Source organism: Lampris incognitus, chromosome 4 (assembly GCF_029633865.1).
Source record: "Lampris incognitus isolate fLamInc1 chromosome 4, fLamInc1.hap2, whole genome shotgun sequence".
NCBI lineage: Eukaryota > Metazoa > Chordata > Actinopteri > Lampriformes > Lampridae > Lampris > Lampris incognitus.
This window is the reverse complement of record NC_079214.1, coordinates 12,482,338-12,705,622: the sequence shown is the minus strand read 5'-3', so window position 1 is coordinate 12,705,622 and position 223,285 is coordinate 12,482,338. Positions and strand designations below refer to the sequence as shown.

Sequence of the window (223,285 nt, the reverse complement as noted above, 5' to 3'; positions counted from 1 at the left end):
TAAAATCTCGCGCCGGCAGAGACACGTGCGGGTTTTAGCTGCGGCCTGAGCCGTCTTCAGGCGGCGGCGCAAATCTGAAATGAGTTTTCCTCCCCTGCTTTTCTTTCTCTTCTTGTTTTGTTTTTCTTTCCCCCCTATTTGGCTCGTGGCTAATTCGGAGATCGACTGGGGGTAATAGTTTTGATCGGGCCGTGTCCGCTTTGAGTTCTGTGGCGGGGGGGGGTCTGGCAGGAGACGGGCTGGCTCGTATCTCGGTATCGCGCCACCGCGGGCCTCTGGCGGCGTGTGCGGCACCAACCTGTCCGCTGCCTTTCGCTCTTTCCGCTCATTGGCGGAAACCGTAGCGTCCGTGCAGGATTCACCCGCGGAGCAATGAGCCGCCTCTTCGTGCACCCGCGGCGTGCCGAGGACTCGGGGCAGGGAGGCAGTTCGGGTTGGGGGTATTGACGGTCGGCGGTTAAGAGCTGCTGTTTTATTATTTAGCGGGGTACAAAACGCTACAGCCGTCCGATCCGCTTCTCTAAAGTACTGAGCGGGTTTCAGACCCTACACCTAACCAGAACTTACTTTCACCGGACTCCAGCGTCAGCCCCCCCCCCCATTTCTCCCTAATTTTACTTGGCCAATTACCCCCCTCTTTACCCCGCTCCACCCCCCTCTGCCGACCCGGGGAGGGCTGCAGACTACCACACGCCTCCTCCCATACATGGGGAGTCGCCAGCCGCTTCTTTTCACCTGATGGCGGGGAGTTTCGCCGGGCGGATGTAGCGCGTGGGACGATCACGCGATTCCACCCCCCACCCCCCGAACAGGTGCCCAGACCGACCAGAGGAGGCGCCGGTGCAGCGAGCGAGCAGCACATATACCCACATCCGGTTTCCCACCCGCAGACACGGCTAATTTTGTCTTTAGGGACGCCCGACCAACAAGGCTGGATTACGGACCGGGCATGCCGGGCGAGTGCCCCGGGGCCCCCAGAAGGTCAGGGGTATTGTGTTTGCGTATGGTAGGGATCCCCAATCGTACCCTACGGGACGTTTGTTCCAACCCTGCGTCGCGATGCAGAGTTGGAACAAACGTCCCTTGTTTGCATTAGTTTCACAGTTAGCAATGTTTAGCATTGTTTGCGTAGCCTGTCTGACGGGGCGGGGGGGGTGGGGGGGTGGGGGAGGGGCAATGGACGTGCGTGCCCCGGGGCCCCCTGGTGGGTTAATCCCACCATGTCGACCAAGCCGGAGGTAACACAGGGGATTCGAACCGGGGATCCCCGTGTTGGTAGGCAACGGAATGGACCCGCTATGCTACCTGGACCCCCCCCCCCCCCAGCATCGTCTTTCCACCCCCCATCCGGTGGGTTTGCACCCTCATAGGACTTTATCAGTGGGAACCTAGTGTTAAACTCCTGGCCTAAAGTGAGAGCCAGGTGATAATGCGGTCCCATTAATCTAACTTACCTCCGCTAAAGGTCGGGGACGGCAGCTTCCCCGAGAATGAATCTAGAAAGGCTCCTTCATTTCTGGGACTCAAACCCAAATACCTTAGACAACAATGAAGTACGCCACGGGATGCCCCGAGACCAGACCTCACTCTCTCATCGTTGCCCCTGTAATGTTGTCCTGCAGTTTCTATGGAAACAGAAGCGGCTTTATTAAAACAAAAGGGCGGGGGGTGGGTGGGGGGGTGGGGTGGGGGGGGGCAGACTTTCACCTTCTCGGAGTCTGCCCTTTACCTGACAGCCAAGATAAACGAGCGGGGTCTCGGGAAGAAAACAACACAAACATGCATCTCTGCTCAGTGGCCCGTGCACATCAGCTCTCCGCCGGAGCCCCCTTATTTACCTTAATGTTGAGAGGTGGGGGTGACGGGGGGAGGGAGGGGGGGGGAGTCAGGAGCGGTAGGAGGAGGAAAGCTTGTAAAGGAGGGAATTGTGATTACTCACAACACCTCCCATCCACAACCTTGAGCAATAAAAATAAGAAGGGGGGGGAAAGAAAAAAAGACACGAAGAAGAAAAACAACCGTTTCTCACACCCCATAATGCACCTTGGCTAGATGATGTCATATGTCACCTTCAGCTAATGAAGGCGATGATGACACGCATGAGCGGTGCATGCGCTCGCCATCTGCTCCGTTCCACCGCGTCGGAGCTGCTCCCCCTCCTGCGTCGAGGCACGCCCGTGCCGCCGCGCGACTAAACTGCCCCGCCGCCGCCGTCCAGATAGAAACCCCCCCCCCCCCCGGGGCTCGGAGGGCCGTTCGGTCTAGATCAGGCCGGCGAACCCGGACGAGTCGGCGGTCACCGGTTGCTTGCGTGGGGAAAAGTCCAACTTCCGGGCAACGTCTGTCCGCTGGCAGCCAATCAGCTGCTAATGTTGACAGACGGTGCGCTGATTTGTACGGTGGTATTTTCACATTAAATACCAATAGATCATGTGCTCCGGGGCTTAAGATGGAGGAGCCGTATGAGAAGGGCAGATCTCGGGACGTGTGGCGTCCGGGCTGCGGGTCGGTGAGGACGGCCAGATGTCGTCCGGAGTCGCGGAGAATAAGCGGTCGGTGCGATCTGCGAAGCCTGTCTCCAGATCCATACGGGCGGTTTCTGTGTTTCTGTGGTTTGTTTTCGTTGTTTACGTCCGGAGCGCAGCTCCAGACAAGGAGGCTCGGCACGCGGGGCCGGTCTATCGCAGCATCCTCCGCCTGTTGTGCGTCCTTTGCGAGTCGTACGAACAGATTTAGAGGGGCGTTTCAAAAACTCCTCGTTTCCGTTAATCACGGTGAAGGGACTGATTATGTGCTACGCTATAGCCAGGGGGTCCCCAACAGGCGGCCCGCGGGCCACGTCCGGCCCGTGACGGGGTGATTTATGGTCTGCGAGAATTTTTGGAGACATGCCAGAATTTTTTTTATTTCTCTACCCCAAAAAAAAAAAATTAATTTCTTAGTAAAAGTAAGACTAGTAATATATCGAAAAATAGATGAAAAATCTCTGTTTGAATTATAATACCTGCAACGTATCGACACCAAAACAAGCCAACGAACAACATGCTGCTGGAGGTTGAGTGGCCCGTGGTTTTAAAAGTGGCCCTAAAAGTGGCCCGCTATGAAAAGTAATTGGGGACCCCTGCTATAGGCTGTAGGGTCATACATACGTCAGGCAACTTGGTGCGGCGCAAACTAACGGGCGTTTTGTTGTGATTGTCCGTCCCTCGCAATACACTGCGGGTCCTTTACACCGGGTTCCAGATTTGTCCAAAGTAGCGCCCGGGAGCGATCTGGACAGGGCACTGCTACGTGTCTGCAGCCGGAGCGCCGGGATCACCTCCGACCTGTGGGAACCCAGTCCCGACGGGGCGACGCCCCATTTCTTTAACGCCGAGGATAAGTTGGAAGTCAACGTACCGCGTCGTTCTGGTCGTGAATCCAACGCCGAACAAAGCGATCCTGGAAAAGAACTCGGTTAAAAATAGACCATGATCTTGAACCCCCCCCTTTTTTTTTGGATTTTCTCCCCAGTTGTATCCAGCCAATTACCCCACCTTTCCGAGCCGTCCCAGTCGCTGCTCCACCCCCTCTGCCGATCCGGGGGAGGGCTGCAGACTACCACATGCCTCCTCCCATACATGTGGAGTCGCCAGCCGCTTCTTTTCACCTGACAGTGAGGAGTTTCGCCAGGGGGACCTGGTGCGTGGGAGGATCGCGCTATTCCCCCCTCCTCCCCCCCGAACAGGTGCCCCGACCGACCAGAGGAGGCGCTAGTGCAGCGACCAGGACACACACCCACACCCGGCTCCCCACCCGCACACACGGCCTATTGTGTCTGTAGCCCGGCCAAAGCCGGAGGCAACGCGGGGATTCGAACCGGTGATCCCCGTGTTGCTAGGCAACAGAATAGACCGCTACACAACTCGGACAACCCATGTACCCTTTCAAAGAAGCCCCGTGACGTGGCGCACGACTCATTTACCCATTTCTTTGTATGCGCCCGACGTATTAATCTGTCACAATCAGGCTGAACGTTTTCCTCACAAAACGTCCCGGGAAGGCCGTTGATCAGCCATTGTTCTGGGCCCTCGAGGGAGGCGAGCTACTCAGCCGATGCACCACTCCCCCTCCCAAATGAGCCGATCAGAAAACGCGTTTCCGGCTGAGCGACGGGCCTGAATAACGTGCTCCTCCTGCCGGGATGCTGCAGTCACGGGCCCGGCGTGATACTCAGACGAGGCTGCGGCGTTCGGAGAAAACCGCGCTAAACAGGTTTCGGGGCGGGCAGAGGCGTTTGATTTGTCGCCACGAAACCTCTCTTGGGTCCGCCGTGCAGAGACGCTCCTCATATTTCGAAATTCTTCCAAACGTCGTCACGTGGCGCTATTAAAACGGCGCTACTCATAATAACATGGGGGATGCGGATGAGGAGGCCGGAGGGGGCGCACACCGTGGCGGGAATCGATGTTTTAGTAGTGGTATGTTTCTCAGGTCAGCTTCCGTTTGTCGGGTGTAGTGAATGTTATCGCCGCGCCATAGCGGCGCGTGATGGACGCTTTGATTGACAGGTCCTCGTCTGCAGCCCTTGGGGGGGGGGGAGAGAGTTTAGAGGCGAGCAGTTCTGATGAAATACAACATTCCAGGTGACCTTTGAGAGCAGCTGAACCTCCTCGTCTCCGAGACCTGTCTCATCTTAACTCTCTCTCTCTCTTTCTTTTATCTTTTTTTTGGGGATTTTCTTGGCCAATTACTCCACCCTTCCGAGCCGTCCCGGTCTCTGCTCCGCCTCCTCCAATGATCCGGGGAGGGCTGCAGACTACCACGTGGTCTCGAGTCGCTCGGCCGTTTCTTTTCACCTGACAGTGAGGAGTTTCGCCGGGGGGACGTAGCACGTGGGAGGATCCCGCTATTCCCTCCAGTTCCCCCTCCCCCTTGAACAGGCGCCCCGACCGACCAGAGGAGGCGCTAGTGCAGCGACCAGGACACGTACCCACATCCGGCTTCCCACCCGCAGACACGGCCAATTGTGTCTGTAGGGACGCCCGACCAAACCCGGCGGTAACACGGGGATTCGAACCGGCGACCCCCGTGTTGGTAGGCAACGGAATAGACCGCTACTCCACCCAGATGCCCCTTCTTGTTCTTTCCTTCTCTCCTTCTTTCACCGTGCTCTCCCTCCCTGTGGCGAGGGGAGTTTTGGGGAGTTGGCAGCTGCTATCTGATCCTGTGGTAATTTACTGGCAGCGATAAGCACGCGGTGCTCTCAGTCTTGTGTTATGGCTGTTTCTTACCGGGCAAACCGGAGCCTACAGAGACCAAATTGGAGTTTAAATTTAGAGTCCAGATAGAAGGGGGGAGGAGGGGGAGGGGGGGAGAGAGAGAGAATACCGGCTTATTATCATCCAACCTCAACAAATTGAAAGCGAGGATGGAGGCAAACCATCGAGTCCTTTGGTTTAAAACCTGCCGGGATGCTCCTTCCATTAGTCGGAAGCGGCGGGGGGAGGGGAGGGGGGCGGCGAGGAGGTGCCGGGGGGGGGGGGGCGGGGGCGGCGGCGAGGAGGTGCCGTGTGTTTTCTTGTCATTTTCTTGAGCTGACCGAGAGAGCAGCCGCGACAAAACATACCTGCAAATTTCTGGCCGCTCATTTGCTCCTCGCTTCCGGTTTTCGTGATCCTTCGGAAGCATCGGACCTTTTCTCGTGGACGGTTATTGTGCGACGATCACTGATGATTAAAGTATCTCGTAAGCATATGCCCACATGTGACTCACACACACACACACACACACACACACACACACACACACACACACACACACACACACACACCCACACACACCCACCGGCCGGCTCTTCTCCTCCTCCTCCTCCGCCACATTGGGAGGCAGGGTGGGCAGACGGGGTCATTGCCTCGGGGACGTCTCAGAGAAATGCCTCTCGCCCCGCAGACGAGAAGGAATATGAAATAACCCCTAAATCAAGACGCAGAGCCCCATGAATCATGTCAGCGGCCGAGTCGGGGAAGAGGGATCGGGCCATCTGTAGCGGCATATGAATGGCGAACTGACTCACGGCGCTGTTGACACAAACCGGAGAAGTGTGAAGAGGTTGTGAAGATTAGAGCCTCGGCGTGCCGGCGGAGCCTGGAAACTTGCTTCACCGAGAATTAGCGAAACTGAAATACGACGCTGCCCAGTGTGTGTGTGTGTGTGTGTGTGTGTGGGGTATTCTGTTTTTGATGAAAAACAACTTGAAACCCAAGTAAGAGCACATTCAAAACACATTGGCTCTAGTCCAATCTTGGGGGGTCGTCCCGGGTCGTCCTCTGTGTGGGGTTTGCATGTTCTCCCCGTGTCTGCGTGGGTTTCCTCCGGGGGCTCCGGTTTCCCCCCACAGTCCAAAGACCTGTAGGTCAGCTGAAGTGGTCTTACTAAGTTGTCCCTAGGTGTAACTGTGTGTGTGCGCGTGTTGGCCCTGTGAGATGGCCTGGCGGCCTGTCCAGGGTGTCTCCCCACCTACCGCCCAATGACTGCCGGGATAGGCGCCACCATCCCCCTGACCCCGAGTAAGGATAAGCGGTTTGGATAATGGATGGATGAATGGATGGATGGATGAATGAATGAGTAAATGTGACTGAGTGGATTTCAGATTGGACGTCTCCCTGGCAGTTTACAGGAAACCTTGCTGTGGTTTGAGGCAGTTTCTCACACAGTGCTTGGTGTTAGACATTTGCAGCACTCCTGCCTAGCCTCTCAACTGGACTTTAGAGACCTGCTTTATTGTCCAGTGAGGACGGCTCTTAGTCTACAAATACAGCTAACTGGGTATGCAGCGGGTGATCTAGCCTATGCTTGCACTCCTTTCAGAAGGTCTAGAGAAACGGTGTTTAGATGAACCTCTAATCTATTCATTTCCCGTTCAGTTTATGGTTGTCTCTCGAAGGTATAATCAGTAAACCTTTTTTCTCTCTAGTGCCAACTACTGGCAAACTGTAGGAACTGCAACAGCAACAATCGACGGGCTCTGTCTCAAACCTGCTCCCAACGCCCCGCCCCCTTTAGCGACTAACTAACGCCCCGCCCCCTTTCCAGGCCGCCTACCGCAGAGATCCCACAGAGAATGTCAAGTGAAGATTAATCATACTGTAAAACACTGAGTATTTATAACTAATTTTAAACACCGTACAGTATTTTAACTATAGTAAACACTGCAATATTTATAGATGATCATGGTTTAAAACGCTCCAATATTTATAACTCACGTTGCGCTTTATTTATTGACAATGCTACTTACCTGTCCTATGATCCTGTAAACTACTAACAAGACACGTTAGCCCCTAGCTAACGGGTCTGACCCTTTAGCCGAGCGGTTAGTGACGTCGCCTTGTGGTGCAGTACACCTCGTATCGAATCCCGCACCGGGCAAGAAAATAACCGGTTACATTGGTGGCAGCGGTGGGATCCGGAAGTGTGCAGATCCTCAGAAGTCTCTTCGGAGCGCGGGAATAACAACTTCCGGGGGGAGGGTGACGACTGTAAACTAGTAATAAGACACGTTAGCCCTAGATAACGGGTCTGACCCTTTAGCCGAGCGGTTAGTGACGTCGCCTTGTGGTGCGGTACACCCCGTATCGAATCTCGCACCGGGCAAGAAAATAGCCGGTTACACTACCATGGCCAGCTCGGCGGTGGTTTTTATACCATCATGGTGTCAAATCCCTCCAAAGCGATGCCTATATTTATTCTACCTTCGGAACGACATTTGTTATGTTCTTTTTTTGCCAGATGATGAAGCTCTTTGTGTTCTCTAGAGTCGTGTTGTAAGGCTGGCTCCTCCAAGCTGAATTGCTGAAAGGACTTTAGTTTTGTGGAAGGACGTCGGATTTCAATAGGCCAGGGAGACGTCTAGTGGTTTGTTTACCAAAATAAAACTGCGGGACCGGAACGCAGGCTTTGAAAGCCATAAATCTCAGCACCTGCCAAAGCTATCACTCTGCAATTGATATGAATTGTCACCCCCCCACCCCCCCCCAGTACATGTTGGTAATTTTTTTGCTACGATAAAGTCCAAATTTTACTGATAGTACCTTTGAATTTAGCTCAGTATTTTTCTCTGTTGCAAAAAAACGTCCTCCCTTGTAGGCCAAATCAATCCTCCCCGCTTCTAAATAGTCGGGCTCCTCCTCTCCTCCAAAACGGACGGGTGCTTATTGTAAGTTATAACGGCGAAGCAGCCGGTCTAATAGTGCTGATAGCCCCACACGACCCAGCTTGAACGCGGGTTACACAATACGGGGAAAATCAGTGGAAGTTATAATAAGGTCATCTCCCCAGTCTAAAAAAGATAAAGTATGATGGACACTGCTCTCCATTTACACCCACAGCTGACCACAATGAATGTAGTCTACTTTTACACTACATCCCAGGAGCCTGACACTTTCACATTTGCTGCGGCGTGCTGATAAATAGCCCACAATAGTCGCTATCTCCTCTGCTCTACCTTCCCCTCACTCGAAGCAAGTCTAGGTCATAAACACCGTTTGTCATTGAATGCACATTGCACCTTTTTTTTCCTCTTCCCTAGGCGCTGGTGTAGTTGCATTATATCTCGCAAAACCATATTCTGTGTTTGCTCCGTGAGAGAGTATGCAGCACTCTCCGGGCTAGGGCCGTGGTGATTAAAGCTGCTGTAGGCAAGTTTTTTTAAAACACAATTTTGCCCTAATTTGGTGTGATTCCCGTTGCATCGCAACGTCATGGGATAGAACAGGCCTGCTCAGCAGTGGGAAATCGCAGAAATGAGGAGAAAGACCGACTTGAGTTTTCGTCTGGAAAAAGTGCACGAGCGATGGGCGTGTTTGTGGTGCACCACGGGGGACGTACAAGAGGGGTCTGAAAAGGAGCTTAGACCAGGGGCTGCGGCGCTCTTGTGCTACCCACCCCTGTGACTAGCCATCCAGCGATGAGTGCGGTGAGATACCACGTGGAAACACAAACACAGATAAGACCATCAGGGAACGAGGGGAGAGGAGCTGTGCGGTCGCTCAGCTGTAAAATTGACTTGACATCGATACGACAGTAAACACGCCGGACAGGTTTTACTGTCTGTCAAAACTGATTGGTGACACGAACATCGATGCGAAATAGAAGAAAAATGTTAAACAAACCTTCTTGTGTACTACTTTTTTTGATGACGACGACGAGCGCTTTGCCCGATGCAAAACTACTTCCGGCTCTCCCTTGTGTCAGTGCAAAGGATGGGAGAAGAGGCTGTGCAGTTCAGAAGTGGTTTTTTGTTGTTGTTGTGGTCAGCCACATGAACCACGCAACACAACATTTGGTGAACACTGAATTATAAAATAATCCACCTGGCATCTTATGCGTACTGTATTATATCAATCCACACTTGGTATTAAGAGTGCATCCACTTCTTCCATCCATCCATCCATTATCCGAACCGCTTATCCTGCTCTCAGGGTCACGGGGATGCCGGAGCCTATCCCAGCAGTCACTGGGCGGCAGGCACCCTGGAAAGGCCGGCAGTTCATCACAGGGCCGACACGCACACGCACACACCTAGGGACAATTTAGTACAGCTGATTCACCTGACCCACATGTCTTTGGACTGTGGGAGGAAACCGGAGCCCCCGGAGGAAAACCCACGCAGGCACGGGGAGAACATGCAAACTCCACACAGAGGACGACCCGGGACGACCCCCAAGGTTGGACTACCCCGGGGCTCGAACCCAGCACCTTCTTGCTGTGAGGCGACCGCGCTAACTACTGCGCCCATCTACTTCTTTAAGTTTAATTTATTTCTGTGCACCTGATTAAGCAACTCTACACAGCACGTTCCGTGGTGAGTCAGTGAGTTTTTGAATTTTCATTTGTGACTTGCGATGCTCAGACACCACACGGGAACATGGCCCGCCACCACTGCTGTGTCTCAGAGTGGGAAATTGGTCCGGACTGCCCAATAGATTACAGAGGGACACAAGCAAATAAAACAAATAGTTTCAAGAGCACAGTAATCAGGGTAATCAAAGTTTGATTCATTATTCTACTGATGGGGTTTTTTGAAGCACCTGAATAATTACTTGTGGTTGCAGTGAGGCACAAAGTTGCAGGAAATCTTCTTGCTGCAGAGTTGCTGGCAAGACGTTGATGGAAGGACTGCGTCCCAGATAAAGTCAGTCACGAACGGTATTCGCTTCGTATCAAGTCGAATTCATTTAGCTAGAGGAGTGCACTCAGTAGAGCGCAGATCTCCACCAGGTGGACGTATCTGCCCTTGTCCAGTGCTCGGACTTAGGTGAAAAACCAGCTGAGGAGTCCGCACTCAGTGCCGGTATAAAACAGGGTTTTCAGAGTTTTTGAATCACTGCAGGGCAGCACGGTGGCGCAGTGGTTAGCGCGGTCGCCTCCCAGCAAGAAGGTCCTGGGGTTCAAGTCCCCGGGTAGTCCAACCTTGGTGGGTCGTCCTCTGTGTGGAGTTTGCATGTTCTCCCCGTGTCTGTTTGGGTTTCCTTCGGGGGCTCCGGTTTCCTTCCACAGTCCAAAGACATGTAGGTCAGGTGACTCGGCCATACGAAATTGTCCCTAGGTGTGAATGTGTCGGCTCTCAGATGGACTGGCGGCCTGTCCAGGGTGTCTCCCCACCTGCTACCCAATGATTGCTGGGATAGGCTCCAGCATAAGCGGTTTGGATAATGGATGGATGGATGGATGGATGTGTAACCCTGTGGTTAAATTATAGGCCTTAGATATATTATATTGCACTATTAGATAAGAGTTTGGCCTATGTTTGTTATTTTGTATACCTTTTGAATATGAATATATTATATTGTTGATATTGTTCTGCAAAACAGTTGTTTACCAATGTGAAATGCATTTACTTTTAGTGTTGAAACTTACCATTGTTGTGATTGGTTGGCTGTGGAGAGAATACCTTACCTTGGATGTGATTGGTTGAGAGGGCAGCGGAAAACGTCAGCGCGAGCAGATTGGACTGGGAGAAAGAGGTCTCTCGTCCCTGGTGTGAGCCAAACGGAGCAGTTTGATGTCGAGTTGTTATTATATGCTATTTTGCGGTGAGAGAAATGTAACTGAAGTTTAGTGAACAGTGATGTGTGCGGGTGTCTGACCGAGACCCATCCCTGGAACTGTTTGTGTGGATTTGGGAGACAAACTGACTACTCGTCAGTCCCATATGTGGACCCAGCGACGTTACGGAGCGAGCTAGCCAGTCGGTGTTCGTTGCTAGCACAGCAAGACGGGCGAATGGACTGGATGCGGTAAGGGGCTCTCCCCACAGTGAGTCGGGCCGTCTTCTAGTTTAGCGAAGTAACGTTATCAGTTACAGTGTAGTGGTGGGTTCATGCGACCATCGAGGAACGACCGTGAGATGGTGCTAACGGCTAACTAGCCAGTTAGCTAGGATGGCTGCCGGCCTGACGTTCGCTGCTGCGCTGAGACGAAGAGGATCATTCTTTGTGAGTACAAGTTGGATGTGCGGGCTTCCAAGGGGAGCAAAGAGGGCTGTTTAGGGTCCCAACGTACCCGATAAAGAAACAGGCCTGCAACTGGGGGTTGACTTTCTTTTATTTTTATTGCCGGCTTAGTTATAGGGTTGTTGAGCTGTATGCTAATGTGATGGTCTGATTCATTTGTGTGTATATGATTGCAGAGGCTCATTAGCCATTGAGGCTTATTACTTTCATTCATTCTAATAATTATTACTCATAATACATTTGTATATATAATTCTATGTACCTGTGTGAGTGTGGATTATTCATGTGTGTTTATTCCTGTGGTGTCTAGGCTACGTAAGTGACATGTCGAGACAACCTTAAAGGGCTAGTCCGCCTTTTTACTGGAAGTAACCTAGTGACACCCAGAGATGTGTAGACCATAGTATATAACCTTAAAGGGCTAACACACCACATTTTAGAACCTTAAAGGGCTAGTCCACCGTTTTAATATAAGTTACTCGGTGACACATTGAAGTGTCTAGACCATGTTAGATTGCCTTAAAGGGGTCATATGCCATATTTAAGCGCCTTAAAGGGGTAGTCAACCTTTTTAGTTGGAGTTACCAGATGACACTGTAAGACATTTAGAGCCTTTAGAACACACTTTAAACACACAAAAAGCGAAGTTAGCATACTTCAATAGTTTATTGGATACCGAGTTGTATAGAGAACTCAGGAGCGCTGTCCTTGACAGTTAAAAGGGATAGATAGCGCTACAGATGGATGGATGAATCACTGCAACCACGAGAGGTCCTTGATCATGCAGTCATAACTGTGCACAAAAGTATTAGGCTGACAGGCCCAGTAGTACACGAGATTAGCAACAGACACATACAAGCACACACAGACAGAAACACCAGTGGTTTTTCTGCCCTTATAAGACTTTTGCACAGAGCCCACGTTCATTGAGCGGGAAATTGGGGAGGGGGGGGTGTTGCTAATATGCAGTGTTGCAAGCTAAACATGTTGCCTGTCAGCCTGTGGATGCACAGCCTCATCGGCGGACCCTCGCACGAAAGGAAATGTTTGATTGCAGCTGCCGAGATGGTTTCCGGTTGTGACTGGTTAATCCTACTCTTGAAATTGCATTTTCATGGCGGAGCTTTAACATTGGAGACTCAGGCACTCCCACGTGGCGGCGAGGCGAATAAGGCGAATTATTTTGGGGTCATCCAGCGTTCCCCCAGTTCTCCCGTGCTCAGATCAGCACTGAGGATTTGCCGGCTTACGGAACACGATCGACTTCCCGTTTACATTCAGGGCTCATATCCAGATACACAATGTTTTGGTTCTGACCGTGTCGCCGCAGGTGTGAGTCGCGCTTGCGCACGGTTGACTCAGACCGGGCAACGACAGAGAGCGGCATTGGTCGGGCGAGCTAGAGAGGGAGTGGAGAGAGGGAGCGAGCGAGAACAAACGAGAGGTTCACAGGGGCGCAACGGAGGCGGGGGAGGGGGGGGGGCAAAGGGTGCAATGCACACAGGCGCCACATCAGCGGGGGCGCCAGAAGACTGTATGCAAAAAAAACTATTATAATTAAAAAATATAACATGTATCTATATATTCTAATCCAAAATTGTCATCTAAGTAATAATATTTATGAATATTGAACTTTTAAAAAACAAATGGGCCTGCAACCAGAAGTTGTTTACTGTGCACCGGGCGCCCCCGCTGATGCGGCGCCTGTGTGCATTGCACCCTCTGCACCCCCCCCACCCCCCTCCCAGGTTCTTCATCATGCAGTCATAACGGTGCGCAAAAAGTATTAGGCTGATAGGTCCAGTGGTTTGCGAGATTAGCTGCGGACACACACACAGACACACACAGACACACACACACACACACCACACCAAATGCATAATCCCCTCCAGGTGACAGCCTGGTGGAGATAATAAGCTCTTCGTTTTTTAAGCAGTGTTTCTCAATAAGCGGTTCAGATAATGGATGGATGGATGGGTGGCTGGATGGGTGGATGGATGTCTCTCAATTCACCTCTCCTGCTGCGGAATGTGCACACACTTCTCGGTCTCGGCACCGCCTGCTGGGAACTCCTGACAGATTAGGAGTCCTCTCCAGCTCTGCTAAACACCGGTGGACGCAGCAGATCTTCCCTAGGAGAGCAGTGTTGATAATATGCTCTCCATCCCGCTTGTAAGAGCAGAACCAAAACTGGGTCACTGTGGGAAATCTTGACCCGTTAGGAGCAGATTCCTGCCCTGCCATGCTTGATAACTACAGGCCAAGCCCAAAATGTAATCTTGTGAGCGCCATCTAGCTGCCAGCTCAGCTGTGGGCTCCTCAGCTTCTGTAGAAGGTCGTGGCAGCGGAAGGTCGGGGGGCTATTCAGCCTTTCTTATACTGAATGAAAGGGGGAGGGAGAGACGGGGCATTCTGAAGAATAAAAACCCCCATATGATCCATTTTGCCAGCATGTCCTTTAGTTCTAGTGGTCCATAGTCTTCCTCTGAGAGCTGTTGTGATAAGAGGACACGGTGTCTTTGGGAAGTAGTTGCGAGTGCTTTTTTCTGGCCCGCTCGCGATATTATGAACCCTACATAGCCCTCGCCAAAATCCCGTACCCTGTCCCAAATCTCGCGAACGGACGCCGGATTTCCGCTGCGTTGCTAAGGAAACAATCAACTATCAACTCGGTGCGAAGCAAAGCTAACGTTAGCTACCTTCAATTTTGTAATTTTGTATTTTTCGCAATTTTGGACAGCTGGCTGCTTTTGTAATTTTGGACTGCTGGCTGTCAACAACAGAACGGAGGTAAGTAACGTTAGTTGTCTGAAAATGAACATATATCTAATAAATAGACTTTCTCACATTTAAGAAAGCTGATCAGTAAGTTGTTACCTGTGTATAAATGTAAAAGTCATATTACTACAATATAGGAGCTCGTTTTGTTTGTAGTCATGATAAGGGGTGAAGTATCCTATGCTCAAACGTGGAGCAAGCAAAGATTGAGTTAAAAACGTTAATGTTGATTGTGGATAACTTAGACAGGTTAAATTGTGGGTGTACAGCGTTTCCTTGATGAGCGCTAACCCCATAACAACATATTTTCGCGTTGCTACGGTGGCACACACGTGACAAAGCCAGAAACGGGATTTTGGCGAGGCCTATGTAGGGTTCATAATATCGCCTCTGGTAGACCATGAATACGTAAGTCTAGATGCAGCCCAATGTCCGCAGCTAACCCAGCCCCGCCCCCCTCCCATCCGCATCACCTGTGCTGAAGCGAAGCTCAGAGCGAGGTCGTTTTTCCGTGTTCCCGCCCAGGTAAGAAGTCCCGGATGCTCGGTGCCCAGCACTGTCCAACGGTCAACTTCATAAAGACGCGTTTGTTTTTGTTTGTTTTCTCTGGGATCGTTGTGTTTTTTTTCCAAAAAATTCGAGTTAAAAAAGAAAAGCGTTTATTTTTTTTAATAAATAGCATATGAGGGAATATAATTGCGGCGCTGACTGGCACTGCATATTCAGATTCAGATTCAGATTTACAGGCAAAGCAGGGCCATGCGCCTCCATGCCTTATCTGTTTTTCCTTATTTATTTTTTTGTGTATTTATTTATTGATTCATTTATTATTTGCTATTTATTTATTTTTAATTTATTTATTTTAATTTTATTTTTCTTATCTATTTGTGTTCCTCTGGCTCCACTCCTGAGGTAGACAGACAGACAGACAGACAGACAGACAGACAGACAGATAGACGGATAGATAGATAGATAGATAGATAGATAGATAGACAGACAGACGGATAGACAGACAGACGGATAGACAGACAGACAGACAGACAGACAGACAGACGGATAGATAGATAGATAGATAGATAGATAGATAGACAGACAGACAGACAGACAGACAGACAGACAGACAGACAGACAGATAGATATGACATGATGCAGTTGTGAGGGGAAGCCCAGTCAGCGGTGAAGCGTTTACGTCTCTGCTGCCTGGACTGCTTCACAGCCCGGCGCTGAGGCGGTCGCTCCTGGCTGGATGAGTTGTTTATGTGTGTTTACAGAAGTCCTCGTAAATTCATAATCATCCTCTCAAATGTTCCCCCCCCCCCGCATCTCCGGGAACCCGGTGTCGGGTCGGCTCGGTTCTGGATGAAGGTGGGAAAGAGGGCTACACATCAGAGGGCAGAGAGAGTTCTTCATCGGTTTGATAAGCCGCGCCGGAGTGAAACCAGCAACCGGGGACGCCGTGCCCTGCCGCGTGGTCGTTTGCCTGCGTATAGACGGTCTCCTCGGCGGACGGGGGATGCGGTTCTGAACGAGCGGCTGGGCGGGACGTCGTTTTGAACGCGAGCGCGTTTGACCGTCAGCGACATCGTAAAAGCCGCAATGAGTCTTTTATGGTGTGTGTTGCACTTTCCGCATCTGTTTAATCACGGGCATTATTACCTTTATGGGGTGTTAACGTCTTGAAAAGTCTACCACTTTGTTGACCATCTGGCTTTACGAGGCCGTTGGATCCCCCCCCTCATCGCCGGCTTTCCCATAAAGCCCCAATACGGAAGAGGAGCTGTAAAACAGGTGACATTGCCTTCTGAGGTCGTCACATCCACTCGGCACCGACGGCCTCCGAGACGCCGCCGTCAGCGCGGGGGCCCAAAGGCACGCGGCTTTGCAGGGCCGTTATTTTCCGGGATAATTTTGATTATGCGAATAACTAATTTCGGTGAAAGTGAAGCGTATGTCATATTCGGTGTTTGTGTTTAAGCTGTACAACACCGTTTATAGTAGCACATTTTTTTATATATTTTGAAATGTCTGGTATCTTATAATACCGTAATAAATACAATATCGTGGCAGGAATGAGGAAACACACAGGAGACCAAGGCGAGTTGGATGTTTATTCCTCAACTCCCAAAACCAACTGCAGCAGGAACAAGCCCGGGAACGTAAACCACGCCCCCAGCTCACAGTCCTGCTGGGTGAGAGGCATAGCCCCTGGTGTCCGCCACAATATAATAAATATAATAATTTATACTGTATTTATTAATAATGAATAATTTATTTATATACTAGATTCAATAATAATTTATTATATTTATAACATAATAAATATAGTAATTTATAGTATTTGTAGCATATGTATAGCAGTGGTTCTCAACCTTTTTGGGGTCCTGGACCCCCTGCGTATTTTTGATCTACCCTGAGGACCCCTCCACCTGATCTTGGGGGAGGGGGGTTGCAATTTGTAGAAACAGTAGAAACTGCATTTTAAATTGCATTATAGCATTTATTCACTCTTTGGGGCAAAAATAAGAGCTTTCAGTTGTAACTTAGATATAGTTAACACAACAGAATTCTTATGCAGTAACTTTCAGATATATGTAACAAAACAGAATATGTATTCAGTAACTTTCAGATATATGTAACAAAACAGAATATGTATTCAGTAACTTTCAGATATATGTAACAAAACAGAATATGTATTCAGTAACTTTCAGATATATGTAACAAAACAGAATTTTTATGCAGTAACTTTCAGATATATGTAACAAAACAGAATACTATGTATTCAGTAACTTTCAGATATATGTAACAACAGAATTTTTACGCAGTAACTTTTAACAATGCAAACGGGAGCGAGATCTCTTATTGAAATACAATAAATTACACTTGTGAAACAGATGTAATTAGAGAAAAAAGTCCTGTTGCCCTTTATAGTTTAGGTAGATAAAGGTCTCAGTCACATTTGAGTAAAATAATCCTATTTCTATAAATGTCATAGGATCTTTTTTTTAAAGATATTTTATTTTCACGGACCCCTTGTAATTACACCACGGACCACTAGGGGTCCGCGGACCCCCGGTTGAGAAACCCTGATGTATAGTATAGAGTGAGGTAGACTGAAATGCAGTTTGAATATAGCTGTGCCATAGCTGAGCCCCCCCCCCTAATAGAAAATTGACAGAGCCCAGTACAAAGTATGTAGGAGGTGTAACCGTTTGGCGTGTCTTATGTTTTAGTTATGTATACCAGAGCTGGGCTGAACGAATACAAGACATGGGAAGCGAAAAATACAGTTTTGATGTGGATTTATGCTGAAAAGGCGGCACGGTGGCGCAGTGGTTAGCGCGGTCGCCTCACAGCCTGCTGCCCAGTGACTGCTGGTATAGAGAGGCTCCAGCATCCCGCCACCCGAATTCGGATAATGAACGGATAATGGAATGGATGGATGAAATTTCTAGTTGACGTTTTTGGAAATGAACAATTAACCCATTTGCTTCATTAGGAATATTAATTCACCGATGAAGGTATATCATTCATCTAGATTTGCACGTGTGCACTACTCATAGGGCGAGATTTTAGTGATTGCATTGGCCAAATATGTATATAAAGTACATAGAGAGAGAGAGAGGAGCATTTTTCTGGAGATTACTATCTAGTCAGTGTAGAGTTTTTGTTTTTTGTGCCAGCTGCATAGTATTATCATAACTCTGTTTTCTTTATTTCCTTCATGTTATTTGTGTCCCACATACCAATCCCCATCCCTGACGGACACTATATTGATCTCCGTTGCCTCAAAATCGCTTGCACCACCACCTCTTCCTCAGCCAAGTCTTGATTAGGAGTTTTTTTCCTTCCCTCACAACTGTGTTTGAACAAGCATATATCTGACAACACTTTGTCATGGTGGCCCAGTGGTCAGCGCTGCTGCCTTGCAGCAAGAAGGTCCTGGGTTCGAACCCCAGGCCGTCCCAGGTCCTCTCTGCGTGGAGTTTGGATGTTCTCCCCGCGTCTGTGTGGGTTTCCCCCCACCATCAAAAAGACATGCATGTTAGGGTTAATGCTCCTGCCTGTGCCCCTGAGCAAGGCAGTGGAAAGAAGAGCCGGAGTTGGTCCCCGGGCGCTGCAGCTGCCCACTGCTCCTTTACAGCAGGATGGGGTAAATGCAGAGAACACATTCATTGTAAGAATGCAATGCCAAAATAAAATGGCCTTCTTCTTCTTCTTCTTTTTTATAGATCAACCCAGTACAGCTTCAAACACACGTACCCCGACTCAAACTGCCCATTACCCACCGCCCAACTATCCAGACCATATTAATTAAAACTGCCACCTTGCTCCAAAGCCCCGTCTGGCTAATTCCTCGTCTCGGCCTGGCACATGTCAATACGACTTCAAGGCTCAGGGCTTCTCAGTAATTGGAACAAACATGGCAGCCGCGATGTTTGGGGCTAAGTCTTAGCCAGAGGCATTATTGACTGCTGTTGTATTATACCCCGCGTCACGGCTTTCACTGGAGGTGTACAGACTGTTTACCTGATGTCTATATTGGCAGACTCGGTAATCCTGATTATGATAATCCCACATTAAAGGATAGAATATCCCAACCTGTTCTGGTTTGGAAATCGTTTGTAAATCAAAATGAAACTGCAACACAACACACACACACATATATATGTCAGTATGTTACCGCTTGTCTGTCCGCATTTGGCAGAACCTAGATTTGTACTTCCTAACGATAAAAGAGCGATATTAAGGTCTTGATTCTTGATTGGTCACTGGATTGTATTGTTCTGTGTAATCACTGGCTGATTAAAGCACATAATTACCTTTATTATTGCCTAGCTAGAAGTTAAAACTACAGCTTGTTTAGACTGACATTAAGCGGACAGATTTTTAGACATTGAATGTTAAGTATCGAAGGCATACAGTCTGACATCGCCGAGGGCCCCCTGTGAGTCGGGATCCACGGAAACGTCCTACCTCCATCCCCGTTACGGGGCCCTTGATTATGACTCCGAACACGATTTAATGATATTACACCTCTGCTAAATATCAAACGATGGCAAGACTGCTGACTAACTAGCACAGTATATGCAAGGCAACAGGCATACTTGTCTGTAGTTCTGCAACACCTCAGAAGGTAGCATACAGTCTACTATTAGACTGGGGATATTAGCAATTCTTGTAGTCCTGACATTCATTGAAGGCAGTGAAATCATTGTAGAAAGCTTTCAAACAATACCGCCGGTCTCAAAGACAGCCCAGTAATACCCAGCCCAAAGGCATCTTTAACTTCTATTGTTTTCATATATATATATATATGTGTGTGTATATATATATATATATATGTGTGTGTGTGTATATATGTGTGTGTGTGTGTGTGTGTGTGTGTGTATATATGTGTATATATATGTGTATGTATATATACACACACATATACATATATACATATATACGTATGTATATATATATGTGTGTGTGTGTATATATATATACACTACCGTTCAAAAGTTTGGGATCACCCAAACAATTTTGTGTTTTCCATGAAAAGTCACACTTATTCACCACCATATGTTGTGAAATGAATAGAAAATAGAGTCAAGACATTGACAAGGTTAGAAATAATGATTTGTATTTGAAATAAGATTTTTTTTTACATCAAACTTTGCTTTCGTCAAAGAATCCTCCATTTGCAGCAATTACAGCATTGCAGACCTTTGGCATTCTAGCTGTTAATTTGTTGAGGTAATCTGGAGAAATTGCACCCCGCGCTTCCAGAAGCAGCTCCCACAAGTTGGATTGGTTGGATGGGCACTTCTTTGAGCAGATTGAGTTTCTGGAGCATCACATTTGTGGGGTCAATTAAACGCTCAAAATGGCCAGAAAAAGAGAACTTTCATCTGAAACTCGACAGTCTATTCTTGTTCTTAGAAATGAAGGCTATTCCATGCGAGAAATTGCTAAGAAATTGAAGATTTCCTACACCGGTGTGTACTACTCCCTTCAGAGGACAGCACAAACAGGCTCTAACAGGTACTATTTAATGAAGATGCCAGTTGGGGACCTGTGAGGCGTCTGTTTCTCAAACTAGAGACTCTAATGTACTTATCTTCTTGCTCAGTTGTGCAACGCGGCCTCCCACTTCTTTTTCTACTCTGGTTAGAGCCTGTTTGTGCTGTCCTCTGAAGGGAGTAGTACACACCGGTGTAGGAAATCTTCAATTTCTTAGCAATTTCTCGCATGGAATAGCCTTCATTTCTAAGAACAAGAATAGACTGTCGAGTTTCAGATGAAAGTTCTCTTTTTCAGGCCATTTTGAGCGTTTAATTGACCCCACAAATGTGATGCTCCAGAAACTCAATCTGCTCAAAGAAGTGCCCATCCAACCAATCCAACTTGTGGGAGCTGCTTCTGGAAGCGTGGGGTGCAATTTCTCCAGATTACCTCAACAAATTAACAGCTAGAATGCCAAAGGTCTGCAATGCTGTAATTGCTGCAAATGGAGGATTCTTTGACGAAAGCAAAGTTTGATGTAAAAAAAATCTTATTTCAAATACAAATCATTATTTCTAACCTTGTCAATGTCTTGACTCTATTTTCTATTCATTTCACAACATATGGTGGTGAATAAGTGTGACTTTTCATGGAAAACACAAAATTGTTTGGGTGATCCCAAACTTTTGAACGGTAGTGTATGTATATATGTATATATATATATGTGTGTGTGTTTAATTACAGATGGCTACTGCGCGGCTAAAAATACAGAGCGATTCCGTCACTGGGCTCCAGGCAATGGAAAATGGTGAATTCGATCGACAATTTCCACAAAACCCCCCCCACTTTGCAGACACAATTTCCCATCAGCTGTAATCCTCCGCCGGCCCCCTGCGAAGTTATATTCCTGCAATTTCAAATGGGTCACAGTGGCGCGAGCCACCATTACACATGCGCCATTGTGTGAAATGTCCAAGTGGGGATGTGGGGGGGGGGGGAAGGGTATCACTCTTTTTGTACAATGCGGATGACGCGTTTCTTTTATCACGTCTTCTGTACTGCGACGAGAGTGAGTCGGGACGGTGCGACTATCCCAGTTTGTGCACGAATTAGAAAATGAGGCTATAGAAGCCCTCATTTTGTTTTGTGGTTTGTTTGTTTTTTGTTTGTTTGTTTCGTCACAGTAGCGAGGGTTTGACAAACACAGATAAAAAGAAAAGAAAAGAAGGGTTGAATGAAAAGGGGGATAAGATCCGAGAACAAAATGATTCAAATTTCCAATCTGGGGATGAATAGCGGTGCGAGCAGAGATGAGATGCAAACCAAGCGTTCCTTTGGTGAGGGGGATATGGATTATGGGATCCCGCCGCTGGTCCGCCGAGACACGGGCAATCACTCAGCCCTTTGATACCCCCCTCGCAGCCTGTGGTCGGTGCAGAACCATGAATGTTTCTTTATTTTTTTTTAATCTATGACACCTTTTAGGGGGTTTTAGGGGCCTGCGTTTTCTTGGTGGTGTCATGAACCCCCCCCACCCCCCCCCCCGAGTCGCTGAGATTTTATGCGTCTCTGGTTATGGATCCCAACGGCACAGAGATGTTGCTTACTGGATTTAAAAAGGGAAACGCGTGCGCGACATAGCACGTGCACACGCGAGCGTGCGCGTCCGACGGGAGGAAGGGTTTGTGCATGCATGTGCAATAACCGTGGCGATGTGCGGCGTCTGCATTTGTGGCTTCAAGGTACATGAGTTTTTTTTTTAAATGTTTTTTTTTTTTGCCCATTGCAGGACGACACGAGCGCACGCGCTGGTTTTTTATCCACTTAATATGCAATATGTTTCAATTCCAGTATAGAGGCAGGCCAGCCGCAAAACTGAATCATATTTATGGAGTGTGTGACACATTTTCATTGGGTGCAATTGGGCACAGATGGCTGCGATGTAATCTCCTCTGCCTGCTATTAATCATGCTGTGGAGGAGCAGGGCAGGAGATTTTACAGTAAAGGTCATCCGATGGTGTCTCGCGGTAATGGCACGTGGACATTGGGCGCAACAACGGAGAAATCAAAACAAAACCCAGCGTTGGTGGGACCGTTTTATCGTCGAGTCTGATTCTGCTGTCGAAGAAGGTGGGCGTGAAATAGTTCCACAAGGTCTTCGAGTCAAGTCAGTGTAAACAACTAATAAGACACGTTAGCCCCTAGCTAACGGGTCTGACCCTTTAGCCGAGCGGTTAGTGATGTCGCCTTGTGGTGCAATACACCCCGTATCGAATCCCGCACCGGGCAAGAAAATAACCGGTTACACTGGTGGCAGCGGTGGGATCCGGAAGTGCGCAGATCCTCAGAAGTCTCTTCGGAGCGCGGGAATAACAAAGCGCGAGGGCGCGCTTCCGGGGAGGGTGACGACTGTAAACTACTAATAAGACACGTTAGCCCCTAGCTAGCGGGTCTGACCCTTGTGGTGCAGTACACCTCGTATCGAATCCCGCACCGGGCAAGAAAATAACCGGTTACACTGTTGGCAGCGGTGGGATCCGGAAGTGCGCAGATCCTCAGAAGTCTCTTCGGAGCGCGGGAATAACAAAGCGCGAGGGCGCGCTTCCGGGGAGGGTGACGACTGTAAACTACTAATAAGACCCGTTAGCTAGGGCTAACGGGTCTGAACCTTTTAGCCGAGCGGTTAGTGATGTCGCCTTGTGGTGCAGTACACCCCTTATCGAATCCCGCACCGGGCAAGAAAATAACCGGTTACACCAGGTTAATTTTATTTGTGCGGCCCGATATCACAGATTACGAATTTGCCGCAGGGGGCTTTACAGCAACACAGCATCCTGCCCTTAGACCCTTGCATTGGATAAGGAACAACACCCTAAAAAAAACCTTTAACGGGGGGGGGGGGTAGGAAGAAAGCTCAGGGAGAGCAACAGAGGAGGGAGCTCTCCCCCAAGACGGACGACAGACGTGCAATGGATGTTGTGTTTACAGAATAAAACACAATTTACAGAACACGACATTGAAAGAGGACAACAGAATCATAACGGAATTATGAAATATATGAAGAATATGATGAGGAGGATGCCAAGCAGTGTCCATATGCCGCCAGAACCATGAAAAAACAAAACAAACCAAGCATTACATTGACTCCAATACCACGAAATATAAGCACTTACTGACTTGACTTGCTGGCTGTGCCTTACTAGCTTATCATGACACATGCCTGCTACTAGTTTGGTGCTGTGGTTTAAGGTACCCATGTCTCTTGCTTGTACCACAGTGGATATACTTCCAGAGTAATTACAATATTGCCGTCCCGTATTAATCACAATGACTTTTAGCAGTTCGTTCTGAGAGAGACGACAGGATTAATGGGGTTTGGACTATTCTGAAAGAATGTCAACTGCTTTTTTTTGTTGTTTGTTTTGTTTGTTTTTTTTCTAACAGAATACTGATATATTTCCAAGTTTCCTCGCATTTCAGAGTCAGAATCATGTTTGTTGGCCATGTAGGTTTGCACACACATGGGCCCTTGACGCCGGTTTCGTGGCTCTCTCAGTGTACTGAACATACAATAACAACACTGCAACACGACAATCTTCAGATATGTACACAAGGATTGATTTCATGTGTTTAAGTGAAAATACTGGAGTAACAAAACGGTGCCGTGTCCTCTGTTCTCTGGCAGCTATACTCTCCGAGTGGTGGGCAACGGGATCAAAGCTCAGACAGCCAACCCCGAGGTCAAAGTGAAGGGCGCCGACCCGGTGATAAATCAAATCATAGATAAACTGAAACACATCAATCAGGTGAGTCTATTTTCTTCCTCTCTGTCTCTCTCATTCCCTCCTCTCCCCTGTGATGTAACTCGGTTTAAGCCATCTCCTCATTCTCGTGCCGTCTTCCTCACTTCCTGTCCATCTGTGTGTCTGTCTCTCTGCCTGCCTTTTATCAGTCTGTCCTCACAAACTAGCTTCTATGCTAACCTGCTACATCCCTGCAGGCCTTTCCTATTTAGTGCACACTTAGCTCTTGTTTTTTTATTTGGGGGGGGGGGTTTCCCCCCTTTTTTCTCCCCAATTGTATCCGGTCAATTACCGCACTCTTCCGAGCTGTCCCGGTCGCTGCTTCACCGATCCGGGGAGGGCTGCAGACTACCACATGCCTCCTCCGGTACATGTGGAGTCGCCAGCCGCTTCTTTTCACCTGACAGTGAGGAGTTTCACCAGGGGGGACGTAGTGCGTGGGAGGACCAAGCTATTTCCCCCAGTCCAGCCCCCCCCCCGAACAGGTGCCCCGACCGACCAGAGGAGGCGCTAGTGCAGTGACCAGGACACATACCCACATTCGGCTTCCCACTCGCAGACACGGCCCATTGTGTCTGTGAGGATGCCCGACCAAGCCGGAGGTAATACGGGGATTTGAACCGGCGATCCCCGTGTTGGTAGACAACGGAATAGACCACTATGCTACCCGGCCGCTCCAGCTCTCGGTTTTAACCTTTAGATGTGTAAACTACTAATAAGACACATTAGCCCCTAGCTAACGGGTCTGACCCTTTAGCCGAGCGGTTAGTGATGTCGCCTTGTGGTGCAGTACACCCCGTATCGAATCCCGCACCGGGCAAGAAAATAACCGGTTACATTGGTGGCAGCGGTGGGATCCGGAAGTGTGCAGATCCTCAGAAGTCTCTTCGGAGCGCGGGAAAAACAAGCGCGAGGGCGCGCTTCCGGGGAGGGTGACGACTGTAAACTACTAATAAGACACGTTAGCCCCTAGCTAACGGGTCTGACCCTTTAGCCGAGCGGTTAGTGATGTCGCCTTGTGGTGCAGCACATCCCGTATCGAATCCCGCACCGGGCGAGAAAATAACCGGTTACAGATGTATGTGAAAAAAATAAAATAGCGAGGAAAAGTAAACGATTGCTCAAATACGACAGAAACGCTACACAGTCGTGTTTGAGGTTCGACGGTGAAAACGCTTCGGTCTTTTGTCGTCTTTGATCCCCGTGCTGAAGAGTCGGTGTGCTTGATCTTTCTCCATACCGTTGAGTCACAGTTGATAGGGCAATGGTCTGAAAAACAAATTCAAGTTAGGACTCAAGGGGACGAAAGAAGAAAATCGATCATTAAACTTGAGTTGCCTTTTTTTTTTGTGTGCGCTGATATCAACAAAATCCTCGTCGAGCCCTTTGGCAAAATCAATGTTGTTTTGCCGTCCGCCGCTGTGATTTATGCACCCTCCCCTTATTCCGCCGTGGTTTGAGTCGACGCTATGTTTCTATTAGGGTAATTAGATTTGGGCAGTTTCTGGGGGGAATCTTCCTCTGCTGGAGCGCCACCAACAGCTGCGTTTACAGTGGTTACCGGGGAGCAGCGGCGGCCCCCCCACGCCTGCCTCTCCGGTTCCCCGAGAGGCAGGCGTGGACGTGGGGTCGTCTCTCTTGACCTAGCGCTGGCACCCCTCCTTGCTCATTTCACACCATCTGGTGGGTGTCAGAGAAAACTCATAAATCCATATCATTGCGCTCCTGAACTGTCTCAATGACGGGCGGTGGGAATGTGTGTTGTGTTCGGGTGTGTGTCTGGGTGTGTTTTGTTTTTTTTTGCCATCTGCATCCTAAATGTGCACCTCCTCGTGCCCTGGTATCTTTCTTGTGACGTTGGAAACCACTGCGGCGAGGCTGTTTCTTCAGCAGGATTACGCCGCAGCTGATTCTCCGGTGGACACGGTTCGCTGTAACTGCCACCAAACGGGGCTTATCCTCAGCTAATTAATAATTCATAATCTGCAAAGAGGAAAAAGTCAATTTTCAAATCCAGCCACACCAGCTTTAAACTTACTCATGTTCGTCTCGTGTATTTAACCGGCTGTAAATCCTCTCTGTCAAAAGGTGTCTGTCCCCCACCGTCTCCTCTAGCTGTCCTAACATTCAGTAAGACAGATATAGTAGGTAGATATTGGTCTTTACTGTCCCGCAGGAAATTTGTTCTCACAGCCAGTACATGCAGAGAAACATACCAGCGATCACAGCACAATGTGCAGCTATACATACAGATGCATAAACACATAGCATTCATAAATACATAAACACATAATCATAAATACATAAACACATAACATTCCTTCCCGGCCTGTATCCCGGCACGTATACACGTATCCTGGTGTAACCCCTCCCATGTGGGCGGGGCCTGAGTTCTTCTAATGAATACTGGTCGCTATTACCTGAAGTGATAAACTATGTAAATTTGACGCTTAGTGCCTCCATCAGCTAGAGGAAGTGGTTAGAATAACTTCCTTATGTACCTTTAATAAACCATGTGTACCTTTAATGTAATTATATTTTAGGATCTTATCTATTTAATTAGGGACGCAACACTTTTGCTTTAAATACAAATACCAATGGCGAATATTTATTAATCACACAAAGGTTAATAAAGAAAGTGTATTTGTATTTATTAGTGAATGAACATAATAATAGAAAGATCACAATAATTTACAATACACAAAATCCAATTAAACAAATAGGCTACAAGCCTATTCCAATTCTAATCAATAATCAAAGTAATTCCCAAAATCAAGTCAACTCAATGTACAATCAATATGTACATGTATCACAAATAAAAGAAAATGGCCGGCCCATTCACACACACACACTGTAACAGTCCGTCACCATGGTTACCGTTGCGGGCCTGTTGTTGTTGAAAGTGAACGCTGGCCTAAAAACTGTCCGGGCCACTTCGCTTGTTTACTGACCGACCAAGCATAAATAAAAGCACGTGCAGACTTGGGATGGGTACCGGTACTCACGGAACCCGGGCCAGGGGAGAAGAGAAGAGAGCTGAAGAGAGGCAGAGATGAGAGGGGGGGGGGGGTGGCGACAGGCGCTCCACCGTGAGCGCAGGTCGGAGAAGTAGAGGCGACGAATGGCGCGAAGAATCCTCATACACACAGCAACACGAACAGTCACAGGCCCCAAGAAGAGAAACGGTCTCCGTTGTTGTCCACCCGAAGAGCTTTCCTTCCTTCACTGGTCCACACACCACGACTGTCGATCCTGAATCAACAGCATAGACTAAATGACCAAGTCCAAATACCAGCTCGTTTTAACCTAGCAGCAACTTGTCGCTTAGCTAGCGTTAGCAACACTCGTTAGCTAACATGAATATGAATGAATCGGTAGCTAGCCTAGCGGCTAGGCTAACCGCTAGCCGCGATTAGCTTATAACACTCTTCTAACGCCACAACGAGTAGTCACAGTTTTACACAATAGTTCCAGAAACATGTATTTACCTCTGAGATATCCTATAAGTACACACGAGTCCGCAGGAGTCACAATCCGTTGAGCCAACGTTGTGTACAAACAGCTAACGTTACAACACAGAGTAGCTTCGGTTCATTCGTCTTCGTCGTCCAGCTTTCTGACCGCTTTGCCTCAAATCACCGATGTCAAACTTCTATGTCCCGCCCCTTATCTCAGCATACATACGGGTTGGCTAGTTACAGTAAACAGTGACCAATGAAAACAAAGAAAAGGGATGAATGACATATTCATCCAGATAGAGGAAAAGATTAGCAATGGGCAGCAACCATACTGTAAACACTTGAAATAAACAAGGCCCATGAGCGAACTGGCATTAGGGCTTACTGTATAACTGATACACCCAACTTGTAACCATTGTAAATAGCAGTGTATATAACCATGAAGAGAATATAGCTTATTTATCAGATGAACTGTAACTTATTTATTTATCTTATTTATTGTAGCTTCATACAGTAGCTCAATTAAGCACTGGGCTACACCGGGTTCGAGTTATGTGGGAGCCGGTGGGAGCTGAGCGCCCATCAAAGCAGTAAAGTCATCTCTGGGGGTCGTTAATACATTACCAACAACCTTTTTTTTTAATCACAAATAATGCATTTTTTCAATGTAATGAGTGTTATTTACGTCAAGGCAATAAATAGGCTCAAAGAAACATGTTTTCAAAAAGAATTAAACACACCGTATTTTTTTTTAATAAATGTATTTCTAGTTTTCCCCCTTATCCCACCTGATTAACCCAATGGCGTATGGCCGGAACTCTTGTCGAATAACTCCCCTGGCTCACGTTTCCACAGGAAGGAGATAGTCGTAACACCAGCTTCCTTCAAACTCGTGTCGGCTGCTCTCGCTACTTTACACGCTGAAGCGTAGGGAGAATGCTTTCAGTTGCTTGGCTGCAGGCGCCCGGGTGGGCCAGAGGGGTCGCTGGAGAACAATGAGTCCCCGAACACTACACGGCTCTACACCCACTATCCCTCGGGTAAGGGTGGCCTAATGGATGCCTTACCCCGTGGACGCTCTGGCCGTGACCGGTTAACCGTATTTTCTTGTGAACGAGAACATGGCTGCACTTCACCGCCAAGCCACCATGGGGCGCAGTAGAATATTGCGCGAACTATTTGAGAGCGCGCGAGCTGGGAACGTTCGAACGCATTTGGAAGAAGCCACTAGCTGCATCAGCCAACTGCATCGTTATAATATTGAACAGAAAGCAGTAGTATACTGTTTGTTGGGTGTAGTCAGTCACTTAATCCTGGTGCCGGGCCTGGGTTGACATCTTTCAGGCTACTGAAACTTTGGCGTTGCACTGTCGCAGACTTCTCGGGCAATTTCAGGCTGTTGCAGACTCTTTGATTCAGTTGATGCTAGCGGGCTAATGTGTGTGAAAGTGTTGCACCACGTAGTGAGCGGTGAAGTCACTCTCACTCTCTTTCTCTCTCTCTCTCTCACGTTGGGCTATTTTATATTTATTCATTTATTTCCACCCCTAATGTTAGCTATTTTAGAGACCCCCACAAAGCTCAGATTATAACTCAAACCCTGCATGTATCACCCCCCCCCCCCAGATAAGGCTGGCTCTATGCTAGGTCAACGAGGCAGTTGGTGTAGTGCTGCTATGGCAGATGGAACAAAACTTCTGCCAAAAGGAGCTCTTCGCCGTTTCAGAGTCCCATATCTGCGGCCTGATGGCAGTAGTGTGAAATATGGACTGAGGGGGTGATGGGTGTCATTCACTATTTTGAGTGTAAGGCGTGTGATCGCTCTGTCGTTCATGTCTGAGAGGTTGGGTATAGGAGAGTGGATGGTTTTGGAGGCAGCATATGTGATCCTGGTAAATTTGTTTTTGTTGGAGATGGCCAGTCAGCACAGTATAGAAACAGGGGGAACAGTACAGCCGGACGGGTTGGATTATGCTTTAGTAAACAAATGCAAAATAATACTTTTGCAACAGAAAGTGCTCTGAGCTTGCGGATGATGTAGACTCTCTGCTGGGATCGTCTATCCCAAGAAGAAGTTCGGCATGGGGCCCAGGATTCTACGGGCTTTCTACAGAGGCACAACTGAGAGCATCCTGACTGGATGCATCACCGCCTGGCATGGGAACTGTACTGCCCACAACCGCAAAACGCTGCACAGGGTTGTGCGGACAGCCCAGGACATCAGTGGATACGAGCTTCCCTCCATCCAGGACATATACAATGGACGTTGTGTCAGCAAAGCCCATAGGATTATCAAAGACCCCAGCCACCCCAACTATGGACTGTTCCAGCTGCTACCGTCAGACAAGCGGTACCACAGCCTCAAAGCCCGGACCAGTAGGCTCCAGAACAGCTTTTTCCACCAAGCAATCAGGCACAAAGATCATTAAAGACACTGAGCCTGGTGCCGGACTGACCGGTACTGACCTATGGTCTACACACAAACACACACACAGAGGTAGCTTAGCATACACAAACACACACAAATGTACAAACAACTACATACGCATATGAACATTTATTAAGGGTGGGCCTACACACACACACACACACACAGCACCCTACATACACCACACTATTTATTATTATTACTGTTTTTTTGTTCTGTTTTGTTGTTATTTTATTGCTATTGTTGCTGCAGTGTTGAGGAGCCGAAACACAAGAATTTTACTCTCTTGTAATTGTATAATGAGACGTAACAAATAAAGGATCTTGAATCTTATGGCTATCAGTGACGTGTTGATCAGAGCTGAGTTTACTGTCTAAAGTGAGTCCGAGATATTTGAAGTTGTTGACATGTTCTACTGTCTTGCCGTCAATGGAGATGGGGTTCAGTCCAGGAGGGGTGTGTTTGGGGTGTTAATGACCGGTTCTTTTGTCTTGTCCATATTCAGTTGGAGGTAGTTGTCTGTACTATTGTGTGAAATGAGAAATGGAGTGTTGATTGGCTGTGATGGAGTTAGTGTCATTAGGCTGTCCTGGTATGGCAGTGTCATCAGTATATTTGGTGATGGGTGAACAGCGGATGCAGTTGTTTGTGTAAAGAGTGTAGAAAAAGGGACTGAAGACACCGAAGACGCGCTTGTTTTGTGTTCGTGTTTCTAAACTCCTACTTCAATTTGTTCTTATATTAGAGTTTGGCCTTCGTGTCATTCTTGAGCTGTCTGTTAATTGGTTAAAGGGAAGCCCAGTCCCTGCGATGAAATGCCTTCTGCTTTCCTTTCAGGCTGCGTGTAATATGGGAGGTGATCCAGGGCTTGAAGTTTGAGTATTTTCTAAAAGTTTTTTGTGGGTATGGTGGTGGGATGTAGAATTTGATATAGTCAAATTCTTATGTCACTTATACTCTGTTATCCAGATCGCCTTGAAAGGTGTCCCAGTCTGTGCATGCCGGTGAGCCTTGTCATTATGTGATGGCGTCCTCCGACCAATGGTTGGCCCAGTGAAATTGAGGCATGCGTTTCAGTTCCAATCCGTAGTGTGGAAGCAGGAAGACAGCATTATGGTCTGAAAAACTGGGCGGAGGATGTGCCCGAGCGTTGAATGCATCGGTAATGTTGCCATAACACAAGTCCAGAATGTTATCTTTCCTTGTGGGAATGTCCACATACTGGTGAAAAGAGGGCAGAACACCATCAGGTATGCAGTTGGTGAAAAGAGGGCAGGACACCATCAGGTATGCAGTTGGTGAAAAGAGGGCAGGACACCATCAGGTATGCAGTTGGTGAGGAGAGGGCAGGACACCATCAGGTATGCAGTTGGTGAAAAGAGGGCAGGAGACATCGCTAACCGCTCGACCGTTAGCGATGTCTCCTGCGGTGCGGGCGATACGGGTTCGCGTCCCGGCCGCGGCAGTTCCGTTGACCCCCCCGAATTCGCTACAATGTTTCATTTGTTTTATCTTTAACCCTCAGCTCAATACATTTCCAACTGTAGAACCGCTGGCCGGCCGGCTCAGATTTAGTATAAAGGTTTATTACGTCGGCCCGCTCCTCTTTATTTCCCTTCTGCAACGCTGCCAGCGGCGCGTACACTACCGTTCAAAAGTTTGGGATCACCCAAACAATTTTGTGTTTTCCATGAAAAGTCACACTTATTCACCACCATATGTTGTGAAATGAATAGAAAATAGAGTCAAGACATTGACAAGGTTAGAAATAATGATTTTTATTTGAAATAAGATTTTTTTTACATTAAACTTTGCTTTCGTCAAAGAATCCTCCATTTGCAGCAACTACAGCATTGCAGACCTTTGGCATTCTAGCTGTTAATTTGTTGAGGTAATCTGGAGAAATTGCACCCCACGCTTCCAGAAGCAGCTCCCACAAGTTGGATTGGTTGGATGGGCACTTCTTTGAGCAGATTGAGTTTCTGGAGCATCACATTTGTGGGGTCAATTAAACGCTCAAAATGGCCAGAAAAAGAGAACTTTCATCTGAAACTCGACAGTCTATTCTTGTTCTTAGAAATGAAGGCTATTCCATGCGAGAAATTGCTAAGAAATTGAAGATTTCCTACACCGGTGTGTACTACTCCCTTCAGAGGACAGCACAAACAGGCTCTAACCAGAGTAGAAAAAGAAGTGGGAGGCCGCGTTGCACAACTGAGCAAGAAGATAAGTACATTAGAGTCTCTAGTTTGAGAAACAGACGCCTCACAGGTCCCCAACTGGCATCTTCATTAAATAGTACCTGTTAGAGCCTGTTTGTGCTGTCCTCTGAAGGGAGTAGTACACACCGGTGTAGGAAATCTTCAATTTCTTAGCAATTTCTCGCATGGAATAGCCTTCATTTCTAAGAACAAGAATAGACTGTCGAGTTTCAGATGAAAGTTCTCTTTTTCTGGCCATTTTGAGCGTTTAATTGACCCCACAAATGTGATGCTCCAGAAACTCAATCTGCTCAAAGAAGTGCCCATCCAACCAATCCAACTTGTGGGAGCTGCTTCTGGAAGCGTGGGGTGCAATTTCTCCAGATTACCTCAACAAATTAACAGCTAGAATGCCAAAGGTCTGCAATGCTGTAATTGCTGCAAATGGAGGATTCTTTAACGAAAGCAAAGTTTGATGTAAAAAAAATCTTATTTCAAATAAAAATCATTATTTCTAACCTTGTCAATGTCTTGACTCTATTTTCTATTCATTTCACAACATATGGTGGTGAATAAGTGTGACTTTTCATGGAAAACACGAAATTGTTTGGGTGATCCCAAACTTTTGAACGGTAGTGTATATAAAACACCGCTCTGCCTGTGTGCCCCATTAACGTGACAAACTGGATGAGAAACTATCCAAGTAATACTTAGTTATATCAGTTTAGCCATGAACCCGTGCACATAAACACGTACACATAAATCCCCGGCTCTTCAGAAACCGGAAGAGCTGAGTAGATGTTATGGGAAAAAAATGCGAAACGGAGCAAAAGGGGGGGGGGGGAAAGGGACCTTGTGGTACTAATAAAACTCCCCCCCCCCCCTGTGAAAAGCACATTGTGAGGATAAGCGCGAGATACGCATGCAGATATCGGATTGGATTCATTTTTTTTTTTTGTTGCCCTTATCTAAACATCCCGATTCTACCTCGCTTTTATTTATTAGACTCTGACCTTGGCTGGCAGGGGTGCAGAACCGGGCTTCCGTCCCGGCTTTGTTGAAATGGAAACACGCAAATTGCTATTCGAAGCAGGGGCCGCGGCGAAACACAAAACAGCAACGCAGCTATTGACAAATTCATCATGCAATCCGAGAGTACAAACTCCGGGTTTCATCATCTCGCTCATCAGCGGCTCCTCGCTATGAATTATTTGTGGGCTCCTCTCCTCTCCTCCTCGCCTGTCCTCTCCTCTCTCCTCCTGATGCGGTAAAACCCATCAAGAATCTATAAGCAGGCCCCGGCCCCTGTGTCTCTCAATCAAAATCAGGGGCAAGCAGCTCCTCACCCAGTCTGCGGGTTGAATTATTTACCAGTCATTGATGTGGTGGTTGACCAGCAGTTTTGTTTGTGAATTATTCATACGACCCCACCCCCATTCTCCCCCTCCCCCTCTCTCTCTCTCTTGAAAAAAAAGAAAGAAGAAGAAATAAATCATTGACCTTTTCTGTTTGCTGTGTTTCTGAACTTTCATATCTGTGTCATTCAGCCGGCCGGACGGTGGATGTAAACGGCAGAAACGTGCTACTGCAGAATGCTATGATGTGATGGCTGACTTTATCCCCTTTTCTTTCTTCTTCTTCTTCTTTTAGGCGGTTTGCCTTCCAATGAAATAGTCTCATTTCTTTAAACATTTTCATTTCGCCCCATGCGGAGCACTAACTACGCCCGTGACTAAACGTGGCTCGCATGCGCTCAGTCGCGTGGCCTTGCAGCTCTCGGGACGCGGCGTTACCACCTCCAGCGCCCGGGCCTAATTTTCAAGCCGGCGTCGACTCTTGCATAATCTCGAGCAACAAAATCATTCGGAATAATGTGAAATACAAATAGCTGGCTTAAAGCTTAGACTCCTGAAGTGTAGATACCGACCTCAACTTTACCATACGCAACCAGCTTTCTCTAATGCCGGAATAAAACGACGTATTGTTGGAGGCGAACTCAGCGCTTCCACGCCGGGATGAGTCTCGGGCATCATTCAAAAGAAAAACCCCATTAATTTCCGCTGGGCCTCACACCTAAAGATAAAACGTTCATTTCTAAACTGTAAACGGCCGTTCGTTCCTCGAGATGGTGAGTTTTTTTGGGGTCACTGCCAAGCTTGACACAAACGGTAAAGGTTAGAAGCCGCTCCTGAGAAATGCACACCGCCTTTCAAAATACGATGCCATGCAAAAAATAAATAAATAAATAAATCTCTATGCAGTACAGTCTAACATTTGTGTGTTTGTAGTCTGGTGTGCCACTCCTGCGGCTGCTATCAGGCTGCTGCAGTTGGTCCCGGATAAACACCCTGTCAGCACTGTTTCCACGATAGCAGGATGGAAGTGACATCCGGTGACTTGGGAGAAGACTAAAATCTCGACACTTTGTCCCTCTACTTTCTGACAGGCAAACGTCGTCGTTGTGAAACGCTAAATCTTCTCATGTGTCCAGATATGGAGGCGGCGGGCCTTCCCGAGGGAATTCTAATCAGTGTGAGGAGGAGGAGGAGCACAAAACTGTGATTCGGCTGTTGAAACTCTCACGGTGTGCAATGCAAACAGTATCTGATTGAGCTGGTCCCCCACCCCACCCACCCCCACCCTTCTCTCGGATGATGGTCATACAGCTAACCTCTGATGTTTTTGTTGTTGCACCAAACCGTAAAAATATGGATTCAAGCAATTCCACATCTACACTAATATTTTTCTCATCCATCAAACGCCTTTATCCAAAGCAACTTCCAGAAAGACTCGGCAATTAGCAGATAGAGTTGTGTGTCAGTCTGCAGGCATCGCAGGGCACCCGGGGCGCATATTAGGGTAGTAATCACATCGCAGCCAGGAGAGCGTGACGTATCAAGTGCAATTAGCAGGAGCACGGAATGAGGAGATCACCAGCAGTGATGCGGGTAACAGGGGTTTTCCAGAGGAGCCGGACAGCGTCACAGCCCCGTAAACCGGCCATGCTTCAAGGATAACGGTCGGTATTTTTAAACCCGGGCCCCTATTTTCCCATCATCCGGGGTCTAGATGACCAGTAGGGACAAGGATCTTCGGGATTGGTCCGGTATTTAGCGAGAACGCCACCGACAGGCTCAGATTGTTATTGTAAGCAGGCGCGGATCTACGGGGTGGCAGCTGCCACCTCTGGGACACAGTCTTGCCACCCCTGTTGCCACCCCATTTATAAATCAGATAAAATATACTTTAAAAACGTATTATGTACATGCATGGTGAGGGTCAGTGAGACCCGCACCAAACTCATCTCAAACAGTGGAGAACAAAATACATTCGATGAAATCCGAGTTTTGAATAATAATACTTTTAGAATAATGTCCGTTGCCCCCCTCCTTGAACCTCATGCCACCCCTTTGCCACCCCAGGAAAAAAAACTCTAGATCCGCCACTGATTGTAAGGATCTGACATGATGGAAGGGACCCCTACAAAGATAGACGTGTTTCCTTTACGGGGCATCCGGGTGGCGTGGGGGGGTCTATTCCGGTGCCTACCAACACGGGGATCGCCGGTTCAAATCCCCGTGTTACCTCCGGCTTGGTCGGGCGTCCCCACAGACACAACTGGCCGTGTCTGCGGGTGGGAAGCCGGATGTGGGCAAGTGTCCTGGTTGCTGCACTAGCGCCTCCTCTGGTCGGTCGGGGTCCCTACAGACACAACTGGCCGTGTCTGCGGGTGGGAAGCCGGATGTGGGCAAGTGTCCTGGTTGCTGCACTAGCGCCTCCTCTGGTCGGTCGGAGTGCCTGTTCGGGGGGGGGGGTAGCGTGATCCTCCCACGTGCTACGTCCCCCTGGTGAAACGCCTCACTGTCAGGTGAAAAGAAGCAGCTGGCGACTCCACATGTATCGGGGGAGGCATGTGGTAGTCTGCAGCCCTCCCCGGATTGGCAGAAGGGGGTGGAGCAGCAACCGGGACGGCTCGGAAGAGTGGGGTAATTGGCCGGACACAATTGGGGCGAACCCCCCCCCCCAAATTTTTTTTCTTTATGTTTCACTCCTTCCGGTCCCTGTTTGTAACATCCCTTTTACTGCTGCTGCTATTTGCACGCGGGGGGCGTGGTTTGTTTACCAAAGAAGAAGTCGCACCGCATCTTATCAGAGTTGACCATTTGTTCCGTTGAGCTAGCATAGCCGGAGACATAAAGGAACTGCTCACAATTTATTGCCAAAGGCATGGCTGAACATTTAGCTGATTTCGACAGTGTGGAGGAGGCATTTGAATTCGATGGCCGCCCGTATTTATCTGAGCCAGATTATACGGATGAAGAGCCCCTAGAAATTGAAGAGAGGATATGATGCGGGGGGGGGGGGCGCAACAGGCAGAGGAGGGTGAACCAGCTGATCCGGACACAGTTCAGTGGACACAGTTCAGTGGGAGAAACGTGTCATCGCTGATATCAGGGACTTCGTCAGACTCCGCCGACTGCAGGTATCCTCCACCTTATAAACAGCACGGTGGCATAACGACCCCCCGCACCGTATATGCATACTGTAACGTGCACGAGTGAGTAGACACGCCGGATGGCTGGTCTGACCCTTTAGTCGAGCGGTCAGCGAGGTCTCCTGCGGTGCGGGCGACACGGGTTCGCGCCCCGGCCACGGCAGTTCCTGTGGTTGCCCCCCCGCCCCCCCCCCCCGAATTCAATTTGAATGGAATGAAAAGCCCTAATTGTTTTGACAAGAGAATAGAAAAGTGTCTCACTTTGCATTGTTTGTTTGGTGTCGTTTTCGCCACCTCGAAATTGACCAGCCGTTATTCCTTCTCCAATCAAACCCCCCCCAGCCGGAGCTGCCGTTGCTTTGTGCTACTGGGGACACATTGCTATTGGCAAACGCCAAGCTAGTCGTTTCCAATCCAGGCTGCGGTTACGAACCAGCCAAGTGACAAAACGTTTGGATTTAATTTTGCCTGCATGTGGGACAGCTGTCCGTTGTATTTTTGTGTCCCCTGACGGCGACCTGTGTTTAGCCGAATCACGTTGGTATCCTGACAGGGTCCAGCCATGTGTGAAGAGAGGCTTTTCAGCAGATTTGGCATCGGAGTGCCTCAGATCCCGCCCCCCCCCCCGCCATTTTCCTATTCTCACATCGACCCATCCTGGAGAACACGTGTATATATATATTTTTCTTCTTTTCTTCATGTATAACTTTGTTGACCCAGTGCAGTTATCATTATTTGTGTTTTCTATTTTCCACCATCAGAATTGCGGCTGGGGTAGATTATCTAAAGCGGTGGTTCTCCATCCAGTCACGAGGGACCCCCGAGTATTGCTTGTTTTCTACTCTACCAGCTAGTTAATTACGCTCACCTGTTGCGTCAGGTGTTCCAGCTTGCTAATAGCAACAGGTGAATGTAATTAATTACCCAGAAAACCAGCGGCACAGGAGCCCCCGAGGAGTGGGTTGAGAACGGCTGATCTAAGCACGTGTTGTTCAGCAAGCTGATGAGAAACCTCGTGGAGCGCTCATATGCACCTGCTGAGGGCACGTGTCTGGTTGAATTGTTCAATATGGGGTACCGTTTGTAAAAAGTTGCACCTTCTGTTTACCTGCTCGGGTTTTTTTTTTGCACATTTAAGCATTGCCAAATGTAAAAAAAGGAAAAAAGCAATACAATTTGGACTGTCACTTTTTTAATCATTTAGAGAAATTCATGCAAAATATTGTAATGTCTTTTTCAAGAGTAATGAGCTGCATTAAAGCAACATTATAAAGTAATATATAAATGTTAAATGGAAACATGTAAATGTTAAATATGAATGTAAAAAGGTTATATGTAAATGTAAAACCTAAATATGAATTTCTCTGTGTTTAAAAAAGTTACAAGTTGAAGGTTGTATTGCATGTTTTATACGTGGTGACGCTAAATGTGCAAAAACTGAGCAGGGGAAACAGAAGGCGCCAGGTTTTACAAACGGCGCCCCCTTGTGTAAGGGTGCCCTCACACCTGGCTCATTTGGAGCAGTTGTTTCGAAACTGGGATAGTCCCCCCCCCCCCCCCAAAGGTCGGTTCGTTTGGGCCTATGTGGACTCGGCAACCGTTCTCGGATGCGGGACAAGAGATCACCAAGAAAGGGTGGTCTCGGCCCGCTTCCAATCAAATTCTGGAGCGGTTCGTTTGCAGTGAGAACGCAGTCCGACCCAGCGGACCAAAACGAGCTTACCTGATGTGTCTTCGGAATAGAAAGTAAAAGTAGCAATACCACAGCATAAAATTACTTTGTTACAAGTAAAAGTCCTGCATTCAGAACCATATTTAAGTAAAAGTACAAAGTAGCAAAAATAAAAGCACTCATCATGCAGAATGGCCCATTTGGACTATTGCATTAATGTGTTCATCACTTTAATATTGCAGCTGGTAAAGGTGGAGCTAATTTTAATTGCGTTACATACTGCTGGGAAGCTTAGTCTATAAAAAATATAGTTTATTAGTTGATTTATAATTTGTGTTAATACTCAAATCGGCAAAGTAACTAGTAACTAAATCCGTCAAATAAACGTAGTGGAGTAAAAAGTACAAGATTTCCCTCTGAATCGTAGTGGAGTGGAAGTATAAAGTATAAAGCAGCATAGAAGGAAAATACTCAAGTAAAGTACAAGCACCTCAGAATTGTACTTAAGTACAGTACTTGAATAAATGCACTTAGTTACACTCCACCACTGCATGTTGGCATATCAGAAAAGCATTATTACATTCTGAATTTCTGCGATATATCGGAGATATTTATGAGAATTTCTGAGATATTGCTGATGTTCACAACATAAATTTATCTAACCAATCTAACCAAGGGAGTGGTGCTAACACTAGCTAGCTGCTCCAAGCCTGCATTTAGCAATGTAGGATTTGACTTTCGAAGCCCTGTTTTGTCATCTGACTCTGTTCGTGTTTTTTTTTGTGTGTGCCCCTTTTGGAGCCAGGCCAATTATTGTAAGGTTAATGTAATGTTACTGAGGCTGGCCGTTGACAGAGAAAAGGAGGCAGGTGAGAATGGGAACATATGGAGAGGGCAGAAAAGAGTACCGGAAGCTTGGTTCACAGAAGTGGGCCGGTACTGGTGAGTACCGGCCCACTTCAACCACTGTCAACACGTTATTCCCAAATGAAGTCTATATTCACAACCAAAGTTCATGTTGATACTCGTACCGATAACACTGGTATGGCAGCCAGAAAATCGTGACATCTGTAGTGATGAGCCTGGGAGTTTGCTCCATTTTCAAATCGTTGATTCAGAAGGTAGCGATGAAATTCCCACGTGAAAATTCGGACCAATGAGGGAACAGTTTGCTCACGCATGGTGTTCGCTTAACAACTTTGGCCCTTTTTTTAAACATTGCCAAACTGAACCAGGGTGCGAGTGAGACACTGGAACAAATTAGTCCCTGATTCGGAACAAAGCCAGTGGACTATAGGTGTGCAAAGGCCCTAAAGCGGCAGTCCTGAAGATCATCCGTGTTGCAGCGGTGCTGAGCCCTCCAAATCCCACAGATCAATTCAAAATGAATTGAAATGTCACCAGTGTTGCTGTCAGCACTTTGCCCATCACTGAACAAGATGAACCTGAGTTTAATCTGTTGGTGATGCCTCAGTTGTAAAGGTCTTCTATGACCTTGCTGTCATATCTGCTTGTAAGTCACAAGAACTTAATTTCTCCTTCAAACTCTTACCATCTAGCTACTACAGAATGGTAAGCTGTAAAACAATATGCGCCATATGATTTTTCGCTGGTACACCCTGCCCGACCATAACCATTAAAACGAGCAAGTACAAAAGTGTTCATGATTTGGATATTTGATCAGCTATTGTATTAAATATGAAATAGAAAGTATCAAAAAGACCTCTGTTTATACGTTCAAGACTGTGGTTTTAATGGAGAAGGGCTCAAAAAAAGTGGGAAAATAATTTGACATATCAAAAAGTAATAACAGTGATAAGAATAATAATCTTTATTGTAATAATCTCACAATAATAATCTTTGTTTAGCACTTTTCAAAGCTAATGTTAATAAGTGCTTTAGAAAATGTTGTGCTATGATAATATCATGTACCCAACATCCCCAGTCACCAATTTTTTTTCTACTGCAATGCTGAACGTGATCAAATCAACATTAATTGCCATGACAACCCAATTTCACAATAAGAATCGCTAGAATGTTTGTCTCATCTAATCTAGTTAAACCATTAGACTAGCTCTAAGCTATGATGTGAAGATATGCAGCCTAAATATGCAGAGTGCATTTGTACAATAGTTAGACAAATAGCACATTTTTCTCAGCTGAGACCAACCAAGACACAATTTTTGTTTGTACTCACAAACAAGGTAAAGCCATGCGAGCGGACTGTAATCGTGGGCTTGAGAACGTTTCTCTACTCGTCCGATTGGCTTCCCCAGGTCACATGTCAGGCTGTGGAACTGACACCCCTCTTGATGAAGGAGGACACAGTTGAGGATATATGCTCAGATTTCGCCTTAGTGGTGACGTCCTCTGAGGGTGTCGTCACTCCTCCGGGTGACACCTCTCCCCCAGGTCATACACCTGCCATTTGGATGAATGGAGAAATATTTTCAAACACACAATTGCAGTCTGTTTGCATGTTTTCATCTTGTATGTGATATCAGGAGTCAGGAACATGAATTTGTCATGTCATTCCATGCACTCGCGCACATGAAATGAAACGAAATATGGTTTCCCCCAGCCCACAGCATTGCAACACAAAGACACAAACGTGTATCCAAACTACAAGAATACATATATGCAACATATCCAAAAAAAAATTTCACTGTCCAAAAGAACGAACGCCAGGATGACTGTCGGAACTGCCAGTCTGCATGGGCTAGCAGTTAGCTTAGCCTGCCCCGCTTCCGCGTCCTGTCAGAACGCCCTCGGTGTTTCCTCTTTGGGCGCAGCTCCAGGCAGGGCCGTGGTCCCTGGGCCCACCGGATGCAGCAGACCAAGCTCTCCCAGCCGATCCAATGCCAGCTCTCCCAGCCAGACACCTTTGAGCCCCCGCACTCCACATGATGACACCAAAAACACAGTCAACGCTAGGTGAGCCTGCCGCCAGACCGCCCTCAGTGTTACTGGAACTACTGGTCTGCATGGGCTAGCAGTTAGCTTAGCTTGCCTGCTTCCTACTACTATATAGTACTACTACTACTATTACTACTACGACCCGTACTACTACACTACCACTACCTGGATGACTCAGATGGATATTTGGACAGATGATATTCACTGACTGTTCTGAAGTCATGTTAGGAATGGAACAAACTTTTTTATGGAAATGACAAAAACAAAACCCCAAAATATTAGTGAACTCCTAAATAAAAATGGAGAAAAAAAAATGGAGGCTAAAGCTCAGTGATATTCCCTGTGAAATTATTTTGTATTCATTGTGGGGGTTTCATGATTTTAGCCTGTGCACAGGGTGGAGTATTCACAGTCGCCTCAGGCAGCCAGATTCATTTTCTGGAGGGAGAGGAAGAGGTCAGAAGGATTTCAAAACAACGTCTAGTTGATATCTTCTTCCACATCACTCCGTCCTTTGCTGTTGCGCAAAAGTGATGAATTGGTTCGTTCCTGACTTGCAAAACACATTACGTCTAGCACTGCGTATGCAGAAAATTAAGATATTCTTGTCAGCATTAAAAGCCATTTAATCATTGACTTCATATTCAATGACGTTCAACTAGAAATCATTCCCTCAAATTTCCTCAAAGTGAAAGCGGTGAGCGTTGCAAAATGCCCCAGAGGGCTGCGCTTATTCATTAGATTTGAAAGACCTTTATTTTAAACTTCTTAAAAGGGTTGCACATTTGCCCTGTAAACCCCAAAGCATTTGCGAGACCGTGAGAAGTGTTCCCCTACCTGCCCAGACATGCTACCTGCTTTAAATGGGGAGGTTATGATTATGTTTATGACATGTGAAATTCTTAAGATTTTATAAAATTGAGTTGCCATCACTGTCCTGTACAGCTACACCCCTTTATATGCTTTATACATGGACACCAACATCACTCCTGTCTACACCTTCCTCTGCTGCTACTACTACTACTACTACTATTACTTTTGGCTGCTCCCGTTAGGGGGCGCCACAGCGGATCATCTGTTTCCATCTCTGTCTGTCCTCTGCATCTTCTGTCACACCAGCCACCTGCATGTGCTCCCTTACCACATCCGTTAAACTCCTCTTTGGCCTTCCTCTTCTCCTCTTTCCTGGCAGCTCCATATTCAGCATCCTTCTCCCAATATACCCAGCATCTCTCCTCCACACATGTCCAAACCATCTCAGTCTTGCCTCTCTTGCTTTGTCTCCAAACCGTCCAACCTGAGCTGTCCCTCTAATATACTCGTTCCTAATCCTGTCCTTCTTCGTCACTCCCAATGAAAATCTTATCATCTTCAACTCTGCCCCCCCCCCCAGCTCGGCCTCCTGTCTTTTCATCAGTGCCACTGTCTCCAAACCATACAACATAGCTGGTCTCACAACCATCTTGGAAACCTTCCCTTTCACTTTTGCTGGTCCCCTTCTGTCGCAAATCACTCCTGACACTCTTCTCCACCCACTCCACCCTGCCCGCACTCTCTTCTTCACCTCTCTTCCACACTCCCTGATACTTTGATCAGTTGACCGCAAGTATTTAAACTCATTCACCTCCGTCACCTCTACTCCTTGCATCCTCACCATTCCGCTGTCCTCCCTCTCATTCACGCATTTGTATTCTGCAGCTGTGTCTACATCTTACACCTCTTTATACCCTTTATACACGGACACCACCATCGCTGTCCTCTACATCTACACCCCTTTGTCCTTTTTTCAAAACATGCGTGGGTTGAGACGCCTGAAAAAAGGGCATTTAGTTGCTCTTTAACAGGTGGTAGCTCTTTTCATAACCATTCAAACCTTTCAAAAGATACCCAGCTGATGCCCTTCGGGCCTGTTTGTACTGTTGGAATAACAGTTTTGGGGGTTATAAGCGCGGCAGTCAGATGCTTTGCCCGTTTGATGAAATAGCCTTTAGCACCAGGTTGATAACTGGATGCATTTCAAGTGCAAATGCCAAATGCCCAGTAGATCCCTTCGTAGAAAAACAAAGAAAATCTCTGCCACAGTATGTTTGAATTAGGTTCATACAGTCTATATGGCCTGGTAGCATGCCAGAAAGACTGGAGACAGGAACCAAAACATTTACCCTCAACTCAACCGTGCGTGAGAAGCCAGTGAAAGTGAACGGGATAAAAGTTAGTGTGGCAGCATCTGATGGCAATACCGGTGGAAGTAGGAAGGTTACTGGGTAGAAAATAAAAATATTGAAAGACTCCCTCACAATTTTCTCTGATCTAGTTATTCAAAAATGTCACGCTCATGTAATTCCACAGAACAATTGCATGTTATTCGCATTTTACAGCTTACAAATGTTGTTACCTTTAGTAAAATGTGTTGTTAAATTACATTGAGGCAGCTAGTGCTTCACTGGAGCAGCCATCTATTCATCCAAAACACCCTAGTAGAGACCAAAAAGTGGCCTCAATGGCCTCTGTCAGGAAAACCTCAGCAAGACTCAATGCACAGTTGAGTCTCACAGGTGGATTTAGGGTTTTCATAGAGGGGTACGAGGAGATGATGGGGAAGGGGTAGGGATGGAGGAGGTAAATAAGCAAAAGAGCTTATACTATTCATGAGGGCTGTGCTGTATGACCAACATCTCATATCCTGATATAGGTCATTTCATATCACGATATAGCACCTTTTCTATAGATTTAATGAATAAATAGTTTCTGGTTCATGCCCCCCAGTGTGTGTGCACACGCTGTGTGTGTGTGTGTGTGTGTGTGTGTGTGTGTGTGTGCGGAGGGGCAGCCCCGCCCTAGCTGGACCACCAGAGGAGAGTGGACCATAAATGACAGCAAAACGCAGTAGAAACTCTCTCACTGAGCTGAAATGAAACGAGTGCACATAAATTAGGTTATGAATATGAATAAACATGGTCTCTACTGAGTTTTGCTGTCATTTATAGTCACGGTAGTTTCTCGTCTCCTCTCCTCTGCTCTCCATTTCACCCCGGGCGGGGCTCAGCCCGTCACACATGGAGCTCAGTGGGGCGGAAGAGACACAGACAGCGGTGGAGGGATGGAGAGTTGACGACAGCTACACTAGCTGCCTTACTGTAAGTGCAATAAAAGCTCTGCAAATAAAAAGCCTATAAGAGTAGTTTATTAATGTAATCCACACAAAACATAGAGTCCAAATGATGAAAAATGTTGCCATAAGGAGTGTGATTTGCAACACAACGAAATAAACGATATAGCATAATATGAAATGATATTCTACCGTCACATGATATATATTGTCCTATCACACAGCCCTATTTTTCATATATGTACAGAAAACAAGGTTTCCCATAATATAAAAATCAAATATAACAGGTTTTAAAAGTGTTTAACCTGTTAAAGCAACAGGTTTCCATATGTGGGCATCGTCACACAATAAAAGTAATGATAATATTAATAATAACTTTATTTATGCAGCAATTTTCTAAAACAATGTTGCATAGTGCTTTACAAAGAAATAAAAACCAGACAAGGTAAAAATAAGAGTAAGACCAGATAAATAAGACTAAAAATAAGAAAAGTATATCAAAAGCTTTCATAAAAAGGAAAGTTTTAAGACGAGCTTTAAAAGAAGCTAGAGACTTGGTTTGTCTTAGTTCAACAGGAAGAAAGTGCCATAGTGTGGGGGCTCTATTAGCAAAAGCCCGATCACCCTTTGTAACAAACCGAGACCTAGGAATAACCAGCAGGGCTCAATATGTGGATCTTAATGGTTGAGAGGGCATATACCGGGTCAATAAATCAGAAATGTATGTAGAAGCAAAACCATTTAAAGCCTTAAAAGTGAGCAATACAATTTTTAAATCAATTCGAAATATAACGGGACCAGTGTAGGAAGGTCAGCACAGGATTGGTATGGTCATGCCTCTTGGTCCCAGTAATGAGCTAAGCAGCGGCATTTTGCGCCAAATGCAGGTGGTGGAGGGAGCCCTTGCTGATACCAGAATAAAGTACATTACACTAGTCAAGCCGAGAATAGATAAATGCATGTACAAATTTTTGCAGATTGGCAATTGATAAAAATGACCTAATTTTGGAGATTAGCTTGAGCTGGAGAAAGCATGACTGAACAACATGTTTGATTTGATTATCAAAACTGAGGTTATCATGGAATATTACCCCAAGATTCCTAGCAGCCTGCTTAAGACTACCTGACAGACCACCAAGATTAGTAACAAAAGGGCTGATGGAATTTTCGGGACCAAACAGAATGACCTCAGACTTATCATAATTAAATCTGAAAAACATGTCAGACATCCATGATTTAATGTCAGAGAGGCAAGTTGTGAGATTTGCTAGGGTGCTAGGATCTGTGGGTTTTAGTTGCATGTATAACTGAGTGTCGTCAGCATAGAAATGGTAAAGCAAGTCATGATTTTGAATGACCTGGCCTGGAGGCAGCATGTATATAGAAAAGAGAGGTGGGCCAAGAGCTGAGCCTTGAGGGACACCACTACTCAACTGAGCTATCAAGAAAGTAGAGACACAAGTCCATGAGGTAACACACAGCCAAAGGGCCTAACTACTGTTACAGTAACAGTGGTTAAAGTAAAGCATCAGCAGCATAAGATGTAACAATAAGACAACAAATTGACAGCACCAAAGTCCAAGACATCACTTAAGCCAAGTCTGGCCAAGAGAGCTACATCTACTCTGTTAATATGACCAAATAAGACCGACAACCATTGGAAAAAAATGATAATGGTCTTAAGGTATTCAATCCAACAAGTTGGACACCGATAGATTTCAATTCATTTGAGTTTTATTTTACTCGGAGAAACAACCATTTGATTGTTTTATTCGGCTTTTTAACCAATGCAAAATTCCTACATTATGCTGTCCAATCTCAGATTAGCATGACATCTGTCATTTATGTGGTGAATGAGTTAAAAGAGGACAGGTGCGTGGTCATTGCCAAAATTACATCATTACATCACACAATCAAAGTTAAAATCAGTGAAAGAATACAAAGGTATGAGAATATATACATTTTCAACAGGACATATTTTAAAAACGTAGGTATTTAATTTTGTTTAGTGCTTTTAATACCACTAATGGGAGGTTGAGTTGTACCTTATGCACCCCTTTTCAAATTGCAGATACTGGCCATCATGTGCCAGTAAAGGTAATGGGGCTCGGGGATGTTCCTTTTGGGATGAAATATACCCCAGGAGTTGTTCCTATGAATTCTCCAGCACCTCGACCCCAGGACCTGTCACTTCCAAGGGCAAGTGAGCAGAAATGTCCATCAACCGCCCCGAATAGAACCTGTCAACTAGAGTAATTGATCATTCTGACATTATATTTGGATAACTAATGGTTGATCCCTCTAGTGTTACTTATATATATAAAATTACCCCCCCCCTACCCTGGCCAATTACCTTACTCTTCACATTCGGTTTCCCACCCGCGGGCACGGCCAATTGTGTCTGTAGAGACGCCCGACCAAGCCGGAGGTAACACGTGGATTCGAACCGCCGACCCCTGTGTTGGTAGGCGTTACTTATATTTCAACCCCACACCATGCTCAAGATGTGCTGAGCCACAACAAAAACGCAACAAAACAGTGATACTAGTGAATTATTCACCACTACATTGCACACCAGATATTATTCTATGAAAAAAATCCAACCCCTGCACATTGATTCAGTTATTTATTATATCAATAACTTTGTTTCTGAATCTAGTATTTGGTGTTGTGTGGTTGCCAGTCCCTCTGCAGAATGTCTGGGGTGCGAGCCAAAGGCATCCCTGAAGGTGCCTACATGAACTATTAGAGCAGCGATACAAATTGTTTTCAATCGCGAGTGAGTAAACCTCAACGGCACAATGTGCTGCAACTGATGTTTGAAAAATAAAAAAAATCGGAGCACCTGTCTTATAGTGAGCCTCAGACAAAGCCCCACTTTATTAACTTCGAAGAGGCCAATAGTCCTGTCAGGAAACACAATAATTCAGCCTTCCTGTATTCCAAATTCGTGTCAGAGAGAGGAGCTCGGCTGCTCAGTTCGATCAAACAGAAAGCAATTAGTCCACTGGCGCTGAAGACGGAAGGAAAATAGTTGCCTGCTGAGTGACAGGGTGGCTGAGTGGCTGTTCATGAAGACCGTTTCCTCATCTTAGAAACAAATGACTGCTCACCATGAAAGATCCAGAGCTGACAAGGCCCGATTAATCATCTGTCACTCCTCTATCCAACTCAGAATCATGTCTGTTAATAAGCAAAAATCTATATGTCAATTAAGCACATTCGGTAACAAGAGCACATGCCTAGCTTGTCTTGTAGTCACACGTCGGTCGTTCATATGCTGAAACTAGTCTACGTCGCTGCTGTAAACTACTAATAGGACCCGTGGTCTGACCCTTTAGCCGAGCGGTTAGTGATGTCGCCTTGTGGTGCAGTACACCCCGCATCGAATCCCGCACCGGGCAAGAAAATAAGCGGTTACATTGGTGGCAGCGGCGGGATCCGGAAGTGTGCAGATCCTCAGCAGTCTCGTCGGAGCGCGGGAAGAACAAGCGCGAGGGCGCGCTTCCGGGGAGGGCGACGACTGTAAACTACTAATAACACACGTTAGTCCCTAGCTAACGGGTCTGACCCTTTAGCCGAGCGGTTAGTGATGTCGCCTTGTGGTGCAGTACACACCGTATCGAATCCCGCACCGGGCAAGAAAATAACCGGTTACACTGCTAAATGCGTTGTGAAGATGAAGCTGCAGACCAATGTGCACCTTCAGCCAGGGGTCATAGCCGCCGAGTTGTTTTCTGCATTAGCTGAAGCTAAACTTTGGAGATGTAGTACTTGGATTTAACTGAACTATGGTTTGTGTGGGCAGGACGGTGGCGCAGTGGTTAGCGCGGTCGCCTCACAGCAAGAAGGTCCCCGAGGTAGTCCAGCCTTGGGGGGTCGTCCCGAGTCGTCCTGTGTGTGGAGTTTACATGTTCTCCCCGTGTCTGCGTGGGTTTCCTCCGGGTGCTCCGGTTTCTGCCCACGGTCCGAAGACATGTAGGTCAGGTGAATCGGCCGCACTAAATTACCCCTAGGTGTGAATGTGTGTGTGTGTGTGTGTGTGTGTGTGTGTGTGTGTGTGTGTGTGTGTGGGCCCTGTGTCATGGCCTGGCGGCCTGTCCAGGGTGCCTCCCCGCTTGCTGCCCAATGACTGCTGGGATAAACTCCAGCATCCCTGAGAGCAGGATAAGCGGTTCGGGTAATGGATGGATGGTTTGTGTGAAATATTCCGCCCCCCCCCCCCCCCCCCACAAAGGTGACCGACCGAAAGCGCCAGCCTCGCTTCTCGAATTATGTCCGCCTTTTCTGCTCTTATCATTTAAAAACACCGCAATCAACAGCTTTCACTTGACTCTTCTGAAAATCGTCTGGCATCATCATTGTCAGCTACTGTGTAGTCCTCACAGTTCAGCCTTTTCACACATGTTCTCGCACGTGTGGTTTCTGGCAGCTGCTCCCTGATGACGGGGGGCTTTGAATAGAACTTGCGTCTGACTAAACAGTCTGCGAGGGGGAGACGCGCTGCAGAAAGCCTCCCCTCAGGCACCCCAAGCAACCCTATTTTTCTAATCAGGAATATTTAACACCAGATAAATTGGGCCCCCTCGACGGTATTCTGGCGGTCTATTTACTCGTGCATGACTCGTGAGACAGTAACGGCGTAGCAGAAATACATCTTTATTGTGTCAGCTCAGCCCGAACCTTAACCTGCTCCTGCTCCTCACCTTAACCATGGAACAGGCCCTTAAAGATGTGAGGACCGGCCACAATGTCCTCACTTTGCAAAAAAAATACCCTCACTCTGGTGGTTAAAAACAGAGATGGTCCTCACACTGATAGAAGTACAAGTACACACACACACACACACACACACACACACACACACACACACACACACACAGACGCACACACACACACACATCAGTCCGAAAATCGGCAAACGCCTTTTGTCACTTTTGCCTCCTTGGAAACCGTATTAAAGTGACACTGAAAGCTCGAGTGCCATTTTGTCTCCCATGTGCTTCCTTTGTGAACTGAAACCAGAAGCTGGCGTCCACCCTCACCCTGCAGCCCCTCACAAAGCCCACCCGCACCCTCCTCCTCCTCCCCTTCCTCTGAAGTCTGCTGCTCACAGTCACACAAACTCCCAGTCTGGCCCATTCTTTTAGCACCGTTTCCAAATCAGGTGGTCGTGAAATTCAAATTGTGACGTGAAGACTTCATCCAAATCTCTGAGAGAATGAAGAAGAAGAAAAAGAAAAAAAACCCTCCCACAACGGCTGGCAAATACACATCAGGAAGAAAACACTCAGATCCCCCCCCCCCCCCAAACCCTCAAGACTCTCCCTTTAGTAGCTGTTTACTTGTCACCGCTGAGAAATCGAGACCCCCGCGCGGGCCTTAACACCGGCGTCGATTTGTCCCGGCTCCCCTACGGCTCAGCCATGGCAACAGCCCCGACACGTCTCCCCCCGCCATTGAACCATAACATTAACTGATTAGCACGGAGACCACCTCTCTGATCAACACAAAGTACTCTCTCTTGTTTCAGACGACGCGCCGTGAATTTCAATGAGCCAATTAGAATATGCATTTCCCCCGGTGCGGCGTCCGCCGTGTCGTTGATCGAGATTCGACCGCAAGGCAAGAAAGTACAGACTTCGGGTACCCTGCACCCCCCCTGAAGCTGGTGAACGCTCCCTTCAGATGACCATGGAACAACCACCGTGGTGATGGTGGGTCGGGACCTTCATCTCAGCTGCAGGGTATACTGCAACGTGCATGGATAAGAAGACCCGCTGGCTCGCGGGTCTGACCCTTTAGTCGAGCGGTTAGCGATGTCTCCCACGGTGCGGGCGATACGGGTTCGCGTCCCGGCCGCGGCAGTTCCTGTGGTTGCGTTGTCCCCCGAATTCGCTACAATACTGTATTCACTCATGGTCGGTTTAGTTGCACATACTGAATACAATGTACACATAGTGAATAATGTACTGCGGGAGTACGAATTTCCTCTTTTATTGTCATACGCATACACTTCGGCATACTTTAGCCTCTAGCCGCTCCCATCCTGAAGAATCCCGCTGCTCCGGAAAAAAAACCCCAAAAACCTTTTATCTCGGCTGTACGATCGATACGCATGAGAAATTTGGCCCGTTTCACACTAGCGCGTGTATTCATTCAGCAGAGGCACGAATTCGCTTGGAAATCACATCGATTCCTGCAGTGCAAAATGAATCCAGCAAACAAACACATTTCCAGCAAATACTGTGTTTGGAAATTTAGTGCAAATAGTTTGCACTAAATCCCCGGGGCGGCGCACTATGGCTGCCTACTGCTCCTAGCGTGTCCATGGAGGATGGGTTAAATGCAGAGAATGGATTCCACTGTATGTATGTACAGTGACGAAGTATTTTCTATCTTCAGGTTCGGTATCCAGTAGGAGGCCCATTTCACACTGGACTTAAGTGCTAACAAAGTATTTCTCGTGAGGTACACCACTTCTGAGAAAAAAAGGGGGAAACAGCAGAGACATGTTCTTTGATTTCATAATTTTAAAGGGGATTTTCAAAAGATTAAATACGTTCGTGGCGGCGCAGTGGTTAGCGTGGTCGCCTCACAGCGAGAAGGTCCTGGGTTCGAGCCCCGGGGTAGTCCAGCCTTGGGGGTCGTCCCGGGTCGTCCTCTGTGTGGAGTTTGCATGGTCTCCCCGTGTCTGCGTGGGTTCCCTCTGGGCACGCCGGTTTCCTCCCACAGTCCAAAGACACGTAGGTCAGGTGAATCGGCTGTACTAACTTGTGTGTGTGTGTGTGTGTGTGTGTGTGTGTGTGTGTGTGTGTGTGTGTGTGTGTGTGTGTGTGTGTGTGTGTGTGTGTGTGATGGCCTGTCCAGGGTGTCTCCCCGCCTGCCGCCCAATGACTGCTGGGATAGGCTCCAGCATCCCCACGACCCTGAGAGCAGGATAAGTGGTTTGGATAATGGATGGATGGATGGAGAAATACCTTTGCAGACCACTAGTAGGCACTAAATATGACCTACGCCATTGTAGGGCTGGTCCAGCCAAAAATCTAATGGTTAATGCGGCCTGTTGTCTTGTCTTATTGGATGACACTGCTCGGCCACGTGCACTCCATGCACCGACTGAATGTTGTGTTGACGTGTATGTGCATGCGACCAGTCACGTGTGATGATGGAGAAGTCATACCAAGCAGGCAGGGGGGACTGGCGGTCTACAGGTCTGAGGGACTGTAGCTGCCCTGTGTTGTTTTCTCTTTAGCATTTCTATCACTGGCCTGACACTCCAGGCCAATCAGCTCGCTAGACCATCAGAAATTCTTCCGGTGGTCCCGATGGCCGGTCCGGGTCGGACATTAAGAGCCGAGCATGGTGAGGCTTTTGTATGTCGCGCTGGTAACCCCCGAGCGGCCAAACATAATGTAAAATTATGATATCCTGGAAATGATAAGGTTTAGTATAATTACACTGATTAATCTAGGTGATATCTGTGCCCACATACCAGTCGTAGGTCAAAACATTGCTAAATTTGGCGAACTACAAAAGTCAGAAGCGGTACTGAGCGAAAGGCCATCTGGTAGCCGAAAGAGCCGGCTCTTATTGCTGAGCTGAGCCAAACGATCTGGCTCGCTAAAGAGCTGGAATTCCCCTCACTACTGGGAAGAGCAGCACAACATTCCCTTCCTAGCGCTGTGGAATGAGCTGGAACCGCTGCGCCGATTCGTTTGGAAGGAGCAACGGCCAACAGGGAAACTCCCACTTCCGTGTTTACCAGCGATGTCCTTGGTTGACCGACCAACTGTGTAGCCTCCGTGACGTCGCCGGTCTGCTGATCGTGTAACTTGTTCTCTCAGTCACTCTAAACACGATTTCAATCAGGAGAGACGTAGTGAATGAAGTAAAGATAATGTTTATTATAACAGATGATTTAGTGGAAATGAAGTCGTGTCGAGACAGTCTCTGGCGCTTAGACTCAACCGGGAGGTTTTTTTAATCGAGCAGCATCAGGCCCCGAGCAGCAGCATGATAAATCTCCCCCTGCGGTCCAGACACTGGTGGTGGCGGTGGCTGATGAGGCTGATGAAGAGATGAGACTGATGATCTGCGGCGACGGGGAGGTGGAGGAGCATGTATAAGAGTAGCACAAATGCACCGAAGGTGGAGGGAGAGACATATATTTCAAAAAGACAGCAGCGAGATGGTAGGCTAACCGTGCAGGTGTGTCGCCGAGCTTATGGATAGATGAGACGAGGTGATGTGAAGAGCTGATCGCTCAGCTGACGTCCCCAGACGATGACCGCAAGGGAAATTATGAGCGAGCATGAGTTAGAGCGGAGAATTCTAGGATAAAATAAGGAATATAAGTACAGGCAAAAGATACTCTTCCTGACTGAACTTGTGCTGAAGCGCCATTAGTCATGGACATTTGCTGAGGTAGGGTTGGCCCCGCTGGCCAGTCGAGCCAAAGATCTTATCAGGAAGTGGACTGTTATGTACATACTGTGGGCACGGTAAAGAATGCCATTGAAGAGGCATCCGGGTAGTGTAGCGGGCTATTCCGTTGCATACCAACACAAGCATCGCCGGTTCGAATCCCCGTGTTACCTCCGGCTTGGTCGGGCATCCCTATAGACACAATTGGCTGTGTCTGCGGGTGGGAAGCCGGATGTGGTTATGTGTCCTGGTCGCTGCACTGGTGCCTCCTCTGGCCGGTCAGGGCACCTGTTCTGGGAGGGGGGGGCTGAGGGGACTAGCGTGATACTTCCACGCACTACGTCCCCCTGGTGAAACTCCTCACTGTCAGGTGAAAAGAAGCGGCTGGCGACTCCACATGTATCGGAGGAGTCATGTGGTAGTCTGCAGCCCTCCCCGGCTCGGCAGACAGGGTGGGGCAGTGACCGGGATGGCTCGGAAGAGTGGGGTAATTGGCTGGATACAGTTGGGGAGAAAAAGGGGGAACCCCCCTCCCCAAAAAAAGCCACTGAATCAATCATCAAATCTTTCTGTAGATAGACTTCAGTTGGGGCACACAACTCCCCATTTGCCTGTAAACTGCTAGACTGAACAGTGTGGCTCCGTTTCACACGTGGCTTGTCCAAAAGCCCAGTTATATCACCAGTCTAAGCGAATCTTTTTCCTGACCAGCTGTTGCAGGGAAAGTCCATCCCGAAGCTGGGCACGTTGGACCAGATCGAAACAGGAAGTGGAGATGCGGAGGGACGCTATAGCGGTGACTGCGATGATGAGGACGGTTGCGGTGGTTCGGGCGGCGGTGAGGCAAAGAAGAAGGTGCCGAGAGTCTCCAAATGTAAGTCAACCTTGACCTTTGGCGGTCTTAATCTTTCTTATGTTTCTGTTGGGTCTGTAATAAAGAGTTGTTTGCCTTTTTAGTTTGAAAAGTGCCAATATTCGGGCGGCATGGCTCAGGAGGCGGGGGGGGGGGGTCATCTAGTAATCGGAAGGTTGCTGGTTCGATCCCCGGCTCCTCCAGAGAGCGTGTCAGAAGTGTCCTTGAGCAAGACAGTGAACCCCTATGAGTAGGTTGGCGCCTCGCATGGCGGCCTCCACCGTCAATGTATGAATGTGTGTGTGGAACATGTAAACATGTAATGTTAATATTTACCAATAGGGTGACCATATTCTGGTTTTCATAAAAGAGGACACTAGTTAGTAGACATTAAAATGTGACATCTGGCAGGCTCTCGTTGCTCTCATCCCTCCGACTCTCAGATGTGACGGAAACACGGTCCCGTGTCACTGAGGAATAAGCTGTAATTGGCTGAAATAAGTCTTATTTGGCGGATCCATACGAGCGCAGGGCCTACAGAGGATTCGCTGGGATTTGTTGGCCTGTTCTGCCGAGGCTATTGTAACCGGTTATTTCCTTGCCCGGTGCGGGATTCGATACGGGGTGTACTGCACCACAAGGCGACGTCACTACCCGCTCGGCTAAAGGGTCAGACCCGTTACCTAGGGACTAATGTGTCTTATTAGTAGTTTACAGTCGTCACCCTCCCCGGAAGCGCGCCCTCGCGCTTTGTCATTCCCGCGCTCTGAAGAGACTTCTGAGGATCTGCACACTTCCGGATCCCACCGCTGCCACCAATGTAACCGGTTATTTTCTTGCCCGGTGCGGGATTCGATATGGGGTGTACTGCACCACAAGGCGACGTCACTACCCGCTCGGCTAAAGGGTCAGACACGTTAGCTAGGGGCTAACGTGTCTTATTAGTAGTTTACACTATGCTAACATTAGCCTAATAGACGCGTCGGCGGGGATTTGTCACGATGTCAAAACACTTTCTTTCACAAAATAAGATCACGTTCACTCACACGGACACATATAATGCAAAACGTCGCCCTGAGAGGGGGGAAAATTAGGGAGGTCCAGACCTCGGCGACCTCATAGCTGGCTTCAGTGACGCACCCCCGGGGAAAGCGTGTTTGTTCTGAGCAGTATGGACTCTAATCGGCGCTGTTGGATATTGTCATACTGCGATATCATTCACTCCAATTTCAATTTTACGGCGGACGTAATAAGGGCCATTAAAAATAACGGTTACTATGGGGACACTATTCTAATCAGAGCCGGTCATTTAAAAACAATGATCGCTCCCCCTGAGGATTCGCAACCCCTGATCTGTCACAGAGCTCGAGCTCTCCTATTCATTTTTTCTTCTTTCATCCGCTCCGCTCCCCACCTCCTCTTTTCTGCTCTCCATCAAACATGCTAACAACCTAATTAATCACCACGTTCGCATTGCCTAAGGCAGGAGCTGTGTGTGTGTGTGTGTGTGTGTGTGTGTGTGTGTGTGTGTGTGTGTGTGTGTGTGTGTGTGTGTGTGTGTGTGTGTGTGTGTGTGTGTGTGGTGGGTGGGGTCTTGTAAACAGGCCATTCTGCCCTTGTAAATGTTTGCTCTATAGCTTGTCAGTCTTCCTCGACCCGTTAGCAGTCAAGGAAGCCGCTGAACAGTCTTATTATTATTAATTTTCCTTTTTATCTGAGGTCGTGCGGAGAATGTGACACCCACCAGTCCATCTCCCAAAGCTGACAGAGCTAGCTAGACTGGACAAACCAGTGTGAAATATAAATTACTATATAGTTCACAAACACACATTATCATATATTATTATAAATATATTCATAATTATACATATATATGAATTTACTTGACTCACTGGATTATATATGTACATGTTAATATATAAACAGCTCTTCTCCAAGTAAACAGCCTAGCCCCCCCCCCCACATACACACACCACAGATACAAACGTAACATTAGAAACAGCGTGATAACTAAGGTGACCTGGTGAAACTGCTGTTTAATTTGTGTAGCCTGAAATATAAACGACCACAGTCTCAACAGGCTTTAACATTCACATAGTAAAAGATAAATAAATAAAGGCGGCAAATTGCAATGGGGACTCCCTCGATCCGGGTGAGGAAGAACTCACGGAAACAAATGGGAGAAACAAGGGAAGGCGTCAGCGGAGCGACGATCCCTCTTCCGGGGCTGATGGGCATGCCGTGTTTGCTGATAGCCGAGGGGAGACGGCGTGGTGACAGAATCCGAAACAAAACGCTCAGTGACCACACTCGGCGATGATGACAAGATGATGCAGATGAGAAAAGTGCACGCTGGGATAGTACCGCACACAGAACCAGAACCAGAATCAGGATACTTCATTCATCCGCGAGGGGAAATTGGGCTCCATTACAGACGCTCGAGCTCTAGGGAGTAAAAACTAACAAGACAACGAGAACATAGAGACAAATAGAAACAAGAATAACAGAAAACAAATAGAAATAAAAGATAAAATGAGAAATAGAAATAAGAACGACATATCTCAACGAGTGCAGTGCACGTAACACCCTAGCGATGCTGCACTGCCGCAGCGCAAAACGGACGGCACAAACAGGCGCGTGCGTGTGCAGCATCCTTCCCAAACTTCACACAAACTAATATCCAAACTAACACATACTATATCCAAACTAAACAAAAATCACCATCCAATAGAATGAACACCAGCCAGAATGACTGTCGGAAGTGCCGGTCTGCATGGGCTAGCAGTTAGCTTAGCCTGCCCCGCTTCCGTGTCCTGTCAGTCCGCGGCGTTTCCTCTTCGGTTGCAGCTCCGGGCAGGGCCGTGCTCTTTTTGGCCCACCGGATGCAGCAGACCGGGCTCCCTCAGCCGATCCAGCGCCAGCTCTCCCGGCCAGACACCTTCGACACCCCCCCCCCCGCACTCCACACGACAACACCAAAATCCGTCAACGCTAGGCGAGGCCGCTTCCAGACCGCCTTCGGTGTTCTCGGAACTGCCGGTCTGCGTGGGCTAGCGGTTAGCTTAGCTTGCCCCGCTTCCGCGTCCTGTCAGACCGGCCTCGGTGTTACCTCCTCGGGCGCAGCTCCGGGCAGGGCCGTGGTCCCTGGGCCCACAGGGCGCGGCAGACCAAGCTCTCCCAGCCATCAAACGAAGACACGTGGATTAGGACACCGCATGGACGGGACTGGGTGAGGCCGCTGCAAACGGGAATTCGCGCCACCGGTTGAACGGAGGATTAATTGGCGCGCTAGAAAAGCACAGGATATCAAACAAAGCGAAATAGTCCTGATGTAAAAAAGCTCAAAGGTCAGGGTGGTGGGAGTGTGCAGGGCTGAATGGGCAGCTGATGTTCGAGCGTTGGCAAATGAATGTTTCCACGTTCATGCAGAAAAGGGGAGACGTTGTGGGGGGGGGGTTGCGTGAGTCTGCGTTGGGCATTTTTGGAACTCATAAAAAAAAATTACCAAGGCTGTGGTTTTAGTAAATAAATAGCAAGAAAGTGTGTTTTGCGTTACCGGACAGAATCAGAAATCCGTTCGCGTATCAGATTCAAGCATCAACGACGGGATCCTACACTGATGTCGTCATCGCCGTGCTTAATATAGATCATGTGTATGATTTGATTGGCCATGCTTTGCAACATCTCTGTTCTTTATGTCTTTAATACTCGTCTTTGGAAAATCTCCTGGAGAGATTCGCAGGGCTCGCACAACAGAGTCTACGTTGGAGATGGATTTCCACTGCACGGTGGGGGAATGAAATGTCAGGAACTGAGGAGGGTAAATATGGCCATTATTCAAGAGATGGTCCCCATGAAATGGAGCCAATTTCACATCAGTATGTGAAGAGGAGGCACGATTGGAGTGGCGGCTTCTTCTTTCTTGTGTATTTCTTCGATGGATTTTTGTACAATTTCGGTTCGTAAAAAGACACGAGGTAAGGTATTGAAACATGAATCAGCAGACCCCGTCCATCCATCCATCATCTGAATCGCCTACCTTGCTCTCAGGGTCGCGGGGGATGCTGGAGCCTATTCCAGCAGTCGCTGGGCGGCAGGCGGGGAGACACCCTGGACAGGCCGCCAGGCCATCACAGCCCCCCCCCCACACACACACACACATATTCATACCTAGGGACAATTTAGTACGGCCGATTCACCTGACCTGCATGTCTTTGGACTGAGGGAGGAAACCCACAGAGACACGGGGAGAACATGCAAACTCCACACAGAGGACGACCTGGGACGACCCACCAAGGTTTTTTGTAACTGGGCGGTATGGTGGTGCAGTGGTTAGCGCGGTTGCCTCACAGCAAGAAGGTCCCGGGTTCGAGCCCCGGGGTAGTCCAACTGTGGGGGTCGTCCCGGGTCGTCCTCTGCGTGGAGTTTGCGTGTTCTCCCCGTGTCTGCGTGGGTTTCCTCCGGGTGCTCCGGTTTCCTCCCACAGTCCAAAGACATGCAGGTCAGGTGAATCGGCCGTACTAAATTGTCCCTAGGTATGAATGTGTGTGTGTGTGTGTGTGTGTGTGTGTCGGCCCTGTGATGGTCTGGCGGCCTTTATAGGGTGCTTCCCTGCCTGCCACCCAGTGAATGCTAGGATAGGCTCCAGCATCCCGGGACCCCGGTTGGGATAAGCGGCTTGGATAGTGGGTGGATTTTTGTAGCTGTAACGGGGGCAGTCCTATGCTGTTCTATGCTGGTCAGCCTGCTGCACGCCCGTCACTCTCATCATTAGCTCTGCGTTGTGTTCTATTTTCGGTGGGGCCCCAGGTGTTGTGGGGGGCCCTCAGTCTCTCATCATCATCATCATCATCATCATCAAGGAAGGAGGGGGGACACACAGGACTCTATTTGGCCCACCTTGCCATTTATTTTGGTTTCAAACCCTTCGACAAACGTCCAGTCCTCCAGCGGGAGCGGTGTTTCTTACGGACGTGGGGGTCGAAGTTCAACCACTGCCCGAACTTCACTCGTGTGCGTTGGAAGGAGAAACCGTCCACGGGACGCCGATGTAAGAAAGGATAAACAAGTATTTTATCCCACAGCTTGCAGTATCTTCTTACAGGGATACTCAAGGTTACGTTCTCCTCAACCAGCAAAACTGTCCTACCGTAAGAAACACGCGTGGCTCGGCTCGTTCGCTGCTCGAGACTCCTCCCACAAAACAAAAATGGCCTCTCCCGCGTTCCCTCTTCCGTGTACCCACAAGACCTCTCTCTTAAAGCGACAGTACACGTATATGACGGTCGTTGGAAAACATACATAAAAGTAAATAATGACATAAAATAAAATGTAGTAAACATAAATAACAGCACACAGACAGGATTTGGTGATATTTCATACTCAAAAAAAATAAAATAAAAACATTAATTTTAACCTGGTTACATAGCCAAAGACTGAGTAAACTACATCAGTTTGTTTTTGGACCTGTAAAGGACAAGTGCTTTGATGTAATGAAGTAAAAAAAAAAGCAAGAGGGTGTCTAGTGGTCTATTCCGTTGCCTACCCACACGGGGATCACCGGTTCGAATCCCAGCGTTACAGCCGGCTCAGTTGGGCGTCCCTACAGACACAATTAGCCATGTCTGTGGGCGAGAAGCCGGGTAAGTGTCCTGGTCGCTGCACTAGCGCCTCCTCTGGTCGGTTGGGGCTGCTGTTGGGGGGGGGGGCTGGGGGGAATAGCGTGATCCTCCCACGCGCTACGTCCCCCCGGCGAAACTCCTCACTGTCAGGTGAAAAGAAGCGGCTGGCGACTCGGGGGAGGCATGTGGTAGTCTGCAGCCCTCCCCGGATTGGCAGAGGGGGTGGAGCAGTGCAGTTGGGGAGAAAAAAATCCCCCCCCAAAAAAGATTGTTCTGTGTCTAGAAATTGATTTTTTTCTCCTGACAAAGTGTGTTGAAGTAGTTGACCTGTTGCGTGTCCACGCTGGAGGGTTAGTGGAAACACATTACACACACCCAGACTAATGGCTGAATACCTGCAGAATCTTTTTGGAGTATTTTGAGTGGTGCTCATTCTCTCTGGTCCCTGTGCGGCAGTTCCCAAAGTGACTCGGAGGAAATCACCTCACAAGTGAGTCACTTCTCACGTCTGACGCTGTGATAAAAAAAGAAGAAGAAGAAGAAGAAGAAGAAATTCTCCCCTGATTCAAATTTGAACACAAATCAGCATGTAGAGAAGTTAAAAAAAAACCACTCATAGAATCAGGCAACCCAATGCACGACAGTCCGTGGCGGTCAGACTCGTGATAATGATAATTATTATAATGACGGTGGTTAAACTTGGTACTGCAGCCGCTTTAAAAAGCAGCCATTCCATACCTGTTCTGCAGGGAAGTGTTATGAACAACTGAAGGAAAACTATTTGGGCATGTGTATGTTCCATCCATCCATCCATTATCCAGACCGCTTATCCTGCTCTCAGGGTCGCGGCGATGCTGGAGCCTATCCCAGCAGTCATTGGGCGGCAGGCGGGGAGACACCCTGGACAGGCCGCCAGTGCATCACCAGTGCATTAGTTCTCCATGCTAATGTAAACTACTAATAAGACACATTAGCCCCTAGCTAACGGGTCTGACCCTTTAGCCGAGCGGTCAGTGATGCCGCCTTGTGGTGCAGTATACCCCGTATCGAATCCCGCACCGGGCAAGAAAATAACCGGTTACATTGGTGGCAGCGGTGGGATCCGGAAGTGTGCAGATCCTCAGCAGTCTCTTCGGAGCGCGGGAATAACAAAGCGCGAGGGCGCGCTTCCGGGGAGGGTGACGACTGTAAACTACTAATAAGACACGTTAGCTCCTAGCTAACGGGTCTAACCCTTTAGCTGAGCGGTTAGCGATGTCGCCTTGTGGTGCAGTACACCCCGTATCGAATCCCGCACCGGGCAAGAAAGTAACCGGTTACACTAATAATAGGTCCTCGTCATTTTATTTCTAAAGGGAATATTCCGGACCTGAGCGGAATGGTGGCTTAGCGGTTGCCAATGGTTGCCTCACAGCATGAGAGTCGTGGGTTTGATCCCAGTCCGTCTGTGGGGTTTGCTCCGGTTTCCTGCCTGTTAAGTGACTTGGAGTCCTTATATTGTCCAGAGGTGTGACTGACTGTGTGCGATGGTTGAAGGTGTGCTAGTCGGTGAAAGCTGCTGGTGTCGAGTCAGGTTGGAAGGAAAACCTGTAGTATATTCCTTCCCCTCCATTGCAGATTCTTTTTTTAAAATTATTTTGATATACTTTATTGATCCCGGTTGGAAAATTCTGCTCTTCATTTAACCCATCCTAGCTGTGTAGCTAGGAGCAGTGGGCAGCTGCAGCATCCGGGGACCAGCTCCAGTCCGTCTTTCCGTTGCCTCCGTCAGGCACACAGACAGGAGTATTAACCCTAACATGCATGTCTTTTTGACGGTGGGGGAAACCGGAGCACCCGGAGAAAACCCAGACACGGGGAGAACATGCAAACTCCACACAGAGGACGACCTGGGATGACCCCCCCCCCCCCAAGACTGGACAACCCTGGGGTTCGAACCCAGGACCTTCCTACTGTTCGGCGACAGCGCTAACCACTGCTCCACCGAGATGGTGGGACATCTCGAGACGGAGGAAAACCTCTTTTGTAGACCACCCTACCACCTGTAGCCTTCAAGTTCGTCAGACAGGCGATGGATAGCTGATTAGACTGGATTAATAATGAAAAGGAAAAAGGAAAAAAACAAAACAAAACGTGATTTATCTGTATCCAAATTTGCTTTGAAACATATTCGAACACTTGTTTTTTGACATTCTGTCCAGTGCAGCTTCAAAACAAATTACGCAACTGTAATACAGCAACAAAAACCCCATTTTACACAGTGTGCCCAAGACGGCATTCATGATGGAGTTGAAAGGGGGGCTTGTTTTCCAATCCAGCCTCTCTCCGCTGCACCGCTCGGATTTCCTGTGACCTGTCAACAATGCCTGTGGTAGGGACCCATGCAAAGCTTTTTCATGCTCCGACCCAGCTGGAAGCTCTCGGCCTCTGATGGTGTTATCTGGCCCTGCACGGCTTTGCAGCAGACACACAATCGCTGCGAGTGTGAGCGCTGCACTGTAACACACGTCAGCCAGACAGAGCATCCACATGAGAGACACAAATCGCTATCTAGCAGGCGAGCGCGGCGCGGGGATGTGGCCGGAGCCCACTCTCGAGATTATATGGCGCGATTCCAACGTCATCGCCGGCCAATAGCTAATGAGGGCTGGATTAGAGCCGCTCCTCACAAAACATACCAACTCAGTCTCACGGACAACATTTTCAAACACAACTTGTTTGCAGTTCCCAGAATACTGTAACGTGCATGGATAAGTAGACACGTTGGTCCTTGACTAACGGGTCGGACCCTTTAGTCGACTGGTTAACGTTGTCGCTTGCGGAGCGGGAGACACAGGTTCGCGTCCCGGCCGCGGCAGTTCCTGTGGCTGCGTTGCCCCCCCGAATTCGCTACATTGGTGTCAGAAGTGGGATGGAGCGACCGTAAGGCCATCGGAAGCGTAGGCGCCCTGAGGCGTGAAGGAGCTGATATGCTTAAGCGGACCCTTTAGTCGACTGGTTAACGTTGTCGCTTGCGGTGCAGGAGATACGGGTTCGCGTCCCGGCTGTGGCGACGGTATCTCGGACTGCCCCCCGAATTCGCTACAATACGTATGCGACTGCGCCACTTGTGACGCAAACGCACATATTCGTCTGATGATTAAGGTGGACGTGCTATTTGGCTAACCTCACCAAAGAGTGTTGGTCTTACTTTAGCACACAAATTGTAAAACATCTCTCACGTCTGCCATAATGAACAGGATCCTATCAGAATCACAACACGGCGGCCCAGTGGTTGTTGCTGTTGCTTCACAGCAAGAAGGTCCTGGGTTCGAACCCCAGGCCGTCCCAGGTCCTTTCTCTGTGTGGAGTTTGCATGCTCTCCCCGTGTCTGCGTGGGGTTGCTCCGGGTGCTCCGCTTTCCCCCCACCATCGAAAAGACACGCGTGTTGGGGTTAATACTCCTGTCTGTGCCACTGAGCAAGGCAATGGAAAGAAGAACTGGAGTTGGTAACCGGGCACTGCAGCTGCCCACTGCTCCCATACAATAGGATGGTTTAAATTTAGAAGAAAAATTTCCTTGTAGTCTGTACAATGACAAAATAAAATGGCTTTCCTTCTCCTTTCTCTTAATGACACCCGTAATACCTGACAAAGGAGCGGATCTTCTAACATTTTGCACCAGCGCAAAATATTTTTCGGCATTTAAAAATGTTATGCCGAGAATTGCTATAAGGACGAAATGGGCATTTTGTGTGAGCAAGAAGAGGGAATGGGTAGGTTGAACTATTTTGAACCTCGGTTTCAAGATCATTCTAAGTTACCTCTGCTGAGTAAATATAAGATATAAAACATATAAAATAAATTAAAATAACTTTTTTTTCAAGTAAGTTCTTGTCTTGGATTGCTCCCTGCAGATTGGGGATGAGTTGTTGCCTCAAGTGAAGGAGTTCAGGTATCTCGGGGTCTTGTTCACGAGTGAGGGTAGGACGGAGCGGGAGATTGACAGGCGGATTGGTGCAGCATCAGCAGTAATGCGGATGTTGTACCGGACCGTTGTGGTGAAGAGGGAGCTGAGCCGGAAGGCAAAGCTCTCAATTTGCCAGTCAGTCTTCGTTCCAACCCTCACCTATGGTCATGAGCTTTAGGTAGTGACCGAAAGGGTGAGATCGCAGATACAAGTGGCTGAAATGAGTTTCCCCCGTAGGGTGTCTGGGCTCAGCCTTAGCGATAGGGTGAGGAGCTCGGCCCTCCGGAGGGAGCTCGGAGTAGAGCCGCTGCTCCTTCGCGTCGAAAGGAGCAAGTTGAGGTGGTTCGGGCATCTGATTAGGATGCCTCCTGGGCGCCTTCCTTTGGAGGTTTTCCGGGCACGTCCAACTGGGGGGAGACCCCGGGGTAGACCCAGAACTCGTTGGAGGGACTACATGTCCAGTCTGGCCTGGGAACGTCTTGGGATCCCCCAGGAGGAGCCGGAGGGTGTTGCTGGGGAGAGGGCCGTCTGGAGTGCCCTACTTAGCTTGCTGCCACCGTGACCCGACCCCGGAGAAGCAGCTGATGATGAGATGAGATGTGATGAGATGAGATGAGATGAGATGAGATGAGATAAGTTCTTGTCATGGGTTATACTTTACCATCCATATGCTATAGTAGAGCCGCCACCAGTTTGATCCTACCTGTTTTTAAGGACTGATTCTGGATCTGCACTATGGAGCAAACTTGTGGCCTAGTAGATTTCTGAAATAGGTATGAAATGTCACTGTGTGTGTGTGTGTATGTGTGTGTGTGTGGGGGGGGCTGCTGTGCTGTGCAGTGCTCGGCGCTCTGTATATTTCTGACTCCCCTGCAGAATCTGTCTCCCCTTTGCGTGAGGCTAGGTTAGGTTAAGCTAACCATAACCCCTAACCTCCCCAACCCTAACCCCCTAACCCTAGACCCCTCCCCACCACCACCACCACCACCACCACCACCACCACCACCCGTAACCCATTCAAACCAAGGGGGAGTCAGATTCTCTGGGGCAGTCAGAAAATTCTATAACACCGGTCACACTAGATTGACAAGGCTGCGCCTGTGTTAATTATCCTGCCCAGTTTTAGTAGATACGGCGCTAACCAGGCCACCGCAATCGGCGCTAATTGTCAGCGAGCTCGTGCCAATTTGCACTTCTCTTAATAGATCTGACTCGGGATCTTATGTTTTAAACATAAGGACCCCCCCCCACTCCCCACCCCCACACCACCATCACCACGGGCAGTATCACAGAAATCAGGAAGGTGATTAAGTAGTGTTAATTATACATTTGAAGATAATTCACGGCTTTTTGATGGAATATCTGTCACTTCTAGGTGGCGTGGGGTGTAACATGATAGAGGGCCACAATTCAAGGGCTAATAAGCGGGTGTTAAGATAGTGCAAAACATAGCATCTTTTGCCTCCTGTAATTGATTCAGCAGCTCCGGGGTGGAGCCGCATGCAGCGGGCGGTGTCGCTCAGATGCTGCGTGCTCATGCGTCTGAGGAATGTGGCAGCTGGGTGTAGACGTATGCAGGCGTTTTGTGTGTTTGTTGCGAGGTTAACCGAAGCCTCTGGCCAAAGTTGGTCAAAGTCTTAAAAAAAAGAAAAGAAAAGAAAAGAAGGGGGTCTTTATGTCCGGGGAAATAAAGATGTGTACGATAACAACCGCTCCCTCAAGCGCCGAGATATTTCTGCACACTTATTTGAATTTAGGTCACCTTGCTATACCACGCTTGTTAAAACGACGCAAGACAACACATTAACCCTCCCTCCTACCCGCCGATTGCTCTAGTTCTGCATTACACCGTGGGGTTCGTTTATATAATCACCCTCTTGTGACATCATAAATGCTTCGCAGTGAACGGCCTCAAATTTGCATAGGAAGAGGAAACTTTTATTGCCACTGTGCACACACATACAATACAATTCACTCTCGTGGCGTCCGGGTGGCGTAGCGGTCTATCCCGTTGCCTACCAACACGGGGATCGCTGGTTCGAATCCCCGTGTGCTACTTCTGGCTTGGTCGGGCGTCCCTGCAGGCACGATTGGCCGTGTCTGCGGGTGGGAAGCCGGATGTGGGTATGTGTCCTGGTCGCTGCACTAGCGCCTCCTCTGGTTGGCCGGGGCGCCTGTCGGGGGGGAGGGGGAATAGTGTGATCCTCCCATGTGCTACGTCCCCTTGGCGAAAACTCCTCCTCACTGTCAGGTGAAAAGAAGCGGCTGGCGACTCCACGTGTATCGGAGGAAGCATGTGGTAGTCTGCAGCCCTCCCTGGATTAGCAGAGGAGGTGAAAAAAAGGGGAAAAATTTTCCAAAAAAAATCATCTCTGCATTCAACCCATCCACTGTACACACACTAGGAGTAGTGGGCAGCCGTAGTGCAGCGCCCGGCGACCAACTCCACTTCTTCTTTCCACTGCCTTGCTCGGGGGCACAGGCAGGAGTATTAACCCTAACATGCAGGTCTTTTTGATGGTGGGAGGAAACTGGAGCACCCGGAGGAAACCCACGCAGACACGGGGGGGGGGGGGGGGCACGCAAACTCCACACAGAAAGGACCTGGGATGGCCTGGGGCTCGAACCCAGGACCTTCTTGCTGTGAGGCAACAGTGCTAACCACCGTGCCACCGTGCTGCCAGTTTTTTCCTTTCTCCTCTTGGGTTGCTGGGCATAATGGTATGTTTTGTGGAGGACCCAGGGAGTTTTGTTAATGGTGATAGAGCTCCTCACTGATTGGTGTTTAGTCGTACAGTCTGATGAGGGGTTAATAAAAGACTTTACATACGGATAAATTAATCCTTCCACACATATATTAGATTAAAAAGGAATCTGTATGAAATAAAATGGTCTAAAAAGAAATGGATCAGTTGAAAATAGATGACAGAATACCTGAGTAAATAGTGGGATTTGTAAATCAGTTTGTCGATACAGTTTTTACAAAGGAAATAAATTGTCTGGTTCATAAACCCATTTGACAATTTATTTATTTTTTTCAGGAAGGGAATTAAATGAGGGCTTCCCTTTTCCGTTCGCCTTTTGATATACCCGTTGCTTCTCCGTTTGCCAACCATCTCGGTGACTCTCTGAGGTAAACCTGTACTAATCCCCCCCGTGGGAGGAGACACGAGCTCTCATTGGCTGTCACCTGTGCATGTGGGCCCTAACAACAGCCAATGAGAGCGCTTTACTATTATGAATCCCACGGCACTGCTAGGCAAGACACTCCACGCGTAGCATTCAAGCGCTAGGATTGGCCAATACTTGTTGCCACCATTGGTTGGGTTGGTTAGGGTTAGGGCGAGGGCGGGGTTAGTGTTAAGGTTAGCTAATCAGAGGCAGAGTAGGGGCGGGTCTTCCTAGAATCCTAGCGCCTGGATGCTGAGCAGGGCGTGCCTTGCCTAGAAGTGCCGTGGATTCATAATAACGTGTCGCTGCTCCACCCCCTCTGCCGATCCGGGGAGGGCTGCAGACTACCACGTGCCTCCTCCGATACACGTTGAGTCGCCAGCCGCTTCTTTTCACCTGACAGTGAGGAGTTTCACCAGGGGGACGTAGCATGTGGGAGGGTCACGCTATCCCCCCCAGTCCCCCCCTCCGCCACGAACGGGTGCCCCCACTGACCAGAGGAGGTGCTAGTGCAGCGACCAGGACACATACCCACATCCGGCTTCCCACCCGCAATTGTGTCTGTAGGGATCCTCTGTGTGGCGTTTGCATGTTCTCCCCGTGTTTTTATTTTTTATTTTGATAAAACTTTATTGATCCCCGTGGGGATCAATAAACACTCCGCATTTACCCCATCCTAGCCATGTAGCTAGGAGCAGTAGGCAGCCGCCGTGCTGCGCCCGGGGACCAAGTCCAGTTCATCTCGCCACGCCTCAGTCAAGGGCACAGACAGGTGTAGAAACCCTAACATGCGTGTCTTTTTGATGGTGGTGGGGGGGAACCGGAGCACCCGGAGAAACCCCACCGCAGACACGGGGAGAACGCCCAAACTCCACACAGAGGACGACCTGGGATGACCCCCCCCCCCAAGGTCGGACAACCCCCGGGGTTCGAACCCAGGACCCTCTTGCTGTGAGGTAACAGCGCTAGCCACCGTGCAGATCTAGGGGGCGCTACGCCGGCGTCAGGGGTTCGCTGCGTATTTGGACCCTGGGCTGGCTGAATCCACGCATGGACGAGCACGAAACGCAATCGCTTTCTGATTTACCACGGTCAACATAACAAGATTGTAATGAGAAGATATTCGTAAAACAGCTTCTTTTTTTTCTTCCTCCATCAATCTCCACCCAGGTGTTTTGTTTGTTTCCTCTTCTTCTTCTTCTTCTTTTTTTTTAATACAGCTTTTCAAACCGCGCTAAGTTGTCATTATCTTCAATGGCACATTTCCATTTTTCAATCATGTCCTCTTACCTTGCATGATTGAATGGCTGACTTAATGAGCTGCACCTCGCACGCGGGAGGACATCTCATCATCTTAATGAAGCATGAAAAGGGCAGGCGCGCGTCATCCCGCGAGCTGCTTTTATAGCCCGCGCCGCCCGGGCCCCCCGTCGCCATGGCTCCGCCGTGTCAATAAAGCGCAGATACTCAACGGCTTCATTGAGGAAGCTCGTTTTCCCACGGCCCGGCGACCTTTAAAAGTTTGGCTCGGCGCTTCCTTTCGCCTTATCGCCGAGTTGCTTTCGTGTCGGTTCGGTTTTTCCCGCTTTATTTTCAGAGGGCGCCGTTTCACACATGAAAGGTGGATGAAAGTCAGACGGGATTTCTCTTGGTTTCCTTTTTTTTGTTTACATCACACAAAAAAGCCTGCCGTTTTAACCGGGGTGGGGGTGGGGGGTGGGGTGGGGGGGGAACCTGTTATATCCGCTGTGCCGCCCTCATCTACTCACGACGCTTCTCTTAGAGCTTCTCCATGCATGTTTATGGGGTGGAATCCATTTTCCTGAAACGTCAGCAGGGCAGGAGTAGAGGTCAGAGGTCACAGTGCCGGAAACGAATAAATACAGTATTACAGTACATGCAATGCCCAGCAAGTATTCAAATCTAGTCCTCGAGGCAGAGATTTAAACTCCCAAGTGATTTTTTTTGTAGCCGCAGTTTTGGCACTCTCGCTTTCACGGTACAAAGGAATATTTATTAGGCGTGGCGACGACTTTTGAAATATCGCCGTCGACTGAAGTAAGAATTTACAAATGAAGTTCTCGCACATGTTAGTGTAAACTACTAATAAGACACGTTAGCCCCTAGCTAGCGGGTCTGACCCTTTAGCCGAGCGGTTAGTGACGGCGCCTTGTGGTACAGTACACCCCGTATCGAATCCCGCACCGGGCAAGAAAATAACCGGTTACATTGGTGGCAGCGGTGGGACCCGGAAGTGTGCAGATCCTCAGCAGTCTCTTCGGAGCGCGGGAAGAACAAGCGCGAGGGCGCGCTTCCGGGGAGGGTGACGACTGTAAACTACTAATAAGACACGTTAGCTCCTAGCTAACGGGTCTGACCCTTTAGCCGAGCGGTTAGTGATGTCGCCTTGTGGTGCAGTACACTCCGTATCGAATCCCGCACCGGGCAAGAAAATAACCGGTTACATTGGGTTTTTTTTTCTCCTTTTCAAAACTACTCGGTACATCAAATAAGAATAAGGTTGAATCAGTTCGCCCTTATAAACAGGACAGTGGCATAACGTCCGAAACCAACGATGGGTGTGACCATTAACTAGAGTTACAATGGCCATGTGTACTGTTCACACAGGATTGGGGAATAGTTGCAGTCACAGCATTGTAAGATGGTGACAGATGTGCTCTAACCCCCCCCCCCCCCCGGTTCAGGAATGGTCGTTCCCTCTTCACATAGGTGGCCTCTTTGACTCCCCGTTCAAACCAGCGTTCCTCCCTATCAAGGATGTGCACATCATCCTCATCCCTGAAAGAGTGGCCACTGGTCTGTAGATGGTGTAGACTGTGGAGTCCTGGTCTGGTGTGTTAGCTCTCCTGTGTTGTGCCATCCTCTTGGCCAGCGTCTGTTTAGTTTCCCCAATGTACAAGTCACGGCAATCCTCCTGGCACTTAACAGCGTACACTGTATTGCTGTGTTTGTGCAGGGGGACCCGATCCTTGGGGTGGACCAACTTCTGGCACAGTGTGTTTTGGGGTTTGAAAGCAACTGAGACCTGGTATTTGGGAAATATGTGTCTCAGCTTTTCTTAAACTCCCACCACATACGGACTCACCACTGGTTTACTCTTAGACAGCTGTTGTCCTTCTCCTGTCTTCGATCAGCTGGTGCACTGTTTGGGTGCCTTCCTGGCTTTGACAAACGCCCAGTTAGGATAACCACACTTAACCAGGACCTCTTTAATGTGGGATTTCTCCCCTTCGCCAGCCGCTGTGTCGGTGGGGACATTGTCAGCTCGGTGGTCCAGCGTCCTGATGACTCCTAGTTTGTGCTCCAGTGGATGATGAGAGTCAAACCTTAAGTACTGATCAGTATGTGTTGGTGTACGGTAAACATCAACAATCAAATGTCCATCCATCCATCCATTATCCGAACCGCTTATCCTGCTCTCAGGGTTGCGGGGATGCTGGAGCCTATCCCAGCAGTCACTGGGTGGCAGGCGGGGAGACACCCTGGACAGGCTGGGGCCCACACACACACATTCATACCTAGGGACAATTTAGTACGGCCGATTCACCTGACCTACATGTCTTTGGACTGTGGGAGGAAACCGGAGCACCCGGAGGAAACCCACGCAGACACGGGGAGAACATGCACACTCCACACAGAGGACGACCCTCAAGGTTGGACTACTACCCCGGGACTCGAACCCAGGACCTTCTTGCTGCGAGGCGACCGTGCTAACCACTGTGCCACCGCGCCACCAATCAAATGTCCCCCATCACCAATTGCAATTTCACAGTCTAAGAAGGCTAACCTGTCATTTTTCACAAGAGGCCATCTATATGACGAGGGAACGACCATCCCTGAGCCAAGGGGGGGGGGGGGGCTAAGAGTAAACATTCCCAATCCTCTGTGAACACATGGCGTTTTAAACTCTAGTTTATGGCCACACCCGTAGGTTGGCATATGAAACGGGTCGTTGGTTTCGGTTGTTAGGCCCTATACTATACTGTATTGTTTATAAGGGTGGGGGCACCTGCAGTCAGTTTAGACTGATGATGTCACTTAGTTGGGTGATGAAATGTATCTGGCAGTAAACATTGTATCCAGCTGAACTGATTCCACCTTCTTTGATGTTCTTACCTGGATTACTGAGCATGCGTGAAGACACTGCACGGTACAGTTTTGGGAGACCTCAGAATAAACCTTACGTGACCCGCACCGCCTGTCAGCGTGGCGACACAAGACAGTCAGCTTTTGCCTCCTCCCTCCTCGCGTCTTCGGAAAACTTCACTCAGCCTTCATCCGGAGATCGCCAAGGTCATCCTTAGATGTGCATCAGCGGGCCCGGCAGACCGGAGTGCTGCCCTCCCATCATCCCTTCTCTCTGTCTGTTTGTGCTGCCAGGCGGAGAAATCTAACTACAATATGTCTGCAGCAAAAACCCCCTCAGCTCAGATACACATGCACGACCCGCACATACACATCCATTCACCAGGGTGCAGGAACACTAAAAGCACAAAAACAGGAACGCACACACGCGCACACACTCCCAGAAAACAAGTGGACCAGTGAAAAGCTGAACTACCCAACAGGAACAAGGTGCCTGATTCCTGCGGCTGGTTTTCCGTGGTGACCTTGAACGATAATGAGTGAGGTGTTATGGGAGGAACTGATGATGAAGAGGGGGGGGGGCATCGTCATTGTGAGCTTCTTTCAAACCTTTTGAGCTTTTCCACATCGTATCGTCACTCTGCTTCTTGTTCAGATCCAGCAGAACTATCGCATCAGCGTTGTAGAATTAGACGCCGTCTTGGGCGTCCGGGTGGCGTGGCGGTCTATTCCGTTGCCTACCGACGCAGGCATCGCCGGTTCGAATCCCCGTGTTACCGCCGGCGTGGTCGGGCGTCCCTGCAGACACAACTGGCCGTGTCTGCGAGTGGGAAGCCAGATGCGGGTGTGTGTCCTGGTCGCCGCCCTAGCGCCTCCTCTGGCCGGGCGGGGGACCTGTTCGGGGGGCGAGGGGAGCTGTGTGGAATAGCGTGATCCTCTCCTGGCGAAACTCCTCACTGTCAGGTGGAAAGAAGCGGCTGGCGACTCCACGTGTATCGGAGGAGGCACGCGGTAGTCTGCAGCCCTCCCCGGATCGGCAGAGGGGGGTGGAGCAACGACCGGGACGGCTTGGGTGAGTGGGGTAATTGGCTGGGTAGAAAAGCACTTTATGATCATGAAGAGTCCCATACTGTACACCACGTGGCCAAATGAAGGGCTGCTTTTAGATGGATGAACTTTAAAGTCTCGTCTGTTGCAAAATCATCACGAAAAGCAGGAACCGCCTTTACTGAGATTTGCTCTGTTAGGGGCTGTGTTATATTCTGGATGTGCAACACTTTGCATCCAGCGTATAAGAGCAGTATAACGTCTCGTAACGACGTAAAGTGCCGCCTCTGTACTGCGCATCGTATTTATCTACCAGAACGCACGCGCACCCCACACCCTTAAGTAGTGAAGTGTGCAATGATTTCCCGAGTGCTCTCTCATACACTAGTTACGTGCATACAAGCTCAATTTATTTCCACAAAATTTGCATGCCCCCCCCCCCACACACACACACACAAACACAAACAAATTACTGCTGCACCTGCCATTTTGTTTTCCTTTTGTGATACTACGCACATTTTTCACGGCTAATTTGATGTTTACCAAAACCGAAGCGCCCCAGCGAGCGCCGGCTGGGCAGTTGGCTGAGAGTTTGCAGCGACGGGTGCTTCTGTCCCCAGGCCGCGCGCAGCACTGATGCCCAGATCCCTAACTGGTCAACAAAGGGCCGTAAGCGCGAGGGCAGGCTTCGCCATTTTGAGTGCTGAATCAATAACGCCCATTACGTATTAAGTGCAGCCCCTCTTGGCTTAGTGCCCAATTACGGAGCCACACGTGACGTGGTTTTACGAGGCTACAGGTGTAGTCACCTGCCACAGACTGATACAGGTGCGGGTCACGGGAGCTAATCGAGGCGCTTCTTTTTCGCACTGCTTTCCGGCCACTGGCCCGTTTGACGCCGCGCTGGCAAAATGGCCGAGCTTCTCGCAAAGGCTGAAATGTCTCCAGAGGAGCCCCGTGCCCCCCGATAATGGATAATGAATCAAGGATTTTTTTGGGGGGGGATTTTTTACCCCCCTTTTTCTCCCCAATTGTCTCCGGCCAATTACCCCACTCTTCCGAGCCGTCCCCATCTCTGCCGAACCGGGGAGGGCTGCAGACTACCGCGTGCCTCCTCCGATACGTGTGGAGTCGCCAGCCACTTCTTTTCACCTGGCAGTGAGGAGGGTGTTTTTCCACTCTTCCCCCCTTTTTCTCCCCCAATTGTATCTGGCCAATTACTCCACTCTGTTTGTTTTTTTTGAGCCATCCCGGTCGCTGCTCCACCCCCTCTCTGCCGATCTGGGGGGTACCTCAGCCGACCAGAGGAGGCGCTAGTGCAGCGACCAGGACAAATACCCACAGCCGACTTCCCACCCGCAGACACGGGCAACTGTGTTCGTAGGGACGCCCGACCCAGCCGGAGGTACCGCGCGGGTTCGGCCCGGTGATCCCATGTTGGAATAGACCGCTACGCTACAGGACGCCCTCCTGACACCGAGGTTGTCTCGATGCACGCTCAGTAATCCAGGTAAGACAGTCAAAGAAGGTTTCACCAGGGGACTTAGTGAGGAGTTTCACCAGGGGACTTAGTGAAGAGTTTCACCAGGGGACTTAGTGAGGAGTTTCACCAGGGGACTTACTGAGGAGTTTCAGCAGGGGACTTAGTGAGGAGTTTCACCAGGGGACTTAGTGAGGAGTTTCACCAGGGGACTTAGTGAGGAGTTTCACCAGGGGACTTGGTGAGGAGTTTCAGCAGGGGACTTAGCACGCTATTCCCCCCCAGTTCTCTCCCCCCACCCTGAACAGGTGCGCCCCCTACTGAAACACAATGATAACTCAACCTTGTTGAGGCATCAGCTGTGCTCCTACGACCTGCATAGGTTATGAAACTGACGATGATGATGATGAAGATGATGAAGATGAATATCCTGCAGAGCAGCGTATCGCTCATTGTAAAAGTGCACATGCACATGTGTGTCGTCCCTACCTGGCACATTTTCCATCTCTATTTGCGAACCCAAAACTCTCCTCCAGAACTAGGGCTCGGACTCTTAATTTCAGAATTTGTTGCACGGAACCGCTTGTTTTCCCAAAGACGGGCCACGGCCACGTGACACCGCCTCGGCGGACCCCTCTGAACGTGCGTTTGAGCGCCGACATCCAAATTAGGCGATAACAATCTGAACCAGAAAATGCACCCGCGTAGCCGGAAGTGACACCGCTATTCCCACACGATCAAATCAGTCAGATATCAGAGAGCTGATGTGTGTGTGTGTGTGTGTGTGTGTGTGTGTGTGTGTGTGTGTGTGTGTGTGTGTGTGTGTGTGTCAGCGGTCTGTGATCTCCCGGCGGGAGTTGTCTGTTTTCCAAGCTGCCTCCCATCGTGATCTCCCACCGCGGACTCGAGTGCCGGGTCAGAATGATGTGATGTCACAACATCTCTCAAATCACCTTCCGTCTCAACCGCCGTCCCTTTTAAACTGACAAGGAAGGGCAGAAACACACACACACACACACACACACAGCACAGACACACACAACACAACACAGAGACAAATGAACTCTGCACAGTGTGAGCAGTGGGGGTTTGTTTTTTTTTTGGTTTGGGGCGTTTTTGCATAATGACTGTAGTTTGAAAGTGTAGCACAGAGATGTGACGTAGTTGCTTTTGTGAACTGACTATGTGAGCGTGACTTCTTCTGTGGTTTATACAGGACAGGCGTATGTACACATTCTGTACATACACCTGTCCTTCTTCTGTGGTTTATACAGGACAGGCGTATGTACACATTCTGTACATACACCTGTCCTTCTTCTGTGGTTTATACAGGACAGGCGTATGTACACATTCTGTACATACGCCTGTCCTTCTTCTGTGGTTTATGCAGGACAGGCGTATGTACACATTATGTGCATGCGCCTGTCCTTCTTCTGTGGTTTATGCAGGACAGGCGTATGTACACATTATGCACATACGCCTGTCCTTCTTCTGTGGTTTATACAGGACAGGCGTATGTACACATTATGCACATTCGCCTGTCCTTCTTCTGTGGTTTATACAGGACAGGCGTATGTACACATTATGCACATTCACCTGTCCTTCTTCTGTGGTTTATACAGGACAGGCGTATGTACACATTATGCACATACACCTGTTCTTCTTCTGTGGTTTATACAGGACAGGCGTATGTACACATTATGCACATTCACCTGTTCTTCTTCTGTGGTTTATACAGGACAGGCGTATGTACACATTATGCACATTCACCTGTCCTTCTTCTGTGGTTTATACAGGACAGGCGTATGTACACATTATGCACATACACCTGTCCTTCTTCTGTGGTTTATACAGGACAGGCGTATGTACACATTCTGTACATACACCTGTCCTTCTTCTGTGGTTTATACAGGACAGGCGTATGTACACATTATGCACATACACCTGTCCTTCTTCTGTGGTTTATACAGGACAGGCGTATGTACACATTATGCACATACACCTGTCCTTCTTCTGTGGTTTATACAGGACAGGCGTATGTACACATTATGCACATTCACCTGTCCTTCTTCTGTGGTTTATACAGGACAGGCGTATGTACACATTATGCACATACACCTGTCCTTCTTCTGTGATTTATACAGGACAGGCGTATGTACACATTATGCACATACACCTGTTCTTCTTCTGTGGTTTATACAGGACAGGCGTATGTACACATTATGCACATACACCTGTTCTTCTTCTGTGGTTTATACAGGACAGGCGTATGTACACATTATGCACATTCACCTGTCCTTCTTCTGTGATTTATACAGGACAGGCGTATGTACACATTATGCACATACACCTGTTCTTCTTCTGTGGTTTATACAGGACAGGCGTAAGTACACATTATGCACATTCACCTGTTCTTCTTCTGTGGTTTATACAGGACAGGCGTATGTACATATTATGCACATACACCTGTTCTTCTTCTGTGGTTTATACAGGACAGGCGTAAGTACACATTATGCACATACACCTGTTCTTCTTCTGTGGTTTATACAGGACAGGCGTGAGTACACATTATGGGCCCTTGTGTACTTGATTTGTATATTGATAAGTAAACAAGACCCAAAAAAAAGCATTAAAAAAGATGCTGTGGACAATGTTGGCTAAAAAGCTAACAGCTGTCCGGCTGCGGCTGGCTTGGCGGTCTGTTCCGTTGCCTCCCAACACGGGGCTCGCCGGTTGTGTCCTGGTCACTGCACTAGCGCCTCCTCTGGTCAGATCGGGGCACCTGTTAAGGGGGGAGGGGGGAACTGGGGGGAATAGCGTGATCCTTCCACGCGCTACGTCCCCCTGGTGAAACTCCTCACTGTCAGGTTAAAAGAAGCGGCTGGCGACTCCACGTGTATCGGAGGAGGCATGAGGTAGTCTGCAGCCCTCCCTGGATCGGCGGAGGGGGGGGGGCTTGGAAAAGAGTGGGGTGGTTGGCCGGATACAACTGGGGAGGTAAAGTGGGAAGAAATTGGGGGGGGGGGGAAGCTAACAGCTGGCCTTTATGGTTGTAATAAAACTGTCGACAGTTGTGTATCCTACACAGTATAATCATTTGAGCCAAAAAGATGTCTGAGCAAAATATAACCCATCCTTAGCAGCTTGCTTACTTGGTGCCCAGTCTATGGTCATCTGCTATCTCGGACCAGGTGGCTTAGATTGATTTTCCCACTCCACTTTGGGAATCTTGGGGAAAAAAAAGTGTCCAGAACTCCGCCATGGAAATGCGGACCAAAGCTGTCATGGTTTGTTACGCACCCTGACGCCCCATCTGGCTTTTCTTGTTCAATGAACAGAAACTGATGGAAATCAATGACATTTGGGGTAACGCAGGGGAGGGGGGGGGCTGTTTCAGTAGGCACTGGTACACAACTTTTTTTCAGGTCACCACCAGTCACTGTGAGCCACCTCTGAAACACCGGCGGCCGCTCGTCCTGTCGAGTAAACCCGAGGAGGAGTCATCTCACGTGACTCCTCCTCGGTTTACTCCGGATCATACGAATACGGCTGTACAGCAGAATCTCCCGAAATACCACGAAACGTGTCCCCGGCCATCACATCCGGTGTTGGGAGGGTTACTTTTAAAATGTATTCCGCTACAGATTACATGCCATGAAATGTAATTTGTAACGTATCCCGTTAGATTACTCAATGTGAGTAACGTATTCTAAATACTTTGGATTACTTTAATATTTTCTTACATTTTGTGTAACAGTATATGTAGCATTCACTCAATATTACTTGAGTAGACTATTGTGTTTCTTCTATTGTATCAACTGGCTGAATGCATTTGAGTCACCTTAACAAAGGCTAGAAGAGTATGTACACACAAAAGATCTATGACTTTTTATCTGGTAAACAAAAAGAAGAGAACTTTTCCGCGTCATTTTCTTTATTTCCATAGCTGTTAGAATGAAAAACCTTAGACAAAGATGAAATCATAGCATACTGTTTTACTGAATGTACTGCTGAACTAACATTTAGGTCTCACTTTCACCGCATTTTGTGACGCAATCCTCTCAAAATAAGAATGGCACCAAAGAAAAAAAAAATTAAGTAATCCATTAATTTCAAGAACGTAACTGTATTCTGAATACCATACATTTAAATTGTAACTGTATTTGAGGACAGTTACTCAAATATTTTGTATATACTATACAAAATATACTAATACTATATTTTGTATTCTAAATACGTAACGCCGTTCCGTTACTCCCCAGCACTAAACGCCTTGTGTTTTTCATTGGGTTGAAATCCTACATGTTCATGTCATCCACAGCGCCGCCCAGTGATCGATGTGTGGAGAGCAAGTTGAAAAATGGGCGAAGTGTCCCTTTAAGTGTGGGTCACCAGCCTGGAACCTTCCCAGTAGCACATGAATATGAACCATCTCGGCAGATTGTTCATAAAAAAAAAACAGCTCTGGGCCGCAATTATTAATTTCTGGGTGTTTCGGGAGACTGAACAAGTTTGTGACCTTCGCACATGTAAAAGCAAAGACAACCCGTGAGACTTATTATTTAATTAGGCGGCTCATAACCTGGCAAACGAGCTGTAATTGTCGTGGACAACTTGGTGCACGGCCTTGGCGTGGTCGTGATGTATGCGTTCAGGCTCTGCTCAACGATAACCATAACCGTTTGTGGTAACACTTTCTATGAAGCTTGCATCTATAATGCCCTATAACAGGGGTCCCCAATAGGCGGCCCGCGGGCCACGTCCGGCCCGTGACGGGTTGATTTATGGTCCGCGAGAATTTTTGGAGAAATGCCAGAAGGAAGAATTTTTTTTGATTTCCCTACCAAAAAAAAAAATGTTAATTTCTTAGTAAAAGTAAGACTAGTAATATATCGAAAAAATAGATGAAAAATCTCTGTTTAAATTATAATACCTGCAACGTATCGACACCAAAACAAACTAACGAACAACATGCTGCTGGAGGTTGAGTGGCCCGTGGTTTTAAAAGTGGCCCGCTATGAAAAGTAATTGGGGACCCCTGCCCTATAAGCATCTATAACGCCCTATAAGTGTAGATATGTCATTGTAAGATTCATTATAACCATGTATACGCCCTCACAACACCTCATAACCACCTTTATGATACATTATGTCGATTTAAAACGGATTTGTGCGTTATAAATATGTCATCGTTAGCCTGTTTATCTGTCAAATGTCATAATGCATCATAGCCAACTTGTTTTGCTGAAGTTTCGTAGAGATGCATAATGAGACTTCAGCGCTATTCCACAGTCTTCAGCCATAGCCGTTAGTCATTGTAATACACATTATAGGAAAGTATGGGCGTTATAGATGCAATAGATGCTTATAGGGCGTTATAGAGCGTTATAGATGCTTATAGGGCATTATAGATACAAGATTCATAGAAAGTGTTACCCAGTTTGTTTCTAGGCACTTCTGTTTGGCATTTAGGTCAAATTTAGATCAGTTGTGCGTCAGCGTGTAGCACACTGGTACAATACTGAATACACAAGGTCAAACGTGTTATGATGGATATTGTGGAAGGTAGTTTTTTTTTCATTATTTCTCTCAGCCCGTTTTGCTTGATTGATAATCTTAACTTTCAATGTTATGAGTTAACCTATATATGTATATGCATATGTGTATATACATATATGTACATATATATATAGTATATGTGTGTGTATACTATATATATATATACACACACCTACTACTACCATATAGTAGTATATTAGTGTGTGTATACACACGTATATATATATATATATATATATAATCCAGTGAGTCAAGTAAATTCTTTATGAGACAGTAGGTGTCTGTTTCATGCCATAAGCAATCGTCAGCTGTCAGTAAACCTACTCGGGAGAGAACATGCCATTTACTTCCTTATCATGCACATCGCAGGCGCCACCTCCAGGCGGTGCCCACTGCAGGATCACTGGTGCCAGACACCACACCCATACTTACCCCAGACCAGCCGCCGGACACCCCGGTAAGGCCAAAGAATGGTGGTCCCGGGCTCCCCCTGGGGCACCGTATCGATACCGAACTTGGTGCGGACGCCCCATTCATCCACTGTCAGACTGAGCATGGATATAAACACCTATTTTGTAATTACAAATAAATCATGCCAATAGACAACCCCCCCCCCCCAGCACTGGACCATTAGTGTATCTCTTCTCCTTTCAGGCCATATTAGCACATAATGATGAAACCTGGGAGGGAAGAAACAGATTTTTGGCAGGGCAGCTATATCAAATGTGGCGAAGGCCTTTGACAGTAATAAACGTACAAAACATCTACCAGTCCTCCGAAAATGGATTAAGAATGAAAGCAATTAACCGTCAGCGCAGGAGCGATGCAGTAATGCCGGTATTAACATTTAAAACCAAATAAATAAAAAAGCGCCGCTGCACAGACGGAGCCGAGTGTTACAGCTGTCAAATTAAACAGTCCTCCGGTAGCACGCCAGCTTTTGTAGCTCAGGAGTAAAATATGAATCAGAATGTTAAACGGGCGCGTGTGTGTGTGCGCGTGCGCGCGTGTGTGGGAATGGTTGCGTTGGGGAGGTAAAGGCTTGCAAGTAATCGTAAAAGGAAAAGCAATGCGGTCGATGCTTAGTTACGTGAACACAGCTAAGTGATTGGTGTGTGGGCAGAGCATCAAACCAACGCTCGTCAGAGAAAAAAACAACGCTGACTCACGGGGCGTCCGGGTAGCGTGGCGTTGCCTACCAGCACGCGGGTCGGTGGTTCGAATCCCCGCGTTACCTCCGGCTTGGTCGGGCGTCCCTACGGACACAATTGGCCGTGTCTGCGGGTGGGAAGCCGGATGTGGGTATGTGTCCTGGTCACTGCACTAGCGCCTCCTCTGGTCGGCTGAGGTACCCCCCCAGATCGGCAGAGAGGGGGTGGATCACGCTATTCTACACAGCTCCCCTCGCCCCCGAACAGGTCCCCCCGCCCGACCAGAGGAGGCGCTAGTGCAGCGACACTAGCGCCTCCTCTGGTCGGGCGGGGGGAGCGTGATCCTCCCACGTGCTACGTCCCCCAGGTGAACCTCCTCACTGTCAGGTGAAAAGAAGCAGCTGGCGACTCCACACGTATCGGAGGAGACACGTGGTAGTCTGCAGCCCTCCCCGGATCAGCAGAGGAGGTGGAGCAGCGACCGGGACGGCTCAGTAGAGTGGGGTAATTGGCTGTACAATGGGGAGGAAAAAAAAGGGGGGGGAATCCCTATTCCCCCCCACCCCCCCGACTCACTGAAAATCACCTGGTAGTGAGTGGTGGCTATTGCACAACTCCAGCGCCTCTCCAGCGCCTCCCACTTCTTGGAGCAGGAGAGAGCGTTTCCCCCCCTCGTAGGCCGGCGTTCCCATTTTGAACTCGCGTGGCTGCGGCGCGTGAGTTATTGTGCTGTAAAAAGGCCTCGTGCTGCGGCCAAGGCCGGAACGGTTAGCGCTCGTGGGAGAATTTGGGCGGAGGAATTCCTGCAGTAGTTTTTTTCTTCTTCTTCTTCTTCTTCTTTATCCCTTTTCAATTAACTCGGAGGTCTTGAAGCTGTGCCTAACAATGTAAGAGACGTAAAATGTTTTAGGGGGGAGCAGATGTTTATTTTCTCAGACTCGGAGTTCAGAGAGGGGCATCTGACCATCTCTGCCAAGTAAAGAAAGCGGGGCGATAAAACAACTGCCCTGCGTGCTTTGATATGCCGTGAAGGCCCCCCCCCTCTCATGGTGTCAGCTTTTTGCAGGCTGTCTCGATGCTCTCAGCTTGGTGCGCGGCCAGAGGATGATAAACAGTTATTCGCCAGTAATTGCTTCATCAAACACAGGAGGCTAATGTTCTGTGACTGAAACAGATCTTTTTTTTCACTTGAATTAAAAAAAAGAAACCCATTACAGGCTCTAGAAACAGAGCTGTGTTTTTAATTGTTTGGAAAATGCTGACGTTGGCAAACCCCATGGTGGCGCTGTGATCAACTGTGTGTCGTTCTGCATTACTTCGTCACTCCCAAACGGCTTCCGAGACGCTGTGAAATGTGAGATACCTTGCTACTCTGGAGTTTTTTTTGCGGTTTAATTTTAAGTTTTTCTTCTTCTCCCGATTGTATTCGGCCACTTACCCCGCTCTTTTCCGAGCCGTCCCGGTCGCTGCTCCACCTCCTCCGCTGATCCGGGGAGGGCTGCAGACTACCACGTGTCTCCTCCGACACATGTGGAGTCGCCAGCCGCTTCTTTTCACCCGACAGTGAGGAGTTTCACCGGGGGGAACGTAGCGCGTGGGTGGATCATGCTATTCCCCTCCAGTCCGGTTGTACCGGAAGTTCTTATGCAAACAGACACACCCGGAAGTTCCGCAGCGCCACATTAATGCAGCGAGCCTATTGTGTCTGTAGGGACGCCTGACCAACCCGGAGGTAACACGGGGATTCGAACCGGCGATTCCCATGTTGGTAGGCAACAGAATAGACCAATGTGCTACCCAGACACCCCTGGTGTTTACCCCCCCCCCCGCTTCAAGCGCTGGATTAGAGATGGTTAGGTTTAGTTGAGGGTCTGCTGTGGTTAAGGTCAGGGAGGCCAGTTTTTAAGCATCACAATCCGCGTTGAGTGTGAGTCGTGGTTAAAAGTAGAGCTGAGCAGAAGTCTTCAATCACGTCCTCATTCATCCACAGTGTTAGCCTGCATCGTGTGACAGGACGTTGGCAATCAACATATTTTGGGCTTGAATAAGTTGTAGGCAAACATGTCGTCTGTGAGACGGGGCTCTCAGACCCATACTGTAGGATGTTTGCAAATAAAACCAAACACTGTCGAAGACGGTGTCGGAAATGGGTTTTAAAAAATTTACTTCGCCACCAAGATTAAAGTTTAAACTTTCCTGTCTTTGTAAGTGGGACGGCAAAACACAGCTCTGGCATTTTCTTGGTCGTGTATTTCCCTTCATGTAGGTCTCCGTCCTTCCGAGCATCCCCGAATAGTACATTTCACTCTGTCTTCCAGGTTTGGCAGTGAATGACCGAGCAGTATAAGTGTACGACAATTTGTGTGGCTCTCAGGAGCATCCATCCACCCATCCATCCATCCATCCATCCATCCATCCATCCATCCATCCATCCATCCATCCATCCATCCATTATCCAAACCGCTTATCCTACGTAGGGTCACGCGATGCTGGAGCCTATCCCAGCAGTCACTGGGCGGCAGGCAGAGAGACACCCTGGACAGGCCGCCAGTCCGTCACAGCCCCCCCCCCCAACACACACACACCTAGGGACAATTTAGTACGGCTGATTCACCTGACTACTCTGCCCTTACTAGCACGTAGACATTATTGCTAGCTTGGCAGATAGCTAACAGGTTCCTTGATAAGCATCCAGGAGGCAGCAGGTAAGTTTAGGACGGTCACTGTCAGAAGCACTGGGGAACTTGCTGAAGGGGAAGCTGGCCACCTCACAGTCACAGGGCAGCCTCACCTGGTTGTCCTGGAAACGCTCTTTCAAGATCTTCAGCTTTGTTAGGACTGCAATGAAGTCATCGTACTTGATCCCGCCTTGGGAGGCAGACCTGCGCCACAGAACCGAGAAGGTGTCATCATCCAAGCTGAGTTTGCGGACACGAAGAGCATTTTTCATCTGGTCCTCAGTGACATGGCCGGGATTCTTCCACTCATAGCTCGCCGCCACATATTCCCTCTTGGTAACTTCCACATAGTGACTGGGTAAGAAGGACTCCACCACGTCTAGTTTACCTGACTGGTCTGCATCCTTGAAAGTCAACAATATTTGGCTGTCTGAAGACTCAGTGCTGATTGGCTGAAAATACATGGACCCTTTTTCAAAATAATTGTTACGTTTTAGCAAAATGGCCGCAGCAGTAGCGGCGCCGTGCAGTTCCCGTGCTTTTGAACAGCCAGCAGACCTACACACAGTCTTTAGACTGTGGGAGGAAACTCACACAGACACGGGGAGAACATGCAAACTCCCCCTAGAGGACGACCCCCAAGGTTGGATTACCCCGGGGCTCGAACCCAGGACCTTCTTGCTGGGAGGCAACCGCGCTAACCACTGCGCCACCCATGCCGCCCTCTCAAGAGCAGTGTTTCAGAAAATTGTCAACTTTCTTAAATCTGGAAGACAGAACTTTGTTTTGCATGGAAAAAAACACCCACATGCAACAACAAAAACAAAAAACTCAGCTTGACATCACCACTGGGAGTCATGCTGTGATAAAAGCCTCGAAAAAGAAATACACATCCCTCCTGCTCACCATTTTGTCTTGGTTAAATTCCAAGAGGGAAAAACAATCAACATGAGCAGGATGGCGGACGACCCTTTACCGCTGTGTTTGAACGAGGACGATGGCGGCTTGTTCAGAGGCTGCTGACGGAGCATAGGAACCAGTGCAGGAACCAGCGCAGGAACCAGCGCAGGAGCCAGTGCAGGAACCAGCGCAGGAGCCAGAGCAGGAACCAGCGCAGGAACCAGCGCAGGAGCCAGAGCAGGAACCAGTGCAGGAACCAGTGCAGGAGCGATACGACGCAGCAGTCAATGTCCTATTCAGTTAGTGGTCATTACCGATTAAAGTGGCCTGGACATTATAAACCAGATAATCTCTCAATGGGATTTATTTTCTTATCTGAGGAGAAAATGTGAGCATGTTTTCTCACCACATGCTTTGCAGCGTTAAGTCTCTATGTGGTGTTTGCCGGCTCTGATAGACTCTCGCGCCCTCGTGAACTGGATTGGAAAATGGTAAGACGTGAAAAAATTGAACTTTCCTCACACTGAGACGCGTGCGGCCTCACAGACACGGCAAACACAGTTTACACTGGATTTCCCCCCCCCCCCCTATCCGAGTCAGTTATTATGAGGGAGTGTGCGGATGCCATTTATATTTTATGATTTGGAAACTCGTGTAAATCCGGTGTGTCTGAGGCTTCGGGCACGAGGCAGCAAGATACACGGAGAGGTGAGGAAACACCACAAGGCATTGTGGGTGAGTTGAGTGGACAAGATAACGTTTTTCGTTAAATATTAAAGTCTGGAAGATTAAACGAGGAGCGTCCGGGTGGCATGGCTGTCTTTCTATTCCGTTGCCTAGCAACACGGGGATCGGCTGGTTCGAATCCCCGTGTTGCCTCCGGCTTGGTCGGGCGCGTCCCTACGGACACAGTCGGCCATGTCTGCGGGTGGGAAGCTGGATGTGGGTATGTGTCCTGGTCGCTGCACTAGCGCCTCCTCTGGTCGTTCGGGGCACCTGTTCGGGGGGGGGGTAGCGTGATCTCACGCGCTACGTCCCCCTGGCGAAACTCCTCACTGTCAGGTGAAAAGAAGCAGCTGGCGACTCCACATGTATCGGAGGAGGCATGTGGTAGTCTGCGGCCCTCCCCGGATCGGCAGAGGGGGTGGAGCAGCGACCGGGGCGGCTCGGAAGAGTGGGGTAGTTGGACGGATACAATTAGGGGGAAATACAATAAATAAATAAATATAAATGATCCGGTTTCATAGCGACCATCTCTTCAACAGCTCGAGAGAGGAAGGTTACATGATGCCATTGGTCATTCAAACGTTGATTTCCCTGGTTTGTTTCTATTGGGTGTTTGTGGGTCTTCCTCTGACGTTGTAATTTATTTTCTGGTGGTTTTTAACATTTCACCTCGTACAAGAGGGAAGGCACACACAAAGAGGCAGAGAGAGAGAGAGAGAGAGGTTATTTAGTCTTATATTGATCATAAAGTCCGTGTAAAAGTCGAAACTCATCACTTTAACCAACACAAAATAATTAAACCCAGCATTGCCCCACAGATCAGGGTACAACTTAGTTCCAAGTTTTAGATTTGGGAAGTTTCTGAGAAAGTCTCAAGGTAGGAGTTGTCTTCTCCCGCCGCAGCTTTGGTTTGTGTCAACGGTGGAAACATTTGAAAAATAACAAACATGTCTGGGTCAGAGAAGATTTTATTCATCGTTTGTCCAGGGCGGAAGTAAGTGTCATGTTCAGGAGAGTTTAGGCCCTCGAATACCTGGAATAAACATACTACAACCATCCACCGACGCGTTGCCCGGATCATGTTAACAGAACCGAATGACCCGTAGAAACTGAATGAGCTGGTGGACATTTTCATTCAAATCAACAGTAGGATGGTCAGCGTGGCGGCCATTTTCATTCGAAATGGCGCCATTGCGAAGACCTGTGTGACCGCTGCAGCGGGCTAAGTTCCGTATACACTTCCGAACACACCCACTTCCGGAAAGTCGCGGATTCTTTCTTCCTTTTTAGTCGCGGACTCCCCGAAGTGGGGTTTTGCAGTAACGACCAAATGAGCAGTAGGGCCGTCCGGGTGGCGTGGTGGTGTATTCCGTTGCCTACCAACACGGGGCTCACCAGTTCGAATCCCCGTGTTACCTCAGGCTTGGTCAGGCGTCCCTACAGACACAACTGGCCGTGTCTGCGGGTGGAAAGCCGGATGTGGGTATGTGTCCTGGTCGCTGCACTAGCGCCTCCTCTGGTCGGTCAGGACACCTGGAGGGGGGAACTAGGGGGAATAGCGTGATCCTCCCACGTACTACGTCCGCCTGGTGAAACTCCTCACTGTCAGGTGAAAAGAAACGGCTGGCGACTCCACGTGTATCGGAGGAGGCATGTGGTGGTCGTGCCAGGGGGATTTTCGTGACTTGAACACTGGGGAAACAAGACAGACGCTGGCCAGGAGGACGGCACAGCACAGGAGAACCAACACACCAGGCCAGGACTCCACAGTCTACACCCACCTACAGGCCAGTGGCCACTCTTTTCAGGGATGAGGATGTGCACGTCCTTGATAGGGAGGTTTGAACGGGGAGTCAAAGGGGACATCTATGTGAGGAGTGAACGACCATCCCTGGACCGGGGCGGGGGGGGGGGGCTAAGAGTACATCTGTCACCATTTTACAATGCTGTGATTGCAGCTGTTCCCCAACCCTCTGTGAATAGTACACATTGACATTGAAACTCTAATTAGTGCTCACGGCAATTTGCATATGAAACCGATGGTTGTTTTCGGCCGTATTGTTTATTAGGGTGGGGGTGGGGAGGGTACCTGCAGTCAGCTGAGGCCGAAGAGGTCACCTATAGATGAGTGATGAGACCTTTGTCCCAATACATGTTGTGTCCAGATGAACTGATGCAGCTTCCTGCGACAACAACAGCAGCCATTTTCCTTTTGAGCCACTCAAATGGCCGCATCAAACGGTTCATCGTCTGTTCTGCTCTTATTTAATTTCTGTGGAATTACCGTGATTGTATTTCATAGGAGTGGTCGCGTGTCGGCTAACAGACCCCGTTCGGCTTGATTGTGCGGCTACGCCGCCTATTCAGAAGAGCAGAATTGTAATTATAATGCTGCGTATAGCTGACAATTACAATCAGACCCGCGTCCCCGGGGGCCCCGGCCTGGACCAGCAGCCCGGTCTGCCGTCACCTGGTGGGTGATGACGTGTTGGACGTGTTCTGTGCGGAGGCTGCACGTGCTTTATATACAGTAGGGCACTTATTTGCAGCGAGAGCCAACAGTATCATAGGGGCTGGAGAAATCAGTTCGAGGGCTAAATAAGATAATAGGTGTGCATTATATTTAGATTTTATTCATGAGGTCTGGTGCAGGGTTGGGTGGTTGAATAAGGGTTTTTGAGGGCTGCACGTGGCGATGCTTTCAATCCGCGACGGCGTTATTTCCTTCACGTTTCTTTCCTTTTTTTCTCCCGCTGATAATTGGAGGGTTTTTGATGGAGGGCAGCTGGCAGCAGGCGTTGACCTTCTTCGCGGTGTGAACGACACATGGCAGACTGCGCCGTTGTGAGGAAGCTTGTGATGATGATTTAAAAAAAAGAAAAGAAAGTGTTTAAACTCGCCGTCCCCCGGGTGCTTGAACGGGTCATCGACTCCCACCACGTCCTCTTTGATTTGTTTCCCCGTGCGGAGATTAGACACATCCCCTCCGGAAACGGACTTCGCTTTGACCGTTTCAGACGAGCGGAGTCTCGTGTCGTCGCGAGCGCGGCCGGGCTGCAGAATTAAAGGACGTGCAAACGAACGGACGCGCGGCTCCGGGTCCACCCGTCCATCCGTCATCTGAACCGCTTCTCCTGCTCTCAGGGTCACGGGGATGCTGGAGCCTAGGGATAGGCTCCAGGCAGGGAGACACCCTGGACAGGCCGCCAGGCACCCCCAACCCCATCCCCATCCCTATCCCTATCCCTATCCCTATCCCTAGGGACAATTTAGTATGGCCGATCCACCTGACCTACAAGTCTTTGGACTGTGAGAGGAAACCGGAGCCCCCGGAGGAAACCCACGCGGACACAGGGAGAACATGCAACCTCCACACAGAAGACGACCCGGGACGACCCACCAAGGTTGGACTACCCCGGGGCTCGAACCCCGGACCTTCTCGCTGTGAGGCGACCGCGCTAACCACTGCGCCGCCGTGCCGCCGCCGCAGGTACAGTCACTAATACACAGGGAAGTAAAAGAAGAAGAAAACCCAGAAGGAGCAAGAGCCCTCTGGTGCATCTGGGTTCACAGATGTGGAGCGTGACAAGTGGAAAGCCTCGCGGCGCGCTCACTTCCTCGTGTGCCGTAATGTCACCCGGCCACGCCAGGTCCAGCTGCATAGGGAGGGGGAAGACGGATTCGTCGTTATATTACACGAGAATCTTGGCAGACCCTCCGCCACTATCCTGCCACAGTGTGTTAAGAGTCCTTACAGAACCTGCACAGCCATTCAGATGACTTAATGGGACCCCTTTAACGGGTCTCCAGCGCTTTGAAATAATAAAACGTTCAACTTGTCGAGCACGAAGGAGGCGCCGTAGACATATATAACAATAATTCACGAATAGAATAAAAAAAAAAAACAAAAAAAAAAAAAACAAGACGAAGATGTAAAAGTTTGTGAACCCCCTTTCCCCTCCGGAGCATCGTGTTTCTGCCGGAGCAAAACCTGAGAGGGCAGACATCCATTACCCCCGCTGCTCTGGGAGGGGAGAGGGGATTATCCGGCCGCTGCAGGTTCGGCTGGCGTCCCGCCGTTTGCAGACATCAAGATCCATCTCACCAAATGTCGATCGCCGTCTGGTGCGTGTCTCCATTAGCACCTCGCGGCGGCTGACGCCGCCCCCTCCCCCCCCCCGTCTACGCCGCCCATAGCCGAGTGTCACCCCCAACTTTAATTGGGCGCGGTAATTATCCGGTCACACAATATTAAATGTCCCATCCGTGGAAATGTGGTTGCTGGAAATGAATAGCCATTGATCAGAAACACTGACATTCAACTTACTCCTTTTTCGCACATTAGTGCTGCATTGATTGCTGGCAAGCAGCAGCGGCTCCTGTGTGCAATACAGACAATCGACCGGATCCCTGATGTGTGGTCCGGGCCTGGCCATTAGAACCATCCATTATCACGCGCGCTGTCCGGAGGCCCGTCACCGAGGCCTGCTGGGAAATTGGCAGGCGGACTTGATGGTGGCTGCGAGGCTGAAGGATATTCACGCCCGCCCCCCCCCCTCGCCCCTGTCAGCGAGCTGTCACATCACGAAGCCGCCGTAGCCCGCGCGCTTGTGAGGCCACGCGTGAGAGCGCGCCGGTTTTCTTTTGTGTTCGAAGTACTCGGGTCACGCGGCTTGTGTGAGAGCTTCCGTTTTGAAATGAAGGGAAAAAAGCAAAGCAGGCAGGTTTTGATTGTACTGAAGCAAATCATATAGTAGTATAGTAGTTTAGTAGTTTAGGGTGGGTACATGATTTTGCAAAGGTATACTCTAGACTAAAAAAAACACGAGTCAACTTGAAGCTATACTGATGAATACTAATTAAAATAAGCCTATGTAAACTACTAATAAGACCCGTTAGCCCCTAGCTAACGGGTCTGACCCTTTAGTCGAGCGGTTAGTGACGTCGCCTTGTGGTGCAGTACACCCCGTAGCGAATCCCGCACCGGGCAAGAAAACAACCGGTGGCAGCGGTGGGATCCGGAAGTGTGCAGATCCTCAGAAGTCTCTTCGGAGCGCGGGAATAACAAAGCGCGAGGGCGCGCTTCCGGGGAGGGTGACGACTGATAACACACGTTAGCCCCTAGCTAACGTGTCTGACCCTTTAGCCGAGCGGTTAGTGATGTCGCCTTGAGGTGCAGAACACCCCGTATCGAATCTCGCACCGGGCAAGAAAATAACCGGTTATACCTATATTTTATACCCCCTCTAGACTAAAAAAAAAACGAGTCAACTTGAAGCTATGCAAATTAAAATATCAATTAATTCGTATATGGATTAAAATAAGACCATATTTTATGCCTTATTTCTGAATGCCCAGAGATCCTGTCCCTTCCTGTAAAGAAAGCGCAGCCGATCAGCCCTACAGGTGCCAATATTAAATGTAAAGTTTTCCTCATCAGCACCGTTTCAGCTGCATCCCCACGAGTAACTGATTAGTCGTTATTTTCCGCTAAGTAGTTTCCCCCCCTCAGTTTTTAGGGGCCTAGTTCATCCATCATTATCAAAACTTAATCAGCCTGTTAACTAAGGTGTGACATCCAGAGTTTTTGTGTTTTCCTTGCCTTTTCTCCACCAGTTTAGTACGAAAGTTAAGCATGGCCCGCACGCATTGCTGCCTCCCCCTTTGGTTTCAGCATCCAAACAGAGACCCAGTCCGCCGCGCTGAGCCCCATCTCATTGCTCAACCCTTGTGTCCCGCACAAGCAATCTCTTTATGTTCTGCATGTATGGGTAACCCGGGCTGGCTGGGGGTCCAACGTTCGGGAGGGATCTATCATCATAACACAGGCAGGCAGTTTAATAACGCCGCTGTGGCCTCCTGAGAAAAGCCAGCCATTTATTTAACGTAACGTGGCCGACGATGGAGGGTTGACAGCAGGCCCAGGCTCGAAAGATGATACCCTCTTACCTCAACCTGCCCAACTTTTAGAGAAGAGGCGCTTGGGTAGGAGTATGTGGCCTCAGGTTATACCGTATAAGGCCGCACATTCCTTTATGGGTGCCAATGACGTGGACAGGTTAGAGAAGTAAAGGGGCATCATCGAGGCTGTCCTCTTGCTCCGCCTCTGCTGTTCTAGCTCTCGTTTGGCCTCGGACACGTTATTCTATGAAGTAAAGGTTGAATGTCGTGATTGTTTAAGATGCTTAGAGCTTGCCGTGCTGCACACAAGGCGTGTGTAAACCCCCCTGTTTAGTCCAGACTACACCAGAACCGTCTTTCCAGTACGTGCTCACGCATATATATATAAAAAGAAGAGGTTTTGAATAAACACCTCCCTCATTTGCCATTTGCAAAGAGCATGTTGTCCCTGTGTGACTCGGCGGGTCCCAGAACAACAAAGGCGTTCGCAGTTTGCGTCCTCATAAATGTTTTAAAGTCGCTCGAAATGTCGCTTTCACGCGGGTCCTCCTGCTATAAACAAGAAATCAAATGAGGAAATAGAGAGGGGGAGGGGGGGAGCAGCCTGAATAAATGAAACTTTAAAGATGATTTCAGCTGACGGTACTCGTGGAAGTTTCCTGCCCCCCCTGCCCCCCCCCCAGTCCCGCGTGACCCATTCTGCTGCGTCGCCCCGGATGCTGCCCGGTCCCTCCGTGTGCAGGCTGTTTCAGCCACTTCACACCGCCGCTCCTCATCGCGTGGCGACTTTGCTGCGGCTTGTAAGTCATGCATATTGGAGGAGACGTGTGGCGGATGAGCCCGGGCCTTGCAGCCGAGGCCCGGCATTAATTAAATATCACTGACCCGGCTTCCATACTTCATGCCGCATTCACGCCTCGCCTCTGCTTGTTTTGGGGGGAAAGTTGGGGGGGGGGAGGGGTTGCGGTTTTGCGGACTCCAGTAATTCACGACACTTCTGCGTTCGGGGCGTCGTCCTCATCATGCTCAGATTTCGGGTCTCATCCCTGCAGGGGCCACACGAGAAGAAATCCTCGTTTGGAAAAAGGGGTCAGGAATGGACTGCAGGGAAACGACCTGAATTTTGAAATTTACTGGTATTTACTGATACGGCTTTTCTAAAACATTAATAATTTAATACAAGTAATGTAACCGGTTATTTTCTTGCCCGGTGCGGGATTCGATACGGGTGTATTGCACCACAAGGTGACATCACTAACCGCTCGACTAAAGGGTCAGACCCGTTAGCTAGGGGCTAACGTGTCTTATTAGTAGTTTACACATATATCCAACATATTAGAAAAAAAAGTCACTGTCCAAGAGAGCGAACGCCAGGATGACTATTGGAACTGCTGGACTGCATGGGCTAGCAGTTAGCTTAGCCTACCCCGCGTCCTGTCAGACAGCCCTCGGTGTTTCCTGTTTCGGCGCAGCTCCAGGCAGGGCCGTGGTCCCTGGGCCCACAGGAAGCAGCAGACCAGGCTCCCCCAGTGCCAGCTCTCCCAGCCATCAAGCAAAGACACACATTTAGACGCAGAGGTGGGCAAAGACACTGCATGGACGGTACTGGGTGAGGCCGCCGCAAACGCAAGTTTGCGCCGCCATCTTCCCACACCGGTACTGGGTGAGGCCGCTGCAAACGTGAATTCGCGCCGCCATAAGTACGCTGAATTAGCTATTAGTGTAAACTACTAATAAGACACGTTAGCCCCTAGCTAACGGGTTTGACCCTTTAGCCGAGCGGTTAGTGATGTCGCCTTGTGGTGCAGTACACCCCGTATCGAATCCCGCACCGGGCAAGAAAATAACCGGTTACATTAGGAATTCCTGTTTGCTGCGCACCATTGGATGTACTGACAACTATCACTGGATTACTTTGACACTGAAGAAAAGTTTGAGACATGATGATTCCCAGGCATATTCTGGAGTTATAAGGGGCTTCTTTTCCCTCTGATTTCTAAGCAGATTTATGGATGCTTATTTACAGCGGGCATTGGACATAACTGTAATTTTGGAAAGTGGGAGTCATGCTGAATCTAAAAATATGTGTGTCATGTCTGTGTGGACAAGGAAGGAGGAAAAGACAACAGAGTGACCAGGAGCAGATCAAATAAAGTACCGTAAAATAATAATATATGCCCATGTTGTTTATCCTGATACGCTATTCCCTAAAGAAACCTAAAATTTGAGTAAATGTTCTTCTGTTGGCCTAATATTCAAATAAGAGTATTGAAGACCACCTTTACTTGGTATTGTTGGGGGGGCCTCGAGTCGCAGTTAGAGCAGCCCAGATTATTTTGGCATGGATTCATACGTAGCAGATTTGTCAGCTAAATGTTCCTCCTGTGAACTCTACTCCATCATAGTACGACAAAAATCAGTTTCAAGCTCAGTAAAGCTTTTTATGCCAAATTCCTACCCTACCTATGCCCTGTAACTTAAAAATAGTAACATGAGATGATTTTTGCCTCTTTTTTAGGTGGCAGGAGTGAACATTAATCATCCTCCACAGTTGTTGTGTTATGGTTTCAGAATGATGAAGACAACTGGAAAAGAATCAGATACAAAATAGGATGTAGGCTGCACAGGATGATTCTTCTCCTGGTCAACTATCATGTTTTCCCCAAATGATGTACATATTTTTAGGTATTCTATCTCAAATGGCTTGAAAAATAGTTAATATAGCTGCCGTAAATGGGGAAAAAAAATCTCCTCAGGGGATAACGTCCCCAGGCCCCCCTAGGTTTGGGCGAAGCCCCGAATGTTTACAATCTCTGGTTACACCCCTGGTACTATGTAGAGATAGTACCTGTAAAAGTCAACAAATTAAGGACTGTTTAGCTTTGTTTGGCTTGCTGAAAATATACTGTCTCAGAATATCCTATTTGCATGTCCACGTACCCCTCCTACAATGCAAGTATTATCAAGTAGGTTAGGGTTTGGGTTTACTCTGTTTGGATGCAAACTCTGGTTGGGGTAAGAGAGGAGTGAAGTCAGAGTGGGTGTGTTTACACGTATCTGGTCAAAGGTACTATTGGGGAAATGAGTCGCGAGCAACAAAGAATCAGGCAATACCAAAACAGACACCAATAAACCTCGTCATTAAGGGACAGTAATACTGAACTGGTCATTTTAGTAGGCGGGACAGGAGCTTTGAGTGGCAGCCAATGAGAGCAGAGTCCATGTCACGTGCAGTGGGCTGCTTCTGGAATAATCATCTAGAGGTAGCTGCAAACATCGCTGGATCCAACAGTAAATAAAAATGGAGAAGCAACTTATTACTGCAGTTTCAAATGATCCATTACTTTCTGATTTAGGTCTGCACGATCACAGAAACATCTTTTGAAAACTACAAGTGTGGAAAATAAATACGTATTCTCCAAAATCCACAGACAGAATAAAAACAAAATATAACTTCTTAATTTTACAACACTCATCAGTTTTTGTGGTGACACAACAGTCCAGAGAACACCCCCCATTCGCTGCACTTGACCGAGAAGTAGCGAACAGCAGCTGTAAATCCACTGTTGTGTTAACTGGGAATTTGAGTGTTTAATCCCGATTTGATTGTGTACCGAATACATGCAGAGTAAAGTATAGTTTTGGCATCTAATCTAATTTCTCTGCACCCCGCATGCAGATTTAACAAAAATACATTAGGAAAAACACCCCTTATAAGCATAAATGCATCATAGAAATATAAATGTGCAGGTTTCATGCTGTTGCATCTAGCAACCTATGCTCGTCTTGTCTTGTTTATGTACATATATGGGCACCAAGGTAAATTAACAATAATCAAAGAGATGATTAATGTCCAAGTACCTATAAAATTTCACTTTCCAGAGGAAAATGGCTTTGTTGCCAAACCGTCTAAATTAAAATAATATTCTGCACCCACTCATCTGATTACACAATAACCTGCCACTCTTTGTTTCATGTGCTGTGTAAACCTGCTGTCTAGCTAGAGGACAGATTACTAAAATGCACACACAAAAATCAGTTTTCTCTCTGCAGTAATGGCAACTACAGTTAGGATTAGCGTTAGGGTTAGGTTGTGACTCAATTTAGGGTTAAGGTTGGGTAGTGGTCAAGTTTAGGGTTGGGGTCAGCTGCATACTGCTGCAAGCTACTGCCACAGTGGCGCTGGACGAGTTGTATGGAGCCGTTAGCAGGCATGAGAATTTGCATCCTGAGGCCATTTCAGTTGCGGCGGGGGACTTTAACCGCTGTAACCCGAAAGCTGTGCTACCAACATTTTATCAACATGTCGCCTGCCCAACCAGAGGCAGTAAGACTGTCGACCGCTGTTACTCCATGGTCAAGACAGCTTACAGGTCTATCCCACGACCCCGCTGTGGGAAATCCCACCACCTGTCAGTGCTCCTGCTTCCTGCCTACGAGCAGAAAGTGAAGTGCGTGCAGCCCACTGCGAGGACAGTACAGTGCTGGACTACAGAGCACGAATCCAAACTTCAGGGATGTCTTGATCACAGACTGGTGAATCGTCAAGGATTCAGCCATGAGTTTGGATGAGTGTGCTAAACTGGTCACTGGCTATGTTACATTCTGTGTGGATAACAGTGGCGCTTTCTCCCGGGGGCCCAGGGAAGCCAGGCCTCCCCTGTTTTGGTTTTTTTGTTTGTTTTATAAAACTGATTGTTTTTATCTCTTTAATAGAAACACTTTTAGCGGTTTCGGTTGTTGCTGCCATCCCCCCCCCCCCCAGTTCTCATCAAGTATTTTACAATGAGTGAAACAGCGCCCCTCTAAATGTTAACATGCGTTGAATGTCAGTCAGTGTGTGTGCTGAAACATTGTATTGCACTCTTACTGTAGATGTAGTCATGCCAAGTCCGCAACAGTATCCGTCAGCGGACTGCAAGACAGGGGCAAGACACGCCCCCAAAGTACAACACGTGCCCACATCAGTACAAGAAACGCCTACTTGCCAGTTCAAGAAATGCCACCCAGTACCAGAACCCCCCCCCCAATATGCGCTGAGGTTACGTTTAGGAGGTTAAGGTTAGGGAAAGTGATGGGAGTCCTGCTACAAGTTATGCCCGTACCTGTTCCGCCCCTGTCCTCAAGTCTGCAGACAGACCCTTCTCCAAGACTGTGGGGAGGCCAGGCCGGAGTTGGCTTCCCTTGAAGGATTAACCAATCGGATGAGGCTACTGTCATGCCACTGCCAAACTACCGTCAGTCAAGACTACGCCAAGGGAAGCCAAGGGAAGCCAGCAGCCCTTTGGCCTCACACCAGTGGAAATCATAGCGGTTATCAACATCGCTGAAATGACAAAACAGGAGATTTATCACCGTTAGCACGTAGTAGCGTGTAGTTATGGAGGGTGGAGATTTGGAGTTCTTAGTAAAAAAAAAAAACTTTACCAAAATTCCCACTGCAGCAGCAAATTTAAATCAAGACTGACGGCAGGCCAGTGCCAAAACTGACTTATTGACAACGTTGCCACCATGACAGATGGGAGAACGGCCTTCCTTTTCAAATAGGTGAAATGCACCCCCCCCCCCACCACCACCTTCTCTCTCTGTGGCTTTACTGTTGATGGAACTGCCCACGTAGCTATGTGTGCAGTTTTTGATGTGGTTATATTGCTTAGGTGTATTGTGCCTTGCTTGACTGGATTTAACTGCATGTGTTACTCCGTCTACTGAAGTAGCTGTTTCATTGCGGTTGTTTACACACAGAAAATAAGCACCACAGACGGCGGCCATAGGGCCAAGCTACCCGCTTAGATGAGATGGTGATTGTTTACACTGGCCTCTGCAGGGCTGGTATTGGGTTGTTAGTCTTTTAGGCAGGGTCGGCCCCACAGTATAAGGAACGGGCGGGCAATCGCCTTTGACAGGGGGAATTTTGTTCACCTCCCATATGTATCTTTTATTAAGTGTAGGATTATATGGTTAACAGTATCATGTTTCATGAAATAAACCGTGACAGAGAGAAGTGCATACACGCTTTCACTTATGTGCACGGGCGCGCATGCACTACAGCCACAAAACCAGAGCTTATAAACCAAGATGCATTGTGGGAAATCCGTTAAATGTTTTGGATTTAGTGCAGTACTGTGAGAGGCAGGCCTACATAGTGAATAAATCTATACATTGGGCCACCACCTTCACAGGTTACACAACCAATTAAAGGATAAACAACTTGCTTTAGCCCACATCAAGAACCGGCACGCATAATTATACAACCATGTGTGCTCATCCACACACGAAGCCAAAATTACAAAAGCACAAACAGCGCCACTCTTAAATAGCACGGGGTACAAAGCAAGAGGGACATTTTTGCGAGGTGCACGGGTGGATTTATGGACTCGCCACTGGAACAGCTGGAGTCGCCGACTGTGAGTGCAGAACTGAGCGAATATCAGCCGAATCATTAGCTCGAGCTCGGCTGTCGCTGCCATGACTTACTGCCCCATGTGGGTGCTGCTCCAAACCGCTTTCTTGTGTCCATGTTCATTAAACGACGGCCAAGTTTTCCACACCCCTAAGTTATAGCTTTGTTTACTGCTAAGAAAACGTCCACATTAGTGCTGTCCCCCTAATGTCTCTACGTAACTACAAGTCCAGTCTTGGAATATAACAGATTGACTGGTCATACAATGTCGATATGGTAATTGTTTTCAATTAGCTAGGCATGGGGCTGTTATTTTTAGTAAGACGTTGTTTCCTAAATGCAAACTATCACTGTTTTGTGCTTTATTTTGCACTAGAGTGTTAAGTCTTCCACTACCAAAATGTATGACTTAGTAATCTTACTTATAGCTGTAAAAGTATTTCAATTTTATTTTTTTGTCAGGGAGAGAATTCAGCTTGGGGGGGGGGGTATTGGATGGGCCTGGACTACCAAGGCCCACCCATAACAACGATGCTACGTTTAGGTCAAGCTGTATAATGAACATGTGGCCTAGTTTTAAACGATAAGTATGGTTAGTCTTTGTGTATGTCAACCACATGCAACGGGGTTCATAGGTCACGTGTTTGATACGTGTAGCCTACTGATACTTCATGACGTGAACGTAAAACTTTGAACATGACTGAGGTTGTGGATGAATGCTTCTTGTAGTCGTCATCGAATCTGTGCTGCGCATCTGAGTAACTGGGCAATATTGTATAGCCTGTGTTTTGTACAGCAAGACGGTACATAAGTGGCGTGTGCGAGTCCTGAATCTGGATGATACAACTTTGTGTAAAATGATACCAGGCTCTCTAGTAGCTCCCCGGGTTACATTACTTTGGCTGTTAAAGTGCCAACGTACTCCTGTCAATTAATAACCCCCCACCTAAAAAAAGGGACATAGAGTAGAAGTCTTGTCTCACTTGACTTCCTCAAAAAATTTCCCAACGCCACGCCACAGGTGGATAACCAGTACTGACTATCCGCTCCTACCCCAAAAGAGAAGCCCTGGATTAACAGTGACTTTCAGCTGAGGTTGAGGGAGCGTACCACTGCTTTTAAATCGGGGAACAAGGAATGGTACAAAAAAAAGCCAGGTATGACTAAAGGAGAGCCATCGAAGCCGCTAAAAGACAATATGGGGACAAACTGGAAAATTACTATGGCGGCTGTGACTCGCGGCACATGTGGAGGGGGCTGCAGGCAATTACGGACTATAAATCTAAACCCAGTGTGGCTATCGACACCTCTGCTTCTCCCCCCGGTTGGGTTTAACAACTTTTATGCCCACTTTGAAGCTCACAACTTGAACTCAGCGACAGCAGCACAGTGCCCACCCGATAACGTCGATCTACAGGTGACAGAGGGTGACGTGAGTAAAACTTTTAAAACGGTTAAGGCTCATGAAGTTGCCGGCCCAGGCGGCGTCCCTTCCCGTGTCCTCAAGACATGTTACACCCAGCTACCTCAGGTTTTTACTGGCATTTTTAACCTGTCCCTGTCACTGTGTGTGGTCCCACTGTGTTTTAAAAATACAAAATTTTGCTTGTACCTAAGAAAACACCTCCATCTTGCCTCAATAATTACTGTCCTGATGCTTTGACCTCTCTTATTATGAAGTGCCTGGAAATGATTGGTAATATATATATATATATATATATATATATATATATATATATATATATATATATATATATATATATAAAATTTAACATCCCTGTTACGCTTGACCCATTACAGTTTGCCTACTGCTCCAACAGATCTGTAGATGACACCATATCACTTGTTCTGCATACCGCTCTAGTACATCTTGAAAAGAAAAATACAGATCTGCTTTTAATACAATTTTACGATCCAAGCTGGGGTTGAAACTCAGAGGTCTTGGTCTGGGCAACTCTATGTGTAATTGGCTATTTGATTTCCTGACAGGCAGGCCCCACAATGTGAGAATAGATAAAACATACTCATCTAAATTAGTTATTAGGACCGGCGTGCCTCAGGGCTGCTGTCTCAGTCCCCTATTGTACAGTCTGTTTACACATGACTGTGTTGCCAAATATGACAACAACAGCATCATTAAATTAACAGATGACACCAAAGTGATTGGACTAATAATAAGTGACAGTGACGAGACATCCTATAGGAGGGAAGTGGAAGATTTAACCATATGGTGCCATGATAACAACCTCTCTCTAAATGTCAATAAGACAAAAGAAATCATTGTTGACTTTAGAGAGATCAGAGGAAATCACATTCCTATTTCCATCAATGGGCCATCTGTTGAATTTGTGGACGGTTTTAGATTTCTCAGTTTACACATCACAGACACCCTCACATGGTCTCTCAACACCACATGCATCCTCATGAAGGTACAGCAGAGACTGTATTTTCTGAGGCGTCTCAAGAGTTTTGTCATGACTACCAAAACTCTTGTGAACTTTGATCACAGTACCATGGAGAGTGTCTTGACAGGCTGTATCACAGTGTGGTTTGGCAACTTGACTGCTCAGGACTGCAGACTGCTGCAAAGGACTGGAAAGACAGCAGCAAAAACCATTGGCATGGAACTACCACAACTTCAGGGCAGCACGGTGGCCCAGTGGTTAGCAGGCATTATTATGAATCCCACGGCACTTCTAGGCAAGACACGCCCCACGTAGCATCCAGGTGCTAGGATTCTAGGAAGATCCGCCCCTACTCTGGCTCTGATTAGCTAACCTTAACCCTAACCCCGCCTTAACCCTAACCTTAACCAACCCAACCAACGGAGGCCAATCCTAGCGCTTGAATGCTACGCAGGGCGTGTCTTGCCTAGAAGTGCCGTGGGATTTATAATAACGCGGTTAGCAGTGGTTAGAATCCCCTTGTTACCTCCGGCTTGGTCGGCCATCCCTACAGACACAATTGGCCGTGTCTGTGGGTGGGAAGCCAGATGTGGGTATGTGCCCTGGTTGCTGCACTAGCGCCTCCTCTGGTCGGTCGGGGCACCTGTTCGGGGGGGGGACTGGGGGGAATAGCGTGACCCTCCCACATGCTACATCCTCCTGGCGAAACTCCTCACCGTCAGGTGAAACGAAGCGGCTGGCGACTCCACCTGTATCGCAAGAGACGTGGTAGTCTGCAGCCCTCCCCGGATCGGCAGAGGGGATGGAGCAGAGACCGGGACGGCTCGGAAAATAGGGTAATTGGCCGGATATAACTGGGGAGAAAAAGGGAGAAAAAATGTGTGTATGTGGTTTCTTGTCTGAGTCTTGTCTGAGCGACCAGGAAGGCTCAGAAGAGCGGGGTCATTGGTGAGATACAATTGGTGAGAAAAAAGGGACGAAAACACACACAGAGTGTTAAGGCAGAGAGAGCCAGAGCACACGAATTTCCTTGTATTCTAATCCACATGACAATAAAATTGAGCCTGAACTTGTTAAGTTTGGGGTTAGGGTTAGCGGGTGGTTGATGAGAATGTCAGCGGGGACTCGGCCTCAGAATTTGAACAAGTACGAACGTTCACGTCTCAGTTGTCTGGCGACAACAACCGATACGTCACGTTTTGTTTGACTTGGAATCAGTGAAATTAATAATTCACTCAAAATAACACATTCTGTGTGAGATGAGGATTTGTAGTGCACGCATGTTTGTGGTTTGTCAGACCTAAAGTGGTAACACTGCTGGTAGAGCGTTAACGATTTTCACCGGCCAGGGTCTTTAAGAAAACAGACTAATCGAAATTGAACAAATGTGTTTTTATATGTATGAAAACCATCCCTCCATCCATTATCCAAATGCTGGAGCCTATCCCAGCAGCCATCGGGCGGCAGGCGGGGAGACACCCTGGACAGGCCATCACAGGGCTATTCTGTTCTATTTATGATGGAAATAATGATATTTAGCATTACATGTTGCGCTGGGATGTGAGCTGCGTTCAGATTTGAGCATCAGTGTAAGGGCTGGCACGGCATTTGCGGGCCCATGTGAGTCCATGGTGTGAGGCTTCTTGGTTGGGTCTTCCATTTTTCTGTAATGTGCGTGCTGAATCTGTGTTTTAGCTATGAGCTCATGTTAATCTATACTCTTTATACCTGTTACATGTCCCGGGGGGTTGGGATCCCATGAACATGCCCTTATAAAAAAAGTAGTTTATTCAAGTGTACTATTAATATATTATTTTAAACTAAAAATCAGTGAGTATACTTTGTTTACTTTTTAAGCATATATTATATTATATTATACTATATAAGCACACTGAGAAGAATAGCGGTAGTGTTGTTCTGCGTCGTATTTCCTCCGAGAAGACAGAATTGCGACTCGTGACACCTTTCATCCTCTTTTGACCCGTGCTTCTGAGAAAGTCAACGTTACCGCTCAGCCCCGGGCCCCGTTTGATGATGTGGCAGCAGGGATTCCTCTAATCCTCGGCGGACGGGGCTGAGGGGACTCGCCCTGCCGGGGCAGAGAGCCAGCTAATGGATCACACAGTTAATCAAGTGCAGGGGGAGCCTGACTCAACCAGAGAAATAGGTTGAACTATTAGGCCGCTGTCCTTAGGGAGGCGCGCACACACACACACACACACACACACACACACACACACACACACACACAGACTCCTGGATTTAGACCTTTCCTTTCATTAGTTCATTACAAACGAGAGATGGAAATGACTTCATTGCGCGTTGCGTGAAGGCGGGTTTGGATCCCATTGTTTGACATGAAACATAATATCCAGCACCCACTTATGACGGCGTGATCAGTGAAATCTGGTTTTATTCTGGCCGAGTTCAAACAAAGAGGGAAAAAAAAACCAGCCGTCAGAGCGACCTTCGAGGTACACGATGTTTGCGTGTTCAGTCTATTACAAAAAAAAAGTTATGACCAGTTTTATTATTGGAGGCCAGCTATTCGGTATTTGATTACTTCGGAGGCCTGCTTAATTCAAACCACGTTTCGATCTCTGGATGTTGTTCGCTGTTTTCTAGTTACCACTCTCGAAAGGGGGAAACGGACATTTTGGAGTAATTGATGGTAGACGTTAAAAGCGGTGGTCGCTGTGAAGTGGTTGGTCTGCATGTCGTGTGCATCCAAAGCAAATACTTGACGCAGTCGTTTTCTGTCTTTTACACAAATTAGATCTGAACGCTCCGGCACGGTGGAACAGTGGTTAGCGCGGTCGCCTCGCAGCAAGAAGGTCCTGGGTTCGAGCCCCCCCGGGGTAGGCCAAACCTTGGGGGTCGTCCCGGGTCATCTTTCCTCCGGGTGCTCCGGTTTCCTCCCACAGTCCAAAGGCGTGTAGGTCAGATGAATCGCCCGTATTAAATCGACTGTGTGGGCCCTGTGACGGCCTGTCCAGGGTGTCTCCCCGCCTGCCGCCCAGTGACTGCCGGGATAGGCTCCAGCATCCCCCGCCACCCCGATCAGGATAAGCGGCTTTGATAATAGATGGATGGGTAGATTTGGATGTGGATGTAAAACAATAAATCAGACGTCGAGCTTTTTGAACGGGTCACGGTTTCACCTTAAGGGATTTTTCAGCACGGGCCAAGGTCAGTGTTAGGACAGTATAGGTTTTCCCCAAGTCGACATGAAAAATTCAGTCAGGCTCAATCAGCCCAACCGGCTGAGCAAATTATCCAAGACGGGAGATAAAAATCGCTTAAAAAGCAATATCAGCACTCTGCCGAAAACAGATATTTTGCAATGTTCCAAAGTGAAGCTCGGCTTTGTGTCGGGGACGTGATGAAAAGCCCATTAGAAGTGCGAGTCCCGAGCCAGCTGCAGCCGGCCACGCCCGCATCAGTGTGTTTCTGATAAAAAGGGCTGAAGTCATTCATTTTTAATCAAGTTGAGCCTACATTTCTGCAATGCATCCCAATTATAAGGACTGTAATGGAGGGATTGATTGTATGTCCCCAATTATCTCTAATTCAGTATAACGCAATATCTTTTTGAAGTACAGCGAGACAAAGTCTTGTTCAGAATTGACATTTCACAGCACCGGGCGGCTATGGAGTCCTCCTCTAACATGAGACCCCATGCAAACAGACCTAGACTTAGATAAGGGTATTAATTAACGCCCTTATTTTTGTATATTTCATATGGTACGCTGCTCTCCACAAGGACATGGTTAATTAAAAACTTGTTTTCTGGTGAACTACTTACATCCCCACTAGCGTCGCATATTTTCCGGGGTTAACTTTAATTTTTTTGTGCATTTTATGTAATACGGCATGAATAATGGATCCGGGGATTGAGGAAGTATAATTGTGTTTCGCCTTAGCGAGTCACAGGTTGGGTTAAAATGAGGTGTAGCGAGCAACTTATAACTTATTCACATTTCTCTAAGGTGTTTCTTTGCAATCCTACCAAGTGAGATTTCCAAAAGAAAAAAGAAAACAAGATGCAGTTTTCTATCTTTCACTACGTCATGCGAAGGACAATGGGAATGAAAGATGATTTGCCATAGTTCCCCATGTGCAGTAATTTAAAACCAATAATCTAAAACAACTGTACGACACAGAGCTTGTTTACAGCCGGTGCACACGTAGCCTGTATCCAGAGACATTATCTGGATCAGGAAAAAAAAAAACAAAAAAAAACAAATCAGAGGTGCAAATGAACGCCGCGTGCATTGTGATCGGAAGTAATCGGGTGGGCTCTCGGCCAGAACTGACCAGGTGCAAATGCAATCTGTGCAGTTTGCACGCATCGGTGAGAAAGTAGAGACACCGTCGCCGCAGCCAGCAGGCGAAGCGTATTGCAGCTCATTCTGAAAGTTAACATTTACCTTCAGACTCACTGAACGGTGTCTCGAACCTCCCCCACAACAGACAAGGGGTCACTGTACTTACATTCACAGCAGCTGCAAACACCGTTGAAGCGGCACGACGTGCCGTTTCTGATGCTTCTGGGTCATTTAAAGGCCCATTTCAACGAACAAGGCTGATATATATTTTACCATGCTTTTGATGACCGCAGACAAGTTACCCATATTGCCCTCCATTTTATTTTCTTTGCATAGGGTGCAAGGAAAATGAAGTCCAGTCACAAAGTAAACCCACTGCAAACAACAGCAATGCATGAAAATGTCAATGCAATGTCCATTCAACACATCCACATAACGACTGCAGGATAATACCAGGTGTAAATGGAGTGGCCAACCTAAACTATTAAGGCGTCAGACAACAAGCTGTCAAGCATCAAAATGCTTATACAAGCTTTCAAAATTATGTTAAATACTTTAATATGTATATATTAGGTTCTTCTAAAGCTACAATCCAGAAGATTTACTCACATTCAAATGACATTTTGATGTATTGCATTGTGGCATTTTCAAGACAATAATTAATCCCCATATAACAAATCATCACTACCTTGGTGCTCACTCATTTTACTGTCTCGTAGGACTCTTCTGGGAACATGATACAGCATAACGAAGAAGGTTGAATCAGTTTATCGGGATACATTGTTTACGTGACGTATCTGTCAATAAACAATGTATCCAGATGAACCGATTCAACCTTCTCTGATTTTCTTGCCTGGATTTTTGAACATGCGTCAAGACGATACAGCACATGGCATTTTACGTCTTTACCATGGCGGTGCAAACACGGAGGAATAAGGCAGGAAGTGGTGAGGTTGAGGTGGAAGACAAGTTGTGGCTAACGAGCAGATGTGGCAGACTGTTCCTGTACGACACCCCCCCCCTCAACGTACACCACTCCATCAGTATTTAAGAGTCCGCCATGTTTTTCATGTTTTTCCGCTTCCTGTGTGGGAAGATGGCGAAGTGAATTCACGTTTGCGGCGGCCTCACCCAGTACCGTTCATGCAGTGTCTTTGTCCACGTTTGCATTTAAGTTTTGTCTTCGTTTGATGGCTTGGCGAGCTGGCGCTGGATCGGCAGGGAGAACTTGGTCCGCTGCGTCCTGTGGGCCCAGGGACCACGGCCCTGCCTGGAGCTGCACCTGAAGGGGAAACACTGAGGGCGGTTTGACAGGATGCGGGGCATGCTAAGCTAACTGCTAGCCCGTGCAGACCGGCAGTTCCGATAACACCGAGGGCGGTCTGGCGGCGGCCTTGCCTAGCATTGACTGTGTTGTTAGTCTCGTCGTGTGGAGTGCGGGGAGGTGTGTCGGGGGTGTCTGGCTGGGAGAGCTGGCATTGGATAAGCTGGGGGAGCCTGGTCTGCTTCGTCCAGTGGGTCCAAGGACCACGGCCCCTGCGAGGAGCTGCGCTGAAGGGGAAACACCGAGGGCGGTTTGACAAGATGCGGAAGCAGGGCAGGCTAAGCTAGCTGCTAGCCCATGCAGACTGGCGGTTCCGACAGTCATCCTGACGTTTGCTGTCTTGGACAGTGGTTCTTTTTGTTTAGTTTGGATATATGTGTTAGTTTGGATGTGTGTGTTAGTTTGGATGTGTGTGTTAGTTTGGATATATGTGTTAGTTTGGATGTGTGTGTTAGTTTGGATGTGTGTGTTAGTTTGGATGTTTGTGTTAGTTTGGATATATGTGTTAGTGTGGATGTGTGTGTTAGTTTGGATGTGTGTGTTAGTTTGGATATATGTGTTAGTGTGGATATACATATGTGTTAGTGTGGATATATGTGTTAGTTTGGATGTGTGTGTTAGTTTGGATGTATGTGTTAGTTTGGATGAATGTGTTAGTTTGGATGTGTGTGTTAGTTTGGATGTATGTGTTAGTTTGGATGTGTGTGTTAGTTTGGATGTGTGTGTTAGTTTGGATGTATGTGCTAGTTTGGATATGTATATTAGTTTGGATGTATGTGTTAGTTTGGATGTATGTGCTAGTTTGGATATGTGTATTAGTTTGGATGTATGTGTTAGTTTGGATGTATGTGTTAGTGTGGATATATGTGTTAGTTTGGATGTATGTGTTAGTTTGGATGTGTGTGTTAGTTTAGATATATGTGTTAGTTTGGATGTGTGTGTTAGTTTAGATATATGTGTTAGTTTGGATGTGTGTGTTAGTTTAGATATATGTGTTAGTTTGGATATATGTGTTAGTTTGGATGTGTGTGTTAGTTTAGATATATGTGTTAGTTTGGATGTGTGTGTTAGTTTAGATATATGTGTTAGTTTGGATGTGTGTGTTAGTTTAGATATATGTGTTAGTTTGGATGTGTGTGTTCTTGTAGTTCTTGTAGTTCCTGGATGTGGTGTGTCTTTGTGTTGCACAGCTGTGGGCTGGGGGGGAAACGCTGTTCCGTTTCCCTTGGTGCAGAAACGATGCTGAATGTCACGCTGTCATTCTGAACGGGCGGCTCAGGCGGGGCCCCTGCAGTTACCACCAAAGGTGTCAGTTAGCGAACCAACGAGACGCTCTCTCGGGTTTTAGCTTTAAAGCCATGTCGCACAATGGCACTTTGTTGAAAACCGTGTCAGCAGCCACTCTGGACGTTCCCCTCGGTATCCGGTTGGATTTAAATCCGTTGACACAGTCGAGGCATTTGGTCAACATTGTTCTCCCGCTCAACCCACTCCATGTTCCCACGCGGACCTTGAACTGGGGCAGCTTTCCTGGTAGAGACCATTACCGTCGGTACAAAACGTTTTTAACCACAGGATGGGAGCAGATCAGCTACGATGGCTTTGCATTTAGTGGCGTTTACTCTGCTCTCGAAGGGGCTGTGCAGACCTAAAGCATGAAAGGAAAACGCAGCCGATCTGTTTTTTTGCTTTTTGGCTGTAGTCAAGAAGTCCTCTTGTTGTGGCAGGTCACTGAAATTGCTGCTCTACTCCGATACGCCAAGCAAAGTAAATATATAAAGTAATCACATAGTGTGGTTATATGGCAGTGTATATGGGCATGATGGGTTGTGGACTTGTGGTATACACACACACACACATAGTATATATCCATCCATTATCTGAGCCGCTTATCCTGCTCTCAGGGTTGCGGGGATGCTGGAGTCGATCCCTACAGTCATTGGGCGGCAATGGGGGGCGACACCCTGGACAGGCCGCCAGGCCATCACACAGGGCTACACCATATATGATTAGCAGCTGATGAGTGCGAGACGCACGAAACAGGCCTGTACTGCAATGCATCAAAACTTTTTTCCTGTATCCATGTTGAGATATATATATATATATAATAAGGATATTCAGTTAGCAGCTAAAGATATAACCTATGCTTGGCAGAGAAATATTTCATTATGTGCTAGCCTGATATGTCTACCTTGAACAGTAGAAATGAATTGGCCACCGTCTCTACACACGGAAAAACATACCTGCTTTGCAGTTACAAATAAGCCCTTGTCTTTATGACCCCCCACCCCACCCCACCCCCCACATTAGATGATAGATACATGTGATGACCTTTATTAGATGTCACATTGTTATATTTTAAATGTAGGCCTTTTCAGCAGGGCCCCAGCCCTTCAAGGCCTTGCTCTTTCAAGACGAGCCCCAGTCTCTCCCCCCATTGGCTGTAATGTTTCTGAAATTATTTTTCAAAATTTCCTGTCCTCCCATTGGTTGCTGTGCGCTGTAACTAGGGGCGGGGCAGCGTGGTATTTATTGGCTGCGTTTATTTGTTGTTTAACCACTTTGGCAGCTGATGAGTGTGTAGCGCACGAAACAGGCTTGTTCTGCTATGACTTAGAGTTTTTTCGACAAGCATCCATATATATATATATATATATATATATATATATATATATATAGTATAATGTGGTATAGTGTATGGGCAATATATAAGCAATATGGTGTAATTTATGGACATAGGTTGTTGTTTAGGCAACCATAAGTCTCTGTATTGTGGTGATATAGTGTCACCACAACACAGTGTTTTTGTTCCCTTTATTTCTTCTTGTTTTTTTGTTTTCTTTTCTTGTTCTGTGTGAGTGACGTGTGCAAGCGCTGGAAGCTGCCGCGTACCGGCGTCACATTCCTCACGTGCACAGACACGCCCGGCCATTAAAGTTGATGCTGAAGTATAAAATGAAGTGAAAAGTCTCTGCGGTCGTCGGACGGGGGGGATGTTTCTGCTGAACCTCAAGTCGCCGCTCTTCCCAAGTCCTGTTGTGATAACTTCATTTAAATCCCAGCGTCGGTCCTTGCAGAGCCTACGTGAAGGCCTTGGGGGCAGGGGCGAGATCACCGCTGGGCATTTTCCAATTACCTTATTGTTATCGATCTCCGGAAAGTCTTTGTTGGGTCTTATTGTTGCTTAATTGTGACGGTTGTGCGCCCGTCTCAGCGGAGGGCCGGGGGTTGGAGGAGAAATAACATTTATCCCGAGCGGCGCGATCAGATGTTATATTGTGATGTCTGCGGAGGCGGTGGTGGGGGAGAGCTTCTGAGAGCTGTTGTCTTCCTGCAGCAGAAACATTTTCTCTCTCTCTCTGTGTCTCTGTCTCTATCTCTCTGTCTCTCTGTCGCTCTCTATCTCTCTCTATCTCTCTGTCTCTCTGTCGCTCTCTATCTCTCTGTCTCTGTCTCTCTCTGTCTCTCTCTGTCTCTTTATCTCTCTGTCTCTCTGTCGCTCTCTATCTCTCTGTCTCTCTCTATCTCTCTGTCGCTCTCTATCTCTCTGTCTCTGTCTCTCTGTCGCTCTCTATCTCTCTGTCTCTCTCTATCTCTCTCTATCTCTCTGTCTCTCTGTCGCTCTCTATCTCTCTGTCTCTCTCTGTCTCTCTCTGTCTCTTTATCTCTCTGTCTCTGTCTCTGTCTCTCTGTCTCTCTGTCGCTCTCTCTGTCTCTCTCTCTCTGTCGCTCTCTCTCTCTCTGTCTCTCTGTCTCTGTGTCTCTGTCTCTATCTCTCTGTCTCTCTCTATCTCTCTGTCTCTCTGTCGCTCTCTATCTCTCTGTCTCTCTGTCGCTCTCTATCTCTCTGTCTCTCTGTCTCTCTCTCTCTGTCTCCCTCTCTCCGTCTCTCTCTGTCTCTCTGTCTCTCTGTCTCCCTCTCTGTCTCTATCTCTGTCTCTCTGTCTCTCTCTCTGTCTCTCTCTCTATCTCTCTCTCTGTCTCTCTCTCTGTCTCTCTCTCTGTCTCTCTCTATCTCTCTGTCTCTCTCTGTCTCTCTCTCTGTCTCTCTCTATCTCTCTATCTCTGTCTCTATCTCTCTGTCTCTCTCTCTATCTCTCTCTCTATCTCTCTGTCTCTCTCTCTATCTCTCTGTCTTTCTCTGTGTCTCTCTGTCTCTCTCTCTCTCTTTTTTAATACTCCTGGAGTTGATGGATGATGCTGTCAGCCACGTCTAGAAAATGTCGCAGAGCCCTTGATGCTAAAATGAAATTACATTATGTTCCAGTGAGCGGTGCGTTACTAACAACTGAGAAATAAAAACATTTTGTCACTTCTTCAAGAGGGCAGGAAGAGTGCGGGGTGAAAGGACGGCGTCGGTTTGAATTTCTCTTTTTTTTTGGGAAAAGGAATTTACAAAGTGCTTAACAGTCCGTAACGGGGGAAAAAGGAGAAAATTTTATTGAATAAAGGAGGAAACCGATGGAAAAAGCCCCATAGGAGGAAGTAATGGGGGGGGGGACCCCCCCACAATTATCTGCTGTTAGTTGAATGGAGGGCAGCTTTGACTTTCTCCTCCTTCATACTGAGACCAAATGTGTTATCACAAACAATAGCAAGCGACATGAAGGACCCGTGTTGAAAGTGAGTCGGGGAGACATCGGCTCGTGTCTTGTGAGCCGAGACTCGGCTCTTCAGTCCCCCCCCCGGCCCCCCCCCCGTCGGTTCGAGACACAAGTCAAACGTTTGGCAAACGGCTTCAACACTTTGAAGAGACATCATAATCGTGCAGACGGATCCATTTGCATATCACACTTCCGCTCTCGTGCCTCGGCCGTGCGCGTTGTCTCGACACACACAGCTCGACATGCAACACGAGTTTGGCGGAGAAATGGAAATCAGACTCTCAAGTTTTTTTTGTTTTGTTTTGGGAGCTTTTCTTCTCTGGCGTTAATAGCTTCAGGCTGCTTCCCTTCAACGGATCGGGGGGGGGGGGCGGAGGGCGGGGGGGCGCGCGGAGACGCACGAACTATGACACAATTATTTTCAGTAAATAAGTTTTAGTCGAGACGTCAAAATGGGCCTGAATCGAAGAAGAAGAAAAACAAAACACACCGTGCCAAAAAATGTCAGCAGCAGCGTTTGCTCTCAGCGTTTCTTTCTTTCTTATTTTGAGATCCTTTATTGATCCCTGTGGGGGAATTCTGCTCTGCATGTAACCCACCCGAGCTGTGTAGCTAGCTAGGGGCAGTGGGCAGCCGCCGTGCAGCGCCCGGGGACCAACCCCGGGTTCGTCTCGCCACGCCTCGGTCCGGGGCGTTAACCCTAACACGCATGTCTTTCTGAACCGGGGCGCCCGCAGAACACCCACCGCAGACACGGGGGGAACATGCTAACTCCACACAGAGGACGACCTGGGATGACCCCCCCCCCCCAAGGTTGGACAACCCCGGGGTTCGAACCCAGGGCCTTCTTGCTGCGAGGCGACGGCGCTATCCACTGCGCCAGCGTGCCAGTATGATTCGACATTTCCCCCGTGGCCTTGTCAGATAACCTCGCCGTTTGGCTAGAAAGGAGCCCGCGCAGGCTGCAGGAAAGGGCCCGCTTTTCCACGACCGCCACCCCGCTGAATAACTTTTAGTAAATGCCCCGGTTTAAGAGCGGCGCTAGCTATCAGTGGCCTAATCACTCATAAACGATTCCGCCGCCGTTTTCCTGAATTTGGGCCAAGCCGAGTGCCGCACGAGCCCAGGAAAACGCACTCGGAGCTGCCGATGTTAATCAAAAGGTTAATGGGGGGTTAATTAGAGAGGGAACTGTGCAACGCTAGAAGACGGGAAACCCCCCCCGCCCCCTCTTTGATTCATTATGCAAATTGTGTTTTGGGAAAAGAAAATTAATATGTGGTTGTGGGTTACTAACGCTGATTTGTAGATCATCTTTGCTCTAGATTAAAAAGGGGAAGAAAGAGCGACGCCTTTGATGTCTGGCCTGATGAAAAGATCTCGAGATGTTTTGTTTTTATTAGGGTGACATGAGGCGATTTACATAAAGAGTGGCTTTCACGCGGAATTTGTTACATTAAAAGGATAAACATGTAACGCCGTGAGATGAGAGGGATAAACATACAACACTCCCTCCCTGCCTGCCTCCCTGCCTGCCGTCTTCCTCACCGCGGCACTTCTTTCTTGCCGTTCAAGAACCGAACTCTGGCAACCAACTCCCAGGTTGCGGTAATATCCGCAAACGGTGCAGCGACACCCGTGCATTTTGGCGTGTGCAATGAAATACGCCGGCCCGGGTTGGTGCAGTACACACACTGACTATTTATCCAGTGTAGTAGATGTTACACTTGTTTTTACACTTATGCATGCATTACCTATATGACGATTGTGCTGCAAACATGAGTCTGTTTAAATTGTGTCTATTTGTGTCTATTTTATTTTTTCATTATTTTTTATCTTGCTTGTACCACTGGGGAGTTGCACTTAATTGTGTTGTACAGTGGTGCAGTGACAAAGCACTCATTCATTCATTCATTCATTCATTCATTCATTCATTCATTCATTCATTCATTCATGTTTTGCAGTAGGTTTAGCACCGCAGCAATTGTATGACGGGGCGATTTTTGCACATCTTCTGAGCACGATTCAAAGTGTGCCACCGTGCTGCAGCTTGTCGCCGAAGCCGCTATTACCATGCAAAGCTAAACATCGAATCCATAAATATTGCTGCACGAAGGGGGGGGGGGGATCTGTGCAACCCTGTGCCCACCCCGCTCTCACCCTCACGCGCTCGCGCCACTGTCAGCGGTGGAGACATATGCGAGCCAACCCACTTTGCAAAACGCCTTCGCCACATTATTGTAAAACTGCTTTGCAGCAATTGACGATGCACTCCAAATGCGGGAGACATTTTCAATCACGCTGAAGAGTTTTTCAGCAGAATTAATCATACTTGTGCCAAAGCTGCCAAAGACAGATCATCCCTTAATGCTGTCACCCATAAGCAACATGTACTTCTGAACACGGGGATAAAAAGGATGGATGACCTTGCTCTGTTTACATGGCACCGAGGGGGGTTCCAGCTGGCGACAGCATCAAGTTGGCCCTCGCGATGATTAAACCGGAGGTTGAGCTACTGCTGGTAAAAGGGAGGCGAGAACTGAGGAGGCAGAGGGTTTGTACAGACCTTTACTGGAGCATGACATTTTGATCCGGCCTGTGTGTTTTTGTTTACAGCGCGCACACACACAAACACACACACACACACACACACACACACACACGCACACACACACACACGCACACACAAACAGAGTTTTCCGAAGACGTTCAGCTGCCTCTTGCAATATTAAGGAGAGGGCGCTTGGAGAGTTTCGCAGGAAACGTACCCAAGAAGTGAAGTTTTGCCTTCGGAAGAATAAAACCCATCACAGAATATGATGAGCAGTAACTTGTCAGCACGAGATCAAGTCGTCACACCACCTTCGTAACCTTGACGCCTTGGCAGCTAATCCACACAGTTAATTAAAACGGTCAGTTAACGTCAGCAAAAAATAAAATGAAATCCTATCAGACGCCTCTATGTATGCAGCTCTTTTGTTCATTTTCTTAGCCAGTATGAGCTATTAAAGCTCTCTAGCATTCAAGCGCGCGGGGGAAGATGTTTTAAGGAGGGGGGCTGGCTGCCCAGGGGTTAAAGTGGGATTTGGTAAGTGGGGGATCTCTGTATTAGAGAGGTGGGCAAAAGTGCGGGAGTTATAGGTAGCTAGCTAACGTTAGGCTAGCTAACCACTGGTCCAGTAGTCCCGACGTTAGCATTGTTAGCTAATAATAGCTACCGGTAGCTACCGTTTGCTAGCTAGTTAGTTATTTGAATGAAAATATTGCATGGCCAGAGCTAAGGTTGGACAAACATAACTAGCTAGCTACCGGTAACGTTCCCGGACGCTACCGATAGTTAGCTTGCCTAGCAGCATTCAAACAACTAGCCAGCAACGTCAGCAACTAGCCAGCAACGTTACCGGGTGGAAGATAGCTAGTTAGCGAGCTAGCTAACGTTACGTTCGCTAACGTTAGTTGCTTGAATGAAAACCACAGCAGAGCTAGACAAAACTATTGGAAATACACTGAAGATACTCACTCTTTATGCCCCCCAATCCAGGATAATAGTGCAGGTAGCAGGTCGACGCTCTCTCGAGTCTGGTCTGCCTGGTGCGGTGAACTGACCCTGACCCGTGAGTGTGAAGCCAGTATCTTTTGATGTCAAGTCTGGTGAAGCCAGACAGCAGGCAGGTGCGGGTCACGTGAGGACGCGACGTCATTCAAACTTTTAGAAAAAGTAAAGTAGTATAAAAATAGAAGAACGACTTTATTTGCGATTTATTTTGTAATGCTTGTGAATTGGCTGCATCACGTTTTTTGTTTTAAATTTTACTGTGACAAAAAGGTTGAAATTACTCCTGTCTACAGAGTGCCGGACCTCAGCTCCGGTTGACTTGGGGGAGGAGGAGGAGGGGAAGTGCCGGTGTCGGGATCCGGGTAGCTCCGGCCCACTTTAATCACTGGAGCTGCCAACGAAAACCAAGTGTTGTGGCAAATCCCGTGCCCCCCATACACCAGCGCCACCCCGGGAGAGCTCTTTTATTCACACCGGCCAGAACGGACCAGAACTGACCACTACACAACGACCCCCCCCCCCCATGTCAGAAGTGGCCACATCAGTCCCAGTCACTTGGTCAGTAAAATGGTCTCCTACTGAGTCGAACCCCCAAAACCGCAACACAAGAATAGCCACAACACCAACACCACATCATTAAAACACAAGTGTAACGCTAACATTAACACTCCCGTCGGCCATTGCGCTCCCCACCCCCCCAGCGCAGACGGGCGGTTAGCTAGGCTAGCTGTCGCCATAGCAACAGAATACGCCCGGCGAGATTTTGCGTCACTTCCGTCCGCGGCTGTATCCCATCTAGCCACAACCCGCTGGCGACCGCCCCCCCTCCCCCCCGGGTCGCTACAGTATGACGTCATTGTGGTGTTTGTAAGGTGCGTGTGTGTAGCAGATTTGGGGTGGAGCGTTTCCTCACTTTATTATGAAACATGTACATTCCACGCCGCCCGAGCCCCCTGTTTAAAACAAGGGTCGGTCTTATTTTCTTTGCATTTGCACGTTAGGAAAATCCCCTTACACACAAGTATCTTATTCCAGTGCGCTAGTAGTATACTTATATATTAAACTGAAGATCAGTGAGTGTGCGTTCAGTGTACTTTTTAAGTACTTATCACAGTTATACTAAACAAAAATATACTTTGCGTATACTGACAAGTACACAGAAGAGTTTATGTATTGAAATAGCACACTTACAAGTATACTACTAGTACATTGATATGACTAAGTGTACTTGGGAAATATACTTGAAGTTAAAGTTTACTTAATAAAATTAACTTCAAATATACTTTTTTTGTTAGAGAAGTTAGGCATACTGTTGGGTCTAAGATGTAACACAGCCACCTGCCACTACTGGGGGGGGGGGCTGCACCCACCACTAGGGGGGCTCCCCCTCCTTCCTGCGCTAATTTCTATATTTGTGTGTGTGTGTGTGTGTGTGTGTGTGTGTGTGTGTATACAGCACAGATATGAGTCCACTATTAAAGGTACAGTCCGTAATGCTATGGGGGCCTTATGTGTATGTGGAGCAGGGCCACAGTACAGACGCTCTACTGACAACAGGAGACGTGACATATCTCACTACTGAGTCAATATTGTGGATGTGTGGCGAGACACGGAGACGACCGAGGGCCTCGAGAGGCAGTGGAAGCGACGTGACACTGGCTTGTTTTCTCATCAGCGAGAGATATGAGGTGGCCAACATTTACCCAGTCTGACCAAAACAATGGCAGGAGTGGGGGGGGGGGGGCGGATGGCTGCCGTGTGCACCAGTCCTGGACTCTGTCTTTTGACCGTGTATTTGTGTCTCCTTTATGATGTTAACGCGTGTGAACTGGGTGTCACTGCGTGCCTTGTTGTTATCGGGTTCTGACATAAGCCGCGCTGCGTAGCGTCTTCGCCACCGGTTGCTGTGTTTGCGTCTCCCCGCAGCAGCAGCAGCAGCAGCAGCTTCTTAGGAGAGAGGCGGAGAGCACGTACGGGTCTGAGCTTTCCAGCTGTGTTTTCAGTTGCAACATCTCTGCTGGTTTGTATGCTGGCTGTGTGTTCAGCCCGACAGTGAGTGAGTGAGTATTGACTGCTCCGAGGATGTAACAGAAGATAGGGTGATGGAATCCAGGGCATTAACCCTTCCCCTGTAGCACAGCACAGCACAGCCCAGCCCTACAGGATGAATCCAGGGCACTCCGTCACTCCGCCTGTCTCCATGCACACATGCCTTTTTGTTTCAGAATAATGCCCGGACCTTAAATCACGCTTTCTCTGACAGGGCAGATCACGTGTTGGTATGTGGGTTCAAGCCTAAGTACTCTGGATTAAAATACAGCTTAGGAAATGAAGTCAGACGTTTATACGAAATCAACTGGGCGCTGTAAGAGAGCATCAGTACGTGTGAGTAACATGACGTCTTTCACAGTGCTGGATTGATTTTCAGAAACACCACATCCATTTTTAGCGTTGCACGCAAAGGGACGTGGCCAGGGCCGGATCATCACATTAATGGGCCCCAGGCCTCGCCTCCGTTTTGGAAGTCCCACCTCGCCCCCACACCCCACCAACATGGAAAGTAAAATGCAATATATTTATTTGGCGTGTACGTGTCATAGGAATTGTTGATGTGTTAAAAAAATGCTACTAATAAAATAATAATAATAATAATTTTAAAATAAATTATATTTCCCCCTTTCCCCCAAAATTTTTGGGGCCCCCCCCCGGAAATTTGGGCCCTAGGGCTGGGCTTTGTCGGCCCATGCGGAGATCCGGCCCTGGATGTGGCAGCGGCACCACTTCATTATGTTGTTTACATCTCTGACCACTAGGTGGCAGGTGAAGTATTATAGTGGCTGCACAAAACCACAACAGCAGGCGTTGCCAGTACCACGCTAGCTATGGCGCTGATTACTCTGATTTTATGCATATTGAGGGATTTTCTTTGTCATGTTTCTTAAATGTTGAACAAAAAAAAGGCAACATACTGCGGTGTTTGTAGTATCATATCACTCTGTATTGAACTGCGACACAAGCGACATGATACGAATCGTATTTGCCAAATTCTTGCCAATACACAGCCCTAAAGTCAAAGTGATCGAGCTCTGACCATCAGGGATCGCATCATCCTGAAATGTCATTAAAAAACTATTTAATTCTCTCATATGTATTAATTTATTAGTAATACAAGTGCCATGCCAATGTTCCATTGCCTAGTACAGCAATTACTTAACCACTAAGCCGATGAAATCGAGCCGACAGCCTGATTGAATTTGTAGAGATTGTTCTGCGATTCAAGCTTTTTCAATTCATTTGTTTAAGGCATGGCAACCCTGTAATACCGAAAGTAATGGAAATTTGAATAGAGCTGTTAAAGTAGATGTTCAGAAACTATATTTTATGATCATACTCTAAAAACTGCCGGTTCCATCTGGGTTCTGCCAAGAACCAAAGTTTGCTCGAGGAACCTTTTGCCCTCTGTTTTGGTTCCTTCGGGAGCCTAATATCCATTGGGGTGGGTAGAGGCACCCTCACTGTTGAAAGGGTTCTAAGAGTCACTGTACTTAATACCACATAGTTCCTCCGGGAGCCCCCCTTCATTGTGAGGTTCCTCAAGGAACCTTCTGTATTTAAGGGGCTTCTTGGAGGAACTTTAAATTCCCTTATTAGGTTCCTCTTTGAACCATGAGCAAAAATAGATTCTCTGAAGAACCCAACAGCTTGGAGGGGGTCTTGGAGTACTAAATATTTTCAAAGGTTTGTGGAAGAAAGGTTTGTGGGGTTTATCTCAACTCTAACATAGTATGAGTGATTCACAAAATCTTACAAAACTGACTGACAGTCAAACCAGTGGGAGCGCTAATAATAATGATGATGATGATAATAATAGCAGTGTAATTAATACATTTCTATTATCTATATGCCACTTTAGAAAATAAGGTTACAAAGTGCTTAACAATCAAGACCAGTAAAAGACTGAACAAACTGTTGATCCATAAAACAGGCTAATTGAAGCACCAATGATATAGGCCTACTATACATAACCGCTCCCAGCGTGGGAAGATGGCTGCGCGAATTTCCATTCGCGGCGGCCTCGCCCAGTACCGTCCATGCAGTGTCTTTGTCCACGTCCACGCCTGCGTCTTAAGTTTCGTCTTCGTTTGAGGGCTGGGAGAGCTGGCGCTGGATCGGCTGGGAAAGCGGGGCAGGCTAAGCTAACTGCTAGCCCATGCAGACCGGCAGTTCCGGCAACACCGAGGGCGGTCTGGCGGCGGCCTCACCTGGCGTTGACTGTGGTGTTTTTGGTGTCGTGAGGAGTGCAGGGGGAGGTGTGTCGGGGGTGTCTGGCTGGGGGAAAGCTGGCGCTGGATCGGCTGGGAGAGCTTGGTCTGCTTCGTCCGGTGGGCCCGGGGACCACGGCCCCTGCCTGGAGCTGCGCCCGAGGAGGAAACACTTGAGGGCGGTCTGACAGGACGCGGGAGCGGGGCGGGCTAAGCTAACTGCTAGCCCACGCAGACCGGCGGTTCCCACAGTCATCCTGGCTGGCGTTCGTTCCCTTGGACAGCGATTGTTTTTGTATGTGTTAGTTTGGGTATGTGTGTTCTTGTAGTTTTTGGATGTGTTTTTGTCTTTGTGTTGCACTGCGGTGGGCTGGGGGCGGGGGGGAACTGGCGTTTCGTTTCATTTCATGTGCGCAAGTGCATGAAGTGAAATGACCAAGGGTTCCTGATTCCTGATAAACAAAACTTAATGTTTCCAGCCACAAGGCTGCAACAAATGTAACAGGCGAGGCAACAAGAGTTCCAGTAAGTTCCAGAAGATTACATAACGGCGTTACAATAAAAGTTCTACGAAGTGACCTAAAAGACACACAGACACACACAAGCGGTGATATTTCCATTGATATTTATAAACAGAAGTAGGCACGTAGCTCTTCCATTTACTTCCACCCTCTGAGCGGTGGCAGTCAGTGTTCTGTTTCCATGGTGACGGCAGCAGCAGCTCTCCTTGACCGTCTCCGGCTCACAGCAATTTACTTGTTTTAACAGTAAGTAGGTATATTTTTACCAATATTACCCAAATTGATGTATTATTGTACATTTTGCTGATTGGTTTTTTTCTTAATTCAAACGACTAATTTACAACATTAAGGCAAACGTCACAATGGAAAACATTCCAGCCTCTAGAATTAAAACAATGAGCAGACGCCACAACAGATGGAAAACATGTACACAAACCACACCAAAAGGCCTAAAATAAACAAATTGAGCCGAATAAAACGTAGAATGACTAAACGATTGTTCGTTTTTAAGAGTTTATGTTGGTCAGATCATTTCCTAGTAATCCGTAGAGCTCTTTGGTACATTTTGATTTCATGAATTTCAGGGACTGAATATGGAGTTGAGTTTCATTATAGCAGCACATGAAGACGGTGGAGTCTTAATAAATTCAGCCTTATGAATGAAACAATTTGGCTAAAATAAGTAAAACGTTGATCAGCAGGTCCAGTCTTTTATCTTCAAATAAGCCACCAAAAACAATACTATTGTGATCTATAATATGCTTTGTTGTGGTTTTTCTACTTAACCATTCCATAAATTGTTTCCAGAACAATTGGGTATGAGGGCATTATTATTGTTATTATATTGTTGTGTACTTGTGTAAGCACACATGTATCCTAGTATGGTCAATGTTTTTATGTAACTTCTGGTTTTATTGCATTTGCGTGTGTGCATGTTGCGGTGGTTCGAAACTTTTGAAAAAAAGTTTGTTTTTGCTACCGCCGCTCCCTCTCTTCAGTCACTCTCTAGCTCGCTCGACCAACGCCGCTGTCTGTCACTACCCGATCTATGTCAACGGTGCGCATGCGCGAATCACATTACAGTTGGCTTAGATCGGGCAGCGACAGTGTGAAAACAGTATTTGGGTATGAGTCTTGAGAGTAAATGAGAAGTTGATCGTATTCCGCAAGCCAGCAAACCATCACTGCTGATCTCAGCACAGGAGAACTGGAGCAACACTGGATGAACCAAAAATAATCTGCCTTATTCACCTCGCCGCCACCCGGAAGTGCCTTAGTCGCCAACGTTAAAACTCAACGATAAAAATTCAATTTCTACTTGGCAACCGCTTTCATTTCCTGTGCATGCGTGGGTGTGTGACACTGTGTCTGACAATGTTCAGTTTGATGGGTGTATGAACAACTACAGTCAAGTTAATGGGTTGATGATCACATTGTGTAAAAATAAAACAGTGTAGCGAATTCGGGGGATAACGCAACCACAGGTACTGCCGCGGCCGGGACGCGAACCCGCACCGCCCGCACCGCAGGAGGCACCGCTAACCGTTAGACTAAAGGGTCAGACCAGCAAGCCAGTGACCAGCGTGTCTCCTTATCCATGCACGTTACACTACCCCCCTCCTTCGGGAAGCATACGCTTCCGATGGCCTTACGGTCGCTCCATCTCACTTCTGACACCAATGTAGCGAATTCGGAGGACAACGCAACCACAGGAACTGCCGCGTCCGAGACACGAACCCGTATCGCCCGCACGGCAGGGGGCATCGCTAACCGCTAGACTAAAGGGTCAGACTCGCCAGCCAGCGGCCAGCGTGTCTTCTTATCCATGCACGTTACAATAGTAAAATGATAAATATAAATACGGCTGGTGTCATGGGGGGCGATACTGCCTCAGCTGGAGTGTCTTGCCCCCTCAGTCAAGATAAATGTGAAAAAAAGGATTTTAATTAAATTAAAATTTCCCAACACCCAAGTGTGTCAGCGTTCTAGTGATAATATCACAATAACAATGTTTTAGTTAAGGGCAGTCTGTTACGCAAAGCCGCTTTTTGATTGGTTGGTTAAGCTCGCTCCCATATGTTACGCTGCAGTATTGTAACGTGCATGCATAAGAAGACACGCTGGCCGCTGGCTCGCGGGCCTGACCCTTTAGTCGAGCGGTTAGCGATGTCTCCCGCGGTGCGGGCGATACGGGTTCGCGTCCTGGCCGCGGCAGTTCCTGTGGTTGCCCCCGGAATTCGCTACAGTATGTTGAGCAACTCACGATTTTCCTGCATAAGGAGAAGAACTATAGACGATTATGACTGTTGGCTAACTAGCGATTTGTTCCCCCAATTTCAACATGGACACCTGGAAATATATGAAAAAGACAGAACCTATTACTGCACACTGGACAACACAGGCCCACCTCGGCCACTCACCGCTCAGCCTGCTAGCAGCGAGGACTTGCCACCGATGCAGTGGCAGCCTAGTGTGCTAGAGGACCTCAGCGATGACAAGCCAGTCCAGGTTCATCTCGAGCAGTTTCCAAAGAAGCAACGGCATAATGGTTGTAAGCGACCGTTTTCGGCGAATTGGTACAACGAGAAGGACCAACGAGAAAGACCATATTCTGAGCAAGCATATTAAGCGTTTTGTTTTCCATGTAGGACATTTGGAGGGAGTGACTCAGTTTTCACAAGCACTGGTTTTAGCAACTGGAAGCATGGTCCTGATAAGGCAAAGGGATTTTTGTTTGTTTGTTACTACTTTATCAATCCCCCTTGGGGAAATTCTTCCTCTGCATTTAACCCATCCTAGCTGTGGAGCCAGGAGCAGTGGGCAGCCGCTGTGCAACTCCAGTTCGTCTTGCCATGCCTTGCTCAGGGGCACAGACAGGAGTATTAACCCTAACATGCATGTCTTTTTGATGGTGGGAGGAAACCGGAGCACCCGGCGATAACCCACCGCACATGGGGAGAACATGCAAACTCCTCACAGAGGATGACCTGGGATGACCCCCAAGGTTGACAACCCCAGGGTTCGAACCCAGGACCTTCTTGCTGTGAGGTGACAGCGCTAACCACTGCGCCACCCAGATTTAGCAGCTTTGCTAAAAGTAAAGAGCATTAAGCAAGCGTGGCTATTTGGAAAGAGCAGCAATTGCGATGTACCACAGACAAGGAGGTTTCAATTCCCATCACCTTTCTCGAAACTGCCTGTACGTATCTGCAACTGTAGACATTACTGAATTCCTCGTCTCAAACGAACCGCCACTGATGGGTGCCATTGAATCAGTTGAGGTCTAGTGGGCAGTGGACTGTTTCTGTCACTACGTGATTACAAGCTGAGACAAAACCAAGAGCTAGCGCAGGCTTTTCCCAAACACGCTATACACACATCACATGATATCAAAATGATGTCACTGAACTGATGAGTACGATCGTGATGGAGAAAACCGTTTTAAGATTCTGGATTGTCATGGTTTACTATTAAGGTGGGTGGAACTGAGGACCTGACAGGCAGTGAGAATGTCTCTCTAGTTGTTTGTTATGTATAGACCAGAACTGCACAGTGCAAAACAGGTTGTTGTCGACGTTGACCACAAACAAATGTGAGACCCTGTCACTCACTAACATGGTGCTTGAAGAGCTGTCAGACGTTGGTCTCGACACAAACAAAATACTAAGTCAGTGTTATGACGGGGTCAGCGTTGTGTCTGGAAGAGAAGGAGACATGCAGAATTAATTCAGAGTAAGTTAAACAGAGAAGTTCCCTACATTTATTGTTTTAACCACCAATTACACTTGGTGGTCGTGCGCGCTACTTCATCACAGAGCGCAGCAGGGGATTTTTTTTTTTGGCATGTGCAATTCACTTCATATACATTTCTGAAAAGGCCACTATAGCTGCATAGTAGAATGGAGAGAATCTTAAAAGGCTACTTGATCGATGGTGGACTGGACACCTTGACATGGTGTCCTTGGGTGCTGAAATCACACACTACGCTTGTGGGGTTCTTGAAAGAAATCGGCACCGCGAGAACAAGTGCTGACGTGAAAGTTGAAGCTGTTGGATTCCACAAGGCCATCACAGGACGGACTTTCAGATGTCTCGCCTGTTCGATATACAAAGGCTAACGGACCAACCTAATGGGATGCTGCAAGCCGATCAAACGGATCTAATCACCGCAGTTCGGTTCATCCAAAGTCCCTCTTCCTGCATTCAAAACCTACGATAGGATGCTGAATTTGTGAAACTGTGGGCTTACAGGTGCAGATGATGCGGTTCCTGCTCCTCCAAAACGGCAGCAACAGGCCAGCAAGTCTCTAGAAGACGACATGGTGGATGAGAGTCTTGGTCAGCGCAAAGTGAACATTGAAAAGGGGTGCGAGTGGTTGTTTGTTGGCGTTATCGACTCTATTCTCGGTGAAATCCCCATGCGTTGCAGCGAACGAATAGCAAGTACATGGTAGCTCTGGAGGCATTGGACCCTGGCAGTGAGACTTTTTTGGATGCCGGCACAATGAAACCACTACTAGATATAAGGAAGACCGGAATGGTTGAGTCACAGGTCACCGTTGCACGTCAGTTTATGCAAACAGGCCAGGACGGCGAGGAAGTGACTTTGGGTCAGCTTGTTATGTCCGGTTCGATCGGACGTCCCTACAGACACAATGGGCCGTGTCTGCGGGTGGGAAGCCAGATGTGGGTATGTGTCCTGGTCGCTGCACTAGCGCCTTCTCTGGTCGGTCAGGGCAACTGTGCGCGATTTTCCCCTGGCGAAACTCCTCACTGTCAGGTGAAAACAAGGCTGGTGACTCCACATGTATCAGAGGAGGCATGTGGTAGTCTGCAGCCCTCCCCGGGTCGGCAGAGGGGTGGAGCAGCGACCAGAATGGCTCGGAAGAGTGGGGTAATTGGACGGGTACAATCTGGGAGAAGAAGGGGGGGAACCCCCCCCCCCCTAAAAAAAGGCAGGCTACATAGCCTATCGATTAGCGGAATGATTGAACATGTATTTCGTTATTTTTCAGCTTTTTTTAACATTTTTTCCTCCCCCTTTTTCTCCCCAATTGTATGCGACCAATTACCCTGCTCTTCTGAGCTGTTCCGGCCACTGCTCCACCCCCTCTGCCACCTGGGGAGGGCTGCAAACTACCACGCGCTTCCTCTGATACATGGAGCCACCAGCCGCTTCTTTTCTCCGCTTCTGACAGTGGGGAGTTTTGCCTAGGGGACGTAGCGCGTGGGAGGATCACGCTATTCCCACAGTTCCCCCTCCCCCCCAAACAGGTGTCCCAGCCGACCAGAGGAGGCGCTAGTGCAGCGACCAGAAAACATACCCACGTCCGGCTTCCCGCCCGCAGACACGGCCAATTGTGCCCGTAGAGGCACCCCACCAAGCTGGAGGTAACATGGGGATTCGAACCGGCGATCCTCGTGTTGGTAGGCAACAGAATAGACCGCTACGCTAACCGGAAACCCTTCGCTTTGTATTTTCTGTAGAAATACATGTTCATATTAAGATTATTGAACCTCTGCCCTCTGTAAGTGGCTCACAAACAGCTTTAGCTGGGTGTAGTAGCAACACTTGTGCCTTCGGCCCGACACGACGTTCTGAAGCTCAGGTGGACTCTACCTGTGGACTCTACCTGTGAACTCCACCTGTGGACAATGTGAGCAAAGTCCAACACAGTAGCTCCTGCAAGTTGTGCAAGTGCAGGTGTGTGAAGGGTTTTGCCACTAATCTTCGTGTCTCCCTATCGCCTCCAAAGTACCCCCCTCTGACAGGCCGAACCAAGGCAGTCCCTCTGAAGATGGCGCAGCCATGGAGGTCATGCCTGACAACGAGCAGGCCTTCACAGGGGAGCTGGAAGATGGTGCAGCCATGGTGGTCATGAACGAGCAGGCCTTCACAGAGGAGCTGGAAGATGGCGCAGCCTCACAACGAGCAGGCCTTCACAGAGGAGCTGGAAGATGGCGCAGCCATGGAAGTCATGCTTGACAATGAGCAGGCCTTCACAGGGGAGCTGGAAGATGGTGCAGCCATGGTGGTCATGAACGAGCAGGCCTTCACAGAGGAGCTGGAAGATGGCGCAGCCTCACAACGAGCAGGCCTTCACAGAGGAGCTGGAAGATGGCGCAGCCATGGAAGTCATGCTTGACAATGAGCAGGCCTTCACAGGGGAGCTGGAAGATGGTGCAGCCATGGTGGTCATGAACGAGCAGGCCTTCACAGAGGAGCTGGAAGATGGTGCAGCCACGGAGGTCATGCCTGACAATGAGCAGGCCTTCACAGGGGAGCTGGAAGATGGCGCAGCCATGGAGGTCATGCCTGACAACGAGCAGGCCTTCACAGAGGAGCTGGAAGATGGTGCAGCCATGGTGGTCATGAACGAGCAGGCCTTCACAGAGGAGCTGGAAGATGGTGCAGCCACGGAGGTCATGCCTGACAACGAGCAGGCCTTCACAGAGGAGCTGGAAGATGGGGCAGCCACGGAGGTCATGCCTGACAACAAGCAGGCCTTCACAGAGGAGCTGGAAGATGGCGCAGCCATGGCGATCATGCTTGACAATGAGCAGGCCTTCACAGGGGAGCTGGAAGATGGCGCAGCCATGGAGGTCATGAACGAGCAGGCCTTCACAGAGGAGCTGGAAGACGGTGCAGCCATGGTGGTCATGAACGAGCAGGCCTTCACAGAGGAGCTGGAAGATGGTGCAGCCACGGAGGTCATGCCTGACAACGAGCAGGCCTTCACAGAGGAGCTGGAAGATGGCGCAGCCATGGAGGTCATGCTTGACAACGAGCAGGCCTTCACAGAGGAGCTGGAAGATGGCGCGGCCATGGAGGTCATGCCTGACAACGAGCAGGCCTTCACAGAGGAGCTGGAAGATGGCGCAGCCTCACAACGAGCAGGCCTTCACAGAGGAGCTGGAAGATGGCGCAGCCATGGAGGTCATGCCTGACAACGAGCAGGCCTTCACAGAGGAGCTGGAAGATGGCGCAGCCGTGGAGGTCATGCCTGACAACGAGCAGGCCTTCACAGAGGAGCTGGAAGATGGCGCAGCCCTGGAGGTCATGCTTGACAATGAGCAGGCCTTCACAGGGGAGCTGGAAGATGGCGCAGCCATGGAGGTCATGAACGAGCAGGCTTCACAGAGGAGCTGGAAGATGGCGCAGCCATGGAGGTCATGCCTGACAACGAGCAGGCCTTCACAGAGTAGCTGGAAGATGGTGCAGCCATGGAGGTCATGCCTGACAACGAGCAGGCCTTCACAGGGGAGCTGGAAGATGGCGCAGCCTCACAACGAGCAGGCCTTCACAGGGGAGCTGGAAGATGGCGCAGCCTGACAACGAGCAGGCCTTCACAGGGGAGCTGGAAGATGGTGCAGCGATGGAGGTCATGCCTGACAACAAGCAGGCCTTCACAGGGGAGCTGGAAGATGGTGCAGCCATGGAGGTCATGCCTGACAACGAGCAGGCCTTCACAGGGGAGCTGGAAGATGGTGCAGCGATGGAGGTCATGCCTGACAACAAGCAGGCCTTCACAGAGGAGCTGGAAGATGGCGCAGCCGTGGAGGTCATGCCTGACAATGAGCAGGCCTTCACAGAGGAGCTGGAAGATGGCGCAGCCATGGAGGTCATGCTTGACAACGAGCAGGCCTTCACAGAGTAGCTGGAAGATGGCGCAGCCATGGAGGTCATGCTTGACAACGAGCAGGCCTTCACAGAGGAGCTGGAAGATGGCGCAGCCATGGAGGTCATGCCTGACAACGAGCAGGCCTTCACAGAGTAGCTGGAAGATGGCGCAGCCATGGAGGTCATGCTTGACAACGAGCAGGCCTTCACAGAGGAGCTGGAAGATGGCGCAGCCATGGAGGTCATGCCTGACAACGAGCAGGCCTTCACAGAGGAGCTGGAAGATGGCGCAGCCATGGAGGTCGTGCCTGACAATGAGCAGGCCTTCACAGAGGAGCTGGAAGATGGCGCAGCCATGGAGGTCATGCTTGACAACGAGCAGGCCTTCACAGAGTAGCTGGAAGATGGCGCAGCCATGGAGGTCATGCTTGACAACGAGCAGGCCTTCACAGAGGAGCTGGAAGATGGCGCAGCCATGGAGGTCATGCCTGACAACGAGCAGGCCTTCACAGAGGAGCTGGAAGATGGTGCAGCCATGGAGGTCATGCCTGACAACGAGCAGGCCTTCACAGAGGAGCTGGAAGATGGCGCGGCCATGGAGGTCATGCCTGACAACGAGCAGGCCTTCACAGAGGAGCTGGAAGATGGCGCAGCCTCACAACGAGCAGGCCTTCACAGAGGAGCTGGAAGATGGCGCAGCCTGACAACGAGCAGGCCTTCACAGAGGAGCTGGAAGATGGTGCAGCCATGGAGGTCATGCCTGACAATGAGCAGGCCTTCACAGAGGAGCTGGAAGATGTGTGTTTGGCATCAGGGCCGGCCACGGGGACCTACTCGGTGTTTGATGTGAGACACGAGAGGTGTGTAACCAGAAGGCCTCGCTCCATTCAGAAGTGTGTCCTGGGGCACGACGGGGGCGGAGAGCTGCCAACACGTGTTGTGCGTTTAGCAAACCACCTAGGCCGCGACCCAGTCAACCGACACATGTCAGTTTCAGTTCCTGCCCTTTCTCATTTAAATGTGTAGTTTTTATTTGTTTATGTCTGTATTAATTCACCGGCATTCACATATTTATTTATTGTTAACCGACGCACACACAAGTGTTATTAAACGCTACAGCGAACTGATGTTGTTGCACACTCACAAAAAAATAAAAATGTGCTGACAAGAGTGAAAACGTGTTTGTTGTAATATTTATTACCCCATGAGGACGTGAGGCAGTTGTTTAATGTGTTGACGAAACTGAAAATCACTTGTTTTATTGTCGTCCGTGTTTATTTACTGGCATCCAAATGGTTATTTATTTATTTATAACCAGCGCACCTCCTGGTATTTGTCTACTACTGCAGCCAACTGATGCTCTTGCGTACAAAATGAAAATGTACTGATGGGAGGGACAGCGGTTTGTGATCGTATGTATTTGTTACTACACAGGGAAGCGAGGCGGTTGTGTATAGACAGACGTCTCGAAACTGAAGAGTTTTTGATCGTGTACTGTTCCTGCTGTTCACTGAACAAATGTCCTGATGCAAAACATGGACTGGTGCTACTATCTCGGATCGGATTATAAAAATAATAATATTATTATTATTATTATTGTTGTTGCTTTTAGTCTGCGGCACAGTGGTTAGCACGGTCGCCTCACAGCAAGAAGGTCCTGGGTTTGAGCCCCGTGTTAGTCCAACCTTGGGGGTGGTCCCGGGTCGTCCTCTGTGTGGAGTTTGCATGTTCTCCCCGTTACTGCGTGGGTTTCCTCTGGGGGCCCCGGTTTCCTCCCACAGTCCAAACACATGTAGGTCAGGTGAATCGGCCGTACTGGAATGTCCCTAGGTGTGTGTGTGTGTGTGTGTGTGTGTGTGTGTGTGTGTGTGTGTGTGTGTGTGTGTGTGGGCCCTGTGATGGCCTGGCTGCCTGCCCAGGGTGTCTCCCCACCTGCCGCCCGGTGACTGCTGGGATAGGCTCCAGCATCCCCGCGACCCTGAGAGCAGGATGAGCGGTTGGGATAATGGATGGATGGATGCTTTTATTCTGACAGGTCCTCCTAAGAACCCGGTCTTTTCCAAGGGGGTTTCCGGAGGCCACACAGAAGGTTCTGCCGGTGTTTCATTTTTGATGAGCCCGTGACATTCACTATAGGGTTTGGGAGAAGTGAGTGTTGGCTCTAAGCTCGGTGCCGGGGCATCAACTGGTTCAGATATTGGGTACCAACGGTAGCGTAGCCTGAACAGGGACGCATGGATGTATCAAAGATAAAGAAACCTTTCTTCAAGAGAATGAAAAGTGCTTTACAAAAATGACTGGTATTTGCTGAAATACTGGCCGGCCTTGACACGCCACAGCAGAGGCATGAAAGGAGACCGGGATACCTGGAGGATCCGGTTCTGCTCACACGGGCCATTCATCGCCTTCTCTGCACAGACAATACGACGAAGCAGAGCGAAACGGTGCAGTTTTTGCCCCCAAAAACCGAGTTAATTGATACGTATTCTCTGTGTTGTTCACTTCGACTGAATGGGGGATGTTGTTGCTGCCGTTCACTCGGCCTGTGTGGTTCTCCTGTTTGCTCCTCGTCCTTCAGCTTCCCTCCACACTCAGTCTTGCTCCTCTTCTGCAAACAAACGCTGTTGGCTAAGATTCACGCACGTGGATCTTTGCTTGCATCTGCCCCACCAGCTCTGTTTCACCGCCTGGGGGAGGTTTATGTGCTTACTATTACATCAGGCTTTGTTGAAAAGGAGAAGTTTAACTTCAGGTGGGTTTTTGTTGTTTGTTTGTTTGAGGAGCAGCAGGAGTGGATGGTCCTTCATTTACCTCAGCAGGATCTTAACAAAAGCAGTTTTGCGGTATTCCCCATCTATTTTGATGCTGTTAGTAAAAGGATGTTAGCTTTAAACAAACAAACAGAAACAACTTATGGGTGTCCGGGTGGCATGGCGGGTCCTTTCCTTTGCCTACCAACACAGGGATCGCTGGTTCGAGTCCTCCAGCTTGGTCAGGCGTCCCTAAAGACAGGCCGTGTGTGTGGATGGGAAGCCGGATTGTGGGTATGTGTCCTGGTCGCTGCACGAGCGCCTCCTCTGGTCGGTCGGGGGCGCCTATTCGAGGGGGAGGGGGAACTGGGGACAGTAGCGGGATCCTCCCACGCGCTGGCGAAACTCCACACCGTCAGGTGAAAAGAAGCGGTTGTATCAGAGGAGCCATGCGGTAGTCTGCAGCCCTCCCCGGGTTGGCGGAGGGGGTGGAGCAGCGACCGGGACGGCTGGAAAGAGTGGGGTAATTGGCCGGCTGCAACTGGGGAGAAAAGGGGGGGGGGCTTATTTCATGAGAGATTGGGCTAAAATGTGTTCAAAAACATCTTCAGAATGAAGCACCAAGGTCCTTCACTCCTTCTCATGGATTTTATTTGTGAATAAGGAACAAGAATATTTTGCTGCAGGGGAATCTAAGCAGCTGTCTCTACATATTGGCCACAGTCACGGACCGGTAACTGCTAACATCTCATAAAGGGAAAAGGGCACCTACCTTGCTGTTGGTTTCTTTCCCCCCCTGGTGCAGTTATTGTGGTATTGATCATTGTTGTTCCAAGTCCTCAGGAATCAACTGTCGCATCAACTGTAATTGATTTCTCTTCAGTTGTGAGCCTCGGGGTTCTGACCTGTGTCTCTCTTTAGACCAAACACCTCTTCTGACACTTGGACCTCCCTTAATTTTGCAGTGGGCTTGCAAAAACACACATAAGCCTGCAGCGTTTTGCAAATAAACCAGGAAATTATTTGTGCATGGAACAAAAACAGGAAAGGACTACGTATTTAATGTACTAATATGCAATATCTACAGCCATTAGACTTGCCTGCAAAAAAAATAAATAACCCCACTTGCAAAAGACCCAAAATTCCCAATTCCATCTATTTAGAAGTCCCATTTCCTCAAGTACTCATTTATTATTCATACACAGAAGCTGTTATGGCTTCTTGATGATTACTATTGCTAATAGTACACTGCTAGGACGGGGCCGTGTCTCCCATTTGTTTTCGAGAGAACAATGCCATGCAGCGAGCCAACAAATATCCAGCAAGTACAGCTTCGACAGCCGGTGGCGTCATCTGCCTTGAAAGTCCAGAGGGATGGAGAGGGAGCAAGAAAAGAGAGAGGCCTTTTCCTCACGTAGGACCGGATGGTCTTTCTGAAAAAGAAATTCCTCCATGATTTTTGATAATTACCTTTGATAAGGTCTGCTATGCAGCACTGGTTATCTTTAATATGAGGGCGTCCGGGTGGCGTGGCGGTCTATTCCGTTGCCTACCAACACGGGGATCGTTGGTTCGAATCCCCGTGTTACCTCCGGCTTGGTTGGGCGTCCCTACGGACACAATTGGCCGTGTCTTTGGGTGGGAAACTGGATCGTGTGGGTATGTGTTCTTGTCGCTGCAGTAGCGCCTCCTCTGGTCGGTCAGGGCGCCTCTTCGGGGGAGAGGGGGAATAGCGTGATCCTCCCATGCGCTACGTTCCCCTGGCGAAACTCCTCACTGTCAGGTGAAAAGAAGCGGCTGGCGACTCCACGTGTATCGGAGGAGGCGTGTGGTAGTCTGCAGCCCTCCCCGGATCGGCAGAGGGGGTGGAGCAGAGACCGGGATGGCTCGGAAAATAGAGTAATTGGCCGGATACAACTGGGGAGAAAGAAAAAAAATGTGTGTATGTGGTTTCTTATCCGAGTTGTGCCAAATGAAGAGATAATCCCAGTTTCAATATACCTATTATTATTATTATTATTATCATTATTATTATTATTATTGGCCCTGTGATGGCCCGGCAGCCTGTCCAGGCTTTCTCCCCGCCTGCCGCCCAGTGACTGCTGGGATGCTGGGATAGGCTCCAGCATCCCCGCCACCCTGGCAGCATGATAAGCGGTTTGGATAATGGATGGATTTATTGTTATCATTATTATTATTGGAACTGATATTGAGCTTGTATAGCTGACCTTTAACGTGCCGTTAGTTCAAGCTTCACCCTTCATTTAATCTCATATGAACCGGAGGTAGGTCGGAACGAGCTGCGGTGTGGAGTCCACACTGCGATGAGTTTTCTTCCCCGGCACTTCTGAAAGTCACTCCCGGCTTTTAAATCGTGCTGTGAAACACGTTTGTGTGGATTTACTTGTACTTTGTGTACCACGTCACTGCAACTGCGTGTTGTGTGTGTGTATTCTTTGTCTTCCGTCTCTTCTTGCAAGCCATGCGGCAGTATTTTACGCAGCGTTTCCAGGTTTGGTAGGAACGGCGGGTCCCGCTTTACCAGCCGGGCGGCACACGGTCACACGGACGACCCCGGAGCGCCGCGTGGGCTCCGCTAACCCAGTAGGCTCCCGTCCCGTGGCCATTCATTCTGCAGCACGTGGCCTGGCGCCGCGCCGGAGCCGAGTGTTAATGCCTTTATTAATCACGAGCCGGCGTTTTCGTTTAGACATCGCCGCTCAATTAAAACATCCCTGAAACTTGGGGAGGAGAAATCTCAGCAGGGAGGCCGGGCGCGGGCGCTCCGACTCCGTGTCGTGCCTTCAAACGGATGTCTGGGGAGCCACTGCGTGCCCGTCGGTACCGAGCCGGGTTCAGGCCTTGCTGGGTTCCTTTGACCGTAGCGTGCAGGAGCAACATGCAAAAACTGACACGTCAGTAATTAGCTGGTGTTATTCATAAGAGGGCTATCTGGTTTTGTTTCTTTTCGCATGCTGCTTAGTGAAGTCCAGTATCAGAGGGTCTATCAAGAAACTCCTAGCTTAAGGCCAGAACTCAACCCGGCATACTGACTAACTATGTGATGGATAAAATGCTGCTGACTTCAAAGATGCGTACAGCAAACGTGTATTTCCGGTCCAATGACGGCATTACTTTCCGGAAAACTGCCCAACGAAAATGGGAAAACCCCAAACCTCAGCCCGGGATGAATGAGTCAACAGGTTTTAGGGGGATGTGTGTGTTCGTGTGTGTCTGTGCCAACTGTGGGGCGGCCTCGTGCCGTTTGAAACCATGAAACCGCAGTGAGGACTTACGGGACAAGGCGATGTAATCACACAGAGGAGGGGTAATAATCCCCCGAGATGCCCGCCTGCCGAAATACACGCTCACATACATATCTCACATGCGGTGTGTTCAAGTCAAGTCAGTTGTCATGTCAGTAGTACATGTGAGGGGTTTTCAGTGTAACTGAGATGGTAAGTTTATGTCCTTTACAGCACCTCGTACAAACAGAAGGTTGTGGCGTCCGGGTGGCGTGGCGGTCTATTCCGTTGCCTACCAACACGGGGATCGCTGGTTCGAATCCCCGTGTTACTTCCGGCTTGGGTCGGGCGTCCCTACAGACACTATCGGCCGTGTCTGTGGATGGGAAGCCGGAGGTGGGTGTGTGTCCTGGTCGCTGCACTAGCGCCTCCTCTGGTTGGTCGGGGCGCCTGTTCGGGGGGGGGATTGGGGGGAATAGCGTGATCCTCCCACGCGCTACGTCCCCCTGGTGAAACTCCTCACTGTCAGGTGAAAAGAAGCGGCTGGCGACTCCACATGTATCGGAGGAGACATGTGGTAGTCTGCCGCCCTCCCCGGATCAGCAGAGGGGGGTGGAGCAGCGACCGGGACGGCTCAGAAAAGTGGGGTAATTAGCCGGATACAATTGGGGAGAAAAGGGGGGGGGGTGACCAACATGTAGTTCTGAAGATGAGCAAGCTGTGTGTGAAGTGTTGTCCATATTGAGCATCAGTTTGATGAAGCTGTTGCTGTGTTGCTGTCTCCTCAGTGAGCCCGGACGTGACCACCAATCACAGATACCACCATCATCAACACGAAGAGGACTCGGAAAAGCGAGGCAGATCGAGCTCACATGGGAGACTGACAGGAACCATCTGGCTCTTGTTACTGACTTTTTTACAAACGCTGCTGCCCTTGTAATGGCCGCTGTCCTGCAGCGGGCCGCTTCAGGGACCTGATATGAGAGAAATGTGGAGAACAACATAAAAAAAAGAAAAGAAAAGAAAGAAAAGACAACAGCAAGGTTCAAGTAAGGGATGGGAGCGACCACCCGGGGGGACACCGACAGGTCCGGACGGCCGCGGGGCTCCGGCGCCAGGCGGGGGGCAGAAGCCAGAAGCGGAAGGAAAACCCCGATGCGGAGGTGTAAAGGTACTTAAACGAACTGCAAACACGGCGCTGGTGTGAGGGGGCGCGCGTGCCTGTTGACTCTGTGGGGCCAAGCTAATTAAGGATTTTCTCGTTTGTTCTGTTCGCTCACGCGCTAACACTAACACTGACGTATTCACAGCAGCCGATGCCACTGCCGCAAGTTACCCGAGGCAATGGAAAAAATAACTAATACATCAAACAAATATTCTATTTTGTAAAAGTTTGAACTTAATGGAGCTGTACTGAAATGCATAATATATTTAACTCATAGATGTATAAATAAATAAAGGGTCTATGTCTGTATTCCTCTCTCAGCCTAGCTTGTACGGCTTCAGTGAAACGACTCAGGTAATCTTGGAAGTTCACAAAAACAGGGCGTCCGGGTGGCGTGGCGGTCTAGTCTGTTGCCCACCAACACGGGGATCGCCTGTTCGAATCCCCGCGTCACCTCCGGCTTGGTCGGGCGTCCCTACAGACACAATCGGCCGTGTCTGCGGGTGGGAAGCCGGATGTGGGTATGTGTCCTGGTCGCTGCACTAGCGCCTCCTCTGGTCGGGTGGGGGCGCGCCTGTTCAGGGGGGAGGGGGGATAGCGTGATCCTCCCACGCGCCTCACGGTGAAACTCCTCACTGTCAGGTGAAAAGAAGCGGCTGGCGACTCCACATGTATGGGAGGAGGCACGTGGTAGTCTGCAGCCCTCCCCGGATCGGCAGAGGGGGTGGAGCAGCGACCGGGACGGCTCGGAAGGCCGGGTGCAACTGGGGGGGAAAAGGGAGGGGGGGGGGGGGGAAATCAAAAAAAAAAAAAAGTTCACAAAAAAACATCAGAAATATACTGAAATGCTTGCACGCTCCTTACAGGCGCAATATTTGTGCAACCCCCCCCGAGCTGCAAACCTTTTCAGCGTTTTGCATCATCAACCAAGGTCTGGTTCTTGCACATCTCTGGTGTTTACAAAACTCGTTGAGTATCACAGACTGAAAGTTTTATTTCGTTTTTCTTTTTACACCTTTATTGCTCGAAAGTGCTTCAGATTCTCATCGAAGAATAAACCTACAGTGGGTCCAGACAGGAAGCTGAACGTACCGATGAGCTTCTTCATAATTGAGGAGAAGCAAGGCGATGACCCCTAATGAGTCTTGTCTCTGCCGTAAAGGCCGCCATGCTGCTCAGAACTCGTTTAATTGGTACAGCTGAATGGTGAAATTGACCTGCATCGCTAGGGGCTGAGTGAAATGGTGGCGGACAGCGGGGGAGAAAGGGGTGGGAGAGGGAGAGGGGGGGAGGAAAGAAGGCAAGGGAGAAAATTCATACTCTCTACTTTAGAAATAGATTAGTTTCCCCGGGAGTCCATTATCATCTTTCAAACTCAATCCTCCTCCACCCTCCTCCACCATCACAGGTCTGGATGGGAGGTGATAGCTCCTGCCGCCTCTGGTGGGAAAGAACCCAATTCCCTCCAACTGCTGCCCGGCTCCACCTCGCATATCTGCCAGTGGATTACCGGCAGGCTTTGCTCAAAAGGAAACAGCAAACATATTTTATTATTGTTATCTTTTATTGTGCATATCAAATTACACTATTAGAAGAAAAAACGTTTTGAAAAGTACCGAATAATGACTGTTTGCTGCATCATCGTAGGGATAGAAGCATCCATGGTGTTAAACAGCACTTCCTGTGCCATGTTTAACCATCCTGACACGGCGGTGGGGTTGAAAACCCATTTAGCCCCGAGAAATACATCTCAGGTTCGACTTGGATCATGAAATCTTCTGCTTATTTGTCTCGATAATAGAACATTTAAACCAAATGAATTGACACTTCCGGTAAAAATTCAACTGCTGGCCACAGTACTTGAACTGGGCACAACTTGGGAGTAGTTTTTCCTCTTTTATTATGATGTGAAGTCTTGGCTGTATGAGAAGCTGAGCCACCTGAAGAGTTGTGGTCGCTCTCAAACCGCAGTCTCACAGTTTGTTTTAGAGGTCTGCTTTGAGATGGGTCGGATGCTTGCACAGCTTTATTATCTCTGTGTTCAGTGCATTCACAAATCAGATGCACAACAGCATGTGGGCAGGATTGGAAATCAGCTCAGGTTTTGTCACTTGGCCTCGGGCGTGCACATAAATGAAGTCCCAAATGGCCCCGGGGCCCCTCTGTCCCGCGGCACACGAGGCGTGACCTTATCATGTCTTCTTTTGTGTGTTTGTAGAGAGGGATTCTTCTCTTCCATCGTCACTATTTTCACGAGCCGGTATGCCATTTTTGCTGCCTGAGCCCCCCCCCCCAAAAAAAAGTGTTGCGCTTGGTCGGCTAATGTGAGAGCACCTGAAGAACTACACAAAGCCTCAAAGCCTCAGCAGACACACGCACAGGATGACGCCCTGCTGGCTGCATCCGCGTGTGCAAGCCTGCTCACAGAAAGAGCCTTTTGGCTTTACAGTACATATAATTAGTCACCACTGAGGTAAAGAATTAGTGAAATATATTTTCAAAAGGTGTTTTGTGAAACCACAAGAGATCCTTCAGTTTGGAGAACTACTATATTTAAAGGTTATTCATTTAGACTGCAGTACTTATGAGTCATTATTTTCATGTGGTGTACCTTTTCATGTGGTGGGGTACCTGAATGAGGGCTACATCGATGGACGTTAAAAGCACATAAGTGTGGGGCGTCCAGGTGGCGTAACGGTCTAGTCCGTTGCCTACCAGCATGGGGATCGCCAGTTCGAATCTCTGTGTTACCTCCGGCTTGGTCGGGCGTCCCTACAGACACAATTGGCCGTGTCTGTGGGTGGGAAGCCGGATGTGGGTATGTGTCCTGGTCGCTGCACTAGCGCCTCCTCTGGTCGGTCGGGGCGCCTGTTCGGGAGGAAGGGGGAACTGGGGGGGAATAGCATGAGCCTCCCTTGCGCTACGCCCCACTGGCGAAACTGCTCACTGTCAGGTGAAAAGAAGCAGCTGGCGACAACTCCACATGTATCGGAGGAGGTATGTGGTAGTCTGCAGCCCTCCCCGGATCGACAGAGGGGGTGGGCAGCGACTGGGAGTGGGGTAATTGGCCGGAGACACAATTGGGGAGAAAAGGGGGGATATTTAAAAAAAAAAACAAAAAAAAAAAGCACACGTGTCATTAAGAGTTGTAAATAATATATTAATGACCCACCCATCTATTATCCAAACCACTTATCCTGCTCTCAGGGTCACGGGGATGCTGGAGCCTATCCCAGCAGTCATTGGGTGGCAGGCGGGGAGACACCCTGGACAAGCCGCCAGACCATCACAGTGATATAATTTCATTTTTAACAATATTTTTTTTGTACATTTCATCACTTTTCGTTACCATGAATGAGATGGAAAAACAACAAAAATACAAAATTTTTCACTGAGGAGAAACAGCCCAAGCAAAGTTGGTACCAGTGAACAGGAGACCACGACGCATTCCTCGAAATATTCTGAAACGAGTGGTGTCCATCTTGCTGAGTAGCTCTCATCATCATCATTATGGTTTAAATGTGCAAATATCAAAGTGAAATTACGATGGGTATTGACGTCCCAAGTCATCTTATTTGAAAAATATATCCCTCCGTGTCATGCGGCGAAGCCCTGGCTAGCTCAGATTGTGGTCTTGGTGACGGGATCTTTCGTCTCTGCATACCTAAGCAGGAACCACTGGGCCTCCTTTGGGAAATACTGCTGAGCACCGCTCAAACTCACAGAGATTAATTTCATACTCCCGCTGCGGGTTTTGTTTCACACCAAATTATCACCCTGACCTTGACAATGACTAACGTATGGCATCACCTTAGATGGCAGCTCATTAACTTTCATAAAATATAATCATATTTGCGCAAATGCAGAGTGGGCTGACTTACGTCGTGGGGCTAAGTTTCGATGCTTCAGATGTGCAAAAAAAAAAGAAGTTATTCACAGTAATGTGCATATTTTCTAAGATGAATAACTTTAAGCTTTTGCGCCACACATGAAATGTTTGACTCATCTGTGTGTCCGTTATCTGTCCCCAGGGAGTGTGGTCTTTTAATGAATATTGTCCACTCCCTTTTTTTTTTATTCAAGAGGTTACCTAAAGATAGCATGCACCTGTACAAAATTATCTTTGGCCGGCCCCTCATTGAAATTATAATAATTTAATGTTACTCCGGCAGGAAGGACTCGAGCCTTCTTTTGCCTGTGAATACGTGGGGAAGATGAATTGCTCTGATACGGAGTACGTCTCATTCTTACCTGAAATTGGAAATATTATCAAAAGTGTATTTGCTTAAATGAGGTCAAATATCCTTTCTGCGTTTAAAAGGCTGCCCCCTGTGTTAGTAGATGATAAAGCACATGCTGGCCTGCATGGCTTGTCTCATTGTTTCATTCAGCTACAGATAAGTTGAAGATTAATGACACCCTTTTTCTGTATTGTTTAAGTAGTGGTAGTGATCATTTATTGAAAAAGTACTTTTGTGACTTTCTTTTATCAAATTATAACAAGTGAGGTATTAAGGTTCTGCTCTTTTCCACCACTCAGATTTTGCTGCAAGTTTGAAACTCCAAGAGTTTCTCTACTTTGATGAAATCCTTCCCAGTGTTCCCAAATACACACACACACACACACACACACACACACACACAGAGTTACCACAGGGGACTGGGGCATGGAATAAATAGCATTTGTTCTAAAAGCAGGGATAAGGTCAAAGTGTGAAAGTGCAGCAATCTTATAAAAGGCAATCACAGATTTACTTTGTCGAACTTTCAAAACCAGCACAACACAAATGTTTAGACGCTTTTATTTATGCTAAGGACGTTTTAATTCACATCAGTGCTGACACTCATCAAATCGGTCATCCGCAGAGCTGTGGACTCTAGTCACATGACTTGGATTCGTCAGACTCAAGTCACATGACATGGACTCGAGTCATGACTTGGACTCGAGTCACATGAAATGGACTCGAGTCAGACTCAATTCACATGACTTGGACTCGAGAATCGAGTCACATAACTTGGACTCGAGTCACAAATTTGATGACTTTAGAATTGACTTGACAATATCGCAAATGACTTGCAACTCAGAAATGACTTCAACACCAACGACTTGAGCCTTTAAAAGTATTTAAAAATTATTAAAGTATGTGCAGTGATCCCGCCCATTTTCCTGGTAACAAATCTATTTTGAACCAATCTGACGGCAGCCAATCAAGTTTCGCGAGCGGAGAAATGAAGTTCACAGTGCAGAGCAAATTCAGAAAGACGTGGAAACATGCTACCAACGATTATGACATTCGCCTATGGAGACTACACCGTGGTCGACAAAAAACGGATTGCAATATGCAAAACACGGGTGTCGAAAATTACAGACGGAGACCTCGTTCGACGTTTTAGGCTGCACACAGAACGGTAAGTTGATAACACCAGGCAGGTAGCTGGGCTCAGGCCACTGCAGAGACCTCTACACACTTCAGCACCATGATGACACACCCGAGCACCGGCAGCCTCGTGTCGTTTTATGAACTCAGTCAATAACTCCAGCTATCTGCCACTGCTGGACGACCAGCCGTGGCTGGTCCTGCAACCACTGACACACGTTACTCTCCTGCACCTTCTCCTTCCCTCTGGCTCTGTGTGTGTGTGTGTGTGTGTGTGTGTGTGTGAGGAGGTACAGGGCTAAATTATCGGTCCATGTGGATGGGCAGTGTTAGTTGTTGTTTTATACTACTTGTTTTTTATGTTCAGTTGCCCTTGTTTCATAATAAAAAGTTGTTTTTGTTTTCATGTACTTCTGTGGGAATGTAACATTTATTTGTCAAGTAAATTCAAATGTCAAAGAGCATCCTTGATTTTCATTTTTATTATACTTATTAATATGTTGCTACATTTTTAAACAGCTTAATCTTGGTAAAGGGCACACGATGACTTGATTAAGACTTGAAGCTCAAATTTTGACTCGGGACTTGAATGCCAAGACTTGAAACATGCTCGTGACATTCAAAACAATGACTTGGTCTCACCTCTGAGCATCTGTTTATTTCCTGTAGGCTTAAAATACTGTTATTTACCCACTATTAAAATACTGTGATTTACCCACTATTAAAATATTGTAGTTTACCCACTATTAAAATACTGTTATTTACCCACTATTAAAATACTGTGATTTACCCACTATTAAAATATTGTAGTTTACCCACTATTAAAATACTGTAATTTACCCACTATTAAAATACTGTAGTTTACCCACTATTAAAATACTGTAGTTTACCCACTATCAAAAAAGTTATTAAAATACTGTTATTTACCCACTATTTAAATAGTGGTTTACCCATACTGTAGTTTACCCACTATTAAAATACTGTTATTTACCCACTATTAAAATACTGTGATTTACCCACTATTAAAATATTGTAGTTTACCCACTATTAAAATACTGTAATTTACCCACTATTAAAATAATGTAGTTTACCCACTATTAAAATAGTTATTAAAATACTGTTATTAACCCACTATTAAAATAGTGGTTTACCCATACTGTAGTTTACCCACTATTAAAATACTGTGATTTACCCACTATTAAAATACTGTTGTTAAAATAGTTATTTACCCACTATTAAAATACTGTTATTTACCCACTATTAAAATACTGTGATTTACCCACTATTAAAATACTGTGATTTACCCACTATTAAAATACTGTTATTTACCCACGATTAAAATACTGTTATTTACCCACTATTAAAATACTGTTATTTACCCACTATTAAAATAGTGTACTTTACCCATACTGTAGTTTACCCACTATTAAAATACTGTCGTTTACCCACTATTAAAATACTGTTATTTACCTACTATTGAAATACTGTAGTTTACCCACTATTAAGATACTTTAATTTACCCACTATTAAAATACTGTGATTTACCCACTATTAAAATACTGTAGTTTACCCACTATTAAAATACTGTAATTTACCTACTATTAAAATACTGTTATTTACCTACTATTGAAATACTGTAGTTTACCCACTAAATACTACAGTTAAAGTGATTCCCAAGAAGAATGACAGAAGTGGCAATAATAAGTCACCAAGTGTAAAATGACTTATTGATCTAATTTAAATTATGCTTTAGCAGGATGTTTGCTTTAGTAGATGTTTTAAATTCTATCTATCCATCCATCCACCCGCCCGCCTGCGGTGTGTGTGTGTGTGTGTGTGTGTGTGTGTGTGTCTGTCTATGTATCTGTCTGTCTGTCTGTCTATGTTATGTGGATTCAAGACCCAGTTGATGTTACACTGCTCACTTAGTCTTCGAGGTGACATTTTACAGGAGAGACCGGCTACATGGAGCTCTACAACATGATTTTTCTTTTCTTATTTCATTTGGAGATATATTTTCTGTTGCAGTGTCCCTGTATTGGATTGTGTCGCTCCTTATATCTACTGACATGAAAACCTTTCTTTCCTCCCACCTCCTCTCAGAGACAACAGAGATGGCACTTGGCGCTGCAGCCTTGTTTTTGTTTTGTAGACCTAGAAAAGTTATAACGGCCCCATCAATATTGTGTTTTCCTACTGTCTGGCCACCCACCACTCTCAGATCATTAGACGAGGCTCACCCAATAAAACATCTCACTCTTTCCAGTTCACTTTTATCGCTCTTTCCCAAGCCTTGAAAAGTGGTGGGTGCCATTTCTTTTAAGGTTTTGATCCTGACGATTGCACGGTTGTGGCCCAGATCAGCCGTGGCTGCAGGAGTGATGGGAGCTCTGCTTGGACCATACCCTCTACCTCTTTACCTGGTACAAGACCTCGCCGGGGTACAGGACCACCAAGCGCTGCGTGAGACACCATGTTGTCCAGGCTGAAGAAAAGGCTCTTCTTTTTAGGAGTCTGCCGAGAACACCAGCTACTTTCCCACCAGCGTTTCTACATCGTGTCAGTATGCACCCTCCTGAGATCACCCTGCTGAGAGCGGCCTCAGGAGATGACTCGGAAACCTTCCTAAAGTCTCTCTAGGGATTGATGGCACCATGTGGAAAACCAGAGGGTAATGGGTAATTGGGGGGGTGGAGTGTCCCGTTTCTCTTTTTAGCGATTGGGGCTCAACTGGTGGTCCCACAGCTTGCCGCCATCCCCCCTGAGTCAACAACCGCCATATAAGAAATGTAATGCTGGAGCGACCCAGGCTGACACCTTAGGACGTTGGCACCATTTTTTTTTTCAGGGATTACCATTTGAGAAAACCAGCTGCCTCTTCATGTGGAGGCAGCTTCTCAACGCCGGCAGCAGCAGGTGGGGGTCTGGTCCTGTTTTCTGTGCCTACCAGAAGGTCTAGATTGGGTCCATTTCTATTCACCGTCCACCCAGGCTTCAGCCATAACCCCTTAGGGAGGAATACCTTCACCTCCACCAGCACCAGCATGGGGATATTAGTATTTTTTGAGTCCATCCAACCTTCAACATAAAAACCTTAAAATTCCAAATCAAAATACCATCAATCTCAGTCAGTATTAACAGCTAGTATATGAATGTTAAAACCAAACTTTTTCTGTGATACCCCTCTCTCCTTCTCTCCATCAGCCATAATATACCTGCAACCCCCTGCAGTCTCTCCACTTCTATTTGCACTTTGTAAAAAATTGGAAAATAGCAGTGTGCGCAATGGATTATGGTCTTTGTTACGGCAATGTTGAACTGTGTTGAATATCTCGTTTTCCGGGATGTGGCCTGCAGTAATTCCCGTCGCTGTGCGCCACAGTCAATACTACACACTGCATGTCATTTACTTTCTTTTTTTACCATTTAAATTTTGGTTCATAGCTCAGCAGTACCTGAAACTGTAGGTACCCATAGCCTTGGTAGAGACTGGTTCAACATCCTACACTGGCAAGCCACAGGCAATAATCAGCCCCTTTCCCTCTAACACCCCCCCCCCACACACACACACACACTGATGTCCAGATGCTCTCAACTCCCCCTTCTCTCTTTCTCTTCTCCACCTTCTCTCCAGGTTCTTGTCTACCCCCTGATGTCCATCCACACCTGTGGGTGGGGCTGGTTTTTGATGGATCCATAAAACATTGGGGCTTTTTTCCAGGGTCAACAGCCTTCCCCATTTTGTAGCAACTGTACTAATCTGTAAGGCCTCCGTTTGGGTTGTTCTGTGTCCTGGTAACTTTCCAGCACTTTCCAGCACCGCATGGAGGAAGTACTATGTCCGTTTAATGAAACCATGAAGTTAAGAGAACCTATAAACAGTAAGCTGTGAAACAGCAAGGGGACATCCTGGAGTCCTTTTGGCGAACACTGCTCACATCCTACCCAGTGTGTAGTTCAACGTAGGTAGGTATGGTTTCTGGGTTAGCACCTGGGCTGCGGGTATGTTTGCATAACCATAACCTTGAGATGTTTCTCTGGAATGACTTCTTTCCACAGGTATCATCTCATACCTCTGGGAGCTGAGGGCCCCCCTTGCTGACCTCATTCTATTCAAAGTAGCTTTTTTAGCAGGTATAAATGGCCAATGTGGGGCACCCATCTTGCATTTCTGTGAGGTTTTTCCTGCTTCCTATGATGAGATGGGGCTGAGATCTGTGCTGTCTCAAGAAGAGGTTTGTGAAGAACTTCCCCGGACCTGTTTATTAGTCTTAAGCTATCTCAGCAGTGGACTAAGTACTACGCCACAGAAAGGGAATGTCTAGCCCATCAGCAGGAGACCATCAGTCTCCACCAGAAGCCAGAACACCCTCTGTTTCTGTCATGCCCATCTGCTATGGCATCTGGCATGGGAGATGTGTTGGCATGGAAGATGGTAAAGAGGTGCAAAAAAACATGTGGGCTGACAACCTCAGTCGCCAAGGTGCACTCGTGCTGAATTGCGCTGGAGGACAAAAGCCTGGAGCCTGAACGAGACTCTGGACTGGGCATGGAAGACCAAAGGCTGTATGATGGACTGTTGCTTGCAGCCTCTGAAAAGAAAAGGGAGCATCATGGTGTGTAGACTTGCCCCGAAGGGGATAATTTGAACTGAATGATAAATGAATTATGCATGGTCAACTAGCACACTCCTTTTGCCAGCGGCCTTCCTGAATAAGCCCTAGACTTGATACAGTTGTGTTTTGTTAATAAAAATCATTAATTAAAAATAAGTAACCCGTAGCCTAACTCTTCATCCAGTTACCCCTCGAGTGCAAATGAGCCTCCCCAAAAAGTGAAGATGTAGAAGTAAACGAGGCCAAAAACTGTTAAGATTTTCTTCACTGTTGTAATGTTAAATGAAGCCGTTGTCGACCAAAAAAGGGAAAATGGTCAATACGGGGTTTTATATTGATGAGGTAGATTAACGTATTTGTTTTTGGAGATGGGCAAAACCAAAACTTTGATTGCTTGTATTCATCCAGAAAATAATATAGGAATCCTCTACTGTACCTTGAAAATATTCATATTCAGACAACTGGTATTTCATGAGAAGCTGGTCTTTTTCAAAAGTATCAAAAATTAAATAATTATATATATATATATATATATGTATATATATATATATATATATATATATGTATATATATATATATATATATATATATATATATATATATATATATATATATATATGGGTGGCATGGTGGCCCAGTGGTGCTCGTGTATGTTAGCTCATGTGGTGCTCGCTGATGCAACCACGGCCAAAATAAACTGCAAATACTAAACTGCAAATACTTGCTCTTAAAAGGGCAGAACTGTTCATCATTGCAATGCTTTGTTCAATGCAAAAATCAGCATCAATAGTTATGTTCTCTGTGCGCCATGCAATACCTCATCTGGGGCTTTCCTTGGTTTTGTTTTGTTCCTTTATCTTAATCTCATTTAAAACCATAATTGAATTCTTTTGCAAATCAGGTGGAGCTTTATTATATCATACAGTTCATATTGTTGTCCAAATGTCGCCTCTGTACCTTTTCTGTGCCAAACCCTCGTCCAACATAAGGTCAGCAGATGTGGATAAAAAGCAAAAATCACAAAGATCAGTAAGATCCATACTTCCTCTTTTAACTTATTCCCTGTTTCTCAGGGGTCACCAGAGCCGATTTGATAGTTTCCATCGATACCCTGTGAGGGCACAGCACCAATGGCGACTGTTGTTAACCTGGGCCTCGGCAGATCCGGTGATTTGGCAAACTGATTTGGCAAAATTTTATGTCGGACGCCCTTCCTGACACAACCACTAACCCTGTGGTCGGGGGCACAGGTAAAGCGCTGGAAGCCATCCCAGTATTCATGGACTTGCACCCATGCCTGTCACTAGCAGTAAGATCCTTGCTGACATTTTATATTAAATCTTCAAGGATTTTGATTTTGAGATACTTTATTGATCCCTGTGGGGAAATTCTTCTCTGCACTTAACCCACCCTAGCTGTGTAGCTAGGAGCAGTGGGCAGCCACCGTGCAGCCCCCGGGGACCGACTCCAGTTCGTCTTGCCATGCCTTGGTCAGGGGCACAGACACAAGTATTGACCCCCAAGGTTGGACAACCCCGGGGTTCGAATCCAGGACCTTCTTGCTGTGAGGTGACAGCGCTAACCACTGCACCACCGTGCCGCCAACTGATAACACAGAAGGCAAAGTTTCTGTGGACATGTTGCCCCATCCTCAATGAGGGGTTTTGCTCCCGTCACAGAGACGTTTACACATGTGTACACATTTTCTCTTCCTGTCAAAACAAAGAGGACATAAGGGAAAATCTGAAACCGGAAAGGCTACTTCTTCACCGGCCTTGAGAAAACTACACCCTCCTCATCTTTGTCCTTTAATGCTGCTTGCCCATACGTCTGTTATGAAAAGACTGAGAGGCAATCCGAAGCACGCAGCACCTGACAGAAGACTGACTTAAAACCTGACCAAACATTTAAGCCATGTGGCGTCTTATCCCTAAACTCCTAGTGTATTAGCACATGGTCGTCTCTGGCTTAGGACAGACAGTACATGGAGAGAAATTTGATTAATTTCCTTCTCCCATGTTTACGCCCCTTACCAGTAAAACTGCTCAAAAATAGGTGTAATGTGTACGACGTCCCAATTAAGACATCCACAGGTCCGTGCCCCAGTTTCCTCCAGACTTTGCATGACCAAACGCTTGTGTGTCTGGTAAGTGAATCGGAGCCTTACTTTTTCCATTTGCACAACAGCATTCGCCTCGCTGCATTTAAGTTTCGCTCTGGGTTCATGGGAGGGGAGTTCATTTTATTTACTGACCCACTTCCCACAGCCCACACAAACACTATTAAAGCATCCCCTGCCTGCTGGCCCATTTGCAGAAAAAAGCCACGCGGATGCGTCTCAGTTTCAGCTTGACTCATGTTTTGTATTATTGATATAGAACTTGAGAAATTCACAATACTACTACTACTACTACTACTGCTACTAATAACACTATTACTACTACTACTGCTACTACTGCCACTATTACAACTACAACTACTACTACTACTAACACTATTACTACTACTACTACCACTACAACAACAACTACTACTACTAACACTATTACTACAGCAACAATTACTACTACTAACATCATTACAACAACTACTACTAATACTACTACTAACACTTACTGCTACTACTGACACTATTACAACTACTACCACTAACACTATTACTACAGCAACAATTAGTATTACTAACACCACTACAACAACTACTACTACTACTAACACTATTACTACAGCAACAATTACTACTACTAACATCATTACAACTACTACTACTACTGCTACTACTAACACTGTTACTATTACTACTACTACTACTATTAACACTATTACTACTTCTACTAACACCATTACTACAGCAACAACTACTACTAACACTATTACAACAACTACTACTACTAGTACTAACACTATTACTACTACTACTACTAACACTATTACTACAGCAAAACCTACTACTACTAACACTATTGAATTATTATTATTAGTACTACTACTACTAATAATTTCATTCATATACCACTTTAATAAAAGAGTCACAAAGTGCTTCACCTAAATAAAACCAGACAAATCAAAAATAAGAGTAAGACCAAATAAGTGAGAATAAAAACAGTATATATAAAAACAATTATCAGACATTTGTAAAAGCTTTCATAGAAAAAAAAGATGAGATTTAAAAGAAGCTCTAGACTTGGTTGGTCCGAGTTCAACAGGAAGAGAATTCCATAGTGTGGTACTACTACTACTACTACTACTGCTGCTACAAATACTAATATTTATACTAATACTACTACCAAGACCAATACCAAGACTAAGAGTAATAATTCATTTTATTTATATAAATGACAATAAATAATGAATAATGGTGGTAATGCATTTTATCTACGTGTTTTATATGAGAGCTCTGGGAACCAGAGCGACCGCGTGTGTGTGTGTCGGGAAAGACCGGCAGGACCAGCAGCATCTAAATTTATCAGCTTACACTCAGCCCGAGACACTGGACAGCATTAGCCCTCACTTAGCGTTAAAGCAACAAATCTGAAAATGTACAAGCAAATAATTGTAGTTTTTGACATTTTTTTTTTTACTGCTAGCTGATTTAAGACAAGTAGTTAACCCACAATTAATCAATCCAGTCCAGTGTTATCAAATACTGAAATCATAACTGCTTATGTAGTGTCTCATTTCAGTGGTAACACTTGAGATATAATAAGTGTTTACAAGTTTAATAATTTTAACTCTGAAACACTGAACACAATCACCAGAGTCCCTGCAGGTGTCAGTGCACACAACACACAACACAATCTGCAGGGATTTAAACTGCAACTCACCTTGTTATTTATCTCTCGTCTTACCTTGTTTTCTATGTAGCCGATCATCACCAGTAGCTCTTCATATGACACATTTATGGTGATTCTTCAATTATGGAAGTTTTTCTGTCTCCTGGATAGATTTTCAAGGAAAAAAACAAACAAAACAATTAAAAAAAAACAATTATTGTATTTGTTAGAGTTAGGTTGTGTTAGCTATGGAAGAAAAAAAAGATGTGTCTCAATGATGACATTTTAATACTTTTTAAGTATGTTGAAAATTCAAATGTGCCAGAATTTCACTGTTTTGGGCTTGTCCCCAACCCAGACTTTTTAACTTCCCCTCTAACAAAGTAATAAAAATGGTTAAATTCATTAGAGCTTTACTTTGCATTATCTCGTAATAATTTAAAAAGACATATTTCAAATTCAGATGGTTTATATACGTGCAATTTGCACATTTTTATAGTTAAATATCGCTGTCCCTCATACAGCTGTCATAGACATCACACACATCTGAAAGTGATAACGTTTTTTCAAACAACAATGTGGTTGCCATGGAAACGAGAAGTGCCAGAGGCGCATGGCCAGTTATGGCAGAAGCATGACTTTTCCATGTCCACAAATGTCAGTAATGGTAGGATTAATATGTCCTGATCTGAGAGTATGTTTATTAGGCCTCATTACCAAACAAGTTACTGATGAGTATTTTAGTTCAGAAATAAGAAACTTCACTTTATTCACGTATATTCATTGTACATTGTATGCTAGCTAACAAGTTAGCTTAGCACGTCTAAGACTTATTCATTACCATCACGCGTCATCACCATCACATTTTGCTGTTACAACTTTGAAAAAAGCCTCATAATATCAAACTTATTGTGTAAGACGATCAAAGCTACGCTAAGATAGGGCTTTTGAACAAAAAAAAAAAAACACAAAATTTTTTTTTTAAGAAATGTATTTTTTCAAAATTTCAAAAGCCAAAAGTGCCCCAAATTGAAGAATCACCCTTAAACAAAATGTTAAGAAGTGAGTTAGTCATTTTCCAATCACAGCGTCAGCTCTTATACTCGTGAACAATTGTATTTTAATGTGAATATGATAAACCAAAGTGGAAATGAACAAAACACACGTTTGTTTGTTTGGCAGATTGGTGAGCAAAAAAACGTTTCTTTTTTGTGAGTTTTTTTGTGTGTGTCTACATGGTGGTGGTGGTCGCATGGTTCAGGTCCTGGGCTGTTTCGCTGGACACTGATTGGCATCCTCCTCATCATATTCTTCATATATCTTATAATTCCATTATGATTCTGTTATCCTCTTTCAGTGCTGTATTCTGTAAATTGTGTTTTATTCTGTACACAAAACTTCCATTGCACGTCTGTCTGTCTTGGGGGAGAGATCCCGCCTGAGCTTTCTTCCTATTTTTCCTCCCTGTTAAAAGGCTTTTTTTTAGGGAGTTGTTCCTTATCCAATGAGGGGGTCTAAGGAAAGGATGTTGTGTTGCTGTAAAGCCCCCCCTGAGGCAAATGTATAATTTGTGATATTGGGGTATACAAATAAAACTGACTTCACGTCGCCTGTTTTACATGTTTAGGTTGGTGTTTGTTGAGTTTTCTCAAATGAGCTGCACAGATATTGTATTAGTTTCTTTCACTGGCCAAAGGATGAACTGAAACACTTGTGCCTGATTAAAAAAAAATAATTATGTCAGTTCCTCAATACCAGACAGGATGTTGGAAGGCGACTCTGAAGAACAAGCCAAGCTCTGCAAAACTTCAGTTTTTATTTTTTTTGCAATAATATCAATACGCTTGCACAGCCACAGGATTCTTACATTGATATCATAAAATCCTAAAATATGGATCTTAACTTTAAAAAATAAAAAAAGGGATTCAAAACTATTTTAATGCTCCTTTTTCCCCCTCAAGGCCGACCCAGCGACGGGTGTTTTAGTGAGGGGAAGTTTTGCAGGCAGGCAGGCAGGCGGTACAGCGCTGTTGGGGCTGTCGGTGTGTTCATACGCCTCTATTAAAAAGACATGGGTCCGGAGGCCGGGCTGCCGCGTGCCCTTTCTGCAGGGTTTGTTTAGACAGGGTGACGACACGACAGCCTCGTATATACACGAAAGATTCAGCTGGAATAATAATGACTTTTAATGCTGCAGAGCCGAGTAAAGCTCGGCCTGCTCGGCTCTTCACATAAAGAGCCAAGACAGAATGTGCGGAACAAAAAACAGCATCCAGTCCAAACTGTTACGGCTTTATTTTTTAAATTTGTATCCCCTCCCATGGCGAACGTGACGCTTTAGATTCTCGTACAAATTTATTTATGTCTTTAATTAGCCAATTTGGGTTGAATTGATTTAACTGGTAGTCTCTTATGGGACTGAAAATTGAAAACTCAAAGATTTAATTTCACAAGTCTCTATTTCCAAGGGATCTTTCTGTCTCTTCTGTGCCCCCCCCCCCACGCGCTACTTTTTGCGACGTATAAAGCAATTACAATCACTGCCTGGATGAAAACGTGCCATCAGAAAACCCATTAACGCCGTCCTCCGACCTTCATATTTACAGCACCCTACTTTCACAGATGACACCGAGTTTTACGAGTTGTGAAGGACACGCTGGAGGTACGGCGGGATCATATCAGCCGCGTGCGTTTGTTAGATCTGCGTTGTTTTGCAGCACCTGCGAAGACCGGAGACCGATGTTCTGCTGCTGTAGGCCGAGTACAACGTTAGACACACGCTGGAGGTATTACGAGATTTATAGAGTATAGACCGTACACACTCATGTGGCTGCAGGATGTGTGTGTGTGTTTAGGTGCAAGCCATGGGATTAGAGCATTTCTTTGTTGATCAATGGGACCAAATACTAACACTGAGACTTGAACTACAAACAAACAAACAAACCACTGAATAGACAGAAGGGTTTGCCTCAAACAGCAAAACACAACTTAACCCGTGGGTCACTACTTGCACTACTTACACCGCAGCCCGTCGTGGTTGATGCTAGTTTGTATGATGCAATACAATTACATGTCATACATTAAAGAGAACATATATGTGACAACAGAAATAAACGTTGCTCTCGTTATTTATTTAGGCTACAGACCTGCACTCCCTTCCTATATACATATGTGGAAAGGACAGAACTTCTTTTCTGAAATGCAGTCATTTCAATATGGAGCTTCGTGTGTAAGGACTAGAAAAGTGCTGAAGAAATACAATCCTTCCTCCCTCCCTTCGTTCTAGCCATCCTCCTTTCCATCCACCTTTCTTCCCTACTTCCTCCCATCCTTCCTTCCTTTTCCTTTCCTCCCTTCCCTCCTCCTACCTTTCCTCCTTCCTCCCATCCATCCTTCCTCCCCTTTCTTCCTTCCTCCCTCCCTCCCTCCCATCCTTCCCTCCCTCCCTCCTCCCCTCATTCATTCAGTCACTCACTCATCATTCATTCTAATGTTATGGTTCGTATATCAAACACTTAAAAACACAGCAGTCCTCTGTTAACTGCTGTCCCATAAGGTTTACAGTGCAGTCTGAATAAACTGGTCAGATGATGTCTGCATTATGATTATGTCTTGTCTTTATGTGTCTAGATTATGTCTTGTCTTTATGTCTCTAGATTATGTCTTGCATTTATGTATCTAGATTATATCTTGTCTTTATGTCTCTAGATTATGTCTTGTCTTTATGTATCTAGATTATGTCTTGTCTTTATGTGTCTAGATTATGTCTTGTCTTTATGTCTCTAGATTACGTCTTGTATTTATGTATCTATATTATATCTTGTCTTTATGTCTCTAGATTGTCTTGTCTTTGTCTCTAGATTATGTCTTGTATTTATGTCTCTAGATTGTCTTGTATTTATGTCTCTAGATTATGTCTTGTATTTATGTCTCTAGATTGTCTTGTATTTATGTCTAGATTATGTCTTGTATTTATGTCTCTAGATTATATGTTGTCTTTATGTCTCGAGATTGTTTTGTATTTATGTCTCTAGATTATGTCTTGTCTTTGTCTCTAGATTGTCTTGTCCTTGTGTCTCTAGATTATGTCTCTAGATTGTCTTGTATTTATGTATCTAGATTATGTCTTGTCTTTTATGTCTCTAGATTATGTCTTGTCTTTATGTCTCTAGATTATGTCGTCTTTATGTCTCTAGATTGTCTTGTATTTATGTCTCTAGACTATGACTTGTATTTATGTCTCTAGATTATGTCTTGTCTTTATGTCTCTAGATTATGTCTTGTCTTTATGTCTCTAGATTGTCTTGTATTTATGTCTCTAGATTATGACTTGTATTTATGTCTCTAGATTGTCTTGTATTTATGTCTCTAGATTATGACTTGTATTTATGTCTCTAGATTATGTCTTGTTTTTATGCCTCTAGATTGTCTTGTATTTATGTCTCTAGATTATGTCTTGTCTTTATGTCTCTAGATTGTCTTGTATTTATGTCTCTAGATTATGACTTGTATTTATGTCTCTAGATTATGTCTTGTTTTTATGCCTCTAGATTGTCTTGTATTTATGTCTCTAGATTATGTCTTGTCTTTATGTCTCTAGATTATATCTTGTATTTACAGTCATGATAACGTTCAGTTATTAACAAAGCAGATCAGCGTCTATGTGACAGATGCACAGCAGCAGTGCATGACTGTAGCAGTATTTGCTGGCAATGAAATGTTTTATCCACCAGTTCAATACCTTAACTATAAAAAACGATAACATCGAACAAAACGGCAATCTCAAACATACATAAAGGTAGGAATATGCAGGGTGAAATGCAGTAGATAATACTGTTGTTAATATTAAACTGCTAAATAAAAAGATATATATATTTATGTAAACTGAGCGACAAAAGAACTTGAAATTTTAACAACAATATCTGAGGCAGTGTCTTTAACACTCTTTTGACTTGTGTGAAAATCTTCTAAATCCTCTTGACTGCGAAGATATAATGAGAAACGGATCACTTCTATTAGCGTTTTTTTTTAGCTGGGTCTGTAGAATGAGTGATGTCGTCTGTCCCTCCCACATGAAACAATATTAGTTATTTTCTGTTGCAGTCACAGGTTTTGACAAAAGCCACTGAAAATTATTAAGACAATCCTGCAAGAAAAGAAAAGAAAAGAAAGAAAAAACATAGCTGTCATCGAAATCCCTCACCTTTTTATATTTCATGCGGTGTTTGGACCCTTCACGTTGCTTTATCCATAATGGAGGCACATAAATAATAGCACAGACAGACACAGGTTTATAATGAATAATGATGGCTCAGCTGTGAAGCTGTTTTGCGTCGTCCCCATTGAAGCTGTCATCCGAAATGAATAAATGGATGTTTGGGGGGCGGTTATGGCGGTGCGACTGGACACATAATGCCTCAGATTTGGCCAAATGTACTGTGACAATTCAACAGGGTCGTCTATATGTAGGAAAGGGGGGAATGGACTACATGTAAAATTGATAATCTGGATATAAGTGAAGTTATGGATACTACTGACTAAGTGGAGGACAAGAACTTTTGTCAGTGGAAACTTGTATTATAGATTTACAGCTGGTATTGTTTATAACAGCTAGTCATCATTTATTTCATCATCTCGTAAAGAAAGAAAGAGAGCCACTTTATTTTTGTCATTGTACAGGCTACAACGAATTCACCCTCTGCATTTAACCCATCCTATTGTATAGGAGCAGTGGGCAGCTGCAGCACCCGGGGACCAACTCCAACTCCTCTTTCCATTGCCTTGCTCAGGGGCCCAGGCAGGAGTATTAACCCTAACATGCATGTCTTTTTGATGGTGGGAGGAAACCGGAGCACCCGGAGTAAACCCACGCAGACACGGGGAGAACATGCAAACTCCACACAGAAAGGACCTGGGACGGCCTGGGGTTCGAACCTAGGACCTTCTTGCTGTGAGGCAACAGTGCTAACCACTGGGCCACTGAAATAAATAAAAAATGACTGATGTAAAATAAGGCAGAAATTATATATTAGCATGTAACACTGAATACACTTTTACATTGTTAACTTCGTGGATTTTGAATGCAAAATGAAAAAAGTAAAGAAAATAAATTGTCTGATCACACATTATAACTCCAGTAGTCCAGTCATTACCATTGGATTACATTTTGAAAGGAAAATTGCCAGTTGTGGCCTGTGCCTCGGATTATATCATCGTTGAAATGACGTTGTCGATTTTATCTCAAAAAGGTAGAAGAAAAGGGAAAACCCAGCCACTGAGGATGCACAAGCCAGTGCATTCTTAGTGCCGGTCCCAAGCCCGGATAAATGGGGAGGTTTGCATCAGGGAGGGCATCCGGCATAAAACCTTCGCCAAATCAAATATGTGGATCATAAATCAGATTTCCATACCGGATCGGTCGAGGCCCGGGTTACCAACGACCGCCACCGGTACTGTTGGCCAGCAGGGTGCCGGTGAAAACTATGCTACTGTTGGGCAAAGGAGAAGGAGAGGGGAAAGGCATGTCCAGAGGCAGCGGGAAAGGAGGAAGGGTAGGAGTGTGGAGGTGAGAGTCGAAACATTGAACGTTGGCACTGTGACTGGTAAAGGGAGAGAGCTGGCTGACATGATGGAGAGAAGGAAGGTAGATATACTGTGTGTGCAAGAGACCAGGAGGAAGGGGAGTAAGGCCAGGAGCATCGGACGAAAAGCAAAAAAAAGAGAGAAAGGGCGGTTTAGTTCAATCTACGTACAACAGGTCAGGGAAACATGTCCTCGGCTGTGTGGATGATGCAAATCCGCTCAAAGGTTACACAAAACGTGTCTTTATCATCTCCTGGAGCTCATTAGTGTTACATCGTATTCATCCTGGTGTGCGAGGCCGCATTTCAGAACCCCTGGTTTGTTTGAAGAGATCGCCCTGAATTTGGTTAACTCATCCTCCAAAGACATATTCTTGAAATGGGACCGACATGCTAGTCTGTTGTTCTGATCAGAAGGCAGACTGGGGTCAGATGAATCACATTTTACTCTTAACCTCATTCATTCATCCATTATCCAAACCACGTATCCTTACTCAGGGTCGTGGGGATGCTGCAGCCTACCCCAGCAGTCATTGGGCGGCAGGTGGGGAGACACCCTGGACAGGCCGCCAGACCATCACAGGGCCCACACACACATACACACCTAGGGACAATTTAGTATGGCTAATTCACCTGTTCTACATGTCTTTGGACTGTGGGAGGAAACCCACGCAGACACAGGGAGAACATGCAAACTCCACACAGAGGACGACCCGGGATGACTCCCAAGTTTGCACTACCCCGGGGCTCGAACCCAGGACCTTCTTGCTGTGAGGCGAGCGCGCTAACCACTGCACCACCGTGCCGCCCACTCAGTTACTACCAAAGTGAAGAAGATGGGCATGATTGTTTTCGCAATCATACTTAAAGCTATCAAAAAGTGCTTTTAAGTAGCTTTAATTTGCAAGGTAGCGTAAAACTCTAAACTCGGCCATATTCTGGGTGAGCGTCCTCTGACTCAACAAGATTCGCCGATTCCGTCTCCATTTTTCAGTAAAAACTGTTGCACCCGATCACTAACAAGTCTGATATATTTGCAGATCATGATCCTCCTCTGAAGGTCTGGGGCGACAAGTAAAATCTGAAAGTACGCGGCAACGCTGCAGTCTCTCTCTCTCTCTCTCTCTCTCTCTCTCTCTCTCTCTCTCTCTCTCGCTCTCTCTCTCTCTCTCTCTCTCCAGGTAAGAAAAGTACAACTGTGTAACTACCTTAACTTCTCTGAGAATAGAAATGTCAACCTTGAAGGATTTATATCTAGAAGTTTTCCTCCCTATAGTTCTAGTTAATAGATTTACTCTCTTCTCTGTGAAACATCCAATTGGTTAAATTAAAAAAGGCCATCGGTGTTCACAAGACTGAAAGAAAAATCAATGCCGGTAACTCTGTAAGAACATCCATTGTTCACAGAGGGGTTATGAAACCACGTCCATGCTCAGGAATTCACATCACTGCATATTCACATCAATCATACACCAAAGGAAGGACACAACTGGAGACACGACGCTCAAGATAAGCAAAAAAAACTTGTTTTTTTTGTTGTTTTTTTTTTAATAAAATGTTTATTTTCATCCTTTCAGTATTTCTGTATACAAGAATGAGTAATAAAAGCCAAATAAGCAATCCATTTATAGTCTTTTAAAAAACAGTAAGGCATGTCTGCTTGTATCACCATCAACTTCACGTCCCCCTGTACGTAACATACGTCACGTAGCGTGATCTGGCAAACCCCCCCCCCCAAACTGCTAACGTGCCCCTTAGTTTTCTCTATTTAGCGAATCACAACTGTACCACACACGGCATTTTTTGAGCAAAGGTGCAGCAAACAATCAACAATAAAACAAACATAAAAAAAACAACAACCTTGCATAACACATTTCTTTCTGAACATGTCCGCCACCCCCCCAAAAAACAAAAACAGCGAACCACAACTCTACACTGTGTTGGATGAAATGTGTATATTTCTAATCGAACCAAATGCCAAGAGACACGAGCGAATAACACGTCAGCAGAATAATAATATCATCCCAAATATGATAAAACCCGTCTCGTGCAATATGTCTGACCACGACGACGCAGCCCGTCGGGGGGGGGGGGGGACAAAGCACGCGGCAAACCCAAGGGACATCCCACTCGCCATACTGCGAGGCGACCGAGCCCGCAATGATACGAGCCTCTCTGCTCACAATACCGGGTTTGTCTTTGTCATTTTGTTTGGTTTTAGTTTTTGGGGACACCACCCCCCCCCCCCGGCCCCGGGAAAATAAGAGAAGAGCTGCCTCGTTACATTCAGTCAATCAAGACCCCCTCACCGCAGCCACTGACCTTGTCGGTGTGTGGGAAGAGGCCCACGGTGGTCTTTAAACCTCGCCCAGCAGGCCGGACTACTGCCCGGACACATGGACGGCGGTATCAGAACCCACACGGCCGTCTTCTCCTTCTCCTTCTCCTTCTCCTTCTCCCCTCTCTGTACTAGGAACACGCAGGGCCGGGGATTTTCCTCTCACCGCTAACCCCGAAATGCCTGCAAACACCTTTCTTTCTTTCCGGGGATCAAATTCCCCTCTGTGGTTTTAACACGAGGGAGACGAAGAAGAAAGAGGAGGCAGAAGAAGAAAAAAGAAAAAGGAGGGCGAAGAAGAAGCGGAAGAAAAAAAAAGAAGACGAAGAAGAAGGAAAGGGGTTGCTAAAAGTCGAGATCGTCAGAATATTTGGGGGTTTAGATCGACTCACAACACGGTCGCGGGAATGCTTAATTTTCTGTCTTATTTATCTGTGAATGCGAACCCAGCCACTGAGGATGCACAAGCCAGTGTATCCTTAGTGCCGGTCCCAAGCCCGGACAAATGGGGAGGGTTGCGTCAGGAAGGGCATCCGGCGTAAAATCTTTGCCAAATCAAATATGCGGATCATAAATAAGACTTACATACCGGATCGGTCGAGGCCCGGGTTACCAACGACCGCCACCGGTACTGTTAACCAGCAGGGTGTCGGTGGAAACTATGCTACTGTTGGGCGAAGGAGACGGAGAGGAGGAAAGCATGTCCAGAGGCAGCTAGAGAGGAGGAAGGGTAGGCATGTGGAGGTGAGAGTTGGAACTTTGAATGTTGGCACTATGACTGGTAAAGGGAGAGAGCTGGCTGACATGATGGAAAGAAGAAAGGTAGGCATACTGTGTGTGCAAGAGACCAGGTGGAAGGGGAGTAAGGCCAGGAGTATCGGAGGTGGGTTCAAACTCTTCTACCATGGTGAGAATGGGAGGAGAAATGGGGTAGGGGTAATTCTGAAGGAAGAGTATGTCAAGAGCGTGCTGGAGGTGAAGAGAGTGTCAGACAGAGTGATGAGTATGAAGCTGGAAATTGAAGGTTTATTGCCGAATGTTATCAGCGCATATGCCCCGCAAGTTGGGTGTGAGATGGATGAAAAAGAAGAATTCTGGAATGAGTTGGACGACATGGTGGAGAGGGTACCCAAGGAGGAGAGAGTGGTGATTGGAGCGGACTTCAATGGACATGTTGGTGAAGGGAACAGAGGTGATGAGGAGGTGATGGGAAAGTATGGAGTCAAGAAGAGAAATGTGGAAGGACAGATGGTGGTCGATTTTGCGAAAAGGATGGAAATGGCTGTGGTGAATACATATTTCAAGAAGAGGGAGGAACACAGGGTGACGTACAAGAGTGGAGGGAAGTGCACACAGGTGGACTATATCTTATGTAGAAGGCGCCATCTAAAAGGGATTGGAGACTGCAAGGTGGTGACAGGGGAGAGCGTAGCCAGGCAGCATCGGATGGTGGTCTGTAGGATGACTTTGGAGACCAAGAAGAGGAAGCGAGTGAAGACACAGCCGAAGATCAAATGGTGGAAGTTGAAGAAGGAAGACTGTTGTGTGGAGTTCAGGCAGGAGTTAAGACAGGCACTGGGTGGTAGTGAAGAGTTGCCAGATGGCTGGAAAACCACTGCAGAAATAGTGAGGGAGACAGCTAGGAAGGTACTTGGTGTGTCATCAGGACAGAGGAAGGAAGACAAGGAGACTTGGTGGTGGGATGAGGAAGTACAGCAAATTATACAGAGGAAAAGGTTGGCAAAGAAGAAGTGGGATAGTCAGAGAGATGAGGAAAGTAGACAGGAGTACAAGGAGATGCAGCGTAAAGCAAAGAGAGAGGTGGCAAAGGCAAAGGAAAAGGCGTAGGGTGAGTTGTATGACAGATTAGACACTAAGGAAGGAGAAAAGGACTCGTACCGATTGGCTAGACAGAGGGACCAAGCTGCAAAGGATGTGCAGCAAGTTAGGGCGATCAAGGATAGAGATGGAAATGTGCTGACAAGTGAGGAGAGTGTGCTAAGAAGGTGGAAGGAATACTTTGAGGGGCTGATGAATGAAGAAAATGAGAGAGAGAGAAGGTTGGATGATGTAGGGATAGTGAATCAGGAAGTCCAGCGGATTAGCAAGGAGGAAGTGAGGGCAGCTATGAAGAGGATGAAGAATGGAAAGGCAGTTGGTCCTGATGACATACCTGTGGAGGCATGGAGATGTTTAGGAGAGATGGCAGTGGAGTTTTTAACTAGATTGTTTAACACAATCCTGGAAAGTGAGAGGATGCCTGAGGAGTGGAGAAGAAGCATACTGGTACCGATTTTCAAGAACAAGGGCGATGTGCAGAACTGTAACAACTACAGAGGTATAAAGTTGATCAGCCACAGCATGAAGATTTGGGAAAGAGTAATAGAAGCTAGGTTAAGAGGAGAGGTGACGATCAGCGAGCAGCAGTATGGTTTCATGCCACGAAAGAGCACCACAGATGCGATGTTTGCTTTGAGAATGTTGATTGAGAAGTATAGAGAAGGCCAGAAAGAGTTGCATTGTGTCTTTGTAGATTTAGAGAAAGCTTATGACAGAGTGCCGAGAGAGGAGGTGTGGTATTGTATGAGGAAGTCAGGAGTTGCAGAGAAGTATGTAGGAGTGGTGCAGGATACGTATGAGGGAAGTGTGACAATGGTGAGGTGTGCGGTTGGAATGACGGATGGGTTCAAGGTGGAGGTGGGATTACATCAAGGATCGGCTCTTAGCCCTTTCTTTGAGCAATGGTGATGGACAGGTTGACGGACAAGATCAGGCAGGAGTCTCCATGGACGATGATGTTCGCGGATGACATTGTGATCTGTAGTGAGAGTAGGGTGCAGGTTGAGGAGAGCCTGGAGAGGTGGAGGTATGCACTAGAGAGAAGAGGAATGAAAGTCAGTAGGAGCAAGACGGAATACCTATGCGTGAATGAGAGAGAGGACAGTGGAATGGTCAGGATGCAAGGAGTGGAGGTGACAAAGACATCTGAGTTTAAATACTTGGGGTCAACTGTCCAAAGTAACGGGAAGTGCAGTAGAGAGGTGAAAAAGAGAGTGCAGGCAGGTTGGAGTGGGTGGAGAAGTGTGTCAGGAGTGATTTGCGACAGAAGGGTACCAGCAAGAGTTAAAGGGAAAGTTTACAAGATGGTTGTGAGACCAGCTATGTTATATGGTTTGGAGACAGTGGCACTGACGAAAAGACAGGAGGCGGAGCTGGCAGAGTTGAAGATGCTAAGATTTTCACTGGGAGTAACGAAGAAGGACAGGATTAGGAATGAGTATATTAGAGGGACCGCTCAGGTTGGACGGTTTGGAGACAAAGCAAGAGAGGCAAGATTGAGATGGCTTGGACATGTGCGGAGGAGAGATGCTGAGTATATTGGGAGAAGGATGCTGAATATGGAGCTGCCAGGGAAGAGGAGAAGAGGAAGGCCAAAGAGGAGGTTTATGGATGTGGTGAGGGAAGACATGCAGGTGGCTGGTGTGACAGAGGAAGACGCAGAAGACAGGAAGAAATGGAAACGGATGATCCGCTGTGGCGCCCCCTAACGGGAGCAGCCGAAAGTAGTAGTAGTAGATTTATCTGTGAATGCGGAGCTCTAACCCGGACACCTTTCACCGCTGAGGAAACGTATTGTAACGTGCATGGATAAAGAGACACGCTGGCCGCTGGCTGGCGAGTCTGACCCTTTAGTCTAGCGGTTAGCGATGCCTCCTGCGGTGCGGGCGATACGGATTCGCGTCCCGGCCGCGGCACTTCCGGTGGTTGCGCTGTCCCCCGAATTCGCTGCAGTATTGTCCTTTATAGAGTTTTAGAAGTTTTTTGGAATCATCAAATCACAGAGATGGCGTGGCCACACCGCTGGTACGTCCGGACCAGTTGAATTTTAGGGGAGCACTTTGGTTCAATGTCATACTTCAAAGTTAGGTTCGCTGGTAAAGCACACGCGTCACTCCAGATGATGACGTATGGCGTCCGCAGCAACCATGCTAACGGGGTAATCAACGTAAATGCCCGACAGTCACAATGGATCCGGTGGCTGTGACGCGGCCCCACCGAGCATAGCTTGACTTCTACATCAAAAGCTACGGAGGAAGCCTGTCAGCGCCCACCACTGCTACTGAGACACACACAAACGAAACACTACTCGGATGAAAGAAAGATACAAACCTTCTGGCGTCCCTGCAGGAAATGCAAACCATAACTTCAGCGATGTGCAGCAAACATGGCTGCACCTGAAGTCTTGTGAGAACCCACAAGTGAAATGTAAACTGCCCGGGTGTGTGTTTTAATAAGGTTCCCAGACGCCAGATCCAGAATCAGGTTATTCTCGTAGGGTGGGCTACTGTTTTTGCTTTTTTTTAACCCCCCCCCCATGTCTTAGTCAATGGCAAATAATATCTCTTGCAAATACAAAAAAAAACGCGTGTACATACATAAAAATGCTGCTATTAAATCAAAATAACAAAATTAGGTTACCTTTCGGTTAAATAATTCCATAAAGGTACATTACGGTTAACTAAATGATCTCAAAATAGACTCTTTTCTCTCTGTATGGGGTAAATGTTCCCTGTAGTACTCAAACAAAACAAAAAATAGTCTGTGCAAAATTAGTTCCTTTTGTACAATACATTAGTACTTTAAGATAATAAGGTGTGCAATCTTATATACTCCAGGACTGCTGCTTCCTAAAGACAAACGTATATGACTGGAAAAGGAAATCGGGTAAAGCACTTGCATTGCACAATCCAGTTACTGTGGAGCCGACAAAAACCCCCAAAACAAAACAAAAAAAAACAACAAAAAGTTTTTTTGTCACTTACAACACTGCCATGCACGCACAGTTAGATGGGTTCTTTTTTCTGCTCGGGAACCTATGGGACAAAATGTGTGTCACCCCCCCCCCCCCAATTTGTCATATAAAGGAAAGGAAAAATATATTGTCATTTATTTGAAAAATTGACATAGGCATCTTTAGATGTGTTTCACCTTCCAAAGGAGAAGTGAGTTGTTTCAAAACCAGGAATTACGTGAAAACGCCGTATTTTTACGTTTGTTTTTTCTTTTCTTTTCGAGATGGGGCAGCTGCTTCAGCGATGGCACCAAGCATTCTTCGGGGGTCAGGCAGGATGCAGCACTGCATTCGTTCCCAGTCTCGCCGACCAGCCATTCTTGTCAGGTTTCCAGGAGGTTCCGTTGAGGGAATGTTAACAGCATTAGAACTTGCCGTTTTAATATACTGTGTGTAAGAGTACAAAAGTCAGGCCACGTGCAGGTATTATCTCCATTGTGTGTGCAGTGCCAGCAGCGTGAGGGCGAGGGCGGGCATCAGGAGCAGCGGGGAGGGTCTGGGGGAAAGTGACTTGCCTGCTGCTGCGGCACGTTCATCACTCCTGTCAGCTCCGATCACAGGAGCCTCTGTTCCAACAAAGACGAACTCTGTGGTGCAGCCGTCAGAGCAGCCGCTGCCACTGCCGGAGCCACTTCCCTCATCACCTGCACAAACACAACCCGGCAAATTACAGTGAATTTACTGACATGTAAAGAGCGGCAAGCAGCAGGCATGACAATAACGACAAAAAGAACAATACTGGCTTGGAGCGATATTAAAATAAATAAAAGGAAAGAAATTCGGTGGGCAGCCCAAACAGTCGTGCAGTTTGCATTTTGGAGCTGAAAGAACGCTTCCATGGAATCAAACAGCGTAGCTTTTGCTGTGGCAGTATTTCAGATGTGTATGTTTCTAAAGATGGGCCCAGCTGCCTGTCATTGTCTGTGCAGCCACAACCACGGCTATTTATTCTCCTAATAATGTCGGTCGTGCTTTAGTGCCTCATTGTAGTACCCTGCAGAGATGTATGATGGGAGGGAACTGGACACCTGAGACCTTGTTCTGTTTTTTTTGTTCCTCTCAGTATATGTTCTTGTGTGTGTGTGTGTGTGTGTGTGTGTGTGCTTCTGAGTGGTATGGTCAAAACAGTCATAGAGATTGAGAAAATGGAAAAACTGAGTTTTATTATTATCATCATCATTGTTATTATTATTACATGAAATGAAGATTAACATGCAGTTGATGGAGTCGTTTCTGTCTGGCACATCTCAAGTCAAGTTTATTTATATAGCACATTTAAAGCAACCACAGTTGAATCAAAGTGCTGCACAAGTTTTCATCTGGGGAACTTACTCGAGTCCTGGAAGTAGATGTCATTTCCATTGTAAGCGTTCTTCAGCTTGTTGGTCATGACACGAAGGGCCATGATCTGCTGCCGTATCAGTGTGTCTGGCCGGGTGATGTCCACATCCACCTCTGGGTTGTTCAACTGGTTTGTCAGACCCTCTTTCACCACTTCGGGGAAATATCTGGATGACAGTGACGACAAACCGAAGGCTTGTGTTATGTCTCTATGCGGTGCAGCCCCCTCTTCTACACTGGTTGTACCGCATACACAACACCTCATTGATTTCAGCTGTTTCCTTTTTCTACCCCTTCCTCTTAAAATATTGATCAGTGCTATAAACACTGTCAAGTCATTGGATACTTAATTTACATTTGCTGAATAAGTATTGGCAAATGTAAAATTATCGATTCATCAGTTTTGAAAGCTAATTTAACAGGAATCATCAGCATGTTTGAGCAAATTTGTACCAATTGTTGATTTGAAGCGTTTTAAGTAAAGCTAAGCCTCTTTTCTGCATCGGCCGAGTGAAGACTGCAGAGCTGATTAAAGACAGCATCCTTATTGTGAGAGATGCAAAACTACAAAGTCACTCGTGGTGCAGATGACAGGTGAGAAACGTGGGCAATAAAATTTGACATTGCAATATATCCTTGTTAAATAACCCACAATATGTCTGATTAACCTGCACATCATTGAGCTTGAAAGTTTCCGCAGAACGCCAACGTTTAACAAGAAAGGACAGCCTGAAATCGCAGCAGAAATAAATGTTTCTGAAAAATCCCAACATCTGGTTGCAATGACTACAATTAACGCTTACCAGATTGTGTGGGAGGAGTAATCACGGTTTTCGAAGACCAGAAAGTTTCACTTTGAAGTCTCTATTCCATCGATTTCATTCAAAATATAACAAATAAAAGGTATTGTGGTGCAGCTTTATGCATGGCACTGCCCATGAGATTGTGTAAACTGTAAAACCTGGCAGCATTTTGCATTCTGTCATTAACTGGAATCAATGGCGGTACATAGTAATCACAGTGGCTGAGAGACCATCCCTTATTTTTAAGGTCACACCTTTCATCCCCCCAGCACCAAAATGACCACACTTTCTGAAGTGCCTTGAAGTGTGATTAAACACCTAATTAAATTTTTCCAAGCTATAAAGTTGTTGATACGTGAAATTGGTGGTGAAAACTATTAGCCCTGGTCATGTATTTAACGTCCACCAGACTGTATCATGAAGCTATGTTGAAAGACAAAAGTTATGCTGTTTTGTTGCTCCTACATTGGATTGATGTGACATGCTAGCTGAGTAGGTTTATAGACTATATCATCCATAGACCTCCGTCCCACTCTTCTCGAACTGGAACTTGTCTGAAACTGCTGTATGACTGAGCCTGGATTGACTTCTTCATTATTATGTAAAACTATAATGCTTATGTTTATCAAAGGAGGTTGAATCAGTTCATCTGGATACAATGTTTATTGACAGATACATCTCATCACTCAGCACACATTGTATCCAGATGAACTGATTCAATGTATATGATATAACATTGTATCCAGATGAACTGATTCAATGTATATGTAGCTAAGTAACATCTTAGCTGAGTGATGGAATGTATCTGTTAATAAACATTGTATCCAGATGAACAGATTCAACCTCCTTTGATGTTCTTACCTGGATTATTGAGCATGCATCAAGACAATGCTTATGTTTGTTTTCAAACTGATAAGTTAATTCACTGACCTATGGTAACATGTGGTAATTGCAGTGGTGATCTTAGTGATCCAAATCCAAGAAATCAATTCCAAATGAGACACAGCTGTCGGCGCTTTTACAGCACCTTCCTCACCACCAAGCAAATAAAAACAGGGTTCAGCCTGGGTTTAAGTGATCGATGTTGGCTAAAGTAGCTTGTTCTGCCATATCTGGTCGAGAGCCACAACAACTTTGCTTCCTCTCTTCAAACTCGCCCCTACATGTAACTTTTAAGTCTTATATTGTTTAAGTCTGTTTAGGACTTTTCCAAATGTCAGGTTGAAAACAGTACATTTTATAGACCTCTGAAGTGGTGCATCATTTTGATGCACAGGAGGTTCTTGGTCCATCCACGATTCAACTCAATAGACCTGTAAAGCAGAAAATCCTTTGGATGCTTGAATGTGGGATTCCAAACCCATCCACATTTCAGTTCAAAGAAAAATGCATAGGGGTGCAAAAAGATGACCTCTAAGACCAATGCACCAAAATGACCAAAAAAAAAAAAGAAGAAAGAAAAAAAATACAATAAGATCAAAAACATTTGTGAGTATTTTTTTTACAATTACACCATAATTATGCATTTATCTATCTGTTGAGGTGGATTCTGATGACAGTTTCTGCATCTAGCTCTTCCCTCCTGCTGTGCTCCTACCGAACTATCATCACAGTGAAATTTGCTAATATTGAATCTTTTTTTGCGATGACAGCAGAAGCATTAAGGTGAAAAACTGTAAATGCATCTAGGCCAATAGAAAAGTGTATCTTTATGAGGACCAGATTACAGACTTGGTCAAGGACATCTTCAGAGTTTTGAATAGCGTGATGCTGCAACATCTGACAGTAAATCGTTTTGACATATAACTGTTGTACCAAGTGTCATCTGTACTAACAATATTCAACATACATTTTGGACTCAACATACTTTCAAAGGACTCAAACTGACCTTGTCACAGTTGACAAACCCATACTGGCTCCCAGGTAACTCAATGTATCATCCTCTCTTCTGAATCATAGTTTAGTCTTCACAACATATAATTCTTGAAAAAAATACCAAACTACTTATGACGTCAATACACCTGTCTAAAAACATTAGAAATTCAGAAAATCATCTGTAGGAGCCTCATTATAAATAATACAACGTGTAAATAATGTGTATAGATAATTATAAATGTGTGAAATTGAGACTGAAAATGTAGAAATTGAACGAGTTTTAAGCAGGACACGTCATGAGAGCTGATGCTCATGACAGTGACAGTTGCATTTCATTTATTTGTTAGGTATTTCAAAGTATGTTATTACATGTAATACGGCATCATACCTTAAAGAAATCTTGAGAGAAACCTAAAACATGGTTAAAAATTTTTTTAACTCTCTCTCTTTTTTTTTTTTTTACCAGAAAACATGGAGAAAAGGGAAAAAAAAGATTTAAACTACTGTATTTCCTGGACTATACATTGCTGTTTTTTTACTTGTCTGGCTGGTCTTGCGACTTATATTCCAAAGCGATTTATAAAACGTAATTCTATTGGACGAATACACCGTATTTCAGATGGCACTGTTTGACAGTGTGACTCAACTGAAAATGCTGTACAGCCATATAAATCCGATTTATAAGCCAAAGTGACTTATACATGTATTTTTCCTTGCAAAATTTCTTTTGCTGAGTGCGACTTATACTCAGTCATTTGTGACTTGTAGTCCAGGAAATACAGTACTCTTACACATCCAGTCTGTTCGTGATTTGTATGAGACGGTATTAGCAGAGTTAAAATGTTAAGAGGCCCTCAGAGATGCATTTAAAAGGGCATAAACAGAAGTGTACAATCAGAACGAATAGTCCATTTACCTGCTTAACCAACAACATGATGTCTGCACGAGACCATTTAAGTTGAACCAGTTCATATCTGAGAAGGGAACATGACTGAGGCTCACAGAAGAAGTCTGTGTTCTATAGATGTAGTATCTACTGAGTAGAGCTTAGACTTATTTCCTCCCTTCGCTTCCTCTTACTGTAATAATCAAAACCACCAAACTGTAACTGTATGTAAATGGAAAGCAAATACATGCTGACACTAAGATTGCATGAACAAAAAAAACAAAACAAAACAAAACCCCGGTGGTTAAACATCCCAGTGACGCCGTTCGCTGCTGACCTGTCTTGCACTGAACATATTTATTTGGAAACACGTGCATGTATTAATGATGTGAAAGGTGGACATTTTGCATTTTGGTTAACAGGCAAATCCAATTGTTTTATGATTCACTTATCCTTCGTGCTGGTTGTCATCAAAGTTTTATCATCGCTGGGCAATCAACTTACCAGCCGAGATTTAGAGCTGTGTTTGGAGACAAGGTGTGCTGGCACCAGTGAGGATATTAACAACTCTTTTATTGCACCATCTGGGTGATTTTGTTAGTTGGGCCAGAGCAGGATTTATTTTATTTATTTTTTTATTATTTTTATTTTTTTATATCTGCCAACCTTTCTGGTTTACAGCCGGCTGGTGACGACTGCAAGGCTCGGCTGCTCTAAACAGTGTGGTGGCGGTAAGGAGGCGTGCAACTTTCACAGTCCTCTGGGTATAAGACACCGCTTAGAGCCCACAGGGAAGGTCTCAATATAATCACTGACCACTCTACTTATGAGGAGGGCATTAATCTGGTGCCTCAGCGGGCGCTGGTTCTAATCCCCAGCAGGCCAACCGCGATAACTGGAGAGTGGGGTTAAACTTCCACTGGTTATACGGAACGGCACAAAGGCTTCTTACCGGCCCTTAGTATGGCTGTTCCAGCACTGGTCCTCATCAGACTCTGTCAGCTTGCCCTTGGTGCAGATGTCATTTGGCAGATTGGACCAGAACCTCTTGGACTCCTTCAGCTTCTCTTTGATGTCCACCACCTGTACCATGATCGGAGACGTAGGAAAAAAAAAATGAGATTCTGCGCTGACAGTCTTATTTCTTTTAAGGGCTGAGAATTGGTAGTGAGTCATACAAGAGCAGATGGTGCACGGTGGATATTAACCACACAGCATTCATTCATATGATATCAGTATTTCTCCACATCTTCAACAAAGAATTACTGAATTATATATATATATATATATATATATATATATATATATATATATATATATATACGTATATTCTGCTCCTCATTTGTTGAGCACTCTTACCAACACCGCTGATGGTTTCCAGAAAAAAACAAAAACCCGTTATATATATTCAAACTGAATGAGAACACCTTTCCTTTTTTCCCTTGTTTATTGATTCAACCATTTCACAACATGGAATATCATGTAACTCAGGATGACTAACACCATTCAACACAACCCAAAGTGTGTTTGCCTTCCTGTTGTTGTGTTTTCCTGGAAGTGCAATGCTTCACATGTAGTACAAAGACCCACATCCTGCAGATTTTTACCATTGATTAAATTGTGTGCTAAATTCTTTTTTTTTAAAAACATTTCTTCTTTTAACAGTCTGTGCAGAAGATGCCCATTGACTCCTTTCCTCCCTTTTCAATGCAACTACTCGAGATTTTCTTCAACATGTAGATGAATTTAGATTTGTATATGAACTTCCTATGTGTTCCGAGATACTCTTTAGATTGTTGTTTTTAACATTACCATGTTGCATCAGGTCCTTTGTGCTCTTTAGGCGAGCGTCCCATCAGTACAATCTCTACGTACGCGCTGCCTTGTGAATGCTCCTTGGTAAAAAGAGTGTTTTCCGAGTTCTGACTTGACGCAAGACACACTTGGGGTTTCAAATTTGCTGTCTTGACGTGAACTTTCAGCCCGCATCGATCCCATCTGTTTAACCGCCAAGAAGTTTAAGCCACTGACATGACTTCAGTTCCACCCATTAAGCCCAAGTAAGGATTTAATGTAGTTGAAAAACAGGCAAGGGGGAAGAAGCTGAAGTTCATTACAACAAACATTTGTTCCAGTGTTAACAGACAGCAGCTGCATTACTGCGCAGACACACACACACACACACACACACACACACACACACACACACACACACACACACACACACACACACACGCGGCTGCCTCTGTCTGTGTGTGAACACGGAGAGACAGAGACTTGGTAAAGTTACATGTAATGGTTACAGGTTAGGAATAAGGCCTGTGTGAGTATTTGTGAAAAAGTTCCTTTGGAGCGACGGGATGCTGGGGATCAGACTCGCTCTCTGTGTGAAAGATGTCCTTTACCCTCCATAAATTAAAGGTCTCCGCTTGCTTCAGAGGTAGTGTCTGATGTTATCTGATGCTATCTGACGTTCCACACAGCGTCTTGTTTAAAGCACGCAGAAGAAGCCCTAAGCCTTCCACACTGTATGGACGCTGCTCTGAGCCTCATAAATCATCCTGGAGGCTTTGTAAGAACCTCGACTTAAAACTGAAAAATCAAAACCATTAGCTTCCAAGTCAACATTCTTGAATTAAAAGCCATATCAACAATTTCCTACTCTCTCTGTCTGTCTGCCTGTCTCTCTCTGTCTGTCTGCCTCTCTCCCTGTATGTCTGCCTGTCTCTCTCTGTCTGTCTGTCTGTCTACCTTTGTCTGTCTGCCTCTCCCTCTCTCTGTCTGTCTCTCTGTCTGCCTGTCTCTCTCTGTCTGTCTGCCTCTCTCCCTGTATGTCTGCCTGTCTCTCTCTCTGTTTGTGTCTCTCGCTGTCTCTCTGTCTGTTTGTCTGCCTCTGTCAGTCTGCCTCTCTCGCTGTCTCTGTCTGTCTGTCTGTCTGCCTTTCTCTCTCTGTCTGTCTCTCAATTCAATTCAATTCAATTCAACAGGGCTTTATTGGCATGACCACATTCTGTGACATAGCACTGCCAAAGCACAAGGTGGTACAAAACAGTACAGTTTATAACACACACAAACATGCACACATGAACACACACACGTGCTGTCACAGTTAATACACCGAAGTCCATGAAGCATGCTTTTTAACAGTATATCTGTGTGAAACACAGCCACCTACATAGCTGGAAAGCTGTGCCTGGTGTTTACTAGACACACAATCTGTAACACTGCAAAACACTGTTCCAGTCAAAACACACTTCCTTTAAAAAAATAAACTGTTTTTTGCTGGAATTATTTCATCTTTCACCGATCACTGGGACACACACTCTATACTGTTCTACATTTGTTGGATCAGGTCCACAATCAACCAATCAGTCAGTCAGTCAGTCAGTCAGTCAGTCAGTCAGTCAGTCAGTCAGTCAGTCAGTCAATCAACCAATCAGTCAATCAATCAATCAATCAATCTAGTTGAACAATGAAAAAAAAACCATAAGCAATAAAAAAAAAAAACTCATCAGCAACATCCGTCATCTGAACCGCGTATCCTGCTCTCAGGGATGCTGGAGCCTATCCCAGCAGCCATTGGGCAGCAGGTGGGGAGACACCCTGGACAGGCCGCCAGTCCATCACAGGCGCCCCCCCACCCCACCCCACACACACACACCTACCTAGGGACAATTTATTACGGCCAATTCACCTGACCTACGTGTCTTTGGACTGTGGGAGGAAACCGGAGCCCCCGGAGGAAACCCACGCAGACACGGGGAGAACATGCAAACTCCACACAGAGGATGACCCGGGACGACCCCCAAGGTTGGACTACCCCGGGGCTCGAACCCAGGACCTTCTTGCTGTGAGGCGACCGCGCTAACCACTGTGCCACCGTGTCACCTCATCAGCAACCTATAAGCAACTCAAATAATACCTACCATGTTCAAAGGGGTAAGAAATTGAGAACTTTTCTCGTCCTGCCCCTTATACTGTTCATGCATTGCATGATGCGTTGCTATTAGATAATTGATGATAGAAAATGAAAGTTCATTTACAGCCACTGGTGTCTGTGATATCTATCCGTCGAATCAAACAAATCAACACATCTGAACAATGTTGTTGGTTCTCTGTCAGTGGTTTTATTTACAATTCGTGTTGGTCTTTTTTTGGAGGGTGAAGACTGGATGTGTGTTTGTTTTGTATGTGTTCCCACACGCTTCTGCACAAGAATACATACTGAAACAAAAGTCAAACAAACAAAAATGCTACACTCAAAAGTATATATACACAGGTACAGAAATGGGACACATACACAGCTTGAAACGATTACACACACACACACACACACACACACACACACACAACATATCTTCCTATACTTGTGGGTACCCCTCATTGACTACATTCATTCCCTTACTCTAACCTTAACCATCATAACTACATGCCTAATCTTAACCCTGACCCTAACCTTAATCTAGTCCTGATTCTAACCTTAACCCAAGTCCTAACCCTAAAGTAGACCCTTTTCTTCATGGGGACCCATAAAATGTCCCCACAACGTAGGTGGTTTCAGGTTTTTCTATCCTAATGGGGACATTTGGTCCCCATTAGAATAGAAAAACCTGGTATACACACACACACCACACACACACACACACACCTTGTCCCAGGTAGACTGGATGGGGGGGGGGGTGAGTGGATCGAGTGTGTAGCGTGAAGCCTGGGGTCTACCAGGACATGAAAGAAGCTGCCCGACAGCAGCGGCAGCAGGAGGCTGCCCTCACGTCTGATGTGGTAATCCTGTCATAGCGACACCAAAGCCTGTTAAGTTTAACAGACAATGGGGAGCTTCTGATTCATGGAGGCCCTTAGAACTCTGGTCCAAACAAAAAAGAAATATTGATCTGAACATGGAGTTTCTCCACTTCATATTTTTAAAATACAGCCACCCTGGCTTTGTTCTGGACACAGCAATGGTACAGTGACATGCAGACCCCGACTCACTCGGTCTTTAGGAAGCAAAAAACTGAATCACTGCAGCTTTGCAACATTAGACAGAGAGAGTGAGAGAGCAAGAGAGGAGAGGAGAGAGCGAGGGAGAGAGAGGAGAGAGAGAGAGAGAGAGAGAGAGAGAGAGAGAGGACAGAGATAGAGAAAGAGGAGAGAGAGTGAGAGGAGAGAAAGAGAGAGAGAGAGAAGGGAGAGGAGAGAGAGAGAGAGAGAGAGAATGTGCCATCGTTTATAAAACAGGACAGAAAAAATGATGTATGATTCATGGGGATTTATACCAATGAAAACATAATGCAACACCCTTCGCCGATACAACTTCCAAATTCCACAAGAGCAGTGTCGGGAGTTCAATACTAACACAGCCAACTCTATTACAGCAATACAGGGGCAACCCTGCCCGCCCCCCCCAAAACAAAACCCTACACACATGTTCATAAATAAATTCAAACTCACACATAAGCATACGGATGCACATGCATCATGTGTACATGTTCTCACAAAAATACACAAAAACTTGCAAAAAAACGGTAGATGAATGTGAATTGTACAGTGTAAATCTTTAACTATGAATTATTACACGAGCGCCCAGGGTAGCGAGTCTGACACCTGCAGAAATATGCATTACGGTACTATCACCGCCGCAGTGTTGCTGCAACTACGGTTTATGTTGAGCTGGATGTTCAGCGCTACAGCCCATCTCTCTACCCGGTACCTCGACTTCCCTGATAGACCTCGTGTGTGTCTATTGGTGTGGGTGCACACTAGCGCGGCTGCTAATTGTGGAATGGGCGCCGTTGCGGGAGCGATGTCCTCAGAGACTCCTGTGCCCGTGCAGAAAAGCTCCAGGGCACGTTTAATGATGAACCAATGATGAAATCAGAGGGGAACATTTAAACTGTGACATATGGCGCCGTTTACAGGTGGCTACGGGTTATGCACATGACATTTTCAATGGTTAATTTTCAACTGGTATTGGATTCAGTGAAACCATCCATCATAATGTTCCCTGCATCGGTTTATGGTCAGTCAATAGTTCTGTACATATGAGATGGATCCCGTCCCCCATTAAAACAAAGAATAACAGAACTAAAGGCAGAAATACACTGGAAGCATCTGACGCACACGTTTTGAAGTACACCCATTTTCTAAAATGGCCGAACGCACAGCAAAAATATTGATTGACACATCAAACTGCTATGATGTGCCCAGTCCAAAGTAGTCTTTATACTGGGGGGTCGATGGAGGGACATCAAAACACAACAACCCCCCCCCTCCGTTTTCTCCCCAGTTGTATTTGGCCAATTACCCCACTCTTCCGAGCCGTCCCGCTCGCTCCTCCACCCCCTCTGCCGATCCAGGGAGGGCTGCAGACTACCGCATGCCTCCTCTGATAATTGTAGAGTCGCCAGCCGTTTCTTTTCACCAGACAGTGAGGGGTTTCACCAGGGGGACATAGCGCGTGGGAGGATCACGCTATTCCCCCTCCCCCCCCCCCTGCGAAAAGGCGCCCCGACTGACCAGAGGAGGCGTTAGTGCAGTGACCAGGACACATACCCACATCCGGCATCCCACCCGCAGACACGGCCAATTGTGTCTGTAGGGATGCCCGACCAAGTCGGAGGTAACACGGGGATTTGAAACGAGAGCCCCATGTTGGTAGGCAACAGAATAGACTGCTATGCTACCCCCCCCCCCCCCAGCGTTTTTTTTTTGTGGATTTCTGGTGCCGCAAATAACCTTTTGGGAGGCTGGCAGTTCACCATAGAGGCATAAAATTAAGTCAATTATCGCCTTCAGTGCATCTGGACTGCAAGAACACCTAAGAGATTAAGGTCATTCAGAACAGTAAGTTGCATTGAACTGGAGAAATCTGAACTGTGATTCATCTGCCTTTGTTTTTGTTAAGCATATAATCCACGATGAGGTGGTCCTCTATTGAAAAATAATGACTGATGCAGAGGCTAAGAACTTCCCGACGTGCAGCGGAGGTTTATTATTTTTTAATAGAAACATCCGGGTGGCGTAGCGGTCTATTACGTTGCCTACCAACACGGGGATCGCCAGTTCGAATCACCGTGTTACCTCCGGCTTGGTCGGGCGTCCCTACAGACACAATTGGCCGTGTCTGCGGGTGGGAAGCCGGATGTGGGTATGTGTTCTGGTCACTGCAGTAGCGCCTCCTCTGGTTGGTTGGGGCGGCTGTTCGGGGGGGAGGGGGAACTGGGGGGAATCGCGTGATCCTCCCACATGCTACGTCCCCCTGGCAAAACTCCTCACTGTCAGGTGAAAAGAAGCGGCTGGTGACTCCACATGTATCAGAGGAGGCATGCGGTAGTCTGCAGCCCTCCTTGGATCGTCAGAGGGGGTGGAGCAGTGACCGGGACAACTCAGAAGAGTGGGGAAATTGGCCTGGTACAATTTGGGAGAAAAAAAGGGGGGAGGGAAGACGACCACCAGGGCCGACAGTTTTGGGGCCCTAAGCGACATTTAAGACCCCCCCCCCGTATGTGCCCAACCATAAACAGCAGAACAGCACTTCATTTTCTAACTGAACACTTTGAGGCAAGAAATTAAAACACCGTAAAACAATATCAATAAGCAGGGCCGCCGACACCGGGGGAACACCGGGTCAGTTGTCCCAGGTTCTGGGTCAAGAGAGGGCCCAACACTGACAGCTTCTGATGTCGCTCCATCAGCTCTTGGAGCGCACGATGATGGATGTCGTTAGCAGCGGCCCTGGAGCATGGCGACCCGGTCGGGACTGAGGTCCAGTCTAGAAAAGAGGTTTACATTCACATTGCCTATGTTTGGGTTTTTAAGGTCTCAATATGTATTTTTTTCCCATGTAAATCTGATGCAGAGTATGTTCAGATCATTAAATAAGAACTTATCAATTTTCCATGGACAACTTCAAAGCATTAAAGTTGGGATTTGGGAATGACAGCCGGTCTCAAATATGACTGAATCTTGATGGTGGGGGTTACAACAGCCTATATTTGGATTGAATAATGTGAGGGAGAGGAGAGCTCTTTTGCAGTGTGCAAATGAAACATGCGTTGTGTCGTTGTGTGTGCATTATGGCCAGACAGCGACCTGTGTGTAGTCTGGACTTGAGGGGGGGGGGGGGGGGGTTGGAGTGTCATCTTGTCCTGGGTACGAGCAAGACACACGGTGGGCTTGTCAATAAGTACAGTAAAATATATAATAAATAAGATTAATCATAAATAATCCATATTTCAAGAAACTTTTGAGGACGGTTAACAAGAATATAACCAAATGCAAATAGGCAAAAAAGTGCAACGTAGACTTCCTTTTCAAATCTCAACACACGCCTTGGGTGTTATAGTATGGTAATATTGGTACCCTTCATGACTGCCTGGCTGCTATTAAGGAATATGGCTGTCACTCAATTTCCTTCAGCTCAACTTGGACAAAACTGAGCTTCTCCTTATTGGTCCTAATATGTTCGTCTCAGAAGTCAAACCCTGTATCGGCCCTCTGGCCCCCGATGTTAAACCCTCCTTAAGAAATCTGGGTGCAATCTGAACTTTGACCTACACATAAACAAGCTTGTGCAAACCTGCTTTCTCTAACTCCAGAACATCGCAAAAATCAAATCAATGCTATCATCCAGAGATCTAGAATTACTAATCCATACCCTGATTTCCTCATGCCTTGACTGCCGCAGTGCTCTTTCTCCTGTCTCGGCTGAGCAGCCCTGCAACTCCTGCAAAATGCTGCAGCCAGGCTGCTAACCAACACCAATCTTAGATCCCACATCATACCAATCCTCACATCCCTTAACTGGCTCTCAGCAAAGTATAGAATAGACTTCAAGATACTGCTTATCACATACAAGGCCTTACGCGTTCTTGCTCCTTTATATCGTCACCTTCTTAAAATAATGGCCGAAGTCATATTTTCAAGTTTTTCAAAAAACAGAATAAACTGAAACTGAACCAAAATTTGTCAGTTTATTCTGTTTTTTGAAAAACTTGAAAAATATGACTTCGGCCATTATTTTAAGAAGGTGACGATATGTTTCCGAACTTTTGCATCCTTACTCCACCTCGAGGCCACTCAGATCTTCCAACCAGGGTCTCTTATCTATACCCCGCTCTCTCTTCAAATCCAAGAGTGACTGTGCTTTTGCCGTAAGGGCCTTGTCCCTCTGGACCAGTCTCCCCTCTTCTGTTAGACTAGCTGAGTCTGTAAACAGCTTTAAAAAAAAACTTCTCAAAACCCATCCCTACCAACTTGCCTTCCCTGTAATAGGGCTGTAATTTATACTTTTCTGTGTAACTGTATATGTATGTTGTTTTTATGCATACTCAATAATCCAGGGAAGAAAATCACGGAAAGGGGAATCAGTTCATCTGGACACATTTATTGAGGGAAATGTTTCATCACTCACCCAGGTGACCTCTTCAGTCTAAACTGACTGCAGGTAGGAGAAGGAAAACAGCTGCCTAAGTGTAAATCAGCGGTGACCCATATGTGGCGGGAGTGTCGGAACAGTTGAGATGCGTATTTTCCAAACACTCCTTCTCAGTGGCTTTCAAATCCCAAAACACGTTGCGCCAGAAAATGGTGCACCCCAAGGATCGGGTCCCCAGCACAAACAGAGCAATATATAGTGTAACGCTGTTAAGTGCCAAGAGGATTGCTGTGACTTGTACTTTGGGGGAAACCAAACAGCTGGCCAATAGGATGGCACAACACTGAAGATCTAACGCGTCGGGCCAGGACTCTGCAGTCTACACCCATCTACAGGCCAGTGGCCACTCTTTCAAGGATGAGGATGTGCACATCCTTGATAGGGAGGAACGCTGGTTTGAACGAGGAGTCAAAGAGGCCATCTACACTACCGTTCAAAAGTTTGGGATCACCCAAACAATTTCGTGTTTTCCATGAAAAGTCACACTTATTCACCACCATATGTTGTGAAATGAATAGAAAATAGAGTCAAGACATTGACAAGGTTAGAAATAATGATTTGTATTTGAAATAAGATTTTTTTTACATCAAACTTTGCTTTCGTCAAAGAATCCTCCATTTGCAGCAATTACAGCATTGCAGACCTTTGGCATTCTAGCTGTTAATTTGTTGAGGTAATCTGGAGAAATTGCACCCCACGCTTCCAGAAGCAGCTCCCACAAGTTGGATTGGTTGGATGGGCACTTCTTTGAGCAGATTGAGTTTCTGGAGCATCACATTTGTGGGGTCAATTAAACGCTCAAAATGGCCAGAAAAAGAGAACTTTCATCTGAAACTCGACAGTCTATTCTTGTTCTTAGAAATGAAGGCTATTCCATGCGAGAAATTGCTAAGAAATTGAAGATTTCCTACACCGGTGTGTACTACTCCCTTCAGAGGACAGCACAAACAGGCTCTAACAGGTACTATTTAATGAAGATGCCAGTTGGGGACCTGTGAGGCGTCTGTTTCTCAAACTAGAGACTCTAATGTACTTATCTTCTTGCTCAGTTGTGCAACGCGGCCTCCCACTTCTTTTTCTACTCTGGTTAGAGCCTGTTTGTGCTGTCCTCTGAAGGGAGTAGTACACACCGGTGTAGGAAATCTTCAATTTCTTAGCAATTTCTCGCATGGAATAGCCTTCATTTCTAAGAACAAGAATAGACTGTCGAGTTTCAGATGAAAGTTCTCTTTTTCTGGCCATTTTGAGCGTTTAATTGACCCCACAAATGTGATGCTCCAGAAACTCAATCTGCTCAAAGAAGTGCCCATCCAACCAATCCAACTTGTGGGAGCTGCTTCTGGAAGCGTGGGGTGCAATTTCTCCAGATTACCTCAACAAATTAACAGCTAGAATGCCAAAGGTCTGCAATGCTGTAATTGCTGCAAATGGAGGATTCTTTGACGAAAGCAAAGTTTGATGTAAAAAAAATCTTATTTCAAATACAAATCATTATTTCTAACCTTGTCAATGTCTTGACTCTATTTTCTATTCATTTCACAACATATGGTGGTGAATAAGTGTGACTTTTCATGGAAAACACAAAATTGTTTGGGTGATCCCAAACTTTTGAACGGTAGTGTATGTTAGGAGGGAACAACCATCCCTGAACTGAGGGTGAGGGCAGGGGGGCTAAGAGTACATCTGACGCCATTTTAAAATGCTGTGATTGCAGCTATTCCCCAATCCTCTGAATAGTACACATGGTCATTCTAACTAGTCAATGGCCACGCCTATTTGCATATGAAATTAGTTGTTGGTTTCGGTTGTTAAGCCACTGTGTTGTTTATAAGGGTGGAGATACCTGCAGTCAGTTTAGACTGAAGATGTCACTTAGATGAGTGTTGAAATGTTTCTCTCAAACGTTGTATCCAGATGAACTGATTCGCTTTCCTGTGATGTACATGTATGTTGTTTATTTTTTCTGTATCTGTATCTTATGCAGCACTCTGCCACTTTGTTTTAAAGAGGTGCTACATAAATAAACTCTTACTTGACTTCTTTGGGGCAAAGTCATCAATGAGAGCATCAAATGGGAATTTCTGTGATGATTGATGTTGATCACTGAGAAGCCACTGAGATGCTCTTGGACTATGGCAGATTTCAAGTATGTCTTAATCAGCTTGAGCTTTGAAAAACTCCTCTGCAGCTACCATGGTCACAGGCATAGTCATGGACATCCTGAGTGCCACCCAGATGCATCACGTCATGATAGCAGGACGTGTTTATTCCATCATGTTGTCAACTTGTGACTGACAGTTCGGGGTGGGTGCATTATGTTAAGTGTTGTAATTAAAAGGCTGTTTTTTGTAACCACGATTAACAAAATTATGTTAATGGCGTATTCCGCTGCACCAGAAAAGGAAAAGCGACACTACTCTGTTGCCATGAGAGAGCGCACTTCCAGAAAACACTTTCTCTTGCGGTGCCCCGACATTTTGTGCCCTAAGCGACAGTCTATGTTGCCTATGGCAAGGGCCGCCCCTGAAGACGACCTTATTACATGGCTTTATCTCACGCAGGAAGTCAAATTGACAGAAAAGAATCCACTTAAATTTATTTTGACCAGACTTCTTTCTGTATGTCTGCTTTGCTAACTGTAAAGGCTTCACGAAGCACATAATGTGGAACGGAACTGGAACGGTGATGAGGCTGTAGCTTGGCAACGGTCCAGACGACCGTCTGCAATTCAGAAATAACCAACCACAGTGTGTGTATATATATTATATATATACATACACACACACACACACACACACACACACACACACACACACACACACACACACACACACACACACAGATATATATACATATGTGTATAAAGCAGAGGGTGGTTTGTGGATAAATGGTTTGCTCACTCAAGTAGCAAAGACAAGAAAAATGCAGTGAGCAAACCAAACAAACAATCTCCAAGGGAGGTAGTTGGGGATGGAGGCTTATTGTCTTTGCTTCTGTGAAATGGATTTGTGGACAGAGTCTCTCGTTTGGTGCATAACTCCATCTAATACCAGTCCGCACGAAGCAAGAAGAAAACACTACAAACGACAATCCCATTGCATCCTACAGCTGTTTCCAAAGCTAAAACGTCAAATGTAAAAACAAATCTCTCGCCGTCGCATTATCCATTCAAATCTGTTTCCTTTGCGTCATGTACCGGTTGATTCTGTTCAGACAAAGCTGTATCCCGTTCCCCCCGGGTTCACTGACTCTTGGAAGTGATGTCAAATGGCCATTGATCTATCGAGGCATGAAGGGCCCCCTTCAGCTCTGCATGTAAATGTAGCACCGATGACTCTAATTACAGCTCACGCAGGCTTCCACTTCAAACAACAGCCCTAGGCTCGACTTCAGAGAGCGAGCCCTGCAGTATGGCGTCTTCAGCTTCAGCAGTGACCTAACCCTGTTAGACATAGAGACAGCCGGGCCAGGCAGCCAGGCCCCTCTTTAATGTCTCGTTACTCATTAGAACCGCAGGTAGTCTTTTGTCAAGCTTTTTATGGTCCCTCTCTTTGTAGCTGTGTCGATCCAATTGATTGGTTCTATGGTATGGAAATTCTTTCACGAAGGCCAGCAACATTATGGTGAATATTCAAATGGCGAGTGCATGCACTTCTACTTCCGCTTGCGACTGTTTGGCTGTTAAGGGAGTTTTTCTGTCTCCAGGGTAGATTTTCAAGAAAAAAAGATATATATTTTTTGGAAAAGCAATTACTGTATTTGTTAGAGTTAGGTTGTGTTAGCTATGGAAAAAAAAAGATTTGTGTGTCAATGATGACATTTTAATACTTTTTCAGTATGTTGAAAATTCAAATGAGCCAGCATTTTACTGTTTTGGTCTTGTCCCCAACCAAGACTTTTTAACTTCTCCTCTATAACAAAGCAATAAAAATGTCATTACCAAACAAGTTACTAATTGAGCACTTTAGTGCTCAATTAGTAACTAATTGAGAACTAAAGTAATTAAACTAAACTAATTGAGAACTAATTGAGAACTAAACAGTAATAAGACATTTCACTTTATTCACGTATATTTATTGTACATTGTATGCTAGCTAACAAGTTAGCTTAGCACATCTAAGACTTAGCCAACTTTTTCTCCAAAAAGTGAAAATTGTCATTACCATCATGTGACATTACCATCACATTTTGCTGTTACAACTTTGAAAAAAGCATCATAATATCAAACTTATTTTGTAGGACGATCAAAGCTATGTTAAGCTATTTGTTCCAGACCACCTAGTAGAGCCTTTGAAAAAACCCCTAAACAAAACAGATTTTAAATAAATTTATTTTTTTCAACATTTCAAAAGCCAAAAGTGCCCCAAATTGAAGAATCACCCAGAAGTGGATGTAGGTGTTTTCCAAAAGAGTTTAACACTGAGATTGGCCTTTGGTTCAGTCTCACTGTGAACAACACAGACTCTCTCCAAGTCTTCATATGAACTAGACTTGGTCAATAGTCCGTTGAAGTGCCTTGTTGCGGAGATGTGCTATATTGACAAATTTGCCTTGCTCTGCGTTGGTCAGGGTCACAGCCGGGAGTGTTGGCCCTAACATGCATGTCTTTTGATGTCTTTTTATCTACTATACAACAAATAGCTGGAATAAACTTCCAGAAGACTTGAGACTTGCTCCAACACTGACTACTTTTAAATCCATATTAAAACATTTATGTCTACCATTGCTTTCTGCTTAACTGCAAGCCTTGCATTTTGACTTTTGCAAAGTTGTAAAACTTGCATTATATTTTGATTTTATTCTTTAATTTAAATGTCTTTTTATCAATTACTTGTTAAATCCTTTATCATTGTATGTTTTTTTTTATCCCCCCCCCCCTTTTCTCCCCAATTGTATCCGGCAAATTACCTCACTCTTCCGAGCCGCCCCGGTTGCTCCACCCCCCCTGCCGATCCGGGGAGGGCTGCAGACTACCACTTTACAACTCCTCCCTCAGACTCAGACTGTCAGACACCCTTGAGTTAATGGTCAGTGGATTGGCCCTGTCGAGTTTTGTTTGTGTTGTTTTGTGCTGCTTGTTGTGTGCTGCGGTAGTGCAGTATAGATATGGTGTTAGGTGCACCATGCTTGCTGATATATTTTGTTCTCATTTCTATTTATCTTTTATTTGTTTGTTTCTGTTTCTATTTTATTATCTTGTATCTTGTTAGATTTAGTTATTAGAGCGCGAGTGTCTGTAATAGAACTCAATTTCCTCTCAGGGATAAATAGTACTCTGATTCTGATGCCTCCTCTGGTACATGTGGAGTCGCCAGCTGCTTCTTTTCACCTGACAGTGAGGAGTTTCACCAGGGGGACATAGCACATGGGAGGCTCAAGCTACCCCCCCCCCCCTGAACAGGTGCTCCGACTGACTAGAGGAGGCGCTACTGCAGCGACCAGGACACATACCCACATCCAACTTCCCGACCACAGACATGGCTAATTGTCTGTAGGGATGCCCGGCCAAGCCGGAGGTAACACGGGGATTCAAACTGGCAATCCCTGTGTTGGTAGGCAATGGAATAGACCACTACGCTACCCGGACACCCCCCATCTGTTTTTTTTTTTTATGTGAAGCACATTGAGTCTGCCTTGTGTATAAAATGTGCTATATAAATATAAAGTTGCTTTGCCTTAAAACAATATGATACACAGTGATTAAAAAAAGAAGATAACCGCAACCGTATAACGCTAGTTCGACAGCCTTCCCTAATGACTCAAAACACTAAACACACGGTGGCATTCATTATCAATGACCACCTGTTAACGAGGCCGTAGACCCCGCTATCTCGACTGTGGACTAGAGGATTAGCATATAAAGTCTCTGGTAAAGTACAGAAGTGATTACAGCGCCTGCTGGGTTTAACTCAGACTGTGCCCAATTACAGGGCAGAGGTATCCATTGTGCTGCCGGCTGTCCCTGTGAGAATACAGGTGAATGTGTTGACCCCTTTCCCTTGTCATGTTTATGACTAAAATTTTTCAATTACCATGGGGGTGGGGGGGTGGTGGTGGTGGGTCTGCTCCACCCTGAGGAAAAATGCTTGAATAAATCATTTGTTAGCATGCCATTCACACGTTGGTGTTACAGCAATTATTTACTGTAGCCCGACTACCCTCATGCCTTTTAATAGGCCTGTTTGTGCATGTATACAACAAACACCTCCACCCAAATTAACCATTTGAGATCATAAACGAGTACATAATAAGTGCAAATTATTAAATTACAACCTAATTAAGTATTAAATTCTGACATACAACTCGATCCATACATTTTAACAGTGCCCATATACAAGCACAGTAATCATAACACACATGCACAAAGAAAAATAATCTAATAAAAAGTTAGTGGGATCTGATTAAATAAAAGAAAAAATACAAGTGTTTATCAAAAGAGTTGACAAAAATAAATTCGGTGCACTTTAGTCTCTTTGCGCTGTGCTCAGACTACTTCCAGATGGCATCTTTTCTAAGTTGCAATTTGACACAGGCCAGCTTTGCTATTTCATTTTGTTTTGATGCCATTTTCAAATCAAGGGCAGGGGCAATTTCAGACTGAAACTACAGTACAGGATTGAATTTGAGCCAGCCTGAAAAGGTCAATTGGTATCGGCTGCAATCAACATAAAGTGCAGGAATAGATTGGTTCGGCTATCTGAAGCCTTCCAAGATGTACCCAGAGACACAGAGAACATGAAAGCAGACAGCACGGAGGTTTCTGCCACTGAGGGACTTCGTATCTGTGAATTATTTATTGTTCATGCAGAAAATCACAAAGATGGATAACAGGAGGGTCACCGTTGTTGCTTCTGACTATATTAGGTCCCAGGATGCCTCTGCAACTACAGTAGGAGAAACCGAACGTTTTTTTCCCCCACTCCAGTACTGCCCCTGGTGTTAGGGTGAATCACACACACACACACACACACACACACAATGGCAACATCCCATTGTAGTGTCAACCAGTGGTAGGAAATTTCAAGGTTTAGTTTTTATTTTTTTAACTTTTGGCCTCAAGGGGTGTTCGAGTGGCGTGGCGATCGAATCCCCGTGTTACCTCCGGCTTGGTTGGGCGTCCCTACAGATGCAATTGGCTGTGTCTGCGGATGGGAAGCCGGATGTGGGTACGTGTTCTGGTCGCCGCACTAGCGCCTCCTCTGGTCGGTCGGGGGGGGGGGATGCCTGTTCAGGGGGGAGGGGGAACTGGGGGGGGGTAGCGTGATCCTCCCACGCGCTGGCGAAACTCCTCACTGTCAGGTGAGAAGAAGTGGCTGGCGACTCCACATGTATCGGAGGAGGCATGTCGTAGTCTACAGCCCCTACTCAGATCGGCAGAGGCGGTGGAGCAGTGACCGGGACGACTCGGAAGAGTGGGGTAATTGGCCAGGTACAATTGGGGAGAAAAAGGGAGGGGGGGGAACTTATGGCCTCAAGGTAGCAAAACTACATCTACAGCAGTAGCCCTGGACTGATAGTACCACAGGGCACTGGTGTGGCTGTGTGCTGCAGACTTTTTGCACTGGCACATTTAAGAGGCTCATCTTTATCTGTCCTATTCTGTAAATCACTGAACGGTGAACTCGAACACTGTATTGATTATAAAGGTTGGGGCACAGAAAAGCTCTTGTTTGATAAAGGACGTTTGTACTTGTAAATAACGCCATAAGGCCCGAGCGACGTTACTGTAAAAAACGTTAAGATCTAATTCAACCATACGGCACTTTCAGCACATCACATTCACGCTAAACTAACCATGTCTTGTCTAATGTAAGCACAGATGGAACATTTCATACACAGCTGATTTTGTGGGTTTTCCCTGGGGTAACAATACCAGTTGGCAAACACTGCCCTGCAAACAAGACACTTTATAGCTCGATAAAACCGTGGGGGAAAAAAATAGTTGAGTTGGTTTCCACTTTGTTATATCACCAATGCGATGCGCTCCAGTGCATTCACAGGTAGGAATTAATTTATTGCCGCATTTCCATTCAACGTGTGCGATGTTAACGATGCTAAAATTGGACGCAAAATTCCTGGGAAAAAAATTCATTGGGAAAGGAAAGCATGTTTATTGGGTTCCCAGTTAAAATCTTATTGTTGAATAGTTTTGTGATAACAACAGTCTGCTCCGCATTCCCTTTTACCCAGGATTATTTTCCTCGCCTGGAGGCTTTTGATGCGGCGATTAACATGCCACCGTTTATTGAAAAGGTTTTCCTTTTTCCTTTATGCTCCGACAACTCCCACATTTGGTTGCAGATATTAAAAAGTAGATTACGCCGTTTACAACATCCCTTTATCACTCTGATCTGCTGTGTAGGTTTTTCTTTTTTCTTTTGGCCATTACAATTTTATTACAAATTAATTTAAAATCAATAAATCACCACTCTTTGCAAAGCAATGTCTTAGGGGGTGAATAGATACAGACATGTGCATTTTAACAGAGAAGCAAAATCTGAAGTAGTGACGTCTTACAGTTTTAGCCGATGATGCCATTCAAAAATAAAAGAGAATGGTTTTCAACGGGTCTTTATTGATCTTGAAACGGCTGCGAGGGTCACACTGTCCCGGCAGACTGTCACTGTATAAGGAGTCTACAATGCACAGTGAGGTCTGCAGAGAAAATCGCTGGTGCCAACCTGCCCTCCATTCAGGACTTATACACCTCCAGAGTCAGGAAACGGGGCAGTCAACATCACTGCAGACCCATCCCACCCTGTTCCAACTCCCCCCCTCTGGTAGGCGTTATAGAGCACTGTACCCCAAAACAACCAGATATAAAAACAGTTTCTTTCTGTGGGCTGTCATTTAAATGAACACTTAGCACTGTCAAATAAATCCAACTTTTTTATATATACTGTACATTGCACGTATACTGGTACGCTCTGGCATCTGCCTCAGGCATTGCAACATTGGGCTGGTGTAGGCGGGGAGAGCTAGCAGCATGTGGCTAGTTAGCAAGAGCCCCGGGACAGCTGATCAGCTCAGAGAGTCGACAGACTACGAGATGGGGAGTTCCACATTGCGAATTTTGCTGTTGTATGTACATCGATCGTACAACGCCAGGTCTCCACGGCACTATGTTCGCCGATCATACATGAACAGTAAACATAAAGACCATAACCTGCACCAACTTGTTACGGTGAGAGTTTGTTCTCATGGACGTCAGTCGAAGCAGCACTGAGAGCGGCTCTACTCTAGTGCGTCACAACAAAACAAAAAGGAGGCATGACCCTGTGGCTCTATTTAGCATTGCATGTATATTTTTCATCCTGGGTGCGACGTTAAACTGCAACTGTCGGGTTGTCGGCGACTAAACCGGCACCCCCACTTCAACCCTTGGGTTGTTGTGAGGAGGGTGTGTGTGTGTGCCCCCCCCCCACCGCAGGACTAAAAACAAAACCTGTCAAAGGGCGGATGAGTTCCTCTGTGAACCAACGGCCACCCATACCTGGAGAGGAGATAGGGACCACCAGGTACTTCCCCTACCGAAACACAATGATGACTCAACCAGACTTGTTGAGGCATCAGCTGTGCTCCTATGACCTCCGTAGGTTACAGAACTGATGATGATGATTATATTTACAAGACTCTGACTGGTACAGAATGTATGCAAGTAACCTGCTAACATCTATTTCAGCATCTCTGATATATCCTCTGCACCAATGCACTTTATCACCTCTTATTTCATCTGTATAAGTCAATCCATGTGTATATATCTGAAGATTGCTGTGTTGTAGTGTTGTTATTCTATGTTAAGTACAGTGAGAGCCACAAAACCAGAGTCAAATTCCATTTATGTGCAAACCTACATGGCCAATAAACATGATTCTGATTCTAATTTTGAGTCCTTAACGAACCCCCATTTGGCCTGAATGAGAATTTCAAATACAGAGAGGGAAGACTGGAGTGACTGATAAGTACCTCTTCCACACACTGTGCGGAAGCACAGCCAGCGCTCTCACGTGGCGATAACCGCGTTCGTATGCGAAGGCAACAAGGCCACGTGAATGCCTTGGTCTTGGTGCAAACCATATGGAACAAAGTGAAAACATCATATAAATGGAGAAAATGTGTATAATAGAACAAGAGGATTATAAAAACGGCAAAATAAGACAAGGTCATATGAATTTGTCATTTCATCTACAAATGCATACTACCAGAGATCAGTGGGTGCAGAGTACATGATCCAAACTGCTGGGTGACGGGCTCTGCACGGAGGAAGCACCGTCCTTCAGGTGTCATGGACTGAATGGTCAATTATATGATTAAGCCTCTTTATGCTATTTAAACTGGGTTGCATGTATCCAAGAATTATTTAAAACTTTAGGAAACAGTGGATATAGGGTGGCTCAGCTGTCTTGAAGTGCCATAGGCCTAAATTGTTGAAAACTATGATTTGAGATTGCCTAAGAGACCTATTTTCATGACTCAACCATCGAATCTGTTGTCAGGGTGGAGTTCCTTTGAGGCGGCTAACAGTTTGTGCTTTGATGCACAGGAGACTTATATGACACATCTTGTGCACAAGTAATTATAATGGGAAAATCTCAACAATCACTATATTCTGATCTATAAATAAGGTTGGCCTGCTTGCCAAAGTAAACTAATTTGGCGAGAAAAATAGTCCAAAAATATAAGTCGCCCAGACGGCATATAGAAGTTCAATAGTCATTGCTGAAATGTTTTTTTTCTTTCTAAATGACAGAAAATCGTAGCAAACATCATTTGACTATTTCTGGTAACTTGAAAGTTCTGCCCAACAATATTGTTATTGCTTTCATCAGCCGAATCAAACGCCGTTTTGTAGCTTCAGCAGGAATACCAAATTAACTCTGCAGAGGCTAAATGCAAATGAACACATGTCCATGGACCACCATTATCCATTTTCGAACAGAACTAAGAAGTGAAATGGATTCATTGTGTCGATGTGCCCCCACCAGAACTGACAATTCTCAGAAAATACTTCCAAAACTACGCAGAGGAAAAGGAACTGTTTTTTTTTTTGTTTGTTTGTTTTGGATAGCTAGAAATCTGGAGGACTGGTTGTGCACTGACGATATGGAGAAAGAAGCAGTGCAAAAGGCAAAAGAGGAAAAGAGGGAAAGTGGTAGCAGTTAAGAGAAGAATTTGAAGACGTCTTTATGCATGCTCAATAATCCAGGTAAGGAAATCCCGGAAAGTTGAATCAGTTCATCTGGACACAACGTTCAGTGGGAGAAACGTCCCATCGCTCATCTGTGTGGAGACTAATGAAGTCACTTAGATGAGTGATGAAGCAATTCTCCCACGAACCACTGTGTCCAGATGAACTGACTCAACTTTCTGGGAATTTGAAGATGAGGAGCGATTCTTAAGAGTTTGGCTTACTCCCTGTCCAAATGTAGTTGTTTTTTTTATTAAATAATGCATGAGCTGTATAAAGGATTGTTCCATATCCATCCATCCAGTTTCCAAGCCGCTCATCCTAATTAGGGCCGCGGGATGCTGGAGCCTATCCCAGCAGTCATAAGGCGGAAGGCGGGGAAACACCCTGGACAGGCCCCAGTCCATCACAGGGCTGGTCCATGTCTATTTCTATAACCCTAGAGGAAAATCTGCCTTTACTATGCACGATTAATACTAGGTGGCTAACAGACTATTGGGTAAAATTGTCGAGTTTAACCCCTGGCTCACATGTCATATACCATTATATCATACCATCACGCAAACAATTTAGCTTGGCGACTACATACCAAAGAAAGCTCGACATGTAGACAGACACCGAGCCCACCCAGCCACCCGCACACAAGTAAGACTTGTGGAATAATAACAGCTTGTGCTATTTTTGTTTTAAACTGTGCCCAAACTGCCTTCAGAAATCAACATTCAGATATTCCTATCTGCGATAATATCCCTAAGCAATGATAATGGGGCATTAAATAAATAATGAATACAATGTAGTCGTATAAGAGGATTTTCAAATTTCAATAAGGATTTATTCCCTTATCTCTATTTGTAACCATGCAAGACTGTCAATCACTCCTTTCCTTTTACAGCCACCTAAAAGATAAAGGACGTGAGCACATAAACAGAGGAGGAACAACGAAAGATGCACACAGTTCTCCACGAACAAGGACAATTTCAACCGTCTGTCCTTCTGCACAACTAATAGATCCATGCAGTATCTAGTACGATGGATTCTGACAACTAAATCCACCAGTCATGCATGTGTAAGGGCTGATGCGACAAATTATTTATTCAATGTGACAGTTTCATCCTTTCCCCTCTGAAAAGCAGGATTTCTTAGCAGATTATCAATTGCGATTTCACACTCCGGAGGATTCCCTCTGGACCACTGCACTGCCACCGGGAGCCAACGTATAGCAGGGCTTGGCCAGCGATGGTTTGTGTAGATGAATGGGCTGAGTAAACAAAAAAGTGAAAAGTTAAGGTTTAGATTAAGGTTCGAGATAAGTATGCAGTAGTGTGTGGGGCTGAAAAAAGACAGGGTACTTGGTTCATCTGCTCAGAAGGAGCAAAGGCACTCCTGAGAAGACAGGCAGGAAATTAAAGAGGATATTTACTGTCGGAATTAGGACACGAACCAAATGGCAAGGACGGTGCTGCTTATACGTGGTAGTGTATAAGATCCTCACCTTTCAGCACACAAACACAAAAAAAACCTACCGAGGGAAGAGCAATGGAATAAATAGTGAGACAAAAGAAACAACCATTTTATGACACAGCATGCTCTAACAGTAACACACTATAAATAACCAGTCTAAGAATCACATATTTGTGCAGTATGCTGTGGGGTCGCGGGGCGGCTGGAATAATTCCTATTGCAAAATTCTTGCCACAAAAACAAATTAAAAATACATTCTTTCGGTTGTTTATCTTTGCCAGCCCGTTGTTACAAAGTCTTTGGAAACCTCAAAGGCACACATGCCCTGGTTGCTGTTATAGTGCACTAAAACTTCAGCCCAACAGCTTGAATGAGCGCGCCAGAAAAAAATAGCTCGTCTAAAAGCTTGTGTTTTGCTTTACTCGCTGAGCTACACAATAATTGGTCTTTCAGGAAGAAAAAAAATAAATAAAAAGGAGAGGAGGATAAATCTGCATAGCAGTTTCATTAGGGCTGTAACTTGATCCACTTCATGGCGCGCCTCATGGTTTTTAAACTGATTTGGCTCTTTTTGACCGGGAAAGACCACTGACCAGGAATTGGCAGTTGTACTAGTAAATCACTCTGGATATTAAGCCCAGAACGTTTTTCAATGAGGGATTATTCTGGTTGACAGGAGCTTTCTTGAGGCATTAGCGGTTTCCACCTGCGTATCCTGCAATCAGCTCAGTCAGCACTGATTGGTTCCTTCTCCCGTCCAATCATCACACCGACAAGCTGCGCCTCGAATCTGGCTCTTCAGTCCCGTGTCCAACGAGGATGCATAACAACAGCACGAGACAAGATCACTAGTACTGTTGACTGATGGCCAGTAATGCTTTATAAGCGTGATTTTTTTTCCTTTGCTTTAACTTGTTTAATCAGAAACGGCTTCCACATTGCTCTCAACCTCCCAAGTTATGTTGCTATAAGTGGGGGTTACCCCTATGTGCCTGTTCTTGTGTTGCTGTTCACATAACCCGGTGGGTGAATGGGCTTAAGTTTCAATAAGCTTCATAAATGACTAAATTGAATATTAGGGGATCATCTACCCCCCCCTCCAAGTTTTTAGGATTTTTATCTTTAATTTTAATATTTAACAAGTTGTCTTTTGCTTATCTATTTTTTTGAAAAAAAATTGTGTGTGTGTTTCCCCCCCCCCTTTCCCCCCCAGTTGTACTTGGCCAATTACCCCACCCTTCCGAGTCGTCCTGGTCGCTGCTCCACCCCCTTTGCCGATCCGAGGAGGGCTGCCGACTACCACATGCCTCCTCCGATACATGTGGTGTCACCAGCTGCCTGTTTTCAACCTGACAGTGAGGAGTTTCCCCAGGAGGATGTAGCGCGTGGGAGGATCACATTATTCCTCCCAGTCCCCCCCCCCCCAAACAGGTGCCCCGACCGACCAGAGGAGGCGCTACTGCAGCGACCAGGACACATACCCACCTCCGGCTTCCTACCCTCAGACATGGCTAATTATGTCTGTAGGGACACCCGACCAAGCCACTGCTTCACCCTTAGATACAAATAAGGTTATGTATCCGCTGCTAGGGTGCTCACCCGCACCAAGCCCTGGCAACACATCACTCCCACCCTTGTCCACCTTCACTGGCTCCTGGTCAAAGCCTGCATTTCTTATAAAATCCTCCTCCTCACCTATAAACCCTTCCACACCCATACCCCCCAGTACCTATCAGACCTCCTCAACCCCTGTATTCCATCCCGGAATCTGCGGTCTGCAGACACGGGCTTGCTTTACATCCCCCACACCAGCCTGCAGACTTTGGGGATAGAGCCTTTAGTGTGGCAGCCCCCACCCTTTGGAACTCTATTCCAGCAGAGATCCACAACGCTGCTTCTTTGGACAATTTTAAAAGACTACTGAAAACCTACTTTTTTACCAAGGCCTATTGATCTTTTTTTTAATCTTTTTCTTATCTAGTGTAAAGCGTCCTTGGGTTCCTTGAAAGGCACTATACAACATTAAGTTGTTGTTATCCTTATACTTGACAAAACAATGGCAAGACGACATGCTCAACGTGAACATATGAAACTTGATGGAAACTCCAACCAAGTCCCTAGATCCCCAAATGACTTCGAGAGGGAACCGTGCTGACTGGCTCACTACAAGTGAAATTGTTGCAGAAGTTGAACATTTTCTCCTCAAGCAAGCAACCATTTCCCTCATTTCCTTTACCCAAAGGTGAAATAGCAGCTTGCTGCACCATGTCACCTCTCTCCATTCACTTTTGATTGATTCATGCTGTGCCAAATTTTAGCATCACGTTCACTGTAAACACAGTGAAGCAAGTAAGCCCATTATCGCTCTCATCATTGAATTAATATAGGCCATCTTTCAAAAAAAATGTAGGGCTCTTAAACTGGAAAAAGGATTCAGCGGTGATGTAGATGCAACAATTTTACTGTGTAAGTAAGTAATCGTTTGTAATTTCCAGCAAGTGTGCTATTGCTGGTATCCATAGGTGGTAAAGCAGGGATGGGAGGGGTGTAGTTCAACCCCGTGGATGCACCTCACAACAAATACCGCAACAGTAACATACAGTAAAATTCAACAAAATAGCATAGAGGCTGCCACATCCTGAAAAGACAGAGTCTACTTTTAAGCATTCAATTATTTTGTCTCTGGTAGTTTTTTCCCCCCAGGTTTTTGGGGGTCTGGAGGTTTGCCACCCGCGGCTTAGTGGTCTTGCCAGGGGGATGGATCAGCGTTCTTAGGTTTAAGGTTAGGGTTAGCTTTTCGTGGCTCCTGCATTGTGATAAATTTGAAATAATGGTTGGGATTTGGAGCAGGGTAGAAATGGTTCAATAGCTTTGCAAATGCAAACCCACATAATGGATTCCACCAGTAGGTACAGCAAGGAGGCACCTGTGGACTGAGACACTGGAGCGTGTGTCTAAAAGCATGGAAAGTGAGTCACATTGTTGAGCACAGCCTCAAAAAGCCTTTTTTTATGGTGGCTATGTAGGGAGGATGGTAGGGTAAGCTGCTGACCCCCAGCGAGCAGGGGGAAGCAGATAGCTGGTCTCTTTCCCTCTAGCAACCCACATGCCACTGTCAAGCCTTTGAAAAAGCCCAAAAAAAAGGCCTCTAGGTCATCCATACTTTTAAGGAAGCCCCCTTGGAAAATAGAATTCAAGTTCTCAATTCTTTCTTTTTTATTTGGCAAAGAAATTGCTCACCAACAGTGAGTTCAACATTTTAACATGACCCGCTTGGCAAACGTTAACTGACAATAAATATTGGTTCCCCTTCTGGAGCTATGAGTAACGGTCTAACAAAAAGGACTTTCAGGAAAGCAAGCACAAATCAAGTGTCTCATTTCGTCCATAGGGGAAATGGGACACAGTAATTCCTGCAAGTTTCGAGAGAGACAGTTATAAGAACACAGTTTATTTAGGTGCAGGTGCATCCAGTTGATCACCTGGAAATCTGGCTCTCGCTGCATCACGCCTGATCTAATCCCCACACTGCAATTAAATTCCTTCAGTACTACAATATGGACAAAAAGATCAGCATATAGTTGGGTTTCGTGTCTTTAATAGGATTAAAATCTCTGAGTCTGAAAGCTGCATTTCCTCCACATAAAAACCTTGAATGCAAGACAAAATGTTCACTGTGAAACAGAATGCATACTTCCTATTGGATATCTATTTATCGTGTCAAAATCTAATACATGATATCAATAAATAAATAGGGTGTGCTTTGCTTTCCCTAAGATTTTGAGGGGTAATACAAGAGATGAGATTAAACTTACAAAAAACTCATTTTATCCCTTGTCCTCACGATTCACGCAGCTCCTGTGGTCTTTATTATTGACTCTACAAAATAATCTGAAAGCTTTAAAGTACCTCACCTATATATTTCTTTCTTTAACCTTTAGTTAGGTAGTCTATATCTGCACAGATGGCGGCACGCACCGGCTTCACTCGCTAGCTCTCGAACAGTGCTACTATGTAGTTATATTCATGTTAACTGTATGTAGTCTTACTAACACAGAATGCACTTGCAAGCATCTTTTCCAACCGCCAAACTCTTCTCGACATTGGATCCAGATGCAGCAACCTATCTTTTAGCCTGCCTAACTTGGACAACATCAGCAAACTCATTCAATGACCTGGAAACCCAGAGCCCCCAGCAACAGCAGACACGTGGTAAGAGAGCTGGACTTCAGGCTCCGCTAAAGGCTAAGGCTAAGCCAAACAAACCAATGTGAACAAATCTGTTTCTGGCCAATGTCCGATCCCTGGAAAACAAACTCGATGAACTTAAATTAAGACTATCTATATGGTGACAAATCAGGGAATGTTGTGTTTTTATCTTCTCTGAGACATGGTTACAGGAACATACACTGGACTCGACCATCCAGTTAGACCATCATTATTTCGGTCAGGCAGAACTGATGTGTCCGGTAAGATAAGAGGAGGGGGCCTGTGCATCTTTCTCAACAGTATGTGGTGTGCTGATGCGACGGTTGTGGGGAAAACCTGACTCGGAATGTCTTATGATAAATTTGCAGACCATTCTATTTACATAAAGGGTTCCCCACTATCATTGTTACTGCCGTTTACGTTCCCCCACATGGTAACGTGAAGGCGGCACTTAAAACATTCTCTGGGGTTATCGGTAAACAAGAAGCAGCACATCCCGAGGGGGCTTTCATTATTGCTGGTGATTTTAATCAGGCAAAGCTCAAAACAGCTCTCCCCAAACATCATCAATACGTGGACTACCCCACAAGAAGAAGGAACACACAGGACCATGTTTATTGCAACATACTACCTCAGGCCTTCAAAGCAGTCCTCCATCCCCACCTTGTACAATCTGACCAGATCTCTCCGTTTATGCTGCCTGCATACATAAAGCTACTAAAACGTGTTAAACTGGAACATCTTTAAATAATCTGCCAGTCGGGGGGGGGGGAGGTCAATGTTGAGGAGTCTGCCTCATCAGTCACTGGCTTCATGGCCAAATGCATCAGTGATGTCATTATTGTGAAAGTGATAAGGACTATGCCAAACTACAAACCTTGGATGAAGAGTGAGCCCCCGACACAGCATTCAAATCTTGCAATAGCGATAAACTCAGAACGGCAAGGAACAACCTCAGGCATGGCATTAAGTCAGCCAAGAATAAATGCAAACTACAGGTTGAAGAACACTTCACTAACAACTCCAACCCACGCCATATGTGGCAGGGTATTTAAACAATCACACACTATAAAAGCAAAATAGCTGTGTGCCCACTGCTGATGCTTCCTTGCCAAATGACCTCAACAAATTTTATGCACATTTTGAAGCCAACTCGGAGCCACACTGTAGGACCAACGTGGCTTCCGACAACCAGGTGCTCCAATTGTCTAGGGATGATGTGGTGGGATGTCTGGGGAAGGTGAACATGTGCAAGGCTGCTGGAACTGATGGCATTCCTGGCCGAGCTCTCAGAGTGTGTGCACATCAGGTAGCTGGGGTCCTTGCTGACATTTTCAATGTGTCCCTGGCACAAGCTAGAATGTCTACGATCACCACAATCATTCCCATCCCAAAGTCACCTGTCATCACATGCCTGAATGACTACTGCCCCATCGCACTGACCTCCATCATGAAGTGCTTCAAAAGGCTGGTCATGGAACGTATCAAAACCAGCATCCCAGATAACAAACACCCAATCCAGTTTGCATATAGGACTAACCGCTCTACTGAAGATGCAATCTCCACAGCCCTCCACCTTGGCTTCGCTCACCTTGACAACACAGATGCATATGTGAGGTTGCTATTCGTTGACTTAAGCTCAGCATTTAATAGCTTCATTCCCACAAAGCTGGTCGGCAAACTAAAAGCCCTTGTTCTCCTCAACTCCACGTGCAACTGGATCCTGGAATTCCTCACTGGCTTACCTCAGTCTGTCAGGATGGGAGACCACAACTCCACTGCACTCACCCTTACCACCGGAGCTCCGCAGGGCTGTGTCCTCAGCCCACTGTTATACTCCCAGTTTACTCATGACTGTGTCACAACACAAACTCCATCATTAAATTTGCAGACGACACTACAGTGATGGGTTTGATCCATAACAACAATGAAGCAGCATACATGGAGGAGGTGGAGCTCCTAGCAGGCTGGTGTACCAAGAACAATCTCTGCCTCAACATCCAGTTGACTGTGGATTTTAGGAGACACAAGACAAACCACACACATCTACATTGATGGAACTGTTATTGAGTGAGTCATTTTAAATTCCTGGGAGTCCATTTAACCCAAGACTTATAATGGTCCCTCCATGTCTCCTCTCTCATCAAAAAGACTTACCAACGCCTCCACTTTCTGAGGAGGCTGAGAAAGATTAAGCTGCAACTTCAGATCCTGACTAACTTTTACAGATGCACAGTGGAGAGCATATTGACCAGCTGCATCATAGTCTGACATGGCAGCTCCACTGTGGCTGACCGCAAGGTTCTCCAGTGGGTAGTGAAAAGAAGCCCTGCATATTACTGGGACTGTACTGCCACCCATAAAGGACATCTTTGATGAGAGATGTCTGAGGAGAGCCTGTTGCATCACCAGGGACCCATCATACCCCAGCCACCATCTGTTTGACCCCCTGCCATCTGGTAGGCGATACCGGACCATACAGTCATGGACCAGCAGACTAAAGAACAGTTTCTTTCCAAGAGCTGTAAAGCTAGTGAATGGTATAATGATAATAAATTGAAAGGGAGTGAATTGAATAGTCCCACAAAGATTAAATCTCTTTTCATAAGATACCTTGACAGGAATGCTACACCAAGGTGAACACAGCAGATAAACGGGGCTAGACCTTTACCTAAATATTTTTTCCACAGCACAAAATGGTAACCTACAAAAGTCTTCACTAATAGTTTAAATTCACTAGAGAGAGTAGTTCTTTTGGCTTTAAACAAATGCAGTGTGTAAGAGGGGGGTTCATTGCATGAGAGCACTTTGTCATTATTCAGATCTGATAACAGAAGTGAGTCCTTTGGCTGTACAATTATTTCCAATGACTTGTGGAGTGATACCAGAACACCAATAATCATGGCACAAACTCGGAATAGCCTTATAGATAAAAATGTGACAGTAAATAGACCTACGACTCTATAGGGTAGTCAGAACAACCTTAGACTATGCGCTACAGTGATTAGTGGGAGTTTTATATAAAGGAATAAATCTACTTCAGTGACCAAGGCAGAAAGATATCAGGATAAGGCATGCGAATAGTGATGAACATTTTTGTTTTGGCTTCAACAGAGTCAAATGAAAAAAAAAAAAAATATATATATGATTTTCACCTGATATACAAGATAAATTCTAAATTTAGACTTAACTTATTTGCAATGTCCTTAACATGTGATTTTAATTCTTTAACACTTTGATCAGTAGGATTCGTCAGTCAATCACTTTACCCAATATGGAAACAATATCTAGGACCTGCCATTTTTCAAACATGAAAAAATAACCTTTAGGATTTAGTCAGAACTGAAAAGGATTTTTGTGTTTTTTGTAGTTACGGATTAAAAAATAATAATCAAGGTTTAGATAATTTAGACAGTTGGGCTTTTGAGGGTCTTTTAAGGGGCCATGAGAAACTCCAACAGAGTCAGTGGCATCACGGGGCCTCCATCAAGTGAGGACCCTTCAGACAAGCAAGGTGATATTAATAAATCAGATGCAAAGATGCGGGTGGCCAATGCCACATCTTTTAAGTGGGCTGACAATTCCTAGCAGGCCCTGAAGTGGGCTGTAAATACAGAGAACTTTAAAGCCAAACATCCCTTAGAGATTCATCAAAATGGGATTACAGAGGAACAAAACAGCATCAAAGAGGCAGAAGCTACAACAGCCTTATTAATACAGCCTGGCCTTTAACTCTTCGGAAATAGAGCAGCAGAATACTTGAACACACACGATCGCCATTCATTTGAGTTATAGCTTGAGGACAACTTTCCTAAAACTTCTAGGGTCATTTGAATTATATTTTGTGACAGTCGGGTAAAGTTACCACATGGCCTCCTTGATAACCGCAGTAAATGTATTTTGAAATTGCCCTAAATGGGGTGTCCGGGTGGCGTGGCAATCTATTCCGTTGCCTACCAACACGGAGCTCGCCGGTTCAAATCCCCATGTTTCCTCTGGCTTGGTCAGGCATCCCTACAGACACAACTGGCCGTGTCTGTGAGTGGGAAGCCAGGTGTGGGCATGTATCCTGGTCGCTGCATTAGCGCCTTCTCTGGTCGGTCGGTACGCCTGTTCGGGGGAGGAGAGGGAACTGGGGGGAATAGCGTGATCCTCCCGCATGCTACATCCTCCTGATGAAACTCCTCACTGTCAGGTGAAAAGAAGTGGCTGGCGATTCCTCATGTATCGGAGGAGGCATGTGGTATGTAGCCCTCCCCGGATCGGCTGAGGGGGTGGAGTAGCGACCAGGACGGCTCAGAAGAGTGGGGTAATTGGCAAAAAGTACAATTGGGGAGAAAAAGGGGGAGAAATCCAAAAAAAAAAGAAATGGCCCTAAATGAAGCCATACTGGAGTCACCATATGAATATTAACCTTTATGGTAAATGTACCAGCATGAATGAAAAACTGCTATTGCTATTAATTAAAGTCAGAATGAATGCTGGGATCCCCCCCTTTTTTTTCTCCCCAATTGTACTTGGCCAATTACCCCACTCTTCCGAGTCGTCCCGGTCGCTGCTCAACCCCCTCTGCCAAGCCAGGGGAGGGCCACAGACTAACAGATGCCTCCTTCGATACATGAGGAGTTGCCAGCCGCTTCTTTTCACCTGAAAGTGAGGAGTTTCGCCAGGGGGATGTAGCACATGGGAGGATAACGCTATTCCCCCCAGTTCCCCCTCCCCCCCCGAACAGGCGCCCCGACTGACCAGAGGAGGTGCTAGTGCAGCGACCAGGACACATACCCACATTCCCAAAATTGTGTCTGTAGGGACGCCCAACCAAGCCGGAGGTAACATGGGGATTCGAATCGGCGAGCCCCGTGTTGGTCGGCAACGGAACAGATCGCCACAGTACCCTGGCACCCTTGAATGCTAGGCTCTTTGTATCTCCAATCTGCCAAGTCATCAACCAGCACATGCTTGATCGGGTGTCTGAAACATTCTTAGCTATTTGCAAAGTAGTAATCGGGCTGTGACAGATGATGTTTCACAAGTTCACAAGATCACCAGCACAGACTAGTGCTCTTATTAAGGAACGCCTGACATTTCTGAGTGCCCATGGCTCAAAGTTTCTGCCCTGCACACCTGCGCAATCTTAACGGCACGCTGACTGCATCAGCCGGGCTACAGGCATAACCAATGCTGATTGATCAGGCCCGGACAGCTGTCTGGCAGCTTGACATTATATAAAACCTCACAGGAGCAGGGGAAAAGGAGCTCATACCAAAAAAATAAAAACAAAAAAGCAGCTGACACAATATGCACACAAACACGGGGCGAGAGATGAAACAACACACAAAAGAATAAAATAACACATATCCAGGGTTTCCATACTGTTTTGCAGAGGTGTAAAAAATCCGGTCCAGAAAGTAAAAACCCTAACCTTGTCTTTACTCCACCCATGTATTAAACCAGCTGATTTGGGGAACTAGTCAGTGCAATCTGATGGTTTAGTACATGGGTGGAGTAAAGACACGGTTAGGGTTTTTACTTTCTGGACCGGGTTTTTACACCTCTGCTGTTTTGTTCGGTTGCTTATTTTCCGTTTCTCTGGCTACTCCATTTTAATTTGGCTTTGTGTATTCGACACTGCCCTCTAGGGCACACACCAAGTGTACGTGAACATATGTGTGGGTAAATACCTATGTGCACAGCAGAATCAATGCATCGCACATGCTTGCAAACAGACATTTAAGCCTCAATCTATCTTAGGACCACTTTGATATACGAAGTCAAAACATCCCTAAGACACAGACGCAGACGAAGACGAAGCGTGATGCAACGCTTGTTACCAACACGGCGGTGTGCAACTGTTGAGTATTTCGTTTATACACAAACATTCTAATTTGTTGTGCAACCCAGGCAGCGAGTCAAAGACCATGAATCACAGATAAAATGATTGGATTCGTGGAAATCTGTGATGCATTGTTGTATTAAACTGAGGACAGTGCAAAATAGATAAAAAGCCGAAGATTGTTTCACGGTCGAAGAAAAAAATGAAATATCACCCAAGGCAACTTTGATAAGTTTACTTATCTGTGCACACTGCATAGAATGCATATACCTGCAGCCGTCTTTGTGCATTTCCAAAGTACACGGCTCATTGAGATAAGATAAATATCACATCAGCCTACGCAACACCTGATAAGTAATTATATCAGTTTCAAAGCTCAATTTTCATTGACTATCTTATCCAATCTTATTCTCAGGTCTGCAGAATTCAGAACAACTATGATTATTATGACTCGGCATAAGTGAAATTAAATTTGAAATCTTATCAAACCCAAATGTGTCTTAAGAACAAAGCATGTTCAAAAGTCTCAAATGTTGTCTTGATGCACGCTCGATAATCCAGGTAAGAAAATCAAAGAAGGTTGAATCAGTTCATCTAGACTCAACGTTTATTGACAGAAATGTGTCATCACTCAACTAAGTGACCTCTTCAGTCTAAACTGACTGCAGGCATCCCCACCCTTATGAACAACACAGTGGCATAACGACCGAAACCAACGATTGGTCCATCCATCCATCCATTATCCAAACCGCTTATCCTGCTCTCAGGGTCGTGGGGATGCTGGAGCCTATCCCAGCAGTCATTGGGCGGCAGGCGGGGAGACACCCTGGACAGGTCGCCAGGCCATCTCACTCACTCACTCACTCTCACTCTCACTCTCTCTCTCTATCTCACACACACACACACACACACACACACCTAGGGACAATTTAGTATGGCCAATTCACCTGACCTGCATGTCTTTGGACTGTGGGAGGAAACTGGAGCACCCGGAGGAAACCCACACAGACACAGGGAGAGCATGCAAAATCCACACAGAGGATGACCCAGGATTACCCCCGAGGTTGGACTACCCAGGGGGCTCAAACCCAGGACCTTCTTCTTGTGAGGCAACCGCGCTAACCACTGCACCACTGTGCCGCCAACGATCGGTTTCATATGCAAATGGACGTTACCAGTTTCAATGGCCATGTGTACGAGTCACAAAGGATTTGGGAATGTAAGCAATCACAGCAGTGTAAGATGGTGACAGATGTACTCTTAGGCACCATCCCCCGCTCCCCTCGGTTCAAGGATGGTCATTGCCTCTTAACACAGGTGGCCTCTTTGACTCCCCCGTTCAAACCAGCATTCCTCCCTATCAAGGATGTGCACATCCTCATCTCTAAAAGAGTATGAGAGAAACAAGGAAGAGCTAACGCGTCAGGCCAGGACTCCGCAGTCTACACCCATCTACAGGCCAGTGGCCACTCTTGCAGGGATAACATCCTTGTTAGGGAGGGTTGCTGGTTTGAACGGGGAGTCAAAGAGGCCATCTATGTGAAGAGGGAACGACCATCCCTGAACCAAGGGGGGGGGGGGGCTAAGAGTACATCTATCACCATCTTACAATGCTGTGATTGCAAACATTCCCAAATCCTCTGTAAATAGTACACATGGCCATTGAAACTCTAATGCAATGGTCACACCCATATCTGCACATGAAACTGATCACTGGTTTGGGTCGTCATGCCACTGTATTGTTTATAAGGGTGGGGACACCTGCTGAGACTGAAGCGGTCACTTAGGTGAGTGATGAAACGTTCCTGTCAATAAATGTTGTGTCCAGATGAACTGATTCAACCTTCTTCGATCCCAAATGTGCTATGGAGATGGCATAAATGAGAGGAAAAACACCAACAAGGCCCTGGTGTCAGGGGGGCAATGCTAATGTAATAGGTTTGGGTCAACACATGAGCTAATTGAAAATGAACATCATTACATCAGAAGTGGCCAAAATCAAACCCAAACCTAAAACAAAACAAAATATGATAGAGGATAAGAAAATAAGAGACAATTCGTCTGCATTAGGTTTCTTAGGATGGATATGGAGGAGAGAGATGAGAGGAGAGATATCGACACCTGAAAAATGTAGACCAGAAAAAAAGTGTTTTTCTGGAAAGGAGTGGGCAGATACAAAAACACAGAGCACAGCTATAACAACATAAAAAAAACTTTTCCAAAAACATAAATAGAAGGCAAAAATAGAAATATACAAAAAAAGTAATGGGGAAAAATAGACAAGGAGTGTTCGGTTCAACTCAGATAAACAATAACGTAATCCTACCGAAAGAAACAACAGTGTTAATCCTTCCTCATCAAATACTGCTGCACTATTTTACAGATGGCATCTGCAGCTGTCTAAATGTAAAGTGCACAATTTGTAGCTTCTTGCCTTTCATTGTGGTGTGTTTGGGAGCGGGCTGTCGACTTCTGCATCCTTACTTCTAAAAACACACCTCGCACAAAGGCACAAAGTCAGTCGACACCACGGCCACGACCTCAGTAAGGATTATGGGTATACAGATGAGGTCATATGCTTGAACACAGATGTTTGAACACACTACTCTACCTTGGACCACTGGGGCCGGAACAATTAAAATGTTATTCCCCTAAACAAATTGAAATATTATGCAAATTTAATATACTTCCTCATTCGCTTGCTCTTGCACTGCTTACGATGCTAACATGAATATTCTGCTCATGCATAAAGCGTTGGCATTTTGTACAAAAAATATATTTTGCATTTGGACGGATTTCTTAAAAATTCTGCCAACAAGCCTCCGAAATAAAACGGCAAATCCGTGTTTACCGACTATCATGCGACAGATGCGAGATGAAAATGAGGACTAATATGGAATAATCTGGAACGCTGGCTGGGCTAATGCTCACAATTTCAAAGGGATATGAGTCATATTTTTATGAGTAAGGTTAGCAGTAAAACTGAGTGCTAGACACGCATATGTGGTTTGTGATACGATATAAACGCATTCAGGTAATCTGTCCCGCTACGTCCTTCCATTTAGAGTCTGAGTTTTGCAAAAAAAAAACAAAAAAAAAACACCCCAGTGAATAAATATTTTAGCATTTCAACATCTACTTCCGATGTGTCAAGCATGAATCAGCAGGATTGTATGCAATCCTGTCAGGATGAAAACACCTTACCATCAGATGGATGTGGAAAAACCACATCCACGGAGACCGCCGAACCACAGCTATAGTTCAGCTGGAGCCGAGTCAAATAAAATCATGTATTTCACAAGTGACTTTGTCATCATTAAGTGTGAGCAAACAAAGTTGAGCAAATAAACGGGGAGCAAACTCTAGACGGAGAGAATGGAAAGAATGGACGTGGAAAACAATAATGGAATGGGCTGTGGTGAGCCGAGGTGCTCAGCCAGCCACAATTTAAAGGAATCAATATGCACTTTGAATAATGTAAAGAAATGCAGTAGTGTGGGAGGGCTGATTAGAAAACCACTAGATAGATGACTTGGTGGAAGTAAGAGGAGGAGAGGAGTCCTTACGCTGTGTTGCATTGTCCTCCAGACAACCCTCTGGCAGCAGCGGAAAAATAAAGGAGAAAGGGATTTCGTTAGTTTTAGAAAGACGAGAACGTGTGTTGGTTAGGAGAGAAAAAGATAAATGAGAAATGGCGGTGAAACATTCAATCCCAGAGTGTGACCAACCTGAGATTCAGCGTCTCAAACATTTTCTTTTATCCCCCCCCCTTCCCCCCCACAACTGCACCCAGCCAATTACCCCCACTCTTCTAAGCCAATTCCCCGGTCGCTGCTCCACCCCCTCTGCCGATCCGGGGAGTGCTGCAGACTACCACATGCCTCCTCCCATACATGTGGAGTCGCCGGCCGCTTCTTTTCACCTGACAGTGAGGAGTTTCACCAGGGGGACGTAGTGCGTAGGAGGATCACGCTGTTCCCCCCAGTTCCCCCTCCCCCCTGAAGAGGCGCCCTGAATGACCAGAGGAGGCGCTAGTGCAGCGACCAGGACACATACCCACAACCCGGCTTCAACACCCGCTGACACGGTCAACTGTGTCTGTAAGGACGCCCAACCAAGCCGGAGGTAACACGAGGGATTCGAACCAGCGATCCCCGTGTTGGTAGGCAACGGAATAGACCATCACGCTACCCAGACACCCGCTTCAAAACATCCCCTTGAAACATAAAATGCGTTACGATCAAGGGAACCACATGCACAGACAATTTTAGGATTCTGAAGATGCACATTTCCGGAAAAAAACATAAAAACAAAAACTACTAACAGTGAGTGAAACTACACAGCGTAACCCTTTGCTTTTAATGGTAAGCATATTTCTGTGTAAGGCGTTTGGGGAAACAGACTAACAACACAGGATGGTGAGATGGAGAGTAGATGCAGTCACCGCGGTGCCGGACGTCCTGTTCGGGAACCATTGACACTTTGGTACATTGGGTCTCGACTGGATTAAGTATCAATTAATAATGTGAGTCGGACTCACACAGGAGTAAGGCACAAGGTTCGCTTATCAACAAAATGCTCATTGATCGTTTTGTTTCACACCACGATTGCTTCACTATAAGCATCATAACAACTCTCATGTGCTCTCCTCATTACAGGGTTTGGAGGCAGCGCCCAAAAGCTTGAACATTTTATATATTTCTTCAAGTCATTTGTAGAATTTGAAAAAAACTTGGATCGGTTCTGGGGCAAACAAAGCCTTTCCTTTACATTTCACCTCAGCTCGTTGAAATTGACTCTCGCCAAAGTCGTATGACCATCGTTGTGGTGTTGTTGGAAAAGAAGCTTGGCCAAGGTAGCTTATAGGACTCCGAGATATTTAATTGGCATTAAGAGCTAAACGAAGAATTTAAGACTCCCTCTTCCATTGGCATTAATACACATATGTAATTTGGTGGTTTACTGTAATTACGTTGTAGAACTCATTACAGAAGATGGAAACAGAGCGGATTTAATAAACAGCCATAACACAAACAGGCAATTCTGCCAATTAAACATGATACACTTCACAAATATGACGCTATAGTAAAAGTATGGTCAAATATAATATGCAGAGTCTGATGTGAAGTAAGGTGTCACAATATCCATAATTAATAGCCTGCAATTAGCAAATAACAAAATGAGATTTTATTTTTTTTAAATTTTTTTGAGGTGGGGTGGTGGGGGAACGGTATCTGAGAACAACGTTGACGTAGGGCCGAGTATTGGAGCTTGTCTACAGATCCAGAGTCTTGCAGAGCGCCTGTCTCATTATGTACTGCAGCCTCATACAGGAACACAGCTTTATAAACAACATTTGGAAAGCATGGGGGGTTGCTTTCGAGATCTTCTCAGAAAAGGCCTCTCAAAGCTAAATTGATATCGCAGCTGCCCGGGTCATTGTTCACCACGCTCCATACATGGTTGTGTGGTGTCGTGTTCTGGATCATCTTTATATTGCTCACACAATATAATGTTAAACGTTCATACTTCAATTTTTACAAACCCGATTCTTAATTTTCCTCTCTTTTAACAAAGTAGAAAAATTCTACCCAGTGTAAATTTTGGTAGATGAGGCATAATTTGTTTTGGCAGTTTTTGGCCTTTCATTGTAGTAACATGTGCATGAAGTTACACAGTCAAAGTGATAAAATAGGCGGGTAATTTGCTCGCAAAAGCTTCTGATGTGTGTCATCTCTCTCCGTGATCCCTGACACTCAATGTGCATTGACACAAACCCTGCTTTTGCTCTATGGAAGGGGACAGAGGTGGGACGGGACAGACTAGAGCTAGTGCATTAAGGTCTATTACTGCAAATAATAGAATATGGATTTAAGATTTTTTTTTACTCCAGCTGTTCTGGCTTTCTGCAATATCTGCAATACTGGTTAGTCGATCCCTTATGGTGGACTTGGAGGTGAGCTGTCTCAGCTAATAATATGAGTGATAAAACATTCTCATGACACCAAAACGCCTTGAAATGAGCTCTATTCTTGAAATGGGTGATGAGATACTCACTGCTCTGAGGTTTCTTTTTTTTTTAAAGAACTTGTCCTAGTGCACACATTTTCTATTTCAGCTACCTATCTGAGAATCTTTTATTGCCTGTTTTGCACAGTAATGTTGACGGCGTACAGTATTACTGAATTATTTTGCATCTTAACATGCTGAGGAGAAGTGCTTGTGTTATTCAAGCAAAGTTATTGTGTCTTTGAATAATGCTACTAACAGCATAGCCTTTTTTAGAGCTCGTTCGTGCACTTACCAGCCTGTCCAAGCTGGTCCCGGCGGCGGTGGTGGGCCTCTCCTCAGGCGTGTACGGCCTGAAGCGAGCGCTGAACACGTCTGTAATGCCACGTGCAGATCTGCCCATTCCTGAGGGTTTTGGTTGACCGCACCCTTGAAAAACCTGAAATGAATGGAAGGGGGATGAGTAAGCCCAGGGGGGAGCGGGAGAGAACCTTTTACAGTCTCAAGACCGGGAAGCATATAAAAAGGAGACATAATTTTTCACAGGATTTATGGGGACAGGAGATATTGGATATTGATCAGGTTTGAATAAATGTAGTGCAATTTGGAAGCTGCAGCAACATTTGACCGGTTTAGGTCCAGACAAAACAAAGACTTGGAGAGGTTGGGAGATACACATGACAAGCACTATAAGATATCAGAAAAAACATCTTTTTTTTGTGGCTTTACCCCCTTTTTCTCCCCAGTTGTACTTGGCCAATTACCCCACTCTGCCGAATTGTCCTGATCACTGCGCCACCCCCTCTGCCAATCTGGGGGGGGGCTGCAGACTACCACATGACTCCTCCGATACATGTGGAGTCACCAGCCACTCCTTTTCACCTGACAGTGAGGAGTTTCGCCGGGGGGACGTAGCGCGTGGGAGGATCACACTATTCCCCCCCGAACAGGCGCCCTGACCGACCAGAGGAGGTGCTAGTGCAGCAACCAGGACACACACCCACATCCGACTTCCCACCCGCAGGACACGGCCAATTGTGTCTGTAGGGACACCCGACCAAGCCAGAGGTAACACGGGGATTCAAACCGGCGATCCCTGTGTTGGTAGGCAACGGAATAGACCGCCACACCACCCGGATGCCCCTCAGAAAAATCATCTTCATTGAACAGCTTGGGAAAATTTCACTTAGTAACCCAAGGGCCACGTGTTTGAATCAGACAAGCGTGGCAGTTGACTTCTTGCTTTGTTGAAAGGGTTCATTATAAAATATCAGGTGTTAGATAGCATAAAGACACAGGAAAATTTGATTTTTTAACCAAAATTGACCTCAAAGCCAAACCAATGTTGGACCAATGTACCTAAAAAAGTGTTTTTAGGCACACTTGTCTTTATCAATGACTTTTCTTCACCTGTTGTGAATAATCAACTACAGTTTAAACGGCACGTCATTCAAAGTTACTTGAAAAGGGAGTCGAAAAGTATGACCTTTTTGTAACGTAAGGATTAATTAACAAAACAAAGAATTTTTTTTTCCTGAAATACTTGGTTCCTGCAAACTAGCACGTCAACAACATACCATTCCATACGCTGCTATCAGTACATCTCATTAGCATTCCTCACCTTGCTCTCCGCCGGCCCTTGGTTTAGATTGTGATGGAGCACTTTAATGTGGTACACGGCCCCCGTGACAAGAAGCTGTCTTTTCTCTAATACTTGTCAATTCTTCACCATGATTACAATACCGTTATCATGTACAAAACATCAGGGAGATGGATCTCAGTGGCTCTGCGTAGCAGGAATAAAAGGCGCATGCAGAGCCGCGGTCTGCTGCAGCGCTGGCTGACTTCTTCCCTCAGGGTTAGTGATTGGGCAAGGACGAGATCCATTTAAGACGTGGTGCAGAGAAAGATTGCAATCTCAGGGCGATCTTTCATGCATGTGCAGCCTTTCCGGATTTACGATTCAGGTGCATAAGCATTTCGTAAAGCCGGACATTGTGGCGCACAGGAAAACAGAGAAAGAATTTGACATCAATTTCAAAATAACCCCTAGGAGCACCTGTATGAACATGTATGGAAAACACCACAAGGGGTCTGCAGGAAAAAGCCCCAAAAGACTGAAAATGCTAGACCTGGTGGTTTAATCACGTTTTATACGACGATATGTTCATACATCCATCTGTTATCTGAACCGCTTATCCTGCTCTCAGGGTCGCGATGCTGGAGCCTATCCCAGAAGTCATTGGGCGGCAGGCGGGGAGACACACTGGACAGGCCGCCAGGCCTAGGGACAATTTAATATGGCTAATTCACCTGACCTACATGTCTTTGGACTGTGGGAGGAAACCGGAGCCCCCCGGAGGAAACCCACACAGACACAGGGAGAACATGCAAAACTCCACACAGAGGACAACCCGGGATGACCCACCAAGGTTGGACTACTCCGGGGCTCAAACCCAGAACCTTCTTGCTGTGAGGTGACCGCGCTAACCACTGAACCACCGTGCCCGCCCTCATGTTCATACATTTTAAGATATTTCTGAAGTGGGTTGACAATTTGGGCCCCATGTTACAAAGGCTAAATCGTCAAATTTCCCCACCACTTTCCCCACATCACATCTTTTCAACAACCGCTCCTCATCTGCACCCTTTCCCTCTGCCGCACAGCCTGGCAGTTTGAAACTGAACGAAAAGGAAAGAGGAAAGAGAGAGTAAAAGGAGAAGCATTAAGTGTTCACACGTTTTAACGATAATCTATAAGTGCAGCCTGAAGTAGAGTTCACAGACTTTTTTGGGGGTCTTGTGTTTTCTCCGAGAGGAGTGATTTTTCACCAACCTGGGAAAAAATTCAAATCACATTCAAGCACTTGTGGCAATTGGCTTTGCTAGCTGAGACTGTTTTGGCAGTGAACACAATTAAGTGAGTATATACCTTGGCTGACACTTGCATGCTGTTGTCCTGCATGGTCATGATGGCTTCAGAGATCTTGACGTCTATTGGCTCCATGACTGCTTCGATGTTGAAAGGTCCTTCAAGTCTATCCGCCACCAGTAACATAGCGTCTGTCACGACACAGAGAAAGGCACATCGTGCCAAAGAAATCAGCAGGGGAAAAAAACAAAAAACAAGCATGCCCATCCATCCACCCACCTACACGCACGTACACACACATGCAGGTGCACCCACACAAACACACACTCACACACAGAGAACATCAGAGGACAAGAAAGGGAGATCTACCTCCCAAGGATGTATGATTGCTATGACAGGTTCTGCATCACCAAAGCAAGAAATTAAGATTTTAGTCTACTCTGCTTAGCACCAACATCTGTACAGACCGATACGCGGATTCAAGTGAGATGGGAAAGGAGACATTTCTGGTTACACTGATTGTGAGAGTTGGGGGAAAAAAGAAAAAAAAAGCATTTAGTTAAATTTGTTAATTTTTTTTTGTGTTCGTTTCCATGCAACGCCCTAACAATAAGTACAATTACAACAATTACAGAGCAGACACTCGGGGACTCACAATTGTCTCTTCTGACACTACATTTCATGTTGCACCCTTCATGCTCAAATTCTCTTCATTAATAGACATGGTTTCATATATCTACCCCTATCTATGGTTCTGTGCAGAAGCAGTTATTCACCACAAACAAGACTTTTTCTTTTACTGCAGTTTTAGGATGAAATGCAAAACCATTCGACTACACATGCACTTTGCAATTAGTAAATATGAAAGAAGGGGACGAAGAAGAAGACGAGTGAAATCAGATAGCGGAAAAAAAAAGGAATATCGGCACAAAAAGAATTTCAGAGACAAACACCAAATTAGTCTGAATGAGCAATGACAAGAATCAATACCAGAGACCGATTACCCATCCCCGAGCCGCCGTTCGTTTTCATTAAAACGAGGTGATATATATCTGCGTTCATATAGAGGTCATTACTCCAGAAGGCGATGGTGCTGCTGACCATCCAAGTTGGGAAGAAGACCGGTGTGAAAATAAAGTGTTTGATCTTTTCATTAAACTTGATCTCGTCTCTGAAAATGGTCATTATAAAGCCTTCCAAGCCTCTTTGGGAGGGGTTCAGAGGTCAACCAGTAAAGGGTGTCGAGAGCGAGGTGGAAAGAGGACCTGAAACCCTGACTATTAGTTTGTTTCTACCATGGGAAGATGCCTCAGATGAAGAGAGTGAGGAGAGCTAAGAGCAGAGAGACGTTAAAAGAGGTGTTTGACCAATGCTGACTATGGACCCAGTTCAGAGCTTGTCTAAAGCGCCGCTCAGCTGTGTCCATGTGCTCAGCTATCTGAGGGATCGTCACAAGGTAAAGGGCTACGAGAGTTCACACCAGGGTGCCAGCAAATTGTTTGAATGTGCTAAGTCTCACAGACAACCGCTGGCCTAATGTTTTACACATAAACAGGGTTTTGATCAACTGGCTGTGTTGTTTTTTAACAAGGATTTCTTTTTTTAAGCCGGCTCATCAGGTCGACATCTCCCCCACGGTTAATGGCCTGGTTTTCCACCATGCCTACGGGACGAACAAGAAGACCGAGGTTCGGAATAAAGTTATGGACCAGTGGCGCTCCCCCTAAATACTTGCCAAATCTGAACAGGAACAAGTCTAAGGACGCTCAACCTAAAAAAGACAGATATTACTGTTAAGTTTTCTAATCTATCGAGATCTAGAGTGCGTACACACCAAGTACAGACATCTGGTGCTTCAATACATGACGTAACTCCTCTGCTAATGGTCGGTGTGACACGCCACACCCTACTGTCATGGCAAAAATAAACAAATGGGGGGTGTCCGGGTAGTGTAGCAGTCGATTCCATTGCCTACCAACATGGGGATCCCGGTTCAAATCCCCGTGTTGCCTCCGGCTTGGTCGGGCGTCCCTACAGACACAACTGGCCATGTTTGCGGGTGGGAAGCCGGATGTGGGTATGTGCCCTGGTCCCTGTAATAGCGCCTCCTCTGGTCGGTCGGGGCGTCTGTTCAGGGGGGAGGGGGAACTGGGGGGAATAGCGTGATCCTCCCACAGGCTACGTCCACCTGGTGAACTCCTCACTGTCAGGTGAAAAGAAGCGGCTGGTGACTCCACATGTATCGGAGGAGGCATGTGGTAGTCTGCAGCCCTCCCCGGATTGGCAGAGGGGGTGGAGCAGGGACCAGGAAGGCTCGGAAGAGTGGAGTAATTGGCCAAGTACAACTGCAGAGAAAAATGGGGGGGGTGAACAAATGGCAGACTAATGACTGAGACATTAAAATACATTTACATGGCGACTTTTGAAATGTTATATTTTCTACCATAATCTTCAAAACGGTAAAAAGGATCTTTGATGTAAAACACCTATAGTATTAGAGATCATGTCCTTCAGCGATCATACGACTGCTTTCTGATCCTGGACATCAGATGCTAGCAACTTCTGATATATAATTCATACTACTGATACACAGCTCTATTTACTGGCGAATTTATCTAAAACTTAAAGTTGCTATTCGGAAGAATTACAAGAAAACAAATTTCCTTTTTGGTAATTTTCATCACTTGCATATGTTGAAGAAGACACTTTATTTGTCATTGTACATACATACAATGAGTTTGTTCTCTGCATTCAACCCATCCCATTGTATAGGAGCAGTGGGCAGCTGCAGCACCCGGGGACCAACCCCAGTTCTTCTTTCCATCGCCTTGCTCAGGGGCACAGACAGGAGTATTAACCCTAACGTGCATGTCTTTTTGATGGTGGGAGGAAACCGGAGCACCTGGAGGAAACCCACGTAAACACGGGAAGAATATGCAAACTCCACACAGAAAGGGCCTAGGATGGCCTGGAGTTCGAACCCAGGTCCTTCTTGCTGTGAGGCAACAGCGATAACCACTGGGCCACCGTGCCAGCCAAGATAACAATTATTCAAGGTAACATGAATATCCATATCATGAATGCTTTTGCAGTGTCCATTTTAGTGATTACTGACAGGTTGGATCTTCAAGGAAAAAGGTTCTGTTTCCTGTGAGAATTTACATAATAATCCAAATTCACTAAATCAATATAGGATTTAAATCAAATTAGCAACCCATTTCTGATTTTAAGATCTATGCAGTCAATTTATTTTATTTGTTGTTGTTAACCAAATATCTCTCTTAGTGTGTACATATAATTATAAAAAACATACAAGATTGCGAAGTCCCCTAATGTAGGCTATGAATGGAATTACAGCCACTGTCTGTCTGTGTCTGATAATGGCCCTGTCTTTGAGGAGCGCTTCGGTTTGTTTACCCCACACTCTCAAATTGACTGTGATGCTTGGTTAGATTTCCATCAGGAGCTGGCTGGAGGTCATTGCAGGAGGGCCAGCCTGAGCCCCATAAAGTCTTCAGCTGCCTCTGTCAGTCTCCGAGTGGAGTCCTGCTCGAATGCTACAGCAGAGAAGCCTCAGTGGACTTCTGCCAGACTGGGTAGGGGGGGGGGTTCAGTGGCAGTTTTTTACTCCATAAAAGACTCAAAAGACCTGAAACTGCATCGTCAGTTGAGTTCTGACAACTTTTTCTTCATTCCGCTTAATTATTGTCATTATGGATACAGAGTATGAGTCAGCTGGTGAGACTGTGATGAAGGCGATGCATCGCCATATGCTTCAATATCTTCTCGAGTGCGATCACACATGGGAACAGTTAAACGACGGCTTGTTGATGAAAGCTGTCTTAGTGAGAAAGCCTTTTTAACCAAAAATCATCACCGCATGAGAGCAAGGGGAAGCGTATATTACATCATCTACAAGCTGTGGATTTAATTTTGCACAGCACTTAGTCGTTAAAGAAAAAAAAATTCTTTATTTGCCCACTAGCAATTACACATTAGACATGAATGTCTTACAATTAATTTAGCTCAGCCTCGGGCTTACAAACTCACCTGTATAAGCCAAAAATGTGCCAATGGGAAAATATATTTTGCTGTTTATGCACAACTGGTGTGGATTTTGTTGTAGAAATGTTAAGTAATATAAAGGAATATCAGCTACAATTGGACAGTGCAAATCATTTGTACTTAAATTTCAATATTATTTTAAATAAATGTTGGTCTTAAATTTCAGTATATTTCAGTTTTTGAAAACATCGGCCTGTGCAGGGTGACTCCCCGTCTGCAGCCCAATGACTGCTGGGATAGGCTCTGTCGGGCCAAATTGTATCCGAGCTGCCAAAATGTGCCCGGGTGACATCATCGCAATGCAACGGTGACAGCTCGCATTCCTGACATTCCTCTTTCACTGTAGTTTGCAGGGTCGTATAGTGTACTCTTTTTAGCTACATCATACAATACATGCGCAAGGTCACCTTTTATATTCGACTTGCAATTGTCTATATTAGAATATGTTTTTTGAAAAGCGCAAAAAAACATACTTTTAGGCGAAAGTTCATCTACTGGTTGATCACCTTGTTAGCTAGCCAGCAAACTAGCTAGCTAACGTTATGTAGTGTGGACGAGATTTTCAATAAAGATGTGCTATAAGCCTATTTTCCATTAAAATGAAATGTCCAATATTTGCTATTATATGTTTTTTAACATCAATGACAAGTTTGCTAGGTAGCTAGCACCCCCCCCCCCAAAAAAAGGGTCACGAAATGTCAGAAATGCGAGCTGTCATGACTGCATTGCGATGATGTCCCCCGGACACATTTTGGCAGCCTGGACATAATTTGGCCTGACAGCTCCAGCATCCCCACAACCCTGAGTAAGGATAAACGGTTTGGATAATGGAAGTGTTTTCTTAATCATCACATAAACTGTTTCCAGAATTAATCTAACTAGTATTACTGCTGTAGGTTAAACTATGAGAAAACTTGCATGCGTGTTGTTTTCAAGTATTACAGATGGCTATGTTGGTACATTTCCACCGAATTTGGACTATAAAGACAATTTAATGCATTATCACCAAACAGGGATTCTTGCAATGGCATCAAATTCATTCATTGGGGTTTGGTGGATTGCACTCATGAATGTGCAAATCAACAGTGAACTTATTAAAACCAGTAAGAGCAGACGTTTCAAAACGCATCCACTTAAAAATGCAATTCTACAACTGCCAGCCGAGTGCCTAATTTAAAACGTGCATTAAAAGGTCATGAAGCATTTCCACTTGCATGTAATACTACCTATGCAGCAACAGTTATCATATTCTAGGAGAACAATTTCCCTTTATAAAACATTAACTCACATCATAATCCCATCATTAGGAGGCCCATGTTGTTTCCCGCTCCTTTTGCCTCATTTTCATCTGCAGTAGCAGTGCAGCTTGATGCTCATTCAATAAGCAATAAAAAAGAAAATTCACCGTTCCTCATGAAAAGGCCACACACACACACACACACACACACACACACACACACACACACACACACACACACACACACACACACACACACACAGAGCAAAGGAGATGGAGGTGGATGGAAAAAAATAACGTGACACATTTCTACCAACTAAGCTGAGGAAAATTCTTTGAGGTTTATGTCAGAATTACACTAAGTATGTTCTCTGATTAAGGAACAGGCGTGAAACATGCTGATAACCCGACATCTCACACCCACACAAGTCAGTTGACAAATACCAAGTGACATTTTGCATCTCCATACCTTGACTGTAAATTATGCAAATCACACACAAAATGCATGCATGCTTACTGTACACATGCAAACCTTATGTTGATCAGCGGCTGGCTGCACCAGTTCTGTGTAAGTCCTCACTAAGTCTAGTTGTCACATAAGCGCCTATTAAGAATTTACGACACACTAAATAAAAAAGGGGGTTACAGCACTCCTACTACTTATTATTAAGGACTTAGCTGTTGCTGAATTCTTAAACAAACCATCGAAGCAAAGTCATCACTGGAGTTAGCAAACAGAGAACTGTAGCGTCTTATCAAAACAACAGCAACGACTCCAACAGAGCCAACTTAAAACAAAAACAAACAACGGCTCACATACGCTATTGGAAACTATTATTTCAAAATGGGGAAAATATTTGTTGTCAGCCTGTTTTATGTGGTAGGCTGCATCTTTTTGATTCATATGATAATGTGAACATCTTCGTCCAACACACACACACACATACTTTTTGATTGGCTGCCTGCTTTGATATTTGCCCAGTAACTGATTTACTCATTACCAAGACTTTGCTAGCTACAAGATTCCTTGTATTTCCACCCCCACTCCCCTTTTCTTTTTTTCCTCCCCAATTACCCCACTCTTCCGAGCCATCGCGGTCACTGCCCCGCCCCCCGCCGATCCGGGGAGGGCTGCAGACTACCACATGCCTCCTCCGATACATGTGGCGTCGCCGGCCGCTTCTTTTCACCTGACATTGAGGAGTTTCACCAGGGGGACGTAGCACGTTGGGGGGACATAGCACGTGAGAGGATCACGCTATTCCCCCAAGTCCCCCCCCCACCCCGAACAGGCGCCCCGACTGACCGACTAGAGAAGACGTTAGTATAGTGACCAGGACACATACCCACATCCGGTTTCCCACCCGCAAACACGGCCAACTGTGTCTGTAGGAATGACGGACCAAGCCGGAGGTAACACAGGGATTCGAACTGGCGATCCCTGTGTTGGTAGGCAACGGAATAGACCGCTATGCTACCTGGACGCCCTAAAATTCCTTATGTTTGATTGGTGCCACCTAAATTAATACATTGCTAGTTAAGAACTTACACATAAACAATAATACATTTATAAATGAAAAGCTCAACCCTGTCCAGGCCCCAGTTTCTTAAAGGCAGGCAGCTGACAGTACACAGCTAACCAGACAACAATAATTCTCAATGACAGAATTCTGTAAAATACAACAAGGTCAAGGGTGATATATAGTCTCTCTTTCACTTCTTACCATCATACCATCCTCTCGCTCTCTACACACACATATATATATATACACACACACACACACACACGCACACACACACACATACATACACACACACACACACACACACACACACACACACACACACACATATATATATATATATGTCGCCCTGAGTTCAATGCCAGCCCTGTTTTATGGAGTTTGCATGGTTCCCTCCAGGAGTTTCCTACCACGGTCCATAGACCCGTGGCAAAATTATCCCATTTCACCTTTGAGGATCTTTCACACACACTCTTTCATGTACAAACAGTTGGTTTCTAGCTCAAAAACAGCATTAACATCTATTCTTCTGTGGTGTTTTTTTTTGTTTTGTGTGTGTTGTGTTACCTTTTGGCTGTGTCTTGATTGTGTTTTCTCATTCAAAGGCTTAGATAGCAGGTCTACTGTTGTGCAGATATAACCCACCTCCCTTGTTATTTGCATTACAATGAGCATGTCTCTGTGTGCTGCTTTTTGTGTTTTGTGTTCATCTCTGCTGCATTGCTTCTTCTGAACTATTGATGGCTCTCTGTTGCCTTTTCTGTTGCTTGGTGTTTTCTTCATGTTGCATGCGGAATGTCAATTCATCTTTCCTTTAAGGAGGATTTATGTGTACAGTAAAACGATACCCAAGTGACAATGTATATAAAATAAGTAAACCTAATTTTCAGATGTATTTCATTCCTGAAATTAGACAGATCATTTCATTGCTTTAAACTGTGTTTGTGTTTGATCTTGCCCTTTCGGGTTTTGTATTCTACAAAAGGATCGTACAAAAGGATGTTCTGCGGCAGACATCATGTCTGAAGTTCAGTTTCTGCAAAGCTTTCTGGTTGGCACTGCCCAAGTCCTTGTTACTTACATATTTGTAGACAAGGATAATATATTTAGAATCCTGCTTTCATATCATACCTGAATTGATCTCAGTTTGAATTTGTTTATTAATCCCAGTAACGCACATATATTTGGAAAATTGTAATACAATTGTGGGATTGCATTACAGTCCCACCTTTGTAAACTTGTATTTGCAAACTTGCATTTGAATTTTGTTGATTACAATCTTCCACATGTGTCCCTTCTGCTGAAAAGACAGACAACGCAAACGCTCAGTACTCTTACGTGTTACACGTCCCAGGGGGTTGGGATCCCATTAACGGGTAGTAATGGTGGACAGCCTGTTAGGAACATGGGGAAAAGAGAAATGACGAGGAAGGGACCGTGTTTGCTGTGATCTTCAGTTCTGCTCGTCAGCACCTTTTATTCAAACAACAATTAAATTAGATTAAACAACTAAAACAGAACACTAACAAGCGTTTGACGTACTAGCTAACCAGCATGCTTAGCTACGATCAGAAAACCCCATTTAACGTCAGTGAACAAGTACGCGGAGAGCTAGCGAGCATTCACACACTAATATCACACCAAAAACACACTCCCAATGACTGCAACCATGGTGGTTAACCTGCGCACCCCTTTTGGATATGAACCGCAGCCATTACTTTGTAAAACACGTTCATATGGCCGTGTTTGAATCACTAGACTACACAAAACAAAACAGCGAAAAGGGCGGGCGGCCATCTTGTCTCATTGACTTCCAATACAACTTGCTAACAGCGCTCCAGCCCCATCCGTTTGAGCAGCGCGACGTTAACTTTTGTTCAGTCGACATATTTAAATCGCCCTTCCTTCTTTTTACACCAAAACCAAGGGCTAACATGTTTGACGTAATCGTAAATCATTACATAAGAATGTTTATTCACCAACCTGTTAAGGCCAGTGGAAAACAGTAATGACGAGGAGGGACAGCGTTCGCCGTGTTCTTCAGTTTTGCTCGTCAGCACCTGAGGCAAGATGGCGGCTCTCTGCGCTACCTAGCGTGAAACTCCCGCCAATTTTCATGACGAAGGATGTGCCGTTTGGTTTCTCTGATTTATGCAATTCAGAACAAAAACAATATTATTTTATAAATCTTTTCACCCTTTGAGCAACATTTCACAGTCACTAAAGTACATTTTCTAACAGAAAACCTTTATTCAAAGTTTTTTAAGCGCAACAACACATACAAGCTTTCAGCACTCTGCAAACCTCAAAGCCTTAAAACCTCTTGACGTGTGTCGTCTGAACTGCTGAACTTCTCTTTATTTTATTTATTCATTTTTGCTCTTTTTTAATTCCCTTTTCTTTTCTTTCATATTTTATTTACATCATAACCCCTGGCATATATGTCTGTATATATGCTGGCGTTGACTGACTGATGTTGTTTATTCTTGCATTTTATTAATAAAATTTGTTTAAAAAAACTCCCTCTCAGACAGCTCCCCCCTGAGGTGAAAACTAGAGTAGCATATCATTTGACAGTTCATAGACTAAAAATCCCACACAACAATATTCAAGAAAATAAAAAGTGTAAACTACTAATAAGACCCACTGGCTAACCAACTAGGGGGTCTGACCCTTTAGTCGAGCGGTCACTGATGTCGCCTTGTGGTGCAGTACACCTCGCATCGAATCCCGCACCGGGCAAGAAAATAACCGGTTACAAAAGTAAATTAATTCAGTATGTCACAAAACTGTGACCAGACATTTAGTGGACGTCACACACGTTCTCCAGAAGCAGTCCATTGGTCGCCACCCTTACAGGAAAAAGTCCAAAATGTATGTGAGCAAGAGAATGCAAATTACATTTGGTGGTTGAATTTCACCACGCCGTCCCATCCCATCACCATTCAAAGCAAGCCAGCTGATGAGCTGCTTCCGGAAAGCCTTTTGGCACTTTAAAGCTTGTGTGATAAGACAATGCTCACACATATGATGATAAGAAATGCTTGAAGCACTGAGTAGGTATAAAGATATGAAAAATAAATACATGAATTAGAGGCCAACTGAATTTACTGTCACCTCCTCTTACAAAATTGACAAAAGCTTGTGGCATTAATATGAGAGAACATGATTAAAAAATGATGCATCCTCCATCTATAAATCACGACTGCCTGAGGAAATCTGAAAGCGCAGGGATAAGCTTCAGTTCTCCAATGATAACCATTCCTTACTTTTGTTTTTTGATCAAGGCCTTTCCTAATAAAAAGCAGTTTGTGGCTTTGAGATTCTGCAGGATTTTTTTTTTTTTTTACCATAGAATGATACGGACTCTGATGCAACACTTTCAAGGAAAGTCTATGCTAACCAGGAAATAAATGCCCACATAGTTTTGATAGGCATTATCCTGTAACATAAGTATTCAAAAGTCTTTTTTGTTTGTTTTTTTTGTTTGTTTGTTTGGATTTTTCATGGAGGGTACACAAATGTTTGCTTGTTAACAAAATTCATGAAAGTTTCAACAAGCAGTAAGGCATAGAAAAAAAAGGCTCCCAAACAAAGAGCCAATTAAGTCAGAGGAGAGCCCTGCCACAAAGGGAAGGGGATGGCTTCATCTGCAGCGGGAAGTGAAATCCTAGGCGTTCGGGGAGAGGATTAGGCTCTCCGAGAGAAGAGTGCACTCTCACTAATCTGAATGCTGTTTTCATATTGTTTAGAAACACAGTTGCCTTGAAATGACTCATTGCCAAGGAGAGAAGGGAAGCGGAGGGGGGGAAAAAAGCCCTTAATGCTGCCTCACAATGAAAGCTGGCTTTTGGTGATGAGTGGAAACAAACCTTTATTCTTCTTTTTTTTTGGAAACTAAGGTGTAAGAAGGAAATAAATGTGGCTGATGTGCCCATGTATGTGTTTAACTGGCATGAGCGTCACCTCAACTCTGACGGAAATCTGAAAGACTTAATGTCCCCGCCATCTTCACTCTGCTGTCTTTGGAGAAAACCCTGTAAGCCCACATACACCGAATAGCTTCCCCTCATGAAATATTGATTTCCCCGCGATAATATGTATAGGATGTGGTGGGAGCATGCTTTAAACTGGGCTATTTCCTTCCGAATGTAGCATCTGTCAGCTATCTTTCAGATCACATGCATTGTGTGTTTGAACACAACCTTTCCTGCGACGCCAACCTAAAGTTATAATGAAATGCAGGAAGATGTTGTAAAGATAAGAGAGATAGGAAGAGACCTTTTTAAACATGCAATGTTCTTACAGACAAATTCCAAACCTCAGTTTATGCAGAAAGTCCCAGAAATCTTCTTTTTTTTTCCTTTTTTTTTTAAAGGAGGCTCTTTTATGACATGGCTCTGTATTGCTTTCAATGCAAGCAACACAATGACGCTGATTTTCAAGTGTAACCTAGACACGATTTGAATTGAGGGTATTTTCTCTGTTTTATCATCTTTCATAATGGTGAGACTGAAGCAAGAGAAAGAAAGCAAACACACACAAAAACAGCCCTTTTCCCCCCCACCCGCTCATATTGTCAGAGGGATGTGGTGTTTTTGTCTGCTGCAGAGCTCAGACACCTAGCTTACCTTCACTCAACAGAGACCGAACAACATGTATTTTTGCACAATAAAGAAACCATTCAATGTCATGCAATACTCTTTCATGCCCTTACTATGGCACATACTATGGCACAAAATATGATCAAATGTTAGTACTTGTGATAAGTGGCGAATAAATCTACATTTCCATTTTCCAGGCACTCAACTCTATTCAGTGTAACAATGGTAACAAACCTTTCAAACATTCATGTGAAGCGTTTGGACACGTGTTTTCATCCTATTGTGTCCTGTCACGGTGTTTCTGTGCTCGAGTATGAGCAGATTTCTCTATTGTTACACCTTTTGACGTTTTTAACAGACAGCTGACATGTTGGGGGGAAAAAAAATCTTTTTTCAAAAGCTGCAATACAATGTCGACATCTGGTATCAAACCCACTAACATAAAAAGGGCATAGCCATCTGAGATCAACGCAGTGTAAGTTTGATGGGTGAAAATGTAGACCACCGTTTGAGGACCAGGTTGACAAGACCATAAATACTATCAGAATGGCTTATAAATAAGTAAAAGAACGGGGAACAAGAGTCTCATTGTGCTAAGATCACATTGGGTTGACTTGGTAAGGAGCGAAGAAAGCTGAACTTGCTCTAAAAAGAAGGTGACCTCTATTTTCTTTCCCTCTCAGAGGTGTTGTTTGAACCACTCTGGTGTCAAACTTGTCTTTTTTTTTGTAACCTCGAGACCCCCCAATCCAATACTGCAAAACCCACTGTTCCCCAAACACCATGGAAAGGGGTAGTGACTCATTAGTAAGTAACTGCTGGTTGTGAACAATTTTTAAATCAAAATTCAGAGGGGAAAGACATGCGCAGAGGCTGCATAGCTACGTACGTACAGGTTTTAGCGACCCTGTAGTGTTGGGGGTGCTGATTGGCGGAGTCAGTCTAGCAGCCTCCTGCTCTCTGCCAGTCACGGCAACGCATGTTATGTCGGTCAGTGTGCATGCCTGTGGTTGGTGGAGCAGAGGGGGGGGGGGGGGCGGCCCGCTCAGCGCCGTGTATAGAGAGTCTGGCCATCATTTGATCTTTGCAACACGCACTGTGATTGGCTGAGAGCCTGTCACATGCTTGACAGGCACCATGTTGCCTACCAACGTCTGGCTCTGCCGTCAAGACGTTTCGGCCCATTTCTCGCCGATTTGTAGCAGTTGAAGGCGAAATGGTGCGTTGTGCAGCTTGGGGCTGTTCCATTCGGCCGGCACAAGGTCGTATGATGCATCGATTTCCACAGGATGCACAAAGTAGGGCAGGCTGAGCTGGTCCCCCTCAGCTTATTCCTACTTGTGCTCGGTGAGTTCACTTCAGTGTTTATGATTTTTCGATAAACTGACTTTCCTAGAGCAAGCCGAGAGTCTGTAAGGTACTGATGTGTGGAAATCAGTCGTATGGCACATCCAAGCCATGTAGAACCGTTGGCAGAAATCAGGTATATGTAAACAGTGTCAAATTGTCATATGGGATGGATTGAGTGACAGGCCTGAGCCTGAGGCGAGGCAGTGTGTGCGTAGTGTTGAGATAAACTAGACCACAGCCCCGATACAGAACTGACGCTGCACTGGCTAAACCTCGAAACAGGTAGGCCTAATATTTCCCAAGTGTCCCTGATATTATTGCTCATTGTCATTCACTAGTAGCCTACTGAACGTTGCAAAATGTGTAATACTGGTACTGATCACCAATTTACCCACCACACCAGTAGGGTAGTGGACAAAAACTAAAGTCTCTGGAGTAAATTCTTTGGGTTGAAATCTACACGTATGCCCCTGCTCGGTGCCTGCGACTGTGTTGTGACCGCTGATCGGGTGTTAAACCACCTACTCTTGACTACTGGTACGCCATGATGAAAAACCTTCTGGTTCTCTGAAACGGACTGAAATGATGGAAAATCCACAATTTCTGGAACCCCTAAGAGTGCTGGTACTGAATGATGTAAAATACATAAAGTGCCAGAATTAGAATCAGAATTATTTCAGAATTATTTCCCTCATTTCTTTGAAAGCGCAGCTTGAGAGACCCACGAAGAGCGCGATTCTGAATAGCGGCGCACATGGGATTGCCTACCAGTTGGTAGGCAATATGGCGCCCATGTAGCCAGTTAGCCAGACTCTCTGTATAAACGGCGGGGGGGGGGGGCACTGCTTACTGATCGTTTTCGTTGTTTTGCATGAGCGCGGAGAGACGGACCCGTAAGTTTTGTAAGCGCGATCTTTATACGCTACGGGGTGATTAAAGAGAATAGGGGGGTGGTCGGTGGTGCAGTAAGAATAGGAAAAGCCTGGGGGCCAAGTAACTCATCCACCTATCAGTTGTCTGACAGGTGCCCCCTTTCCACCAAAATTAGAGCGTAGTGTAACGTAAGAAGACACGCTGGCCGCTGGCTCGCGGGTCTGACCCTTTAGTCTAGCGGTTAGCGATGCCTCCTGCGGTGCGGGCGATACGGGTTCGCGTCCCGGCCGCGGCAGTTCCTGTGGTCGCGTTGTCCCCTGAATTCGCTACAGTATAAAGGGGTTTTCCAAACGCGGGATTACCCGCTAAAAATGGGCGATGAACGCCCTTTCCCATCACCGGCAGACAAGTATGACCCCCCGTGTGTCAGGTTCGACGTCACGCACGCGCCGGTCCCGTGCCAAAAAGTGATCGTCCGCCAAAAACCGATTGCCGGCCGCAAAATGGGTCAATTTATGTATCTCAGGTTATTTTTGAAGCAGGAACAACCCCTCAGTAACAAGGAAGGAGCTGCAGTCAGTATCTGGCAAGCGGAAACCGCGGACGGCAATCACTTTTTGGCGGACGATCACTTTTTGGCACGGCGGAAATTGGCGTGACTAGCCAGGTGTCACGTTTCCATCGCCGGTGACCGGAGCCGCAGCCGATAAACACCAGTGACTCCTGCACAGTCATGTGTCCCGGGACTGCATGCCGCCTGCAACCTCTCCCACACGAGCATCAAGTGAGATAGAGTGTCGTAGAGTTTGCGGGGTGGTATGAGTGCGGCGGCGGTGTTTCTCCTCGGTCTGAATGGAAACGGGCGTCTTTCAGGTTACACGGCACTGCACTGTGCGCCACGTGCACAATTAGTTGTAATGCACCGGCAAGACACTCCTTCTTCATCGTCTCACAAGGAGTCCTTCTTAGAGGACGGAAAATAATCTTGGCCTCGGTCCCCGTGAGTCGGGTGGCTGCGGGGAGGTCCGGTTACACTGGGATACAATCCATCCAATTAAAAAGAAATGAGCAAATAAAATCAATGCGGATCGCTTACGCTGCGGTGTTAAAGGACCGAACAGAGGACAACACGGCCTAAATCACAATTAGCAGCGATGATATGCAAATGGATGCAGCTGTGGACAGCGTGCAATTATACGGTAGTTTTTGTCCATTTTTTTTATTTTTTGTTTACAAGCTGGAATCGTAATTCTCAGCTTCTTCTCCCGCAGCTCCCGTAACATCCGTCTGCACGGTCGTGTCACGTGCCAGGCAGGAATTGGTTTGATCGCGGCATAACTCAATGACATTGTGGAGGTGGTATACTAGGACAGTAAATTACATAAGCACTGCCCCCCCACCCCACCCCCATGCACTCCCGCACCCGCACCCTCACACCCCCCCCCAACCCATCTCCTCGGTATTTTAACAAGGTGCTGACAAGAAAAATGATAATGATGTGTCTGTCATGATACCGAGCCGAACGAATTTGTCACGAGGGCAGGTGACGGATGTTCTGGTGTCACTCACTTGCCAAATCGTGAATTCTCCCCCAGAGCACACAAACACACAAATGAATGTGCACGTGCACTCACCTTGCATGCACACATATTGTGCACGGTACCGTATGAACATATAGGGGGCATGCATGTAAAAAAAACACACATAGGTGTGTGCACACACATACACAGTGGAGTCCGTATGCCAACATTAGTTACGCAAGCAAGTGCACTGCACCTTTCACAAAGTTCATGTTCACAGCTCAGTGACGGTGTACACCGCTTTGCAGTCCGGCTAGCAAAGCCAGTTGTGACGTCAGTGCTCCCCGGTAATTTCTGAATCGTATTCTGCACACTATAGTATGCGGGCTGAAAAAACCAAAGTATTCACTGAGATCATATTTATTTGAATGCTGTGCAGGCTGCAGTGAAAATGATCCACGTGGTTTGTGACATGTTTATCCCTCTCTCTCCACCGACTGGAGCAACTTATGTGGAGTGACACTGACGTCGCTGTTTTCAAGGTGCTTGCATGTGTGTGTGTGTGTGCGCGCGCGCATCTGTGGGGGGCACAAACGTCACGGGTGATTTACTGTATTGAGCAAACAGGGTGCAACGGATTAGATCGTTGTCTACAGTTTCAAAACGTGTTTTTGTCCCACTGTTCTAATTAATAAGACGAGGGAATACGATCAATATCTTAATATAACCATTACTGTTTTAGGGGAAAGGATTTTGCGTCATCCATCCACCCATTATCCGCACCGCTTATCCTGCTCTCAGGGTGGTGGGGATGGATGCTGGAAAATATCCCAGCAGTCGTTGGGCGGCAGGCGGGGAGACACCCTGGACAGGCCATCAGGCCATCACACACACACACACACACACACACACACACAAACACACACATTCATGCCTAGGGGCAATTTAGTACGGCCGAGTCACCTGTCCTACATGTCGTTGGACTGTGGGAGGAAACCGGGGCCCCCGGAGGAAACCCACGCAGCCACGGGGAGAAGATGAAAACTCCACACAGAGGACGACCCGGGACGCCGCCCCCCACAAGGTTGGACTACCCTGGGGGCTCGAACCCAGGACCTTCTCGCTAACCACTGCGCTACCGTGCCGCCTATTTTGCATCATCTGTAGAAAAATTGGTTCAAAAAAAGTGGGCGGCACTAAAATGACCTTAAAGACGAGTAATTTAATCATGTACAGAATAGGACGAGAGAGACAAAGAAGACAAAAGATTTTTCTGTTGCCCTACAGACCTCCACTCTGCCGGTGGGCAATGAGAGGATGTTTAACTTGAACGATTTGTGCCGTCTATTCCAGAGAAAAAATGATACCAGGAGTAAATTGTTATGAATCATGTAATTAAAAAGACTGCGCTATCAGGACCACTGTCCATACGGATTTATATCAGAATTCTCGTTCAGACACATCATACGCTTGTCTAAGTACAGTATATAAAGCATTGTTTTTGAACCAATTCATGATTATTTGAAATAAACAGGGTATAATGTCCTCGAAAAAAATAGCCTCACATTAGTGGAATAAAACGTCAATATAATGGATCTATGCATGCTGATATTTTTCTATACACCGATCAGCCAAAACATTAAAACCACCCGCAGGCCCCCCCCCCCGTCGTGCCGCCAAAACAGCTCTGACCCCTCGAGGCATGGACTCCACAAGACCTCTGAAGGTGTCCTCTGGTATCTGGCACCGAGACGCTAGCAGCGGATCCTTTTAAGTCCTGTAAGTTGCGAGGTGGGGCCTCCAAGGATCGGACTCATTTTTCTAGCGCATTCCGCAGATGCTCGGTCAGGCTGAGATCTGGGGAATTCGGAGGCCAAGGCAACACCTTGAACATCTTCGTCATGTTCCTCAAACCATTCCTGAACAATTTTTGCAGTGCGGCAGGGCGCGTTATCCTGCTGAACGAGCCCACTGCCATCAGGGAATACCGTTGCCATGACGGGGTGGACCTGGTCTGCAATGACGTTTATGTAGTAGGTGGCACGTGTCAAAGTAACATCCACATGAATGCCAGGACCCAAGGTTTCCCGGCAGAACATCGCCCAGAGCTTCACACTGCCTCTACCGGCTCGCTTTCTTCCCGTAGTGCATCCTGGTGCCATCTCTTCCCCAGGTAAACGATGCACCCACACCCGGCCGTCCACATGATGTAAAAGAAAACACGATTCATCAGACCAGGCCACTTTCTTCTACTGTTCCTTGGTCCAGCTCTGATGCTCATGTGCCCATTGTAGGTGCTTTTGGGGGTGGGCAGGGGGGCAGCATGGACACTCTGACCGGTCTGCGGCTACGCAGCCTCATACCCAGCAAGCTGTGATGCACCCTGTGTTCTGACACCTGTCTATCATAGCCAGCAGTAACTTTTCCAGCAGTTTGAGCGACAGCAGCTCTTCTGTGGGATCGGACCAGACAGGCTAGCCTTCACTCCCCATGCACATCAGTGAGCCTTTGGGCGCCCATGAGCCTGTCGCCGGTTCATCGGTTGTCCTTCCTTGGACCACTTTTGG

General features: G+C 46.5%; 1 protein-coding gene and 1 long non-coding RNA gene across 2 annotated transcripts in view; one reads left to right on the top strand and one right to left on the bottom strand.

Annotated features, from left to right (window-relative positions):
- The first annotated feature begins 23,943 nt into the window (after positions 1 to 23,943).
- Positions 23,944 to 132,385, top strand: LOC130111874 (uncharacterized). The gene is made up of 3 exons (XR_008810177.1): positions 23,944 to 24,065; positions 53,480 to 53,642; positions 131,719 to 132,385. It is a non-coding gene; the product is annotated as an uncharacterized LOC130111874 (long non-coding RNA).
- A 27,674-nt stretch (positions 132,386 to 160,059) lies between these two features.
- The window catches only part of LOC130111605 (glypican-6-like), a 202,855-nt gene continuing 139,629 nt past the window's right edge, over positions 160,060 to 223,285 (bottom strand). Inside the window, exons 4-9 of the mRNA XM_056278837.1 lie at positions 205,607 to 205,737; positions 202,970 to 203,113; positions 200,232 to 200,261; positions 165,491 to 165,621; positions 160,966 to 161,141; positions 160,060 to 160,277 (exon numbers count right to left, since the gene is read on the bottom strand). Coding sequence (XP_056134812.1) covers positions 160,060 to 160,277; positions 160,966 to 161,141; positions 165,491 to 165,621; positions 200,232 to 200,261; positions 202,970 to 203,113; positions 205,607 to 205,737 — 830 coding nt within the window. The remainder of the gene's footprint in view (positions 160,278 to 160,965; positions 161,142 to 165,490; positions 165,622 to 200,231; positions 200,262 to 202,969; positions 203,114 to 205,606; positions 205,738 to 223,285) is intronic.